This window comes from Pituophis catenifer, unplaced genomic scaffold, assembly GCF_029215685.1.
Source record: "Pituophis catenifer annectens isolate HBS135680 unplaced genomic scaffold, rPitCat1.0.hap2 SCAF_7, whole genome shotgun sequence".
Lineage (NCBI taxonomy): Eukaryota > Metazoa > Chordata > Lepidosauria > Squamata > Colubridae > Pituophis > Pituophis catenifer.
Genome location: NW_027256887.1, coordinates 40,042,653 through 40,331,010, shown reverse-complemented (window position 1 = coordinate 40,331,010; position 288,358 = coordinate 40,042,653). Strand labels below are relative to the sequence as shown.

Below are 288,358 nucleotides of genomic sequence, written 5' to 3'. Positions count from 1 at the left end.
TCAGGCAGCGTCATGACAGGTGTCAGGGCATGGGAGGCCTGGCTGCAGCGGTTCTAACGTAAGCTGGTGCAAGGTGCGTGGGGAAGCTCTACCCCTCACCATCGCCCTAGCTTGATTTTTACACTTGCACCTCATCCCACCTCATACAACCAGTGGCGCTTAACTAGGCTTATTTCTGGGGTAGGACTTATATTAGGTGCAGGCATCAAAATCTGGGCTGGGCTTGTTTTGGGGGTAGGTCATATTTTCAGGGAAACACAGTAGTCCTTTGTAATAATGTACAATTAGTAGTGAAAAAGAGGCAAAAAACATTTGAACAATGATTGTATAAATTGTACTCTGATACACAATATTGTTGGAAATATTTTGAAATGGCTCCTAACTTTTCTATAATAAAGCTACCTTATCAAAAACTCCTGGATTCTTTTCTTGTATGCCTGTTTAATTAGTTCTAGCCATCTGGGAGAAGCCTGATGAGTGGAAAGCAGAAAATGAGCAGTATCAGCCAAGTTCAGCTAGCAGCTATCTCCAACATGTCCTAAGATAATTGTTGTTTACTAATACCTACTATCAGCCAGCAAAGTTCCATACCTCCATAAAAATCCATGCTGGGTGGATTTATATAAGGTTCAATTTTTTAATGAAATGATCTGCTTTAGTTTTCTTTATTTATTAGTCTTCTGATTTATTCATTCTATTAGATCCAGAGCTATTAACTGAGGATGCCTAAACACTTTATATTTGTGTCTGTGTGTGTGTAAGAGAGAGGTGGGGGGAGACGGAGGGAGGGAGGGAGAGAGAGAGAGAGAGATGTTTGCATGTATTTTAATTTACAAAAAGACTGGAGATATTATTTGGGGGAAAACTTTGAGTTTCAGTTTATCACCTTTTATCCTTTTTTTGAAAAATAATTTTATTAATAACAATAGCAATAGCACATAGCTTTATATAATAATTTACAGTCCTCTCTAAGCAGTTTACAGAATTATCATACTGCCCTCAACAATCTTGAGTCCTCATGTTACTGACCTCAGAAGAATGGAAGGCCAAACCAACCTTCAGCCAGTCATGATTGAACTCCAGGCTTTGGGCTGAGGTATCCTGCAATATTGCATTCTAAGCATTGCACCACCATGGCTCTTAAACATTACAGTTATACATAGAAAGACAAATTATAATTATACATATAAAAAACTAATGCTAATAACAAAAATTAAAGCAATGAAAAGAAAATATAGAGAGTGCAGGAACAAAAAGAAAAAAAAGTAAAAAAGTAAAAAATAAGAATGTAGCAAAGAAAGAGAAAAATAAATGAAGTAATTTCTCCCTTTCTTACAAATATAAATATTTTTAATAACTTATCAACTTCTCTTAAAATACACTAATAATCCCTTCACCCCATCTCTTATCTCTAAATAAATCCTTAAAACCTCATCATTCAATCCTGATCAGCAAAAGTCCCTTAAAGGTTTCCAGAAATAACAGCATGTATTTTAACCTTGATCAAATAAGTCAGATTTATGTTCCTTCTCTTTAATTTGAGCAATCTTTAATCCCTTCAAATGTCCTAAAATTTGATTTCTTCTTGATTTTTTAAAATCCCTTCTCACCAAGTCTTTTGAAATTTTAACAGGTCTCCCTTGTAAATATAATATAGTAAAATTATCCAAGTAATTCTTCTGATTTGTTATTTATATGTATATTTTAACTATTAAAATCAGCAGGTTTGATTTATATATCCAGTATATCGTCTTTTTTTCTGATCATTTTTGTAGCCTCTCATTTTTAAATCCACATTCAAATCTATTTCAGTTTTGCCCAGTAGAACTTTTTTCTCTTTTATAACATCATTTATATACAGTCTATCTATAATGACAAACATTCTTAAAATCAACGTCTCAGTCTATTATTTACAAATTTCCTTCAATATATTCAATGTAAAAGTATTTTGTTCCATTCCTCTCCTTTAATTGTAATCTTTATTTATTGCTGGTTCCCTGTAGTGTCCCACTTTCAAAGTCTCATCCTATCATGTTTTTCTTTAAAGAAATCAAAATAGAATAGCCATTCCCCATAGGAAGGATTCTTTTAATTAATTTCAAAATCTTATTTCTGGTTCTTCTGGGCCCTTAGGTTATTTACAACTTTCCAAAAAAATAATAATACTGTAATCACCATTTTGCCATTATTTCTGCAAAAATACATTCTATTAAACTTGTACTTAAAGCTTCTTTCATTAATGATTGAAGGAAATTCATCCAATGAATGCCACATCATTTGCCATTCCAAAGGCTCTTAATATTTGAAAAGCAAGAAATAAGTAATCCCAAAAGTGATTAAGAAATAGGGATTGACCAAACTTTATATATAATTATATAATTGTCAGTTTAACTGGAATGCCTCGACTCTCAAATGCTTGGCTCACCAACCATGGAAACTTGGGTTCCTGCAACTATTTGAAAGGAGCAATTGTCCAGAGCAGTAGTCACCAACTGGTGGTCCGTGGACCACTGGTGGTCCATGAGAAAATTTTGGTGGTACGCAGAAAAATTATTTGCATTTTTTATATTGCATTAAATCAGGGGTCCTCAAACTATGGCCACTGGGCCAGATATGTGCAATGAACATTTGTGTTGCTGCAGAGACCCCTTCAGGGTCTTTTTGTGTGGGTCGGAGGGGAAATTCCAACTCGGGGTCTACTTCAGCCTCCTGGTACGGGGCTTTAGACGAAGGCTGGAGGGAAGCGCCACTGGTGGTGAAGAGCCAGAGGGCCTCGTTTGTCATAAGTAAATGCCTTATTCTATAACAAGAGATATGTATATATGTACAGGATATTAAGAGTTAATTTATTCCTCCTCCTTTAATGTATTCATGTGTAATCACCCCCTTCCTTGACTCCTCCCCTTTGATATAAATAGAGAGTGCATTCACCTCACGTTTGCTTCTCACTGTAAATCTGACAGAATAAGTAGAATGCCTATTATGAATAAACTCTCCTTTAACTGAAGAAATTGCTTCTGAATTCATCATTGAGTCTGATCCTCAAAATATCATAACAAATTGGTAGCAGTCGATGGTTGAACTGACTCAATAAAATCCAACATGTCTAAGAAAGAAAACCTCAAGAATAAAAAAGAAAGACCCAATACCAGGGCAAATGATAAAGAAACAAAAACAGATCAAGAAATGATCGACGAACCAATAAATACAACAATCAAAGAATCTGAAGATAACACCACAGACATCGAAGAAACAGCAGATGAAACCGACAACCAAGAAGAAAACGAAATAAAAGACAAAGACCTCAGATCGGAGATACTGAGGCTAATAAAAAGTAAAAAAGATGACCACAAACTCATCGCGGAACTCCGAGACTTCTTGGAAGAAAATGGAGCAGCGAGAGAAAAAGAAATTGAAAAAGCCAAACCCGAAAATACAAAAATGGTGAGCGAACCTACAACGAAAGAAAAAATAACCAGAAGCAAGACCAGAGGTCCCGCTCAAAATTTTGAAAGGCAGCCATCTTCTCTTCAACCGGCCACAGAAATGAACACAGCTGAACCAATCAGAATGCACCATTCAAAAACTCTGGCGCGAAAAAACACAAAAAATAGCAAAAATTATATTTATTCTTCTGAAGAGTCAGAAACAGATACAGAAGAATCATCCACCGAACAAGAAATCGAAACACCCATGAGAAAACTATTTAAAACATTTGGCACAAGTCTAACAATTTCAAAAGAATCAATAAAAGCCGATAATGCAAAAATACAAAAGAGACGAAGAAATAAACAAACACCTCAAAGCCTGCACGACTCGATCCGGACAACGATGATGACGACGCCTGAACCCAGAGGGCCCTGCGAAATTTCCCCCACACCACAAACGATCCAAAGAACAAAATACCCCAAGCAAGAAAGCTCCAAAGAAAAGAGACGAACCACAGCTGCCAGCAGAACACCCAAGATCGAGCCGGAGACCGAATCATCAGAAGGAGAGCACTACGAGGGAGCTACAGCAAAGAGAATCTCTCCCAGCGGCTTCAGCAGAGAAATGACCAACGCGCATGCGCAGATGAACACAGAGGACTACAATGAACTTTATGAAAAAGAAGAACCTTTCAAGCTCATCAGCAGAATACCCACACCATTCTGCAATTTTCAACATCTACAGGACCATGGACTACCCACAGTTGTAAGTAATGGGAATAGTAATATTGGGAATCTACCTAGTGATTTCCCAAAACTTAGAATTGATGGCATCAATTTACAGGAATGGTGTCAACAAATTCAGATTGTCTTTATGAAAGAAAATTTATTATTTTTTATAACCAATCCTCCCAAAAGACCTTGGACTCTAAAAATGGACTGCCTGCATCACAGAGCATTCTATTTAATAATTTCTAGCATATCACCTGCCATGTACTACAGTATTAAGCATAATCTTACTGTTTCTGAAATAATTCAATGCATGTTTAAATTATTTCATAGTGAAAGTGTAGCAACAACCACTAGAATGTCTAAAGATTTCTTTTCAGCCAAATTAAGATCTGGAACCACCATAAGTGAACATTTAATATCCTTAAACAAAACCAGAGCAGAATTACATCTAAGAGGAGAAATAATATCAGAACAGACAATGAAAAGCGTTATCCTTAACTCATTAGATTCATCATGGGATAACTACATATCACATTTAGACTCAATCAATCTAGGATACTTATCCATAGAAAGTCTGTCAAATAAGTTAATAGCTGAAGATAATTTGAGGAAAAGTAGATACAATGCATACACAGAACACAGACAGGCAAAAAGAGTAGCCTTCCAAGAGAATCACCAAAAAACAATTGAATGTTACAATTGTGGATCCAGAAAACACTCTAAGGGAGATTGCCCCATGTTTCATAGGGAAAGACAAAACCATGATTATAGGGGTAGATATCAAGACAGGCAATCATCTATTGATAGATACAGATATAGAGACTCCCCAAACTACAGAGAACGCAGAAAGGATAGGGATAATTCAAGGGACAGAAAATCAGGATCATTAAATGGATTAGATAAACATAACGATGTCATCACACAAAAATCAAAAAACAATACTTGGCTCATAGATTCAGGGGCGACTAATCACACAACAAATAACAAGAAAATACTGTCTTCATTCACAAATGATAAATTTATGATAAGAGTAGCCAATCAAGAAAATGTTCAAGTCATAGGGAAAGGAGATGTAAATATACCTGGTTTAGGTAAAGTAGAGGGGGTATTGTTGATACCAGAAATATCACATAACATACTTAGTGCAGTGAAATTAAGCCAAGATTTCAACATAAATATAATCTTCTCTGGGGGAAAAGCAATACTAGAAAAGGATGGGACTAAATTGAATAGTGTAATTATCGAAGGGGGCCTACCCTTCCTTGTAACAGAAGATAAATGGTTGCATAACATCAATACAAACACTGATGACGACATTAACATAGACAGTGAACATAGTAACAACAATGACAATGAAGGACCCAATACACACTGTAACCACAAAGACACACCCACTAGTGATACACACAATAACAAAAGGCCCAATATAGGCAAACCAATTCATGATGAATGCGCACACATGTTGCATAGAAAATTGGGACATGCAAGTTTCCCTGTAATACAAAAAATGATTGAACATGCTGATGGCGTCAAAATAAAGGATTGTAAAAACTATTTGGAATGCTCAGTATGTAAATCCTCAAAACTCAGAACAAACCCAAAACCAAAGAGGGCAACAAGGACCTCTAACCAAATTTTTGATCTGGTACATATGGATCTGGTTGGTCCATTAACACCATCCATCACTTACAAAAAAAGATATTTCCTAACTATTGTAGACAACTATAGCCGTTATGGATTTGTTTATACTTTAAAACACAAAGATGAAACTTTCCAAAAATTCAAAGAATTTTACAAACGTGTAGAAACACAACACAATATCAAAATAAAACAAATCATGACAGATAGGGGATCCGAATTCATGTCAAAAGAATTCTCACAATGGTTAAAAGACAAAGGAATGCTACACTTCACGACTAGCCCATTTTCTCCTTTTCAGAATGGTACAGCAGAACGAAAGAACTCGACACTGCAAACCATGATTAGATGTACATTAGAAGATGCTGGTTTAGGAAAACAATTCTGGTCAGAAGCATTACTATATTCAAACTATACCCAAAATAGGACCTGGTCTAGCATCCTAAATAAAACACCATACGAAGTAATGTACAATAGGAAACCAAAAATATCACACATGCACATATTTGGAGTTACAGCAGACGTACACATACCAAAACAATTAAGACGTAAGGGAGATAATGTATCCAGAAGGCTCAGATTCATGGGATACGAAACAGGCACAAAAGGATATAGATTCATTGACAGTAATAACAAATTCATAGTCTCAAGAACAGCAGTGTTTCATGAACAGGCCAACTGGTCTAAGATACATCTTAACGAGATAATCCAAAATACAAAACCCAACATTAAACAACAAGACAGAATAGAAAGAGAGAAACATGAACATAACTCACATGATGACAAAAACAAAACATGGACAGGTAACCATACCAGGATAAAAACAGATTCATTAACCAAAAAGGAAGCAAGGTATCTACACGATAATGAGAGCATTCCAATAAGAACAATAAGGTGTAACAGAAAACAATTACCTAATAAGTATAAGGATTATATAATGTGTGTGAATGACGAAACACCAACACCCAACACATACGAGGAAGTGTTAAAACTTTCCATGGATGAAAGAGAAAAATGGGAATTAGCCATAACAAAAGAAATGAACAGCTTGCGTGAAACAACACAAATATTTGACATCAAAATTACAAGTACTGTATAGTTCTGAATCCGAATGCAATCATTGTCATATGTCGAATCGGCATTTAGAGGGGGATTTGTCATAAGTAAATGCCTTATTCTATAACAAGAGATATGTATATATGTACAGGATATTAAGAGTTAATTTATTCCTCCTCCTTTAATGTATTCATGTGTAATCACCCCCTTCCTTGACTCCTCCCTTTTGATATAAATAGAGAGTGCATTCACCTCACGTTTGCTTCTCACTGTAAATCTGACAGAATAAGTAGAATGCCTATTATGAATAAACTCTCCTTTAACTGAAGAAATTGCTTCTGAATTCATCATTGAGTCTGATCCTCAAAATATCATAACATCGTTCCAATGGAACTGCATCATGACCTGGAACTGGTTGACCATCTCAGCCCGCTGAGCCTGCAGGTGCCAGTATCTGGCCTTGCACTCCTGCAGGCCTTCCCTCTACTTGAAAAGCCTATGCTTGTAGTCCTTAGTGAGATGCTTCTGCTGAGCCTCCTTCTCAGTCAGATCCAATTTGAACTGAGCCAGCTGTTTTGCCAACTCTTTCTTTTGGTGACTGCTTAGCTCTAACAACTGCTTCCTGTTGGGGCCTAAGGAGCCCAGGTGGGGAGGCGAGGAGTGGCTGGGAGGGGAGGGCTGACTAGAGGCTGGCGAGGTGCCTCTTGACACGAGTGACATTGAGTTGGCCATGCCCACCCAGTCACATGCCCACCTAGCCATACCCACCCAGCCGGTAATTAGGCAGATCATATTAGTGGGCCGTGAGATTTAAAATTATGAATTTAGTGGTCCCTGAGGTCCGAAAGGTTGGTGACCCCTGGTCCAGAGTACTTTTGGGTGATCGGACAATCTATCCTTTCTCCAGAGATATTTCACTATCCAGGATCCATCCTTTGGCTGCCAATTTATGTCCTGATCCTTCAGGGATGTCTAGTTTGCCATGATGTCCTTATCAGAAATTTCCGCATTGTCTCTTGATATTCAGCATAATGAAAGGCTACAATAGTTTTGCACTAACACTCCACAACAAGTTTTTTTCATTCCCACAAATGCCAAAATGAATAAGTTTATGAGTTATCAAACATGATTTGTTTTCTCAATAAGACTCTGGCAACAGCCACTAAGGTTCAAAAAGAATCTTATACATCTTCATTACTTTAGATTTCTAATATTTAAATAGAGTATCAAAAGGGTAACTCAATTTTTGTGACTAAAAATAATAATAAATGTACTGTATGTTACTCCTTTGACAATGTGATTGACATGTTTTGAACATGTTTCATTGTGCATGATTTTAAAAATTTAAACAGTAGATACCAGAAAGTTAAATATAAAATAATTGTGACTAGTTTCGAGGATCAGACTCAATAAGAAACGTAGACTCGTTGTTTGAATCAAAGCAAAAGTCTTTATTTACTGATATGATCTTTTCTATCTACAGGTTACTTCAGGAAGAGCAGCTGGAACAATGTGGGATGTCCTTTTTATACTGAAGGGGCGGAACCAAAGGTAAGGAGTGGTTTAAGGGGAAGATGGGTGGAGGGAGTGTGTATGTTGATCCTTGTCATTCTATTTTATGAGGAATCTATATATATGACAAATCCCCCTCTGGATGCCGAATATGTAGGAGTTGAATTTATCTTTTGTTCAAAAAGTTCACATACAAATGCATAACTTAGACACCAAATAAGCATATTGTTTACCTGATAATGGTTTCGTTAAAATGTCTGCTATTTGTTCTTTTGTATCACAATGTTCTATTTTGATGAATCCTGTTTTTGATAACTGTCTTACATGTTTATGTTTTATGTCTATGTGTCTAGATCTTTGTCCTATAGCTTCTGCCTTTGATATTTCAATTGCGGCTTTATTGTCTTCATGTATGATTATAGGTTGTGATGGTCTTGTCCAAATGCTAGTGAGCAGATCTTCAAACCAGATGAGATTATTGGCAGCCTTTGAAAGACATATATATTCTGCTTCTGTAGTTGAGGTTGCGACTAAATTCTGTTTTCCTGTGTACCAATGTACAGGACTTTCATTAATAAAAAACATGTATCCTGACGTACTCTTCCTGCTCTTTACATCTCCAGCCCAATCGGCATCTGCGTAACGTGAGTGTGATTTCATTAAGTTTGTTTGGTTCTAAATATAAACAAGTGTCAGAGCTGTATTTTAGATATCTGAGTACTTTTTTTACTGCTTCCCAGTGATATGCTGTTGGTTTACTCACATGTCTTGACAATAAATTCAGTGGCAAAGCTATGTCAGGTCTGGTCCAATTTGCTATGTATAGGAGAGATCCAACAGTAGATCTGTAGAATGTGTGTTGTCTTTGAATTCAGGTGATATGTTATGCATATTTTTCAAAAAGTCTGGTTGCATGGGAATGTCACATTGTTTGGCATCAGACATATTACACTTGTGTAATAGCTCTATAATTTTTTCTTTTTGTGACAGACAAAATCCTTTGGGTGTTCGAGTGATTTGTACTCCCAAGTATTTATTTATTTTTCCTAATGATTTCAGTGAGAATTGTTTTCCTAATTCGCTGGCAAAGGCATCACGTTTGTCTTTGTGTTTTCCAATATATAGAATGTCATCCACGTATATTAATACATATTCTGGTAAATCTCCTTCTCTTTTGATAAATAAACAGTTATCTGCTGGAGTTGCTGTAAACCCTATTGATTCGAGTACCTTAACTAGGCACTCATACCAGAGTTTCCCTGACTGTTTTAAACCATATAAGCTTTTATTGAGCAGCCATGTGTCACCCTTGTTCGTGTCTTTACTATGTGGTGCTCTTATGTAAATTTCTTTGTCTAATTTTGCGTGTAAATATGCTGTTTGGATGTCATATTGGTATACTTCTAGGTCTAGTACTGAAGCCATTACTAAAGCAGTTTTAACGCTTTCTGCTCTCACTGTTGGTGAATATGTATCAGTATAATCTTCTGGATACTTTTGAGAGAATCCTTGCGCTACTAATCGTGCTTTGTACAATGTTTTGCCTTCCTCTAGATTTTTGATTTTAAAAATCCATCTAGTTCCTATTGTGGTTTTATCCTTTGGTACTTTGGCGGGGGTGAATACATTTAATTCTTTAAGGCTTTCCATTTCCTTTGACATAGCCAATTCCCATTTTAACCTTTCTTCAGGGGGAAGTCTCATTACTTCTTCATATGAATTTGGTGTGATTGGATTAGAATTTCCATGCATTATATAATTTTCAAATCTTTTGGGCATTTGATTTCTATTGACTCTGACTGGCCTATTTGATGTGGAATTATTATCATGTAAGTATTTGGCTTCCTTTTGAGTAAGTGAATCTACTCTGATTTTTGGATGTTCACCCTTCCATTCTTTGGTAGTGTTTCTTTGCTGTGTATTTTTAAGTTCCTTTTCTTTTGTGATGTTCTGTGTGTCCTGTCTATTATGATCTTGTGTATTGTATCTTATTATTTGCTTAGGGTGTATCTGATTGAGGTGTATTTTAGACCAGTTTGCTTGTTCATGGAACACAGCTGTTCTAGATACCACAAATCTGTTATTACTATCTATGAATCTGTACCCTTTGGTACCTGGTTCATAGCCCATGAACCTTAATCTTCTAGATATTTTATCCCCTTTGTGTCGTAATTGTTTCGGAATGTGGACATCCGCAGTGACTCCGAAGACATGTAGATGTGCTATTTTTGGTTTCTTGTTATACATCAATTCATAGGGTGTTTTATCTATGACACTGGACCAGGTTCTGTTGAGTGTGTAATTAGAATATACTAAAGCCTCAGACCAGAAGTGTTTACCTACCCCTGCATCCTCCAGTGCACATCTTATCATGGTCTGTAAGGTGGAATTTCATCGTTCTACAACGCCATTTTGGAAGGCTGAGAATGGAGATGAAGTAAAGTGTAGCATGCCCTTAGACCGGAGCCAGTGAGTGAACTCCCTTGACAAAAATTCTGATCCCCTATCAGTCATTATTTGTTTCAATTGTATGTTATGTTGGGTTTCTACTCGCTTATAGAATTCCTTGAATTTTTGAAAAGCTTTGTTTTTGTGTCTTAGAGTATACACGAAGCCGTAGCGACTATAATCATCTACGATGGTGAGAAAAAATCTTTTTTTTATACTTTATAGATGGTTTTAGAGGTCCCACCAAATCCATGTGCACTAGGTTGAATATGTGAGTGGTGGTCCGGGATGCTTTCTTTGGTCTAGGTTTAGTTTTTAATTTTGAACATTTGCATACTGAGCATTCAACATAGTTTTCGCAATCTTTTATTTTGACACGTTCAGCAAAGTTACTCATTTTCTGAATTACAGGGAAGCTGGCATGTCCTAGTTTTCGATGAAGCATGTGTGCACAATTATCATGTAGGGGTTTGCCTATTAGTGGTTTTCCGTTGTTAATTATGTCTTCCTTTGATGCATCCCTATCATCATCTCTTGTCTCTGTCTCATCTGATTTGATAGCTTCATTTATCTTACTTTTAATGATGGTGTCTGTCTCCATCTTTGCATTTATACTAATTGGATAGTGTTTACTTGTGCATAAGTAGGGTAATCCTCCTTTGGTTATGATCCTATTTATATTTTCTTTGCCTTTACTCAAGAACACCTTCCCTCTTGTGAATGTTATCTTTATGTTTGAGTCTTTGCTAAGTTTAAGAACACCAAAAATATTGTGTGGTATTTCTGGGACTAACAGTACCCCCTCTATTTTTCCTATTCCTGGCAATATTATGTCTCCTTTCCCTGTTACTTGTACTTCGTTTTGATTTGCTACTTTTATTAGAAATTGCTCTTCTGTGAATGATGACAGAAGTTGCCTGTTATAAGTAGTGTGGTTGTTGGCTCCAGAGTCTATGAGCCATAGATTGTCTTCTCTGTCCTGATTGGTTATTTTTGTGAGTTCCTCTACCCCATATAGTGATCCAGACCTACTGTCCCTGGAGTTGTCCCTGCTTCCTCTTGTATGTCTGGGATTGGGGGAATCCCTACATTTATACCTGTCTCTTGATGAATGTCTGTATTTTTCTCTAGAGTTTCTGGGGCAATCTCTCTTATAATGTCCCCTAGATCCACAAATATAACATTCAGTTGTGTCATGGTGCCTATCTTGGAAAAATACTTTTTTGGTTGGCTTGTGTTCCCTAAATGTGTTATTGCGACTCTTTCTTAGATTGTCCTCAGTTATAAGTTTGTTTGAAAGGCTTTCTATGGACAGGTGACCTAAGCTGAGAGTATCTAAGTGTGTGATGAAATTGTCCCAAGAGGGATCTAGGGAGTTGATTATTACACTCTTCATGGTTTGATCAGTTATGACTTCTCCCCTTAGGTGTAATTCAGTTCTTTTGGTGTTTAACATTAAAAGATGTTCACTTATGGAGGTTCCTGGTCTAATTCTGGCAGAAAAGAAATCTTTTGAAATTCTGGTCATGGTTGCCACGCTTTCACTATAGAAAAGCCTAAACATACATTGTATAATTTCTGACACAGTTAAATGGTGTTTGATGCTATGATAGATAGTGGGTGAGATGCTTGAAATTAACAAGTAAAAGGCCCTATGATGTAAACAGTCTATTTCTAATGTCCATGGCTTCTTTGGGGGATTATTAATAAAGAATAATAAATTTTCTTTTAAGAAAATAACTTGGAGCTGTTGGCTCCACTCCAATAAGTTAGCCATTCTTAATTTAGGAAAATCATTTGGTAAATTTCCTGCATTGTTATGTGAATTACTTACAGCAGGTGGCTGTCCATGGTGCTGAATGTTCTGATATTCACAGAATGGCATAGGGATACTCGCAAGTAGTTTAAAAGGTTCTCTCTGCATTCTGCTGTCTCTATTTTCTCCTAGGTAAGATTGCGCGTGCACAATGCTCATTTCTGTTTTGAAGTTGCCGGAGAAGGATCCTGTAGCCGCAGCTTCCTCATAGTGGTCTATCTCAGGCATGCAGGCCTCTGGCTCAATCCTGGGGGTCCAGCAGTGAGTCGAAGGCTGTCCTCTCACCACGCTGCTATCCGGATGAAGATCCCGGGCCCTTGGATACGTCTGTGGTGTTGGTGAGTATTTGCACCAGCCTCTGGGTTCTGGTGTTTGCGATCTCGGCATTCGGGATGGTGTCGTCCTTGTGGTGTGCTGCATTTTTGATGTGTCGGCGGTAGTGTTTGTATCTCCTGGGTGATTGGTTTGTCTTTGTTTTTCCTTTTGATTATTCTCTTTTAATGCATTTTGGGATCCCGCAGATATTCTTAGGTTAGGGCCGAAGGCGGCGATGAGGGTTTTCATGGCTCCCTCAATTTGCTGGTCGTCCGGGGATATTTCAGCATCTGAATCAAGTCCCTTGTCCCAATAGTTAGCGTTTCTCTTATTTTTGTTGGAGAAATGAATTTCCCGCGCCGGCCATTTTGAATCACGGCCGCTGATTGGTCGTTGTTTGGGCATTTTGGTGGGTTGGCTGACTAAAGATGGCCGCCATTCAAAGTTTTGCGTGGGATCGTTAGTTTCTGTATCTGTTAGCATGTCGGCTTGGGGTAGATCACTTACTGATTCGTGGTCCGTAGTCTCTAGGGTGGGATCGTGGCCTCCTCTCGCTGCTTCTCAGTCTTGTATTTATATATATATATTAAATGTTTTAATATTTGTATTCTATGTTTTTTATCTTGGCTGTACACCGCCCTGAGTCCTCAGGGAGAAGGGCGGTATATAAATTGGAAATTAAATTAAATTAAATTAAAATTGTATGAGGTTTTGGAGGTTCGCGATGAGGCTTTCATCATCTCCTTGTATTCTTAGTAGTTTCAGAATGTCCAGTCTCAGGCTGTTATTTCTTAGTGTATCCATCTCTTGGTCACTTTGATCACCGATCACTCTCTCTTCATCCGTCATGGGGTTTTCAAATTCCTCTGCCGTTTCCATCGAGAATTTATTAATTAGGGATTGGTGTGCCTTCATCCCTTTGATGTGTGCTCTGGTATTTGGTCTCTTCTTTGACATGTTTATTCCGTTATTGAGTCATCCAACCATCCTCTGCTACCATATTGTGACTAGTTTTGAGGATCAGACTCAATAAGAAACGTAGACTCGTTGTTTGAATCAAAGCAAAAGTCTTTATTTACTGATATGATCTTTTCTATCTACAGGTTACTTCAGGAAGAGCAGCTGGAACAATGTGGGATGTTCTTTTTATACTGAAGGGGCGGAACTAAAGGTAAGGAGTGGTTTAAGGGGAAGATGGGTGGAGGGAGTGTGTATGTTGATCCTTGTTGTTCTATTTTATGGGGCATCTATATATATGACAATAATGTAGAATCCATTTTTGTATGAAGTCAGGAAGTTCCCAAGTATATTAAATCCTCTGTTTAAAAAAATAGGGAGATATATTTCATATTGTTATTATAGCTAATAGATATGATCTTATTGAATATGATTATTTTGTCATTTAATTTCTCTATAAATTCTTCTGTGATAGCAAATCTCATGGATTACTAGGAAATGCATTAAATTATTTTTCCTTTAACCCTGAATATATTACAAATGTCCTATATAGAAATTCTCAGAACATGGATGAAGCATACCATGGAAACACTAGACTTATCACCTGTATCTGCATTCCATTCAAGCCCCAATCTCCCCATACTGAGAGGTCTATTTACATTATTAGGAACCCTGTTTTGGATTACACAGAGGAAATGTTCTAGCTAACTTGTTGAAATCAGCTATTATAATCATTATCATTGATAGAAGATTTTTATTATTGTGCATAAAAATGAAAATAGATCCACCCACTTTAAAAACATTTACTTCATTCAGGAGAATTGATAAACCAAATTCCTAGATAAAAGAGGAAAAAGAATATTAAAGAGTAAAGATAAATGAAAAATTAATCATTTTTATCCCACTTTCCCATCAAAACGTGATGTGAATGCCATAAACAATCATGTCTGCTTGTGCCAATGCAATTCAGTAAATGAGAAATGTCATTGAGGATTAGTTTGTCTGAACATTGTTTGTACTTTTATCTAGGTAATCCCTTTGAATTCCTCCTCATTTGTGACAACTAGGAATTGCCATTATTATAATTAGATCTTGTTTTGTAATTCGGCAGACTATTGATTTTGCCATACCATTGAACTCTATCCTGCTTGGGCTCAGCACTGCTTGCTGCACACAGGGGAGGGCCAGAGCATTATTGCCATGCATTATTAATAACAAGCTTTAGCAGACAAGCTTCTACACAGAACAAAACATGGCCATTTTGAGATGCATATCTGTTGAACTTTGACAATCATCTATTTTTCTTTGAACTTCCTTGTAAAACTACCATTAATGAATTGCTGCCCACAGCTGAAAAACACCTCTTTTTTTCAATTAAACAAGAAAAATCTTTCCTAAACCATATTGGCTGGCAGGTGTTCTTTATCAGATATGGGTTGCTATGAAGCATGCTCTTACTAAAGTTAATTAGATGTATAGCAAAAACAAAGGAAAAACGACAGTTGTGCTTCATTTATGAAGAGAAAGCACTTTCTTGTGCCTGTTATTCAAACCACTGTACAGCGCACTGTAAGCCGCCCTGAGTCTCCGGAGAAGAGCGGCATATAAATCAAATAAAAAAATAAAAATAAAAATAAAAAACCCAATCATTTATAATGTTTATTATAATGAGGTGGGGAAATTTTGCAATTATAGACTTAACGAAATCAGTTTCCAAGGCCAAAAGGAGGTGTGGCAAAAACCCAGTATCATGGCTGAGGCTTGGCTCGCTTTGCTAACCCTACTCACAGCCAGACAAGAAGCAATGGGAGGAGGGAATAGATTAGAGGCATGGGGGTGGGGGGGGGGAAGAAAGGCAAAGAACACCGACAATCAAGGTCACCTGCTGAGAAAATCTGCTAGTGGAGCATCCATTACCCAACTAAACTGACTGTACTGATTGGCTGGAATAAAATGACAATGGGAGGACCAGAGGAAAAGGGGAATATTTAACTATGCTACTTGCATGTAAAACTGTTAGAATTGGCTTTTTTTTTTTCTGTGATATCCACATTGGCACATTAAATTATATTCTTGGAACAAAAAATGTCCTAGGAGTCTTTATTGGTGGTATGAACCAAGTGGGTTGACATTAAGCCAATTCTTACAGCAATAACCTTAATTTTGGGACATGCTCCAATGGCTCAGGTGCCTGCTCCAATTTGGGATGCCAGACTGCCCCCCAGTTTCTTCTTCTCCTCCAGATCACTCTCCATTGACATTGTTGTTCAAACATCCTGGGGGGGGGTCAATGGGGGAAGTCCATTTCATTTTTGCTTTAACAGCAGTGCCAAAAAACTCATTAAATCAGGAATGACTCACTTAATGACTACATAGTTTAGAGTCTGGAAATTCCAGTCAGAATTGTGGTTGTAAGCTGAGGACTACCCTTAAAGGAAATTGCCAGAGGAAATGCCAGGGTTCCAAGTAACACCTCCAATAAAATAATACTCTGAGGCTTGAAGTTCCTCAAAGTTCCATTTTATTAGAAATGTCATATTGGCACATCTGGGAAAACCCAAATCTGAAAGTTTCCAGGTTTTCCCCACCCAAAAGGAAGTTCAAGTCCCTGCCCAACACCCACAAGTCCATCACATGGTCCAATCAAAGCACCGTCCCAACTGGAGATGTCTCCCAGTCACACCATTCCAGGTGCAGGGCAAGATGTCCTTGATTCTCTGAGAAAGGAATGTTGTTATGACTATATATAACACCCTGGCTCCACACAATTCCCCCCTCCCAATTTCCCACAGTAGTAAATGTGGCAGGCCTGATATCCAATGAAAAAGATGGCTTCCAGGCTTGAGAGGAAGCTTATCACTTTAGTGATAATGGCAAAGTCATCCATTTATACTACACAGGAGAACGGTAAATGCCCCAGTTTTCTAAGAGCAAGAAAATCACATGGATTTGGTCATTAGGAGTCAAAAAGTATTGATAGTCCACAATGAATCTAATCGCTTTGAATCACTACTTCTTAGACCTCTGCTTTGCACCATTTTTCAATCTAGAAAAATACTTCCCCAACCATCAGCCTGTTGTTTTTGTAGCAGAACTGGTAATTCTCAGTGTTCAGAGACAGTCCAGAGCATTTTTAAAAAAAATATATCCATGGCCATATTACCCATTTAAAGCAACGGGTTGCCTCCATCTCTCCATCACTTCTTATCAGCTGAAAACACAGCTTACTTTCAAGCAAAGTCTAACACTGTTGAAGAAATCACTACCCCTTCATAATCAATAAACATATGATCTGTGACCATATTACATTTTAAGTTAATCCATTGATAATACCAACTACTTTATGGTAAAAGCAATTTGATTTGTATCTATCCAGGACCTTGATAAGATTCAAGGGAGGGTCCGTGAAATGAAATGTTCTTTTGAACCAGTGGTTTGAGCAAAAATGTCAATGGAGAGTGATCTGGAGGAGAAGAAGAAGCTGGGGGGCAGTCTGTCTTGAAAAGCACCACTGGCATCCCAAATTGGAGCAGGCACCTGAGCCATTGGAGCATGCCCAAAAATGAAGACTGAGAAGACTGAGAAGCAGCACACAGGAGCCAAAAAGCAGCTGAGAGATGCCCCATAATATGGCATAAATGGTTGGTGGGAGGGGAAAGTCAGCAGAAGCTAAGGAGTTTCTCCCCCCCCCAGGGTCAATGTGATGCAAGGGAGCCAATGGAAGTCTAGGCAGCAGCCAAATGGAATGATCCCATTGGGTGGAAGCTTCCAGGCATCACCCCAAGCCTGACCATGGAGCAGTTAAGAAAGAAATTTGGAGAAATGGAGGATCATGCTGGAGTAGCATCAGGAGGCATGACCCAAATGTCAGAGACCACCATCACCATTGCAGCAACCCTTGCTCCTCCTCCTCAACCAGCATTTCCAGCACCAGCCGCAGGAGCCCCACCTCAAGGATTTTACCTGGTCCATGAGAAGCACCCCCACCCCCCTTTGTGGCTCAGTTCAACAAGCACCCAAACTGCCTAGCGCACTTTTTGGCTCAGGCTTGCCACCACATGTAGCATTACAGAGCGATGTACCCAGATGATGCAACCCAAGTCTATGCCATCACTGCCAACCTGGACAAGAGTGCTTCAGAATGGCTGGTGTTGTTGCATGATGAACATACTCTGGAGTTAATTGACTTCAATGCCTTTATGCAGGCCTTAGGAGAGTTCTTCAAGGATACCCTGGCAGCCCATCGTGCATCTGGGCCCTAAAGCAGGGGAAATGGCTGGTGATGGAGTATGTCCAAGACTTCTGTTCAGCCATCTAGGAGACTGACCTGAATACCTATTGCTCACCCACTTCAGAGAAGGGCTGAATAAGGAGTTATACCACACCTCCCTGTCCCAAGGGCTGCCTCAAATCCTGAGAGCATGGCATCACACAACCAATGAAGTGGAGATTGACCTAATGGAATTCCACAAGCATACGGGGCAAGGAAGTCATAGCCACCACCCTACTGAGAAGTGGGATGCTCAGAGAAGGGGACAAGGAGGAGTGCCCACTGTCAAAGCAGGAAGCCATGCCAGAGCCTACCAGATGTTTTCGCTATGGCAAGGAAGGGCACCAGGCAATAGAGTGCCTTCTGCCTCACTGATATCTTCTTCCCAGCCTCAGGGCCAACCAAAGTGAGGGAAGAACCTGCCAAAACCAAAAGAGGTGACTTGCATGTGACAACATCATATAGTTCACCCCCTCTTCCAATGAGGAGGAGGGAACTTTGGCTCCTATGAAGACAGGACCTGTCACATACGAGAGCAACAGTGAGGGAGAAGATGGTAAATGGTACCATCATCCCCATGACTATTAGGGCCAAGATCACTGTGGCTTCTTTGGGCAGCAAAGGGGTTTTAATAATCCTATTGCACTCAGGATATACTAGATATCTAATCAGCCCTCAAGTGGTGAAGAAGCTAAGGATAGGCTGAAAAAGTTGAAGAAACCCGTAGCCTTTTCCCAACTAGATAGTTTGATAGCAGGAGGGATGCTGGCTACCTGTCTGAATGTGTTCTGCCCCAGCTCCGGATTTCCAAGGATATTGACACACACCAAATTTATTAAGTAGCAAGAATAAACAAGACCGGCAAAGGTTGGCAACCAGCCCAGAAAACAAGATATGATAAACCAAAATACTTTGATAATAATACGAGTTGTTTCCAGCAAGAACGCACTAGCTGTGTGTGACTTAAATAGGCTAAGGGAGTGGCCAATTATCCTCAAGACCTACTCTCGAGTAGACCTCCTCATCCTGAGTAGTCACTCCTGCCTTTTGGCAGCCCTCTCTCCACTTGAAGGAGCCTCTGGAGGTTCTGAAGGCCCTGGCTGAGTCTCTGCCTCTGGCACCACATCCTCTTCAGCCTCCTCGCTATCCGACACGAGCACCAGCTGTGCAAGCTGTTGGTGCAACCCCACACCAGCCTCCTCGTCGTCGGGATCAGCAACGATCTGCGCAGGCCACTGGCGGGCCACAACAGACTGAATCAGTGGAGTTAAAGTCCATTCAGTCCATCATAGTCCCTATAATAACAGAGGCTATGGTGTCAGGCTTAGTGTGATGGAGAAAGTGGAACCCCTGAATTAACTAATTAATTTCTTGACTGTACACCGCCTTGAGTCCTATGGGAGAAAGGCGGTATAGAAATATAATAAATAAATAAATAAATAAAATAAATAAATAAACTAGGATGGAATTAGATGGCAAATGCAAAAGAAAGTAGCCAGCTGAGGGGCAAGAGTGAAAGTGTTGGAAAGCCACCACAAGCCTGCAGCTAAGAGAGTGAAAGTGAAGGCCGCCAACAAACTAAAAGGGGAAGAGACCTCAGAGTCATTAATTCCCAAGGAATATTGTGATTTATCTGAGGTATTCAGCAAAGGGGAATCCGATGTGCTCCCGCCCTATTGCTCCACAGACTGTGCTATTGAAATTGTGCCTAGGCCAAACTGCCAAAACCAAAGTTGTAGTCGATGATGCCCAGGGAATTAGAGAAACTCCAAGTATTTGTGGATAAGAACCTGGCCAGGGATTTTATTCAGTGAGTGAAATCACAAATGGTGGCCTTCATACTATTAGGTTTTCCATGGACTATCATACCCTGTCCCATTGATGAAAGACATGTTAAGACATCTCACAAAAGAGAGGATATTTACAAAATTGGACATGAGAGGTCTATTAGCAAATGAGGATTAGGAAGGGTGATGACTGGAAGATGGCATTCAACTGCCTGCTGGGTTGCTACCAATTCTGGGTGATGCCGTTTGAACTTCATGGGGCTCCAGCCATTTTCATTAAACTAATAAATGAGGTCCTGCATGAACATCTATAGAAAGGAGTCCTAGTGTACTTAGATGACATTTTTATCTACATCATGATAATGAAGGAGTATGTATGTATGGTCAGAGCAGTACTCGAGAAATTCCGAGAGGTTCAGCTTTATGGAAAGCTGTCCAAATGTGACTTTAATAAGACCAAACTGGACTACCTGGGATACCAGATTTCACAAGATAGGCTGGAAATGGACTTTGGGAAGTTGCAGGCAATTTATTTTACTTTATTTTATTTATTTGTCAAGAATGTATTAGGAAATATATATAAGCATGAATTGAATACATAAAATAGATACAAATAGAGGAAACATTAGGACAGGGATGGTAGGCATGCTGGTGCTCTTATGCATGCCCCTTACAGATCTCTTAGGAATGGGGTGAGATCAACAGTAGGCAGTCTTAGGTTAAAATTTTGGAGATTTTGGGATGAAACCACAGATTCAGGTAGTACATTCCAGGCATTGACTACTCTGTTGCTGAAGCATTATTTTCTGCAATCGAGTTTGGAGCAGTTTACCTTATGTTTGTATCTATTGTGTGCTCATGTGTTGTAGTTGAAGCTGAAGTATCAATCTCAGAATGGGTGGCCCCTTGGATGATGAAACAGTTGCAAAGTTTCCTCTATTTTGCCAACTTTTATAGGCAGTTCATCCCCATGTTTGCCCAGATTGTCTTGCCCATCACAAATTTACTAAAGACAAAAGGATTAACCAAGCCCCAACCCAATCAACACTTAAAATGGTTGTTGAAATGCCAAGCAGCATTTGAGAAGCTAAAGCACCCCTTTGCCGCCAAAGTCTTTTTCAAAATAATATTTATTGAATTTCCAAAGATTAAAATACACAGTACAAAAAGAAACATAATACATAAAAAAGCAAGAAAAACACACACACAACTCCCCCCCCAAATATAAACAACCAAAAACAAACATATTAAAATTTCAATACTAATAACAACTTTTCTGCATTGGTATCTATTAGTAGCCTATTTAACCTCTTTACACAAATTCTACTTCTAAATATCTGTATCTTAAATTTACATCTTTATCTAAATTATCTTGACTTCTATTTACAATTCGATCTCGTAACAAAAACATCCCTTAAATTTTATGTTTACTTTCTAACCAGGAATACCATTTATTCTATATTAAATAGTACTTGGTGTCCTCCTTCTCCTTCATTTTCATAGATATACATTCGTATATTTTTTTTATTATGATTTGATCTGGAGGGGTGATTATTTCCAATTTTGTGCTATCACAATTCTACTTGCTGTTAGTATGTGTAATATGATATATTGTATACTTTTCTGCATTTTCCTTTCCAGAATACCAGGAGAAATAATTCCGGCTTTCTTTCTATCTTCTGCCTTGTTATTTCATCCAGCCATTTTTTAATCTTGTCCCAAAATTTCCTAATCTTAGGACAAGTCCACCACATGTGGTAGACTGTCCCTTTTTTGTGTCCATACCTCCAACAATTTGGAGACCTATTTGAGAACATCCTGCCAATCTCGCTGGTGGCAAATGCCATCGGTAGAACATCTTGTAAAGATTTTCTTTATAAGCAGCTGACATCATTAGTTTGTAATTTCTCTCCCATAATCTATTCCATTGATCCAAATGAATATTATGTCCAAAATTTTTTGCCTGACTACTCATTGTTTTTTTCACAGTTTCCTCTTCCATTTTAAATTTCAACAAAAAATTATACATTTTTGTGATCATTTTTTCCCTGGATCCTAATAATACCTTATCAAGTTCAAATTGCTCCCTGTATATGCCAAATTGTTCCTTATCTTTTTTATATTTTGTTTTGATCTGTAAGTATGGCCACCAATCAATTTTTATTCCTTGTTTTATTAGATCCTGTTCTGACTTTAAATTTCCAATTTCATCTAATAGGTCCGAATATCTTAGTATTTTATTTAAGCCTAATACATTGGGATAGATTATGGCCTCCATCATTGATATCCAAACTGGAACTTTCATATAATGATTTTTCTTTATAATATTCCTGTCAGATGTAAATGCCTTATTCTCTAATGTGTAAATAGTATATGAACGGGGTATCAGGGGTTAACTTATTCTTCACTTCTTAATGTATTCATAATTCACCACTCCCACATCTAGCTCCACCCATTGTATATATAAGGAGCTGTATGCACCCACTTCCTTGCTTCTATCTGTGAATATTCAGTGAATATAGAATGCCTAATGTAAATAAAAGAAGATATATTTAAACCTTTAACTCTTGCTAAATTTATTGAGTCTGATCCTGAAAATATTGCAACAAGCTGGTAGCAGAGGATGGTTAATTGACTCAATAAATACTTAAAAATGTCTAAGAAAGATAGGCCCAACACCAGGGCATACAGCAAAGAAATGGAAACAGAACAAGAAATAATCAACGAATCCACAAACGCGATTTCGAGAGAATCCGAAGAATACACCACTGAAGACGAAGAAATAATAGATGAAAATGATGATCAGGAGGAAATCGAAATAGAGAATAACGAACTCAGGTCAGAGATATTAAAACTATTGAAGAGCCAGAAGAATGATGAAAGCCTCATCGCGAACCTCCAAGATATGCTGAAGAACAGCGGAGCAGCGAGAGAGAAGTACATCACTAATGAAAAATCAAAAGACCCAAAAATAGTGAGTGATACGACTGCAGAAAAAATTGTTGTGAAGAAGAAAAACGGTGATCCCGCGCGAAATTTTGAATGGCAGCCATCTTGGTTTCAACAGACCTCCAGGGTGAGCGAAGCAGAGCCAATCAGAAAACTCAATTCAAAATTTCTGGCGCGAAAAACATTATCAGACAACGAAAACGAAAAAGAAGATTCAAACACCTCAGAAGAATCAGAATCAGAAAGTGAAGGTGATTCAACAAACAATCAAATAAAATCAGCAATGAAAACGCTTTTTGCTGCATTTGGGCCAAAACTAAGAATTACTAAAAAGCTAACGAAGAAGCGAACGAGCAAGCCAATGCCTCAAGACCTGCCCGCTCCCATCCTGACTACGAGAGCGCCGACGCCCGAACCCAGAGAGCCCTGCCGATACCGCCCCACGCCACAGACCGAAGCAAACACCAACGCACTCAAAAGAAGAGGAAGAGCAGCCGCCATCGTCAGGACTCCCAAGATCGAGCCAGAGACCGATTCGTCTGAGGAGGAGCAGAACGAGCGAGCTGCAACGAGGAGAACCTCTCACGACGACTCCAGGGAAGAAATGAACAACGCGCATGCGCAAGACTACGCAGACGGTCCGGGAAGACATGAATTGACGAGAAGACCATGCAGGCTCGTTGCGAGCATCCCCACGCCGTTTTGTGACTTTCTGCATTTACGAGACCACGGACTACCTCAGGTTGTAAGTAATGGACCTAATAATGTCGGAAATTTACCCAGTGACTTCCCAAAGCTAAGGATAGATGGCATTAATTTACAAGAATGGTATCAGCAGCTCCAGGTTGTCTTTATGAAGGAAAACTTACTGTTTTTTATCACTAGTCCCCCAAAAAGACCTTGGACTCTAAAAATAGACTGTTTACACCATAGAGCATTTTTCTTATTAATATCTAGTGTATCTCCTGCAATGTATCACAGCATTAAGCAAAATCTGACTGTTTCAGAAATTATTCAATGCATGTTCAATTTGTTTCACAGTGACAGTGTAGCTACCACCACAAGGATGTCTAAAGATTTCTTTTCATCTAGGATAAAACCAGGGGTTTCCATAAGTGAGCACTTAATATCTTTAAACAAAATAAGAGCTGAACTGCATTTAAGGGGGGAGGTGATTTCAGACCAAACAATGAAAAGTGTTATTATCAACTCACTTGATCCATCATGGGACAATTATATGTCACATTTAGACACAATCAATCTAGGATACTTATCCATAGAAAGTCTATCCAATAAATTAATAGCAGAAGACAATTCAAGAAGGGATCGTTCTAACAAACACATAGAACACAAACCATATAGGAAAGTAGCTTTCCAAGAAAAATATAATGAAACATTTAAATGTCATAACTGTGGATCCAGGGAACACAATAGAAGAGATTGCCCCAAAACTTCAAAAGAAAGACATAGGTCTGAATATAGAAACAAATACAATTATAGACAGTCTTCCACGGATAGACATAGATATAGAAGCCCACCAAATTACAAAGAGAATAGAGGGGGCAGAGATAATTCAAAGGATAGAAAATCTGGTTCACTGAATGGATTAAATAAACAAGACAACACTAACATACAGCAGAATGAGAACAATAATTGGCTTATTGATTCTGGAGCAACTAATCACACCACTAATAACAAAAATATATTGTCTTCATTTGTAGAAGATAAATTTGTAATAAAGGTAGCTAACCAAGAAAAGGTTCAAGTATTAGGTAAAGGGAATGTAACCTTGCCTGGTCTAGGAAAAATAGAGGGGGTATTGCTAATACCTGAAATACCTCATAACATACTAAGTGCCATAAAACTAAGTAGAGATTCTGATATTAACATTGTTTTTTCTAAAGGAAAGGCGACTTTGGAGAAAAATAAAATAGATATAGGCACTGTGATGATTAAAGGAGGCCTACCTTATCTGATAACAAAGGAAAAATGGTTGCATAACATTGATTCAAATATGGAAGATTGTATTGAAGTGGATGATGGAAACATTAGCAACACTGACAATGATGAATGTAAAATATCTCATGATCACAAAGATGCACACAATGAAAAAAAACCAAAAATAGGTAAGCCAATTCATGATGAGTGTGCTCACATCTTACATAGGAAGTTAGGACATGCCAGTTTTCCTGTAGTACAAAAAATGACTGAACATGCAGAAGGTGTTAAAATAAAAAATTGTGAAAACTATTTGGAATGCTCAGTATGTAAATCCACAAAACTAAAAACTAGCCCCAGGCCAAGAAAATCTACTAGATCAACCAACAAAATTTTTGATTTAGTACACATGGACTTAGTTGGTCCACTAACTCCATCAATCACTTATAGAAAACGTTACTTCTTGACCATAGTAGACGATTATAGCCGCTATGGATTTGTTTATACATTAAAACACAAAGATGAAACCTTTCAAAAATTTAAAGAATTTTATAAACGCATAGAAACACAACACAATATCAAAATAAAACAAATCATGACAGATAGGGGATGTGAATTCATGTCTAAAGAATTCTCCCAATGGTTAAAGGACAGAGGAATGTTACATTACACATCTAGTCCATTTTCTGCGTTCCAGAACGGGATTGTAGAGAGAAAGAACTCAACATTACAAACCATGATTAGATGCACATTGGAAGATGCTGGCTTAAGCAAACAATTCTGGTCAGAAGCCCTACATTATTCCAATTACACACAGAATAGAACCTGGTCCAGCATTGTAAATAAGACACCATATGAAGTGATGTATAATAGGAAACCAAAATTGGCACACATGCATATATTCGGAGTCACTGCAGATGTACACATACCTAAGCAATTAAGAAGAAAGGGAGAGAACGTGTCCAGAAGACTCAGATTTATGGGATATGAGACAGGCACTAAAGGGTACAGATTCATTGATAATAATAACAAATTTATAGTCTCCAGAACAGCTGTGTTCCATGAACAGGCCAACTGGTCTAAAATACATCTTAATGAAATATTTCCAAGTAACAACAAAGATACAAAATCTCAAGAGAAAGGGACTATAGAAAAGCAAAATATCAACAAATATAAAAACAAAACCAAAACATGGATAAATAGCCAACACAAAATAAAGACAGACACACTAACAAAAAAGGAAGCAAGATATTTGCATGATAACAATAGTAAACCTGAAAAAATAATTAGAAACACCAGAAATCAGATGCCTAATAAATACAAGGATTACATAATGCATATGGATGGTGAGTCAACGACACCTAATACATATGAGGAAGTGTTAAAGCTCCCTCGTAAAGAAAAGGAAAAATGGGAATTAGCAATGAAAAAAGAGATGGAAAGCTTACAAGGATTAAATGTATTTACACCTGCAGTTGCACCAAAAGATAAAACAATTATTGGTACCAGGTGGATATATAAAATTAAGAACTTAGAGGGAGGCAATACCCTATACAAAGCTAGACTAGTTGCACAAGGTTATGCACAGAAATATCCGGAGGACTATACTGATACGTATTCCCCCACAGTAAGAACTGAGAGTGTCAAAACAGCTCTAGTGGTAGCATCAGCACTCAATCTCGATGTATTCCAATATGACATACAGACTGCGTATCTACACGCAAAACTAGATAAGGAAATATATGTAAGAGCACCTCACAGTCAATACACAAACAAGAATGAGACTTGGTTGTTAAACAAGAGTTTATACGGGTTAAAACAATCTGGTAAACGATGGTATGATTGTTTAGTAAAAGTACTTAAAACCATGGACTTTAATGCCACCACTGCTGATAACTGTTTCTTTGTCAAAAAGGGTGATGATTACATAGAATTTGTATTGATCTATGTGGATGACATTTTATACATAGGAAAGCATAAAGAGAGAAGAGAAACTTTTGTGACTAAGCTAAGTGAACATTTCTCATTGAAATCTTTAGGCAAAGTAAACAAATATCTTGGTGTTCAAATTAATAAGACTAAAAGAGGATTCAAACTTACTCAGAGAGATAAGATCATAGAGCTCTTAAACAAATGCAATCTAAGTGATGCCAAACCTTGTGATACTCCTATGCAGACTGATTTTCTAAGAAATGCTGATGAATCATCCCCTGAATTTAAAGATAACACATTTTATAGATCAGTCATAGGTTCACTTCTTTATATATCTAATTGGACAAGACCAGATATCGCTTTACCCCTCAATTTATTATCCAGACATGTCAGCAAGCCAACAATGTACCACTGGGAAGCTGTTAAAAGAATATTAAGATATCTGAAAAATACACTAGACTTTTGTTTAATGTTGGAACCTAACGATAATAAAGAACCAAAGCTTACATGTTACGCAGATGCGGACTGGGCTGGAGACACCTCATGTAGAAAAAGCACATCTGGTTATATATTCCTCTTAAATGACTGTCCAGTTTACTGGTACACTGGTAAACAAGAATTAGTGGCCACTTCAACGACAGAAGCAGAATATGTTTGTTTATCTAAAGCTGCAAATAACCTTGTATGGTTTAATGATTTGATTTCAGATGTTTGGAAAAAACCTGCTTTGCCTTTTGTTATGCATGAAGACAATAAGGCAGCTATTGAAATATCTAGATCTGACGCCATTGGACAAAGGTCCAGACACATAGATATAAAATTTAAACATGTGAGACAATTATCTCAGGATGGATTTATTAAAGCAGTGCATTGTGAAACTTCAGAACAATTAGCTGACATATTGACAAAACCTTTACCTTCTAAGCAGCATAAATACTTAACTTCTAAGTTGTATGTTTTGTACTGTCCTGAATCTGAATGTAATTGGTGTTGCATAACGAATCGGCATTTAGAGGGGGATTTGTCAGATGTAAATGCCTTATTCTCTAATGTGTAAATAGTATATGAACGGGGTATCAGGGGTTAACTTATTCTTCACTTCTTAATGTATTCATAATTCACCACTCCCACATCTAGCTCCACCCATTGTATATATAAGGAGCTGTATGCACCCACTTCCTTGCTTCTATCTGTGAATATTCAGTGAATATAGAATGCCTAATGTAAATAAAAGAAGATATATTTAAACCTTTAACTCTTGCTAAATTTATTGAGTCTGATCCTGAAAATATTGCAACAATTCAAAATATTGATCAAAGCATTTTGCACTAGATGTCTCTGGAAGTATGTATGTGTCTTAATTTTCTCTTCTCAAAGGAATGCATGCCATCCCAATTGGAGGTCATGGCCTTCCAATATTAATATTCTCTTATTTCTTAATTGAATCCAATCTTTTAACCAAGTAATTGCAGCTGACTGATAATATAATTCCCAGTCGGGTAGGCCGAATCCTCCTTTGGTTCTGGAGTCCTGCAGAAGTTTACATTTTATTCAGGCTTTTTTCCCCAGCCAAATGAATTTTCCTATCATTCTATTTAAATATTCAAAAAATGGTTTCCCTAGTCTAATTGGTATCGATTGAAAAAGATATAATAATTTAGGTAATACATTCATCTTTATCATGGCTAGTCTACCTATTAAGGATAACTGTAATTTGGCCCAAATATCTAAATCTTTTTGAATTTGTTGTATTAATTTATCATAATTGTCTTCTTTTATTGTAGAACATTTCACTGTAAGCCTAAATATTTCACCTTTTTAGCAGTTTGAATCCCCAATTTCCTTTCTAATTCTTTCTGTTGTCTTTTTGTACAATTCTTCATTAACATTTTAGTTTTTTCCTTATTTATTTTAAGCCCCGCTACTTTACCAAATTCTTCAACTTCATTTATCAAGATGGTTCCCGTCTCCAAAGAATCTTCCATAATAAAAACTAGATCATCTGTGAATGCTTGGACCTTGTATTCCTCCTGTTTGACTTTCAAACCCTTTATTGTTTGATTTTTCCTAATTTGTGTTAACAATATTTCCAAAGATAATATAAATAATAGAGGTGACAGGGGGCATCCCTGTCTTACCTCTTTAGTTATATTAATCTTCTCTGTCATTTCTCCATTCATTATTATTCTGGCCGATTGTTTCAAATAAATTATTCTAATTAAATCTGTAAATTTCTCCCCAAATTTCATAATTTCCAATTGGTTAATAAGAAAGTTCCAGTTCAGATTGTCAAACGCCTTCTGAGCATCTACAAACATTAATGCCAGCTGCTTATCCAGGTGGGCCTCATAATATTCTAATGTATCCATGATCATCCTTATATTATTTCTTATATACAGTACCTGTTTGGCAAAAATCAATTCTGATCTGAATTAATAATTTCCTTTAAAATTTTTTTGGCCCTTTCAGCTATTATTGTTACAAAAATTTTATAATCCACATTAAGCAGCAAGACTGGCTGGTAGTTCTTGATTTGTTATGTGTCTGTTCCATCCTTTGGGATAAGTGATATTAGTGCTTCCCTCCATATCTGTGGTAGTTTAGATTGTTCCAGTGCTTCATTATATAAATTCAACAGTAATACTTCGAGTGGGCCCTGTATTTCCTTATAGAACTTGGAGGGGATGCCATCATGTCCTGGTGTTTTATTATTTTTTGTTTCTGAATAGCCTCCTCCATTTCCAACATAGTAATTCTATTATTTAACATTTCCTTCATTTCCTCTGGTACCATCGGAAGATCTCTATCTTTCAAATATTTCTTTATATCCTCTTCTTCTACCTTCTCCTGGCTATAGAGTGTTTCAAAATAATTATGGGCTATTCTCTTTTTTTTCCTCTAACCAGTGTTGGATGTTCCCCTCTTCATCCTGTAGTTGTGTTATTAATCTCTTTTCCTTATCCTTTTTTAATTTGTAAGCAAACCATCTCCCTGGCTTATTAGCATGTTCAAAGTGTTGCTTCACTGTTTTAAGCTTTTGGGCCATTTCCTCCTGGGAGAGCAAATTTATTTTATGTTTGGTCAAATCCCTTTCGTCTCTGGTTCTCTTATCCGGGTTCTGCCAAACCAGTCTTAAAGCACCCCTTCCCAGACCAGCCATTCATAATTAAACTGGATGCCAGCTATGTGGCTATGAGAGTGCTCCTCCAGAAGAACTTGAAGGGGAAAATGCAGCCTTGTGCCTACACTTCCCGCAAGCTCTCCAAGATGGAATGATGATGGGCTGTCTGGAAGAAAGAAGCCTATCTGGTCTACTGGAGTCTCCTCACATGGAGGCACTTTCTGAAAGGCAGCAGAATCCCTTTCAAAGTGTGAATCAACCACAAGAATTTAGAAGCATTAAGAACTCCCTAAAAGCTTGAGTTTGAATTTTCATATGCTGAACAGCTTTAAAGCAAAACTGAACTTTAAGGAGACCAATATTGCAGGCAGAACCTCAGCATTTGTGATGCCAAAATAATGTATTTAGGATCTTCAAACTAAAAGGAGAATAATGGGATAAGAATTCCCATACCTAAAGATAATGGGGACATTGTTCACAATCATATCAGCCATAAGACTGACTTGCACTTTACAACCATCTCTTTTTTCTGGTGGGTGACAGTGTTCATATTCTGGATTGTGCCTTTCTTGCTATAAAAAATGAACAGCATTTGTTAATGAGAATACCTGTCTGTGAGCTTGATTCACTGTTGACAATGTCTCTTTTCAGCTGAGGAAGATGTTGAAGAGCTGCCATTAGCAAAAGTGGGGGGAAAGTTTAAAGTCTTTAAGAATTTGCCACTTGAGCAAGGCTTGTATTTGAAATGGTGATGAAGAAAAATGTGCATCTTCTAAAATATGACTTTCTCTCAAAACTATTTCATGTGGACATAATATACAGACTCAGCATTCTATATTTGCAGCTGAACTTTTATTTTAAGAAAAATTGGGTAGTTATTCATTTAATTTATATTTTAATGTGATTTTTGGGGTGGATTTTCCAAGACTTCAGCAGAGACAAAGGTGAATATGGCTATTGACAAATAGCTGCAATTTTCTGAATTTTATTATATATCTTGTACTTCAAAACACTTACAGATGTGCAAATACTGGAGAAAGTGCACACAATATGTGGAAGGGCTCTTCAGAACCATATAGTTAGGATAGAGGTGTTATATTTAAAAGAGAGTCTATGGGGAGGTGGGAAAAATAACAGGAGGAAGAGATATAAACATGGCAGCAAGGGTGAAATGCTCCCAGTTCGGACCAGATCGCCCGATCCGGTAGCGATGGCGGCGGGTGGTTTGGAGAACCGGTAGCAAAAATCCCTGTGCCCCCCCCCCACCATGCCCAGCTGAGCTGCACGATCATCAGAGGCTTTTTTTTCCTTTTAAAAGCATTTTTTCTACAACTTCTTCCGATGAAAAAATGCTTTTAAAAGTAAAAAAAAAAAGCCTCTGATGATCGCGCAGCTCAGCTGGGATCGTCAGAGGCTTTTCAAAGCATTTTTTTCTGCAATCTCTTCTGGGGAAGAGGTGGTTTAAAAAATGCTTTGAAAAGGCTCTGACGATCAGGCAACACAGCTGGGATCATCACAGCCTTTTCAAAGCATTTTTTTAACCACCTTTTCCCTGGAAGAGGTTGCAAGAAAAATGCTTTAAAAGTCTCTCTGACGATCCCAGCTGAGTTGCTTGATCGTCAGAGAGACTTTTCAAAGCATTTTTTTTAACCACCTCTTCCCTGGAAGAGGTTGCATTTTTTAAAACAATCAAGCAACTCAACTTGCCGGTGAAGAGGCTCTGCGAGGGAAGCCTTATGTGGGAGGAAAACCGCATAGAAGTTAAGAAGGCAGAGGAAAGCCTGCAGCTCGGCCTTGGACTTGGGCATTGGCACTTCCTTGATGGCCGCTACCTTGGAAGGCACTGGCCGAATACCAGCCACGTCCACGAGGAAACCCAAAAACTCCACCTGTGACACCCCGAAATGGCATTTTTCAGGCTTGAGTTTCAGCCTGGGGTCCCTAAAACGGGAGAGGATGGCCCTAACCTTGGAGATGAGTGACACCTGATCTGCAGCAGCAATCAGGATGTCATCGAAGTAGGGTACAACACCCTGTAGCCCCTGGAGCAGGCGCTCCATGAGGCACTGGAATATTCCCAGAGCCACTGATACCCCAAACTGCAGCCGCATGCACTTAAAGGCTCCGCAGTGGGTTGCTATCGTCTGGGCCAGGGCTGTGTCCTCATCAACTGGAAGCTGCTGATATGCTTGAGCAAGATCCAGCTTCGCGAAGACACGCCCCTGGCCCAGCGAGTGCAGCAAATGCTGCACCACGGGCACTGGATAGTGGTTGGCCTGAAGGGCCCTATTAAGGGTCGCCTTATAGTCCGCGCAGATCCTTACAGATCCGTCGGGCTTTAGGGAAATAACGATTGGGGTCTCCCACTTTGCAAACTCCACCGGCTGTAACACCCCTTGAGCTATTAATTTGTCTAACTCTTGGTCTACCTTGGCCCGCAGAGCAAGTGGCACCCTTCTAGGTTTAAGCCGGACTGGGGTCACCTGTGGGTCTAAGGCGAATGAAATTGGTTGCCCCATGTATTTACCCAAACGCCCATCAAACACTTCCACAAATTCGCGGATCAGCTCTGCCGAGATGTCCGCACTGGTTGTATGGATGCCTGTCACCCCGAGATGAGGAGCCGCAAACCAGTCTAACCCCAACAGGCTGGGGAGACTGTCTCTCACTATGATCAAGGGAAGACGACCTGCAAAGGAACCATAAACAACAGAAAATGAGTCACAGCCAAGAGTAGGGATTGGGCGGCCTTGGTAGTCCAGCAGCTTGACCGGACACGGCTTCAGGCGTTGTCTGGAGTAAGCAGGAACCAACTTCTTGAGGGTGGACCAAGCGATCAAGGAATGAGAAGAACCCGTGTCCACCTCCATGCAGCAGGGAACGGATTCCAGCAAGACTTCCTGGACCCTGGGGACGGCGTGGAGGCCTGACTGATGTTCACGGCATCAACTTCGGCATCCAGGGATACCTCTCCAGCATTCTCGCTGTGGCCCACCCGCTTCATCTTCTTGCGCTTGGAGCTGGGCTCCCCTGGAACATCTGGAAATGGGAGCACTGCCCGGCAAACTTGAGACAAGTGGCTGCGCTTCCCGCAGCGCCGACAGACAGCTGACTTGAATTTGCAGTCAGCGCGGCTATGCAGACCACCGCATCCCAGACAAGAGCCCTGGGTCAGCTTAGCCGGAGCGAGCCCTCCCGTCTTGCACGCGGTTTTAAGACGGCACACTTCGTCTTCCGGTGCCACAGAGACTTCCTCCTCCGAATCCTCATAATGGATCGCCTGTGGGGTGGCAGGAGAGACGATGCCCTCACGGGGGGAAGGGCCAGTGGCTTGAGAGTGCTGAATCTCCACAGACGACTGAGTGGACATCTCAGCCGCCCTGGCCTCATCTAAAGCACTGGAGAGGGTCAGGTCAGGACGGGCCAGCAGGCGCCGCTGTAGCTTTAAATCCCTCACGCCGCAAACCAGCTGGTCAAGCAGCATGTCGTCTAGCTCACGGAAGTCACAGTGGACAGCAGCCGCACGAAGAGAAGTAACGTAATCACTTACGGACTCGCCAGCCCTCTGGGACCTTTGATGGAATGCATGGCGGTGGGCGATCCTGGAAGGCGTGGGGGAATAATGGTTCTTGAGTTTCAAGAGCAGGGTTTCCCACAGAAAAAACTGGTTGCGGGGCGGCCAAAGCACGGGCGGTCACAAAAATCTCGCGGCCACAAGAGCTCAGAAAATAGCCCCGCTTCCTAATGCTAGGCAAATCCACCAGATCGTTTGTCTGGAGGAAACATTCAAAACGCTCCAGGTATTCGTCCCAGGATTCAGAACCCAGCTCGAACGGCGTGAACGGTGGAAGAGCGAACGCCATAGCGAAGCACGATCACCCGTACCTTCGTCACCAGTTGTTTTATCTTAAAACAGTACTCGGAGGCCAGTTGCTTCTAATGAGTCTTTATTAACACAACTTCATAACAACACCTCTCAGCTGACAGAACAACTTCCCCCTTCTGACAGGCGCTTAAATAGCGGCTGTCAGATACATTTTAACCAATCCAAACACTCATAACTTCCTGCTCTCTCTGTTGCTAACGGATAGGCCAATCAGCACCTTCCCTCGGAGGACAGCCCAAGGGAGGTCATAACCCTGAGGACTCAACACAGAGTGTGCAGCCCATGTTCCTGCCCGGATATCTTGCCTTGCCGTCACTTGCCTCTTCCTGCATACAGACGGTGGAATCCTCTTCCTTCAGCTGTTCACAGGGCCTCCAGCTGAGGGCAGATAGGACTGCACTTGCGTGGATGAGGTGCCGGCTGTGTTGGCCAGCATTAATGGAGGCATACCAGACCTATCCCAATCGGAACGGCCCCAACGAACCAGGACTAATTGCACTGAATTACTGGCCAGAGGAAGGCAGCTGGAGCCTTCCAATCAGCACAGGGATTTGGGGTGGAATCTGGTGGAGGAGTAGCGTTACATTTAAAACGGGAAGGAAAGCACGATAAGGTTAGAGCTGACAATATTTCACTGTAATTGCACTAGGTTATTGTTGGAGCATGCCGAATTTAGGAAGATAAAACTTTAGAATAACATCCACCCTGTTGTCTGCAATTTATTTTCTTATCCTGATTCGGAACCTGACACTAGTGCTTTAAAAAAAGTCATGACCGTGGAATATTTTGGTTTTGTAAAATCCCTACAATTGATCAAATGGCAATTTTGGTGGCCATTGCTTAAAAAAAAATATTGAAAGGTATGTAGCCAGTTGCCCAGTATGTGCCCTGGCAAAATGATGACAGGGAAAAACACCCCATGAACGCCCCATGAAGGAAATTTCCATGGATTTTATAGTGGAACTCCCTGAAAGTTCAGGGAAGAAGTGATTTGGGTGATAACTGATCTATTTTCTAAACAAGTACACTTTGCATTTTGTCAAAAAAAAAAAATCACTTCTGCACACATTCTACCTAAGGTGTCTATGCAGCAAATCTAGAATCTAGAATGATAATAGAGCTGTAAGGGACCTTCTAGTCCAGTCCCCTGCCTCACTAGCATCCTGTGATCAAAGGACCAGGGTGGAGGGACAAATGGACAATAAACCTGTACGTATCTATTGTGGGAATTAGGGAGGGGGAAATGATAGCTGAGAAACAGCAGATCAACATGGAACCAATTCGTGCCAGGCATCTTCAAGGCCTTTTACCCTGAGTGTGGAAATTTACCCACCCAAACACCTCAGTGTTCCCACAACATCTTGGCAGCATCGCATTGGCTGGATTTGGACTAATCATGGGGGAAGGGATGGGGAATGAATGAAATCATTTTGTATTGATGTGCAGAAAATTCAGATTTTGCCTGACTTAACTACAACAAGCATCTTTTAGTAAAAGTACCTTTCACTTCAATTAAATGGAGTCAAGGATTTTTCTTTCCTAAGAGATCAGACTGGGCAGGTCTGACACCTCACTGTTTTCTATTATCTGTTTTTTTCCTAATTATCAAAATTATAAATCATCAATGCATTTTCCCCATTTTATGCAAAGTGGGTTTTCAGTTAAACGTAAATGTAGATATTGTTTTTTTCTCTAAATATGTAATTAAGTTAATTTACATTTCTCTGTAAATTCTATTCTCTTGACCAACCATTCCTCCCTTTTAGACATTGTAGAATTTTTTTCACTATCGAGCTTTAGAATTTTTTGAAGTTTTCCATTAATCTTACATGTAGTTATCATATATAAATACAAAGTTCCAATTTTTAAAAGTTGTTTATCCATTAATCCCTCCAAACAAAGTTTCTGATTTCAATTGTTTTTTAACCTACAAATTTTTTTGCATTAATTAAGGTATTTGTATTTTAAAAAATAGGTTTTTTTTACATGTCCATGAGGCATGATAAAATGTCTGATCATGTTGTTTACTTTTCCAGCAGATTCAAAATACCTTTATACAATTTCTTTGGTGACAAATACCAACATCACATACTTTGTAAACATTCTCTTTAAGATAGAACATAATATAAATTCCAATCGTTTTGACCACATAGTTCCCATTGGTCTATTTGTGTATTATAGCCAAATATTTTAACCAACTTTATCATAAATTCTTTCACTCATTTTCTTCTGACTCGTATCTCACCAATTTTATACATTTTATCAATATCATGTTTCACATTAATAAATAATTCTGTTCCAGACTCAATTTTATTTTGTTTAAAACCATAAAAAAAAAAAAAAAACTTATCCACTGGACAACTCCATGATGAGGTTGCAAGTCACATGAAGTGACATGAATATTGCAAAGGTAAGCCCTAAATATGCCCTGTGTGTTTATCCAAGAAAACATTAGACATGATGCTTGAAATTTCATTTGAATCATTTGAATCATTTGAATTGTTCTGTTGGGTTTCTTTTTGGTCTTTATTTTTTTTCTGCTTAGAGTAACATACATTGCTTAAAAATCGGGCACAAGCTTGAAGACCATAGTTTTCTATACTTGCTGAAGAATAGAATAACAGAGTTGGAAGGTCTTCTAGTCCATCCTCTGCTTAGGCAGGAAACCCTACACCACTTATTTATTTATTTATTTATTTATTTATTTATTTATTTATTATATTTCTATACCGCCTTTCTCCCGTAGGACTCAAGGCGGTGTACAGTCAAGAAAAATATAGACAAACAAACATCATAAAATTGCTAATTAAAATTATTACTTAGTTTGGTCAATTAAATAAAACCCAGAATTAGATAACATTTAAAAAATCATTCACATGTTCGTATGTTTAGCCCCGCCTGTTGGAACATCAGGGTCTTGAGGGAACGGCGGAAAGCACGGAGATCAGGGATATTCCGTATCTCCGGGGGCAGTTCATTCCAAAGGGTTGGAGCCCCCACAGAGAAGGCCCTCCCCCTGGGAGTCGCCAGTCGACATAATTTGACTGACGGTACCCTGAGTAGTCCCTCCCTGTGAGAACGAACTGGTCGGTGGGAGGCTATTGGTGGCAAAAGACGGTCTCGTAGGTACCCAGGTCCTAAGCCATGGAGCGCTTTAAAGGTGATAACTAACACCTTGAATCGCACCCGGAAGACCACCGGGAGCCAGTGCAGCTCGCATAGGAGAGGTGTTCCATGGGCGTAACGAGCTGCGCCCATAATCACCCGCGCGGCTACATTCTGGACCAGTTGGAGCTTCCAGGTGCTTTTCAAGGGGAGCCCCATGTAGAGAGCATTACAGTAGTCCATACGGGAGGTAACTAGGGCATGAGTGACCATGCGCAAGGCGTCCCGATCCAGAAAGGGACGCAACTGGCGGATCAGGCGAACCTGATAAAAGGCACCCCTGGCCACGGCCGTCAAATGATCTTCTAAAGATAACCGTGAATCCAGGAGGACACCCAAGTTGCGGGCCCTCTCTGTGGGGAGCAAGATCTCATCCCCTATTGTCAGTGATGGTACCAGCTGACTATACCGGGATGCCGGAAGCCACAGCCACTTGGTCTTGGAGGGGTTGAGTCTGAGCTTGTTTCTCCCCATCCAGATCCGCACGGCCTCCAGGCAACGGGACATCACAGCAAGGGCATCATTGGGGTGGTCTGGGGTGGAGATGTATAGCTGTGTGTCATCAGCATACTGATGAACACTCACCCCAAAACCACGGATGATCTCGCCTAGCGGTTTTACATAAATGTTGAACAGAAGGGGTGAGAGGACTGACCCTTGCGGCACCCCACAAATAAGGTGCCTCGAGGTCGACCTCTGCCCCCCTGCCAACACAAACTGCGAACGGTCAGAGAGGCAGGAGGAGAACCACCGAAGCACAGTGCCCCCTATTCCTAACCCCTCCAGCCGGTGCAGAAAGATACCATGGTCGATGGTATCAAAAGCCGCTGAGAGATCTAATAGGACCAGGATAGAGGAGCAACCTCTGTCCTGAGCCCTCCAGAGATCATCCACCAATGCGACCAATGCCGTTTCCGTGCTGTATCGTGACCTGAAGCCCGACTGGAACGGATCCAGATAGACAACTTCATCCAGGTATCGGGGTAGTTGTCGCACCACCACACTCTCAACAACCTTCGCAACAAAGCGAAGATTGGAGACTGGACGATAATTTGATAATATAGCCGGGTCCAGGGAAGGCTTCTTGAGGAGGGGCTTCACAACCGCCTCTTTCAAGGTGGCGGGAAAGACACCCTCACTCAGAGAAGCATTTATAATCCCCTGGAGCCAGCTTCGTGTAACCTCCCGGGAGGCCAATACCAACCAGGAGGGACACGGGTCCAATAAACATGTGGCAGCGTTAAGCTTGCCCAGAATCCTGTCCACGTCCTCAGGAGCCACAGAGTCAAACTCTTCCCAGATAACGCTCTCAAGACCTGCCCCCGTCTCCTCCCCTGGATCTACCCAATCGGAGTCCAGGCCTTCCCGAATTTGAGCGACTTTATCATGCAGGAATTGTACAAAATCCTCAGCTCGACCCTTTAAGGGATCTTCCTGTACCCCCACCTGAAGTAGGGAGCGGGTCACCCTAAACAGCTCAGCTGGGCGGTTCTCTGCAGATGCAATAAGAGTGGAGAAGTAGCTAGACTTCGCCGCTCTTATCGCCACTAGGTAGGTCTTAATATAAGATCTCACCTGTGTTCGGTCAGATTCAGATTGGCTTGTCCTCCAATCGCTCTCCAGGAGTCTTTTCCGACGTTTCATCTCTCTCAACTCCTCGGAAAACCAAGGAGCTAGATGAGATCAGCATCGGGTCAGAGGCCGCAAAGGCACAACGCGGTCCAAGGCCACAGTAGCCGCCCTGTCCCAGGCGACCACCAGGTCCTCAGTCGAGTTGTGAGCCAGAGTCTCAGGAAATGGCCCAAGCTCCATCAGGAACCTTTTGGGGTCCATCAGGCGCCTGGGATGGAACCATTTGGTTGGTTCCGTCTCCCTGCGGTGGGTGGAAGTGACTTGAAAGTCCATGTGAAGGAGAGAATGATCAGACCATGACAAGGGCTTCAGACAAATCATTATCCAATCTCTTCTTAAAAACTTCCAGTGTTGGAGCATTCACAACTTTTGGAGGCAAGTTGCAAGAGATTAGCCTATATGCCTTACTACAATAAAAAATATTTCCCTTCTTTTTTTTTTGCCTTTCATTTGATTAATATAAACTTTTTGTGATGTATAAATATAGATTTGGAAAGTCAAAGAAATGTAATGAAGGAGATAAGAAAAAGAAAGTAAGTAAGTAAAGGAGACCTAATGAAACGTAGTCTACATCAATACTATTCACTTTAATTGTCTATTCTATTTTATCCTTCCAAATAGTTTTATTTCTAATATATCTACATGTTAATTCATACATTGCTTTTTGTTCCTTAAACACTTCTCTCTTTTTGAAGATCTCATTCAATTGTAAAATTCTTGGTCTTCCTATTCCTCTCAACCTACTAATTTTTTATTTCTTAAGTATTTTGATCCTCATCAGTAGTGGGTTTCAAATCCCGTCGCTACCGGTTCGCTCATAGGCACACATGGGCTTGCTTGCTCGTGACGCTTCTGCACATGTGCAGAGATGTCTGGGTGGGTGGGCGGAGCCTCCTGCCACCACTACTGGTTCATCTGATCCGGGCAGGGGTGGGTTCTACTTACCCTTACTACCAGTTCACAACGGGGCCACATGCGCAGAAGCATTCTGATGACATCGGGGTTGCCAGTTTTACTACCGGTTCTATAGAACCGGTGTGAACCAGGGGCAACCCACCACTGATTCTCTTTGAAAGATCCACCAAAGTCATCAAGCTGGCTTTCATGGTTGGCTAAGGTAGCACTAGAACACACAGTTTCCTAGTTTGTAACATGATGCCTTAACCATTAGACCAAAATGGCTGCTCTTTTGACAAACATTCATTCCTTGCAACAGACCATGTACAAGTATCACTTTTCACATCATAATTTTTGTCTATCATTTTGTCAGCTTTTTAAGAATTCAGCCTAAATACTGCAATGCAACTACTTCCTAAAATGGACTTCCTTTGTTATTGTAGAAGAATATTTAGATGGTCTTGAAGAAGGTAATATAGATCAGCTTGGCTCTGGGAGGGAGGAAGGAGTGAGAAAGAAACTCATGGCAACCTCGCTTGATTTTCTTTTATAACAGAAGGGATAGAAAATCTTGGGCAGGTTTCAAGATTCTGTAATTATATCTTCAACAACAAAACAGCAATCCTTATCAAATCTATTTCCTGATCTGTCATATTTTGAAGATTTGTCAGCTATTTATATATAGTCACCCATTTTTTTTCATTCAAACCTAACTAATGTAATCATAGATACACACTAGTTTTCAATTCCATAACTTGGAGATATTTCCAGACAATGCTTATGAGGAATCTTCTTTCTGTGCTCTCTTACTTGCAAATATGATCTTTATCTCAAATGTAATTTCAGTGTTCCCAATGTAAGATTTAAATTTACACTGTTGAGAAATACAGCAAATATTTACAGTAGTATCCCATTGAAAGGTTGATTTAATTACAAATAGCATCACCAATAATCACTATTAATGTAAGAGAAAATTATACATTTAAGATAGTCAGAATTGGGCAGCCACTCTGATCAACCAATATCAGACAGATAAAGCATAGGAAACTATGCTAATATTTTAGTCAGCCAATGTTGGCGGAGCTTTTAAAATATGTAATGTCAATTTAAATTAACAAGGATGTCAATTTATGTTCACAAATGGATATACTGTACAATGCTACCATTATGGTCTTTGCAGAGACTTTATGAGAATTACAGGCAAGACTTTTGCAATCATATATAGCTGAAATATAGATGGATCATTTGAAAACAGAGCACTTACGAAAATTCTTGTGCTGTAATTTTAATTTTCTTTTAAAATTGTCTATTAAACTTAGCTCTTAGATTTTATTCCTTTGATTATTTGCATTCTTAACTGCACAGAGGAATATTTGACAGGCTTACTGTTCCATGTAGTCAAGGATTACCTGCAACAAATCAAAGAAATATTGGGGTAGGATTCATATTTTAATACAGATTCTTAAAATGAATATAAAGATAAAACCAGAGAGTTTTCTTTTAGGCTTAATTGGATAAAGAACTTGAAATAAAGTTTTGAACTTTGTTGTTATATATGTCGATAGTAGCAAAAATGCTTTACGAACAAAAGCGGAAAAATATTTCAATTCTCCCAATGGATGACTGGTTGGAAAAACTGATGGAATTAGCAGAGATGGCTAAATTGACTACTTTAATCAAAGAAAAAAAACACATCTAAATTTGTTTCCACTTGGAAGCTGTTTCTGGATTTTCTGCTTCAAATGGAAAAAAAATGAAACTTTGACTTAAAGTCTTAAAAAAGATTAAAATATCTCAGTCATTTTAACTGTCACCAGCTAAGTGACATCTATAATGCTCAGTAGATAATAAAAGAAGTTTGTCACAGAGCATATTCCAAATTTGCTACAAAAATGATGTACCTCTTGTCACCAAATCTGGACAGATTTTATAAAAGAAAAGAAGAGTGCACATATCATATTGTGACGTTATCAATGGATGCTCATCAGGAGAGCTATATGTCATATCTGGTACCAAAGTGAGCATGCTTCTACCTATCAGTTGCTAGGCAACACATGTGGAAGGATTAGTTTAGCTCACGTCCTGCTGTTGATCACTGCAAGAACAGAATATTAGACTAGATAGGCTTTACATTTTGCTTGGTCCTTGTTAGGTTCTTATAGCTGTAGACTTCATGCATACAATATTTTAGCAGTTTTATGGTCAAATAAAATTTCATCCTGCTTTTTCACCAGAACTTATTATTAACTATGAAAGTTTCATTTACAAGCCTCACTAAAACATATCAAACCACATGGAATCTTTTGATGAAAATAAGTAAAATGTTGTTGTTTTTTGCTTCTTTGCTAGGAAAGAGAAAAAAAATTATTTATTTATTTATTTATGGTCCAAGACCAATCAGAAAAATGAAGCTTTGCAAAATACAGTAAAGATAAAAAATTAAAACATTTTATAAAACACACACACACATGAACATACCCTGAAACAGTTAATAGTGTGAAGGAGGCACTAGATAGTTTCTAAAAGCCATGGATATCAATATGGAATTTGCAATCTTATTACAGCTTTCTGGCAACTGATCACATAAAATAAAAGCAATAATATTATATATGCAGGAGCAATTAAAATTACAATTTAAGTAATGAGTTTTGATAGCAATCCGGTATATAATAATAGACAATGTAATAGTTTGTTACAGTCATCATCATCATTCTAGCCATTGTCTATCTATTGACTGCAGGATGAAGGCCTCTTCTGCATGTTTCCAACCAATACAATCTTGAGCTTTCCTTTTCCATATTAGGATATATAATACTATGTAAGAATATATTACACTATATAATGTAATAGCATACTGTTAGTCCTCAATTTACAACAGTTCATTTAGTGACCAAAGTTACAAAAGCACTGAAAAAGTGACTTATGTGTTCTGCCCCAGCTCCGGATTTCCGAGGATATTGACACACACCAACGGTCCTTATCAAATTTATTAAGTAGCAAGAATAAACAAGACTGGCAAAGGTTGGCAACCAGCCCAGAAAACAAGATATGATAAACCAAAATACTCTGATAATAAAATACGAGTTGTTTCCAGCAAGAAAGCACTAGCTGCGTGCAACTTAAATAGGCTAAGGGAGTGGCCAATTATCCTCAAGCCCTACTCTCGAGTAGACCTCCTCCTCCTGAGTAGCCACTCCTGCATTTTGGCAGCCCTGCATGCTCGAGCATTGAGGAGAGGCTCCTCCACTTTGCTCTTTCCACTTGAAGGAACCTCTGGAGGTTCTGAAGGCCCTGGCTGAGTCTCTGCTTCTGGCACCACATCCTCTTCAGCCTCCTCGCTATCCGATGCAAGCGCTGGCTGTGCAGGCTGCTGGCGCGACACCACACCACCTCCTCTTCATCGGGATCAGCCACGATCCATGCAGGCCGCTGGCGGGCCATAACATTATGACTGTTTTTCACACTGATGACCATTGCAACATCTCCATGGTCATGTGATCAGGCACATGACAACTGATTTATATTTATGATGGTTGCAGTGTCCCAGGATCATGTGATCATCTTTTGCAACCTTCTGACAAACAAAATCAATAGGGAAGCCAGATTCACTTAACAGCTGTGGCAAGAAAGGTCATAAAATGGAGCAAAATTCACCTAACAAATGTTTTACTTAGCAACATACATTTTTATTTATTTATTTATTTATTTTATTTATTAAATTTTTATACCGCCCTTCTCCCGAAGAACTCAGGGTGGTGAATAGCCAGGGTTAAAATACATACAGTATGAAAATTAAAATAATTTAAAAAATAATTAAATCCAATTTGGCTTCCCAATTTTAAAACCCCTTACCCATAAAATTAATCAATTAAAATCTTAAGCCAGCCCGGCTCGCTGAAACAAGAAAGTCTTCAGAGCCCGGCGGAAAGTACGGAGGTCTGGGATTTTTGGTTCATTTATGGTTGTAAATCGTGGACTACCTCTATTAAAAAGCCAGTTTGGTGTAGTGGTGAAGGTGGTGGCCCAGAAGACAGGAAACAGTGAGTTCTAGCCTTGCCTTAGGCATGAAAACCAGCTGGGTGATTTTGAACTAGTAACTCTCAGCACAACCCACCTCACAGTTGTTGTTGTGTACAAAATACGAGAATGAAGGTGCATTAGTATGTTTGCTGCCTTCAGTTACTTATAAAGTAATAAAGGTTTGAAAATAAATAAGTAATATATATTAAATATACATATCTAGAGACAGTTGTGCTGGATAATTACATTGTAGAAAAGTTCAAAAATTGACAATCAGTCTGAATATCTAAGTCTAAAATCTTCTACCAGAGTTTTATCCAGGCCAAGGAGACTAAATGATAGTAATTTTTTTTTTGTAAATATTTTTTATTTATTTTTTCCAAATTTAAACATAAAACATAACTTTCAAGAACAAAAATCTCGATCCGGTCATAGATGGTTACCATGCTTACATTCCTTTCACAAGCTCAATTCACAATTTCCATTACATCTTTTATAAGTAAACAAAAAAGAAAAGAAAAGAAGATAAAAAAGAAATTCAAAACTTAAAAAAAACCAATTTTAACTCAAATTTAACATTTTCATCTATATAAATCCATTATATCTATCCAAAATTAATTTCAAATTCACTTTCACTCATTTTTACATCTGCATAACAATTCTAAACATATCTTTATTCTTCTTTACCTATATCTTATACAAGTCATATCAAAATAATTTTTACAATATTCTAACCTCTTGTTAAGTGTTTACCTTACAATTTTATCACCATTTATTCTTAATTTCAATTCAATACCACTCCATTTTTATATTTTATAAAACAACATTTTGTCTAATTTTAATCCTTTGACCCTTATCCTCAAATCAGTTTACCTTAGTTTTTTTTTCTCCCAGTTTACATATTACACAGATTTCTCACAAAGACATATTTTATTTACTCCAATTTCTAATATATTTTCCACTATATCTCCCTCTAATATTTAACTATCTTCCAGCTTATTCTATTTGATTAATTCTCAGCTTGATCCCCTCCAAAACACCAACTATTTAGTTAATTTCAGAATAGTTCCTCAATCTCCTCCATCTCTCCTCCTATTTGTTTGACTGTTTCCAGCATTTTATGGGCTGATTTCCAGCATAGTCTCCTCCTTAACTCCCTCCATTGTTTGGCTGATTTCCAGCATAGTCTCCTCCTTAACTCCCTCCATTGTTTGGCTGATTTCCAGCATAGTCTCCTCCAACTCTTCTCCTATTTGTTTGGCTGTTTCCAGCATTTTATGGGCTGATTTCCAGCATAATCTCCTCCTTAACTCCCTCCATTGTTTGGCTGATTTCCAGCATAATCTCCTCTAATCTCCCTCCATTGTTTGGCTGGTGTCCAGCATAATTCCCTCCAGCACTCCTCCTATTTGTTTAGCTGATTTCCAGCACTTCTAATTAATTTCCAACGTATTTCCACCGAGTCTCAAACTCTTATCTAGTTGGTATCCATCCCACACATTTTAACTGTAATATAATTATCTGTTTTATATCATTTTTCCAACCTACTCTTTCAATTTAAATCTCAGTATATTTCATAATAGTCATCATTTCCAACATGTATTACCTTAATTCAAGACTAATCACTAGCATCTGTATATCTTGTATTTTATTCAATCAATCCTTATTCATCAGTTTAACATTTGTTTGCAAATTAAAATTAAAACATATTACATCAAACAGTACATTTTCTTAAAATTTTCCTGCCTCAAAATATATTCTTCTTTATTATTTTTATCCCCTTGATATCATCCACTATTTTAATAGCCACCTCTTATTTTCTATTTTTATTATTTCACAACCCTTCCTGTTTTTATCCAAAAATCATATATACCTAGGCTTTTAAACTTTATCATATATACATAGGCTTTTAAACTTTACATTTTAGTTAGTCACATTTAAATTTATCCACTTTAATTCTTCCTTTTCTTCCTTTTCCTCTCTGTCCAAAGTGCTCTATTTCAAGGTTCATCAGTTCAAAGTAAAGAATTTCTGTATGTCCCTTTAAAAGTTTTAAAATGACTGTTCCAAGCGTAATGCATCAGCTTCCTGTCTTTGTTAACTATGCCACACCTAGCTTTTGTTTACAGTTTTGTCAGTCTCCATTGTTAAAATCCAAAATGTTCTTTCTTTCTTCTTTCTTCTTTCTTAAAATCATCTGGGACAGAGTAGGAATCTCCAAAATCCTTATATCCAATATTAATTTCAAGTAATCCAAGGTAAAAAGCCAATTAACATGTTTTTTTTTTCCACCCAGAAAGGGAAATCTCTTCAATCCACTTCCCTGCTTAGTCACTGCAAACTCCATGGCTATTTTGTAGCCATCCATCTGTCTATCTTCATTAGCTTCATTTTCTTTTAGAGGCATTAATTCTCAGGAATATCCATTTCTCCTATCCACTCCAGTTAAAGGCACAGTCAAATTTCAGAAATTTATTAATGCCAAATCATCCAATTTAAGTTTACTGCAACAAAATTCAATTCGGGTCTTTTACCCATTTTTTTTTCTTTTCAATTTTTAAACCCCACAGTCCAACAGCCGCTTTTAAATTTGGGGTCTTTTCCAATAAATGATAGTAATTTGTAGATATATTTGTAGATTATCTATTTGTAAATAGATAATGTTATTTTTGTTTCCTTAAGGTCGTGTCAAACTATCAAGGTGAAATGGACCAAGGAAGTTTCTTCTAATAGTTGCTTTTGTCAGAATTCGAGTTAGCAGTCTTAACTGAGTCCCAAGTAGCAATAGCAATAACACTTAGACTTATATACCACTTTACAGTGTTTTACAGCTGTCTCTAAGTGGTTTATAGAGTCAGCATATTGCCCCCAACAATTAGGGTCCTCATTTTACCGAAGGATGGAAGGCTGAGTCAACCTTAAGCCTGGTGAGATTTGAACTGCCAAATTGTGGCAGCAGTCTGGCAGCAGAAGTAGCCTGCAGTACTGCACTCTAACCACTGCACCACCATGGCTCAACTAATTCTAATTGTATTAAAGTACTGCAAGTTGTGGGAATAGATGAAGAAAGTTAAGAATTAAGTACTGTCAGAAAGACGTTGAATTGTATAATTATTACAAATGTATTTTTGTTATAGAGGTATTTTAACTTGTATTTTTGGATTTTAAGTGTTAATAAAGGTTTTTCAAAAAAAAAGTACTGCAAGTTGAGTGAATGAAGTGCATTATACTCTTAAACTATTTTAATTGGATAACTTCTGAATTTGGGGTCTACTTTAGATACACAGCTAAGCATTCTCTAGCATTGTATCCTGATTCTTTCCTTTAAATATGGAATGCCTTGCCTTAAGAAGTTGTGTTCCTGAGTGGAGGTTTTTAAGAAGAGATTGGACAACCAATTGTCTGAAATGGTATAGAATCTCCTGCTTGAGCAGAGGGGTTAGACTACAAAACCTCCAAGGTCTCTTTCAACTCTGTTATTCTGTTAAATAATTTAATGGCTGCTGTGGCATAGTTATTTACAAACTGATTTCAAATTTACCACTTGCAAAAGATGCTTTTGGAGTTATTGCAAGCAGTTCTCTTTCTCTTTCTCTTTCTCTGTCTAATGGGTAGAAGTTTGAAACTGAACACCTTAATAGATTTAATCTATTTAATAAGCATACCAGATATTAATAATTAACAAAGATGAGCCAGTGTAGAAAAAAGAGAAATCCTTTTATCTGGTAATGCGGAATAGGCTTTTATTTTTGTGTTATGTATTCATGTACTAATTTAGCATTTATGGAAATGGAAAATTGGCAGCCCTCACTTAATCAGAGCAACTCTTTAGAGATTTTTGAAAAGAAAATTCAACTAAATTACCTTATTGTTAGATACATTAAATCAGTGTTTTTCAAACTTGGCAACTTTTAAATCCCACCCAGCATTCTGCAAGTTGAAGTCCACGTTTTCTAAAATTACCAAATTGAAAAGTACATTAGACCCATCTCATTACTTTTAAGAGCTAGTAACTTGGGCTGAAAGATCTGGCTACATAGCTACTTTACTACTGATATTTCACTGCTCTTAGGAAAATCCGTAAGCAGATAATAAATTGAGATTTCTTTATCTGAAAAAGCTTTAACAGCAAAACATCCTATCAAAAAGTGTTTTGCCAGGGCAATATTATAATAAATAAGATTATATCAGAGTATGGGAACTGGGGAGAAATCATTCTACCTTCTTTTGTTCATGTTGTCTTAACTGTTATTATGATGATTCCCCAGAATTGGCATAATTGTGTGTCAGTTGGAAGAATACTGGAGGGAAAAAAAACATTTAGGGGCTCACTCCTGGAGAATCACATTTAATTTCCTAGTACCAATAGAACACAACTTCTGGGACATTTGTGCTATAATAGATCCTGTGCTACAACAGCTGTGATATGAATCCTGTTATGGTAGTGGGTTGATCCTTTTTGCTGGTGAAATGGTACTTATGCTCTTCCCTGTGTTCCCTCAGACTAAATATCTGTCACAGTTCTGGAGTTTTAGGGTTTTTAAAAATTAATTTAGCAATGTCTTTTAAATGCATCCATTTGTAAAACCAAATTAATTCTTTTAACATATTTTCACTAAGGTTCATTTGGCTATCACATCTTTCCTTACAATTTCTTCTATGCATATGTTTCTACTCCCACAACACCTTTTGTAGCTTTGAATGAAGAAGAAAAGATTCGTCCAAGGGGCTGTAACAGAAGGGGGAAAGAGAAGAAGCCCTTGTTCTTTATTTCCAGAGTGTACTCATCTGTCAAAAAGTATTTGTCAATACTGTCTGATTGTTGTATTGATCTGCTAATAATATGGCTGTAGATTGAAATTAATGATATAATTTTCCAATATTCAGTTACTGACATTTTCCTGCTGGGGTTTCAGTAATCTGTGTCTAAAGGATCTTTTCAAAAATCTCCCTAATCTCTTTATATTAATATCTCAGTTCGCATGACTGAATAGATGTCCAGACACATCAAAAAATCTTAAATATGTTGTTGTTGTTGTTTTTTAAAAAAATTGCCCCCATTATCTGATTCAGGTTTTGTGGATCAGAAGGTGTTATGCAAATGTATCTGTATACGAATTTTGTCAGTCATGAAATAACAGGACCACACGTGAATTAAACTGATTTATTACGAGCTGTGGTGATGAAAGTGGTTAGAACGCAGTATTCCAGGCTAACTCTACCAACTGCCAGCAGTTTGATCCTGACTGCCTCAAGGCTGACTTAGCCTCCAGTCCTTCCGAGGTTGATGAAATGAGGACCCAGATTGTTGGGGCAATATGGTGACATTTGTAAACCACTCAGAGAGTGCTGTAAAGCACTATGGAGAGGTATACGAGTCTAAGTGCTAGTGTTGTTACTACTTAAGCCTAGACAGGAATCTACTGAACTAACAGCACTACTTTGGTACTATAGTAGATAAGGCTGTACAGAATTCAAGAGAAGTTGCACTTGGTCCATTTGTGGCTACACAGTGACTCTAGGCCAGTGATGGCTAACCTTTTTGCCATCGCGTGCCGAAAGTGGGGGGAGTGCAGGGGGTCGCACACGTGTGTGCCCACACCCTTAATTCTATGCGCCCCGCTCCACCTTGCATGTGCGCAGGACCTCCCTGCACTCCCCCCGCTTTTGGCACACAATGGCACTGTGGGCCCAGTAGGCCCATTTTTCACTCTCCCCAGGCTCCAGAGCCTTTCTAGGAGCCTGGGGAGGGTGAAAACGGCCTTTCCCACACCCTGGAGGCCCTCCAGAGGCTGGAAACAGCATGTTTCCTGACTTCTGGTGGGCCCAGAAGGCCCGAAAATCAGCTGGCCAGAGCTGAGCTCGCATGCCCACCAATATGGCTTTGTGTGCCATCTGTGGCACGCGTGCGATAGGTTTGCCATCACAGCTCTAGGCTGATCCCTCTTTTGACTTTGCTCCCAGGCTCTGCCATCCCTTCCGTTATGATTCAATAAGATTCTTTGATTTATTTATAGTATTGAATAAATAATTGTTATTAGATAGTGTAAAAAAAGTGTAATCATTTTTATTTAGCAAGCAAACCTGCTTTTTTTTTAGTAAGTTTATTCTATTTAATTGCAATCTAATCTAATTTAATTAATTAATTAATTAATTAATTAATTTGTTTTACTCTTTAGCCAAAAGAAATATCAGCTTCCTGGAGCAACTAGGAAAAAGGGAGGAAATGTAGTCAGAGTAAATTGATTCTTCAGAGTCATAGTTAGCTTAAGACAGGTCTCTGTTAGAGAAGATAAGTCATCTCTGATCCACCTCCTTTTAAGTCTTTTTCTAATTTCATCATTTATCCTGAATGGAATTTTTTTCCCCTAATACTTTGCATCTGTTTGCCACTCTTCACATTCTTGATCTCTATCTGGTTCCTATTTTTGTGTTGCAAATACTTCTACTTTGTTTTCATAGCTGCACTGGCTCTTTCTCTTCCTATATTCTCCTTCCATAATGAATCTGGGGCTCCCTCCATCCTTTTTCATTCAGGGTTTTAGTATGTCTGTTTTTTTCTGCCAAGTCCCACTCTAGCCTTCTTTCAATAACTTCTCACCCATCTACCTATGGGCTCAGACAATGAGCTTTTCCAGTGATCATTCTCTGTGTAAATGCAGGTAAGGGTTGACAAGTTTCATTTTTATAATCAAGTGGACCTTTTGTGAAATGATGCCTCTCATTGCCTCTTCTTTTCCATACATATATTTATATGTTGTATGGATTACTCTTGCAATTCTACAAATGCTGAAGGATAACCACATATTATATTTTAACTTCATCATTGAACAATGTTTTCTGATCTATAGAATAATTCCAGATTGGTAAAAGTAAGGATCTTGGCTTTCTCAGCAATAATACCAAAACTATAAAATTTCCTCTCAGTCAAAATTTACTATGTTCCTATTTCCATGACTGACTTGTGAAGACCTCACTGATATGGTCAGTTTTGCAAAAATAATTTACAGTGAAGTATGTTACACTGGCTTTCAAACTGCATTTTTTCTTTCAAAAATGGTTTGCATTCATAACAATTTTCAATTTCACTATCATATATTTTCATTTGGTCTCTCTTAATTTTTCTGTGGGATATTTTCTTGTCTCTTTTGTAACCCATTTGACAGAAAAGATCTGCTGAAACTGGGAGCAAAAGTACTCAGCTAAATTTCAGATCATCAGAAAATCACAGTACTTTACAAAATCTGTCCAACAGTGCATAGTAGAGCTACCAGAGAACCCTAAATTGCTGAGCTATATTTGAGCGAATAGAGCTTTAGATAGCTCTTTTTATTAGCTATTAGTTAAAAAGATGGTGAAATTGTGGACTATGTCTTTTTTCTTTCTCCCACAGATGAAAAGCTTTATTAGAAACAGTCAGGCACAATTAAGGCTACCAATTCACAGAGAAAGGGTTCATTGGTTGCAATACCTTCCAATCATAATTTGAGTAGTGAAGTAAAAAGCCAGAAAGTCCAGTGAGGTTCTTATCTCAGTTCAAAGTTATTTAAATAGATAGTGATACTGAAAGTTTTATTCTCAGCAGACTGCTCTGAGAGCTATGTTGTATTCATTTAAGTCTGAGAGCTTAGATATGGCACATTCTCTACCTTAACTGGAACAACAGGTAAGGCCCAGGAGAACACATTTGACTATTTGGCTAAAATAGTAAGGGGACAAATTAATAAAGAAGAGACTGGACAGCCATTTGTCAGAAATGATATAGGTCTCCTGGTGTGAGCAGTGGGTTGAACTAAATATTCTCCAAGGTTTCTTCCAACTCTGTTACTGTTATTAATTTTACTGATTATTATCTACTGGCTGCCCCTCTTCTGACCTACTCAGATTTTTTTCTTAATACAATAGTGTATATCCAGCGTTGACTCAATGTCCCCCTTAGACTACATTGGCTGACATCATCACCTTCCACCAATGTGAAGATTTACATTTTTAGAATGAATTAGAAGAAGAAGAGGTATTGGCAGCCCAAAGCCTTGGTCCTCTAGGTCAATTAAGCCTAGGTCCTCTACTCAATTAAGCCTAAAGCTAATTCTGAAATAATCTATCTCTTACTGATATTCATTCCAAGGGTATTTCTGAAATCCTCTTGACCCTTCCCCACAATATTTTCCTTCAGTGACAGCTGACTTGCAAAGTGTGTATATGAGCTCAGAACAAGCTACAGAAACATTATCTATATTGGTTCACTGGATTACCACAGATAGTTTGTTATCCACCTTAAGCTAAAGGGTTTATTTATTTATTTTGCAAAAAGACTCAGCTGTGGTTTGGCTTGCAGTTAGGGCAATACTAGAAATTCTTGATTAGTAGCAGAATATTATAGGTTATGCTCTTGTAACTCTTATTCTGATTCTCTCTATCCTTTGAAATAGTTCTCTTTAAGCTATATAGAGAAATGAATCCTTGGAGTCTGATATGTTCTTGTTCCTGGTATGATGTTGCTTTTTTATTTGTTGGTTGGCCGATCATCAAATAATTGTCAGGGGGGAAAAAAGCTTTCCTGCAAGTATTGTTGAATGACAATTCCTAATATCTCTCACCTTTGAGATATTGGCTTGGGTGTCTGGGACATTTGGATCAATAACTATTTGATTATTACAATTTTCCTTTGCTTGAGGAATTGGGTTACTTTTTCAGCAAAACATCCATTTTGTATGAGTTCTCTGCTTTGATTCCCTTGATGCTGCTTAAGCAGAAAAAGCAGGACATTGCTGAACTTGCTATAAAATGTTTCAAATCAAGCAAAATTATTTAGCATTTCCTTTTAGCCTTTTAGATGATTAATTAGATGATTTATTCATTTTATTTTCCCAGTTATTCATATTTATTATGTTCTTTGGAATAAGCTGAATCAGAACAAAAATCCATTTGTAAACAAATTGTTTAGTCCTCAATTGGTCCAAAAGTCAAGAATACAGGTAATCATGGCTATATTATCTGGTTGGCTCTGTCTAATTATTATGTGAGTATACTATTTTTTTTCTTTTTTATTCTAGCTTAATTCCTATGTACCTCTATGTCACCCATCATATTTAAAGAATACTTGTAGGAGATGATCTGGCCAAGCCCAAAGGAAAGGGTCAAATGCATCATCAGTCATCATTCACTGTGTACCCACAAGAGATCTCCAGTTCACCTTGAATTTCTTTGACTCTGATCTACTGCCAATTTGTTTTGACCGTTAGTAGCTCAGATTCTTGTAGAGAGCTTAAGCTTGCAATAAATCTTCATAGATTTATAGTGCCATATTCATAGTGTCTTTGATGCTCAACAGTTCTTATTTCTAGAATGTGAATTCACTTCATCTCTCTGTGTTAAAATGATTAAAAAGTTTACCTTAATCTTCTAGGAAATTGCCATTTTTCTCTAATATGCATAGTGGATAGAAAGGGAATCTTCAAATCAAAGTAGAAATAATCCATTAAAATGTAACATACATTTATTGTCTAAAACAAATGGTATAGGGCAGTGTTGGCGAACCTTTTAGACATTGAGTGCCCAAACTGCACGTGCGCACATGTCCAAACTGAAAGGTGTGCATCTGCGAATGCGCTGACATACAAGCACACATGTGTGGACATGCATGCATGCACCAACATATGTGCATGCATCTGCAGACATGCACGGATATGTGCATGCACAGACATGTGCACGTGCATGCGTGGACATGCATGCATGTGCAGCAGAGACCAGAAGACTGGCTGGCCGGTGGGAGGCGGGGCATCCCAACACCGGCAGGCAGCAAGAGGTAAGATCCTTTTCTTTTATGAGCTTCTGTTTCGTCGTCTCCAGGGAAATAAGAAGCTCACAAAAAAAAACTCCATGGAGATTTGGCCTGGGGCGACAGCGCGTGTGCCAGCATAGAAAGCTCTGTGTGCCACCTCTGGCATGTGTGCCATAGGTTCGCCATCGCGGGTATAGGGTTTCCTTCCTAAGCAGGGAGTTGGACTAGAAAACCTCCAAGGTCCCTTCCAACTCTGTTATTCTATTCTAAATATAGCTGTAAGACTTAATAATTCTTACATTAAGAACTTTCATAACAATATAGGCCAGCTATCTCTGTATAATGGAACATGTACAATTTTCAGTCATGAACACAAACTAGAATTGTCAGGTGTACTCAGGAGAAAGTAAATACCCTTTTTATTAATATCCCTGTTGCTAAGATGGTACTTCCAAATATGACAGGTCTGTGCTATTTATATTGTTCAAATGCTTGCTATAATATAAGCCTGAAGGCTTCTGTATAAATTTCAAATTTGATTGTTTCAAGAATGAAACCTTTTGCACAAGTAGTGAGATTTGTGGAAACCAAATTATTACCCATTCAGAGTACATACATTCTAATACAATGTTTTCAATCCACTTCAGATGATGAGAATAACAATAAAAAAGTCCATGTCTTTTAAAATTCCATCAGTGAACTCAGGGAATGAAGAAGAGAGATATAGAACCACAGGTTTACCTTTCTTCCTGTCACTTGAGCTAACAGGATAAGTTCCACCTTGTTTAAAAATAGAGCAGTTCATGTTTCATTATTTTATTGGTGAATGTGTGAAGTCAGTTGTTGCGGGACAAAGAACTGTGTAGTACGCTTGTAGCCCAAGGTTTTTAGTACAGGGCATGAGGATGTGAAGTCAGAGACAAGTGACTAAAAGGAACTGGACACATTCATGCCACAATGCCTAGTAGCTAACTGAAGAGGAAAGGTTTGTCTACAACAAATTGCAATGCAGCAGGAAAATCAGACAGCACTACTTGCAGAAGATAGAAAAGTATGGATAGTCCTCAACACGGCTTTATTGTCTATTTGTTCTCCCTTGCTTCCCTGGTTGATTGTAGAATGCCAACAAGGTGGTGGATCTGACAGTTGCAAATATTATGACTTTAGAACTTCTGTACATTTTCCCTTTATCAGAAAAACTTGTAGCCATCTCCCACTGTGTTGACAGTTCATGAGATGATCAAAAAACCATCTTAGTCTGAATATTGGAGATTAATCTTTTCCTGCACTGGTCAATGGCCTGTAGTTGCATAAGAACACATTGTTCAGGCGTATCAGCTTTTACACAATTCCCAAAGGAGGATTGTGTTTCTTATTTCTCCTTAACCACATACTTCCTCAGCTGCTCTCTTCATTGTCTTCATAGAGCTAGGATATTTGACAAGCTGACCTACCTGCTGGGAACTCCTTTCAACATCCTCAACAAGCTATTTGTTTCTCTTGTTTACTGATTCTGAATAGAAAATATTTTCTGGGTTTAATAATGCCATCCAACCGCTGCTCCAACTTCCAGAGCAAAATCCCCTTCCACAATGATCATGAACTACAGCATAAAACTGTATGAGAGAATAAATTGAAACTCATCTCAGACTTATTTATTTATTTATTTATTTATTTATTTATTTATTTATTTATTTATTGATTGGTTCGATTTATATGCCGCCCTTTTCTGGAGACTCAGGGCAGCTTACAATGCGTTAAGCAATAGTCTTCATACTTTTGTATATACCTGCTTAGTAGGGCTTTCGCCCCCCCCCAAAGCGGTGTTCTTTTTTATACAAAGTCAGCTTATTGCCCCCATAAACTGGGTCCTCATTTTACCTACCTCGAAAGGATGGAAGGCTGAGTCAACCTTGAGCCTGGTGAGATTTGAACTTGCAGTAATTGCAGGCAGCTGGTGTTACTTACAACAAATGAAACCATTAGCCTCAATTAAGAAGTTACAGCTTTACTTACTGTTGACATCTTTTATTATTTTCATGCCAAACTCTTGCACAGGTAGGAAAGTGCTGGTATTTTCAAATATTTCTCCATTCTGTTTTTGTTTGGTTTTGTTTTAATCTTATTAGTAGGTTATTTTTCTTTATCTTAATGGAGGGATGCTGAGAGAACATGAAGGCATTAGATGCATGTTTTCTCAATCTATCCTTGACCATCTACCACCATCTCAATATTATCAAGCAATAGGAATTCAGTTTTTCTACTGCAGTGGAGATCCTCTGAAAAAAGAATTCCTTCTTAGGAAAAGAAGCATCCCAGCCAAAGAACTACCATACGTTCCTGGGATGGTCTTCCAAGGATTACAAAATTGTAGCCTAAAACACATAATATGTTATGATTTTAAAACTGTTGAAGCAGCAAAAATAAATTGCAATTATCCTACTAAAAACATTTCCATCAGGGAAAAAGGCTTCCAAAGCAATTGCCTTGTTTATATGAACAGTTAATTAAAATAAAATAATTAAGTAACTTTATCTTTCCCAAGTTTAAGATTCACAAATGATAACCAATGTCATATTCACCATTTGACTAATAATAATATATATTTTTAGATTTTTCCAATGGTTACGTTGGAAGTAGAACTTTTAAATTTTAAAGCAGAGAAGCGAAGAGTTATGGATTTGTTAACTGCCAAAGTGAAAATGGTATTTAATGATCCATTTAAAATTAAAATCCAGAACAAAGAGTGTTATTTAAAGTTGGGAAAAGAGAGAGTGAGAGAAATTCCAGCTCATCAGCATGACTAAAATGACTAAATGACTAAAAAAACCCCACAAGATTATAATTTATCCAGTGGGATTATGTATCACTTATTACATATTCTCTCTGGTATTCCTTTTCTTTCTTTTTTGTGTACAATTTTTATTAATAATTATGATTACAATAGTAAAAATTAATACAACTAAGAAAAAGAGAAAGGATTTAAAAAGCGGTAAAAAGTGCAGGAAAAAGAAAAAGAAAGAGAAAAAAAAGAAAGAAAGGATAAAACAAAGAAAAGAAATATATAAAGAAATGACTTTCAACCTTTATCATAATTCAAGGATAAACAAACTTAGTAACTCTTCATCTCCTATAAAGTTACAAACAGATATATCTTCATCCTGCATCCTACTCCTTATCTATAAGGACATCTATAAAACATCAAATTTTATTTTATTTTTCTTATCCATAAGAAAATTAAAAGAAATCCTTTCTACGTATACATCATTAATATTTATAATAAGAATTTAAATGATTAAGCAATTTGCATATTTTTTATGGTTTAAGATGTGCATTTCAGTATAATCTTTCCAACACTTCACCTCTGAGGTGGGCTTCACATACAGAACTGAAAATGTGAGTGCAGCTTCAAACACAGCAATTTTCTGCGCACGGCTTCCAGCACACCTTTTCGGGCAGCTGCGGTGAGTAGAGCAGGTGAGGCATGGAAATCAGCTGGGCTGTGTGGGCAGGACGAGCGAGCCAGAGAGAAATATATAGGACGAGATAGCACCGGGACAGATGGGCGGGCCCAGCCTGTGGTCAGAATTACCGGTTTGCCTGCACCGGTCCAAACCGGCAGCAGCCCACCTCTGACTTCTCCCCTTCAAATGTGCCATGCTGGTCCAACTACTGGCCATGCTGTCTAGAGATATTGCTATAAGAATTATATTGTAATACATTTGGAGAGAAATTATTTGAGGGAATAATAGGATCCTGCCTGAGCACTCGGGTATATTCACTGTTCATATTTATTTTTTCCTTTCCAAAATTAATGCATAACTTTATTTTTTAAGATAAAGGCTAGATAAAACAATGAATAATTCCACATACAATATTTAGATATTGTCCATAGCACATGAATGAGAGATAATTAACATATTTGAATACCTGAAATTTAGAGTACAACACTTCCACTATAAATTTTAGTCTGACAGTCTTTGTATTCATTCATCTGGATGAACTCCTGGATTGGTTTTAGGCAGCAGCATTCAATAAATTCTGATTAATTGCAAGTATCCTTCTATCCTCCTTTCAATTATAAAGAAAAAAAATCAATAATGATTACTTCTTTCAGCAGAATTGATAATAATATGGATTTATGGTTTCTACTATATGCAATTGTTGTATTTTCTAAAAGAGAGAGATACTAGGAATTTTAGGCAGTTTATTGGAAAATATGAAGGAAAAAAAATTGCAACTTCAAAATAGTTTAAATAATCATGGCACATAAGGAAACAGGGCTTATCTATTCATTAAGCCTGGCCTTGATGTTTTGCCTCCTAATTATACATCTTTTATAATAGAAGGGATTTCTTCAAATTATGTGTCTATGTACCAATTAGAAAACTATTTTCAAAACACATATGAAACAGCATCTGTCATTTGTTTACCTTTTGGACAGCTAAGCTAATAGGCTTGTCTCTAGACAACCAATGAATTAAGTCCATCAGAATAAATTTTAAACCCTTCTTAGAAACTCCTAATTTAAATTCAGCATCGAAAAAGAATGTGATGGTAGGATGTTAGCATTAACTCAAAATGCTGAGTATAAATATGAGAGTTCAAAAGAGCAAAGTGAAATGAGGTAGTTCTCTGCATTACAAAAAAAGAATACACTAGATTGGGTTGGATGTGGATCACAGGATCACTTCAGCCAGAGGTGCAATCCCTTTTTGTTCGGCCATAGCAGATCAGTGATTATCGTGTCCTACATCTCACAATGGTATTTGTGTCTATGCCAGATGATTATTTTATTGACATGTTGGTCATCTTCACTTTCCTACCAAACAGCTTGAACTTAGCTATGAATCTTTGGGAATGATTTGATGCTATGTGGACCACATTTGCAAATTGTTTCAAGAATAGAAAACAGGAGAAGAAAAGAGACAGAAATGGATGTCTCAGCATTACCATAGACATTATTTCAATGTTTCTATATTTGTCGTGTATCAGCATTTTCTCAACAGGAAATGATGGTTTATTGTGACCACTCTTTCATCTTTTGTTGTCTTATGTATTTGCTGCTTCTTCCTATCTAATGCACTGCAGTGACTCACTGTTGGAGGAGAATTTCTTCACTTCTAGATATCTTGCTTAAGAAGATACATAATTTGTAAAGTACATGAACGTGAAGGTCTTCATTAATATGCTTAGGGTCATATATTGGTCAAGTAAAGAAGAAAGTGGGACAAGCCCAAAGTAAATATTGCTGCTTCAAACGAATTGCTTTCACTCCATTGTCCTTTGTTAAAATTAACATTAACTTGCTTGGTGATAATCATAGGCAACTGAGATTAGAAACTGTGCACTCGTATTGAATCCCTTTTCACAAACTCTCTCAAGCTATCTGCATAAAATTTGGTTTTAACTCCCAGTAAATGCATTGTATCTAAAAAAAAAAAAAGTTTTTTAATCAAAGCCTCCTCAAACATGTCACATGCACTTTTTTTTTAACAATAAAGCAAAGGACTCTAGTTCCATCCAAAACTACTTGCACTAATTTAGTTGTCTGAATATATTTGGAATGATAAATATTTAAAATTTCTGCAAATTTGATCCTATTCTATATAAAATGATATAATAAAATAATAAAATAACATAAAACAAAATAACATAAAATAAAATAAATTTTACAAGTCCTACATTAACTAGTTTGAGATTTCCAAAACTAGTTAAGGAAGGCAGAAGAGAGAAAGAGAGCGAATACAGATAAGAAACTGTCTATCAGTCATAACATGAGAAAGATAAGGAAATTGTTGCCTTTTCTATTACAGACATGGGGGTAACCTAAGTTCAAAATCAGGGAAGGAGCAACATCTAATTTAGTAGCACTTTGCCAAGGATTTAATTACTTCCAAAGATGTAAAAGACTAAAAGAATCATCTGAACCAGTGAGATTAATATATCCAGGAAGAAGAACAATCCCAGAGTCTTCTTAATATATTTTTTTCGTGTTCTCCTGTGACATGACAGGAATTTCAATGTACAGAATCCTAGTTCTAGATATATTGTCTCTCTTCAGCCTAACTGGCTTATTTTAGATTCTATTTACAAAGTTGTAAGAAAACACTCACTTGCTGAAGGATTAAGACAAGTTTGTTGAACAAATACTAATTCAAAACCTACAGGAGAGCCTCAAGTTCCAGAGACTCTGCACAAGCTTTATTCCTTTTACAAAATTGGAGGTTTTAGGAGTTACAAGTATTCCTTGAACTTGCATTGAATTAGATTACAGGGAATCCTTGATTTACAACAGCCTTGGAAACAGTGCTTTATGCCCATGTAGCATTTCCAACAGCCATAAAATGTCACAGACACACTCCTCCTCACAGTCACATTTTGGGGCTTGGCAACTGGCGCACATTTGTAACTGGTTGCAGCAACTGTGATCACATGACCAACATTTGCAACATTTTTGCAACTTTCTGGCATTTTTGCCCATTTCTGGCAAAAAAAAGCCCATTTGGGGGAATGGATTTGGATTTACAATGACATGATTCATTTAACAACCACTGTAAAAACAGTTTTAAAATTAGGTCTGATCACATGGATGCCTTGACTTATGACCATCAGAACTTACAACTAAAATTCCAAACCTAATTGTTTGGAACTACTGTATCTTTGAAATGAAAGCTAAGGTTTCCATTTCCAAATCTATATTTTAATTCATGCTAATTCATTCTTACTCCTTCCCTACCATCTTTATGCTATCCCTCTTTCTAATACAGACCACAAAGATGCAAAGAGCTTAAATACTTTAGAATCAGAATCAGAATAGAGCTGGAAGGGATCTTGGAGGTCTTCTAGTCCAGCCTCCTACTCAAGCAGGAGACCCTACAACAAAGAGGAGGTTGTCCAGTCTTTTCTTTAAAACCCCCAGTGTTGAAGCAAGCTGTTCCACTGGTTAATTGTTCTCACTGTTGGGAAGTTTGTCCTTAATTCCAGGTTGGTTATTTCCTTGATTAGTCTCCATCCATTGTTTCTTGTTTTGCCTTCTAGTGCTCTGGAAAATAAGTTGACCCCTCCCCCTCTTCTTTGTGGCAGCCTCTCAAATACTGGAATACTGCTATGCAGTATTCCAGGTGTGGTCTTACTAAGAATTCTTAAAACTAATATTTTTCATGATTTTGATTCTATCCCTCTCTTTACACAACCAAGGATTGTGTTAGCTTTTTTGACTGCTGTCACACACTGCTGGCTCATGTTTAAGTGATCATCCACTAGGACTCCAAGATCCCTCTCACAGTTACTATTTTTGAGCCAGGTTTTGCCTAATCTGAACATGTACCTTTGATTTTTACTGCTTAGGTGTAAAACCTTTTCTCCATATTAAATTTCATGTTGTTGTATAGGGCCCATTGTTCAAGTCTTGTCAATATCTTTTTGGATCCTGAGCTTGTCTTCAGGACTTCTGAGGTGTTGGCTATTCCTGCCAGTTTAGTGTCATCTGCAAATTTGATGAATCCCCCTTCTATTCCTTCATCTAAGTCATTTATGAAGAATTTGAAGAATACTATGCAAAAGATTTATATATCAACTTGTGGTACCCCAATGCTTACTTCCCTCCATGTACATGTAGTACTATTAAGGATTACTCATTGACTATAGTTTGTCAGCCAGTTACAAATCCGTCTGGTGGTGATGCTGTCTATCCCACATTTTTATAGCTTACCAAGAAGTAGGTTGTGGTCTACTTTGTCAAATGCCTTGCTGAAGTCTAAATATACTATGTGCACAATATTTTGCTGATCTACTAATTTAGTCACTTTGTCAAAGAATGAAATAAGATTGGTTTGGCATGATCTGTTTTTAACAAACCCATGCTGGCTTCAAATTATAACTTTATTTGTTTCTAGACGTTTGCAGATCTGGCTTTTTTATTATTTTTTCCAGTATTTTCCCGGGTATTGTTATTAGGCTGATTGGTCTGTAGTTAACTAGATCTGGCGGGGTTTTTTTTTGTTGTTGTTGTTTTTTGTTGTTGTTGTTTGAAAATGGGAACCACATCAGCTCTTTTCCAATCTTCTGATAGTTCTCCAATGCTCCATGAGTTTTTAAAGATATTGTACAATAGTTCTGAGATAACATCTGCCAGCTGCTTCAGAACTCTGGGATGCAATCCATCAGGTCCCTGTGATTTAAATTAATCAAGATTAGATAGATGTTCTCTTACCATTTTCTTGCTTTCATGCCTAGTCAGTCTTTTACAGTTCAGCTATATTTTCCTTTTGCATGAAGACTGATGCAAACAATGAATTAAGCAGCTCTGCTTTCTCTCTACTGCTTGTTACTTCCTTGCCATCTTCTCTCTTTAGTGGATTGACTGTTTTCTTGATCTTTTTTCCTGTTATTTATAAGTTGAAAGAATTTTTGTTTTCTTGATCTTTTTTCCTGTTACTTATATGTTGAAAGAATTTTTGTTATTATCTTTGATGTTTGTTGCAAGTCTTTTTTTCATGCTGAGCCTTTGCTTTCCTGATTTCATCTTTGCAGTTTTGGCTATCTGCTGATATTCTGCCTTATTTCCATTTTTTGTACTTATCCTTTTTGTCTTTGTTTATCAGAGAGATCTTTGTGCAACTATGATGGTTTCTTCTTGGATTTCTTGTTTTTCTTTTTTAGTGTTATTGTGCTGGACTGGGACTGGGATTTTATGATGTTATTTTCAGAGTTTCTCAAGCTTCTTGAGTTGTTTTCCTCTTTAGGATTTTCTTCCATGGAATTTTTCTTAGGCACTTTCTGAGTTTGTTAAAATCAGATATTTTAAAGCTTAAGACACTGGTTGGATTATATTTTATTGCTTGGGTTTGCATTCCAATGTGACATGGTAACTCTTGCCCCAGGTACTGGCAACTTCAACTCCCTCTATCATTTTTTCTCTATTAGTAAGAATTAGGTCCAATATAGTTTTTACCCTAGTTCCCTCCTCTACCTTTTGGATGACAAAATTGTCAGCTAAGTTGGTTAGAAATCTGGTCGATCTCCCACTTGCTGCAGAGTTTGTCTTCCAGTTGATATCAGGGTAGTTAAAGTCTTCCATTACTGCTGCAATATGTTTTCTATGTACACTTGTTAATTGATTAGCAAAGAGTTCATCTATTTCTTCTGCTTGGTTGGGAAGCCTGTAATTTATGCCTCTAGCAATGTCATTCTTTTTTCCTTTTATGTTGACCCATATGCATTCTAGGAGATTTTCATCCTTGGCTTTGTGCAGTTCTGTAGACATGTAGTGATCTTTTATATATAATGCAACTCCACCTCCTCTTTTGTTAGGTCCGTTTCTTTTGAATAGTTTGTATCCTTCATCAGTACATTCCAGCTATGAGCTTCATCCCACCAAGTTTCGGTAATGGCAACTATCATATCTGCCTTCATGTACTAATAGTTCAAGTTCGCCCTGTTTGTTTCCTAAATTTTGAGCTTTAGTGTATAGGCATTTGAGTCCTTTATGGATCTTGGGTATGTTTTTATATATCCTACTTTGTATCTGGAATTTACATCCTTCCCTCAATCTCTACTTTATTATGTTTTTCTTTTTTCTTTATCTTTACTCCCTACCTCTTTATACGATTGGTTATTTAGTGGTTTTTGCTAGGACTTATGTTCTAAAGGTCGTAAAGATTGCCGCACTCCCCCCCCTCAATTTTAGTTTAAAGCCCTATTAGTTAATTATGAACATCAAAAAATTATTTTTAAAAATTAAATATTTCTAGTATTCTGAAGATGCAAGTAAGGTGGAAATATGTTTTATTAGTGATTCCATTTCAGCTGATAGTTATTTTGAAAGCCCCTAGAAACATCCCAATTCCCAAATGTCAGTAATATTAGAATCCTTTCATTTATTATGGTGTAAAATACTGTAAAGGCTTTAAAAATACATATTGAGGAAAAACTACATGAAACTGGTTTTGTCTCAATTCATCAATAGTAAGATTTTTACTTTTTTAAAAAATCTCAAAAACATTGAAAAAAGAAGCATTAGTTCTGTTTTCTAAGACAAATTAGATTTCCAGGGATACTTTAAAAGATAGAGACATAATTTTATTTAAAAATATATAAATCAGATAAGGTGATTGTACATATATATTGTAATACCTACATTTTTCTTGCTTTGAAGAGTACCAATTTGCCAAACTCTGTTTTTCCAGTGGAATTCACTTGTTGGTCAGTTATAAATTTTGGAATGGATTCCCCAAACTTGTCAAATGTGAGAAATTTAATGTGCTATCTACTATTATCAAATGCTACAACCAATTATTGTCAAGGCATACCCAGTGATGGGTTGCTCCCGATTCTGTCCGGTTCTTGCGAACTGGTAGTAAAAGCAGCGGGAAGCTCCACCCACCCGCCTGCACATCATAATGGACTATCTGCTCTTGTGCAGATCTGCGCTCCCATTGCGAACCGGTAATAAATGTAAGTAGAACCCACCCCTGGCCATACCTATCACAGATGCTTCTGGTGACTAATGTATCTTTTATTCCTCATTCAGCTCTTTCCATACACATTGGTTTTGAGCATCAGCTTTACAAATGTGACAATATATATTCTGTATTCTAATTTAAATCCTACGACAGTCTACTCACTCATGCATCTGATGAAGTGAGCTGCAGTTCAGGAAAAATTATATCTTTTGATAAAATATGGTAGTTGGAAAAAAGTGTTACCAGATGTCTTCTGACTTTTTTTGGTAACAACAGTATTTTTTCCTGGTTAGCAATTATTTTACTTGATTATATCATTACATTTGCCTACTTTAATACCTTTATACTTACATATAGAACTGTTGTTAACTATCTAAATATTAAATGTTCATATATACGCCAAAGACAAATTCTTTGTGTGTCCAATCACACTTGGCCAATAAAGAATTCTATTTTATTCTATTCTATATGCTTTTATGGTCATATGCACAATATAAATGAGTAAACTAAAAATTCATACACATTCTTGGCATACTATGGCTCTGGTAATTACCAGCTTGGAATAAAAAAACCATTAGTCAACTGTATTAATGACTTGAACATGTTTGGCTTCAGTCATAGGATGCCAATGCACTACATGTTAATTATCTATTATTATTTATATTCCATTCCTATCACATACGATGCCTTGGATTGACTCTTTCACACTTTTATTGATGCACACTTATTATTGCTAACTTCATATACATCTAAGCTGGAAATCAGCAATGATATTTAGTACCTGTCTGACTTAGGCCGTGTAGCATAATTAATCTGCATCTCAGATTCTCAGGAATCTGTTCTCTATAGCTGTTCTCTAACTGTCACATTTAGGAAACCAGTATTTTGATTTCTTTTATTTTATATATGCCATCAGTCTGCTTTGAAAGAAGAATGAAATCACTGAAAGACACCAACTACAGCTTCTAACAAGATTTTTGAGCATCCTTAATACATCAGAATAGCAGGGAAGAAAAAAGAATGGGAAATTGAAGATTTTCAGGATGCAAATACGTGGAATAAAATTGTCCAATTATTCGTACAAGATTTAACATTTGAAGTACTATATTTCTATTTTTCATAGTGAACTGTTCATTGAAATGAGAATATTCAAAGTCAGCTATATTATTCAAATACAGGAATACCTCAGAGGAAATACAAATATACTACACGTATAGAATTGGATAGCTATAGCTGTCAGAGTGTCTATAAGACAAGGAGGTATTCTACTTTAAATTTTATAGTTGTAAATTCAATCATTGTTTAAGCTCCTATTTATTTTATTTCCCTTTACCCAACCACAAATTTTCTTGCTTGGCATAGCTAAGGATTGGATATATTATTCAGGCTGCAATTTGGGACAATAACTTGCCCTATGAAAAAGAAACTAAAACTGAATAGGTGATGAATGTTCCATCTTCCAGTCAACACTTAGTAAGAAAATCAGTTTCATCTGGTACAAAATATAATTTCTATAGGACAGTGTTTTCATCATTCACATAACCTTGTTTATCTTGGCCTGTCTCCATTGCAGCATCCTGTCTTACCCACAACTTCTGAGTCAATAATATATCTGTCTGTTGCCTTCCCACTGGAGTGAAATTTTGAGAAGAAATCTATTGCCACAGTAGGCAGTAACTCAAGAAAACTGTGCAGGTTGTTGCTATTCCAACAAATTTCATGTACATGTAAATAATCAAGAACAAATAGCCTGCAGCTTTAGTGGGATTTCATTATTTGTGTTATGTAAATAGGTTTGTGAAAGGAGGCCCTTTCACGTTTAAGCCCCAGAGACTGGCAGGAAAGGGTAGACAAATTCCTAATAGCACAGCACTCCACACCCTGTACAGCCACAGGCCGAAGCCCGGCAGAGCTATTAATGGGGCGGAAACTCCGAGGAGTACTAGACAGGCTTAATCCCAATTACTCCCCAGAAGCTTTCAAGGGGGGGGGAGGAAGCTTAGAGAGTTCACCATAGGAATGCCGGTACACGCCAGAAACTACGGACAGGGCCCACTCTGGGAGGCAGGGACCATTACAGAAATCACGGGGCCCAAATCATACAGGGTAGACATGGGGGACGGGAGAGTTTGGCGCAAACACATTGACCAACTGAGAAAACAAGTAACCGCAGACACCGACAACAGATTCGACGAACCAATCCCTGACCATGACTACCAACCAGAAACACAAACTACAAGCCCGGGTAGAGCGGAGGACTTAGCTGAGGATTCTGGTATCCAGCGCTGCCCCATCGAGGTAGTCCAGGCCGCCGGAGAAGTCACCGCCCACAAGGAAGTCCCAGAGGCCTCATTGGCGGAGCAGGGAGAAACACAAACTACAAGCCCGGGTAGAGCGGAGGACTTAGCTGAGGATTCTGGTATCCAGCACTGCCCCATCGAGGTAGTCCAGGCCGCCGGAGAAGTCACCGCCCACAAGGAAATCCCAGAGGCCTCATTGGCGGAGCAGGGAGAAACAAAGAGTCCCTCCGACCTGCTCGACGCCGCCCCTCCAACTGAACTGCGCAGGTCAACTAGGACTCGCACACGCCCTAGTCACCTGAGAGACTTTGTATGTAAATAACACCCCAAGTGACTTCTGGGAGGGGAGGAGTGTTATGTAAATAGGTTTGTTTGGTGGGAAATTCGAATTAACTGACCTTCAGCTGATTGGCTGACCACTACAGCTGCAAGGTATATAAAGGGAGCTGGCTCCCTGGGTTAGTTGCTGGATTCTCACTATACAATAAAGAGCTGTTGTCACTCACTACTCTGGCTTGCTGCGTCCTCAATTACCCAACCTTAACAATTTACTTGCCATAAACAGTGTTCAAAGGAAACTGAGTGGCAATTATTAATGACATTCTCATTCCTCTTTTGAAAAACAATTTTAGCAACACAAAGTGCAACAAAAACTCAATGTTACCATTTGCAGAAAGGAAATAACATCGTCCCTCCTTTTCCCAAAATCAGGAGAGGGTTGGGAGGAAGTAATGGATTTGGCAGAAATTATTTAATTCGTGGTTTAATTTAAATAGTTACTCAAAACAGCCAGAAATCCCATTGGCACTTTTAACACAATAACAACTAACAGGCAAGCCAAGTGTTAATACAGTCTGATGTGTGATCCAGGTTAGTAATTTTTTTCAATCTGCAGCAGAATATGGTTTATATCATACTTAAAGCTAAAAGAAAGAATACTATATTTCTATATTTCTTTTTTTTCTTATAATTTTTAAATTATAACATGTGAGAATAAGGCTGTTATACACTCCTTATTTCCTTCAATAATTAAATATTCTAAATAACTGCTTCCAGAGTTTTGATCTTCTAGAACTTGAAAACTTTGAAGAACTTTGAAAAACTTCATGTCTATAAATCTAAATTATTAAATAAATTAAATATGGGTGTATAAATCCTTCCATTCCCCACTATCCAGTCAGAGCTGAAGAAGTTTCTTGGATGAGAAGTGAAACGTCTTCAAAGAAAAACCAGAAAGTCCAGTTGCCTTTTGAAAACTTCACTATTTTTGTATTTTTTTTCCTGTATAATGGCAGCATGAATAGTCTTACTACAAAAGCAAATCAGCCACCCTGCCTCAAGCTGTCAGTGTCACTAGATACATCTAGTAATCTGTCTCTGATTGTCCCCCAAAGATTCTCTTTCCGTTCCCTCCTTTCCCTTTTACCTGAAGAGAAAGAAGTGTTACCTTTTCCAAGTTGGTTTCCTCATTCCAAATACATTTCTCAATCAATAGATGTTCTTGAAAACAATTATCCAAAAATCAAGACACAACATAACCACAAGACAAGGCCAGAATACAGTACACAGTACAGCTATTCAGAATAATTACTTAGCAAAGCTGTAAAACCTTATTGCTCTGATGATTCTGGAAATGGCATATTGGTCTTGCTAATCTTTTTTAATAAGTACCCCACCTATTTCTGATGAATATTCCTAGTGTTCAAAGAGTGGCTATTGGCTCTTAATATTTCTATAATAATTTGGGAATACTAAGGTCAGTGAGGATTGCATTTTAAAAAAATAGTTTGAAAATAGGTCAGAGATAGAAAGTTTATACTTTTTTGTCTGCTTTTGGGTGAGCAGCTGAGGAGGATTATTTTGGTGACAAAAATGGGACAAGATATCAGTACATTTGCTACTGAGTTCCATTACCATAAACAAAGGATTCTCAAGAAGCTCCTATGTGCCACATAGAATTACTATAGAAATGACAAGTAGTGAATGGATGAGCAATTGCACTTCCAATAGCACTCAAAAAACTTTTAAATCACTATGTGCCACATAGAATTACTATAGAAATGACAAGTAGTGAATGGATGAGCAATTGCACTTCCAATAGCACTCAAAAAACTTTTAAATCACAATTTTTTCAACAGTTTTTTGCATAATTTATCATATTTTCAATAGTCTATACACAAAGGCTAATTAAGTTAATGAGGAAAAAAAGGAAGTGTGTGTTTGTGTGTATGTGCATTTGTATACACAGACAGATCCACACAGAGTAGTCACTGAACCAATAATCTACACACTTCTGTAACAGATTCATATACCTGTTTGTTTGCTAAAGTGAAAAGAGTATTGATCTTTCTTTCTCTCTACAATTCCCTTTGAAAGTGTATGTATAGCCATCACAAGGGGAGATTAGTGAAATTGGATACTTTATGAATTTCTTATGACTGTGATAAATAGCAAACTCATGCCAGGAGCAGGTTGTCTTTAGTTTGGCCACCTGGATAAAACTTTCATATAGTCTAAGCAGTAGATGTGGTGGCTCTTGTCCAACCTCGCCAGGGTGGTGCTGGCCTCCTCCGCAGGGGTGGTGTAGGCCCTCTCTGCTGGGGCAGCATTCCCCGAGTGGTCGATGATGTCTGCTGTCACTTTGCTGGAGTTGGCCATCCCTGTCGGGTTGGTGCAGACCTCCCTCGCGGGGGTGGTGTAGGCCTTCCTCGCAGGGTTGGTTTGCGTCTTGTCTGGGGTGTGGTTGGTCTACTTGGTAGGGTCGTTGTAGGCCTCCCTCCCCAGTGGGTTGGGTGCCGACCTTGCTGGGGCAATGTGGAACTCCCTCTGTGGTCTGGTACCGGTCTACTGGCTCTTTTCTGTGGGGGTCTCCCTTCTTGGGGTGTTGTAGGCCGACCTTCCCGGGGCATTGTGGGGTGCAGCTGGCCTCTGGGTTCCGGTCTACTGTCCCCTGGTTGCAGATCGGTTGGTCTCTGGGCCCGGGGTGTCACCGGCCGCCCTCAACGGGGTGTTGCGGGGTGCCCCCCGTGGATGGTCCCCAGTCTACTCGTGCCGCATCTCAATCGGTGCTCCCTCTGGGTGGTGGTCCTACCTCGGCGGGGTGTGGTGATCCTTCCTTGACAGGGTGTGGCAGGCCTACCTCGTCGGGGTGTTTCCTGCCTATGTCTGGCTGAGGCAGGCCTACCTCTTCGGGGTGTTGCAGGCCTACCTCATCGGGTTGGTTTTCTTCCACTCCACTCCCCTCCACCTTTTCCGGAGCTGGTCAATGTGACGTCTACAGACCTGTCCATCTTCCAGCTCTACCCGATAGGACTTTGGGCCGGTTGTGCTCTCGATCTTCCCCTTCAGCCATTTTGGAGAGCCGTGAAAATTCAAAGCAAAAACCGGGTCTCCTATGGCGAAGGTGCGAAGTTGGCAGCTGGTGGTTGCGGGTACCTCTGAGTCGTATTGAGGGTGCAGTCTGTCCAGTGGTGACCGGAGTCTTCTGCCCATCAACAGCTCTGCCGGGCATTTCCTTGTGGTGGCATGTGGGGTGATGTGCTGGGTGAGGACGAAGTTATCAATCCGCTCCTGCCAATCACCCGTGCCCATTTTGGTGAGCGCTTCCTTGGTGAGCCTCACCATCCATTCCGCCTGCCCATTTCCCGCTGGCCTGTACGGTGCTGACAGGGCATGGCGGATGCCCAGTCCAGCCAGGAATGCCTCCATGGCCAAAGACGTGAGTTGGGGCCCGTTATCAGAAACCAACACGTCCGGCAATCCATGGGTGGCAAACAGTTGGCGCAGGGCCCGGATCGTCGCTTCTGTTGTGGTAGATGCCATGGGTACCACCTCGAGCCACTTGGAGAAGGCGTCAACGACGATGAGTAGGTGGCGCCCCTGCATCGGACCCGCGAAGTCGATGTGGATCCTCGACCAGGGGCTGCTGGGGGTCTCCCACTTCGTCGGTTTGGCTTGGGGTGGCACTGAACGTACTTCTTGGCACGGGTCACATCTGGAGACCCATTCCTTGATGTCTCTGTCCAGTGATGGCCACCAGACATAACTCCGTGCCAGGGCTTTCATGCGGACAATGCCGGGGTGCCTGTTGTGCAACGTTTCTAGCATTCTTCGTTGCAGGGTGCTGGGAATCAGCACTCTGTCTCCCCATAGTAAACAGCCTCTCATAGTGGACAGCTCCTTTTGCTTTCTGGCGAAGGGGCTGAATTTCTCCTCTGCCTTCTCCGTCGGCCACCCTCTGAGGATCCAGGACTTGACTTGGCAGAGTGTGGGGTCCTTTTGTGTGTGGATGGCCACATCTGCAGATGTGACTGGGCAGCTGTTGTCATTGTCGATGTGGAAAGGGTCAAGCGTGGGAGCTGGGTCTTCCACTGGGTCTTTTGATGGGCATCTGCTCAGTGTGTCGGCGTTCCCAATGGACGTGCCTGGCTGGTGCACAAGCCTGTATGAGTAGCCGGCTAGGAAGATGGCCCATTTTGTCATTCGCGGGAACATGAAGGTCGGGGTTGGTTGGTCGCCTGCAAGGAGCCCCAGCAGCAGCTTGTGGTCGGTCACTATGGTGAAGCTCCTCCCGTAGACGTACTCGTGGAATCGTCTGACTCCTGCGACGATAGCCAGGGCCTCTTTGTCCAGCTGGCTGTAATTGCATTCTGCACTGGACATCGTCTTGGAGAAGTAAGCTATAGGGGCTTCTGAGCCATTCGGTAGTTCATGGCTGAGTACTGCTCCCACCCCGTATGGTGATGCGTCGCAGGTGAGCTTGATTGGGAGCATCTCATTGTATTGTATGAGGACACTTTTGGATGTTAAAAGTCCTTTGATGGCCCGGAATGCTGCTTCCTCCTCTTGGTCGCACTTCCAGGAAGCCGCTTTCCCCAGTAGGCAGTGGAGTGGCTCAGCAATCATAGCTTTCTGTTTGAGGAATATGGCATAGAACTTAAGCAACCCAAGGAATGCCTGAAGCTCCATTTTGTTTTTTGGGCTGGGAGCTTCATGGATAGCTTTAACTTTTGATTTGGTGGGGTGGATGCCTGTGCCATCTATGAGATAGCCCAGGAACTCGACCTCCTGGACCCCTAAGATGCATTTATCTCTCCTGACTCTCAAGCCCTTGGCCTTGAAGCGCTGCAGGACAAGCCTGAGTCTTTCAAGGAGTTGGGCTTTGGATTCTCCGGAGATTAGTACATCGTCGAAGTACGGCACCACCCCTGGAACACCTTCTTCAAGGCGTTCCATCATTGATTGAAAAATTCCTGGGGCAACGCTGACTCCAAATTGGAGACGGTTACATTTGAATGCCCCCTGTGAGTAACGATCGTTTGGGCCTCCGCCGTTTTTTCGTCTACTAGCAGCTGCTGGTAAGCCTGGGCCAGGTCCAGTTTGGCAAAAAATGAGCCAGTCCCTAGGGAATGCAGCAGATGCTGCACCACTGGGACTGGGTATGCGCTCTGTGGCAATGCCTTGATTGTACACTTATAGTCGGCGCAGATGCGCACAGATCCATCATGCTTCATTGGGGTCACAATGGAGGTTTCCCATGAAGCATGATCGATAGGTTCCAGAATGCCTTGGGCAATCAGCTTATCTAGCTGAGCATCTACTTTTGGCTGCAAGGCAAATGGAACCTGGCGGGGCTTCAGCCTAATTGGGGTGATTCCCTTGTCCAGATTAAAGGAGATTGGCTTTCCCACAAATCTACCAAGCTTACCATTGAAGACTTCCTGGAACTCTTCGATGAGATTGTCGAGTTCGTCCTTCTGAATCTGGTGGATGCCTCCGATTGATAGCCCTAGTGGTTTGAACCACTCCACTCCCAGCAGGTTCGGGCGGCTGTGTTCCACGACTGTGATGGGAAGGTTGCCTTGGAATTGCTTGAACTCAATGCGGAGTATGGTTCTGCCCAGGACACCGATGGGATTCCCGCTGAAGTCCACTAGCCTCGACTGCAAGGGCTTCAATTGGTTCTTCTCACAGGCTGGCTTCAGGCATTTCAATTGCTGCCAGTCCATGATAGAATAGATGGAGCCTGAATCTACTTCCATTGTGCACAGTGACCCCTCTGCCAGCAGTGTCACATTGAATTTGGTGGCACCATCATCGCTTGTGTGAGCAATTGTGGTTTGGTGCACCGCTCCGCTGTGAGGGTATTCCTTATCTCCGCACCTGGACTGGTACCAGGACCGTTTGGATGTCCTCTGGGTATCTTTGCGATTTTCATGGAATCTTGGCCTGGGTGGTTCGGGAGCTGGATCTGCTGCTCTTCAGGCCTCGGCTATGTGTCCCCTTTTCAAGCAGCGACAGCAGGTTGCGTCCCTCCATCTGCAGTTTGCTCTGGGGTGATCACCTTTGCAGCTGCCGCAGCGTTCCCCCCGGTCGCCATGTTGGGGATTTTCCCGCCTGGGTGGGCGGGAAACCTTGTGTACGGCCATTTCCTCATCAGATTCAGATGGCGTGGCGGAGTCATCTGAGGAGTTGGGGCCTGACTTGTGGATCTTGTGGATCCCCCTCGCCTTCACCATTGCGGCAGCCGCTTTCTCGGAAGTCTCAGCGGCTGTGGCTTCTTCAAGGACTTCCTTGAGTGGGATCCTCTTGCGGCTCAGGAACTTCTTCTGAAGACCCACATCCCGCATCCCGAAGACGATGCGGTCTCGTATGGTGTTGTCAACGTTGTCAAATTCGCAGTTGGCAGCGATTTGACAAAGTGCGGCCATGAACTCCTTGATGGATTCGCCATCCCATTGATTTCTCTACTGGAAGGTGAATCTGTTTGCAATCGGGGTGCCTGTGGTGCATAGTGTTCCTGCAAGACTTCCTGCAGGTCACTCCAGGACATCTCCTCAATATCTCTGGGTGCCACGAGGTCGATGGCCATCTCTAGAACATCAGAACCGCAGTGGGCCAGGAACAGGGCTCTCTTGCGCTCGTTGTCAAGGTTTTGGTAGCAGTTTCCTCGGAGGAATTGCCGGAATCTGACCATATACGACCTCCATTTCTCTCTTGCCGGGTCGAATGGGCTCAGCGAAGTGATCGGTGCTTGTGGGGTTGCCATTCTGTAGGGTGCCGCGGTTGGGTGACTTCAGCTCGGTTAAGGCGATCGTGCCACGCGTCTTGCTCAGGTTCTCTTCTCTGTCCTTCGTCGCCAGTGTTGGATCAGGCACAGGGAAAGAAGACGTGACCAGCTCGATACATTTAGTAACTTTATTGCAACAGTAACAAGACTGGCGCTGCGCTGCCGGAGCTCTCCTTATATTCGCTCCAGCAGACGCACCGCCCCTAAGACAGCTATTCAAACTTCCCGCCCAAGGCTGGCAGCCAATCCGGATGGGTGTCCTTATAAGGACATAACAAATTCAAAACTCCCAGCTGGAAGATTACTTTGAAATGATTGGAGGTCAGCTGCTTGAGAGCAGAATTAGTTTATTGTTTATAGGAAGGCAGGCAAGAAACAAATACAAGCACAGCGAGGCTAGCCTGTTTGAACTGTAAGAGTAACCCTTTTTTATATCCTAAAACGTCTTTTGATTTTCTATGTGACCCCTTAAAGTCTTTTGAAATTCTTTTGATTTGGCGTGCGAATCCTTTGATTTGTGTGTGTGATTGTTTTATGGTGTTTAAATCCTGTTTTTGTTTGTGATTGGGTTCTTCCGTCCTGGATCTGGCAAATAAGTAATTGTTTTATAGTCCACTCTCTGTTTTTCCTAGCCTTTGTAGTTGTTCATTCCCTATAATTGTTCAGTTTGCTATTTCTGTGTTTTAGTGAATATCTCCTTTTCTCATGTGTTTAAATTACTTTGGCTTGATTTCTTTTCCTTTTTGAGTGTTTGTTTTTCTTTCCTGTGTCCCATATCTGTTTGGATGTTGCAGGCCCCTGTAATTTTTTCGTTCCTTTGTTGTGGAAAATAGAGTGGCTTCAGCTTCTTAATGGCCCATTGATAAAGGTGGGGGCTGAAACTCTGCCTGAGTTTCTGCTTATTTTCTTTTAGGGGAATTCCTCTGCTCTTTTAATATTGAGTTTCTCATATCTTCCAACAGGTGCTTTTTCAGGAGGCAACTGGATTTTCTTATTTTTCATTGAAGATGTTTCACTTCTCATCCAAGAAGCTTCTTCAGCTCTGACTGGATGGTGGGAATGGAAAGATTTATATTTCTTGCAGACAGCTGGTCATTTGCATCCTTTTAGAGAGTTGTAGAGGCACTTGGAAGTTTATCTGTGTCCTCAGGTCACCTGAGGTTCCTGTAGTCTGCAATTTTTCTGGAAATCTGTTCATACTCCCACACCTCCCATACTATACTCCCATAAATCCTTCCGTTCCCCACCATCCAGTGAGAGCTGAAGAAGTTTCTTGGATGAGAAGTGAAATGACTTCAAAGAAAAACAAGAAAATCCAGTTGCCTCCTGAAAAAGTACTTTTGGGACAACCATGACCTGGATGACTCAGAATTTCCTTAGACTTTTAGCTATGCACTTTGGAATGAACATACTTCAAATAGTGGGAGTATGAACTGATTTCCAGAAAAATTGCAGACAAGAAAGTTCAGTTGCCTCCTGAAAAAGCACCTTTGGGATCCCTTTCACTAGTTCATAGAAGTTCATAGAATCACAGGGCTGGAAGGGACCTCAAAAGTCTTCTAGTTCAACCCCCTGACCATGGCAGGACACCTCATTCCATACTGGACAAATGTTCAATAGATAGATAGATAGATAGATAGATAGATAGATAGATAGATAGATAGATAGATAGATAGATGATATAGATATAGATATAGATATAGATATAGATATAGATATAGATATAGATATAGATATAGATATAGATATAGATATAGATATATTGAAGACCTCTAGTGATAGAACAACCTCAATTCTGGGAGGCAAACTAGCCCATTGATTAAGTGTTCTTAAATACTGTATCAGGGAATTTCTCCTTAGTTCCAAATTGGATTTCTCTTTAATGAACTTCTTCCTTCTCAACATTGTGATATCAGGAAAGAGAAAATCTAGTTCCTATTGCTTTTTGTTCTGCCTTCAAGTGCTTTGGAGAATATGTGGACCTCTTCTTCTCTGTGACAGCTGCTCAAGTACTTGTGTCACTCCTTATCCTTCTGTTCGTTAAGCTAAATATATCTAGTTTTCTTAGCCATTCATCAGATGGTTTAGCATCCAGATCCCTTTTCATCTTTGTTGCTCTTCTCTGCACATTTTCCAGGATCTCAGCATCTTTTTTGTATTGCACTGACCAAATCTGGACACAGCATATCAAGTGTGGCCTCAGTAATATAGTATAGATTGATACTATCACTTCTTATGATCTTGGTGCTATCTCCATTGATGCATTGTAGGATTGCATTGGCTTTTTTGGCAGCTGCAGCACACTGCTGTCTCTTACTTATGTGTTGGTCCACTAGAATAACAAGATCCCTCTCACAATTTCTATTTTTGATCAGGTACTGAGTGCTTCTCTACTGGAGACAAATTACTCGTGTGCCTAATCAAACTTGACCAAACTATTCTATGCTCTGTTCTGTTCTGTTCTGTTCTGTTCTGTTCTCTGTTTTCCAAAGCCATTCCACCCTTTTCCCTTTATTTTTGAAAATAAGTGCATAGAACAGAACAGAACAGAACAGAACAGAACAGAACAGAATGAACAATGGAGTTACAGTAAATATCTACAGTATGCTGATGATACTTAGCTATATATTTCTACCCTTAGCTAACCAATAGATGGCATTCTTCTCAGTCTGAAGCTATGGGAGTTTGGATGAGAAGAACAGTTTAACCCTTACAGGACTGAGTGCCTGGGGTTTTAGTGCCTGAGTGTTTCCATCATTGGTTCTGGACAGAGTTGCACTCCTCCAAACAAAACTGGTCTACAGTTTGGGAATCCTCTTGACTGTTGAAGAGTAGATGGCAGCCATGACCATGAGCACCTTTGCACAAATCCATCTTATGCATGAATTGTGACCATTTCTGAACTGAGATACAGATAGTCCTTGACTTACCACCATTTGTTTAGTGACCATTCAAAGTAACAACAGCACTGAAAAAGTGACTTATGATAATTATTCACACTTATGACCATTGCAGCATAGCCATGTTCATGTGATCAAAATTTGAATGCTTAGCAACTGGTTCATATTTATGATGGTTGCAGTGTCCTGGAATTCTGCCGTTGCCAGTCCCAAGCCCAAATGAAAGAAGGAAGGTTGAGCATCAGGCTAGCAACCCATCTCTGTAAAATTTATAACCACTGCAAGAAACAGCAAGAAGAATGATGCCAAACAACCAAGAGGACACCCTCAAAATACATGGCAAAGAATGTTCATGGAAGACTTAAAGTTTCTAAACATCACATGGGAAGATGCTGAAGTACTCACCCAAAACCGAAAATGCTGGAGATTGCTTGCTGCCCAATATGCTACATAGCATGGGAGGATCTAATGCTAATACAAATGCAGTGACCTAGGGTCATGTGATCATCTTTTGCAATCTTTTGACAACCAAAGTCAATAGGGAAGCCAGATTCACTTTAAAACCATATTACTAATTTAACAACGGCAATAATTTACTTAACAACTGGGGCACAAAAGGTCATAAAATGGAGCAGAACTCACTTAACAACTGTCTCACTTAGCAACAAAAATTTTTGGGCTCAATTGTGGTCATAAATCAAGGAATACTGTGTACCTTGGTCATAGTCACTCATCCTTGATCACCTCCTGTTTAAATTTGTAATGGGCAGAAGGAATAACTTTGAGGAACATGAGGAAGAACTGCAATCAGGACAATGGTCAGATAAAAAAACAATAGTATGGGTCAGATCTCTTACCTGAGTAAGTTTCTTCCTCCCTAGTTTTCACAATGATAATGGCATGAGAAAGAAGATCATTCAGATTTGAAAGATTCTGTTACTCTAAATAAAAGTAATTTTGGCATGCCTAACTTTGGTTCTACAAAGTGTATTCTATTACAATACACTTTATACGAGGGTGGTTTTGAACATTATCTAGGCATTGCAGCTAATCCAGAATGCAGTAGTTCACATAATAATGGGCATACCACAATAATATCAATATTCTGTGAACAGTACTGGTTCCCAAAAGACTTTGTCATGGATCTGCCTCTGGACCCCACTTTAGGTGCAACTTCAGAGGAGGAAGGTGAGTTTGAGTCTGCAGAGGAAAGTGTGTAGCCAAGTATTGGTCAGGATCGGGCTCAGCAAATGCTAGCCTGATGGAGCATGATGGAGCAGCCTCAGACAAGGACAGGCTGAGGCTAAGAGAAGTGAGCCACAGCTGCAGCAAGCTGGCCAGGAGGCTCCAGGCAAGGACTGGGAACAACTGCTGCCCATTAGCAATGAGGAGGATCCAACAGAGAACAGAGAGGAGACAGGCACAATGCTGGTCAGCTGGATTACTCATGAGGAGGCAACTTTGCCTCTCATGAAGGGCTGCACCAGCATTGCCTACTTAACCCTGTCCTGAGAACTTGAGTGTTGCTGGAGCAACATAGCCAGTTCTATGTTTTGTGTGCTCATGTCTTTTATACTGGACTGTTTTCCTTGTCAGATCCCTAAAAGTGATACTGCCATTCAAGTGAAGGAAGGGGGGACGTGGATTCGATTTACTAGCATGGCCTGTGTCATCAGATATTTTACAACCTATATCCTGGCGCCAAGGAAGCCTGAGATTCCCTTTACCTGCAGGAATTTATATGATAGCCATGTGGGTTGTCTCACTTTAAAGGGAAGTGGTGGGAATGCATGTTTGTTCGGGTTCTCAAAGGAAATAGTAAAGAAAACATCTTCACACTTGTGTATTGGCTGAAATCTGCATTCTGACCTAAAGGGAGGGGTCTCTACCACTTTAATCCTACTGCTTTGCCTAAGGGCATTCAGATTGTGCTTTAGCTGGATGGTTTTCACTTCTACTTAATAAAAGAATCCTTTTGAACAACTACGTTTCAAGAGTTCGTACTTTCTTAAGTTGGAAGGAGAGGCGATCCTTACAGAAAGCACAATCTGCAAAACGGTCAACCCAGAGAAGCAATCTTTGCTCTACTGAGGGGACCTTGCAAACCATGTCTGAACAAAGCAGAGAGCTGGGAGAAACTGATTGCTGGGCAGAGACAGTAACCGCCACCCAGTCAGATGCCTGTCTTGTGCAACCCATCGGAGAGGATGAGGTAACCCTGGAGAATCCTGAAAAGCCCCGCTGGTCGATTGGCATCGGGAAGAAAGATGGCTGGGATGAGAGAACCAGAGGAGTCACCCTCAACCGTGGCAACCGAAACCCGGGGTGGAAACTGGAACTAGAAGCCCTTACTGACCGGGGGGGCTGACCGAAGCACCCCTGAGGGAGGACTATCTGAAGAGGCATATAACCCAATTGGTGATGGAGACTTTGGAAAATCTTAACATCTGAAGGGAGCCAGGACAACAACCAAAGAGCACTGAAAGGGCAGCAGTCATGGATGATGCCAGGGGAGGCACCCCCCTCCTGGAGGCCGCCTATCGAGCAGATGGTGCAGCAGCTACGGGAGGAGACCCAGCAAATCCTCCCCCCCAGGCAGCACGCACACCGGCGCCCATTCCCAATCAACCCCGGGCTCCTCAGCTGGAAAGAGAAACTCCCCCTCTTGGGGTGAAGTTTGATGGGAATCCGCAACAATTAGGATTCTTTGTGGCACATGTGGCTCACCTACATGCAAGAGTATGGGCGTGATTTCCAAACCAAGGCTCCCGAGTGCGAGTTGTGACCCTAGCCCTAGAGGGTGCCGCAGCCAGATGGATGGTGACCCTACATAATGCCAATGCACCAGAACTGCAGAATTTCGACCATTTCATGATGGCCCTGCGACGTCGGTTCGAGGACCCACTGGCAGATCGCAAAGCACGTGACCACATTAAGGTGGTGAGGCAGGGGCGACGGCCAGTAGCAGAGTATACTGAAGAATTCCGGGACCTCGCGTGTCGTGTGCACTGGCCGGAAGATATTTTGGTGAGCTGTTTTAAGGACGGACTGAGTGATGATCTATAGAATGCCTGCGTGGCCCGAGGGGCACCAAATGACCTACATGAATGGTATGTCACCGCCGAAGAAGCTGAGATCGATATGGCCAGAAACCAGTATCGAGCGGGGTGAGCATGGAAGAAATCCTCACCCCAATGGAAGCAAGAGCCCCACAAACCACAAACCGCATTCTCCCCGAGATCTTCAGCCTGTTTCAAGTGTGGAAAAGAAGGGCACCGAGCTGCAGAGTGTCGTTCGCAAACACCTGCCCGGAATCACCCACCGGGGGAGGGTCCTGGAAAACTGGGTCGGCGTGGGAAGGAGACTGCCCTGAGGAGCAGGGAGGCCGTAGAAGTCCCATCCCCTCCCCTCTTTGGGGAAGAAACCCTGGCATCTGAACAGGAGGAATCACACTCGTTTGGAAGCAATCCAGATGATGAGCCACTGGTAAGCAAACCAATTAAACCGCTTACCCTCCCCTTAAGACTATTTATCCCAAACCAGAACAGGGAGATAAGTATCCCCACCCTAGTGGATTCGGGGTGCACCCGTTGTTTGATCAGACCAACCTTAGTAGGGAAGTTAGGGATTAACGTAAGAAAGCTGAAAACCCCCATTGCTTTCTGCCAACTAGATGGGTCAATAGCAGGAGGGGAGCCAGCTTCTCTGGCCACCGTGCCTCTACATATAGGCATTGGAAGCCACGAGGAAAGGCTTACCTTTATAGTGGCACCTGGCATGGAATGGCCGTTGGTTCTGGGCCTTGCGTGGCTAAAAAGATGGAACCCACAAATCAATTGGAAACAAGGCATCATAAAATTTCAGCGGAAGGTGACTTTCGCTGAGTATCCACATAAAGGACTTGAGGGGGCAGAGAATCGAGAAACAGCCATGCCTGGTCACGCCACACCAACTGAGGGCATACCCATAGAATACAAGGATTTAGCTGAGGTTTTTAGCGAAAAAGCCTCAGATGAGCTCCCCCCCCACCGCGCCACTGACTGTGCAATAGAAATCTTACCCGGCGCGAAACTCCCTAAACCCAAGATGTACAGCATGTCACCGAGGGAGTTGGAAGAGCTGAGAACATTCATTGAGAAAAACTTAGCAAGGGGTTTCATCGAGCCAGCCCGACCAAAAATTGCATCCCCAGTGTTGTTTAGAGAGAAAAAAGATGGTTCAAAATGCTTACGCGTTGTCTACCGAAACATTAATACTATCAGTGTGCAGAACGTTTATCCTCTCCCCCTTATGAAAGATATGTTAGCACACCTCGCTAAAGGGAAAATTTTTTCAAAGCTGGACTTAAGGGAGGCTTACTACCGTGTCAGAATTAAGGAAGGGGATGAGTGGAAAACGGCATTTAACACCGCCCTCGGCTGCTACCAATTCAAGGTGCTCCCCTTTGGGTTACAAGGAGCTCCTGCAGTGTTTATGCAGTTAATAAATGAAGTGCTGCATCAGCATTTATATAAGGGGGTTCTGGTCTATTTGGACGACATTTTAATCTATACCGAGACCAAAGCAGAACATGTAAAACTAGTCAGGGCAGTTTTAAACAAACTCCGTGCTGCCAAACTTTATGCCAAACTTTCCAAATGTGAATTTCATCAAGAGAAGATTGACTATTTGGGATACCGCATTTCACACCAGGGGGTTGAGATGGATCCTCTAAAAGTGCAGGCTGTACTTGATTGGGACCCTCCACGCACACGTAAACAGTTACAGAGCTTCCTGGGGTTTGCCAACTTTTACCGCCAGTTTATCCCTGCGTTCGCTCAGATTGCCCTCCCCATCACCAAGCTCTTAAAAACAAAGGGGGAGGACAACCCTAAACCAAAGCAACCATTGAACTGGACTATGGAATGCCAGGCAGCATTTGAAAAACTTAAACGGCTGTTCTCAGCAGAACCAATTCTACAACACCCGGACACGGAGAAACCATTTGTCATACAAGCAGATGCCAGCGATGTGGCAATAGGAGCGGTCCTGCTTCAGAAGAATGAGCAAGACCAACTACAACCCTGCGCTTACACATCCAAAAAGTTGAATGAGACTGAGCAAAGGTGGGCTATTTGGGAGAAAGAGGCGTATGCAGTTCGTTGGGCATTGTTCTTTGTGTGTGCCCATTGGACTTGGTTACCCAGTGACTCTTACTGTACTGAGCTTGCTCCATTAGGGTCCATCAAACCAGCACAACAGGGGTGCTTTCCAAGGACCTATTGGGGGGGGGGGGGCTTCAATAAACACTAGTAGAACTCTTGCCAGGTGTGAGGGAGAGTGGGGCAGCACAGACTTCTTGGTACACTTCAAGATGTTGGTTACCACCAAATGATCCAGGGATGTGTTATTTGTGGAATCACCTATCTTCAATTGTTTCTACCTTTCTGTTGGATCACAAAGTGTGAGATAGCAAATAAAAAGCATAGTAAAACCCAGCAGTTATAAAACAACTGTGTTCAAGTTGTGACATATTTTAGAAATTGCAAAACAAAACCTGGCCACATTAAGAGGAACAAAATAAAATTGGTCAGATAGTAGCAGCTATTAATAAATGAATGTGGTGGCCTTGAAGTCTGAGTAGATGGATTGCTATTAGCCCTAACCAGTCAGCTTTATTATGAGAGCAATAAAGAAGCACATGGATTAATGTTTCAGGAATTTCTTCATCTTTATCAGACATAAAGTTTCTGTTTGAATAGAATACTCCACAAAACAACTGTTGTAGAATATTAAATATTGCCAGATCAGGGCTCTTCCAATTTGGGAATTGTTATTAGGCTAGGTATTTAGCTGGCTTGAAAAAAAGGTTGATTGCCCAAGAACATATCTAACATTAATAAGGGAAGATGCATGTCCAAACATGGGTTTCAAACATGGCAGAAGATCTCATCAACCACATATATTTAAATGATAGAAATAATTTTAATAATTCTTTTAGTTGAAACCATATAATGGACTAAATCTCACAAGCATTTTGAGGGAAAAATTCATAGAGAATTAAAGATTCTGTGTTATTAAAGATATAGTTGAAATATATGATTTTTCAAAAGGAAGGAATGAAGGAACTGAAAACTAGGCTCAATGATTGCTTGGCAAAAAGGTGAAATGGTTGGAATTGGAGTGAAGAATAAATCAAGTTATAGACTTAGTGAAATAGAGAATTCTGGAAATAACTGAAGTTAAAGCATAAATGGAAAATAGTAAAATCTGAAAAAGGTGGGATGGAAGATGCAAGGGATACATTGGTTCAGTAAGGAAACTGTCTAGCTTAATTGATTATATTCTCCATTATTATTAAGTGTTAAAGATTTTTCTTGAGGGGGAAAATGGGGAGTAGGAAACAGCTTTATTAAAAAGAAATATTTTCTTTAAATAACTTTGTTTATCAACTAATTGCTAATATCAAACTCTGGATTTTAGCACAGTCAATTTAAACTGAAGTAGATGTGAAGCACCTATTTGTGGGTATCCAGTTGTTGGTAGCCATGAGGTCTAAAGAAACAGACTGTCCAATTTAGTTTCTTTTTCTTGTCCCTATGGCTCAGGTGACACCCCTAATGTAATGTGGGTGACATTACTAAACAGAAAGACAGGAAAAGTAAAATGTGTGGTGCAGAGAACTCTGGAACAATAATAGTATGAGCCATGGAAAAAAGGCATCAGCAGAGTCAAATTTACTGGCCTCTCTGCCTCAGGACAATCTTTTTGGACTAGTAAACAGTTCTCTGAAGTTTAAAGCAGAAGTCTCCCTTAGCAACTGAAGAACAGTGGCAGAAAGCAATTGCTCTTCTGTGCATAAAATCTACACCCCTGTAGCCTACAAGCAATGCAGGCAGCAATGAAATATATTACTGATGAACAAGAGTAGCACATAAAATAATAGTGAGTGCTAACAATCAATTCAGAACTTTATATAGGGTTTTTATTTGCTTTTTTCACTTCTTAACTTGTTCATTGTGGATAGGCTCTTTAAGCATATAATATACATGGGGATTTAGATATCATTAGATGCTAAAATAGACCTGTAATAATTAATATTAAGGAAAAATCATAAATATCTGTTTAAATGCAACACAACAATGGTGTGTTTGTTGTTATACAGGTTAAAAGTATAAACTGTAAGCATTTGTCAAGTCAAAACTTCTTATTGAGACAGGAAAGAGAAGTTTGATTCAGATCATCTTTGGAATGCGAATAGCACCTTTAGCTAAAAAGTGATTGTCAAAAGTTGTACAGTTAAAATCTGCAAGTAAAAACAAACACACAAAAGTCATTGCCCCAAACATGTAACAAATTTTTAAAAATGGTATAACCATTGCAATGGCTAACATAGAAATGGCTATTATATATTGCTTAGAACAGTTTACTGAAGTAAGAGTATATTTACAAACTATAATAAACAAATTATAATAAATAATAGGCATTTTATAGTGATTTTATTATTATAATCTTTTATATGTTGACAGTAGCAGTTCAGTCTTATTTGCATCCAGGTATAGAAATATATGAAGTATGTACAATCATTTAAATTTGCACTCATGCCATTTAAATTTAAATGAGCCATTTAAAAGAGCCTTGGTAGTACAGTGGTTTAATGCACCCTGTTATTAACACAGCTGCCTGCAATTACTGCAGGTTCGAATCTTAGCAGGCTCAAGGTTGACTCAGCCTTCCATCCTTTCTAAGGTAGGTTAAATGAGGACCCAGTTTGTGGGGGCAATAAGCTGACTTTGTATAAATATACAAAAGTATGAAGGCTATTGCTTAATGCATTGTAAGCCGCCCTGAGTCTCCGGAGAAGGGCGGCATATAAATCAAATTAATATATATATACTGGTAATTGTGAAACAGACATATTCAAACCTGAGGCAAATCAAGGCACAACTAGATATCAACAAATCTGGTTCCATTAAATTGAATAAGGTCAGCTGAAATTTAAAAGTAACATTTCTTTTTCAAACAAAAAGATGCAATAATCAAGCTAGTTTAATCAATACTACATGGAGTGATCTAAGAATCGGAAACTTTGTAAGGCTTTCTCATATCTTATTTCTCTACTCAAAAAAATACTGTAGTTTTCTAGGGTTAGTTTCTAGAATTTTACCTAGTTCACTATGTATTTAAAGATATTTCCTTTTCCTGTTTTTCCCCCTATAAAATTTGTGCATTAATCTAAATCAGAAGTTAGCAATATGTGTTCCACCAGATATTATTGAACCCAATTATAAGCCTTAGCAATTTGGCCAATTATATGGAGCAATGGAAGTTTCAGTCCAATAATTTCTGAAGGGCTATAATTTAAATGCCCTACCTATTATACAGATCCCAAATGAATGAGACTACCTGCAAAAAATACCACAATTGTGTCTTAAGAGAGAAAAACTTAGATGACTGATTCACTTGTTTCTCAGACAGTTGTCAACACAAAAATTATCCAACAAACCTCACACCCTAAACTTAGTGCCATTGTAAAAAAATCATCTTAGGCATTGTATAGTTCACTCTTCGATATATCCAAAGATCATAATTGAAAAGTAACTGGTTTTTTAGATATAAAAATCAGCCAAGTTTGGCTGAAATAATTGATTTAACTCTGCAATTTGAGTTGATTCAGTTCATTCAGTCAAGTTTAATTCGAATTGTTGATTGCATTCAAGAAAGGAACACCCAATTTTATTTGACATATCAAATTGCTTCAGTGATTCAGAGGTTCAATCTGAAGGGGTGATTTTCTCAAAATGCCTTTAAAGTGAACCGTCAACTTGAAAATTCAAGCAGCTTTACTGATTTGCAATCAGTCCTTCTCCAATCTTTAACTTCAAGAGAAATGGGCAAGGATTTTCTGGAGATGGAACATTGCACACAAACTTTAATAGACTTGTCTCTTCTTACTTAACAGTTGAAAGATGGTTGTGTTTGTCAAAGTGTAGTTTCTATGAAGTTATTCCTGACTTTATTTTCACTACAAGCCAATTTATCAATAAAAAGCTAATCAGCATGGTGTCATCTTATTAATCAGAGTTTTGCCATCATTTTCCAGTATTGTCTAATGCTTGAATTGAGCAGGTATGATGTTCATATGCATTGCAAGGGACATAGGAAACAAATTAAATGAATTGCTGCAGACTATGTTTAGAAAATAATTAGTTTAATTGGGTCTGTACGATCACATAGATTCTGGAGACAGAAAATTTTTTAGCACAAGGGAGCTAAAATACTGCTGATTTAACTAATCAATCCATTGTTTGTCTGAAGCTTGGCCAAACCAGAGATTTACAAGTTCAGGCAACTATCGCCAACTCATGCTCCTGAAATTCTAGCTTTATCTGTTCTTTATCTGAACTTATTCTACTCAAACTACATGCAGGTTGTAGATTTGGATAGAACAATAATATAATGGCTATTAATAACTATAATCAGTATTGTGATAAATGTTATAGATTGCATCTTAACTGTTTAATTTAATTTATTTAAGCAGATTGAATAAAAGAGCAACAGAGCTTATCTGTGTGCCTGATCTTTTCCCTGTGGAAGGTATGCGGATTCACCCAGGAGAGAAAGCATTGAATGGTACCAAATATCTTTCTTTATACCATATTCTAATTTTCTTCACTCTACTCTCACTTATCTGACATACAGATAAGTGGGGAAATTAAATTTGTTTTCTGTATTCGGCTTCCATTTCCTATATCCTGGAAATAAAAATTCAGCAATAATAAAATGGTTTGTGTTGAAGGTACCACAAGATATTTCGATGTTATCAGGCATCAGATTGCCAGACTGGTAGGCCTCAACAGAAGAAACAGTTAAGATGCAATTGATAACATTTATCATAATTTTGAATATACTCACTAATAACCATTATATTATTGTTCTATCCAAATCTACAACCTCTATGTAGTTTGAGTAGAATAAGTTCACATCTTCCCTCACAGAAAAAATTGGAGGCCATATTGTGGAGCAGCATGAAGAGTACAATAAATGAAGAGGCTTAAGGAGAAGTGGTTTAAATGTATTACCTTTAAATGGTTTTTAGCTTTTAGATTCCAGTCATGGGTTAATTTTTTGCTATATGAATTTAGAATCCTCTCAATTCAAGCATTCTCCATTACTATGAACATCCAAGCAATAAAATGGCATTTGTTTCTTAACAGGCTTTACTTCTGTGGCTATTTAATACTTCAGGTCCATCTTCAGTTCAAACATATATAGAAACAAACAAAAACGTAAAATATATTTTGTTCAGAAATTATCATTGCAACACACTTAAAAAAAAACAAACTACAGTCACTATAGTTTTGCAGAATTTAAAATATATGTGGTGATATTTCAGCCCACACTGAGCCAGAGCTTCAAAGCAATGTTGTAAGATATTGCAATGTTCACTTTTAATAAATAGTTAATTGAAGTAAGACTGGAAGTAAATGGAAGAAATAATCAAAGTATTCTACAGAAAAACTGTTAGATCAGGCTCAGGAACAGAAGACGTGACCAGCTCGATACATGTAACAGCTTTATTTACAATGTAACAAGTAAAAGAAGACTGCTGGCGCGCTGCCGGAGCTCTCCTTATATTCGCTCCCGGCAGACGCACCGCCCCTTGACAGGGATTCAAATCTCCCGCCCGATTGCTGCAGCCAATCCGGGCGGATGTCCTTATAAGGACATAACACTCCTCCCCCCTTAGTCCGAGCTGTCAATCTCGTTCACCAAAGTCACGTAATCGCGCAGGTACGTAGGACGCTTCGGCACCCTAGCTGACCTGCGCAGTCTCATTCCTTCTCCGTCTCCGGCCTGGATGGACGGGGCTCCTTCGTCTCCTGGTTCCCTCTCCGGAACCGGGCTCGGTTCGGCTGTCGAGTGAGCGGGGTCACCCCCAGCGCCTCCGGCCGGGCTGCAGACCTTGGATGGCTGGTTCTGATAGTCTTCCTCCTGGCCTGTGGATCTTTTGCCTCGTCTCGGTGGCTCGGTTCCGACCCGGGAAGAGCGTCTGAGTCTCGGTAAGTCCATCGTTTGCTCCTCCCTGGTCTCCCGGGCGCTGCGGTTCGGTTGCGGTTCGGCCTGGTGCCGGGTGGGTGGTGGTTCTGTTCGGTGCCCTCTGGACCGGCCCGCCGGCTGCGGTTGGTGCTGGCTTGTGTTGTGTTGTCCGACCTCGCAGGGGTGGTGTTGGTCTGCTAGGTCGGGCTGGCGTTGGTTTACCCCATCTGGTTGGTGGTGGTCGACCTGGCCGGGCTGTTGTTGCGGCACTACCTCTGCGGGGCGGCGGAGGTCTCCCCTGCCGGGGTGGTGCAGGTCTCCCTGGCCGGGTTGTTGTCGGCTTTCCCTTCCCCCTAGTCCCTGGTCTACCGTCGGGTGGTGCCTGGGGCCATCCGGGTCGGGTTGTTGTTTTCTGGCTGCCTCTTGTGATGGGCGGGGGTCCCTCTCGCCGGGGAGTCGTGTGCCACCCTTGCCCATGGGTCGGGGGGTGCCCGTCTTGGATGGGTCCCGGTCTACTCGCCTGGAACTGCAGTCTCCTTGGCTGGGCTGGCGTAGGCTGCCGTCACTGGTGGGGTGCGCCGCTCCTCCTCTGGGCAGGTATCGGTCTACTTGCGGGCTGGGTTGGTGGTCCCTGGCCCCGTTGTGCCCGGTGCCCACCTGGCTGGGTTGGTGTTGCCATCCCCCGTGCGGTTGGCCCCGGTCTACCTCGCTGGACTGCCGACGTGACAGTACCTGGTAGTGTGCTGGGCCGACCTCGTCGGGATGGCGTTGCTCTGCCTCGCAGGGGTGGGGTAGGCCTACCTCGTCGGGGTGTTGTAGGCCTACCTCGCCGGGGTGTCGTAGGCCTACCTCGTCTGGGTATGGTAGGTCTACCTCGCTGGGGTGTTGGAGGCCTACCTCGTCTGGGTGTTGTAGGCCTCCCTCGTCAGGCTGGTTTTCGTGTGATCCCCCCCACCTTTTCCGGAGTTGGTCGATGTGACGTCTACAGACCTGTCCATCTTCCAACTCGATGGTGTAGGATTTGGGGCCGGTTGTGCTGGCAATCTTCCCCTTCAGCCACTTAGGAGAGCCGTTGAAATTCAGCGCGAAAACTGAATCTCCCTTGCTGAAGGCGCGAAGCGGGCGGCTGGCGGTTGCGGTCACTTCCGGGCTGTATTGGGGGTGCAGCCGGTCCAAGGGTGACCTCAACCTTCTGCCCATCAGCAGTTCGGCCGGACTCTTGTGGGTGGTGGCATGTGGCGTGATGTGCTGGGTGAGGAGGAAGTTATCGATGCGTTCTTGCCAGTCTCCCGGGCCCATCTTGGTGAGGGCTTCTTTGGTCAGTCTGACCATGCGTTCCGCTTGTCCGTTTCCGGCCGGCCTGTAGGGGGGGGATAGGGCGTGGCGGATGCCCAGTCCTGCCAGGAAGGACTCCATGGCCAGGGATGTGAGCTGGGGGCCGTTGTCCGAGACTAGCACATCCGGAAGTCCATGTGTGGCAAACAGACAGCGCAGGGCTCGGATCGTCGCTTCTGTTGTGGTAGATGCCATGGATATCACCTCTAGCCACTTGGAGAAGGCATCTACCACGATGAGGAGGTGTCGCCCCTGCATCGGACCCGCGAAGTCGATGTGGATCCTCGACCAGGGGTTGCTGGGGGTCTCCCACTTTGCGACTTCGGATTGCGGCGGTGCTGGGCGAACCTCTTGGCACGGGTCACATCTGGAGACCCATTGCTCAATGTCTCTGTCCATGGCGGGCCACCAGACGTAACTCCGTGCCAGGGCCTTCATGCGGACGATGCCCGGATGCCCTTTGTGCAGGGTCTCTAGTGTTCGCCGTTGCAGAGTGCTTGGAATCAGCACCCTGTCTCCCCATAGCAGACAGCCCTTTATGGTGGACAGCTCCTTCTGCTTCCTGGCGAACGGGCTGAACCTCTCCTCCGTCTTCTCCGATGGCCACCCTCTGAGGATCCAGGACTTCACTTGGCGGAGTGTGGGGTCCTTTTGGGTGTGAACGGCCACATCTGCGGATGACACCGGACAGCTGGCATCGTCATCAATATGGAATAGGTGGAGCGTGGGGGCTGGGTCTTCGACTGGATTTTTCGACGGGCATCTGCTGAGCGCGTCGGCGTTTCCTATGGCTGGGCCTGGCTGGTGCACGAGCCGGTAGGAGTAGCCGGCTAGGAAGATGGCCCATCTCGTCATCTGTGGAGACATGAAGGTCAGGGTGGGTTGGTCGCCTGCGAGGAGTCCCAGGAGTGGCTTGTGGTCGGTGACTATGGTGAAACGTCTTCCGTAGAGATATTCGTGGAAACGCTTCACTCCAGCCACGATGGCCAGGGCTTCTTTGTCCAGCTGACTGTAGTTCCGTTCTGCGCCGGACATGGTCTTTGAGAAGTAGGCGATGGGGGCTTCCGTGCCGTTGGGCAGTTCGTGGCTGAGGACTGCCCCCACCCCATATGGCGACGCATCACAGGTCAGCTTGATGGGCAGCGTCTCACTGTATTGGATGAGGACGCTTTTGGACGTCAATAGTCCCTTGATGGCTCGGAACGCTGCTTCCTCTTCCTGGCCCCACTTCCAGGACGCCGATTTCCCCAGCAGGCGGTGGAGTGGCTCAGCAACTGTGGCTTTCTGCTTTAAGAAAATGGCATAGAAGTTGAGCAACCCAAGGAAAGCCTGAAGCTCCGTTTTGTTTTTTGGGCTTGGAGCTTCATGGATTGCTTCCACTTTTGATTTGGTGGGGTGGATGCCTGTGCTATCAATGAGGTAGCCCAGGAACTCGACTTCCTGTACTCCTATGATGCACTTATCACGCCTGACCCTCAAGCCCTTGGCCTTGAACCGCTGCAGGACAAGCCTGAGCCTTTCAAGGAGTTGAGCTCTTGAGTCACCGGAGATGAGCACATCGTCGAAGTAAGGCACCACCCCTGGAACGCCTTGGAGGAGGCGTTCCATCATGGATTGGAAAATGCCGGGGGCAGCGCTGACTCCAAATTGGAGGCGGTTACATTTGAATGCCCCCCTGTGCGTGACAATTGTTTGGGCCTCCGCCGTTTTTTCATCCACTGGCAGTTGCTGGTAAGCCTGGGCCAGGTCCAGTTTCGCGAAAATTGATCCAGATCCCAGGGAATGCAGCAGGTGTTGCACCACTGGGACTGGGTATGCGCTCTGTGCCAACGCCTTGTTGATGGTACAACGGTAGTCGGCGCAGATGCGCACAGACCCATCATGCTTCAGTGGGGTCACAATGGGAGTTTCCCATGAAGCATGATCGATCGGTTCCAAGACGCCCTGGGCGATCAGCTTATCCAGCTGTTCATCTACTTTAGGCCGCAGGGCAAACGGAACTCGGCGGGGCTTAAGCCTAATTGGGGTGATTCCCTTGTCCAGATTAAAAGAAATTGGCCTCCCCACAAATTTCCCCATCTTACCATCGAAGACTTCCTTGAACTCTTCGATGATGGTGTCGAGTTCGTCCCTGTGGATCTCGTGGATACCCTGAATTGAAAGTCCTAGCGGCTTAAACCACTCCACGCCTAACAGGTTCGGTCGGCTGTGCTCCACGATGGTGATGGGCAGCTTTCCGTTGAAGTCGTTGTACTTCACGTGGATGGTGGCTCTGCCCAGGATTTCGACGGGGTTCCCGTTGAAGTCCACAAGCCTCGCCTTCGGGGTTTTCAGCTGAGTCTTTTTGTAAGATGGCTTCAGCTGTTGGAGGTGCTGCCAGTCCATGATGGAGTAGGCGGATCCGGAATCTACCTCCATCTTGCACGGTGACCCCTCTGCCAGCAGCGTCACGTGGAACTTAGTGGTTCCCTCGTCGCTTGTGTGAGCGATGGTGGTCTGGTGCACTGTTCTACTTCGGGGGTATTCCTCCTCTCCGCGCCGGGACTGGTTTGAGGACCGTTTGGATGTCCTCTGGTTGTCTTTGCGATTCTCCCGGAATCGTGGTCTGGGCGGTTCCGGGGCTGGATCGGTGGCTCTGCAGGCCTCTGCGATGTGCCCCCTCTTCAGGCATCGGCGGCAGGTCGCGTCCCCCCATCTGCAGGTCGCCCTGGGGTGGTCACCTCTGCAGCTGCTGCATCGTTCTCCCCGGTCGCCATGCTGTGGGTTTTCCCGCCTGGGGGGGCGGGAGACCTTGTGGATGGCCATTTCCTCATCCGACTCGGATTGAGTGGTTGCCTCGTCTGATGAGGTCAGGCCCGACTTGTGGATCTTATGGATCCCTCTTGCCTTTACCATCGCGGCGGCTGCTTGCTCAGACGTTTCAGCCGCTGTTGCTTCGTCGAGGACGTCTTTGAGCGGGATCCTCTTCCGGCTGAGGAACTTCTTCTGCAGCCCCACATCTCGCATCCCAAACACAACGCGGTCTCGGATTGCGTTATCAACGTTGTCGAACTCGCAGTTGGCAGCGATCTGGCGAAGCGCTGCCACGAATTCCTTGATGGATTCACCTTCCCGCTGGTTTCTTTGCTGGAAGGTGAACCTGTTTGTGATGGGGGTGCCTGTCGGTGCATAGTGCTCCTGTAGGACTTCCTGCAGGTCGTTCCAGGACATCTCCTCAATGTCCCTGGGTGCCACGAGGTCGATCGCCATCTCTAGGACGTCCGATCCGCAATGAGCCAGGAAGAGGGCTCTTTTCCTCTCATCGTCGAGGTTCTGGTAGCCATTACCTCGCAGGAATTGCCGGAATCGGACCATGTATGACCTCCACTTCTCCCGGGATGGGTCGAATGGGTTCAGCGTGGTCATCGGGGCTTGCGGGGTAGCCATTCTGGAAGTCGCTGTGGTGTAGTGACTTCAGCTCTGTGGGCGATCGTACCTTGAGTCTTTCTCAGGTTCTCTTCTCTAGTCCTTCGTCGCCAGTGTTAGATCAGGCGCAGGAACAGAAGACGTGACCAGCTCGATACATGTAACAGCTTTATTTACAATGTAACAAGTAAAAGAAGACTGCTGGCGCGCTGCCGGAGCTCTCCTTATATTCGCTCCCGGCAGACGCACCGCCCCTAGACAGGGATTCAAATCTCCCGCCCGATTGCTGCAGCCAATCCGGGCGGATGTCCTTATAAGGACATAACAAAAACACCATTGTTTTTTACAAATACATTTTATCCAAAGCACATGCATACACACACACACACTCACTGATGCACTCACTGCTAGAAATGTTTCTAGCAGACATGACTAATGAAAACTAATAAGCTAATAATGAAAACTAATGAAAGGAGGCTTGCAAAGAATTTGGCAACATCATTCTTTTTGTTTTGGTCTTAACATTTGTTCAGCTATTCATATAATTTCAATTACATCATGTACTTTTATGCTTAATGCCTTTACTACTTACATATTCCAGCAAAACAACACCCATTGTCTGGCATGACCAGGAGGATAGATGTGTTAGAAGGGAAGTATTTTGTTTGTTATGCCTATAACATAATTTTTGGATTCACAGCCAATGTAACTAATTTTAGGGTAACTAATTATAAAAATATGAGGAGATGTGTATGCCATTTGCCCATTATGTTCATATGTAGTTAGTTTCTTTAGGTTTGTCTAGAATGAGACAATATTTTACCAGGAAGATGACTATAAAATATGTTCATGTTTACATAAAGATTTTTTACTATCAGCTATATATTAGATATAAATAAGCTACTATTGCATGTGCCTATTAATATCTATGTCTGCCCATACCCACTAGATGGTGATGTGGATAGAAAAACATGCAATTGTCATAATTTGCAGATAATCCCAGAAATTACTAGTCAGAGAAAGTTCCTGAAAATAATTCTAGAGGGAGCCATAGGGATACTTTTCTGCAGTATCCTATAGGTAGTATGAAATAAGAGTATTAATTACTATGCTGCTTAGAGAGATAAATCAATGGACATGAGTATATTTACTGATAAACAAGTGTTTATGGTTTACTGTTTGTTGTAGATGTACCTATTATGAGGAAGTACTATACATTGGACATACCACTAGGCAAATATGACAGGAAAACAAAGCTGATTTTCAGCAAATTGTTAGTGTATTTATTATGAAGATGAGTATATGTTTTCTACTGAGAAAGGAACAGGATGTGGGAATGCAATTGATTTTGTCTCTATTGCTAAGCTAATATACTTAGTTTTCCATTTTGTGGACCTAGATATGTTGGAGGAAAGTTCCTTTTTGTTGTTTTGTCTCAGGCAGTAAATGCTTTTACTTAATCTTGGCCATAATTGCAAAGGAAGCTACAGTTCTGCAATGTATAAATTATCATTAATTAAAAGCCAAGGTAAGATGAACTGAATAGTCTGGGTCATGAATTTACATACTGTGACTTACAGATAACAATCCATAAGACTTTCAGTCTCATTTTTTCCATGTTTATAATATGGCTGCAAAATGGAGTAAATAAAAAGCTGATTTATTTAAATTGAACTAAAAACAATCACCCACAGATTACTTTGCTATAGGTGGATGGCTTTCTAACTCAACTCCTATTTTTAAAACTGCTTTTTTTTACATCAAGCTTAAGAGTTCCAAAATCTATGTTTATCATAGGATGTAGGATAATTATATAGGCAAACTGATGCATCAAAGGCTGCATTTGTTCATGAAGCACACATTTTGTAGTTCCTGAAACAATTCTTATCTCAACTATTGAAATTCAATAGCAAAGACTATTTTTATATAGTTTAACATATACAACTGTACTCTAAGGTTTGAACACATGCAACTTTCCTCTCATTTTTTTTTCAAATGTTCCTGTCATGTTTTGACATATAGCTACACCCTGAGCTTGGTTGGTTTTTTTTTTTTTTTGCAGACATTTCATTACCCAAATTGGGTAACATCATCATGTGCACTGGGGATGTTAGTTTGGGTAATGAAACATATGTAAGAAAACAACCAAGCTCAGCACTTAGGAGCATTAAGGACTTTTTATTCCAATCCTGAGTTACAAATATTCTTCTTTATTGAAGAATAAAGGAGCTTTGTCCATTCCTTTCTTTCTCCTGCTTACTTTGCTCTCCTCCTTTCTTCCCTCTGTGTGTGTGTGTGTGTATTCAAGTTAGTCTTGATTTCTGGTGACTGTCTGGAAAAATCCCTACAGTTTTCTTAGCTAGGTTTATCCAAAATAGTTTGTCATTGCTTGCTTCCTGAGGCTGGGACTGTGATTAACCCCAAGTTACCCAGTGAGTTTTGTGCCTATGGTGGGACTAGAACTCATAGTCTCCTGGTTTCTACCCTAACCACTACACCAAACCAGCTCTATAATGTACCCTTTACACAACCACCATCACCATCAAGAAGGTTAAGTATAACTTCTATCCTCAAACAGTTGTTACCTGCAGAGAATCATATGGCCAAAACCTAGAAGAAAATGTTTCTAAAAATTCAGGACAAAGATCACTCAATCTCAAGAAATGGTGCCATTTTTAGATTTTGTCTCTAGCAATAACACAAAGCTTGACCAATCTATAATCAGTCACTGCTAAATATACATACATAAAGGTAAAGATAAAGGTTCTCCTCGCACATATGTGCTAGTCATTCCCGACTCTAAGGGGCAGTGCTCATCTCCGTTTCAAAGCTGAAGAGCCAGCGCTGTCCAAAGATGTCTCCGTGTCATGTGGCCAGCATGACTAAATGCCAAAAGCACATGGAACGCTGTTACCTTCCCACCAAAGGCTTTTTCTACTTGCATTTTTTATGTGCTTTCAAACTGCTAGGTTGGCAGAAGCTGGGACAAGTAACGGGAGCTCACCCCATTATGCGGCACTAGGGATTCGAACCGCTGGACTGCTGACCTTTTGATCGACAAGCTCAGTGTCTTAGCCACTGAGCCACTGCATCCCTTTAGCCACTGTGTCCCTTTTACATACATACATACAAACCTGCTCTAGAATACCAATTGTTTGGCTAATTAATTTTATTTGCTGTTTTACTAGTAAACTGAACTGCCAGTATTTTAAATGCCAAAGGTCTTGAAATGGCAATAGTTCATGGCACACGTTTTCAATTTTAATTATAAGCTAAGCAGAAAAATGTTAGAATGGCAAATGATACAAAGTAAGACACTAAGGCAAAGAAGGCAGGGAGGGAAAAAACAACTGAGATAAATGTGCCACCACAGTTCATTGTTGTTAAAAAAAAAAACCCAACCAAATACCTAGAAGTGTTTCTATCTCTAATTTGCTTCAAAATCTGCCAAATAACCACAAATTCTTGATATAAGAAAATAATTTTGAAATGTGAAAACATTCTGCCTCACTAATAGCAAGTTGTCTATATGCTACATAAACCTAACATATATTTTAAGAATCTAAGCTCTTAATTTTCATTTTGAAGACATTTATGGCAAAATGTCCAACTATGGGCAGTTTGTGTCTTTTTTTCCCACTCTTAGGTAATCAACAAATGTATTTTGCTATATTTGTTAAGACTTTTCTTTCCTTAAGGACTTCATATTTATCCAAGCTCATCACCATTTACATGCACAGAAGGCATCACACCACTCACAAGGATAGCATTCTTACCTCTGACCAGAATGTGCTTCTTGACCTCTCCTAAAATGGCCCATATACTAGCATGGTGTTCCATGCAAAAATGGGCAACTGTGGCCACATGCAAACACCTGCACTCCCCCCCAATGTAATGGCCCTGAAAACCTCTTGAAAGGGACAGGGTTGAAATGATTTAAAACTGTTTTTGTTTTGTGGAAGAAGTTGATAAGGGTCAGATGGTAGTCTTATACCCTCAGAGATTTCTAGGGCTAATGAAAAAGACAATATAACTATTTTTAAGCTATCTGCATGTAAACAGAGGTTTTCATGTCATTTTTTAACTTAAAAGTCTGCCTACAGAACTATCTGTTCTAATCACAGGGAAATTGTATGGAATCTACATACAATTTTAACATTTCTTTATTCATCTATGTGCAATCTAGGTAGATGAACATGACATAGGGGACAGGGATGTCACCACTCCTCAGTAATTTCATATACTTATATGGGCAACATTGTACATCCTGTATACCATATGCACTTTACAATGGACAATTGCTTTGTATAGCATGAAAATATATAATTACCATTATGTAAAAATAAGGAAGAGTGCATGTGTAAAACCTTCCTAAAGCTTTGAGTGTGGCCACAGAAATCTTCAAAAGTTGGAAATGAATTGCATGTTTTATTATGACAGGAGGAAAATACTAAATGCATGCATTCCCATGTGCATTTAATTAATTCTAATTAGGTTGAAATTGAATGTAATCAAATTTAAATCCCCCCCACACACCTTCTATTTCTTCATCCTAGCTCCAGCTGCTGACACATAAATATAGCTCTCATCATTCCTCACAATTGTATACCCTTCACGGAACCCTTACACAAGTTCTACAGCAGTATGAGCCCTATTCAGATGAATACAAGAAATTTCATCTAATTATCCTGACAAATCCTGCTCTTGGCCATTGGGCATGAGCGAGGAAGCCTGAAAGTGCTTCTCTGGCATTTCCTTGAATATAAGTAATATTTAATATTCATGTAGAAGTAATACTCTTCTGCTATCAAGAATTTTGAAACACAAAGTTGTGGATGACATAATATGTTCTAGTTATCCTGAAGTGAATAGAAATAGAATATCCTTTCAGACTTGCTGCTAAATCCAACAAGATTTGTGTAGGATGGAATTTGAGTGCTACTGTATATAGTGACACATTAAGAAGCTGAACTAAAGGTAACTACGGTGAAGCTATGAGTTAACATTTGAGTTGCTTTTAGAGGATCTTATTGAATTATATGAGATAAAATAAAGTGGTCTGACTTTAATTACTGAACAGAGAACATGTTAACATCTCATTGCAAATGCAGTTTTAGTGGAGGAAACTGTCCAAATTAATTATAGAAGACTTATCTTGTAGGAATTCATTATATAGTGGATTGTAGCAGCTATATGAATAGTTGAGTAGAATGGAAACAAGAATTACATATAGAACAAAAAAAAGCTATCTTCCAAATTCATATTACATTAGTGATCTGGGATGATAAAATCAATATTTCTTTATGAACCAACATTTATTTCCTGCTTGCTCTGTTTCTGATCTGGTTAGAAAATTAAAAGTTTAAAAAGACAGGTATCGAGACTGCCCCTTGCTTTATTGTGTTTGAATTAAGCAGCTTGCATTGTAGATGTCAACTATTAAGCAGCAGCATATCTTGTGGCTTATTTAGGGATAATTTCTTATGGCTCTGTTTATGTCTCTGTGTGTGCACTGCACACTTTCATGATTCCTTCAGTCACTTTTCTTGGCAAGATTTTAGAAGAGGTTTGGCATTGCCTAGTTCCTAGGGCTGAGAGGGTTTGACCAGGGGTGAAATCCAGCAGGTTCTGACAGGTTCTGGAGAACCAACAGCAGAAATTTTGAGCAGTTAGGAGAACCGGCAAATACCACATCTGGCTGGCCCCAGAGTGGGGTGGGAATGGAGATTTTGCCATTTCCTTCCCCCAGGAGTGGGGTGGGAATGGAGATTTTGCAGTATCCTTCCCCTGCCATGCCCACCAAGCCACACCATGCCCACCAAGCCATGCCCAGAGGTAGTAAAAATATTTGGATTTCACCACTGGGTTTGACCCAAGGTCATCCTGCTAGCTTTATGCCTAAATTGAGACAAGAGCAAACTGTCTCTCCATTTCTATCCTGATGCCTTAACCATTACAACAAGCTTGATCTTTACAACTAGGATTGATTATAAATAGCTGAGTTATAGTACTGCTTTTTGAACAAAGTATAGTCATAATGTAGCAAGAAGAAAAGTGAACATCAGTGATAGTTGAATGTCTGAGATCTTTTTAAAACTATGTTTCATGAGGAGAAAACATAAGATAATCAACAATGGACTGCATGTGCATTTCACCACTTAATGTGCAAAATTGGTTATCTTGCTTTATATCATGATTGTAAGATGATGAAATTCAATGTCAATTTAGACTGTGCAGATTTTTGAAAACTTTGTTTAGATGAAGATCTTGAGTGAAGTGCCCCTTGAAAATAGCTTCACAAGGGTAGGTAGTCAAAGGGTTCTATTTCTAATTAATATAGTGGAATGAATACTTCATTTTGTAAAAGTAGTTCAGCACAATTACAAGAAATGTACAGAAGCCATTGCTTAATGTGCATATTGGCCAATTGAGAAAGACCAGCTCCATCTCAACTCTTCGCTTGGCGTAAGAATCATTCATGGTCCACGATCATGGGATCCACAATCCCCTACTATCTCTTGGTGCCTTATTAAAAAGGAAAGGAATTTTAAAGGGAGAAGGTCTGCCTGATGATGTTCAGATCTGAGGAACTGATTAGATCTAGGCACTGATCAACTAATTTTAATTTTCAGATAGGAGATCTTTGGAGTCTTTATACCAAAATTCAGTGTAGGCACGACCACTGTTCCAGAGTAGACTAGTCTGGAACCGGAGAACAAACCAATTAGAACAATTATTTATTCTTCAGATAATCATGCACAAAGGAAGAGGAAAAGAAAAAAAATAAAGCTTCTATTGCTTTATGATCTTTAGATTCAGATATATATATTTTTGCTTCTAAAGATGGGAAAAAATTGAAAGATGGCCAGTTGGCAATCCACAAATCTGATGCAGTCTCCCTCCTGATTATTTTTTCTGGTCCCTGATATCCCTATAAACAATTCACACTGTATGGTCTACAACAGGAAAACTCTGGATCCATGTTGAGAGTAACATTATTAATAGATAGCAGTGTGTCTGCAGCAATGATTCACACTCACATCTTGAAAAAAATAGTGATCACCAAGGGCAGAGTATTTAATAAGGTAAGGGAGCTTGTTTCAAGAAGTGTGAATACAAACAGAGTGAAGTGATGATCACAAGGCAATACGTTGTTCAAAAGTTATACCCTGATGCTAACATTTGTGCCAGCATATCTAGCTACAATATACAATGAGGAGACAATGTATCCTAGGTATTATTTCAGATATTATTTAATATCTGGTTGTATATATTTAAATGTCTAATGATTTTACAGCGGAGAGAACAACCTATTTATCCGCTAAAATGAAAACATTATTGCATTTAGCAATAAAACTTACATTTTCATACGTCTTTAAAAGCCACATAGTAAAAGTTTGATCAGAAATAACAGACCCAGTTGGATCTACCAAAAATGCATTATAAAAACAGTGGTGATACATTTTTGTGCGCTTTTTACTCAAGTAGCTATTAAGAGTTATTCCATTTTTACTTTCATATTTTAACTTATCACTTTAAATTGTTTCCTTCTAGTGGACAATAAAAAAGCAACAAATCAAACAACCCCTCCCACACAAAATAATCTTGTGAAACGATCAGTAGACATGGGTCAATTCAGTCATTTTTTTTCCTTTACTATAGTAGCACTTTTTTGGTGAGGCATTGTTGGAGCAAGAATGTTTGTTAAAGGAAGACCCTACTGTCACGGCACTACCCTGTTTGGGATTTATATTTAAGCAACTCATCAAATTCTGCAGGAGCCCTAGCATACATGACACTAAAATAAAATACCATGCCAAATCCTGCTCCAACTAATGTAGAGCAGAATAAACAATGGAATTTTGAAAGACTCCAGCATAATCCTCCTTTCTTATACCAGATACATACAAGGAAATAGATTATTTCCTTGTTGCAATTATTGTGCACTCCTGGACAGGTACAGGTTGTTTGAAGGCAAGATCCAAAAAGTTTAGTCTAGCTATGAATAGCTAGACATTTTAACAGAAGTCAGTTGTTACCAGGGCAGTGTGATGGAAGAGAAAAACATTTTAATGCAGTTCTGGGAAGACTCTTTCTGTACCCTTCTCTCTTTTTAGAAGGAACAGAACAGTGATTTAATTTACTGTGTTTTATAATACATGTAGTTTTGTAAATGCCTATTGCCATTTGGTATTGTAATTGATTATAATAACTACAAAACATCTGGCATGTACTGTGAACATTATAAATATGTATATTTATGTTAAATATTTGTTTCTTTTTCTGAAGGACTGTCTTGCATTTTGCTGGATCTGCTGAGAACTTCTTCACTCTCTTTGTGGGTCAAAGGCTCCACTTCCTTGGAATCAGCATTCTTTAAGGCATTCTGTCTTTCATCTTCTAATTTCTTCTCTTTCGCCAAAAGTCTATAATTGATTGCATTTCCAATGAACAGCCAAATGCTTGAAACAACAACAATTATACCACAGACAAAATACATATATTTGTAGTCTTTGGTTATGTCCACAAGCAAACCTGAAAGATTAAAAAAAACAGAAAGAAAGTAACCTCAGATAACATAAAAGATAAGTTTGCCGCCTTAACAATTAGAAAGAAGGGGTTAACAGTATGTGCAGAGCAGAAAATGTTTTTTGATGTTTCAAGCATACAAATTTTTCCTTCAAAAATATGTTTCTGTTTTTAATATGCATATATCCATGTACAGTGAAGCACAGTAGTGAGGAGAGGATCCATGTGTGGCAAGCATGCCATTATGTTTGAAAGTAGCTGCTATCTAAAAAGGTTTTGAAAGTAAGAAGTGTCATAATAAGAACTGCTATAATTTGCACTGCTTTCAAGTAAACCTAACTACAGTACTCCATAGTGAATATATATACAATATTCACACATAGCAAATAACATATTAAAATACATATAAGTAATGTTTTAGAAAATTGTGTTGATTTATCAATAAATGATGTTCATCTTGAACAGAAAGGTTAGATTTATCTGTGATGGATTAGGGGAAGGAAGGAAGGAAGGAAGGAAGGAAGGAAAGGAAAGGAAAGGAAAGGAAAGGAAAGGAAAGAAAAGGAAAGGAAAGGAAAGGAAAGGAAAGGAAAGGAAAGGAAAGGAAAGGAAAGGAAAGGAAAGGAAAGGAAAGGAAAGGAAAGGAAAGGAAAGGAAGGAAGGAAGGAAGGAGTCAAAGTTCTCCTTAAAAAAGATGATATCAGTTAATCCTAATCCATCTGAGTGGATGACTGAGTAAAAGAAGTGGCAGGAAGAGAAACTTATGTTCTGCCCCATGGCTTTCCTTTGGATGCCACAGAAACAGAGAGAAGATAATGTGGTGGACTGCATTCTGCTGTCACTGATGAGTATGTCCCCAGCTGGCTATTATGTGGGAAACTGCCACTGCCATTCTGCTGAGGCTTGTGGGGACTGAATAGTAAGGTTGCAGTTGGATTGTGACTATTCAGAACTACTACAAGACTTCAAATATAACCCAACATTATGATGGCTCAGTGTTCCAGAATCACTAAAAGCCAACCTAGTTATTTCTTTATTCAACTTCTATCTGCCACAATCAGAATGGAATAGAAAGTCAAAGGTGAGCATAGGAACAAGGAAGATGCTTTATTCTTAGTCTAACTTTTATTTAATTAGTACAATATTACCTACAAAGACCAGCAGCAGCTCTCCAGAATTATAGGCAGGAGCTTTTGCAGTTTAGTCTAGATATTAAAGACTGAACAAAAGACTTCTCCATACATAGTATATTCTCCTCCTCTGAAATATAACAGAAGAAGTTGGGAACTTTTAGTAAAACATTTGGAGTATAACAGAGAAGTCTAAAAAAGCACATTTACATAAAAATTCAGGAACTCAGTCAGGCCAATTAAATGGTTCTGAAACAGCAGCTTTAACATGTTTGAGGGACTGAGCCTTGTTAAATGTACACATTGTGGACTAACTCCACTAGGTGGCACACTGAGAACTTGTGTAGTGAAATTCTACTGAAAGGAGACTCTCCCCAACACTATGATAATTAATTAATTAGAAGTGCTTTTTTAATGCAAACATGCTTACTTTAAGTAAGTATTAAACCTACTTTATTTTAGGTAAGTATTATATTATTAAAAAGGAAATATAGACAAGGTAAATTAAACCTTTAATTTCTCTCCCTTGCATGAGCGATAAAAATGGTATCTTCTAAGTACATGATAGATTGATTCTGTCTATATACAGTTGACAGTAATCTAATATATGCCATATATAGTATATAATAATGATAAAAATAGCTGAAGAAGAATCCAAGAAATTCAGATCAAAATAATGAAGAACAGTAGCACCTAAAAAGTGGATTTCATAAATCTAATCTGGTGTTTTAAAAAGTAATAGGATTTGGAAGGCAACCAAAGAGCTCAAATCCATGCTTTGCCCAATGAGTACATCTGTGCAATCACTGTAAATATGTGAATTAAAAGAAATCTGTGCACTCAAGATTCTAGGCACATTGTTGCACTTGTTCAGATTTATGGACTGCATTGATATAAAAAGATTCACAAAAGATTCACATGCAAAAAGGATGAAAAGACAAACCAGGCTATGTGGTGTGAATTTCTGGGTGCAACCGCACCCAAATAAATCTTTATATAATTTTTTTTTTAAAAAAAACAAACTATTTTTCACGTTAACTTTCTGATGAGCATGCCATCAATTTTATATGAATAATGCTAAACAAGCCTATAGTCTGACAACTCTCTTCTTACCTGTTGGTACTATCTGTACATTTCTATTTGTGTACATAAATAGTAAATTATATATACTAACAGTGTTCTTTGCATATCTTCGCACAAAGTACCAGATCAATGTTTTGGGTACACATTCTTATTGTACAAATAGTTTAAAATGTCAGTTGTATTATCATCACCTTCATCATCTCCATACTTACCTCCCATAGGTGGGCCTAAAAGGACAGGGCAGCACTCCACAATTGTGACGAGTCCTACTGCACTGGAGAATCTTGGCGCCCCAACAAGATCCATCAATGTCTCAAAAAGGACACTGCTAACCATTCCGAATGCAAGTCCAAAAAGTACAGCATACACAACCAGGCCTGTATAGGTTTCAGCCAATGGGCAAAGGATGTGGCAGACCCCATTGTACAAAACAGCAAAACTAAAGAAATACTGGATTTTGGGCCGGATGTATTTGGAGTTTGCAATTAAGCCCATTGATGGCCTGGCAAACATATCTACAAAAGCTAGGATAGAGAGTAAAAAAGCTGCTGAATATTCATCAATTCCTTTGTGCTTGGCATAAGGAGCTAAGAACACAATTGGGGCAAAGAAGCCAAGAAACATGATAACATTTCCAGACAAATAAATCAAAAAGCCCCTGTGTTTGAAGAGGGTTAAATCTAAGTATTTGTTGATGGTTTGCCAGACCGATTTCTTGTCATTCTTGTGGAAAGTGGAATCTACAGTTGCTTTTTCCACATCTTTTTTGATAGCCTGCACAGGTTTTGGTCCAACAGGCCTCATAAGTGACCCAGCCACACAGCAATTTAAAAGAAGTCCTCCCAGAATGAGGAAACTTCCTTTCCAACCAAAAGCATTAAAAAGAAACTGATTCAGGGGTGCCAGAGTACTTAGAAAGACAGGACTTCCCGCCATGGACAGTCCATTAGCAATAGGACGCTTTTTATAAAAATATTTGCCAATCATCGTCAAGGCAGGTTGCAAGTTGAAAGCCAAACCCAAACCTAAAATAATAGAAAAAATAGAAAATTACTGCATTTAATACACTGCAACAAATCTCTCCAAATCAATCAAAATTGCCTCTCCCATCTCCCCCTGCTCAAATGTGAAAATGCCAACCTGTAATTCAGAAGAAAGGCCTTTCAAAAAAGCCACTGACACTGGCAAATAAAAACAAATAGGCATTGCTTCCCACATGCTTTAATGTCACCAATCTGCCACAGTACATTTCACTCACTCATTTTCTTCTATGGCGATGCAATAAAAGCAAAAGCTTTAGCAATGGCCAATCCAAGTTGCAGACAACAGAATGACAGGAGAACAATGATAACAAGACCTTGAAGACACTGTTTGTATATTTTACTATGCTACAATCCAATTTGCTCTTGGTTCATTGCACAGGAGTTATTAAATGTCACTTTTCTATAAAAAGGGTAGATTTTAGAAGTCTAAATCCTCTGCTTTTAGTTTTATCCTTTACTTAGATTTGAATAGGAACACATAAAATAAGCTTCAAATAATTAATACACATGGGCTATTACACAGCAAATGCAACCCTCAGTTTTCACCATGAAGTCTGGAAATACACAGTAGTTTTCTTTATGCAGATACAAGGATCTCTGCAGGAAGAGCAGAAGGTATTGGCCCAAGCATGCAAACAGTTCATTTACCCCATATATCATTATATAGCATTAGATATAAAAATATGGGGGAAATCTATTTTTTCCCTATTCTACCAACCTCTATTATTAAAGGCAATTTTATGAAAAAAATACATGTTTGTGACAATGAAACAAGTTTGGTTTTGTTTTGTTTTACTTTGCTTATATGCTAATAATATGCCCTATCATTTGGTAAGTCAACTTTATTTTTCAATTCTAATTGTCATAATAATAATTCAAATTTTCATCAGAGTTGTTATATATCTTTCTTTGAATAGGTATCATAAAGGTATCATAAAATGTGTTCTGCATTAACTTAACCTGTATTCCTCCTATGGGGTTTCAGACAACCAAGTCATTATGGCTGAAGTTGGTAAACAGCTGAGTGTACTGCAAGAATTGCTTAAAAGGCTGAATTTTAAGTTTAAGTTGAATCTTAAAGCTGGTTATGATCCAACTTGCCTGAATGGTGAATTTGGAGTGACACAAAAATTGTAACTATAATGTAATATATACGGTATATATAAATGATCAATCATGGTCAAATAATCATCATGTGTGGATCAGTGACTATTGCATAAGTATGTTTGGTAAACAGGTTAATCCAATTTTCCAGATAGTAGCTGATCAGCAAAAAAATTGTTTTGAATATATTTATAAAGTTATCAATGCTTTAACTTTGAGAATTGAGTGAAAAGGAAATTCTATTAAGGACAATATAGTATGAGTTATATTTGAGCTTCAGTACATTGTTTCATTCCCTTTAAGTTTACTTCAATTTTTTTGGTTAGAACTACCTGTCCTTCAAATGCCCCAATAGGCCACTTTTAGAATAAACTTGTAACTTGGAAAAGGAAAATGGGTATTTTGGCATGTTATCTAAACTGTGAATACTTTGTAAGGATACCTGCAGTAGTATAATGAGAAGCTAAAAGAACTTGCATAAAATTGAAAGTCGATGATTATGATAAATACTGCCAGAAACCAATCATTTTCCTGTAATTGCAAAATGTTGCAGAAAGAATTATGCAAAACTCACAACATCCTAACCTGAAGAAAGGAATGAACCAATCAATCAATTAGATCAGAATCCAAAGATGTATGCTGAAGGAGAACATCAAGAAAATAAAATAAAAGGATATTGTTATATTACCTCCAATTACACCAACACATATGTAAAGTTGCAAGACGCTGTTGCAGAACGAAGAGGCAATCATTCCAAATGAAGCCAGTATCCCCCCAGCAATCATGATTGGCCTACTGCCATATTTGTTCACCAAAATACTGCTCACAGGGCCTGTGGACAGGAAAACAAAAATTGAGCTATTTTCTGAAAATTAAAAAACAAGCATGGGTCTTTTCAGTGACTGAAATAAAAACTTTGTCCTTAGCCCACAAAATGTTCACTATATGCTTATTAACATCACTCAATATTGACACAATCAGATAAACAGATTGTGTTTATCTGATCAGATAGACAAATCAGATAGACAAATTGGAGTGTATGTGTTTTAACGTTTTAATGTTTTAATGTTTTAATGTCTTCTTTTAACTTTTGTATGAGATATTGTTGCATTGTTTTATTCTCTGTTGTAAGCCGCCCAGAGTCCCTTGAGAGTTGGGCGGCATAGAAATGCAACAAAATAAATAAATAAATAAACATGCATTCACTATGGCAACCCAAACTATATATGCTGGAGTCTTCTATGAAGCAGAATAAAGCAACTGGTTACATATATGTGTCTGTGGACAGCTTTCCTCCCCTAGAACCAGGAGAACAATTCTATTGGCATCCTGAGAAGTGTTCCATAAAGACCTTACTGTCTATCAAGCATAATAAGATTTGGCAGTATGTCCCTTTGTTTTTTCCCATTCCATGGGGTTTAATTAGCTGTAGTGCTCCTTCCTCCTCCTTTTTCCATTCTTTCTACCTTTGTTCATTCTAGACAAAGAACTAACTTACAACTAGGTATGGATACTTAAGACAAGGTATGTGAATCAAAGAAATATTAATTTGAGTGGCATGTATATTTGGATTTGCTTTAGGCAGCACAAGGACTTGGGATAGTCAGGGCCGGATTTTCCTATAGGCTAACTAGGCTTCAGCCTAGGGCCTCAAGATCAAGAGGGGCCTACACAGTGGTGGGATTCTGGGGGTTCTAGGGGGTTCAGCCGAGCCCTTTATTAAATTGCTGGCTCGCCCGCCCCTCGCCTCCCACCCGCGCGGCGCCAGCCTACCGTAGCCAGGGGTGGGCAATTGTGGCTCTTTTACAACCTGTGGACTTCAACTTCCAGAATTCCTGAGACAGCTTGGCTGTCTGAGGAATTCTGGGAGTTGAAGGCCACAGGTTATAAAAGAGCCACAATTGCCCACCCCTTCCCTAGCCTGAGTTCCGCTGCCTGGGATCCACGTGGGCTGCCACGTGGTTCCCCACCAGCTTCGGATGGAGAAAGCAGCTTCCACGCCTTCACTCACCCTCACTCTCTGCCGTTCGCTTACCCCGCCCACTCCCCATCTATGCTGCCTCCGATGGCTGGAGGAAAAAAAAACTTCAAATTCTTGCCGCGGGGCTTCAAAGGGCCGCCCTAGAGCCAGTGCTGCAGCCGAACCCTTTGTTAAATTGCTGGCTTGCCCCGCCCCTCCGCACCACTATTTATTGCCAATAAATAGTGGTGGGCGAGGGACGGGGGAGCCAGCAATTTAACAAAGGGTTCAGTGTTTTTTTTGTAATTTTATTGGCCCCCGGAGCTTCAGCAGAGGCTAATTAGCCCTTGCTTAGATTGGCTCCCGACCCCCAGCTGATTTGCTCTCAGCTGTTTTGCTCACGGATTTGCTCCTTGCTTGCAAAGAGTGCTGATTTTTTCCCCCCTAGCTATACTGAAAAACGAAAGAGAAAGTAAAGCAGGCTGTTGGCTTTGCACGTTGGAAAATTAGGCAGGCAGATTTCTTTTTCCTCACCAAAAAAGGTAGGTGCAAACAACAGGAAATTTAGGGCAAAAGAGGAGATTTTAAAACACAAAAGAAAAAAAGCTCTATTTAACTAGGGAATTGTAATAATTGAGATACTATTAATTGTATATTGTGTTGAAAGCAGAAATGGTTAAGTTGTGGTTTGGAGGAATATATGGGGGAAATTATTTGGTTTATTATTATTGGTAAATATAATTAATTGATTTGTAAGAAATTGGATTGCATGGAAATAATTGGAATATTCATGTTCATATTGATTAATATACAAAAAAGATAGTTATACAACTAATTGATTTATATTAAAATGTTGAATTCATATTAAACAACTGTAATATTACATAATTAACCAATGTGAGGATGGATATAAAAATAGATGACAATGGGAGGGGTATAATATAGAATAGAAGGGAAAAATTGAATTTGATTAAGATTAGAGATGAGGATGAGGGTAATGTTGGTTTTTTACAAAAATAGATGAGGAATAAATATGGCAAAAAGGAAATATAGAAATTGTAAATTTAATTGAAATGACTAAACACTGTTTAAATTTGTGAACCGGCCAAATACTCTGTTCAAAGAAAATACATTGTATGTTTGTATGTGTGTTTCTAATTATTGTTATTTATTCATATTTGTTCTCTTTTATTCTTTAAAGTTTAACAATTCATTCTTTATCTTAATATCTTTATATTTGTTTGGGGTTGGCTTTCTTCCCTTTCATCTTTTTTATTGTACAGCAATCTTTCTCCTCAAACCTACCACCTCTGTCTTTTCTTTCTTACTTACTTTCTCTTCCCCCCTCTTCTTCTCCCTACTTCCTCTTTCTTTCTCTTTCTCCTCCTCTCTTCCTCCCTCTCTTACCTTCACTCCTACTCTAATTTCCCTTCCCTTCCTTCATCCCTCTCTATTGCTGTATCCTTTTGTGCATATGGACTACTCAGAGGGCTGAAAAAGTTATTTTTGACTGGTCCTCGCACTTTTGACCAGTCCTCGAACTTACGACTGTCCTCACATTTTACGTTTTTGCCCTATCTTGTCACCATGGTGAAGAAAAGCAGTTGTGAAATGAGTGACATGGTTGTTAAGAAAGCTGCACGGGCATAAATGTGAGGATGGTCATAAGTGTGAGAACCAGTCAAAAGTGCGAGGCCCAGTCAGAAAGGACTTTTTTCAGCCCTCTGAAAAAAGTCTATGCACATAGCCACGCCCACCCGGTCACATGACGAGCTACCCACGCCTACACAGTCATGTGACCAGCTAGCCACGCCCACCCAGTCACATGATTGCCAAGCCACACCTCCAACTAAGCCACGCCCACAGAACCTGTTGTTAAAAAATTGAATCCCACCACTGGTGAAAGGGCCTCATAAGTGGAATAGCCTAGGGCCTCTTTCAATCTAAATCCGGCCCTGGGGATAGTACAAAATGAATCTTTCTTTATTTGCTCCTTCAGTGATCTGCTTGAGTGGTTCTTTCTTCAGGCAAAGGAGTGATAAACAGACCCAGGTGCATCTCAACATACAGATTGGCAAAATATTTCTGCACATAAAACCACTCTGATTGGCATGATGATTGCCCAGCTGAAATGGGTGTGCTAAATATCCAAACTGGCCTATTGTCAGACATATCTGGAAAACCTTCTTCATTGTGTTCTGCTTTCTCAGAATGCAGCAGAATTATCAGTCTGAGTATTGTATCCATTACATTAAATTAAAGTAGAAATGAATGAAAAGAAATCAAAGCATTGATTGTAGCATTTAAAGCTAGCCCTGAAAATGACTCTAGAATAAAGTGAAATGTCAAACACTGCTTTCGATTTACAAGAAACCCATCAATATTATCTAAGGCATAAGCTTTACATTAATCTCTTCCCTTCTAGACAAAGAACTATGTTAATATTTCCACTACTGTATAGAAAGTTAAGTAACCTGTACTGTAGTGTGGGTTTAAAAAGGTTCTTCTTTATAATAAAAGTGACTGAATTCCTGAATTTTAAACTCTTCTTTAAGGCTACTATGGTCACAACTCACTACTTACATGGGCCAAATGTTTCTTGGGATGCATTATTAATAAATAATCAACACAATCTTCCCAATACTGCTTCTTGGCCATATAAGTACAAATAAAAATAAACTTGTTTGTAGCTGCAAAGCAATACTGTGTCTACTTATCCATAAAAACAAAAAAGATAAATTAAGGAGTGAAAGAACATCCTAGCATACTAGATGGGAAGGCAGAAAACCATTTCACTAGTTTGCCTTTTTGTCAATGGGTGATTTGTGAACAGTTATCCACCATATGAACAAACAAGCTCCATGGCAGCTTATTTTGTAAGGCTACATGATCCTCTCTTAGTATTCTTAAACTGTACCAGCTACTTGGTCAATTTTTCTACTGTAGCCTAAAATTTTCATTTCAGATGCGTGGGGACAGAGACTTTCTGGGTCAGGAGCTTCTGTTCTGCTGGTGAATCTTAGGAAACTTGATCATCCAATAGTATTTTCATAATTTTTCAAACTGTTTTTCTACACTATATGAAAAATTGCTGATGGGATTAAAATGGAAATTAAAGTGTTTTGTATTATGGAAGCTGTTTATCCCTCCCCCCCCCCCGCCCCGCCTGCCCATTCATGGTCTTCAAATGCCTGCAACCTTCAATCATGCAAAAATAGCAGTTTAATAATTGACCATTTTGCAATCAAATTTTGGTGGCCACATATGGGATATTGAAGGAACCATCCAACAACAGGAAATCATTTTAGGGTGTTTCTGGGATAGCAAATTGAAAATATTAAACAAGTTCCTTCTATTCTATCTCTATTTTATTGCCTATCTCTCCCCACCTCCCCCCCATCTGTCTCTCATCTCTATCTCAAGAGGAGACAGACTGAGAAAAAAAGAGGAATAATACCACTTTACTGATCATATAAAACATATTTTCCAAAAGGGGTTTGCAGGTGAGGTGACACTATAATTGTCATTATCCCTAACTGTTATCAACCATTTATATACCTGATGGCAGCTGTAGATTCTAAAAAGCATCCGTAGGTTCCAAAATGAAGAATGTATGTCCATTTAATTGGATTTGTAAAAAACTGTGTATCTTCTTTAAGTGTTTAAAATTATACTAAAATTTTATGCCTAGTTATCAAATACATAAAATCATATACATTTATATTATGAACTTGTAGTCAAGGTTATAATTGCTATCCCCAAATGCAATTGCACATTTAACAATTTCTATTATTTGTTCAGAAATAATGATCTAGTCTGCCTCTTTTTATAAGCTAATTTTTATTTTTTGGAATTTCATGCCCTGCATGAAATTTGACCTCCAGTGACCTGATAGGCCAGGAAGCAGAGTATGGGGTGCTTGGGGTGGCTAGGCCTTGAAAGGCCCAGAGCACGCATGCATAGGCCTGTATTAGGTCTTCCAGGACCTTAATGACCACTTCAGGGCCCGCAGGGATGGGAGTTGTTAAGCAGGATAGTCACATGGCACCTTGCTTAAAAACCATCACAACCTGCAATCCTGATGTGCAGGCTTCATTATGTCATAAGTCAAGGACTACTTGTAATCAAATCCTCAAGTCCCATCAAATGCTGATCAACAATTTTAGGGAAATCATCGTATTCCTAATCCTGCAGCCAGGAGCTAAGAATATGAGTTATGAGATTAACTTTTGTTGTTAATTCAATAACTGTGTGTGCTGCTACAAAATTAAATGTGTGACCTCGGAGGATTGTTTTCATAAGAATCTAAAGAAAAAATACTTCAGGTAATGAAACACCCTAGTGCTTTATCGTCAAAAGTAGCAATTCAAGACAATTCAAGTCCACATTGTGGAAATGTGTCCACAGGTTTCCGTGCATTCCATCAGCCGAGGGCCCAGGGTAGGGGTGGGGGATGGCAGCTATTCTTAATGAAGGTCTTTGTCCGAGGGAGGCCACTGTACCTCAGATAGCAGGGTGTGAGTCCCTCCTTGTGAAGTGGGGTCATGGGATGCAGATGGGCTTGCTGACTGCATACCTGGCTCCCTGCCACGTAGCGGCGGCCCTGCCCGAGCTGCTCAACATAATAGCCATTGTGGCAGTGGATACCTCCAGACTTATGGTCATGGGGGATTTCAATCTGCCATCCATCGGTGAAACATCTGAAGCAGCCCAGGAGTTCATGGCCTCCATGACGGCCATGGACCTGACCCAGTTAGTTCAAGGCCCTACTCACATGGGGGGACACACTCTGTATCTGATTTTTGTCTCTGGTCAATGGTTGAATGATCTAGAAATAGGGGATATAGTCACCAAGCCCTTGACATGGTCAGATCATTCACTCTTTCGACTAGACTTTCGAGCCGCTAACCTCCGCCGCAGGGAGTCAGAACCGACCAGGTGGTTCCGTCCCTGACCCCTGATGGATCCAGATAGGTTCCTGACAGAGCTTGGGCCATTCCCTGAGGCTCTGGCTCACGACTCGACTGAAGAACTGGTGGCCGCCTGGGATAGGGTGGCCGCTGGAGCTTTGGACTGCGTCTGCCTTTGCGGCCTCTGACCCAGTGCCGATCTCAATTGGTTCCCTGGTTTTCCGAGGAGCTGAGAGAGATGAAGCACCAGAAAAGACGCATGGAGAGCAATTGGAGGTCCAGCCGTTCCGAATCTGACCAAACACTAGTGAGGTCCCACATTAAGACCTACTTAGTGGCGATAAGAGCGGCAAAATCAAATTATTTTTCCGCTCTTATTGCATCTGCAGAGAACCGCCCAGCAGCCCTGTTTAGGGTGACCCACTCCCTTCTTCAATTGGGAGCAAGGGAAGACCCCTTGCAGGGTAGGGCTGAGAATTTTATGCAATTCCTGCATGATTAAGTCACTCAGATTCGGGAAGGCTTGGACTCCGATTGGGTAGATTCAAATGGGGTAACGGAGGTGGGTCTTGAGAATGTTATCTGGGAGGGGTTTGACTTGTGACTCCTGAGGACATGGACAGGATTCTGGGTAGGCTTAGCGCTGCCACATGTTTATTGGACCTGTGTCCCTCCTGGTTGGTGCTGGCCTCCTGGACAGTCATATGAGGCTGGCTCCAGGAGATTATTAATGCTTTGTTGAGTGAGGGGTTCTTCCCTTCCTCCCTAAAAGAGGCGGTGGTGAGGCCCCTCCTCAAGAAGCCTTCCTTCAATCCGGCTGTATTAGCGAACTATCGTCCAGTCTCCAACCTTCGCTTTGTGGCGAAGGTTGTTGAGAGTGTGGTGGCGCGACAACTTCCCCATATGACAGTACCTGGATGAAGCTGTCTATCTAGATCCATACCAGTCGGGCTTCAGGCCGGGTTTCAGCACGGAAATGGCATTGGTCGCATTGGTTGATGATCTCTGGAGGGCCCGGGACAGGGGTTGTTCCTCTGTCCTGGTCCTATTAGACCTCTCAGCAGCTTTTGATACCATCGACCATGGTATCATGCTGCGTCGATTGGAGGGGTTGAGAGTGGGGGGCACCGTGTTGCGGTGGTTCTCCTCCTTCCTCTCTGCAGTTTGCAGTTGGCAGGGCAACTGCAAACTGCAAATATGCAGTTTGTGTTGGCAGGGGGTCAGAGGTCGACCTCGAGGCGCCTTGTTTTTGGGGTGCCGCAAGGGTCGGTCCTCTCGCCCCTTTTGTTCAACATTTATGTGAAGCTGCTGGGTGAGATCATCCGTGGTTTTGGGGTGAAGTGCCATCAGTATGCTGATGATACTCAACTGCACATCTCCACCCCGGACCACCCCAATGATGCCCTTGACATGATGTCCCGGTGCCTGGAGGCCGTGCTGATCTGGATGGGGAGAAACAAGCTCAGACTCAACCCTTCCAAGACCGAGTGGCTGTGGTTTCTGGCATCCCGGTATAGCCAGCTAGCTCCATCTCTGACTATTGGGGGCGAGATCCTGACCTCCTCAGAGAGGGCTCACAACTTGGGTGGTCTCCTGGATGTACGGCTGTCTTTAGAAGACCATATGACAGCTGTGGCCAGGGGAGCTTTCTACCAGGTTTGCCTGATTTACCAGTTGCATCCCTTTCTGGACCGGGATGCCTTACGCATGGTCACTCATGCCCTCATCACATCCCATCTGGACTACTGTAATGCTCCCTACATGGGGCTCCCCTTGAAGAGCACCCGGAGGCTCCAACTGCTCCAGAATGCGGCCGCACGGGTAATTATGGGTGCGACATGGCGCACTCACATAACACCTCTCCTGCGGAAGCAGCACTGGCTGCTCACTGGTCTTCCGGGTGCGATTCAAGGTGCTGGTTACCACCTTTAAAGCGCTCCATGGCTTAGGACCTGGGTTTGTACGAGATCACCTTTGCCACCGGTAGCTTCCCACTGGCCAATATGCTCCCATAGAGAGGGACTCCTCAAGGTGCCGTCGGCCAAACAATGCCGACTGGCGACACCCAGGGGGAGAGCCTTCTCTGTGGGGGCACCTGTCCTCTGGAATGACCTGCCCCTGAAGGTTCGTATGATCCCCGACCTTCGTACCTTTCGCCGTGTCCTTAAGACCCTTTTGTTCCAACAGGCCGGGCTGGCTTAGAATATGAATTTTAAATTGGGTTGTTTGTCAAATTTTAACTTTGTGGGCCAAATTTTATATATTCATTTTAAATTGTTTTTAAATTTTGTGAGTTTATGTGTGTTTTAACATGGTTGTACCCTGCCCTGAGTCCTTCGGGAGAAGGGCAGTATAGAAGTTTAATAAACTAACTAACTAACTAACTAACTAACTAACTAACTAACTAACTAACTAACTAAGACTGGCTCAAGATATTTTGCTGCCAAAGGCAAAATAAAAGAAAGGCATGAATGATGCTGACCTGCTGACAAGAGACCTTCTTTAACATTAGGAGTTGAACAGTGCCTTCTGCAGCATCTGAGACAACAGAGTAGCATCAGTGGTCCAAGGTTTTTTGAGGGCCCTGGTAAAGTGAATCATTTGGGGCTCCTTATTTTTCTTAGAAATGAGTGTGCATGTATATAACGCAAACATACACACACAGAATTTTCTGTACACTATTCTGTAAACACTGGAATATCCAGAGAAATAGAAATTCTGAAGGACAACTAATTCTATTCTGATCCACACAGTCATCCAAGAAATAGCAGTTGTATTGATTCACTTAAAGATACGGAAGAAAGAGTTTTCCATCAGCCAAAGAGCAGTTCTGGTATATAATGAGGCTTCCTTTAAAATATAAAGGAAATGCTTTGGTGCTGTCTTCACACTTGTGTGCAGTGCTGGTTGAGAAAGCAGAAAACCAGAAAGATTGAACTATGGATAGCTTACTAGTGGATTAGCAAAAATAAGTCTGCAAAAATATTAAATATGCTCTGGCAAGTAGCCTAAGCTATTACTTAGAAATATTAGTTTAATAACATTCTTACTAAATTCCTAGAGCTTTTACTTAAAGCTGCATTTTGACCCCTGCTTGCCAATCCAACAAATTGGTGACACACAGCTTGCATTAATCTCTTACCTGCCCCACCAAATTAACAAAAACATGTCTTGTACCGATCTCTATTACATTTCCTGTTTGCCTTCTTCTTATATTGAATAGTCCCAAGTGGTGTATGAAATGCTTCCATATGTTTAAATGATGCACAATATTTTCTGCTTTCTTTTAACATACAATTTTGCATACAATTGTGTTAATGAGAGATCAGATTGAAAAAAAGACAAAGAAAAAAAACCAATAAAGGAAGATTTCTGTGACAACAAATCCATATTCTGATGAGTCTCAGCTAGAATTACATTTATCTGCCCAAATATATTAGGATCATCTATTAATTTATGAAAGAATGAACGAGACTCCAATAATCTAATTTTATACAAATTATATTCATTTCAAATACATTTTTTTTACTTAGGCATGTCCCAAGAATGCAGCATTTTCTAGTAATAATAGGAATTTTAAACCATACTTTTAAACACTTCATATGTACCCACTCACTCTCTTACTCACTCACACATTCCTATTTTTTCTTCTCTTCCTACTCAAATAAGTGAAATAAGGCTCATGATCTAGTGATAACATCATGAGATATATGAGATAACTAGTTTATCTTATTAATCACATTTATATGGCCACCATCTCTCAAGAAGCAGTTTAGTTGCTAGGGAAGTTTCCAAAGTTGTGAGATCTTCTAGAGTAGGGGTGTCCAACATTGGCAACTTTAGTATTTGTGGACTTCAACTCCCAGAATTCCTCAGCCAGCATATTCCCCTGTTCTAGATCCTCAAAAGGCTGCTGAAAAAGCTCATCACATCTTACCAACTGAGATCAAGTAATAAATTGGATTCAGGGACTTGAAAAGGACATATTAAAGGGTAGTGGAACATAGTGCATATGATTGCTGACACCAACTTATTTGAACATATCAATTTCTTTCTTAAAGAAATGTAATGAATTGCCAATAAATATCTTTCTGTAATAAATATTATCTTGCTATAATAAATGTTTTCATTCATTTGATCAACAGTTGATCAACTGCTGCTATGTATTCTATACCATTGACAGCATAATTGACTGTTTAAATAGTCAAAAGTCACAACTCTTTGTGGTGCTTTACATTCATAATCCATGTCCTGTCTAGTCCCAGAGATATCTATGTGCACATTTGTCTTCTCCAAGGAGAATTTAACTTCAACATTTTCCTTGATTTCAAATGAAAATATAGAAAATATATTGTTTTTAAAGTTTTTAGGAACAAGAAGTAAGAGCTGATTGCAAACATGCAAATGGAAGCAACTGATTGCACATCAGTAATGCTCAAATCATTCAATGTGTACCATTGGGCAGGCTTAAAAGGTATTTGGACACTTCTCATATCCTTATATCATGGCTCTCCATTTAAAAATAAATGTGAAGGAAAAAGAGAGATTTTAAACTTCCACCACTTATTTTACCCACCCCAATAATCCATTAACTTTTTTTTTAGCACTGTAGACCTGCCATGAGAAGGTTCAGGTTTAAATTTTGCACTGTGCATGATTTTTCCTCCACATTTGTTTTTAAACAAAAGCATCCAAAGTCAACAACTCTAGGAATTAAATAAAAAAATTGAGGAGCAGTAATAGAAGGAAAACTAATTCCACACTAAGTGAGAAATCGAATAAGTTCCTGACCAACCTAGCTGACAACTTCATTGTCCAAAAGGTAGAGGAGGGAACTAGAGGGACAGCCATACTGGACTTAATACTTACAAACAGAGAAGTGATAGAGGGAGTTGAAACTGCAGGAAACTTGGGTGAGAGTTACCATGTCATACTAGAATTCAACATAACGCAAACACAAGCAATAGAACATAATGATTCCAGAGTCTTAGATTTTAAAAGAACTTATTTTAAAAAACTCAGAGAGAACATGGGAAAGATTCCTTGAATGAAAATCCTAAAAGGGAAAACAACTCAAGAAGCTTGGGAAACTGAAAAATATGATCATAAAAGCCCAGTCCAGCATAATACCACTGAAAAAGGGGGAAAAAAGAAATCCAAAAAGAAACCAGCATGGTTGCACAAAGATCTCTCTGACAGACTGAAAGACAAAAAGGACAAGTACAAAAAATGGAAAGAGGGACACATAACTATGGCTGATTATCAGCAGATAGCCAGAACATGCAAAGATGAAGTCAGGAAAGCAAAGGCTCAGAATGAACAAAGATGTGCAACAAAAGTCAAAGATAATTTTAAAAAGTTTCTTTCAACATATCAATAACAAGAAAAAAATTCAAGGAAACAGTAGTTCACTAAAGAGAGAAGATGGCAAGAAAGTAACAGGCAATAGGGAGAAGGCAGAGCTGCTTAACTCGTTCTTTGCATAAGTCTCTTTAGATTGACCAAGAGTGTAGCTTTATTGAAAGCTCCATCTAGGCACAGCAGAAGCAAAGTCAGTTCTGGGATTTTCCTGTGAAAACCCACATAGAAAAACCCTTTTCCCCTCTGGGCCAATCTCAGTTCATAGTTCACCAACTGAGTTCAGTTCTTTTGTTTTCAGAAAAACTGTCTGTGCCAGTCAAACATTCTTCATAACTTGGTAAATAATATCTCTCTGGCAACAGAAGGCTCTCTTGCATTCCATAGCCTTCCCCCACCCCCAGGAATTCACCACCCCTCCTCCCATCACTGTTTTGCAAACTGTGAGCAAAAGCAGGTATGGGCCACTATGGAGTTGAGTCAAGTTTGACAAGGGGTTGGACTTAGATTGTGGAAACATAATGACTCTATGCTGATGACTCACTTAACTCCACCCCACAACTCTGCCTGCTCTTGTTCTACATAATCTTTTATTTATTAAATCATAACAATAGAGCAGTCCCTCATACCATTGAACACATGCACATCCCAATATTTTATTATTACTTATTAAAACTAATAATAATAACTACAAAATACAGTAAGTAGTAGAAAATTAAGTAGCTAAAGTGTTCTGAGACGTTAGAATTCAAACAGACAGGCAACTGCCACATAACACTCCAAACTTAGCTGTTGACAAGAAATGCAAAAATGTCTGGATAGTGGATGTGGCAGTACCTGGAGACAGAGAAGAGAAAGAACTGGCGAAGATAACAAAATACAAAGACCTGAAAATAGTAATAGAATGACTGTGGCAAAAGAAAGCAAAGGTAGTACCAATATTAATTACACCTTGGGTGCAATCCCAAAACAACTGGAGCACTTCTTGAACACACTGGCATTGACAAAAATCACTATTAGTCAGTTACAAAAGGCTGCTTTACTTGGAACAGCTTACATCCTGAAACAATACCTTTAACTCCATCAAACACATCTGCCTATCCCAGATTCTTGGGAAGGATCAATAGGTGGACAAAAATGCCAAGTCGAGTCTGAACACCTGGCTGATTATGCAATGAACCATAATATTAGTAATAATGCATTGAGGGTCCCTATTGTGTTACAAATTATCTATCATGATGCCGTTCAGAATAATTCTCTACTTGATAATTTAGCCTAGCATACATAAATCTCTGGAAGTGAATATGCTTCAAAACTGTCCAAAACCATTATTTGTGCTTAAAGAAAAAAAAGAAAAACATACTATTTGTCATAAACTGCACTTTCAACAGAATGAATGGAGCTCAAAAAAGTAAGCACCATTGATTGTCTAAACAAGTTCCCTACAAAGAGACATTAGAACAGGACTCATGTGTTTCAGCTTATAATACTTTACTTTGGACACCCACCAAAGTGAGTAGGTATAAGGGGCAGAATCAGTTTAACTCCTGTTAAGAAATTACTAGATAAAATTAGGAGAAGTGCCCAGGGCAGGTATATATCAATAGCACTTAGACTTATATACCGCTTCACAGTCCTCTCTAAGCAGTTTTCAGAGTCAGCATATTGCCTCCAACAATGTGAGTCCCCATTTTACTCACCTCGGATGGATGGAAGGCTGAGTCAATCTGGAGCAGGTGAGATTAGAACTGCCGAACTGCCGGCAGTTGGCAGTCAGCAGAATTAGCCTGCAATACTGCATTCTAACCACTGCACCACCATTGCTAGTGTTCTGCTCCCCAAACCTTACTATTCTTTCCCAGTATCTGCTAACTAAAATGGTTGTCTTACAAAGTTTAATCCAGGAAGCATAACCAATTTATCTTATTGTTAATCCACTCCAAAAAGTTGGCAAGATTAGTTGGCAAGAAAAATTGGAAACATGAATTTTAAAAATGAATTAGATTTGACTTTAATTAAGAATTCATTGATTTAGCTAAAACTATCCAACTATCCCTTCTTGGATTAATAATTTAGTGCTTCTACCATATTAAAATCAAATTTATTAGCTAATAGGCTGTATCCAAGCACTAGGAGCCAAAGATTTGAATCATTGGCTAGCATTCTATAGGTTTCCTGATTATATTTTAATCTGGAAAAGTAAAGTATCTGCCATATCTTCCCTGTCACATAGTCTGTTGTCTCAGATTGCTATATTAAATATTCAGTATACTTTATTATATAATCTTTGTCATTAGGCAAAAAATATATTTCCTGCAATTCTTAATCAGTTGATGCTTTATTTATTTAACAGTCACACTCAAGAATTTATTTGCACTATATCCTATAAATATAAATATGGTCTCAGTTTAACAAAATATTTCTTGCAAACTATGATCTTTTTAAAATCAATCATACCAGATGTTTTTGCTTACATGTTTTTCAGTGTTGTATTTTGTATATATGGTATTTCTATATATAATAATCTGTATATCTACATAAACTCATAGAAAGATAAAAAGAAATGCAATGTAGAACACTCTCAGTAAACAATAAGAAGATCTGAGTGATCTAAAAGCCCATTTTTCATGGAAAAGATAACTTTTATTCCTAGCTTAAATCTCATAAGTATTCAAGAACTAGAAAGCAGAGATAAATTTTGTAGCAAATAAATCTGAAGGGTGACGCTATGTATAAGGTGACCAGACGTCCCGCTTTTGGCGGGACAGTCCCGCTTTTGAACAATTTGTCCCGTGTCCTGCGGCATTTTAAAAAAGTCCCTATTTTTGGAAAGAATGCATGGCGCAGTGGTGGGTTGCTCCTGGCTGCCTCCTGAGTCCCAGCTGATGGCTAGAGGGAAAAAGAACTGTTTAAACTCTTGCTGCAGGGTTTCAAAGGACCGCCCTACAGCTGATCAGTGTTAAAAGAAAACAAATGAGTAGACCGATGCCTGCAAAAATAGAAAAAACAGCCCCTTAAAGCTTCAGCATAGGTTAATTAGCACAAGTTGATTAGATCGGCTTCCCGACTCTCAGCTGATTTGCTCTCAGCTGTTTTGCTCAGGGCTCTGTAGTTGCTAGCTGCAGAGTGCTGGAGATTTTTTTCCCCAACTATGCTTTAAAAGCAAAACTGAAAGTAAAGCAGGGTCTTTGCTGCAACGTGGCAAAATGAGGCAGAGAGAGATTTCTTTTTCTTTTTCCTCACCAAAAAAGGTAGGTGCAAAACTGCAAACAATGGGAAATTTAGGGCAAAAGAGGAGAGTTCAAGATTTTAAAACACAAAAGAAAAAAAGCTCTATTTAACTAGGGAATTGTAATAATTGAGATACTATTAATTGTATATTGTGTTGAAAGCAGAAATGGTTAAGTTGTGGTTTGGAGGAATATATGGGGGAAATTATTTGGTTTATTATTATTGCTAAATATAATTAATTGATTTGTAAGAAATTGGATTGCATGGAAATAATTGGAATATTCATGTTCATATTGATTAATATACAAAAAAGATAATTAAATAACTAATTGATTTATATTAAAATGTTGAATTAGTATTAAACAACTGTATTACATAATTACATAATTAACCAATGTGAGGATGGATATAAAAATAGATGACAATGGGAAGGGGTATAATATAGAATAGAAGGGAAAAATTGAATTTGATTAAGATTAGAGATGAAAATTTTTATAAAATGTTTTATAGATGGCATTTAGATCCTAAGAAATTGTCGTGTATGTTTAGCCAAAATGTTGGAGATGTGACTGCTTAGATGCTACATATTATCATGTTTGGTGGACCTGTAAGAAAGTTAAGGCTTTTTGGATAAAAATTTGGTGGGTTATGCAGAATGTTTTGAAGAAAAAAATTCAATTTTCTCCACAATTGTTTTTATTGGGTATAGTTAAGGGTTTTACATTGGGTGAAACTAAATTGATATTGTATATGATAACAGCAGCGAGATTATTGATAGGTAAATACTGGAAAAATGAAGTTTGCCCACTATCGAGGAATGGACTTTGAAGATGGCCAGTTTTGCAGAGATGGCGAAGATTTCAGCATATTTAAAAGATCGCTCACAAGAGACTTATGAATGGGAGTGGAAAAAGTGGATAGATTATGTGCAGAACAAATATCAAACTAGGAAGTATCAAATAGCTTTTCACTGAAAGTATTATATAAAGATAGAAATATTTGAATTTTGTGAAGATGAAAAATTATATGGGGGATGGAGGGTTCAAGTTTTATAAAAAAGGGATTTTGATTGGATTATATTCTATGGAAGTCCAGGGGGGAGGGGAGGGTTAGGGGAGGTTTGGGAGAGTTAGGGTGGTTGGGGAGGTTGGGGCGGGTTGGGGGGGGAAATGGGGTGAAAATGTAATTGTAAAACTTTTGCAATAAAAAAAAAAGATTAGAGATGAGGATGAAAGGTAATATTGGTTTTTTTTAAAAAAATAGATGAGGAATAAATATGGCAAAAAGGAAATATAGAAATTGTAAATTTAATTGAAATGACTAAACACTGTTCAAATTTGTGAACCAGCCAAATATTCTGTTCAAAGAAAATATATTGTATGTTTGTATGTGTGTTTCTAATTATTGCTATTTATTCATATTTGTTCTCTTTTATTCTTTAAAGTTTAACAATTCATTCTTTATCTTAATATCTTTATATTAGTTTGGGGTTGGTTTTCTTCCCTTTCATCTTTTTTATTGTACAGCAATCTTTCTCCTCAAACCTACCACCTCTCTCTTTTCTTTCCTTCTTACTTTCTCTTCCCCCGCTCTTCTTCTCCTCCCTACTTCCTCTTCCTTTCTCCTTCTCCTCCTCTCTTCCTCCCTCTCTTACCCCCACTCCTACTCTAATTTCCCTTCCCTTCCTTCATCTCTCTCTATTGCTGTATCCTTTTATGCATATGGACTACTCAGAGGGCTGAAAAAGTAATTTTTTTTATTGAAAAGTTTTATAGGAAATACAAACATTTTCTCCCCCCCCCACCCTTCCCCCCTCAACCTCTCCCCCCCCTTCCCCTCCTTCCCCCCCACCCCACCCCTTCCTAGACTTCCCAGAACAAGCACAGGGTATAGCATTCACAAACATAAAGCTAAAATATGCTAACAGATTATTGCATTCATATTCTCCCTAAGTCTTTAACTCCTTATAACTCACAAAACTATAAACATAAACTACTTAAAAATATTTCATTCATAAGCTATATGAATTTTCTTGTTCGGATACTTTTTTTGTATATAGTCAATCCATCTTCTCCATTCTGATATGTATCTTTCATTTGAATGGTCTTTGAGGTATGATGAAATTTTTGCCATCTCTGCCAAATGCACGACTTTTAATGTCCATTCCTCAATAGTGGGTGGATCTTCCTTCCTCCAGTACTGTGCCACCAGTAACCTGGCAGCTGTTATTAAATTCAAAACCAACTTAGTCTCTATTACAGTACAATCCGTGACTATTCCCAACAGAAAAAACTGTGGTGTAAATTTAATTTTTTTCCTTAAAATATTTTGAATAATCCACCATATTTTTATCCAAAAAGCCTTAATTTTTTACATGTCCACCATATATGAAAATATGTAGCATCTTCACACTCAAATTGCCAACACTTAGGTTGTAAATTTGGATACATACAGGCTAGTTTTTTGGGTCTACATGCCATCTATAAAACATTTTATAAAAGTTCTCTCTTAAGTTTTGAGCTTGTGTGAATCTTACATTTCTAACCCATATCTTTTCCCATGTATCCATCATTATTGGTTCACCTATGTTTTGTGCCCATTTTATCATACAATCCTTGACTAGCTCTGTTTCCGAATCTATTTCCACTAATATATTATACAACCTTTTAATATGCATTTGACCTTTATCTCTTATTTGCTTTATCAAATTCTTATCCTGCTGCAAAATACCAGTTTTTTGATCTTCTCTCCATCTGGCCTGCAGCTGACCATACTGAAACCAAGTCCTAATAATTCCTTCTTCTCTTAATTGCTCCATAGATTTTAATTGTAATCTGACTCCTTCCTTATAAAGGAGTTCCTTATATGTAATCTTATCTTGCTTTTGCTCCAAATTTATATTCTCTATCGCATGTCTGGGTACTGTCCATATTGGTAACTTATCTTTTAGTTTATATTTATACTTTTTCCAGACACGCAGTAGAGCATTTCTTAATATGTGACTTTTAAAAGTCTTATCTACTTTCTTGTCATACAATAGGTAAGCATGCCAGCCGTAGACCAGACCATATCCTTCAATATTCAATATCTTTTCCTCCGTTAAATTTATCCAATCTGTAATTGCTGAGAGGGTAGCGGCTTCATAATACAATCTTCAATTGGGCATTTTAAGACCACCTCTTTCTCGGGTGTCTTGCATTATCTTTTGATTAACTCGTGGTTTCTTCCCTGCCCACACAAACTTGTTTATGCCCTTCTGCCATTCCTTCAGATTTTCATCTTTTTTAAGTATAGGTATCATTCGAAAAAGAAATAAAAATTTTGGTAAAATATTCATTTTTACAGCGGCTATCCTACCCAGCAAAGACAGTTGCAATTTTTTCCAATTTTCCATCTCTTTCTGTATTTTTTGCCATAACGGTTCATAATTATGGTGATATTTCATATTTGCAGTCATAATATAAACCCCTAAATATTTAACTATTAACTATTCTTAACTATTTCAAATCCTGTTAACCTTTCTATATCTTCTTTTTGGCTTCTGACCATATTTTTAGCTATTATCTTTGTTTTAGCTGTATTTATTTTAAAACCAGATACTTGTCCATATGAGCAGATTATATCCATCAAGGCTGTAATCGATTGTACCGGTTGGGCTAAGGTAACCACCAGGTCATCCACAAATGCTCGTAGTTTATACTCCTGCTGTCTAATTCTAATTCCCTTTATTATATCCGTCCCACGTATTTTATTTAATAAAATTTCCAGCGTCAAAATAAACAATAATGGAGACAAGGGACAACCTTGCCTTGTTCCTTTTTCTATATTGAAATTATCTGTTAAGCCACCATTGATTATTATTTGTGCTGTTTTTGATATATTGCCTTAATAGATTGTATAAAATGTTCTCCAAATTGCATCCTTTCTATTAGTTTTAATAAAAATTGCCAATTCAATCTATCAAAACTTTTTCGGCATCCAAAAAAACTAGCACTGCGGGGACCTGGTTGTTCCTTCCCAAATACTCTAATAAGTTAACAATTTGCCTTACGTTACTTTTCATTTGTCTACCATTTATAAAATCAGTTTGATCATGATGAATCATTTGCTGCATAACTGTCATTAATCTATTTGCTAAAATTTTAGCAAAAATCTTAGTCTGTATTTAAAAGTGAAATCGGCCTATAGTTTTTAGGATCTGTATAGTCTTGCCCATCTTTTGGGATCAGCGAAATAAATGCTATCTTCCAAGTTGGAGGTACCTCTCCTCCCTGTTGTATATTATTGAATAATTCCTTCAATGGTTCCACCATTTCCTCCTGTAAACTTTTATAATAAATAGCTGTCAAACCATCCGTTCCAGGAGCTTTGCCCACTTTCAACTGCTTAATTGCAAACATAATTTCCTTGGAAGTTATCAATTGATTTAACCTATCCCTCTGCTCTTTTGAAGTTATATAAATATTCTCTTTCTGTAGATATCTATCTATATCTGTATCTTGAATTTTATCACCAGTATACAGCCTTGAATAGAACTCTAAAAAAGATTTTTTAATCAATTCTTGCTCGTAAACCTCCTTACCCTTGTATTTTATTTTCTCTATTGTCCTTGCTTTCTGCTTTTTCCTTAACAAATATGCCAACCACTTGCCTCGTTTATTAGCGTTACAAAAAGTATTATGTTTTTCATATTGTAAATTGGTTGCCACTTGATCTGCTATTAACATATTAAACTGACCCTTCAATAAATTGATTGCCTCTTTAATTTTCTTATCTGTTGGGTTGGCTATTAAAGCCCGTTCCTGTTTATTAATCTCATCTTCTAATTCTTTTCTTTTTTCCCCCTGTTTCTTTCTATATTTATTATTCAAATATATCAAAATCCCCCAGCAACTGTGCCAATGCCTCTGACATCATTTCTCTCAAATTCTCCTGTTTATTCTCCTTCACCCCTCTGAATCTTAAAGCAAATTCCATATCTCTATATTGTAACATCGTTACATCAACTTCAGCCCTTTCAAGTCTGTTCTGAGTCTCTCCTATTTTATTATCCAAAATTTCCGTGGATTGCTTAATTTCTTCCACTTTATCATCCATCATTTCAATATCACCTGCCAAACATTTAAATGCCAATAATATGTCTTCTCTAATTTGCCGATTCCGAGTTAAGATCTCTGAAACAGCCTGTATTTTTTCATTAGTTTCATTAATTTTTTCATTAGTTTCATTAATTTTTTCATTAATCACAATAGCAATTTTATTTTGTGTGGCTTGTAGGGCTTGTATCATCTCAAACGTTAAAGTCTGTGGGTCTGTTGGGGGGGCAGAGGCTTGCAATCTAGATGTATGAGCTGGGGAGCTTCCACCGCTCCCAGTTCCTTTAATAGGAACGGTCTTTACAGGTTTTGAGGCCATTTTTAGTTTAAATTGGTCATTATATTTTAATCAGAAGCCAAAAAGAAAAGTTCCTCAAAGTCAAAAGATTTCCCCAATCATAAATTAACGTTTAAAATCCTCCTTCTCTCAACACAAAAGTTCTTTCCAGGCAAAAGGCTACCAGCAAAATGAAACTTTCTTGTAACTTTCACTTTCCATGCCCTTTCAAGCGACAATCACCATTTTGTTGCAAATTACTAAATTGTTACTTCCGAAGGAGGCTATAAACATTGGAGTTAAGTGTAAATACTTGCAGTCTAACTTCTCCTGGCTTGTTCTGCCTGCAGCAATTGAAGATGTTAAAAATCCCACACTTGTTATCAGCAGAATTGGTCGCGGCTTCTCACTCCGCTAAATAACGGAGTCGTCCCAGGTCCGGAGCAGACTGACAGGCTTCTAGGGAGCTCTCACTCTTCGCACCCCAAGATTTCTCCTAGGGCACTTGGGGGGCTCTACCTTCGCCTGTCAGCTCTTCTCTCTCCCCTTTGCCCGGGGAGAGGGTTTTCAAACCGCCAGACAGCTATTTTTTGGCTGTTCTGGTGGCTTTTACGGTGCTGGGGATTGGGCGCCAATGGAGGAGCGTCAACGAGGCTCGCGGAGCCAACCGGAAGTCCTGAAAAAGTTATTTTTGACTGGTCTGGTCCTCACACTTTTGACTAGTCCTCACATTTTACATTTTTTGCCCTATCTTATCACCATGGTGAAGAGAAGCAGTTGTGAAATGAGTGACATGGTTGTTAAGAATGCTGCACGGGCATAAATGTGAGGATGGTCATAAGTGTGAGGACCAGTCAAAAGTGCGAAGACCTGTCAGAAATGGCTTTTTTCTATACACATAGCCATGGCCACCGGTCACATGACCAGCTAGCCACACCCACCCAGTCACATGACCTCCAAGCCACGCCCACAAATTCGTGGGTGTTCCGCTTTACCAATGTTAAAATCTGGTCACCTTAGCTATGTAGTGTGGGACAGTGGGAGGCAGCAAGCTAGACCATGACTCGCAGGCTTACCCAGGCCAATCAGGGCTGCTCAGGTGAGCTGCGGGGCAAGCACCATGTGGGATGCAGCCACAGCAGTGAAGGCAGGCAACTTGGAGGTGCTCGGGATTTGGGAGTTGCTTGCAGGCTCCCAGCAACTTAGTTGGCCCACGGGCACCATGTGGAAAGGCAGGCAAGCTGGCTGGCCCGCAGAGAATGTGTGATCAACGCAAGTGAGGAGCCAAACAGAAGTAACAGCTATGCCTGGGAGGCGAGATGAGGAGCGACTGGGTGGAGCGGGTCAGGCAGGGTGGGGCAAGTGGGCAGGGTGGGGTGAGTGGGTGGGGCCAGTCAGCAATTTAACAACTGGTTCGGCAGAAGTGGCGAACTGGCATAGTTTGTAGTTTTACCAAAAGCACTAGTAACCCTCTTCTCTCAATTAGTTGACATTTCCAAATGAATTAGTAGAGATGGGGAATTCTGGGTTGAAAGATGTGTACACATACATACAGTGGTGGGATTCGACCGGTTTGCACCACTTCAGCCAAACTGGTTGTTAAATTGCTGGCTAGCCCTGCCCCTCCTGCTTCCTCCCACCCCCCCGTCACCACCTGCCTGCCCTGCCCCACCCTGCCCAGTGACTCCTCATCTCACCTCCCCGGCATAGCTGTTGCTTCTATTTGGCTCCTCACTTGCATTGACCATACATTCTCTGTGGGCCAGCCAGCTTCCCTGCCTTCCCACGCAGTGCCCAAAACCCAACTGAGTGGCCCTCCCAGGCCCTCCTGATCTGCCTGGGAGCCAGCGAGCAACTCGCAAATCCCGAGCACCTCCAGCTTGCCTGCCTTCATCGCTGTAGCTGCATCCCATGGGGCGCTTTCCCTGTGGCCCAACTGAGCAGCCCTGATTGGCCTGGCTAAGCCTGCGAGTCGTGGCCTAGGTAGCTGTGTCCCACTGTCCCATGCCATGTGGTGCTGCCAGCTTTCCTGCCTTCATCACCACAACTGCATCCCACGCGGCTCTCGCCCTGCAACCCAACTGAGTGGCCCTGAGCTGCCTGTGAGCAACTCCGATATCCTGAGCACATCCAGCTTGCCTGCCTTCCACGCAGCCTACTATTCAGCACCCATAGCCCAGCCCAGCCCGCTTACCTGCCTTCCCTGTGGCCCAGCTGATCTCTGCATAGACAACTGGGTGTGTGGCTGACACTTGGCTTCCCGCGCTGGAGAGGGCAGGGAAGGGAAGTGGATGGGCTGCCGCTGCTTTTCATTGGCGTGCGTGGAGCAAGACAGAGCTCTTCTTGGTGTCTCTCTCCCACCCACCCTGTCGCAGGGCATGGCAGGGCTTCCTGCCCCTCACTTAGCCACCTGCCCCCTTTTTGGATGCAATTTGGGAGTGGGGCAGGTGGGGCAGGGGAGGAAGGGTATTCCTGACTCCCAGGCTGACTAGCTTCTTCCAGGCAACTCTTGCTCTGCCTTTCAGTGTAAGCTTCTCAAAGATGAGGTTTTGTGGGCAGAAGATCTTGCCCCACCCACCACTGCCCAGGCCTTCACTTGTCATTGCCCTACCTGATTTCCAGCTCCATCATGTTTCTCACTGTCCTGTGCAGGGAAACAAAAGTTTGTGGGACTTTAAAAAAAAACTTAAATCAATCAATTCCAACTTCTCGCAAAAGAAAAAGATCTTGCGAAGTTAAAATTGGTTGATTGAAGTGGTATTTTAGTCCCAGAAAATTGTTTCCCTGCATAAAACAGCGAGAAATGCGATGGAAAAATGCAACGGAGGAGAAATCAGGTAGGCAAAGAAATGCTTGGGGGAAGTAAGGGCCTGGGCGGTGGTGGGTGGGGCAAGCTCTATGGTATGGCGCTGCAATGGAGAAAAGGGCAACAGAGCAGCCAGCATGAGGGAAGCATCAGAGGCTTTTTTTTTACTTTTAAAAGCATTTTTTCGCCAGAAGAGATTGTAGAAAAAATGCTTTTAAAAGTAAAAGTTAAAAAAAAAAGCCTCTGATGATCCTGCAGCTCAGCTGGGCATGCGAACTTTTGACAAGTCAGTGGGTAAGTCAGATTCACTTAACAACCATGTTAGGACCTTAACAACTACAGTGATTCACTTAACAATTGTGGCAAGAAAGGTATAAAATAGAGCAAAACTCATTTAACAAATGTCTCACTTGGCAACAAAAATTTGTCAATTGTGGTCGTAAGTTGAGGACTACCTGTACAGTGCAGTTAAATGAAACATGACTTCAGTTCTCACATGAACGTCTTTTCAAATTTATTAACTTTTGTGAAGGCAAGAACTGGCTTCAAAGTGAGGCATGTTTGAAGTCCCATTCCCTAATTTTCATGAAGAATTAGAAGAAATGCACCAAATATTTATTTTTCTCTTTTTTAAAAAATAAATACTGATATAGTGTGGGCAAAATGGCTTGCCATCTTGTAACATAAAAATATAGAAACAGGTGAAGATTTCATTCTAAATATTTGTTTGAGCCTTGGGTCAATTATCCTGAAAATTACCAACCCCAAGCAATTGAAAGGTAAAAGATGTGTGTATATTTTCATACTTTGGTTTCACAAAATGAAAACATTTCATGTACTGATGTGCCAACTTATTAAGGTTTTTTTCCCCCTGATTCTACTACCTACTATGACAAGTAGAAGGCAGTACAAGATCAAAGAAGTTGACACATCCTTTGTGGAGGAATACTTCACAAGAAACATATTTGGTAAAGACAAGAAGAGGATAAAGTCATTAAAGTTCCCCTTTGTGAATCTATCAAAGCCAGCAATTTTATGACTTACAATGATAACACAGATTTGCTTGCTAAGAATGCATTCTTGGAATCAAAAAATTCCAAATTGTCCTACACAGAAGGCATTTATTAAAGAGCATAAGTAAAACTCAAATGGAGCAAAAATACCACTTTTTCTTCAATATCAACCAAATGCTGACAGCAAATTCACAAACATCACTTTTCCAAAATGGCCAGCTGGATGCCAATGGCAATTCACTCAGGACATTTTTATCTCTGTGAACAGTTACTTCTGCATCTGATTATGGCAGATTTTCAATTTTTTTCCAGCTTAGCAGGGATCAGTCATTTCCCTGTAGCTGTTGGTGTTGATTAGAATGGGTACTGTAGAGTTTATTATAGAGAGGAAAACAGCAGTTATGCAGTAGGGCAGACACCAGAAGATTCCTTGAAGTCATCCTTTTCCATTTTTTTTAATGCTATGGGAAAAAGTTGTATAGGTAGATGGATACATTGAGTTTAGTGACACTAAGTATCAAATAGGAAAGAAATGTATTCATTGTCAAGCACCAGGGAAATCAGGAGATTCAGGCAGTTCAAATGATTATAAAGATTTATTGCAAGCTTGAGCTCTCTACAAGCTACTAATGGTCAAGGGAAATTAGCAGCAGTTAACAAAGGCATTCCAGGTGGGCTGGACTTGGATCTCTTGTGGGCACGAGGGGATTCAAGACTGATGACATGCTTGACCCCTCCCTTGGCTCAACCTGGTCATCTCCTACATTCATAATGTGTATACATTGCTGTGCTTCACAGGTAGCATTACTGATACTATTAAAATGAAAACTAAGACTATTTTAAATTTTATTTTGAAAACTTAAAATCTCCAAGGCTCAACAAACAAGTCCCAATCAACACTGTGCTAGCAATCTATTAAAGTTGTATAAAGGCAAAAACTATTAGTACAGTGTTGGCTGGGGCTTGTTTGTTGAGCTTTGGACTCTTTAAACTTTCAAAATAAAGTTTAAAATGTCAAGCTTGAGGACTTGTTTTCAATAGGCAGTTGCAGAACTGTGTTAGTTGTCTATAACCTTTTACTGACTTAGTTGTAGGTGTGTGTAATTGCTTTTTTTGTCCTATGAGCTTTTTAGAAAGGATTTTGCTGCTATAACCTTCCCAATCTTGAATGCCATCAAGTTCAATAAATTAAACAGCACAACTGCAACTGCTTTTTAAATACTTGTTTTAAATAGTGACAAAAATATAGAAAGGGATATAATTGAACTGGTTGGGTTTAATTCCCAGCATCATGGTGAATGTGATGCTGCTAAATTGTTTAATAACTAAATAAGTCCTAATTGAAAGAATGCTGAAGAGAATAATTAACTAATTTGTGCTAATATGTTGACTGAACATGCCAGGAAACAATATATCTCATCGGGCCAAAGGTATGGATTTTTTTGCTAACAGAATCAGTGATCACTTCAGTTCTGCCATAAGTGTTTTTAAATATTTTTCTAAGGATAAGATCACTTTCTTGAACAATTGTCATTTAATATTAGGTGTCCAATAGAAGAACAAACAGCCACCCCACTTACTCTTGTAGCAGAGTGAAAAACAAGATTTTGTATTGAGTTCCCACTATCTATTATGACCATTATTTAAAATGTTCCACAGACTATGAAAACTGTTTTGAGTCTTCTTCTGGAATTATGTAACCAGCTCAAAATGTTTTGATTGCTTTGAATGGGACTATTTGTCCTAGGTTTCAGAAAAAATAAAACATGTTTTCTGCTTTGTGTGCAAATCTGTAGTCATGATGGTATGAGGTCTCAAAACCAAATTCTATGGAGAAAAATTAAAAGAGGGCAGACATGAAAAGCATACTTAAATACATGAGGTTCTATCATACAGAAGAGGGAACAATTTTGTTATTATTTTGCTCTACAAAATATTATGTAATCCTTTTATGACTGAGAATTCTACTTTGTATCTGAAGTGAAGGCTGGACAAAAAGATGTTGAGTACAGGTAGTCTGTGACTTACGATGCTAATTGTGGCCAGATCTATAGTGGAAAATCATGCTGGTCATGAAGGGGATCACTACTTGACTGAGACTAATTTTACAACCTTTTTTGTGTTGGTCATAGTGTAAATGTGGGCTGGTTGCCAAGACCCAAAATGCAATTACATGACTGTGGTAGGGGACATCCACTGGGTTGTAAGTAGTTCTGAGGAGGTCTGTTGTAACTTCAAAAGTCATTAAGTGACCAGTTGTAAGCCAAGAACTACCTATATATTTAATTGGGATTTTAATTAAATTAAAATGTAGCACTGAGTTGGCCATAAAGTTTTCTAAATGATATGAGTGCCTGTAGAGAAGGAATTTCTCATCTCTGGACAAGCTATTAAACCTGTAATTAGAAGACATTTAACCTTGAAAATGGGTTAAAATTGCCACCTGTATTTCCTTTGTATTGCTCCTCATTTCAGAAAATCTGAAAAGTGTCTATTCCTCCCCAATTTACTCTATAGGTGCTTGCATATATATCTATTGAATTTCCAAAGATTCTATTTATAACATTTATAAATTCTTAGTACTATGACAAACATTTTGTAATCACCATGTGTTCCATTTTTGTGTCTTTTTCTTCTTGGAATATATCCAGCATTCCAACTTGGTCTGTACATAGTCTACGTACCTTCAAAGCAGTTTTAAAATGAAATACTTTCATCAAAGTCCAAGTTATCCCCTGAACTTTCATAAACAAATTGGAAGCATTATAGTCTTTAAATTCATCTTCCCTTGTTTATTTATTGCTGCTGTTCACAAACTGTTTACAGAATGATGCATGGACTTAAAATAAAATAACTTAAATGTATGTCCTTTGAAGTGCTGCTGATTTCAATAAAACTCTGTTCTAAGCAAATATACTTGAAATTGCTGATTATGAGTTCAAACGCATTTTATCAAAACTAGTGCACAGGAAATGGGATGTATGGCATGAAATCTCTGGTGCCACTGGCTGGGCTGGAATAAAACAATCAAATATTCATAAACTATCCAACATAAAGAGATAAGAAAGAAAAAAGCAAAAACAAAACATAACACAAATAAATCCATTTCGTGGCTCAAACAGATTTTTTTTTCTTTCCAGAAGCCATTCTAAACACCTTTAAATAGAGATCTGCCCAAACTATAGAGAAACTCATGTTTAAATAGAGTTCTGCTTGTTTAAAAAAAGGAAGAAGAGACTAAAGTAGACAAAGCAAAGTAGGTCTACCATAATTAACTCTTTAAATTACATTTACACAAATAAATGCTTTAAATACATTTAAATACATAGATCCTTTACTGGTTTGTATATAATCTTATCAGCTTTGTGAGTTAAGTCAAGTCAAGAAACAGACACAACTGGATTCCAGGAATGCTACTTATTGTAGTGTACAATAATGGAAGCGTGAAAGTCTGTCCAAATTTCTATCTGATCTTGCATTAACAAAATCAAGATAGATTTATTTTGAGTTTTTTTTTCTCCCAGCCTTCAGTCTATGTATCACTTTTCCACATCACCTACATACCTTCCCCATGAGCATCTTTGTGATTAGTTCTGTATTTTGTATTTGTGATCTAAAAAAAAATATTATATTAAAAAGTAGTCTCTGCTGAAAGCCTTTGATAATTCCAGGAGATACTTTGTCCACAGTATATGGAAGACATTTGTGATTGTCTTATTTTGGGTTGCTTTTTGACTCAAATTAGTTCAACATATGTTTTAAAAAGAAACCTAAATGTGAAGAATTCCCTAATGACCATGAGATGGGAAGCTGTGTTTTCAAGAACATATTAAATGAGGTGAGTGCTGTGGATAAGCTAATAACAGTAAATAAAAGTTTGTCTCTCACACTTAAAGACACAAGCAACATATAAAAAAGGTTGCAACTGTTATACATTTACTTTTCTCTAAACTCGTGTCTCAACAATTAGAGTTATTTTTGCTATTTTATTAAAATTATTCTTATAACTAATCCTGTGCAATTTTTTTGTTTTGTTTTAAAAAAGCAGACATCTGGTGTTGATATTACTTAAATTTCGCAACTATTTTTTTTCTTGGTAGAACAAGACCCAAAAAATCTGCAAAACATTCTTGAAATTGGAGTTGAAGAATGTCTGTCACATATTTTCCAAAGCTTACAACAAAAATGAGAGAGCTTTCTTTATCATTTTTTTTGCTAGTAAATTTTGCTAATATACACTATCCCTGCAAATAAAGGTTTATATTTTTTTAAAAAATGTATCAATTACTTCTATAGTCTCAAATCATTTAAAACCACAATGCCAAATATTAAATAACTTTTTTTTGTAGTAATCTGAAATGACTCTTATAATAGATATACCATGTTTCCCCGAAAATAGGACATGTCATGAAAATAAGGCCAAGCCTGATTTTTGGGGTGGGCCTAAATATATGCCCTCCCCCCAAAATAAGCCCCCCCTCTCTCACAAATACACATGCACACACAGGTCCATCACCCCCCCCACCTTCTCAAGGCAGCCACATCCCTGCAAACTCCTGCGCCCCTTCCCCTTTTGCCACCCATGGCAACGACCATAGACCTCGAGTGCCTGCTCCTGTTCCTGTGCCATGGTGGCAGCCCGCTCGCTCTCACCCCCGTGCTCAGGCTCCACGTCCTCATAACCTGTGCTACCGAGCGCCTGTCACAGCAGCCCCAGTACAAGCATTGCTGCCTGGGCTTCCTTGGCAGGGTGGCCACTGGCAGCAGAGAGGCTTCCATGTACGGTGGGCAGTCGTGGAGGCCTGGCGCATTCTGCAGCTGGGTGTGGGTCTTGGCAGGGATGGCTGAGGTGCTGCAAGTGTTGCTGCTGCCACTGCCGCTGCCTACGGAGGCCTGGAAGCCCCCTGCAGCCAAGCTCAGCTGCTGGCGAGAAGTGTTGGCTGTGACTGGGCTGGCCAAGCTGTCTGTCAGGGCTGCCCTCGGTGCAGCTGCATGGTGTCTCGCTGCTGGGCGCCAGTAAAGAGTAAACTGGACCTGCGATTGGAGCGGACAGGAGCAGGGGGGAAGGGGAGCCCTCCGGCAACCATCACCATAGAGTGGGAAGCACATTCCCAGAGTGGCCGCTTCCCTGGCTGGGGTTTGGAAGCCGCAGAGGCAGAATTTGGGGAAGAGAAAGAAAGATTTCTGCTGCTTCTTCTTTCATCTGCATGCAAGGAAAGCAGCAGAAGCAGAAGAAGTCTTTCTTTCTCTCCCCCAAACTCTGCCTCTGCAGCTTCCAAACCCCAGCCGTGGCAGCAGCCACTTCCCACTCTATGGGGATGGCTGGAGTTGGACCCTGCAGGGAGAACTGGCCCAGGCTTCCATGCAGGTGCTCGTGGTGGGCGCTGGCGGCATTGGCTACGAGCTCCTCAAGGACCTGGTGCTCACCAGCTTCGCCCACATCAACGTGGTGAGGCCTGGGAGGAGCGCAAGCAGGTGGTAGGGACAGGCACTCACGCAGCTTGGTGCCTTTGGGCCACTTGAGTTCTACACTTGCAGGAGGGGAGGGGCTTGATAGTGGCATGCGAAGGGATCCTCACTCTGCTGGGCTCCCAGCTGTGAGTGGGCAGGCCACCCAGGGCCTCCTGCACCCCCAAAATAATAAGCCCTTATTTCGGGGTTCAAAAGAAAATAAGACCCTGTCTTATTTTCAGGGAAACATGGTAGGTTTATAAATCTATAATAAGTCTATAATAGTGACTATCACCTGTGATAATGAATTGTAATGAGTTCATAATTTTTCCAGCCTTGATGTCAATTTTATTCAATATACCTGGAGTCAAACAGCATTTTGACTTTTGGTGGGTTTTTAAAGGTAAACAAATTTTAATCCAAATCAGGAACTAATGCTCCTTCAATAATTTCATCTCTAACATCCATCTCATGCAACAGTCTAAAAAAGAGAAAAGGTGATGTCACCCATAGGGATTTTCCAACTTTGTCCAAGTTTCTTCCAAGTTTGAGTGGGTGGGTAAGGGAGGAAACTGGATGGGGGAAGAAATCTAAGTCTATGTGCTCTACTTCTAATAGAGACTGTGCTTTCATATGTTTAGTGTAAAAGAAACATCCTAAAAGATTCAACTGCTTACTAATTCATAAAATATATGTTTAATTGTGAATTTTATTGTTTTAATATTCTTTAGATACTGAAGTCACCATTTCTTTTTGTAAAATTAAATTCTATGTTACTTTCAGGAAGAAAAGACTGGTAATATGAAAATTTTCTTACTTCATTGGTAAATAGTCCCTTAATTTAAAACAGTAATTATTTTGAATAGACCTTCAAAAGTTCTTTTTGCCAATTAACATGAAAATAAACTGTAAGAATTTGTCTGTGAGCTACTCCGTAGTTGCCATGGGAATAATCCTTTAGGAGTCTGTCGTAGTAGTAATCTAATAAGGCAGGTTAGTAATGCATTCATGGATGTATTCATAGTAACACATAGTGTTATCATCAAGGGATTTCTACAGGGACTTGCAAAGACAAAAAGTAGGCTTGTGCATGCTTTAAAAATTATTTGGAACCATAGTACAGAAATCCATTAATTAAAGCTGAGATGTCAAATGAATTGGGTTTTTTTCCCAGGCTCATGAAAAAGCTTCATAAAGTGTTGTGTTTTTGAACAATTGGCAGAGGAGCACTGTGCTCCTATTATATGACAAAGGAGACCATCTGGTGAGCTAAGAAGGAACAGGTGAAGGGCAGTTGTACTTCCTCTACAATTGATGACCTGAGTAGTTCTCAGAAGCTGGTTGCGTTCTCTCTCGAGGTTTCTTGTGCTGACTAGTTTTATACTAGTAAGATATTAAAGTCATAATAAATAGTTTTCTTTCTCCTTTTTTATCTCAAAATTCTCACTTGAAACACAAACAAGAAAGCTCAGATTATCCTACTGCAGACACATTATGTGAAGAGCTAGCTCTATAGATAAGGTTGTAATCCTGGGAAAGATGAAAGGAAAGAGAAAAAGATGAACAGCAGTAAGGTGGATGGTCTTAATTACACTGGCAATGGGTGTGTGTCAGTGGTGAGTTTCAAAAATTTTTACTACTGGTTCTGTGGGTGTGGCTTGGTGGGCGTGGTATGGTTTGGTGTGCGTGGCTTGGTGGGCATGGCAGGGAAGGATACTGTAAAATCTCCATTCCCTCCCCAATCCAGAGGAAGGTTACTGCAAAATTCCCATTTCTTCCCGATCAGCTGGGATTTGGGAGGCAGAGAATAGATGGGGCAGGGCCAGTCAAAATTTTTACTACTGGTTCTCCGAACTACTCAAAATTTCTGCTACCAGTTCTCCAGAACTGGTCAGAACCTGCTGAAACCCACCTCTGGTGTGTGTGTTAGAAGAACTAAAATATCAAGTTAAGGATAGATCATTGTGGGGATAATCTATATGATTATTCCAATGTTGACAAGACCTGATGACACTCTTTCTTTTTAAATATACTAAATTTGGCTGTAAGATAGTCATGCATTATAAACTTTCTTCCAAGAATTTTTTAATATGGGGTATTTATGATGAATAGACTGATATAAAATGTATTTATTAATGTAAAGAAAATACAGAAAAAAAGAAGGCAACAAACACATATGCATAATTTCAAATGAAATCAATATCTACTTTCCTGACAACTTGGTTTTCAGCTCATTTGTAATTTGCAAGAGAATAACTACTAGAAAGTTATTCTCTGTATGGTCCTGGGTCTATGCAGTCAAAAGTTATCTAGTTACTAAATCCACTTCCCAATAATTCTTGGTGGAATGATAAAAAGAAATCTCCATTATCAGTTGTGCTGTTGTATACGTAAATAGAATTACATGGGTGAAACTGGGACAACAAAAATTAAATTTTATCCATTTTTCAGCATGCAGTCATCTTAGTACATGTTTTAGGAGGTAGAATTGTGTCACATAAAATCTTAAGGGCTTGTAATACTGCTATATTAGAATAATTACTGGATTTTCTGTGACGGGATTAAGATAATTAAAAAGTTAATGGTCCATAATGACTCAAAAAAATAGAAGTTAGTGCAAAATTTTATTTCTCCTTTTCTACCTCTTATATTAAAATAATGTAATTTAAATGTCTGTGAAAAAGAAATTGGGGAAACTTTCAGAGTACAGAAATGTAGAGATCTTACATAGACTTCCAAAAACCTTTGGTTGATTCTTCCTTTCCTGGAAACAGATGAGATATAGAACAGTGAAGTTGAGCTATCTTTCTCTCAAAATTAAAATTAAACCAAAGCAAGAAGCCAAAGCAAGAAAATGCACACAGAAACACACCTTGCTCTATATGTATATAGGTATGCATATATGTGTGTCTATATGTACACACACACATACAGTCCAGCTACTACGTACTTCAAAGCTGTTTTCCTGATACTACTAGGGATTTTTAACTAGAAATTTTCAACAATGAACATTCTCAGCACAAAAAGTAATGCATGTCTCATGTAACACGGACTCCTATCTATCTTTAAAATACTGCAGTAACAGTGATATGAGCATAAGAAAATGAGTCTCCTGCTACAGTAACAAGGATATATAGTAATATCACTCCTGTGTATTAGTTCCCTTATTTCAAAAACTACATGTGCAGCTTCCATGCTTGTCTGTATCATTAGGCATATGTAATATATAGATCAAAGGAAACAGTTCATCTCAGGTAGTACTCAATTTACAACAGTTCATTTAGTGACTGTTCAAAGTTACAATGACACTGGAAAAAGTAACTTATGACCATTTTTCATAGTTACGTCCTTTCTAGCATCACCTTGATCATGTGATCAGAATTCAGATGCTTGGCAATTGGTTCATACTTATGATGGTTGCTGTGTCCCAGAATCATGTGATCATCTTTTGCGATCTTCTGACAAGCAAAGTCAACGGAGAAGCCAGATTCATTTAACAACCAGGTTACTAAGTTATCAAATGCAGTCATTCACTTAATAACTGTGACAAGAAATGTTGTAAAATGAAGCAAAACTCACTTAACAAATGTCTCACTTAATAACATACATTTTGGGCTCAATTGTAGTTGTAAGTTGAGGACTACCTGCATTTCAAAACTACTGTATGGCAGTGTAGTTGAAAATAGTCATTTTGGACTGCCATTTTAAGATATAGCTCTGCCAAAAAAAAGGCCTTCCATGTCTCTTAACATATCCTTGGCAAGAGGCAGATTTTGTATTTCATCAACTGTCAAATAAATTATTTTTGAGGACACACTGGGCTTTTTTATACCTATCGAAGATGTGAGCCAGCAGTGGGATGAGTTTATGACTCCCAACTCCCAATATCCTGTAGAAATGGGCATTTTCAGTCTTTGGAACCACAGGAAGACAACAGGCTGACTAATAATGAACCATTTGCTATATGATTTTATTTACCTTTTGCCCTTTGATTCATGGAATTCAATGAACTGCTCAATACATAATAACTAAACTAAACAATCCCCCTCAAAGTTAAAATAAAGTTATTGTTGAGGAGGACTACAATTTGATTTTGAGAGTCTTTGATATTACATGATGGACAAACGAGCACTACAGGCAATCTACATGGATGGGTTCCTTTCTGGAAAACCTTTAGCCTCTTAAATTATATGTTAAATCTTGTTTGTTCAGCCTTCTTTTTGGCTTGCTTTAATATTCTACCCTTGGGTGGAGGTTTCATATAATCCCATTTAATGAGGAAAGTTTTCCTTGTGACCAAAATTAATCTGAGACGTTAGTGCATGTATTTTTTATTGCTTCTTCTATGAGAATGTACTGTACATGCTGGTAAACTTATACCACTTCCAAATAGAGATCAAGTCTTCAGTGAAGGAGAAGAGATTTATTTCCTTTTTTCCAACTGGAACCTGCTATAAGAAACAGAATTGCCAAGTTATTACTGGCAACTATGAACCTAACAAGGTTTAAGGTGTTCTAGTCTTAGTCCTTTAATTCTTTTATCTTAATTTCATTTTTCCTCTTTTGTTTTTCTTTGTTTTATTTCATTCTCTTTTCTTCTAATCCATAATTTTAATTAGCAGTTATAAATAGTGACTTTATTGCTCATTTGAGCCTGCTTCCATGGGTTATTTTAGTGTTGTATCTACTTTGCTGGTCATTGACTGCAAATAGATAAAACGGCTAGATTAGTTGCAAAGTATCCTTTTTTTGGAAACAGTGAAATATTGATAAATATTGAATAGAAATAACCACTTTCTTAGTAAAGGAAGATATGGTATAAATATATAAAATAATAATAAAAAACCTTTGATCTGTATTCATTTTCCGGTGCTGTCAAGTGTCATAATGAATGTCCAAAACCTCGTGGCAGTTTTCTATCTTGATAAACCACTATCCAGCTCACAACAGTAATCAATGTGTTGAAAATGGCTGAAGTTAATGATGCAGAAAATAGCAGCAAAACAGGTTTCCTTTCAACTTATCATTAAACTAATACAATGATCATATATGCATGAGATGACCAAGCTGTCACTGAATTCCTATACTTTACATTTCATTAAGGGCATCATCTGACTAATTGAGAGTTTCTTTATTGACTTTATGGTGAAATGATACAGTCACTAAGGAGATGTACAAAGAAAGTTACTTTTCCATATGTCATGTTTCTGACAGTCAGGATCATGCAGAATTTAAACCAAGAATAAAAGATAGTAAGAAAATAAAATATTAAAGAGCGCTTAAGAGATCAAATTGTACAGGTAGTCCTTGAGTACAATTTAGCCCCAAATTTTTATTGTTAAGTGACACAGTTGTTAAGTGAATTTTGCCCCATTTTACAACCTTTCTTGACACAGTTTGTTTGTTTGTTTGTTTGTTTGTTTGTTTGTTTATTTATTTATTTATTTAATTTTTATACCACCCCCTCTCCCGAAGGACTCGGGACGGTGAACAGCCAAAATTAAAAAACACACAATACAAACATTAAAATACTATAAAAACGAAATTAAATTTATCTTTGGCTTCCCCAATTTAAAACCCCTTACCCATAAAATTCCCCAATTAAAATATTTAAAAGATTTTTAAAAGTTGTTAAGTGAATCACTGCAGTTAAGTGTAGTAACATGGTTGTTAAGTGAATCTGGCTTCCCCTTTCTTGTAAAAGCTTGCAGAAGCCCCAGAACATTGCAACTGTCATAAATATGAACTGGTTATCCAAATTTTGATCATGTGATCATAGGAATGTTGCAGCAATTGTAAGTGTGAAAAATTATTCTAAGTTCGCTTTTTTCAGTGCCGTTACAACTTCAAATGGTCACTAAACAAATGATTGCAAGTAGAGGACTATCTGTATATGTGACACCTAAATTTCTCATAAAACAAACTCAATGGGTTTTTAAATTTCAATTTGTAAAATGACTCAAAGTTATCAATTGTGCTTTTCAGGCTAAGGAACAAGGAGTTTCCATGGAGTCTTAACTATTCCTTTCCAGAATGAAGGATTCTTTGGACTAAACTTCAGTACTGAACTCCAAATACTATTGTTTGCCTGCATCCCTGGGCTTTATTTTGTTTTATGACATATCAAATCAATACATTCCACATTTATGGCAAAAGAAAGCTCATAGAGGCACATTGCTACAGACTCCTGGATGTTCCAGTTATTGAAAGAGTTTGATCTGAACAGAGAGGTCACATCAAGAGCATGCTAAAGAAAGAACATGAGGAATGCAAATCTTGTTCATTGCAGTTTAGCAGAACTTGTTTATGCTTTCTTGAAGGGGTAAACACCACGCTCGACCTATTTGCTGGAATTAACCATGATCTAGGAGGCCATATGGATTTGCCAGATGGCCTGATGTAATTTAATGGCATTTATTCTAACTATGAAGTAAGTGATAAACATAATTAACATTCCTTTAGCTCCTTACTGGATGTCTTTTATTAGTTTCATTTTTTCCCTAATATTGAAAGGTAAGTTAATACCTTGTTATGGAAACACAGATGCCTGCTAATTACCTAGGAAGGTTGAATGCTCCTGAAGCGGAGATCCTCTGCTAGATTCTTACTTACCTGATGACCCCACTGTGAAGATTAATAAGCAAAGCACTAAATCATAATGAGTGTGTCAGATCTCAAATGCTTTTCAGGTTCTCTTAATTAGTATTAAGAGATACAGAGTGTGCCCACAACATTTCCAATATATCTGTCCTGCTTTGCCATAAATAAGGCATTTTGCACCATATGTGCTGCCTGCTTTATTCCAAGCTATAGTACATCAAATAGTTGAAATCAAACAATCAGATTTTGATAAGAAAAAAGCCCCACAAAGAAATAACTTTCATTATTTGAATAGTTTACTTATTTCATCTTCTGCCAATGATTGTTTAATGACTTTATTTCACAGGAAGCTATTTTGTGGTAACTATAACTTCAAAGAACGTTTACTTTTGGTGAACTTACCTGCTGCTAGCAGTTAAAATCACATGATTCCAGCAAGATAACAAAAGAATTTTACACAGCTTAATTGTGCTACAATTCCTATTTTATATGTACAGTGTAGAAGGTACTTCTAATTTCATTTATGAGATGCAGAATTTATTTTGAACAGAGTTCAAATGTCTGCACTATAATATGAATTTCCAAAGAAGAGTTATCCTAGTATTTTCAAGATGTTAGGTATCTTAAGAGATGTGAAAACATTCTAATAATCTCCACAGTCTTCCACAATCAAAGGACCCATCGGAATCCCAGTTTATTGTGTGAAGTGGAAATTATCAAAATGAATAGTCAAGATTTAATTTACACAGGCAATATAAACTATGAAATAAAATGGTATATTAGTTTAGCTGCAATGGGATTTCCACATTAGAGAATGGAAAACAATATTGGATACTGATCTCCTTCTACTTTAATACAGCAGTTTCAGAGATCTTCCCAGGTAAACATTAGTGGAGGAAAAGGCTGGTAAACAAATGGACAAAAAAGATGCGAGATCTAATGATAGGTTGCCCTTCTCTTGGAGTCCTATCTCCTTCCTTGAAATAAAGATTCCAAGAACTCTTAAAACTTTTTTGATGTTGCCCAAAGAACTTTAGAATATCCTAAATTACATCCTGATTGTCAGCCTCCGCTTTGACTGCTTCAGCTGCCATAAGAAACAGTTAGGGGGGCAAAGGGGGGGGAAGGGCGCAGGAGGAGGCAGGAGGAGTCTTTCCAAGAAACAAAACCGATTCTCCAAAGGAGCCGTCAGACCAACTGTCATTACATTCCTGATGAATGACGTTGCCAGACGTGATTCCACCTGACCTTTGGGAGACCTTTGGATTGGATAATGGACGATGGACAAGGGGGGGGGGAGATGCTTTCTAGATGCAATTTCGCACGTTTTGCTTAGTTCCAGCTTTACCTGGGTTGCGATCGCTTCATTTTCAGTAAAAGTACTAATCTCTAAAAAAATGGAGTTTGGGTCATTCTTTCCTGGATTTTGAAGGAAGCAACCCTGACACTGATATCCTATTCTAGCTCCATTTGCACATAAAAATGTGTGGTTTACTTTACTGTATGCATGATATTTCCATTCTTGTTAGCCCCTTTTTAATCTCCTTTGCTCAACAAAACCAATGCTTTCAAATTTAGGGTTCAATATTTTGTGATATTTTGATTCTTTCTAACAAGTGTACTACGTGGATTAAATTTGGATTTATAAATTTATTTTCCCAGACAAAACATTCTACATATGTTTTTCCTCCTTTTTTCCCCCTCAAAGAAGTTATTGGTGGAGTTGAAAAAGAGTAGGAAAAAGCACCAGCTATTCTCCCAAACAGCACAATTTGATAAACAACTCTCTACAATAAATAGAGATTATTTCTGGCTAAGCAGGTATAGGATTACAGTCTACAGGTATAGGTACAGTCTAAAAGCAAGGTATTTTTCTTTTTTCAAGTTGAGGATGCATTGAGTTTTTCAATGGTATAATAGAAACCAAAGTAAGTGAGACAAATGCAGATAATTTATATTTCAGTCATATTTAAACTATGATTAGATGGTAAATTTTGCAATTATTTTTGAGATACACAACCAAAGCATTTGGGTGATGGAGCCACATAGCTCAGTGGCTTTGGGTTGTGTGCCAGAAAACCTAATAAGAGAATTTTGTTTTATTTTGACCCCATATCAGACAAAACAAGAAGTTTTCTGGTACCTCCTGCATACATAACAGCCAACATGATTGATGATATCCACGCTATCTCGCTATATGATGTGCCAAAGATCTCTTGTATCTCTTTGAAGAACACTGTGATGGCTTTAGGGAATGCATAGGAAAATCCAATGGAGATGAAAGCTCCAAAGACGACGACCCAACCCCATCCTCCATCAGGGGGAGCATATTGCGGTGCTGTTGTTGAAGGTGGCATTTCTTTTTTTTCTTGTAACTATGCTGTAGGGAGAAATAAAATGTTGATATTGTGTTTTAAATAGCTGTTTTCCTTTATAGCACACAGTCACTGAAACTTAATTTCAAAAAGCTGTTATTTCCCACACATGAATTGACAATTCATTGTTAAGTTGCCATCACTGTATTATTAAGTACAACTACTTGTCTATAATAGTCAAGGATGCCTTCAAGAGTGGGAATAGATGAATCTTGGCAACTGCTAAAATCCTTCTTAAGTAGGATGTTACTTTTGCAGGTCATTGATCCACAGTACCAAAATATTATTTAGCAATTAATCACAGGGGATAAAGGGATCCTTTTATTCTGCTAATACCAATCTACCTTAATTATTTCTGGCAAAGTAAGATTGGCTTATTCAATAGGATTTTCTAGTCTATCTATTATATGAATAGACAATATAGCCTACCATCTCAGCCATTGCTTTATGTTTCATTTTAAAAATATCTTTATTTCAAAGATAATGATCAAACACAGCTCAAACAATATTGCATTAAGAGACTATGCAGTAGCAACTAATATGAATTTCCAAGTGTATTTGTTGAACCATTAATAAACCTCTATGTTATTGCATTATTATGCAATCCAGGGCAGTGTTTCAATATATTACATTAAAAAAAATAACAATGCCATGAAGAACCATGGAAAACCTGGTTTTATATATCACACTTTGGAGCTCTGCAATGCTTTCTATTTGAAAGAAGATAAGTGATTTGGAATGCACATGGACATATACTTTGCATTTGTCAGAAAGCCTCAAAGCGGATCTAGAGATCTCCAACTGTTGCAGTTTGCAACCATAGCCAATGACTTACAAACTGAGCATAATAACAAGTTTAACAAAGGAAGGAAGGCTAAACAAACCATGGCTTACTTTGCTGTTTGTGAACCAAGTTGCTAAATTCTTAAGAAATGAGAGTATATTTACATGTTGCTTTCATAATGTAACAAATCTCTTGGGAAAGATCAATACACACAGATTTTCTACTCAGACAAGTGCTCATAACCAATTTTTTTGGAACTCCCCGTGACCTGAAGAAGCATATTACCTCATAATTATTTAAAATAGAAAGTAATTTACAACATAATTAAATCTGAAGATTCTTGTCTCCACTGTTCTGTTTTTTCATATCAGTAATCTGCAAGTTATTTGATAAATACTAATATGTGGTTTTAGTACAAGGTGCCATTTAGACTAAGTGATAATATTACAAAAATATTTTCTGGTTTCTGTGATGCCTACAAAACATATGCACAAAATGTGAAATGCACTTTCTCATAGCTGATTAAGTCTTTTGATCAGTGGCACCTTGAACTTATTTGGCTTTTATTAATCAGCTCCACTATTTCAACTTGTCTTGTGAATCTGTAAAGCCATCAGCAGTCAAATAATGATAAACACTTTCAAAATTGGGTATACATATTTTAATTTTGATACCAAATTCTCCATTTTGTATCTACATATTACAAATTATTGTTACTGATTTTGGGCTTTCAGGATTGACTACCTGAAACAAGGAGACAGGAATTAGGAAGAATAGCAATAGGAGTTTCATAATCCCATTATATAAAATATACCTGTTGTTGATTCCAGGATTAAAGTGCAACAGTTGTGCAACTATTTCTTGACATACACAAATTTAGCAATTTTACAATAAGGGACATATTTGAAAATAAAAAAAATTAAAAAATGGAAAAGTCCAATAAATATATTTATGTTTCCAATAAAATAAATAGGTATTGTATCTTCTTCTTTAGATAGGTACTCTAGTCCTGAAGGGTACTAATAGTACTGAATAGTGCAATATGGCCAGAGTACTATTAATATTACTATGTATATTATAACAGTACAAAGTCAATATCAAAACCTATTTTTCTTAGAGATAAATATGTGGAATACATTTTATTGAATCATTACCATTTATGTTAGGGTGAATTCTCACAGACAAGCTAAATTGAAGAGGGTTAGTTATACATAAGGGCTAATTCACTTCTATGAAGATTCAAGTGAAATACCTACTAAGCTGCTTGGTAAAGCAATGTGCATTCTCATTTCTGAGAGTGGAGCAAGTTTATTACTTTGAATTATTCTCCTTTATATTCCTCCTATCCTTCTGCTCCAGAGCTCCCCATCGGGCTTCTAGGCTTGCCATCTTTGGCAAACATTGGGGGAATCTCTGCCTGCACAAAACTGGCCAACCTTTCTACACACCAAAACTTTCTACACACATTCAGGCAGGATAATTTCAGTGCTATCCTGAAGGCTGAATCTCACACTAAAGGCACAAAGTGGTTGAAGGAGGCACAATTTGCTTAGTGGAGGTACATTGTGTTATTTCTTTGTCCTAACAAAGCAAATCATACAACTTTTGTGACACTGAAGGAATTTTGAATGTCTTTGAATATAGCCATCCACATTTTAATACTGCTTTTAAAAGCCTTTCTTCTGTCATCACCACAATGTAGATTGTGTCTGCTTGTGATAGCACTCTGCTTGTGAAATATCTACCCTGAAGGTAGTTTCTGGTGCCTTGTGTGAGCTTTTCAGTACCAGGTGTGAAGCTTTTTATATTTCTAGAATCTTAAATTGCGAATTTTTAAGTTGACTTTTAGATCCAGCACATTTGTTTTGCTCTGCACAGTTTAGCAACTGTTTGTGGGGGGTGGATAGGAGGAAGTTTTTTCCTCCCATGTTAGTATTCTCTGTACTAGCAAATAAATGAGCTGTTATTATTAAAAAATTCCCTTTATGTCCAGATCCAGAAAAATGATTGCTAATAATTTTTAATTTATATACACAGCTGGCAGCATTTTATGATAGAAGTATTTTCCATATGATTGATGGATAATGATCAGGGACAATAAACATAGCTCTAGGAATGTATGGCTAGTTAGGACGCCAAAATCCAAAAAAGCACAAAGATACTTTAGTTCTCATGATTTTCTGATTTTTTTTTCAAATTTAATTAGATCAAAGACTGGTTTTCACACACACACACCCAAATTTGGCTTTCACTGAGAGCTACTGTTTGTATCAGATAAAAGAATATCATGTGGAAAATTGACATCTGACTCCCCCCCCCTCCCCCAAGACTACCAATGTGAGAATTAAAACTGTCAGGAGAGTAACACTGTGTGAATCAGTCCATTGGAGCATTCATAGGAATCACCTTTTCTAGTTTCATAATGGAGGCTAATGCAGGCTAATGGAAAATATTTTTTTCTCCTGTTTCCATTGATAGATACGATGACTTCCATTTACTTTGCTAAAAGTTCAGAAGACACCTTGCCTAAATCCCCAGTAATATTGTGAATAATAATTTAAGAACAATTGCAAAATCATAAATGGGCTATCATTGTATTATTTTATTTGAAACCCTCTGATTGAACAGAGCAGTACATGCAAAATATTTTTATTTAAAAGAACAGAAATGTCACTTTTGAACTGTTTGAAGGACAAAAGAGAGAAGTGGAAATGAATTTCACCCTGTTCCTTATCCCAAACAGCAGCTACTGCATGCAAGGATTGGAGGAAATAATAAACACATTTTGGCACATGCTGTTTTGAGCAACTTAACAATACTTACAGTATGTTAGATTCTGTACATATATTGCCTGGAGTTTTTCTTATCATGATTGAATACTATGAACACCAGCTGGATCAGGGCAAATAAATGCAATTTGGATCTAACTTGAAAATGTGCAAATGTATGTAGCAAATACAATAGGCCTGGTAGACAAAGGCAGGTAGCAATGTGCACACATATTCTGCCTTTAAAAATGGTGAAAGTGGTGATAAAAAGGTCAGAGGAAAGGTCATGGCAAATAATTCATCTTGATATCATGCACTGTAGATTTTAGTCAATCATAGTCAACCTCTTTTGCAAATGCTTCATTAATATTCCTTGCTTGCCAAGTGACAAAATCAACCCCCAGTGCAATAAATAGCTTGTCAGGAGAAACTAAAAATTCCTAACTCTCTGTCCTTTGGATTTATTAGTTCTATTACGATAATTTCCCAGGTTGAATGTTCATGGGTGCCTTTAGATGTGAAAGTGAAACATCTGGCAAAATTGTCATACAAGCTGAGCCAAGACTACCTTTCTGAACAAGCATTTGGACAGATAATGCACATCACACAATGTAAAGGAAATTAAACACAAATAAAGCACTAGAGAACTAGAATTGTAATTATTAGTTATTTATATTGAGAAAAAAGTACTACATGTAGTCCTTGACTTATGACCATTATACTCATTACTCATTAAGATGTAAAGAAAATGTATGACTTAATATAAAGATGTAGAAGTTGTGATAGATGATAGATAGATAGATGATAGATAGATAAATGGATAGATAGATAGAAAGATAGATGATAGATAGATAAATAGATAGATAGATAGATAGATAGATAGATAGAAAGATAGATAGATGATAGATAGATAAATAGATAGATAGATAGATAGATAGATAGATAGATAGATGATATAGATGTAATACATAGATATATAATGTAATATAAAGAAACTTTATAATAATAATTTAAAATGCTAATTAACAACAAAGAAACTTAAAACCATTCTAAAATCCAAGAAGAGGATACCAGCTAAGTACAATGACCAACCTTTCCCTGTGGTATACCATGGATTGATGGTATACTTATGGTTATAGTTATATACTTATTATACAACTACTTATGACTCAGCTTCATCAATGGCAAGGAAGGATTTCTTCTCTAATTTTTAATTATAATGGCTTATACTAAGTCTGCTAAATGAACTATTTGATTCAGACTCAATTTAATTTTATGGCAATGATAGTAATGGTAATGTTGATTATTCAAAAGTGTACATAGTCTTCTATGATCTTAATATCAAACGCTCTTGTGAATTCTATGCTATTATCTACCTTGGCCCTTTTAAGCAGTAGCCATATTATAAATGCAATTATTTATGAATTAATGTTTGCACCCCAGGTTGTCAGAAATAGTTTAAGATTAATGCTGACAAAACATCATTTTTTCATTCAAAGATTTTCTGAAAAGCTTTAAAATTGGCCCCAAAATGATCATAGAGATTTTCTATATTTGTTTTAATACAGTTTGTTCACCATACTTTTATAGGTCTAGCTATTATTTATCAATAAAAAAGAAATTCTGATCCTGTATTTAGTCTATATTAATAATTCTAATTGGTCTTTATCAACATGAAGCACATCAACCAGTACTGTAGCAATGGATTCGCAGGTAAACATTCACAGCAATATTTAAAGAAAAGAGAAACAATACAGATTGGCTGACAAACTCTATAAAACTAAACAAAAATTAAGAATTAAATTGTTAGCAATATCTGAATTTAGAAAATGAATGCAATTTTTGTGGATTATGAAATCACAACCATGAATTTAATGGTGGAATGTTTTACTTGGGGTGATAAACTTTGAAACTGGCAATTAATATATTCCCCTCAAGACCATATAAAATGACTTCCGGTTTGGTTCCTGTTGCCGAAAGACGGTCTTTTTTTCAGACCGCCAGCCCCGCCGCCTGTCAGAGCCGCTTCGAACAAGAGAAGCAGCTCAGAAGTTCCCGAATCCTGAAGGATTAGAGGAATAGAGTTGGCGAGAGGCAGGTAGAGCCCCTGTGAGCCCCCAGATAGCACCCTTTGCTTCTGCGGAGGAAACAGGCGCGGCTCCCTATTCAGCTCACCGAGACTCCGGACAGCGTGGGACGACTCTACACAGCGTAGAGCAAGGCGGCAGGACCAACCTCCCTACTGAGAACAAAGCAAATTCAAACAAACAGGGTGGAATAACAACTTGAACCACGAAACTGCAAGTATTTACTAGCCCTGTGACTAACTTTAAAACAGAAGAGTGAAAGAGTGAAAGTCTCTTGAAAATGGCACCCGGCTTCAGCATTAACGAGTGCTGAAAGCGAGAGTGGATTAGCAAAGTTATTTCAATAAGTTACAAAGTAGCATTGTCTGTAATAAGTGAAGGAAAAGGGAATCTCTTTTAAAACAAGACTGATTTTGCTTCAATTTCATCTTTAATTTGACCAAACCTGGGGGAATTTTTTAGAGGACTTTGTGGTGGAGGAAAGGGAAAAAGGATTTCCTTTTTTGGAAAAGCCAGAATACGTGGCAGGATGGCTTCTAAGCAGACTAAACAGGATGTGAAGGCGGCGGGGGGGGGGGGGAATCCCCCACACATAAACCTGAACAGCAGCCTCCCAGCCAGCAGAGCCAGAAAAAAGAGATTGATCTTGAAAGTTTAAAGGATTTTATTACTCAGGCTTTGATGAGGCAAGATGAAAATTTGGATGAGAAGTTTAAACAGTCACAACAGGAAATTAAGCAGGAGATCAAAGAAATCAAAGATGTGGTGCAAGAAAAATATGATAAGGTGACCAAAAAATTAATGACAGTGGTGACTGGATTGTCAGAAGTAATTATTAAAACTGATAATAAGGTGGAAGAACTTAGATCAGAAATAGATGTCAAAATGAAGGAGACTGACTATAAAATCTTTGATGCTGACAATAAAATGCAGAGACTTGAAAATGAGATTACAATGATGCAGTTCAGGTCTATGGAATTTGCCATAAGGCTGAGAGGCTTAAAAGAGAATGATAGGGAAGACCTGAGAAAGATTTGTGCTGATGCTCTAGCTATGCTGTTAAAGATTAGCTCTGAAGAGATCTTTTGCAAAATGGATAAAGTGTACAGAGTGAATTCGTGGGTGGCCAGACAAAGACAATTGCCTAGAGATGTGGTGATATACTTTACAGATAGAAAAATGAGAAATGATATTTTACAAAAGTCCTTTCTCTCTGCTGTGCAAGTGGATGGAAAGGAGATTGGAGTTTATAAAGAGCTACCACCTAAGATGTTAAAAGATAGAAAGGACTTTGGATTTCTAGTGAATGAATTAAAAAAAAAACAAATTCCATTTAGGTGGGATGCTCCAACTGGTATAATATTGAGGTATAAGGGAGAAAGATACCGATTAAATACTGTTGAGAAGGCGGAAGAATTCTAATCTAATGTTTTTAAAGAGAGTTCACCATTCCCACGTACATCTTCTGTGTTGGAGATAAAGGAGAGTGATAAGGAGAAGCAATTTCAGCAAGAGATGGAAGAGCAACCTAAGCAGCTGGAACTGGAGGTAATGGAAATGCAGGGAGCTACAGGAGGATTTCTGGATGAGCCCCTGCTAGATCTTCCTTCAAAAATTGTGAATGAACCACCTAAGACTACAAGAGAAGTGGCTTTGGACCTAGCCCGGATGTGTGAAGCTAAAGATCAGCGTATAACTCGAGCAGTTTCTAAGCAACTTAAAGAAAAACAACAACAGGAAAGGGCCAAGCCACAGCAATATAAGAAAGGAGTCAAGGGTAATATACAAGAATGTGAAGCCATGGGGGGAGCAAAGCCGAAGACTGCCGACTCGGAAAATCTTCGGCAAATGTGCTTGTCGCTTCAAAAAAGTGTACATGACGATTAAGTTTTTATCTTGGAACGTGAATGGATTAAACTCTCCACAGAAAAGGAAGAAACTATTTAATTACTTGAGACAATTTAACAATGATATAATTTGCCTACAAGAAACTCATGTTAGAATACAAGATCAAAAATATTTGATAAACTCAAGATTAGGAACACATTTTATAGCTTCAAGTTTGGAAAAAAAGAATGGTGTGGTTATTTATATAAATAAAAGACTGTCAGCTAAAATTATAGAAGCAGATGAATGTGGTAGGTTTATAGCAATTGAACTGCACACAGCAAGTGGCCCAATTCTGGCGATTGGAATTTATGCTCCTAATCAACAACAGGAAAATTTTTATAAAATTTTGCATTCTAAAATATTGCAATGGGACTATAGATCCATTTTAATTATGGGAGACTGGAATGGAGTAATTGATTCTAAAATAGATAAAAAGAGTTCAGCGAAGTCAAGGATCAGACTACCACAGACTTTTTTTGATATTAAAGAAGATTTGGAATTAAAAGATATCTGGAGAATACATAACCCAAAAGAATTGGATTTTACTTTCTTTTCAGATAGACACAGATCCTTTTCTAGGATTGATTTTATTTTACTATCAGCTGACTTACTTGTAAAAACAAAAAGAACAAAGATTTTTCCAAGGACTTTAACTGACCATAGCCCGGTATGGATAGAAATTGAGATGGGAAAGAGTGAGAGAAGATCATGGAGATTAAATGAAAATTTGTTTAGATATGAAAAGAACATAGCAGAACTTAAAAAGCAGATGAAAGAATTTTTTGAAATGAACTTGAATAAGGGTACCCCTATTGAAATCGTGTGGGATGCGAGTAAAGCATATATGAGAGGGGTACTCATTCATATGAACTCTAAACACAAATTAAATCGACAAAAGAAAAGAGATGAAATGGAAGCAGAAATAAAGAATAAAGAACAGCTACTTATAAAAAATCCAACAGATGAAAGAATACGAGGAGCTATAAAACTTCTGAAAGATCAATTTCAAATGCTTATGGCGGAACAAACAGCAACAAATTTACAATTTGCGAACATAACACATTTTGCAACGCTAACAAACCGGGCAGATGGTTGGCTTATACACTAAGGAAAAGGCAGAGTACACGGATCATTGATAGTATTGATAGTGGAGGGAAGGAAATTTCTCAACAAAAATTAATTAAAGAAGTTTTTGTAGATTATTATACCAAATTATATGCCAAAGATGATACACAGAATGGACTTATAGAGAAATATCTAGAAAATAAAAGAGTCACAAAAATTTCTAGTCAACAAAAGGAGAGAATGAATCATCTTATAACAGCTGAGGAGATTATTGCCGCAATTAAACAACTGAAAACAGCTAAAGCTCCTGGGACGGATGGTTTAACTGCGGTGTACTATAAAACCTTACAAGCAGAAATGATTGAACATCTTAAAGATCTATTTTGTAGTATACAACAAGGGGGTAAAATACCCCCATAATGGAAAACAGCTTATATTTCATTGATACCGAAAGAGCAAGTAGGTCCTAAAAAACCTGAGAATTTTAGACCAATATCTCTTCTGAATAATGACTATAAAATATTTGCAAAAGTATTAGCCAACAGGTTGATGCCAGTTATTCAAGAGGTGATTCATTGTGATCAAGCGGGATTTATAGAAGGCAGATACATGAAGGATAATGTAAGGCAAGTTATAGATTTATTGGAATATCTTGAGAAGAATAAACAGATCCCTGCAGTGCTGGTTTTCTTGGATGCGGAGAAGGCCTTTGATAGAGTGGATTGGAATTTTCTATTAAAGACTTTAAAAAAGATGGACTTTGGGGATCAATTTATACAGGCGGTCTCAGCAATTTATCAAGAACAAAAGGCACAAATTATTATTAATGGAAGTTTGACAACAGACTTTAATATTGAAAAAGGAACAAGACAAGGTTGTCCGCTATTAATAAATGTTATTTATTTTAACATTAGAAGTCTTGTTGAATACAATACGGGACTCAAGTACCCTGAAAGGAATAGTGATAAGGCAAGAGGATTACAGAATAAGGGCATTTGCAGATGATCTGGTTGTTACCCTAACACAGCCGATGGAATCAATAATCCAGATGAAAGACATTATAGAACAATATGGTATAGTATCAGGATTTAGACTGAACCAGAAAAAAACTAAGATGATAGTTAAAAATATGACACAAGATCGAAAACAGGAACTTGAAAGCAAGGCAGGTTTTGAGATAGTACCAAAGGTTAAATATCTAGGAGTTCAGGTTGCAGAATCAAATATGAAATTGTTTCAAAATAATTATGAGGTGTTGTGGCGAGAGGTACAGAAAGATATGGAGACCTGGAAAAAACTGCAGCTGTCTCTACTTGGAAGAATAGCAGCAGTTAAGATGAACGTTTTGCCAAGATTTCTTTTTTTGTTTCAAATGATTCCGGTGCTTAAAAGTGATAAACAATTGACAGAATGGCAAAGAGGAGTGAATAAGTTTGTCTGGAATGAGAAAAAGCCGAGAGTTAAACTGAAAATTATGCAAGATGTTCCAGAAAGGGGAGGACTTAAACTTCCAAACCTACAATTATATTATCAAGCAGCAGCTTTGATGCAAGCAAGTGATTGGTTTGGAAGGAAAAAGACTGGAATATTGAATATAGAAAGTTTTGATCTTGAATTTGGTTGGCATGCTTACTTATTTTATGAGAACAAAGTGGATAAAGTATTCAAAAGCCACATACTTAGAAACTCTTTGATGAGAGTTTGGAAGAAGCACCGACTCAAATGGGATTACAAAATACCACTATGGCTGGATCTTGGTCATATCATGTGGAATACAAATATAATGTCACTCGGGGGGGTTTTATATAAAGAAGTTCTTTTTACAGATGCGGGCAGATGGCAACTGAAGACTTTAGAAACGCTGTTGGAAGAAGGGATTAATTTGACTTGGTTACAGTACAATCAACTCCAATTGAGATGGAAAGAGGACCAAAAAACTGCTATAATGATGCATGAGGAAGAATTGGTTAGACATATAAAAGAGAAAGGTCCAATGCATATTAAAAGGGTTTATAATGTCTTGTTAGAAAGGGATTCAGAAACTGAATTGGTTAAAGATTGCATGATAAAGTGGGCACAAAATTTTGCAGAACCAGTGATGTTGGAAACATGGGAAAAAATATGGGTTCAGAATGTTAAATTTACACAGTCGCAGAATTTGAGGGAAAATTTTTATAAAATGTTTTATAGATGGCATTTAGATCCCAAGAAATTATCGTGTATGTACCCTAATGTTCAACCAAAATGCTGGAGATGTGAATGTCTAGATGCCACATATTACCATATATGGTGGACTTGTAAGAAAGTGAAGGCTTTTTGGATAAAAATTTGGTGGGTTATGGAGAATGTTTTGAAGAAAAAAATTCCGTTTTCTCCACAATTGTTTTTATTGGGTATAGTTAAAGGCTTTACATTGGGTGAAGTAAAGTTGATATTATATATGGTAACAGCAGCGAGATTACTGATAGGCCAATATTGGAAGAATAAGGCTATGCCCACTATTGAAGAATGGACTTTGAAGATGGCCAGTTTTGCAGAGATGGTGAAGATTTCAGCATATTTGAAAGATCGGACACAAGAGACTTATGTATGGGAGTGGAAAAACTGGATAGATTATGTGCAGAATAAATAGCTTTTAACTGAAAGTATTATACAGGGATAGAATAACTGAATTTTGTGAAGATGTGAAAAATATATAGGGGGTGGAGGGGTTCAAGTTTTATAAAAAGGGGATTTTGATTTGGATTATATTTGTGGAAGTCCGGGGGGGAGGGGAGGGCTAGGGGGGGTCAGGGGGGGTCAGGGAGGGTTGGGGGGGGAAATTGGGGAGAAAATGTAATTGTAAAACTTTTTCAATAAAAAAAAAAGACCATATAAAACATTCATTAGAACTAATCTATAATCTAGCATTAAATATTTAGGGGTTTGTGGAGTGGGGCAAAGACAAATGTAAATATACAGCACAGAAACTTTCGGTATTCCCCCTATTTCCAAATTACTAAATTAACATATTCATACATTTTGTACACAGTACTTTCAAATAGTCTGTCACTGTAAGAAATTGAGGCTTTAAAAAGCCACAAGCATTTTTCTTTCTGCTTTTAAGTAAAGCATTTTTTATTTACACAGGGCAGCAGAAGCTATCATTAGAGAACACAAAAGATAAAGACCGTTCTATTTTCATACCTTTTATCTCTTTTTCTTCTCTGATATTTCTATTTAAAACTTCTAAAGTCAATATAAACAACAATGGGGACAACGGACATCCTTGTCTAGTACCTTTTTCTATTTCGATAGAGTCAGTCAATTCACCATTTATCATTACTTTTGCCGTCTGAAGAAGAATATAAATTACAAGCCTTTGCAGATGACCTGGTCTTTATTATTGAGGAACCATTAATAACAATAAATAAATTGATAGAATCTATTGGAGAGTTTGGGAAAGTAGCTGGTTTAAAAATTAATAAAGATAAAACGAAGATAATGACTAAAAATATGTTGAAAAGGCAAAAAGAGGAATTGATGGAGATTTCAAAGATGCAGGTTACAAATAAGGTAAAATATTTGGGGATATATTTGTCAGCAAGGTGTAGCACACTTAAAGAAAAAAATTATAAGAAGCTTAAACAACAAATAGGGCAAGATTGGATGAAATGGGGAAATTTGCAGCTATCTTTGATTGGTAGGATCTCAACGATTAAGATGAACATTTTGCCTAGAATTTTGTACCTATTTCAGACAATCCCAATCAAGTTGGGTAAGGAATTCTTTTTAGATTTGAATAAAATGATATTGAAATATATTTGGCAGGGAAAGAAGGCGAGAATAAAATTAAAGTTGTTACAAGATGAGGGGTGGCTTTGGCCTGCTTAACTTTGAACTATACTATCAAGCAACAAGTTTAATGTGGATTAAAGAATGGATAACTTTGAGAAATACTAGATTATTGAACTTGGAGGGACATGATTTGTTGATGGGACAACATGCCTTTCTATGGTATAAAGGAACTAAAATACAGGGGTAGAAGAGATCAGATACGGTTGAATTGGGAGAAGGTTAAAAAATATCACTATCTGAAGATTCCAGTCTGGGTATCTACAATTGAAGCTTTTTCATATCCAGTAATATTTAAAAAGGAACAAATTATTGGATATAGTGAATTATTGGATGAAAAGGGTGAACTTAAATTAAAGCAGGAATTAGAAGATCAGGCATGTAAGATGGACTGGTTTTCATATATGCAAATATTTTCTAGATATCGAGTAGATCTCAAACAAGAGTGATATTATAATGTTTTGACTAATTTAGATAAGATTTTAATGGGTTCGGATGACCCTGTAATTAAAAAGTTATACGGATATTTGCTAGAGGTAAAATTGGAAGAAGAACAAGTTAAAAAATCAATGATAATGTGGGGGAAAAATTTTGGTTATGGTATTGATTTAGAGAAATGGCAAAAATTGTGGTCATATAATTATAAAATGACAATGTCTACAACATTGTATAAGGAGAATTTGTATAAGATGTTTTACAGGTGGCATCTATCCTCTGGCGAGGATAGCCAGAACGTTTAAGAATAAATAGGAGAAGTGTTGGAAATGTCATCAGACCCCAGGATCATATTACCATATGTTGTGGACATGCGTATTGGACTAAGATACACACATAGTTGGAAAAAATGACAAAGAGACATATTGACTTTAAACCAGAGACATTTTTATTAGGGATCTTACCAGAGACATTTAATAAAGAATTGCAATATTTAATTGTGAATGTTTTAACAGCAGCTAGAATTGTATTTGCCAAAAATTGGAAAGGAAAGAAGATATCTATTGATGAAGAAATTATTAAGAAAATGTTGGATTGTGCTGAAATGAGTAAATTGACAGTTGAAATAAGAGAACAGGAAGATAAACAATATTATTTGATATGGGATTTATTTTATCAATGGATAGATAATAAAACATGGAGATGAAATATGATATATGAAATTAAGATAAAATGTGTAAAAATTTGTTTTTCTTTTCTTAGTGAAAAAGAAACATGTGTCATATATTGATATCTTGAAGAGTTTGTGAGCATGAAAAGATTTTAACCGACCGAAACACTGTCTGTAATTGTTTGAAAGGATGATGCTTTTATGTTGTTTTTTGTTTGAAAAATAAATTTTTTAAAAAAAGATAAAGACCGTTCTAATCTTTTAGGAAAGTCAGAAGAACTCCCTTGTTATTTTACAAATAATGTCTGCATTTAATTTTCAGGCCAAATGTGGGCAGCATGAAAAGAAACACAATAGCACAGTCCTACTGTTGTTCCTAACAAATACTATTCAGAATTTTGGCCCCTCAGATTATAGCCATCATGATATGTTTATTTTATTTATTTATCAAATTTATATGGCCACCCATCTCATTTATATGCAAGCCTGATCACACTTAACTATAGCTCCTTACAGCTATAGCCAGCACAGACCAATAAGAAGGCACATTGGTAGTTTACATTCAGCAACATTTGAATTGCCACAAATTCCAGCTATCTAATTTAGAGTGAATCATATGCTTAGCACAAAATTGACAATGGCAGCTTAAATAGTTTATTGTAATGGCTTCTTCATGATATTGATTCTGAAAGATTCCAACCTTGGACTTCAGTGTTTTGTCACCTTATTCAATCTAAGTTCAATTACTAAAGCTATGTGTAAGAGTGAAGAAATTAAAAGCTGTGAATAGAAAACTATTTTAAGAACTAATTCTCTCTCAAAAACAATGGAACCAGTTGGATGTACTAGTTAAAAGCGGCTGGCTAAAAATTAGGACACTAGTTTCAGTTCCAGTCCTTCTTTAACCACAAAGCCAGTTAAGTGACTTTGGGCCATCATTCTTTCTCAGCCCTAGGAAGAAGACAATGGCTCATTAGTTCCAAAAACCTTAGCTGTTGAGCAGGTTTTTAATTTCAATGGGATAGCAATAAGTTTAATTAATTAATTAATTAATTAATTAATATAATAAAAAATAAAATGACATATATGATAAATCTACACACACATTTTTGTCACACACATTAATCACATGGTACATTTTATTTTATTGATCAAAATGAATATTTTTCAAAGTATGAAGTGAAATGGTATATGTGGAAAAAGAAAATAAACAGAAGTGATTTTAAGCGCTTGTAAAAAAGATTCAGTCACTATTGTCAAAGTTTAGCATGCTTCTTCCAACTTCATTCAAAACTTCACCAGGTGGAGCATTATATACAATATATATACAGTATATACACACACACATATATATATTGCAAACTATCCTAAAAATACGAGTTCCAGGTGTAGCTATAAAAGAAGAGACAGACATTGCAATTTCGTTAGCCCAAACGGTGTGCAATAGGGGAGGAAGCAACAGGAGCTAAGCCTCCATCAATTAACATGTCTGAAGTAAAAACGACAGAGCTAATTATAGGTGGGAGGTGGGTAGATGGGCCTATCACGTGCACAATGGCCAAATTGATCAATGAAAAACAGGCCAAGTTTTTCCATTATTGTTTATGGTTCTTCCTAAATTACAAAAGTAGTATAATTGAGAAGATAAGGACTCATACCTAGGAAGAAAATCGGAGTATAAGAAAAGTGAATACTTATGATACATAGTAACTTTACATCATATATGGATGCGCAAACACAGCTAAGTTTAATATCTTCACTAATTTGTTCATGTAGATCTGTTAATGTTTTATTTCAATTTCATTAGTTGGTTATTTCTGTGCTGTCTGTGTAAATTGTTTCTTTATATTTTCAGAGAATGGAAAGAAATTTGTGATACAGTTTAAAATGGCCCATTTCACACAGCTATCAACCAGTGCAGGTTAATGAAGGGAAAAAGCCAGCAAAGTTACATGATAGATATTTCTTAATATTTAATTGGGCTATGAAGAATAAATGTAAGGGAGCAGTAAATCACATTAAGAAAACAATAGATGTTGCTGATTTTTGTCTGACAAAAGTAGTACTTTCAAATCAAATTGTTGAATTTTGAATTGATACCTTGTTTGGGTGACAATTGTGTCAATCCCACTTAGATCCATTTTAAAAAGATAAAAAAGGCATGAGTCACTTGTGACTGTCAGATACCTATTTATCTATCATAGCTATCACAGGTTTCTTTTACAATTTCCACTAAATAAAGAACCACATTATGACCTGTGCATCATGTGAATTGGGCCTGAGCAGATTATTAAAGAAATGATGAGCAACACATAGAAAAGCAATAATGATCTTGCCTACCAATCCTGAGATAGGCAAGTTGATCAGGTGAACAAGGATGATCAGGGGAGTAGAATCTTAGCCCCATGACGAGCCTATGAATGTACTGGAAATGCTTAGCTTTAAGAAGGGAAGTCTGAGGAGGTTTTCTTCTAATATCAAAAGACGTCAGGCAGAATAAAATTGACCTGTTCTTTATCATGTAGAATTAAAGTAACAGGAATAGCAAGGTAATAACAACAACAACCCCCCTCCCAAGGAGCTTTACCCAGTGGTGGGATTCAAATAATTTAACAACCAGTTCTCTGCCTGGATCCTGGGCAATGCGCTGGAGAAATGGGAAACGGAGCAGCCGGGATTTTCGAATCCAAACAGATAGACATCTGGCCCACAACACTCCTGACATCACTATTACAGAAAAGAAAAAAGTCTGTTTCGTTGATATTGCAATACCAGGTAATGTACAAATCGAAGCGAAACAGCTGGAAAAATAACAAAATATCACAGTCTGCAAACTGAAGTTGAGTGATTGTGGAGGAAGAAATCAAAGGTTCTACCAAAAGTAATAGGAGCCCTTGGAGCAATATCCAAAGGGTTGCCTAGATACATGAACATTTTGAACTTATTAGACCTGAATATTCTGACTTTGCAAAAAAACAAAAAACAAAACCCACCTTACTCAGAATAGTCTATATACTGCAGACATTACCTTAACAGCACTTAGGTCTTTGGTTAGGACTTGAACAGTTAAGTTTTTACCAGTCCCAGACTGTGAATTGAATTGGATTAAATCTTAAACAACAACTACAACAAACACAGAGTGGGAAGGGAGCTTGAAGGTCTTTTAGTCCAACACGCTGCTCAGGGAAGAAATCCTATATCATTTCAGACACATGGGTTGTCCAATCTCTTCTTAAAAGCTTCCAGTGTTGGAGCATTCACAACTTCTGGAGGCAAGTTGTTCCACTGATTAATTGTTCTATCAGGAAATTTCTCCTTAGTTCTAGGTTGGTTCTCTCCTTGATTAGTTTCCATCCATTGTTTCTTGCCCTGCTTTCAGATGCTTTGGAGAATAGTCTGTTCACACCTGTCTGTTCACACTAAACTCTGTGCATAGATCAAGGGCACTTCCTGGACATCTCTGAAAGAATCTCCGACAATAAAATAAATGTGTGCAGTTCGGCCTTCATAGTGTGGCAGTTGGGCATTCATCCTTAAAATGTGATTTTTTTTCATACACAGAATCAGTTTCTAGCAGAACTGTTGTATTAGTCCATTGAGAAAACTAATCTATTTGGATGGTCCATATATAATTAATCAACTTTTGTCTGCAGCTTCAAGCCTTTTAATATCCATGTCAAGGGATTTCTCACCTGGACTCTTCAACATGAAAAAGACTATCTTAGGTAACATAAACCTATTAGGCATGCTATTAGCTTACAATAATGAGAACATATTCTAGCTCCAAAAAATAGTATGAGCCTGTATTTTTTCTTTCTTAAGTAGTTTCCATTGCTTCTCTCAGCCTATCTATTTGGATCCGCTCCAGTCCGGTTTCAGGCCTGGGTACAGCACGGAAATGGCATTGGTCGCGTTGGTGGATGATCTCTGGAGGGCTCGGGGTAGGGGTTATTCCTCTATCCTGGTCCTGTTAGATCTCTCAGCGGCTTTTGATACCATTGACCATGGTATCATGTTGCACCGGCTGGAGGGACTGGGAGTGGGGGGCACCGTCTTGCGGTGGTTGTCCTCCTATCTCTCCGGCCGGTCGCAATCTGTGTTGACAGGGGGGCAGCGGTTGACCCCGAGGCGCCTTGTTTGTGGGGTGCCACAAGGGTTGGTCCTCTCGCCCCTCTTGTTCAACATTTATGTGAAGCCCCTGGGTGAAATCATCCGTGGTTTTGGGGTAGAGTTCCATCAGTATGCTGATGATATTCAGCTGTACATCTCCACCCCAAACCATCCCAACGATGCCTTGGAAGTGATGTCCCAGTGCTTGGAGGCCGTGCGGGTCTGGATGGGGAGAAACAGGCTCTGACTCAACCCTTCCAAGACCGAGTGGCTGTGGCTGCCAGCGTCCCGGTATAGCCAGCTGGCGCCATCGCTGGTTATTGGGGGCGAATCATTGGCCCCCACGGAAAGGGCCCGCAACTTGGGTGTCCTCCTGGACGCATGGCTGTCTTTAGAAGGGCATACGACGGCCGTGGCCAGGGGGGCCTTCTATCAGGTCCGCCTGATACGCCAGTTGCGCCCCTTTCTGGATCAGGACTCCCTACACATGGTCACTCAAGCGCTCGTCACCTCTCGTCTGGACTATTGTAACGCTCTCTACATGGGGCTCCCCTTGGGGTGCACCCGGAGGCTCCAACTGGTGCAGAATGTGGCCGCGTGGGGGATTATGGGAGCGACCGGGCGCTCCCATGTGACTCCTCTCCTGCGCGAGCTGCATTGGCTCCCGGTGGACTTCCGAGTGCGCTTCAAGGTGTTGGTGATCACCTTTAAAGCGCTCCATGGCTTATGGCCGGGGTATCTACGGGACCGCCTCCTGCCACCAATTGCCTCCCACTGGCCAGTTCGGTCCCACAGAGAGGGCCTCCTCAGGGTGCCGTCGGCCAGGCAATGTTGGCTGGCGACCCCCAGGGGGAGAGCCTTCTCTGTGGTAGCACCCACCCTCTGGAACAATCTACCCCCAGAGATACGAGTGATCCCAGACCTCCAGACTTTTCGTCGGGCCCTCAAACCTATTTTTTTCAGTTAGCCGGGCTGTCCTGATTTTATGATTGGTTTTAATAAATTTTGATATGGCTTTTAATTGGAATGTTTTAAATTAATGGGCCAAATTTATTTAATTATTTTAAATTTATTCTAACTTTTGTATATAAAATGTTTTATTTCTGGCTGTTCACCGCCCTGAGTCCGAAAGGAGAAGGGCGGTATAGAAATTTGAATAAAGATAAAGATAAAGATAAAGATCTGAATGTTTTTGCAAATCGGAAAGTGAATGAAAGTCATTTATAAAGTGAAAATGCATTTCAATGTCAGCCTAATATTGCAATTAGAATAGGCAAGTCTTCTAACTTGCCTGATGAGAAAGAGATCAGCCTTTTTAAACAACTAAAACTTCTTTGCTGTTAAAAAAAAAAGAAACTAAAGTAAAACTGAACAGGTATGAAAGAGACAAGTGCTCTACCCTTCATATCATATATGAGCTGTGAGCATTATAAAAAAATATTCATGTGACTATCATTCTGTGTTCAAGTCATAATAGCAGTACTGAGACAATAAATATTATTTTTTCAGAAACTACAATCTTCAATTTTAGAATGGTAAATCAGCATTTATGCCCACTAATAAAAGCAGTGCCTCAAATGAATATGCAGATATTTCCTGTAGCAAATATCGTAGTATGTGGTTATGAATCTTGGGCATTTGCACAAATGTTTAGTTGTTTGCTTGATTTTATATCTTTCACAATACTCAGTTCTTTCCAAGCAAAATCCAAGCAAAACACAGAGCAATCTAGGCAAAATACATTTAAAAAAAAAAAAAAGAATGACACTAGGTTCAGAATAATGAGAACCAAATGTCTACAAAATCTCCTAAATGAAAATTTGAAAGTTTGGTACAATTATACTCTCTAGAATTTCCTTTGCCCTCTCATTTATTTGCCTTAATTTAGTTGGTTTCTATAACTACCATCTTAGTAATCATTTAGGTGGCTCACAATATTAAAACAAATAAATTTTCAAGGGTGTGGCATTTGGATAAAGAATATAGGTCTGCATAAATTTATGAAATAAAAGGAATAAAAGTACAAAATGCTTATTAATATGCTAATTTATTTTCAGGGTTTTTTTTCCCAATTCATTTCCAGTATACTTAAAATTTTCAAGAGCAGTTTAAAGATATAATCAACAAATAGTCACCCAGTTACATATGTAAAACAAATGGCCACATACATTTCTAAATAAATATAGAATGAACAGTCAGTAAAAGGAATTTAAATGTATTAAAAATTGACCACACTTAATCGCATACCAGAGGGGACGCGGTGGTTCAGTGGCTAAGATGCTAAGCTTGTTGTCGAAAGGTAGGCAGTTCAGCAGTAGTGCCACGTAATGGGGTGAGCTCCCGTTACCTGTCCCAGTTTCTGCCAACCTAGCAGTTTGAAAGCACGTAAAAAATGCAAGTAGAAAAATAGGGACCACCTTTGGTGGGAAGGTAACAGCATTCCATGTGCCTTTGGCGTTAGTCATGATGGCCACATGACCATGGAGAAGTCTTTGGCTCTTCGGCTTTGAAACGGAGATGAGCATCACCTCCCAGAGTTGGGAACGACTAGCACATATGTGCGAGGGGAACCTTTATCTTTTTAACCCCATACCAGCTTAATTCTGATTATTAAAAATAGTTTGAAAGGTTGTATTTAAAATTTTCACTTAGCAAGGCATACAAATGCAGTAAGGTCCTATAGCTGTTATAGTAAAATATGATGATTAATTTAATAATCACAATTGTACCTTTCTGAGCTCTGCCAAATCCAAATACCCCTTACAGAAGAGGACTGGTGCTTAAAATTTTTGAACAGAATGTCCTATCATATTCCATATAGAGATAAGCATATGCTAAGATAAGTATTTTTGAACTTTTCACCAATTGTCCATTTTACAACATTTAAGAACATAGTCATGTATTACAGAATTTATGCTGCCTGAGAATATTGAAGTGATAATCCAATAAAGCAGTAGACCAAACTGGAGAATAATTTCAGACTTATTTGATAGCATTTTTCATTGTCAATAGCTATAGTACATCAGATTTCTATGTTCAGATGGAGACAGAATGTTTCTGGTAACTGGGTAATGAATGACAAACAGCAGGAGACAGCCATTACTTTCAAATCCTGTTTGCAGATTTTCTGGAAGCACCTGGTTGATCACTACAGGGGAACAGGATGCTAGACTGCATGGTCTGGCCCAGCAGGAATCTTATATTCCTAATATACATTTTAATAGATTGTTACATATCTTCAGCCAAGAAAAATACAGCTTATGAAAGAAATATACCAGTTTGGCATTTATTCTTTTCTAGGCTAAAGTTCACCAAAACCCTTTAACTATTTCAGTCATTATATGAACATAACAATTCTAATCTTTTTAGTCTTGAAGTAGTGCTGTATTATTGACCAGGAGAAAATATAGTGGGAAGGATTGGATAGGTTGTTTCAGGAGAAGAGAGATCTCTAAACTGGTGTTGATTTCCTCTTCTAATTTGATTAGCCCGTTCTATGCATCAGTTGACCAGATTGCTGATACCCTGGACTCAAGATAATCATGATTAAAGCCTAATCTGTGCACAAGAAGACTATCCTTATCCATGATTTGGTGTTGGATGAGACAGAAGATGTAGTATTTATTAACAAAATGTGGTTTCTCAAAGACAACAATACATAATGTCCATCCAGGTATAGAGTTTTTTTAAACTCCTTTAGCAACATGGTTAGGAAAGATGAAAGGCTTTGAACATGAGGGCTGCCTTATCTGTAATCAAGAATTCTTCTGTTAAAATATTGAGCTGAAGACACAAACATGGGCTCCTATTTACTGTATGTACCTACTACCTGCTGACCAGCAGGATCCTTATTTAAGCTTCTGGATCTGATCTTTGGGTTATGATGAAGAACCTTCAGTGTGGATGATTTAATTATTACTTATATAATCTATAAACTTCTGAAAATAATTTCATTGCACCAGGTGGAACCATAAACCTTTCCTGCTCTGTGTGATTGATCCAATAAGGTCCAGGAGTTAATGCCTCCATGGTATCCATAGCCTTATTTCAAGTAATCTGGGATACAACATATACACCTGGTGGAATTACATTCATTGTTTTGAATGGTGCTGCTCTACCTTCATTGGACAGTTTCACTCTGTTGTAATGAGGGATGAAGATGTGATATTTATTGGATCCACAAGAAGTAAAAAACTATGCCAGTTATTTTCTTTCTTTTAGAAGCATTGGAGGAAAAATAACTAACTCTAGGCAAGTCATTGATATATAAACTAAATATATCAAAATAACTTATGTGCGGCCAGAATCTGAAAATAACATTTAACACAGCAGAGCATTAAGCAAAATGGTTTGGTTAAGATTGGCATATACGGGACTGATTGGGGTAGATTGTAGGGGTGAAACCGAAATATAATTTTATCATATTTTATTTATCTCTATATTAAATTATTGTATTTTATCCAATTTAATTTTAAATTATCAGATTTTAGTAATAATTTGCGACTGGAACTCTGCACTTTGATATGGCCCAAGGGCTAATCAATAAAGTAAACTCAACTCACCTGGTGAAATTACATGCATTATTTTGCAATGGTGCTTCAATGGACAGTTTCATGAGAGGATGGCCCAGAGCCTTTGATGTGTGGGGTGCTGCAGTGGTTGGCCTTTAACATCTATATAAGACCATTAGCTGACATTTGGGGATATGGTATTATATGTATATGTGCAGGAGAAAGAGTTGCAGAACCTGGGGCTAGAGTTTAAAGTGGGATCAGACTAGAATCCCTATGAACTAAGTCCAACCTTCCTTGAATTCCATTGACCCTTATCTAATCCAAGCAGGCCATGGTGGCACAGTGGTTAGAATTCAGTACTGAAGGCTACTTCTTCTGGCTGCCAGCTGCCAGCAGTACGGCAGTTCAATTCCCACTCAGCCTTCCATCCTTCTGCAGTTGGTAAAATGAGGACTGCAGTTGGTAAAATTAGGACAGATTGTTGGTGGCAATATGCTAACTCTGGAGACTCCTTAAAGAGGGCTGTAAAACACTGTGAAGTGGTATATATGCCGCCCTGAGTCTCCGGAGAAAGGCGGCATATAAATTGAACTAATAATAAATTGAACTAATAATAATATAAGTCTAAGTGCTGTTGCTATTAGCCGAGAAGATTTTTGTGCATAGGTATGATTAGCAATAAATTAGTTTAATTGGACCTTCATATATGGACCTGATAATACAGATTATACCCAATTGTACATTCAACCCTAGGTTGTAGGAAAGATACTGCTAATATCCTTTCTCCATGCTTGGAGGCTGTGAGATCTGAATGGGAGAGGACAGACTAAAGTTGAATCCAAGAAGATAGAGTTACTGTTGATATATTGGGATTCTTTATTGCCACCAGTGTTATCTCGATAGGCAGACACTTCTAGAGTTTATGGTTTATGGCTATGGTTCTTGCTTGAACAGCAAGTGGAAGCCATGGCCGGAGAACCTATGTCCAGTTTTGGTTGATATCTGGTTGTGATCTTATCTGATGCAGGAGAACCTGAGTACAGTAATATCTTTATTATCACTCTAATTATTACAATGTGCTACGTATGAGACTGCCATTAGAGACTACCTGGAATCTGCAACTTGTCCAGAATACAATGGGCCACATGTTTACTAGGTTTCAGTGCTGGGAGCACATGGCATGGATTTTGGAGGCTTTATACTATTTACTAATTGGTTTTGAGGTACAATGTAAAGTTTTGAGCTAAAAAAAACATCTATGGCATGGTTCTGAGATTTATATACTTAGCACTTAGCAATAACACTTAGACTTATATACCACTTCATAGTGCTTTTACAGCCCTCTCTAAGTGGTTTACAGAGTCAGCATATTGCCCCCAACAATCTGGATCCTCATTTTACCCACCTCAGAAGAATGGAAGGCTGAGTCAACCTTGAGCCAGTGAGATTTGAACTGCTGAACTGCAGCTAGCAGTCAACTGAGGCAGACTGCAGTACTGCACTCTAACCATTGTGCCACCTCGGTTCTTCATAGTGCTTTACAGCACTCTCTAAGTGGTTTAGAGGGTCAGCATATTATGCCCAACAATCTGGCTCCTCATTTTACCCACCTCGTGAGGATGGAACACTGAGTCAACCTTGAGGTGGACAGAATCGAACTGCTGGCAGTTGGCAGAATTAGCCTGCAATACTGCATTCTAATCACTGCACCACCACTGTACAATTTTTATTTTTACATAGATGACATCCATTGTTATTAATGGAATAAGTGTATATTAGAAGCCAAAGGATGGTTTATCTGAGATGGTTTTGGAGTTTATATATTCATTGGCTAATAAATGTTAAGCCATTCAATGGAGAAACATTAAACATGTGATTCAGCTTTTCAGCACTAGGCAGGGTGATTTAAATTTTTTCTTTAGAGCATTCCATTTCATCATGCACAACAAAGTCATGTAATATTAAGCACAGGCCAGTATATATCTTCTTTCTTTATTGATGAAATTTTAAAATAACAATATAAGAATTTCCTTCCAATTTTGAGCAAGGAGATGATGATGTAAACCAGTACACACCAGCACTGTTTTTTCTTGTAGTATAGGGGTCTGGTAGAGAGATACCTTAGAATTTAGCATATCAACAGCATGTCCTAGGGCATATTGCATTTTGATCTTCTTGGCACTATAAATGACTTGGCAGTAAGTCATTTTCCTCGATGGAAAGCTTTTGACCCGGAACCACGGAATGGTCTAGGGAAGGTGGTCTGGCGTCTGCCTCGGTCATGAAAGGAAGATCTACTTGCCGAGGAAGCGTATCCCTGATTGAAGGATCGATTGTAATAGGCTCCTCTGGAATTGGAATAGGCCCGAAAGGACTGCCGGCCATAAGGAGAAAATCTTCGATCCAGTCCTCTGAAGGACGTGGGCAGCACCTTCCTTTTGTCGCGGCCCTCTACAAGGATAGAGTCCAAAGCTGACCCAAATAGGGAAGAACCCTTGAATGGAGCAGTAGTAAGTCTCCACTTGGACTTATTGTCAGCACTCCAGTGTCTGAGCCACAATAAACAGCGAGAAACAACAGATGACGTAAGGGCCCTTGAAGAGAACTTCGCTGCATCCAAAGAAGCGTCAGCTGCAAATTCAGCCGCAGCCAATAACTTGGTGATATCTTGTTGAATTCTTGCCTCCTCAGGGGGCACCCTATCCCGTAATTGGCGAAGCCAAATAAGAGATGCCCTATTAAAAAAAGAGGCTGCAGGAGCCGCTCGAATTGCCCATGCCGCTTCTTGGTGCGTCTTTCTGCACGATAATTCAGCACACTTGTCCTCCATCCGCAGTCCATCCCCGACATCCCCGGCTAGAACCGAAGAGGATACGAGACTAGCCACAGGTTCATCTATGAACGGTAATTGCAACAAGGATTCAAGGTCTGGAGCGGCACAATACATATGCTTGTCATGGCCCGACGGACCAGCCAAGGATCCGGAACGTTCCCAAGGTCATTGGATCACCTGGGCAAACAAATCCGGAAAAGGAATATACTCGTGTTCAGGTTGAGGCATTTTAAACAATGAATCAGACACAGAAGGTTGGTCTTGTGAGGCAGACGGGGGATCAATGACCTTGTCCATATTAGTGGCCGCCTTGGCCTTACGCAACAATGAAGAAAAAAGGGCCGGTTTGAAGAGCCCCAGAAAGGGAGGTCTGTCAGATGAAGGCTCATCATCCTCAGACATCTCAAAGTCATCAAAAAACTCCTCCTCATAATCAGAAACCTCAAAACCCTGGGCAGTAGACACAGACGTAGAAGGTTGAGGTGCAGCAGCCAAATGCACTGGCCCGGTTGAAGCCCCAGCTGAAGGCTGCATTGAAGACTGTTGAAAGGTAGACTGTAAAAAATTGGAAAATGTTTGGGAAAGCATAGCTTGAAAATCAAACACTGGACCTGGAACAGAAGTAGTCACCGGTTTGGGCTGTGACGTGGAAGGGACGGCGACAGGATCTGGAGCCCCAGATGGCAACTGCACCAGAGATGGATGTATAACAAGATCACCCTGTGTACAGAGCAGGTCATGTCCTTGAGGCACAAGAAGAATGTCGCCCTGTGGCCAAGCAGGCAAATTGGCCTCAGTAGTATCAGACATAGTATGCCCAGATGGCTGGACAAGTATTTCCTCATCCTGCGATAGGGAATATTCTCCAGATTGTAACGCAGCCTGAGCCTTATTAAACTGCTTTTCAAGAGCATTATGTAATCTGGTCGCTTGCTTGTCTACAGCACCCTCGGCTGGACCCGGCTTAGGGACTGTCTTTGCTACACCCCTGGTTTTGGCCTTCCTCTTACCAGCAGGTTTGGGAGAAGGGGCCCTGCGAGGGGAAGCCTCCCTTTCAATATCTGAAGACATAGGGGAATCAGCCATAACCCCCCAAAAACAGGACAAAAAAACTTGATACACCAAGAAGACTTAAAAATGTGCTCCAGAAAGGACAGCAATTAATATGAATTTTTTTTTTTACTATAAAAATATATCAACTACTTTAAATTAAATGGTCAACAAATTATTAGAAGAATTGAATTGATTTGAATATAATTATAATGATTCTTTTTTTTAAATATATATACAGATGAATTAATAATGAGAAACAGTAATTAATCACTTCCCTTCTGCCAATGAATCACAGGTAGTCAGAAGGGCGAAGAAAAGGTGGCTGCAAAATCTTGTTGGCAGGCCACACAGCGCTTTATCAGGCAACAGTCTGTGGAGACCTCAGCAAAATGGCGACCACAAGGCAAATTCTGGAAAGAAAAACCGCTATGCCAAACCTCATAAAGAAAGAGAAAAGGTAAAATTAGTCTTCAAAACCACATAATGCAATAAAACGATTGGAGGGAGCAAACCCCCGGTCCTCCACAATCGCAAGCAGGCAAGTGAAGTAATAATTGTGAACTTTTATTGGAAAAGAAAATGGCGGGAATCACAACCGTTACCGCGCCATTGGAAAAGCAGCAGGGTATGCAAGCCCTCAGCAGGGACCCTGAGAATCGAAGCTACTGATGCCAAAAAAAAAAAAAAAACCAAGCACACACCCAGGAGCCTATAAGGCTGAAGGCAAAACACCGCACTAACGATATGCTGCCGGCCGTACTCACACACCCCCGGGCTGGCTCTCCAACTCCTCGAAAAGTTCTCCGACGATGTTCCACAGCGGGGCTGCTTCAAAAAGCGCCTCTCAGCTGTCTTGTGGCAATTAAAAAGGCAGGCTGGATCGGCAGTTTTATTCCTGCCGAAACCGCCGCTTGCGCCCCCGGCGGGCCTGATGAGGGTGGAAAATGGCGGATCGGCAATGCAGTCCCAAAAGCCGAAAACCGCTCTGCTGAAGCCTCCAACAGCATCCAAAGATAGAATAAAGCCAGAAGGCACAGAGAAAAAAGAAATTTAAAGGCAACAAAGAATGCAAAAAAGAAAATTCTCTATGGAGAATAGGCACTGTGATGTACACCCTTTCACTGAGTGAAAAAGACTGAAGGGTTAACGTCATAAGGGGCGGTACCAAGGCTGCAGAATCATTAATAGGCACTCAGTACATCCAATCATCAAGCAAGTTACCCATACGTAGGATTGGCGGCGCATCGAGTCAGGAAAAGATGGATAACCTATTCCTGAAATTTATTTATTTGTTAAATGCCTGTTTCTCACACATTCATGCCATCTATAAACATATGCATAAACAACTTTGGCAAAATACAACTAGCAAGATGATACACCAGTGGACCTTTTCACAAATATAGCAAAGAGGACCACTACATTATATTCATTAACCCACTTGTCTCTTTTTGTCCCTTAGTCAGGATTTGACTGGCTCTTGACTTAGTCAGGATTTGACAGGATTTGAATGTATCTTTTCAGTCGTCAGCCCACAAATGTTATATTTATCAATTGTATCTCCATTGAAAGTTAATAAAATGTAAATTGTAGGGATTCCTCTTAAAGATAGAGAAAGAGGATGAATGTAAACTTAGAAATACCATGAAGAGATTTAGATTATCAATAATTGAACTAGTTCAAATTCTACATCATTGCTAAGATAATTTAATGAACACAGCATGAAGAAATAGGTAAGGGCAACCTTACTTTTCTGGTATATATTTCAAAGGTCACTGATTTTTGGATTGCTTTAATAATTGGAACACTAATATTTGCACATTTTGTAATCTTATTTTTTCATATGATACTTTGTAAAAGTCAAAAAAGCCACACTGCACTTTTAATTTAATACTTAAATTAAATACAGTAGCATATTAATTTAATGTAAGTGGAAATCAAGAGGTTGGGATCTTAAAAAAACAATTTCCTCTGACTGACCAATCTAGATTCAATAATTATTGAGATAACTGTTCATCTTTTTTTAGCCCAACAGTGGGTTCCATATTCAAATTACTTGTTTTCAGCTATGTGGAATCAGTTTCAAATCAAATCTTTATTATAGTTATAGATCAGCATAAGGAATCAGATTTACAAATGTTGATCAGTTTTTCAGAGATTTCTGTTGATTAGATTGTAATCTAATGGATTGAAATAATTCCAGTGCCATGCCCCTTTAGCCATACAAAAAGCAAAATAGACTACTTCCATTATTATCTAATTATAGAATCAGTTTGGGAGATGCCATACTTCTATTAATGTTTTTATCTTCTGTCTAATCATTTTATCAGTCATGGAAGTGATTTCAATTTTTTTTATCACTGTGAAGATTCTATCCTTTATAACATCAACAATAAGCATGTTATTATTTTTTCTCTTTTCTGCTCTTGATAACATAGAAAGTTTTTTAAACTTTAGTTACATTATCTTTCTATGGAATTCAATATTCTTCTACTTTCATTATTTAGAACTTAACCATTGTGTCAATCACTCTTCCTATGTTACACCCAACCATACTGCCTATTAACACAATAATTTAGAGGCAAGAACTGAGATATAGGAATATTTTATCCTAGCACTTGTAATTCCCATCTTCACCAGGATGACAAAGAACCACTTCTTATGCTTCACAAATTGTATGATGTTGGAATAAGATAGTGGATGTCAGTGTCAAAAAGAGAAATTCATATGTTCTTCATGTTTCCATTGTTCAGTTTTTAACTGTCACATCTTTCGACCTTCTTCTCCTTATTAACTACTAGATTCAATGAAACAAGAGGATGCAGTGATTTTCCATCTGCAAGACTCGTGAGTTCACAGTTGTTATTTTTAAAGAACACCTTGATTTTATTTATTTACAACCAGAATTTCAGAATATCTATTGATAATCTGTTACTTGGAAACATCAAACCATAACCAGGATTACAATTAAATGAGAAACTGCTATTTTTACATTTAATTAATATCCAAAACAGCCTGAATATTTTATTAGTAACTCAAGGATATGGCTCATCTCTCTCTTTGCCAGGTGACTGGTTATATCAACCCAATGATGAAATCCAATGCTTGTCTTACATTGCAGATGTTCCATAAGGATCATGAAATATGCTGGGTCCATCCCCTACCCTTTCACAGATTTATGGGGGGAAGGAAATAATGTTCCCTTGCAAAGCAGCCCAGGCACCCTCTTACACTTTACAGTTTAAAGTGATGCCCAAGAAAACACTAATTATATAAATTGGATAAATAAATAAGCTATTTTTTCTAATCAATGTGAAAGTGGGATAGATACATTCAACTGATTTTGGGAAGGGTTAGACTTGATTTATGTTAAATAAATGCCTTTTATTTCACTGAAATTCCAACTGACATTTAAAAAAACACATAGCACATTGGAGGATTAGGAGGATTATTATTCTTTTTGCTGTTCATAAGAGATGGCACTGTTTTTATAACCCAGCCCAATGCTTACTTAATGCCTGAAAAGAAATTGTACACATTTTCCTATACAAAATGTTCCCTTTGTTTTTATGCCTACACAAACTTCTGATTTTAAAAAAGGAAGAGTGTATGGTCTTTCTGGGTTATCAAAACATTCATTTCAAAACAAAAGAGCAGAAACAAAAGTGGGGAGGGGGCAGGAAGAGAGAATAGCATGAAGTAGTGTCATTGTGAAGGTTGAAAAACTCTAATGCATCTTAACAATTTCATAAGAAATTGTATAAGATTTGTGATTTGTGAAATTAATGTTTAGCTACATTAACAGAGCACAAACTTTATATTTTGCATGTTATACGTGATTCATGATTATCACATGTATTATATCCAGCTAAGCATCTTGGTCAATTTATGAAGAATTGCTCATTTTGATTGCAATCCCCAATGTATTTATCAAGTGAATAAGTTCTATGGAATTTCTGAAACAATATGTATAGAATTGTTGAAGAATGCATGCATTATGTAATCCTTCTTAAATTTGGAACATGCCATGACTTATCGATTTTTTTACTAATAATTTTGAATAACTGAAATTACTTCTAATAGGAAGTTAGGGTTAATCTTTTCTTAAAAACCTTCAGTAGATGAAGCACATACAATTTCTGAAGGCTTGTTCCACTGGTCAATTGTCCTCATGGGTATAGGAAGTTTAGACATGGACCCCTGGCCATGCCTCCTTCGCCCGCAGCCACCTGCCTCAGCCTATTTACAGCCAGCTTTTCTCCTCTGCTGGCCCTCCCCTGGTCATTCTCCATGGCCAATGGGCCAATGGTCCTCCACCCTTACCCTTCATTCTTGCCCATTCACCCAAACATCCTTTGACCTGGGACTTTGGCTGCATTGGACAAATAGCCCCCAGCCAACTGGGTGGCAGGCAGAAGCAAGGGTGCTGCGGGGGCAGCCTGTGATGCAAGATTTTTTTTAAAAAAAGTATTGTGGCTGCTTTGCACATTTTGGGGCCCTGCAGATCTGTCACAAGAACCAGAGGGAGGGAGACTAGCAGCCACCAGGGCCACTGGGGGGTGGACAGGTGAGAATGTGTTGGGGGGGGGCACCAGAAAGGGAGGGAGGGGCACCTCAAGGTGGTTCACAAAGACAATTTGGTTCACAACTCAGCCAGCTACAACAAAAAAAGAGAGGAGGAGCAAGACCAAAGCTGTTTCTGCAATTGCAAGGGCTCATTGGGGGGCTCATGCAGGTGAGTGGCAAGACCGGCACTGTTTCTGCAACTGCAAGAGGGATGGGGGGATCACGGCAGGCGAATGGAGGTGGCATGCCCTTGGGAGCAGTCGAACTGCCTGTTAGGTGTCAGGCTGGAGTGGCAATGGCAGGGCACCCCCAAGCTGCATACCACCTCTGTTTGCCTGCCTACATGACTGCCCCCAGCCCCCCAACTGTAACACCAGAAGCAGCCCCGGCCTTGCTCCTCCTCCCCCTCTTTCATTGGAGTTGACTGAGTTGCGAGCCAATCTCTTTTTAAAGCCCCCTTAAGCCACCAAAAATTTACAGAAAAAAGTACCCTGTGATATATTGTTTACATATTTATGGTGGGTGACCAGCTGTACCAGTATTTTTTTTCTGCTTGAAGTAAACCTTTGCACTGAGAAAGGGGCAAATTGTACAAGAGGCAGTGTATGTTTTCACATAACATGCACAGTTTCTGTATGTATGTCTTTGAAAGCTGTTACCTTACATAGAATGCAACTGTGAGATCAATGCAATGAATCATTTTATTGCTGAAACATGAGGAAAAAAATGTAGCCTGCACAATCCATAAGATGTTTCTGTATTTGGATAAGAGAAATGAGTAGCATGTGATCCTAACCACTGTGGGAATAACTTCTTATCCATATTCTTATAAAGATGTTTACTGGGCTATTGTCTTTCATTGGTTGCTGTGTAATCACAGCTTCTGCTTGCCCAACATTTTTATTGACTCATGTGGCCAAAAAGGGAAGGTAGTGGGAAAACTGCAAAGCAAGCCCTTTTCTATGCTTGGTTTGCAGTCATTTTCTCAGTGATGACTTTCATGGGTATCCTTCAGCATATGTTGCAGTTGCTGTAATAACAGATCTGTATTGGAAACCCGAAGCTGTGTTCATCACATGCTTTCAAGTAGGATAACTGTCTTGGCTTTGCTACAGAATAACAAGGCTTTCTTTTATCTGGATGCAACTGGCTGAGAGCGGCTTAGCCAGGTATTTTACTGTTATTCATTTCTTATGTGTGATTTTTTCCCCCTCCACCCCACTTTATTCAGTGGACCATTAATGATTCATTATCAGTAACTAGCAGAGCAATTGGAGATTGTTAACAGGAAGTAACAGAAGGCCATATGAGAATTTTCAAGGAGAAAAAAAGTCAGACTATACTTAGAAGCTTTTTAATAATAGAATTGAGCTCCACCTGCACAACTGCTATTCAGAACCAGTTGTTCATTGGGTTTGTTGACTATTTTCTTCAATTTCTTAATAACAACAACAACAACAACAACAACAACAACAAAACTGCCAACTTTGCAACAACAAAGTTGAATCTGTTTCACATTTAATATGTGAGTGCAGCAAAATCGTGCAAACTGATTACAAAGCTAGACATAACCGAGTTGCTTAATTAATGCACTGGTCATTATGTAAAAAATACAACTTACCTATATCCGTCATGGGAACATAAAGTGGAAAATGTTATCGAAAATAAGAAGGTGAAGATCTTGTGGGACTTTCGAATACAGACGGATCGTCATTTGGAATACAACACACCAGATATCACAGTTGTAGAAAACAGAAACGTACAATTTATTGATATCACAGTACCAGGAGACACCAGAGCTGAAGAAACTGAACTGGAAAAAAAATCACGAAATATCACAACCTGGCCATCGAAACTACGTGATTATGGATGAAACATGTGACAGTGATACCCATTGTCATCGGGGCACTTGGCACTATGTCCAAGAATTTTACAAAGTACATCAAGAAATTGCTGCTTCCTGCAATAACACCTGTGGAACTGGAAAAAAAAGTGTACTACTCAGAACAACATATATTTTAAGAAGATACTTGATCAAGGATGCTGGCAGCAACCTATATCAACCATCAGAGCCAGTCAATGATATTTGTGACACATTTTTAAATGTTCAATTGACTGAGTTTAAAAGATAATAATAATAATAATAATAATAATAATAATAATAATAATAATAATAATAATAATAATAATAATATAAAAGTAAAATCCAATTATAGATCAAGTTTTTTTAAAAAAAATTATACAGTACTTGGCTGACTTAGATCCTTCATACTGATTATTAAAACTAATGAGGTGAAATAACAGAATCATCCAATAGATGAAATATTTTTCCTACATTCATTTCTTTTAAAAGTGCTACCTTCTTATTTGATTCTTGTCTGTCAGTGTAAATTTTCCTTAAAAACTGGAGTTTTACTATGTATTAGAGTCAGTTTTTAAAAAAAACCTGCCTTCGGATTAAAGATTGGTCTCAAAAACCTATTTGTACATTTTTATTCAGTTTTACATAACTGATTTTCAGAACCAGTCAAAATCATTGGAAAATGAGGGATGATGGGAAAGCATCCCTAAAGTGACTGTTCTTATGCTGAAGAAAAAAAAAATTGTGAGCCTAATTTAGACAACCATAATATCAGGTCCATACACTTCCTGTTCTGTACCATTCATACAGCAAGTATAAACCTGCAATTTTAAAATATTTTATAATATCTGATCTGGTAATCACACAAATAATTTTAGTGGATAATTTCCTTGCATTCTTTGTTCCTTTTTGTTTGTTTCTTACTGACCTCAGTGTATGATATTACATATCTCAAGCTTCCAAATGTTTTCATCCACTAGTTTTATGTAAATGTTAAAGATGAGAAGTGAGAGAGACCTAGGGTTGGACCTCTTCCCCCCACCAACACCTCTGAAACTGTCCACAGAAAGAGGAGAAGCACTTCAAAACAGTGCCAGAAATATATCATGGGTGATGGTATAGAACGGTGATGGCGAACCTATGGCACATATGCCAGATGTGGCACACAGAGCTCTCTCTGTGGGCATGCGTGCAGTTGCCCCAGCCCAGCTCCAATTGCATTTCTCCATTGTATTTCACTCAATCAATTCCAACTTCTCGTGAAAGAAAAAGATCTCGTGAAGTTGGAATTGATTGAGTGAACTTTTTCACTCGTGTGCTTCACCATGGGGGAGACGGGATCCCATCCTCCTCCTGAAGCCCATTATGACGCAGAGCCACAATGTGACCCTGCATCATTTCGGCTCAGCAAAAAACAGCAGTTTCATTTCCTGCAGAGCTGCCCATGTTGGGATGCCCCACCTCCCTGCCAGCTAGCTGAGTGTGGGCCTGGACACGCTCCTGGGCTCATCGGCCTTCAGACGTCATTCCCACCACTCAGCACTAGTTCAGGGGTTCCTTTCCCTCCCCTGCAGGAGGAGGGGAGAGAGAGAGAAAAACAGAGAAAGGAGGGAGAGGGGGGGGTAGAGAGAGGGAGGGATGGAAAGATAAATGATATTACAAAAGTTCTTCTTTTTTATTGTTGCTAGACGTAATGTTTCAAAAGCAGAAAAAGTCGCTCCAAAGTAGTCTTTGAGGGCCAAATGCTGAGAGGCACGGATTTCCTCTGCTTTCTGCATTCCCACCCCATGCTGCCTTCTGCATTCCCACACGGTGCTGAAGCAAACCAAATGGGCTGGGGTCCCCCATTAAGTGGTCCCACCAAGCCCGCTTGCAAATTCCACTGAGCACAGCTCCAATCCAAATGTCCCTCCTGGACGGCGCCAGCACCAGCACTGCAGAATGGCAGGGAAGGTGCGCACCCTACCTGCTCCGCTCTCCGCTTCCCACTGGCCAGAGGTGAGGCTCCACACCGCCACCTCCCAGCCAGAGTGCCAGGTTTGTTTGCTTGCTGGTCACCTCCAAGGAGGGAGCTGCGCTCCGGCTGCCCGGGCCTCCACCACGAGGGTCTCCTCGACAGGATCCAGGTTGGAGTTACCTTATTTTGTGTGGATCTTTAACACTTGGCTTTGCCTGCCAGCCTCCCCTCCCCCTCCACAGCCCAAGTGGTTGGATTCACATGACACATGAAGCTGGGCAGGAGAGCATGGATGGATGGATAGATAGATAGATAGATACATACATACATACATACATACATACATACATACATACATACATACCTGGATGAGACAGAGAGAGAGAAAGAGAGAGGGAGGGAAAGAGAGAGAGGGAGAAAAAGAGAAAGAGAGAGAGGGAGGGAGGGAGGGAGGGAGGGAGGGAGGAAAAGAGAGGAAGGGAGAGAAAGAGAGAGAAAAACAGAGGGGGAGGGAAAGAGAGAGGGAGGAAGGGAGGGAGAGAGAAAGACAGAGAGGGGAAAAAGAGAGGGAGGGAAGGAAAGAGAGAAATGATATTACAAAAGTGTTTCTTTTTTATAATAATAATAATAATAATAATAATAATAATAATAATAATAACAACAACAACAACAACAACAACAACAACAACAACAAAAACAACAACAAATGGAAGACATGAAAATAACAAAAGCAATGGTGCAAAGACAGTCAAGAAAAGTGAAGAACTGGAGTGCACCTGGACCGGATGAGCTGCATGGCTTCTGGTTAAAGGCACTTACAAGTCTGCACAAAAGATTGGCAACCCAGATGAACCAGATCCTAAAAACACCTGAAAATGATGAATGGATGACAACTGGAAGGACATTTTTGATCCAAAAAGATAAAGGAAAAGGAAAAGACCCTGGAAACTATAGGCCAATCACCTGTCTGCCAACAACATACAAGCTTCTTACTGGTATCATTGCAAATCAAATCTATGGATACCTGGAAAGAAATAACTTGCTTCCTGTAGAACAGAAAGGATGCTGCAAAAACTCAAGAGGAACAAAGGATCAATTGCTGATCGACAAGCTAATCCTAAAGAACTCAAAGAAAAGACGAACCAACCTGTTCATGGCTTGGATAGACTATAAGAAAGCATTTGATTCAGTTCCCCATAGCTGGATCAAGAAATGCCTGGAAATATTAGGCATCAGTAGCAACATACAAAAATTCATGGAATCTTCAATGAACCTCTGGAAAACGAAACTTATGGCTAATGAAGAAGAACTGGGTGAAGTTGAAATTAAACGAGGCATTTTCCAGGGCGATTCCCTTTCACCCCTACTTTTTATACTCTCAATGCTACCACTGACAATCATTTTGAAGAAGATGAACTGTGGATACGAACTTGCAAAGAAAGGACTGAAAATCTCGCACTTGATGTACATGGATGATTTGAAGCTGTTTGGTAAAACAAAAGCTGAACTGAATTTATTAATTGAAAACACAAAAGAATTCAGCCAAGACATTGGTATGCAGTTTGGAATTGACAAATGTGCAACAATAGCAACCAAAGCAGGCAAAATCATAGAAGAGAATGGAATAGAACTAGAGAATGAAGAAATGATAAAGGCAGTAAAATCAGAAGAAGGCTACAAGTACTTGGGGATTTTAGAAGCCTCTGACTTAATGCATAATAAAGTCAAGGAATTAACTTCAGCCAAGTACATTCGGCGAATTCGTAAGATATTAATGTCCAAATTGAGTGGAGGAAACATCATAAAAGCCATAAATACCTGGGCTATACCTGTGATTAGATACTCTGCAGGAATAATTGACTGGACCCAGATGGGGTTAGACAATTTGGACAGAAAAACAAGGAAGCTTATGACAATGAATCATGCCTTGCACCCTAAAAGTGATGTTGACCGATTATATTTACCAAGAGCAGAGGGTGGTCGAGGACTCCTACAAGTAAAGCAGACTGTGGAAGAAGAAAAATGCAGCTTGAATGATTACATCCAGAAAAGTGAAGAACCAATGATTAAGGAAGTAAATAAAGGAGGCCTTTTAAAGACAACTAAAACAAAAGCAGAATATAAGAAAGAAGTAACTGAGCAGCGAGCTGAAAATTGGAAAAGCAAAGCTCTGCATGGCCAATACTTGAAAAGTATTGAAGGCAAAGCTGACCAGAAACTAACTTGGAACTGGATAAGATCAGAGTACTGAAAAAAGAAACAGAAAGCTTTATTTTGGCAGCTCAAGAACAAGCCCTAGCCACAAACTGCATGAAGGCAAAAATTCAACATGTTACCACCAACAGCAAATGCTGCCTCTGCAACGAGAAAGATGAGACAGTTGACCACCTGATCAGTGGGTGCAGCAAAATTTCACAAACTGACTACCTACAACGCCATGACCGTGTTGCTAAGATCATTCACTGGAAATTGTGCCAGAAGTTTGGATTTGAGTACAGCAAAAACCACTGGGAACATCAGGTTGAGAAAGTTTTAGAGAATGAGAAACTCAAGATCTTGTGGGACTTTAGGATTCAGACTGACAGGCACTTGGTCCACAACACATCTGACGTAACAATAGTTGAAAAGAAAAAGGTATGGTTCATTGACATTGCAATACCTGGTGATGCACGGATTGAAGATAAGCAGCAAGAAAAAATCACAAAGTACCGAGATTTGCAAATTGAAGTTGAGCGACTGTGGAAAAAGAAATTGTGTGTTATCCCGATTGTAATTGGAGCCCTTGGAACAATACCCAAAGGGCTACCCCGCTATCTAGAAATTCTAAATTTGCCGGACTTGAACATTTTGACTCTACAAAAAACCACCTTACTCGGAACAGCTTATATCCTCCGACGATACCTTAACAGTTCCTAGGTCCTTGGTTAGGACTCGAGCTGCTGAGCTATTAACCAGCCTCAAAGGCTGTGAATCTCACTAAAGATTAAATAATAATAACAACAACTTTATTGTCATTGTACGTTTATACACAGTATACCCATACAACGAAATTCACTTAATACCCAAAGACCAGGTCCAACACACATAACAATCCCCAAATACCGCCCCCCCATCCACCACAAATTCCCCTCCCCTAAACCACTAAAACATCCACAGACCAAGTAATTCTGTCCAACAGCTCACTGATGGTGGCCCTTTAGTTCATTGTTGAGTGCAATTATAGCTCTGGGATAAAAACTATTCAGAAAACATGTGGTCTTTATTCTGTATCTTCTGCCAGAAGGCAACAGTCCAAAAAGATTGTAAGCAGGATGGGAAGAGTCTCTGAGAATGTTATGCAACTTCCTCTAACAGCGAGATTCGAAGATGTCGTCCAGGGCTGGTAGCTGGAGCCCGATGATATTCTGGGCAGTTTTAATTATTCTCTGTAGAGCTTTTCTGTCCGCTACAGAGCTGCTCTTTTTTGTTGCTAAACTTTTGTTGCTATTGTTGCTAAACGTAATATTTCAAAAGCAGGAAAAAAATGAAGGGGCATAAAAGTGCATTCATCATGTTATTCTTAGAACAATTATCTGAACTCTGTGTTTTTTATCATTATATTAGGTAGTAAAATCTCATTATTCAGGTTAAATTGCTGTGTTGGCAATTAATAAGTGGGTTTTGGGTTTCAGTTTGGTCACTCAGTCTCTAAAATATTCACTATCACTAGTATAGAAAGTCACCTAGAGATCCAAGAGGCCAGGATGATTGAACTACCCAACCTGAGTCATCCAGAGATCATCCACAAAAAAACTTAGGGCTAGCTAGTGTTTTCATTTCAAGCTAATTACATTTGCCCACACAAATATGACTCAAGCTGGTTTTATTTATCTGTTAGCCTGGCCAGGTATGTTTAGGAAAACTGGGCACTAGACCCCCAAATTATATAAACTAGCTTGCTGTTTTCATTTCATACCTCTGCTACATATAACATTTTTCAAGCAACTTTTCACAACCAGGTGTTAGGTACACGCTGTTCATGTAAATCATCCTTACCAAATTGGTAACATGAGATCATTAGGGAATGGAAATGGAAATGAAGTTTAATGTTTCTGAACTGAGATATAAACCACAAGACAAAATGTTTACAAATAATTCATATTAGAATTATTTTCACCATAGAACAGGATACAAGAACCATCAGTTCAAGGTACTGCTGTGCCACATGTTTAGCCTACTCGACGTCTGTTTTATTTTGAAAAGAAGCATTGCCCATCCACTGACCAAGGCAAAATGATTTCATATCCTCTCAATAGTTTCTCTGATTCCTATGGATGTGGCATTGAAAAAAAAATCTTCCCTGTTTTTCTTGGGGTCACTGTATAATTTCTGCAAACAGTAAATCTGACCCAGACTTAAATGAAAACTGCTATCTTATGCACAGTTTCCTTGAAGTAGTCTTCACGGTGTAAGTTATTTCTGAATGCCATGAGTATAAAGTTGTACTGCACTGTTTTGTTCTAAAAAGCAAATTACAATATAATGGGAACTGTTTACGATGATTTATGGAAAAAAAATTGTAGTAGACCAAGAACTTTTACTAAATTTTGCACAAAGCAATTAAATGTTAAACCTCCATATTTTACCTTAGCCCTTAAACTTAGAAAATATAGAATAATTGATTGCATAGCTTACACTTAAAAAAACTATGAGTCACGGAAGTATAAGTTGTTCTAACATAAGTTTAATGGTTGTCTTATGTTATGGCAAGAATTCATGGAGAACATGCCAACTGTCTGTTCTATCCTTTTCTGTAGTGGTCCCTACCCTATGGCACACCTTCCCATTAAAATCTATCAGGCCCCATTCTCTTAACCTTCCAGAAAGCCACTGAGATTTGGCTTCTCCCCGAGCTATTGAGGTAGTAAGATTGGAGCCTGGAGCACTGAAAGGATATACTTTGGATATGGCTACTGGTTGTTTTTGTATGTTCTGTTGTTTTATTCTTGTGTTGTGAGCCACTCAGAATTGTGTCTCACAAGGTGGGCAGCCCTACAAATCTTTTAAAATAAATAAAATATCACCCCATAGCAGACTTTGTAGAAATAGGAAGAGAAACAGAAAGTAAAATGTACAATCTGTATCTTGACAAATAATTTAATTACAATTATTAGACAGTCCTATCAGTTTTACAGTTCTGCCAAAATCTGTAAGGAGCTACCTATCAAATAATTCAGTAAGCAATTTTTAGGAAATCCTGCTATCCATTTTACTTTAGTTTGTCTTCTGTCTTTCTCTATTTTTTAGTCTACTTTGCATTCTATTTTTCTAAATAACAAAAGAAGTCATAAATTTGATGGACATATAAGAAAAGTAGCATAAGACAATGCTGGAGAAATCCTGAGCTAAGCCTGAAAACATACAGTACTACAGAAACTTACTAAGGACACCTTAAAACTCAGCTTTTTAAGTATCCCATCTGTCTCTCCTTGTTTTCTTCCGATCTTCAAAGCAATTTTTTTCTATAATATCCCAACAGATTTTCCTCACCTAATCTTTTTACAAGGGTTTGTACAAAAGGGAAATTTCTTTTTTGTGGTATTATTAATAGTATATCTTCATCATACTCCTGGAAAGTTGGGCGACCCAGCAAGGGTGCTAAAATACTTTATCTCTTCCCCTACACTGCAATTTTACAATTACTTCCACTAATAAGGAAAGAAAGGAAAGAAGTGGAAGATGAGGTTAGAGACTAAAATAAAGGTAGCTATGACTATGGACACACCTCTGAGCCCTTGGACTGACTCATCAATTTTTTCAGGTTTCTCAGATTCCTTTTGTCCAGCTTAGAGAAAACCTGAGTCTAGCCAAAAAAGCTTTGGAACAAAATAAGAAATTGGAATTTTCATGAAAGCTACTTTCTGCTTTGTTTTTATTTTACATGCATGACCCATAAGATTGAAGTTATTTCAATTGAGTTTTTCAGTTTAGTTCATAACTTGACTATTAAAGCTGACAGATATGTTTAGAATTGGACTGAAGAATAAATTCCTTTCCTGTTGGGAAAGGAATGGGATCACTTGTAAATGGTAAAAAGTTGATTGAATTGGATGCAACTGTTTTTGTTATTGCTGTTGTGAAGCATTCAGTGCAAATGTAAATATAATATAACATGATCTGATATATGATATATGATGTATGATATATGATATATGATATGATATAATATATGATGACAGAAATCCTCCTAAGTTAAATGATAATTGCTCTTAGAAAACTGGATAGATGACTGCCACTTGGACTGACTTCTTTATCAGGTTTCAGTCATAATATTTTGTGACTGTCTCAGATGACCTTTTGTTATAAATATTTATTCTAAGATAGAAAAAAAGGGCTCAACTGGTGCTCTTTAAATATTTATTGCTTGGTTTTGCTCACACTTACAATATGACATTTCCCACCCAGTCTAAAATAAATAATTATGTTCCGCAAAACTAATGGTCTTGAACCGGTGACCTAATGAAGTCAATTCTAGCAAAATAAATAGAAATGGGTGTGGTAGAAAAAGACACCAAAAGGGGGAAAATAGATTTATATCAAACCAACTAGATTGCTAGATTCTTTAATAATCTTTTAGGCTACTTTTAAAAATGTAAAGTCATTTTTGTCTATAAAGTATGACTTTCTAGTTTTAATTATGCTTTTATTCTATTTTTACTGGAATGCCTTCACTGCAACACTTCAAATGCAAAGTGGCCTGAATTGGTTATATCAGCAAACTGTGGTTCATCTTATTTTTTAATAAACCAGAGCTTGGTTGAGTTTAGTTGAATAAATAAATTAATATTTCAGCCAAGTAAATTCATTTTTTATCCTGCATCAACTAAGTCCCATGCAACTGTGCTTTTTATGAATATAGTAGTCCTAGTTATCTTGGATCCAATCCATGCTGAAAAGTTTGCCAAATCAGCATTAAAATATTGGCAGTGCTGAGCATCTGTTCCATGTAAACATTTTTGTCTCTTCCTTATCATGCCATTCACCTTTCCTCATGACCTGCATAGTCTGTTATTATCTGACCCTTTGCCAGATATTCTACATCTCTCTTTCAAGGTTGTTCTAAAATTACTCTGGAGGTCATGGAAGCTGTGCTTTTTTTATGTTTCCTGTGACTTTTGTTAGGTCACAGTTTGAGGAAACCACATTGCAACATTATAGCCTTCTGTTAAAACTGCTTATTATTACAACTTTTATCAAAAAACATCCACATTCTTTTTTAAGGCCCAGTTATTTACATTTACATTGTTCTCTTAATCATATTCATTTATTGGTTTGTTTGAAACTCGTCAACTCCTTACTTACTTTACAATAAATAGGGATTAAAACATTGTTTGACTCAGTTCTGTTTACTTCTCAATTATACATACTATGATAAGACTCATATAACCTATTTATCTATTAGTAGGCATTTTTTTTCTGTTGCAAGTCTTATTATGGTGCCTCATTGTGATGCATGTGAATGTGCAATTGTTCTTGAGATATATAAATGAAAAATGCTGGGAGTACATGCTATAGTTCCATTGGGTCACCCAAGACCTGAAGGTGAGCCCAGTTGCTAGCTAAAGCAACTAGCACCTACAGTATATTGGGCAGCAGCAATATATAAGTATGCTTGAAGATCACTTTGGGGACAACAGCAAAGGCATCGTTGTGTGCTGTACAATAGAAAGCAATGGTGAAACATGCCTGTGTTTTACCAGGAAAACCACCTGGATAAGCAAGATTAAGTGACTGTAATATTGTGCCAAATGATGGGCTTCTCAGATCTGATAGCATTCACTATGCTATCTGGGAAAAGCTGTGGATTTTTTTTTAATACTATTGGTGTTTATGATGCAGCTATATTAAAATCTTTGGGACATTTAGTTGCTAATGTTGCAATACAGAAAAAAGAAACCCGAAGCTGTACACATATGGAAACATGGAAAATAGGGAGCATGAACATGGGAAACTTTAACAGAGCAATGGATTAAATAAATTGGCTTCACATTGACATTTCAGGCATCAGCAAAATTTCATATGCTATGAAAATAATGCTTAGGATCAGCCCACACAGATTACATTTCTATGTGGAAAAAAGATGCCAGATTCCAGCCAGGTTTAGAAAAAGCCAAGGAACAAGAGACATTTATTGCTGATGCATGCTAGCTCACTGAGAAAGCCAAGGAATAAAAAAAAAAATCAATATCAAACTGATCCCTGAACAAACAAGGATACAAATAATTGCCAAGAGTAGTTGAGGTCAAACTAGTCTTTACCATGATGTCAAAAATAATTTCCCAAATGAACCTAATAGAAGCTAAATTCTGAATTTTCTCATTTTATAACCAAGGATAGGTTTGAAAATGTGGAAAATGAAATCCATCCTTTTGGATAATAAAGTGTAATATAAGGAATCATTAATGAATAGGATAAAGTGTCCTCTAGGTCCCAGGTTTCAGTGCAACTTTTCAGACATGCCAGAGGTTAACCAACTCATGGAAAATAATGTCACCTCTTAGAGTGGATGAAAAATAAGGGCAAAGCATTTGAAGTATGCAAGAGTTTGTGGAAGTCACATATACATAACCAAACATTTTCAGACCATCTCAAAAAGTCTCAATAAATTCAATGGGTTTTTAATACATAATAATAAAACCGAGAGGTTTTATTGGAGTCCTTGGAGTCCTAGTGGATGATCACTTGAATATGAGCCAGCAGTGTGCAGCAACTGCCAAAAAAACTAATACAATCTTGGGTTGAATGAACAGAGGCATAGAATCAAGATCACATGAAGTATTAGTACCGCTTTATAAAACCCTAGTAAGAACACACCAGGAATACTGCAACCAATTTTGGTTACCATATTAAAAAAAGATGTTGAGACTTTGGAAAAAGTTCAGAGAAGAGCAACTAAGGTCATCAAAGACCTGGAGACTAAAACATATGAAGAACGGCTGTAGGATTTGGGTTTGGCTAATCTAAAGAAAAGAAGAATTAGGAGTGACATGATAGCAGTATTCCAGTATTTGAGCGGCTGCCACAAAGAAGAGGTGGTCAAATTATTCTCCAGTGCATCAGAGGGCAGGACAAGAAATGCTTGGAAATTAATCAAAGAGAGAAGCAACCTGGAATTAAGGAGAAACTTTCTAACAATGAGGACAATTAACCAGTGGAACAGCTTGCCTCCAGAAATCATGGGCACTCCATCACTGGATGTTTTTAAGAAGAGTCTCGACAGTCATTTATCTGAAATAGTATAGATCCATGATGGCGAACTTATGGCACGTGTGCCACAGGTGACACATGTAGCCATATCAATGGGCACGTCAGCTCAGGTCTGGCGCGCATGTGCGCACTGGCCAGCTGATTTTAGGGCCTTCCACACCTACCAGAAGTAGAGAAACAGGCTGTTTCCTGCCTTCGGAGGGCCTGGGGGGTGGGGAAGGCCCGTTTTTCTTTCTCATCTGGCTCCAGATCCTCTCTATGCATCTGTGGAGGGCAAAAGCCTTTCCCACTCTCTTGGAGGCCCTCCGAAGGCCTGAAATGGCCCATTTCCCAACTCCTGGTGTGACAGGAAGTGACATTTTTTGCTATCCCCAGCCTCCAGAGACTCCTAGAGAGGCTGGGGACAGCAAAAAACATCACTTCCTGTCCCACCAGGAGTTGGGAAATGGGCCATTTCAGGCCTCCAGAGGGCCTCCGAGGGAATGGGAAAGGCTGTTTTTGCCCTTCCCAGATGCATAGAGAGCCAGATGAGAAAGAAAAACAGGCCTACTGGGCCATCACATGCCAGGAGCGGGGGGGGGGGGTTTGCGTGCGCATGCGCATAGAATTATGGGTATGAGAATGCATGCGCGTGAATCTCCCCCGCCCCCCCCCTCTCCTGGCACGTGATGGCAAAAAGGTTAGCCATCACTGGTATAGGTTCTCCAGCTTGAGCAGGGGAGTGGACTAGAACACCTTCAAGGTCTGTTCTGCTCTATTCTAAACATTACAATTGTCATTTGATAAAGTACTTGCCCTCAGACTCCACTTCCTCATCTCCCTCCCTTATCTCAATTTAAATTCTACATCAATTTAGCTAACCCACCAATTTGACAAAATGAGCTGTAGTTCAAAGCATGTCTTTTAGTAAAATATGTAAGCCTGAAAAGGTGCTATCTTCTTCCTTCTGATTTTGGACTCAATCAAAGTAAATGTGTTGAACATGGTACATTCCCTGGAAAAGTTTATCTTGGCATGGCTCTTTAAAAACTTTCCCAGGTTGTCTGCACACTTTGGGGCATACGTATATTTCAGCTGGGATTTCATGGGTGAGAATAACCAGATAAAAGTCTTTAAGCAGCTGTTTTGATCCTTCTGGGGAATGCACTAACCGTTTAAAAAGGGACGTTTCCTTTATGTGACTTACCTTAGAATTGGTCTGATAGCTGAAATCTCTTCTGTCACGCTATAAATCATTTCAAAATTTACTTAAATGAAGTAAATTTCACATTTGAATTTCTTAGGCTTCACACACATGGATCAGCTGTATTCTAACTATAGTAGGTTACACAGGTCACAAAATCCTTAAAAGACCCCAAATAAAGATCTCCACATTTTTATTCTAGTAGTCTAACTTTCCTTAAAATTAAAGGTGGCAAAGGGGATAAGGCCATAATGACAATAGAACAGCAACTTCAGGCAAAGGATGCCATTAAAAACATCAATACATTAAATGTTTTAAGTATAAAATAATAATAGACAATCTAGAAATAATAAAAATGTGCAGAAGTAATCCAACAGTAGTGTTGTGGGATGAAAAATGACAAGATCAACAGAAATATTTTCAGCAAGCACTTGAATGTAAATTGTACATTATCTTTTTGTTTACCTTTTCAGCCTTCACAGGCATGATATATATTAGGTCTCATGCATACTTTCTTGCAAAAATCCCAGTGACCTTAAATAAGACTAGGACAGAGTTAATGATGGCAGTAAGCATAGGACTGCTGCCAAAAATACCATTTCCTTATGAAGTAATTCTTCCACTTCCTGTTAACAGATACTGCAGTTATGTAGTTATTGTAATGATCTGAATACATTGTGAGCCTTCATTAGTTTTTTTTTCTCAGATGTAATAGAATGGACGCCTTTATATGACACATGTCTATAACTATATTCTGCAAGAAGAGAACAGGGAACTTGGCACAAGATTGTTATAGTAATGATCAGCCTCGCGTTTGCCTTCATATTTCTTTCCACCTGAACATATGCAAAGGTTATATTACATATCTTAAAACATCAGGGTCTAATGCATCACAGCCTATTTTTTCTGGGACTGATATGTGATACCATCCTAGTCTACCCTGAGGCTGAGTCCAGATTATTGTTCTAGTCAGATGTAGATACAGCTCTCTGTATCAAAGTGTTCTTTCATTATAATCAGATAACTAATTTGTATGCACAAGAGTTTTCTTCATCTATGGCAATCAATAGAGGAGCTGTTCTACTCAGGGAAGTTCTGGGTTGAATGAGAATATCAAGCTGTAACACTATACTGGGTTAAGAGTGTTGAGGGGGAGGGTTATGTTGAATCAACAGTACTACTTTGCAAGAGAATCATTCTAAGCTTCAAACACATTACTTAGACTCTTTGTTATTTAAACAAGTGTCTCATAGACAAATGAAAGTAACAGTGCCTGCTCTGGAGAATTTGCAGTATAATGAGTTTCCAGTCAGATGACCAAGTGATGGCTAACAACAGAACTGAGGGAGAGAGGAAAAATGAACACAAAATGAAACAATAAGGTGGTTTGTTGAAATTCTACTTAGTATGTATTCCATGTTCGGTATACATATTCATAGAGATCAATACATTTCAGTGTGTCATGCACATTGCCTGAGATAATATATGTGATGATAATATAAGCACAGTAGAATCTAAAATCTGTATTAATACTTTAAAAATCCTGCTTTACTGGTTTTTTTTTAATTTCCACAACAGCAAGTTCTGAATTGCTGTCTCATATATTATGCCAACAGCTTTTAGATAGCTCTAGTTTCTTAATTCAGTTTACATTAGAACTGTGCCTGGTGTTCTAGAATTGTGTCATGAAACTCAAACGTACAGTATATTATGTACATAACTGATGCTGAGATGGGTTCTTTTCTTTTTACCCTAAGTAATAGAGACAAGCAGCCAATGATGCCATTAATAACTTCCTTCCTGATGAAAAATACAATAATAAGTGAGCAATCATGATAAATGCTATCCGATTCATAGAATCAAAAATGTATAACTAACCACAGACTACTTAGTTGAATCCTCTATTTGGTAAAGTATATGTATCTAGATTTTTAAATTATATTTCACAGGATATGCTGTCTGCATTCTTCACCATCTTGTATCTGTTCTGAACTTTTGTTCCAGATGGTCATTATTGTATTTTTTATCTACAATGTCCAGAATTGAACACAGGACTCCATGTGAAATCTGATCAAAGTAGAGTGGAACATTTACTTTTTGCAAGACATGATTTATTTTTTAACAGCTAGTTACTCTGCTCACTCTTGTTTTACTGTTATTGACAAGCACACCTAAATCCCTTCCATAGATACTTCTGCCAAAACAGATCTCCCCCATCCTATACTTTTACTCCCATTAAATTCCATCTTATTAACTTCAGCCCACTGCTCAAACCTGTCTGCAGACCTAGTTCTGATGCTCCTATTTTCATTTTTTTTTTTAAAAATGTGCATTTTGATAAACATACATAGAATCCTTGGGGATTCTACCATGTACATTTACAAAAGTCCAGTGAAAAGTAGTGACAAACAGAGGAATGTCAAACTTTCTTTGGTCCAAATTATTAGCAATTCTGTAGTAGTTGGACCTGTCCAGAAACAAAAATAAAAATAAAAGGAGGTACAGAGTAGCAAAGATGTAAGAAAACTAGACAATAAAAAAAGTTGAATAACTTTTCCTACATTCTCTTCATTTACAAGACTTTGGTCATAGGGACCAGTTCAAGACATATTATTGCCTTAGGCAATGAATAATATGGCACTCCTTTAACAGTGGTGGGATTCAGCTGGTTCGCACCAGTTCAGGCAAACCAGTTGTTAAATTATCCCCCTTCCCTGCTATCAAAGTGGATCCTGGGCTCTGCGCTGTGCTGCAATGGAGAAACAGGCAACAGAGTAGCTGGCGTGAGGGAAGGAGAAGGCTGATTTCCCTCTTCTCCCTGTTCCTCCTCTTTCCCTCATGTGGATGCTCCATTATCCATTTCTCCATTGCAGCGCAGCGCCCAGGATCCACTTTGATAGTGTGTGTGTGTGTGTGTGTGTGTGTGTGTGTAATAATTTGCCTGACCAAACTAACCTCATAGTTTTCCCTACATTGGGCCCAGCTTTGATCGTGCTACCAACTTAATTCCTTGCCCCTCTCACTTTTGCCAGCAGACTGACCAACACCCCCTTCATGCAGCTTCATGGGGAGGGGAGAAATCCCTCCCTCCACTTCACCCCAATTCTTAGGATTTATGTGTGTTTTTCTTCTAGCCAGGTTACATAGGAAAAACCTGGCTAGAGGAAAAACACACATAAATCCTACGAAGAAGTAAGAAAATAGATATTGTACCTTTAGTTTAGTTTAGTTTATTTGATTTGTATACCGCCCTACTCCCGAAGGACTCAGGGCGGTGAACAGCCAAGCAATAAAATACATAAATACACAAAATTTAAAAACCAGATAAAATCAAATTAAATCATTTTGGTCCGGACAGATTAAAACACCCCAATAATTTAAAAACAGATTAAAATTTACATATTAAAAGAGGGAGGAGATTAGGCCAAGCCCGCTTGATGGAATAAAAAGGTCTTCACAGCGCGGCGGAAGGTGTGCAGATCCGGGATCCTCCGTATCTCTGGGGGGAGCTCATTCCAGACGGTAGGTGCCCCCACAGAGAAGGCTCTCCCCCTAGGGGCCGACAGCCGACACTGTTTGGCTGACGGCACCCGGAGGAGTCCCTCTCTATGAGAGCGTACTGGCCGGTGGGAGGCTATTGGTGGTAGTAGGCAGTCCCGTAAATAACCAGGTCCTAAGCCATGGAGCGCTTTAAAGGTGGTAACCAAAACCTTGAAGCGCACCCGGAAGACCACCGGGAGCCAGTGCAGCTCGCGCAGGAGAGGTGTCACATGGGAGCGCCATGATGCTCCCATTACCACCTGCGCGGCCGCACTCTGCGCCAGTTGGAGCCTCCGGGTGCTCCTCAAGGGAAGCCCCATGTAGAGAGCATTACAATAGTCCAGGCGGGAGGTGACGAGGGCATGAGTGACCGTGCGTAACGAGTCCCGATCCAGAAAGGGATGCAACTGGCGAATCAGGCGAACCTGATAAAAAATCCTCCTGGTCACGGCCGTCAGGTGCTCTTCTAAAGACAGCTGAGAATCCAGGAGGATGTCCAAGTTGCAACCCCTCCCCGTGGGGGCCAATGATTCACCCCCAATAGTCAGTGATGGCATCAACTGACTATATCGGGACGTTGGAAACCACAGCCACTCAGTCTTGGATGGGTTGAGCCTGAGCCTGTTCCTCCCCATCCAGATCTGTATGGCCTCCAGGCACCGGGACATCACTTCAAGGGCATCGTTGGGGTGATCCGGGATGGAGATGTACAGCTGGGTGTCGTCAGCGTACTGATGGTACTTCACCCCGAAACCACGGATGAACTCACCCAGCGGCTTCACATAAATGTTGAACAGGAGAGGCGAGAGGACCGACCCCTGCGGCACCCCACATATGAGGGGCCTCGGGGTCGACCTCTGTCTCCCTGTCAACACAGACTGCGACCGGTCAGAGAGAAAGGAGGAGAACCACCGCAACACAGTGCCTCCCACCCCTAACTCTTCTAACCGGTGCAGCATGATACCATGGTCGATGGTATCAAAAGCCGCTGAGAGATCTAACAGGACCAGGACAGAGCAGCACCCCCTGTCCCGAGCCCTCCAGAGATCATCAACCAATGCGACCAATGCCGTTTCCGTGCTGTACCCAGGCCTGAAGCCTGACTGGAACGGATCCAGATACGTCGTTTCATCCAGGTACTGGGGGAGCTGTTGCGCGACCACACTCTCAACAACCTTCACCACAAAATGAAGGTTGGAGACCGGACAATAATTTACCAACATTGCCGGGTCCAGGGAAGGCTTCTTGAGGAGAGGCCTCACCACCGCCTCTTTCAAGGCGGCAGGAAAAACATCCTCACCCAACGAATAATCCCCTGGAACCAGCCTCGTGTCACCTCCCGAGAAGCCAGCACTAACCAGGAGGGACACGGGTCCAATAAACAAGTGGTCACGTTCAGTCTACCCAGAATCCTGTCCACGTCCTCAGGGGTCACAGGATCAAACTCATCCCAGATAACATTCTCAAGACCTGCCCCAGTCCCTCCCCCTGAGACTACCCAGTCAGAGTCCAGATCTTCCCGAATCTGAGTGATTTTGTCATACAGATATTGAACAAAATCCTCGGCTCTACCCTCCAAGGGGTCCTCCCGCGCTTCCTGGTGGAGCAGGGAGCGGGTCACCCTAAACAGGGCGGCCGGGCGATTATCTGATGACGCAATAAGAGCAGCAAAGTAACTACATTTCGCTGCTTTTATCGCCACTAGGTAATTCCTAATATGAGATCTTACCAGTGTCTGGTCAGATTCAGAATGACTGGCCCTCCAACTACTCTCTAGGCGTCTTTTCCGGCGCTTCAACTCCCTCAGCTGCTCAGTAAACCAAGGAGCTAAATGAGATCGGCACCGGGTCAGAGGCCGCAAAGGCAAGACCCGGTCCAGAGCTCCAGCGGCCGCCCTATCCCAGGCGGCCACTAGGTCTCCAGTCGAGGCGTGTGCCAGAGCCTCAGGAAATGGCCCAAGCTCCATCTGGAACCTATCCGGTTCCATCAGGCGCCTGGGGTGGAACCATCTTACCGGCTCCGCCTCCCTGCGGCAGGGTGTAGCGGTTCGAAGGTTAAGATGAAGGAGAGAGTGATCAGACCATGACAAGGGCTCGGTGACTATATCCCCTATCTCAAGATCACTCAACCACTGTCCAGAGACAAAAACCAGATCCAGCGTGTTTCCCCCCGTGTGAGTAGGGCCATGAATTAACTGGGTCAGGTCCATAGCTGTCATGGAAGCCATGAACTCCTGCATATTGTACCTTTACAGGGAGGATACATGAGATGTGGGTGTGGCTTACTGATGAGCCAGAAATAGATCTATATAAGTCTCTCACCTGGCAGCAAGAACTTGCTGGCTGCCAGAAAGAAAAAAGCCCAGAATCGAGTGGATGTGATTCCACTGAGCTAGGGCTGCAGAAAAACCTTGGTTACATAGGAAAAACCTGGCTAGAGGAAAAACACAAACACACACACACACACACACACACATATATATATATATATATCAAGGTGCGCAGAGAGTTTGGGAGGCCTGCAGAGTGCTCCTGAGGGCCAGGGTGGGCAAAAACTTTTTTTTTCTTCCTTACCTCTTCGAAATCTTGGTGCCTCTTATACACCTGTGCGTCTTATAGTCCAAAAAATACGGTATATGTAATACACACACATATATATTTTTACATATTTACATATTATAGATAGATAGACAGAAAGAGACAGAGACAGAGACAGAGACAGAGACAGAGACAGAGACAGAGACAGAGACAGAGACAGAGACAGAGACAGAGACAGAGACAGAGACAGAGATATTCCATATCCAAAGTTCGGACCAAAACTAATTGCATTTCAAACATTGTGGCAATCTGGAGATTCATATCCATAGAATGGGTAAAAGCCATCCTTTAGCAGTGGCTAATAAAAACAGACAGGTAAGAAAATATGATGATAACATCTACTGACATATTTCAAAAATCTATTTCTAATTGACAAAAATAGAGAGAAAAGGTTATTATTAGCAGAGGGAAATAACCTTTTGTAAGACGCTTCATCTACGGAACTCCAGAATTAAGACTACTGGAATAATCAGGGCTGTCAATCTTGAAAAAAATCTGCAAAGAAATTATGGTTCTCCAATACATGTGATCAACCTTTGTTCATGGAAAATTGTAAAAATAAAGAGAGAGGGGATTTAGGGTAGCTTTACACATTCTTTTTGTGTACAACATGTTAGAATGATTATAAGGATTGCCATATTTTTTTCTTGCATTCAATTGTGTCCAATTCTCAGAGACCATCTGGACATGTCCTTGCAGGGTTTTTTGGCACATTTACAGAAGTGGTTTGCCATTAACTCTTTCTGATGAAAAAGAGATTGGGCCTAAGGCAGAATTAGAATTCATGATCTCCCCATTTCTAGCTCCTGAAGCCTTAACCACTACATGAAACTGGCTCTCACAGAATGCTTATTTTCTGATTATTCTATTTCAGAATTCTTAAGGCAAGAATGTTGTCATAGTTAGTACATATTGGACCCTGTCACATATGACCCATTTTTCTTTCACTCTTTGACTATAAAGCCCCTTCCATTGTTATTGGCCCTGACATTAGAAACACTAGAACTAATATATAAGTAGGATTTTTCTGGCAGATCAGTTGGTAATACAACACCTTACTAATCAGTGTCAAATTGTTTCCTCTTTCCCTTATATCTCCTCCTGACATGATAATATTAATGGACACATAGTTATAACCAATTTAACAAACTATAGCCAATGAGAATAATGTTAACATACTATATTTACTATATTGATTAGGAGTCAATAACCAGATATTTCTTGTTAGTATTTTTTAAATTGTATTTTAATACATCACATTCCTTTCTTGGCTGTTTGTATAACCTAAAATCACCTTGCTTGCTAACTGTCCAGTTGTCCTTCTTGCAATGATTGTATACTTCTTGTCAGTGATGGACCTGCTATCATGAATCTTTACTGACACAAGGAAAAGATGCTTTATTTATATTTTCAAGCCAATTTATGTGTGGCTTGTAAATACAAATAAAGTGTATTATTATTATCATTATTATTATTTAATAATAATAAGAAATACATAATAATAAATCAGGAAGGCCTTTCTTTAGGCCAGTTTAGACCAAACTAGCCTAAAGAAAGACCCAAATGAAAAACAGAATGAAGGCATGGGAAGACAAAACAATACATGGCCAGTATATTTAAAAAAATAGCAGGGAAAGCAGATAATAACAAGATCTGGCAATGGCTAAGAGCAAGAAAGTTAAAGAAAGAGACCGAGGGACTAATTCTGGCTGCACAAGACCAAGCCTTAAGGACAAATGCATACAAAGCCAGAATTGAGAAGACAGCAATAGACAGTAAGTGCCACCTAAGCAAATAAACTGAAGAAACAGTAGACCACCTGGTAAACTGCTGCAAAAAGGTCGCACAGGCTGACTACAAGCAGTGGCATGACAAAGTAGCAACAATGGTGCATTAGAAGATCTGCAAGAAATACCATTTTCATGCAGAAAACTGCAAGAACTGGTGGGACCAAAAAATAGAGAAAATCATAGAAAATGAAGATGTTAAATTGCTCTGGGACTTTAGAATTCAAACAGACAGGCCACATAACGCCCGGACTTAACAATTATCAATAAGAAAGACAAAAAAGTCTGGATAGTGGATGTGGCAGTGCCTGGAGAACGTAAAAGAGAAGATAAAGAATTGGAGAAGATAACAAAATACAAAGGCTTACAAATAGAATTAGAATGACTGTGGCAAAGGCAAGCAAGGGCAGTACCAATAGTAACAGGCAAACAACTGGAGCACCACTTCAACACCATTGGCATTGTCAAATTCACAATCAATCCATTGCAGAAGGTGGCTTTACTTGAAACAGCTTCCATCCTGCAACAATATCTGTAACACTGTCAAACATCCAGATTTGCCTATCCCAGGTCCTTGGTAAGGACTCGATACAGTAGGTAGACAACATTGCCAAACCCAGTCTGAACATCTGGTTGACTGTACAATGATTAATAATAATAATAATAATAATAATAATAATAATAATAATAATAATAATAATAATGAATCTTTCAAGAAGACTCATTGTCACATCTGCTATTTGTACTATTTATGATGCCACTAGCAAGCATTTTAAACAAGACAAACTGTGGCTATGAATTGGCAAAAAAAAAAACATAATTGAAAATTTTCCATTTGCTCTGGATGATTTAAAATTGGAAAAACAAAAGCTGAATTGAACTCACTGCTGAAGAGCACTGAGGGACATTGGAATGAAATTTGGCATTGACAAATGTGCAACAATTGATATTAAGGCAGGAAAAATTATTGAAGATGATGGATTTGAACTTGATCATGAAGAGTTGATAAAAGCAGTAATACCAGAAGAAAGGTACTTACAAGAAAGGTACTCACAAGAAAGGTACAAGAAAGGTTCCAAAGTACTTACTTTGGAAGCCTCTGACCTGTTGCATAACCAAGTCAAGGAAGCTATTTCAACAAAATACATAAAGCGAGTTCAGAAAATCTTGAGATCAAAGCTGAGTGAAGAGAATATCATAAAGGCAATTAACAAATGGGCAATGCATGTAATGCAATACTCAGATGGAATAATTTTTGGGACTCAGCTAGAACTTGATAACTTGGATCAAAAGGCAAGAAAAGTAATAACAATGTACTATGCTCTGCGCCCAAAAAAGTGATATTGATCGATTGTACTAGGCAAGATCTCAGAGTGGCAGAAACAATTCAGCATCGAGTTTCTAACTGGAAAAAGAAGCTTATGCATGGTCAATACCCAAGAACATTGAAAGAAAGACAGATACAAAGCTAACATGGAGCTGGCTGAGATCAGGGGTGCTGATGAAAGAAATTGAAGGGTTCATCTTCATTGCCCAAGAACAAGTCTTGCAGACCAGTTCCATGAAAACAAACACTCAACATATCAGCAACAACAGCAAATGTGCTTATGCAGTAAGAAAAACAGTGGATCACCTTATCAGTGGCTGCAGCAAAATCTCATAGATTGATGATCTACAACACAAGTTTGATGTCAAACTTGTGGCATCATGTTGCTGTCATATGATGCTTCATGACATTTTCCCCATCCGTGGAGCTAGGGTGGGCATGGCCTTCACATGACACATCTGGCCCATGGGCCACTAATTTGACACCCCTGATCTACAATGTTATAATTGAGTTGCTAAAATCAGACATTAGAAGTTTTGCCAGAAGTTTGGGTTCGAATGCAGCAAAAGTCACTGGGAACACCAAGTTGACAAAGTTCTTGAAAATGAACAGGTCAAGATCCTGTGGAACTTTCAGATTCAAACAGACAGACATCTGGCCCACAACACACCTGACATCACTATTGTGGAAAAGAAAAAAATCTGGTTCATTGATATTGCAATACCAGGGGATACATGAATTGAAGAGAAACAGCTAGGAAAAATAATGAAATACCATGATTTACAAACTGAAGTTGAGCAATTGTGGAGGAAGAAATCAATGGTTGTACCAATAGTAATAGAAGTCCTTGGAGCAATACCAAAAGGGTTATCTAGCTACATGAACATTTTGAACTTATTAGACCTGAATATTCTGACTTTACAAAAAAAACACTCTACTCGAAACTGCCTATATACTTAGATGTTGTCTCAACAGTTCTTAGATCTTTGGTTAGGACCTGAACTGTTAAGTTTTTACCAGACCCAGACTGTGAATCAAATTGAATAATAACATTGAATATCAAATTGAATAACATATAGTTTAATCAAATTCTTCCATACTGAACATAATACTTATTATGTGCAGACTTTGGTCTTGATCAATCAACCACTATTTTTACCGGAGAGATGGTTTTAAAAGATTTGCCTAAAGACTGACTTCAAAACAATAGTTATTTTTTTAAAATAACTACTTTAAAAGAAAGTTTAGCAATTGAGAGCAATTACTTTAAAGAGCAATAGAATTTGTAGGTCACAATGTTTTGATACATTAAACGTAATAAACAATACTTACACAGTTGCTGATTTAAAATTTATCTTTTAAAAAACCCAGCAAAACCCACTGGTGATCTTTTTCTTCCTTGCTTCAAGTCCACCTTTATCATATCCTTGACCACCAATTGTCAAAATAAAATATCACAAAAGGCAAATTTACAAAGGCAAATTTGGCAATATCTACATGAAGCTCTAACTGAAAAGGCAAGTCAGGATGATGCTATTTTTTTTTCTTTTCACTGATTTGCAATGTATTATATCAATTTTAAGTACAGTCATCCATATGTACTGACAGTTTTATTGATCTAAATCTTTTCATTAAGGAAGCAAATTATGTATATATTTGAGGCAAAAGAGAGAGAAAGGAGGGGTGAGGGAGAGAGATAGATCATAGATTTACTTCTATGTTAATTATGTTTAATATTGTAGCTATATAGTATGCACAGTTAAGGGAGAAGATTGGTAGAATACCCTGTGTCAAAAAATAAGACAAATTGAACTGACTGTATATTTAGTGAGAAACACAATGACCTAAATTCTACTCTATTATATACAATATGCTGACTGACAATGAATTTCTGTCAGGAAAAATAATCCAAATTCACATTCAATTACTATGACATACATCTTAGTATATGATTTATTACAATGACCAAATTAATATATTAACACCATGCCACAATTTAAAGCTAACCCATAAGCCATGATTTACAAATCTAACTAGTACAATGTAGGAATTCAAGCCAATGAATTCAGTCAGGAAAAAAAAATCTTCACTGGGTTCAGTGAGATTAACTACCTGGAAGAGGACTGTAGCCTAAAATACTTAAATGCTTTGTCAGTTAAGACTCATTATTCTCACACATATTTTATTACGTTTTTTCCTTCTGTCAATATTGTATACTATCTGGAGGTGTGTAAATAAAGGCAGGATATCAATGAATCAAATAAAGATATAAATAAATGTTTTCACTGTCCATCAAATGACTTTAAAAATACTATTATTCAGTTATTATGAAATTTATTTTTACTAGTACTGCTTAGTAGAACTGCATATGTTCAAGTAATACATCCTTCTAAGGAATTAATTTTCTTTTGGGGAGCACGTTATAACATTAAAATACTTGGCTTTCCCAGAAATGTCTTCAATTGAAATTTGTTTCAAGATACCATAACATGATCTAAAGCAGAATCCTTGTGGCCTTTCTTATAGCTGGAAATATGATTAAATTTAACTTCACTAGATTTGTGCAGTCTCATGCAAATAGGGTGAAAATTTCATGTCAAACAAGAAAACCAGAGACTCATAAGATTATAAAATATTATGAAAATCAGGCCATTTAAAAAACATTTTGATTTTGTAAATGGGAGTACCATTTTTGAGGGTGGCAGACAGTGCTCAGTGTTAGCAATAGCTGTTTTACTTCAGATAGTAAATAATAGAAAAATAACAAAGCAGACCTATCAGATGTAAGTCCACCGAACATCCAGATCCACACAACCCAGTATCTTCTGCAAGCTTCCCAGCAGTCATTCCCTGCAGTCATTTGATCATCCACTTGAAATGATCATACTATTCTTATCCTAAAGCAATATTTTTCAATCTTGCCAAATCTAAAATGTATGGAATTTAACTTCCAGAATTCCCCAACTAGCATGCTGCCCCAAAGCAATAATTATCTACAAAAACATATGTGAGTTTCTCTAGAATTAGTTCAGAACAATGGTATGATTTCTGTCTATTTATAAGCCAGTTTCCATAGAATCTTTCAGTTCCAATGCTTTGATTATTGCCTCAGTACTTCAGTTAGATTTATTCAATGGGATACACAGGACTACTCATTAAAATTCTGATCCAGCGTATAAGTAGTATAAATGTAAAAAGACTGTGCAGTTCAAGTGTGCTATATTTCGAGTTTTGCCTTTTTCTGTGGCATCATTAAATAATAAGATGTTGTTTCAAGCACAAATGCTGATGATTCACACTTATCTTTTTCACATTATAAATTTATTATTTTTAGTCCTCACATTGTAGGATATACATGCATTTTATCACACATCACTCAACCCAATCTAATTCTTTATCCTGTTCCACCTCATTAAACACATAATACATTGAATATAGAACTTTTACTTTATGAAAACAATGTATAAATATTTGTGTACATAATTTTAAAGTAGCCTTTTATCATAATCTCATGTATGCTTATAAATCCTCTTACATTTAGTTGGTCCCAGGAAAATGAACATATTGTAGCCCTTTCAGCAAGTACAATTTGGAGAATTGATGTCATAGATTAATGTTTACTATTGTGTTGTTATTTGTAAAATAATCAAATTATTGTTTTACAAAAAATTATTCTATGCCTTATATATTGTTTAACAATGCATGAAAAAGTCTGAACAGTGGTGGCAGAATAATTAAAAAGACCTTCTGTTTGGTTGTCTGATAGTTAGAATATTCTCCCTGAATTTCAACTCCACCATTTAAATGAAGCCCTTATGTAATTCACAAAACAAACAATGAATTAATAATTTGTGGAATAAGAAAAAGAATAGCCTAATTTTGGGAATCAAGGAAAAAAAGAATTAAGCAAATCCCCTGGTTAACTGGTGCATTTGGCAACTCATTTGTCAAATGTGTGAAGTACTTGTAGGAAATAACATTTCATTAATTACTCAAAGGTATTGTAGTCTGATTAAAGAGATAGAGGATCATAACTTTATGCTTTATTTTCTTTTAAGAATTCATGAAAATGGTTGGGTTTGGGTTTTTTTGTCCTTTACACAGAGATTTCATTTAATTGACAAACCTAGCAAACATTCAAAAGATCATCTTCACTGACAAATGAAACTACATCACAAACAATATCTAAAAGTAACTTAAACAAAAACAACAAAAAAGGAAATTGGAAAGAAACAGTTCTTTCTTAACTGGGTCTTTCATTTGCTCAGTAAAATTGTTCAAAACACGAACTATTATGACTGATTTCAACTAAATTCATAATGAATGAAATAGAATAGGATTAAATCTGATTTAAAATGTTAAAAACTATACATATGCAACTTAAACATCAGCATGAAAATAGTCACAAAATTGCACATCCATTGCTCATTTCATTACTAATTAATATTTAACTGTTCATTTAAATGATTCTGCAATTATCAAAAACAAGAAAAGAAAGTGATAGATTACCTGACAGAGATTCCTGTCTAAATGAAACAATTAACTCTTGTGGCTATGGAGTTTCTACAGTTTGAGTATTTAAAGTCACCATCCTCATTGGTTGGTGTTTGTTTATTTGTATAGAGACAATTGCAAATAGGGCATGAGGATTTTTCTTAGTCAAATATTTAAGTATTACTTCACAATTGTACTGTTTTTTTAAAAAAAAACAGAGTTGGACTGCTATTCTTGTTAAAAGTTCAAATAATTCTAGTCCCAGCATGGTTTTTAAAAATACATTTTATTACATGCATTTAAGTACAGCAATTTACGTTTTAGAGTAATTTTGCAACAAAGAGTTACAAAATTACATGCCCCTATTTCTAACCCAAATCTAATGTAGATGCAGAGAAGTAGAAAACAGGATGCAATGGGAACAACATTCTTAGATATATTCTTCCAGTATATTGAGCTACCGTGTTTTTCCGAAAATAAGAACCTGTCTTATATTTTTTTGAACCCTGAAATAAGCACTTGGCTTTATTGCCATGCGCTCAAAAGCCTGATTGGACTTATTATCAGGAGATGTCTCATTTTGGGGGAAACAGGGTAAATGCTACTTAACTCTGTGGACAACAGTTTGTGTTATATAGCTAAGACACATAACTTTAGTCTAAACAAGACTGGTTAGTTTAAGGCTAATTCTAATTCTTGCTTGGTCAATTATTCCCATTTTCTTTTCATATTCTACACTAAGACTCTCAATATATCCCCAACATGGATATGCATGAAATAGGCCAATGTATATACAGGAGTTTGGTGTGTCATTTTAATGTTTTTACTAATAGCCTGAGATTTAGGAAACAGGAAATCCCATCTAAGAATATCCACCTTCCTTGAACTGGGACAGTAATGAAGATTCCCAGGGTCTGGAAAACATAAGTTGCCAACTCAAAATGTGCTAGCACTGATGATGTTACATAGTTTGGCTAATGAAATGTCTGCAAGAAAACAACCAAGTTCAGAGAGCACCAAGGATTCCTCATTTCAACCCTGAACTGCAAAATATTATCCTTCATTGGCATAATGTTGGTATTTGGTTTTGTTTAGGGCATTGTGTGAACCTAAATACTGAAGATTTATAATCAAACCTCATGGCCTGATATTTAATATAGCTCCTTGGTACTATATTGCAAAAACAAATTGTAGCCTGATGTGTGAAATCAACCAATGTGTCCTACACATTTTTGTGACATGCTTTGTATCACTTGGCATTTGCAGCATAGAAGCAATAGTGAGAAAGTCATTATAATTTGTGCAGCAAAGTGTGTGTGGTGGGTGCTTTTAGTAAGGATGAATGAGAAATGATGAGAAACATTCAAATTTCAAATTCTTTATGAAATGTTCAAACATATTGCATGGTTCTCTGGCTAGGATAAATTACCCTGAGAAGTTTGATAGCAATATTACCCTAAACATATATATATATATATATATATATATATATATATATATATATATATATATATATATATATATATATATATCTCCCTATAAATTATAAATAAAAATTATCTATATATACTATGAATAATAGCAGACATTAAGTGCAAGGTGTCTAGCAAAAGTAATCAATCAAATTAGTGATAAAGCATGAAAAGCACATTGTTATTTATACCAATTCAGATTTAACAGAATAACTGAGTTGAAATGGACCTTGGAGTTCTTCTGGTCCAACCCCATACTCAAGCAGGAGAACCTATACCATTTCAGACAAATGATTGTCTAAGTTCTTCTTAAAAACCTCCAGTGATGGAGCATCCACAATTTCTGAAGAAAAGCCATTCCACTGATTAATTAGTCTATAAAAAAATTCTCCATGGATTTCACCTTGGGGAAGTCATGGGGAGGGAGGGTTTGGGGGGGGGGGGTTGGGGAGGGATAGAGGGGAAAAATGGGGAAAAATTTGTTGTTTGTAAAACTTTTCTAATAAAAAAAAATTCTCCTATTTTTTATCTAACATAAAGAAAACCTCTAACATAAATATTTATGCCTAAAAAGAAAATATAAGTATACTTCACCATCCTATATTTACATGCCAAGAACTTTAATGGTTTTTAGAGCTCTAAATTACTGTAGTTGGAAAAGTAGATAGATCCTGAAATTCAGAACCCATCTCTGAATGACCCATCGTTGAAGCCTCAGGTAATTCAATATACAGCTGTTCGAACTTTAACTGGGGAAAGGAAAGGAAATAACTCCTGCATTATTGCTACATCTTGATTCACTACAAATGTATTTCCCAACACAAGCTACTTCTAACCTTAGTGTAAACTAGGTTATCTTAATAAACATCTCTTCCTAAATAAACCTGTTGAACACTCATATCAACACTGAAAGGAATGTTCTTTTTGCCTCAATCAAATATACAGTGATAAGAACATGTGATAGGGTTTTCTTTGCTTTGGTTTTAACTTTGCCCAATATACCCCTAAAGAGATTCTGACTGGTTGTGAAAATATTCATATCAGCTAGCCTTTTTTAATAGATTAGATCAGAAATAGTCAAACTGATGTCCTCCAAATAAAAGATAAAAATATTCTAACCCTTTTGCACGTCATTCACTCTCAGTGCACATATAATAAAGCAACAGAGCTTGCAACATGACAGACGCATGTTGCTTTATTCACTTGCTCCCTTCTGAAATCCCCACTGTGGAAATCTCTAGTGGAGCTGGTGAAAGCAGAAGGTCAAACTCAAGCATGCCATAAAAGTTTCAGCCTTTGCTGTCTTTGCTAGGGAAATGACATAAGTGTTGCCATTAGGTTTCTTGTCCCAACTGTTTTTTTTTTAAAAAAACAGAATTTTAATTTTTTAAAATTAAAATTAAATGTGAGGCTGTCATGCTACAAAAATACCAATATTCTACATCATCCTTATTTACAAAAATTGATATCAATAAATTCATTCTTAGACAACAAAAATGGTAGGTGACTGTTGTTTAGATTTTTTTCCCATCTTCCCAGAACACAAAGATAGATCACAAGAAGCATCTTAAGGGAATGGGTTACCTTTTGGTAAATGATCTTTCATGGCCAGTTTCACCTAACAATCCATCATGTTACAATTACACAAGTCTTCTTCACAGTAATCATTATATATGCTGTCCATATATGGTTGCAAGTCCAAACTGATTGCTTCCCTCCCTTCTAGGCCCTAGACCCATGATGGCGAACCTATGGCACGTGTGCGACAGGTGGCACGCAGAGCCCTCTCTGTGGGCATGGCAGCTGTTGCCCCAGCCCAGCTGCACCGTGCATGCATGTGCGCCTCCCACCGGCCAGCTGGTCTTTGGGTCACTGCCGTGCATGCACGGGGGATGGGGTGCATGGGGGGACATGCGTGGGGGGATGCAGGTTGGTGCAGGAGGCTTTCCAGGCCCAAAACTGGGCATAGGGGAGCCTCGCGCAGCGCCTATGTACCCCATTTTGGCTTCCAGGTTGGTGTGGGAGATTTTCCAGGTCCAAATTGGGGCACAAGGCTCCCCGCACCCCATTTTGGGCCTGGAAAGCCTCCAGCACCAACCTGGAAGCTAAAACAGGGCGCGGGGGGTGGGGCACATGCTTGGGGGTCACTTGCATTGCATTTTGGGAGCTCTGGCATGTATGTGTGCATTCGCACGTGCACATGCACACTTTGGGCACTCGGCACCAAACAGGTTAACTATTACTGCCCTATACCGTCTAGGAATCCTTGTGAGCAATAAACATTTTGAAAAAGAAGATAAACTTAAATAAATAAAATAATATGCATTATTTCTTTAACAGAGTATTTGAAGGGTGAAAAATCAGCAGCAGCAGCAGCTGCCAGCATGAATTAGATATCACCAGTAATATCCAGTTAATAAAGGCCTTAGTGGCAATGGGACCAGTAGCAGAATTTCATGAACATTACCATTTTACCATTGGATTTGGGTGGAACCTGGATTAAAGGCTTGCACAAAGCAAAACACAATAAAAATTAGCTTTACCATTCAGAAATTTTGCAACAATTTGGAAGGAAGGAAGGAATCCACAAAATGCTTTAATGAATTCTGAATACAATTCTAACACAAACAGCTGAAGATTAGCTCAGATACTGAGATGTCAGAACTGAGCAATAAAACTGGACAACCATATCTGAATGCTTAAAAACATTCTTGGATTTGTTAAGTAGGGCAAAGGTCAAATATTGAAGATGAAGAGTATTTTATTTTCTACAATTACATAATCATAAAGAAAACTTCTTTAGAAATATCCTATTTAATAATATTATAAAATTTCAAATTAAAGAAAAAGAAAAACGAATTGCAGAAATAATATTGGAAATAACAGTAAGGTCAACCTATCTGGCCTACAAAAAAAAACAAAAAACCCCTCCACTATTAAATGGCAGCAAAGTGGTAGAGACAGCGCATTAAGATATTGTTGTCATCTAGTGGTCATCTGGATTTTTGTAGCTGCTTTTGGTACCTCTAAAAATAGCACAAAGCTCATGAGAACTTAAATAATCAGTTCATTCCTTGAAGGTCAGGTTTGAATATCTACCTAGAATTAGGCTCTACTTTTATAAGCAAGTGACTTTATTCCAATTCCTTGCTGCTGGGTTTACCAAGAGTCTGGAAATTATCTAAAGCAATACATGGAAATAAAATCCTTAACACATGGTATTTCAGTATTGCATGCCACTGTGTTGTGTCTCAGATGGTAATCTAGCACATCCATCTCATGGAAAAGAACCAGAATGATAAAGAATATCCAAAATATTAAGATAGTGTTGATGCAAAAGATCTGTGTCCAAGTATCATGAGATATGTCAATGTTCCCAAACTTTCTGCAAATGTATACTACTAAACAAAAGTTCTTAAAGCATGACATTTGCAAAGTAGGATCCTTTCTGGAAATTAATGTTTTATCTAATTGACAAACTTATCCTTTGGACAATGGAGGAAGATAAAAGCAGATTTTCTATCCTTTACTAAACATTAAGTAAGATTTTACTTGAGGAAAATAAAAATAACAGAAACAGTGCAGGAAATTGACCATAATGCTGAAGCTCTTGATTTTAAAGGCTTCTACTTTTTCAAGCATTTGGACCTGGATTTCAAAGAAAGTATATATAAACCAACTCAGAGGAATTATAGTTATATAAGATAAATAAATGAGATCCCATAGCTAGCGTGCATTTCATATAAGTGTTCCTAACAGGTGTTATGCATGCAAAGGATATAAACTCTGAATCATATTTTGGTCTTCATATATGGCTTGCTAAATAGTGCACCTGCTTTAGAAAATGCAAATATTCAAAATAATACAAACAAGCTAGAAAAGTAGTTTAAAATAACAGAATTATATTTAACCAGATATTTGAGATAGAAATTGGAAATAGAATATGAGGGTTTTTCTCAAATAATTGCTTCAAGACAGTTAAATGCAATTTTAGGTTGCATCAATAGAAGTAAATCCAAATCATGGGATGTAATTATTACACTTTGTTCTGCTTTGGTATTCATTCTGCTTTGAATATTATGTCCAAGCTGAGCATTACATTTTAAGAGGATTCATAGACATGTAACAGATTAAGACATGGAAACAATAAGGATGATACAGAGCTCCAGTCATCCTTAAAATATAGGGGACCCTCTCACATGCATAAACATACAATCCATCTAGAAAACATCATTTTGTCTTCTGTAAAATGAACTGTTTCTTGGGGCTTTAACCAAGGAAGGAGAGTCCATTTTTCTGCATCAATAAACCCAAATAAGCATAGCTGCAGATGGAGAAACAAATAGTATTCTCTCTCACCCAAGTTAAAAACAAAACAAAACTATATCACTTTCAGTGGTGGAATTCAACCAAACTGTTATGTAAATAGGTTTGCTTGGCGGGAAGTTCGAATTAACTGGCCATCAGCTGATTGGCTGACCACCACAGCTGCAAGGTATATAAAGGGAGCTGGCTCCCTGGGTCAGTTGCTGGAGTCTCACCATATAATAAAGAGCTGTTGTCACTAACTACTCTGGCTTGCTGCGTCCTCATTCACCCAACTTAACATTAGCGACGAAGGTGGGATTTTGAGGCCAGAAGCAGAGGAGAGCTGAAGCCACACTCGAGGAAAAAGAGCTGAAGCCACGTTCGGAGAAGGGGACTGGAGACCGCATCCGAATCCAGCCAGGCGAGCGAGCGGAGCACAGGAGAGTCCCGAAACGATGTCTGCCTATACCCCACCAGCGCCTTTCGACCCCAAGGAAGAGAAGTGGGGATCCTACATGTCTCGGTTCGAGTGCTTCATGATGGCAAACGACATGCAAGGGCTACCGGATGTTTGAAAGAAAGCCCTGTTCCTGAGCCACTGCGGGCCTAGGGTCTTCGACACAGCCGAAGCATTGTCGGAGCCGAATTCGGTCCACAACATTTCCTGGTCGACGCTACAGACCCTGCTAAAAGACCACTATACACCAACGCCATCGAAGTACGTCCAGCGCTACGATTTCCGGCAACGGCTACAGCAGGAGGGCGAATCGATCAGCGAATACGTCGCTGCCCTGCGTAAGGCCGCAACCCAATGTGAGTACCGAGACCTGGATGAGATGCTCCTAGAGCAACTAATTTGCGGAGTGAGAGATAGCCGGCTCCAGAGAAGGCTGCTTGCGAGGTCAAACCTGACCCTACTCATCGCACTAGACGAGGCCAGGGCGCAAGAGTCGTCAGTAAAGGCTGCAGAGAGACTAAAGAGCTCCCACCTAACCAGAACAACGCAAAAGACGGCACCAGTGCACTGAGAGGCCATGAGCACCGCGAGCAAGGGGGAGTCTGAAGAAGAGGTCTACCGCACCGAGCAGTCCCGCACAGCCCGCAGGGAGCCCAGAGATGGATGCGCCAGCTGCGGAGGGTCCCACTCACGACAAAACTGTAAGTTCAGGGATGCCGTTTGCCGTTCCTGTGAGAAGAGGGGCCACATCGCTCGGGTCTGCAGATCCAAGACACACCAGAGCTACAAACCACGTGGCCAACCCTTCCAATCAGAGCCGGCACTACACCGAAGGCCCAACAGAGATGGCAGAAACCAGAAGGGCGTGAAATTTGAAGACGCTGGGGCCTACACCATACGCATCGCACAGACCTGCACCTCGCCCGGAGAAAAGACCTACACCACGGTCGAGATCGAGGGACGGGAGTGACAGATGGAGATCGACACGGGATCACCGATATCCATCATGTCTTGGGAGAACCTAAAGAAAGTCATCCCCAGCGCACGCAAGCGACAGCTCCAGCCACAGCAACGCAGATTGAAGGACTACCAGGGGAACCGCATACCCATCGAAGGAAGAGGCGAGTTCCAAGTACAGTACGGGGAGTTTATCGAGAAACTGCCCCTCACCATCGTCAGCGACAACCTCCCAAGCCTCCTGGGCATGGACTGGTTTAGAGCCCTAGGCATGGGGTTCACCGGAGTAAGGAACGTTCGAAGCACCCTGAAGGAGGATCTGATGCAAGAGTTCCAGGACGTGTTCGACGAAAGGCTTGGCAAGTATGTGGGGACCCCAATTTCGTTTAATCTCAACCCCAATATTGCACCCATCCGTTTAAAGCCTAGGCGGGTACCATTCGCCCTGAAGCCCAAAATTGACATTGAACTGGACAATTAAAAATATGGATAGACAGATGAATATGTTTTCTGATTTCATTCTATGTTATCTATATATTTTCATTGCAATTTCAAATAAATGGAGAATCAAATATCAGTTCCGTATATTGAACTGTAATTTAGAAAGACACTGTTTTAGAAAGACTCAATATAGATATGCATTAGATGTAGATAGTATTTATAAATGATAGAGTCATTTAAATGACTTAAAATTTAACCTTTGAAATCAATTTATTGAAGCAGCTGTGTCTTACTTAGCTATTTTAAAAAGATGCTGTGCATATTCTATGGCACCACTTACAACTCATTTATTTATACACCCACTAATTTAGATTCCTTATATAAATACATCCTTTTAGATTAGTACATGTATTATAATAAACTATACATAGATGAGTATATATTTCCTCTTTCATGTTTATCTCACTATTAGCAGAATAAAAGTAATAATTTACAGAGGTGATTTAAGCGTCACTTTATAGTTACTGGGTGTTTTCATGTAAAATAAATACTTCATTAGTCTATTTTAGTGAATTAATTTCTGTTTAAGTTTCTGTTACTGTCACTGGTAACCCGACATATTGCCATATTTCCACTGTATACAATAAATGTGAAATTAAATTAATTTGAAGTTACATGCTAAGAAATAGAAAGGCAAATATCATCATGATTCAATTAGATTACTAATTGAGCAAAAAGGCAATTTGATGATTGTTTACCTTAATATGTAGAAATATATACTGGCAGGCACTAGATGACATTGAGCATTACTGTGTCAGGCTGCATATCTGAAAAGTTCCACATAACCTGACATGCTGATAAGCCTGTTCATGAAACACGAAGCGTATTTCGGCCTACGTCACCAGCTGGAATGAGTTGTTATTTAGGTGCTTGAGAGAGGACAAATGATGTGGCTAAAAATGTAAAAACAACATTGAAAAAGATAATGAATGGTGCCAATGTGAAATATAAGGACTCTGACTGCATTATACTTTGTCCTTTTCGCTATCTACATTTTACACATTAGAGGCTGAGTATCAAGGACAAATTTCTTAGATATCCCAATATGCGACATATCCAAATAAGTTACAAATGCCTTCAAGCCTTGCAACTCTGTTCCTAAAACATAGTTCCTAATATAATGAATTTTCTTGAGTGATATCATAAGAATAGATTAGAAACATGCATTTGAGTGATTACCTAAAGCAGATTTTAGTCTGATAAATAAGAAAGATTTTTGTACCAAACCAAAGTCCCTATGAACCATTATTTTTCTCTAAAACAATTGGCTGGAAATAGTGACTTGAAAAACAAATAGATAATTCACCAACTGCAGGGCAAAGCATTAAATTTAGCCAATGGGAAGAGTGTTCCTTCCACTATTTCCTTTGCAAACATCAGCATCTTTAAAGAGGAGGAAATACTGATTGTGAGTTGAATCAGAACCAAGTGTTAGAGGTAAGCTGAACAATAACATTGAATTGTTCAGATATGCCTTTTTATAACAGAACAAGAGTTGGAAGGGACCTTGGTCTTCTAGTCCAATACCCTATACAATTCCAGACAAGGGGCTGTCCAGTCTCTTCTTAAAATCCTCCCATGCTGGACCATTCACAATTTCTGAAGGCAAGCCACTTGTTCCTCTGGTTAATTGTTCTCCCTGTTAGGAAATTTCTTCTTTGTTCTAGATTACTTCTCTCTTTGATTAGTTTCCATCCTTTGTTTCTCGTCTTGCCTTCTGGGGCTTTGGAAAATAGATTGACCCTCTCTTCTTTCTGGCAGTCCTTTAAATATTGGAACACTGTTATCTTGTCGTCCCTTAGTCTCTTTTCACTAGACTAGACATACCCAATTCCAACTAAATCATTTATTTTTTTCACTTCTGAACAGAAACTGTATTGTGATGTGGTAAAATACTGAGGTTAATGTTAGGCATTTACAATTTATATTGTTGACTAGTGATTCAACATTATAGGTACTTGTAAGCAATCACAGAGTCTTAATTTGTTTTGTTATTTGTAGCTATAAAAATAAATTCAGACTGATAAAATATTTACTCTCTTGATCTCCTTTCTGAATGCCTCTATTTTCCATATATTTTCCAGTAGTCCCATTTTCACAAGCACTTGGTGCTTCTTCTAGAACATGAGTACTTTCCTGCACTCTTCTCCCACTGACACAGCTAGCAATTAAAAAAATATTATCATTTCTGATATATGCAATAGTCTTTTAATTGTTTTTTTTCTCAAGACTATCCCAATTAACCTAGAACTCAGGATGCACATGAAATAAGTACCTGCATAATTTAATTAGAATACATACTTTGTTCAAGTGGTATTTAAAACTACCCCTTCCTAGAAATTATGTCAGTAGCTTTTTGCTCATAGGAATGTGGGGTTATTACGCGGAATCAAAGGTTTTTCCATACATGCAAAACAGCTTATGTACACACATCTTATTAAGCATAGCAAAATTAGAGATTCAGAAGAGCTTCTGCATTTAATATTTGGGAAATATGAAATAAGTTTCTTATTTCTTCTACTTCCCAGTATAATGTATAATTTAATACTGAATATAATGTAGAAACATATAATTAAAGTATAACTTACTCCAATAAGCTTTGAAATAGCTTGAAATAAACCTACTATAGTAAAGTGCTATGTGAACAGCATATTCTCAAAGACCATCACCGAACCATGTTCAACCTTTATAACTTTTATAGTTTGCTATAGTTTGCCTTGAGCAGGAATAGTTGCATATGGACAAGCCAACTAATATAATTTTCTATTTGGTTCTGACTGAATTCTAATAAAAGGTTATAATAGACTTCAGATACACTGTATCTCATGCAGTTAGTTGGCACTTCAGAATTTAACTGACATTTCCTCCCAGTTTGGCTAAATAATCAATTCTAATCTGGAAAACACAACCAATACAAAGATTGTCAGACACAAGAGGAGAGCCCTGAAAAGGTCAGAATCTAATTGTTGATTTACTTCCTCTATTGATTAATTTGAAAATAGTTACTTTCATGGAACTGCAGATATATACAAAAACCTACCTGACTGTCAATGTTTTTTGTTAATCCATCAAAACATGGGGGGGGTTATATGAGCAAATTCAAACTCTTTTTGATTACTGACCCAACCAATACATCCTCAGTCCCCAAATAATCTGATTATAAAATCATCAGGATAATTGTAATACTCTCCTAAAGAGTGGCTTACAGCATTCAAGTTAACAGCTTTAAGCAAAACCAAGTAACCTGGAATTTCTCCCAGAATGGTTTTCATTCCCAGTAATTCACCAATTTATTTTATTTATTTATTTGTTTAAATTTCTATACCGCCCTTCTCCAATGTAGGACTCAGGGCGGTGAACAGCCAAAGTAAAAACAAGACATACATACAAAACATACAAAATCTAAAAAAGAACTGTTTAAAATAATTAAATAATTTTGGCCGTAATTAAAACATTCCAATTTAAAATCCGTTTAAAATTTGACTCAAGCCTTATCCCTTTGTTTCAATTTATCAAAGTCCTTATAGCCACTGAGTCTCTTGTTCTGAAGTCTGTAACTGCTTTTGAATTTAAATATATCCAGATTCATTTTGATTAGGTATCAACATGTCTTTGTGTTTAAACACAAACACAAACACAAACTTTGTGGTTCAAAATAAGATCAGCTTGGCTTGTAGGCTCATTTTTAAATCTTATACTAGCATTAACCTGCTGTGTGCACATGCACAATTCATTCTGGTGGTTAGGCCAATTCTTTAATATAAGTCTTCCTTACCTTTCCTGAAGTATTTTAATACCACATTTGGTATCTTGAAGTATTTTAATACCACATTTTGTCACACCAGAGACAAAATCTTTTCCTATTGATGATGTTTCTTCAAGGAATTGTTCCATAAATAAAACAGGTTAATTTATAAGCTCCTTTCATCATTTTTGTTTCTCAGTAGCTTGCATCCTCTATTATGAGTTACCAGTTCTGTATTTAATGGTGAAGTGAAAGAGGAAACTTAGGACTTTGTTACTGACTAGTATTAAGAGGTTGGATCAATCAGTGCAACTAATTGGTCAACAATTTATTCTAAACAAGCCTAATTTTGTTCACATTTACTTTTGTTTATCTTAGAATAATCAAACTAAGTAGAAAATCTGTATAGTAAATAGGTATGCTCCAAATTCCAATTCTTGCAGCCGGCCTACCAGTCTTTCATGTAAGAAGTCCAAGAGTCCAATTAACTTTGATATATACAATAACCTTTCAACACAACATAATATCCAATAGTTCCTAGTTTGTGTGAATATGGATTCTAAGTACAAATCCAAGTGTTGGCAGACTGGAGTAGCAACTGCTCTTGAAGTCCCTCCAAATATTTTTAATCAACTAGGGACTGTATTTTTTTGCATATTGCTTAATAGTTATAATTTCTCGACAATTTTTCATATTTCTATATTTAAATAAATATTTCTACTTCGTCCACTATATTTCAGCACATTGAAATATAGCATTTGGCTTTCATTGACATATAGCTTCCCAGAACTTATCTTCTCATTTCCACCAAACCTGTTCCTTTAAAGCTTTACTTTTTTCCATTTTTAAATACTTTTGAACTAATAGTATTACCATACCATTTGCTAAATTCATAGTGTAGTTGTATGTCATTGTTACCATGTTCTTCTTAACACATGTAAATATGTAGTTAATTTTGTGAATCGCAGTAAAACTTTACAAATTAAGTATCAAAAAGTTGAATCATGGCAACTGGACCAACATTTGTTAAACTGGGAGGTTTCGTTTCTCATTCAGGAAGTTTCATCAGTCAAAATAAAAAAGAAATAGTTAGGCAGAGAGTCAGAGAGTCATTGGAATGTACCAACTCTTGTCACACCAACTTCAGGGATTTCTCCCCAAAATGTATTATGTCAATGAAGACTCAATCATTCAGACCAAAGGTATCCAAAAGGTTGAATCATGGCAACTGGACCAACATTTGTTAAATTTTTGAGGGGAAACCCCTGAAATTGATGTGGCAAGAGTTGCTACATTTCAACGACTCTCTGATTCTCTGCCTAACTAATTTTTTATTTTGACTAATGAAGCTTCCTGGATGGGAAGCTAAATGTCTCAGTTTAATAATTTTTTGTCCAGTTGCCATGATTCAACTTTTTAGATACCCTTGGCCTGGATGACTGAGTCTTCATCAACACTTTACAAGTTAAGGGTACCATCAGAGGTTCTACTTATCTGATTTCCTAGCCAGGAAAGACCGTGAGGATTCTGAGAAAGGAATGGAATAGAGTAGGCACAATAATCAAGTGATAGAAGGCAAATCCATTGGCAACTTATTAAATGGCAAGAAACTAGGAAGAAATATTTCAAATCATTCAAAGAAAATCCATGTCAATGAACTCACTATGAATGAGGATTAGCCAACATGAAAGATAGTTACTGACACCTATGTAGCTACTGTTTCCTTGATCTTATCCAGTGCATACTATGAAATCTCTAAATTTATCTATCATACCATCATGCATACAGCTAAGGTGATGCAGTGATTAATATGGAGTATTGCAGGCTAATTCTGCTGACTGCCAGGAGTTCAATCCTGAGTGGCTCAAGGTTGATTTAGCCTTCCATCCTTCCGAGGTCAGTAAAATGAGAACCCAGATTGTTGGGGAATTATACTGACTCTGTAAACCTCTTAGAGAGTGCTGTAAAGCACTACGAAGGGGTATATAAGTCTAAATTGCTATTGCTATATTGCTATTGCTATATCATAGGATGGAAGTCTGTAGGATTGAAGCATAATAATTTTAACATGTTTATATTCTAGTATGACATGAAAAAATGCAATATTATGAAACCTTGACTACTTTACCTTTATAACATTTTATATAACTTTATATCCAATTATTAAATTTGTATAGTGATTTGCATTATTTGTGTAATGATATAATTACACAAATCACTTAAATCACAGTGATATTTTTCCAATTTAAAGAACAATTGAGAATAATGGAAACTTTCTTCCAACCTTTTATTCTTCAATAAAATCAATTAAATTTCACTCTAAAAATCTGGATTATTCTGCTGTGGGTTATCATTCAGTCCTCAAAGTCTGCAAACTCCTGCTCAAGTTTTTACTGGGAACCATTTTTCTTCCTTCAGCTACAATAGCAATTCCTAAATTCAAGCACCAAAATCCTGAAATTAGCTAACAACCTTTTTTCACTGAAAGAACAGATGTCACTTAACATAATTCTTCTAAAATAGAGGATAGGAAAAGAATGGAGTATAGTAATGGAGAAAACAAGATATATAGAATTTATATATTGTTGCTACAGAACTAGAATTTAGATCGCAATATAGCTTTTGATAGGACAAGCATTTTTCTAGAGCTGGTTCCAGAATCTTTTTCAGTCTGTGTGTGCTGGAGTTTTGGATAGATTCTTGAACCATTAACAGAAACAAAAGCAAGTTGCTATTGAAAGATCCAAGAAGTCTCTGCACAAGTTATGGTAATAAAACTGTGGCCTTAGAAGAATTTGAAGATACGACTGGTTTGAAAGTAAATTGGGCAAAATCAGAATTATTAATGGAAATTGATAGGGAAAATAAATTAGAAAAATTACAAAATCAATTTGGAATTAGGATAAAGGATAATTTAAGATATTTAGGTATTATACTTTCACTTAAAATTAAAAATTTAAAGAAACTAAATTATGACATAGTAACAAAAGAAATTGAAGAGAAAATTGGGAAATATAAAAAACACAAGTTATCTTGGTTTGGTAGAGTAGCTTTATGTAAAATGATGTTACTTCCTAAATTTAACTTTTTGTTCGAGATGCTTCCAATTTTTTTTAACCGAGAAGGACATTGAAGTATATCAAAAAAAATTAGATAAATTTTGTAATGGGGATAAAAAACCAAGACTGATTAAGAAAATGTGGTATCAGAACCAAAAACAAGGCGGTTTAGGAATTCCAAAATTATTAAACTATTATAGAGCATTTAATATAAAAACAGTAGTAAAAATTTTAAAAGGAGATGTTAAACTTTGGGGTAATTTGGAAATGAAGGAAATAAAGAAGTTTGGTTACAAATGGTTTTTGGAAAATTTTAAAGGTAAGGTTAAAATTTGTAATTATTGGTTAAATAGTTTGACTAAAAATTGGGACAGAGTAGCAAAAAAATTAATACCAGACACATTGTATTTAGGTAAACTGAAAGAGAATTGCCCAATGAAATTAAATAGTAATAGAGAGAGGATTATAATAGAAGAGAAAGTGGAAACAATTAGTGAATGGTTGAAATTTATAGAAAATGAAATGAGGAAAGAGGAAATTTATGGAAAATTAAACATTAATTGGTTTGAAAGAATTCAAATGAATAAATGGAATAGGAAATGCAAAGAAAGGAACAATGAGAGTAGAAAGGAAACGGAATTTGAAAATTTGACATCTCGAATAATAAAAGATGAAATTGGGCCAAAGGGATTAGTTAGTAAAATTTATAAAATTATTAACTTTGATAATAATTCACAAAGGGTAATGAAAGAGAATTGGGTAAAATAACTGGGTATTGAAATTTCTGATCAAAATTGGAATATGAATTGGGTTAGCAGAATAATGAGGACATTATCAATAAGGATTAAAGAACATAATTATAAAGTTATTTGGAAGTGGTATTTGACCCCAATAAGACTTTTTCAAATGGATAATAAAGTGGATAAAATGTGTTGGAGATGTAAAGTGGAACTCGGGACATATGCTCATATGTGGTGTAAATATAATGGGGTTGAACTTTTTTGGTCCAGGATAGAAAATGAAATATTTGAAATAATTAAGAAGAGGGTCAAATTGAAATTGGAAACCATATTATTATTAATATTGAATGAAACAACATTAACAACTGGAGAAAGAGAATTGGTGAGGATTTTGGTTATAATGGGGAGAATTATAATTGCTAGATATTGGAAATTAAATGTTGACTTAAAATTAGAAGAATGGTACAATGAAACATGGAAATTTGCATTAAATGATAAATTGACTTGTGATATTAAAATTAGAAGTGGTATATATAAAGAAAATGTTTTTTGGAACACTTGGCAACCATTTGTGGACTTTGCACTTGGGAGATTGGATGAATCGGCACCAGTACCTTATCAAAGAGATTTCTGGAAGAATTGAAGACTTCAAGTTCCTAAAACTTCCTTTCCGTTTGTATAGCACGTTGGGGGAAAAAATTTTTTTCTTTCCTTACTATTGATTTTTTGTATTGATTTTTTTTCCTTTTTGTTATTCTTTAACAATAAAAATATAATAAAAAATTAAAAAAATAAACTGTGGCCTTCTTCATACATCAGAGGTCTTGTCACTGGTGAAATGAAGCCACTAATAACTCAGAGGTGTGTCATTTTATATCCTATGAGATCTTGCTATGCTGAGAGATATGCAATATCTGTATACATGTTAATCACAGTGGGTTTACAAAGGGCAGAGCCATCAACAGCCTTTGCTATCTTGCAATAAAAAGGTTAAAACATAGTAAAAAGAAATTCTTGCATACCCTGAGAAGGGCATATAAAAACAGCATCCTGTTTTGAAGATATGAAGAAATGGGTGACATTTTTTCAATATAATATAAATGAAGAAAGAGGAGTTTTTTTAACTGATTCCTAACAAAAGACTTAATAACCAATATTTCAAACTGTCCCCCATCCTATCCTGGATTTAAGGACATAACTATATAACAAACCATTTAAAATGTTGATGATACCATATGGCTATCAACATAATCTAGAAGTTTGTTTAGTCTTAAGTATGATTAACCAACAATAGCAACAACTTATCATTCAGGGTCAGAGATGATGAAGGAAAAAAGAGGGGGCATCTTAAGCAATTATATTTTAAAAAGGAAATTCAATTGTAGGTTTATAAAGCGATAAAATGTGGTGTTTTAGTACAGTGACAAGGCCTTGCTACTCACATATACATTCCTTGGCTATAAAGGGCATACTAACAGACTTACCTAAAAAAGGAAAAGAAAACATGTTTCCTTTTTAGTCTATTAAAATAACCCACATTTGACTCATGAATTAGGAAGAATCTTGAGTTATTACTAGCTGGGCTGATTATCTAGATACATCAGTTATTTCAAACACATTACTGTGCCCTGTTTTATCAAATTATCGTCCTGTCTCCAACCTTCATTTCGTGGTGAAGGTTGTTGAGAGTGTGGTAGCATGACAGCTTCCTCATCACCTGGATGAAGCGGATTATCTGGATCCGTTCCAGTTGGGTTTTAGGTCTGGGTATAGCACGGAAACGGCATTGGTCGCATTGGTTGATGATCTCTGGAGGGCTCGGGACAGGGGTTGTTCCTCTGTTCTGATTTGAAAATAATCAGTATTTGGATTCTTACTAATGTTTAGTTTCCTGTGTTAATTCTAGTAATAGCTTGTGCATTTTGAATTGGTTGGGTTAGCAGCTCAAGTGCATTTGTGTAATATGGCTGATGGGCACAGACTTTGGCTACAATCCATACTCTTTGCTCAAGAGGCTCATAGCAAAGGGGAGGCAAAACACTTCAGAACAAGGATCATGTAGACTAGAAGAAGAGTTATAACAAACAAATAAACACTAACACAAATAAACACATATACAATATATATTTAATCTGTAGATTTCACAGTGAAAATATAAGCCTGCAAACACTACTTGAAAGGGAGAGGCCTATGTCTCCTCCTGGAAAGCTTCCTGCAACACCTGGTTGATAATTCAACTAATCAAATCATACTCTTTATTATATTTAATGACAAGTTTTGTTGACAATTCTTAGAAATAATATGCTAGACTAAAATAGTCCTTGGTCTGATCCACCAATATTGCACTTATGTTCTTATTTTCCTCCATTTAGTGGCATTCTGATTTTGAAATTAAGACCATCATATTCATCCTGAGAAACAGAAAGGGCTTTGCAAATTCTTCAAAAAAGTCCTATTTGGTCATTATTCCTAAAGTATATTCTCATGCATGTCAACACATTTTCATATTGCTTCACTGAGAAAACAAACAAACAATGTGAACAGGTGAAGTGAAATGATCGTAGCCCTGATCCCTTTCACCTGGAACCAGCTGAAAATGCAGCTCGCGAAGGCCAAAAACGTGGAGTGCAGAGGCTGAAAATCTGGCACGCGGAAGACGAAAACACGACACATGGAGGCTAAAAATGCAATGCACAGTGGCGGCAATGGGTTGTGGTGATCCCCGCAGCCTGGAACAGCTGATTGGCGGTATTCCAGGAGGCTGATCCAACCGCCAATCAGCTGCTCCTGCTGAATCAGGCTGCGATAACGTGCTGAAGTTGACCAGGTTGTTTGCTGCTTGCTGCAAGGACGGTAGTCAGATCAATACCGATGGATGCTGATAGACAGAGGCAGATTTTTTTCTTCTTGTTTTCCTCCCCAAAAACATATGTGCATTTCATACTCTAGAGCGTCTCATACTCCGAAAAATACAACCTATTATGTAACTGGTGCTAAGGTGCTTAAATGTTTTGTTTGGAAATCTTGCAGAGTATGTGGTATGTTTAGAGAAAAATGGAAAGCAGAATTGAAATTGAACCAGTTGCAATCATTTGATTATTAATAAATAGTTTAATGATGGACATATCATTTGAGGTGTTCATGGAGTCGGAGCTTTCATTAAAAATATCTGTATCATACAATATGGCTGGGGCTTTGCTTAAAATTTAAGTAAAATACCAATGTTGCCCATTTCTTCTTTCACTGCTATTCTAAATACAGGTTTGGTGGTTGTAAGGTAGACTGAGTGCAGGAAAGCTTATGTCATCATAAATTGTCACAAAAGATGTCACAAAAATATACCAGGGTGTTCTCAGTTAGTAACACACACAGGAACAAACACACATCCTTCTTCCTCATCCACATACACAGAAATTCCAAAAACAGGGCAATTCACTTTTCTCTGAAAGCTCCAGAACATTTTACCTAAAAAGTAGTACTTTAAACAATTTCCCGGTGGAAGGGTAGCATTGAAAAACCTTCTATGAGCGAGTCACCCCACATGCCCTTGACCTCCTTTGGCTGATAGCATCCCAGCTGTTCAACGACACTCCACGTGGCCTCAGATCGCTTCCAAACCAGCAAGAACCAACCGGTGACAGCAAGTCAGTCAAGCCTCCGTCTCACGGCATCCCTCCCTCCACAGATGGATCAAGACCGTGCCTTTCCATTGGGCAGCTTCCGCGCGTTTCCCATTGGCCAAGTCCGAGGTGGGGCCTGAAAACAAGAACTGCCCGCTCGTGGCCCAAATCATACGTTTGCGGCACCGAGATTCTGCCACCCACCCACCCTGGGATGTGATAGGAACTAAAGCCAAGCAGACCCAAAAGGGTTCGATACACATGGGCCTGGGCAGAAATATACATCCCTCGCCCATCACGGTCAACCGGTTTCTCCCGGAATTGAAGAGGAGGGGGAAAGGGCCGGACTTTCCAACGAACTGGATACGGAGAAAGGACGCGTGATGCTGCGGCTGTTCCTGTCCCCGCCTTAATCTCCGCCTTAGTCCTGGTCCTGCGGCAGCGCACAATTAACGGACTGGCCCCAGAGGTATAGACGACGGCGTGCGCCGGCCTTGTCACCCGCCCCCAAACAACCTGCGGTGCTTATCCCAGTAAATTGAAGCCCATTCAGAAGTGCTTTCAAGATGGCTGCTTTTAGGTCCGGGTGGAGGGAAACGTAATTGCAATGCTAGAGGCTATGGCCTCTTACAGAGGTAAAACTGGTTTTGTTTAGTTTCCTAGCATAGGGGATTCGGGTGCAAAATGTTGCGGAGTCGGAAGAGGGGGGATGTTAATCTGACATTCGGCGTGGAACAAGAGGGTCCTCGGCTAGGCTCCCGTATCGCCCCATAGCGTGATGTCTGGGTCGGGGTGGGAAAAAAAGGGGAACTTGAGTAAGTGTCCCCATGCACCCTCGTGTGCGCGGCCTAAGGTGTATCTTTTTGTCTACTGGGGCGATTGGCAATTTCACAAGCCACAGGGGCATCTCTGGTCATCTATCAAATGGGAGGGGGAGGCGGGGTTTGTGCGGTTACCTCCTCTGTCCAAGGGCAAGCAGTTCTGCAAGTGCCGGAGAAGGTGGTAAGATTTGAGGGTTTCTTTCTTCGTTCAACTTTGTGGCAGCCTTAGTCCTTCGGCTTTACCAACGGTTCACTAGAACCTCTCCCACGCATCTCCCGCTTTCGCCCACACGTACACTTAGCAAAGCGGCCCGTGAGGGAGGCATCCACATGGTGAACGAGGGGTTTGCCCACCAATCCAAAGCAACGCGCTCCAACCCCAGCAGCAGCCGCCGCGAGGTGGCAAAAAGGACACTCTTCTCTGCCTTCCGTGCCTGGGGTGGGAAACGGTGGGCAGACGGGTCATAACGTTCCTATACAGTGACACGCACTCCGAGGTCAGCAGCGTTTTAGGAGCATGGACAGAAACACGAAGCGGTAGGCAACGGGCACGCTTGGCTAGAAATAAACAGATCGCAGGCTGCTGCTACCGCCCCTTGCCTCCACCCCAGCCGCCCTTCCCAAGCTGCGCCAAGGGGCACAGGGTTTGCCTTAAAGAACCCACTGCATGGATCTCTTTTACGTTACCTGGCTTCGTCTCTCTCTCTCTCTCTCTCTCTAGCTTGGGCTGAGTTGGCTCTAAGCGTGCCGCTGCCGCGCCGGTTCCTGCTCCCTGTCACTGGGTGAATGGGATTATTTATTTATTTCCCGTGACGTGATCCGCAACGGGAAGGGGAGAAGGCGGCGGCAGGCGGTTGAGCGGCCTTTTGTGCAGCCGGTCTGAGGCTGCCTTCAACCGGAGGTCGAGGAGGAGGAGCGGGAAGCAGCTCGCGGTCACCCGACCTGTCCTCGCCTGCTTTTGTTGTTGCGGCTGCTGTTGCTCCCGCTGCGAAGGATTGGTGTCAAGGGCAGTCAGGAACACGAGTAGCATCCCCCGCCTAGGCGAAGTAGGGCGGAGGTTGCCTGCGGAGGGAGGCGGAGGCGCCTGCTGCTTAGCTCCCGTCTCTAAGTCGGCAGTTTTTCCTTCTCGTTGGGCGGCCAAAGAAAAGGTGAAAAACACGACGGAGTCTGGCAGGATGCGGCGAAGGAATTGCGAAGGGACTCAGGAGAGCCCTGCGAGAGTCCCGTTGACAGGGCGGCTGTAACCCGATTGCGCTAATACAGTTCGAGGTGCCGCTTTGCTTAACGCCTTTTCCTTTATTAGGAGGGTGAAGCTGCTGCAAAGGCAGAGGAGCCACCTGTCCCGTTGTTACAGCGAGCGCCTCCGCTCGCTTTTGCGCTCGATCGGTCTACTTCGGAGCAAAGACAGCACCACCCTACTTTTCTCGCATATCCGCGTTTTCCTCCGATGGTCTGGATGGGCCCTGAGATCCCGGAGAGCAGTTCTCCTCATCTCCCTGCTCAGAGTCAGGATAAATAGGAGTGCTTTTCACTTGTTCAACTGCATCTTAGGTTGTAAAGCGAAGTAAAATTCATGAGCCGCTCTTCACGGCGTGCGGGAGGGTACCGGTTTCACTTGAGAGGCAGCAAAAGGGCAGACTTATTGGCAAACTTATGTTAAAACTGCAACTGTAAATTCCTCGTACTCTTTCCCCTGATTTATAGCAATGTTTGGGGCTAAATTCTGGCCTCATCGCGAGCCGCCTCTTGCAAGATTCCTCTTCCAAGTGATTCGGGAGAGTTTCTTGCTTTTCATCCTCTATCTCCCATAGGGTCTGCAAGGGAGAAAAGGAAAACTGAAGCTGCTGTCAATACTTGATCTTTCCTCCCAAGTTAGAAAGGGCCATTTCAGATCAGGGGAAGAATTAAATATCTTTTTAGAGGATGCTTTGTAGAAAATATTTCTACAGTTCTGCCATCAGTTCTAGTCCCCAATCCCTTCAAAGCTGTTTTAAACTGATTAGCTGTTGCCTTCATTGCCAACAATCCTAGGATGCAGCAGGGTTGCCTTTTTAGTTTATTTTGTGCAACAGCTTTGAGAGATTGGGGTACAGAAATGTTTTTCACTTTTTCCAACTGCATCCTAGGTTATAAAGGGATGTAAAATGTTTTACAGTGCTTGCACCCCAATCCACCTCCTTATTTCGGTTTAAATTTATTTGTCTGACAATCTGTGCCAGTTTCTGGGAGCTGGAAGAGTCAATCCAGCTCTGCTCTTCGAAAGACTTTTTAGCATTACAGCCAAACTTCCAGGAGACAAGAATTTCCAGAAATGAAGAAACTGCTTCTGTGCAAGCTCCCCAGAAGGGCAGCATATCAAGCAATTAAACTAGCCTCACGTTGCTTTCAAGTGTAAAGCAGTTGAGCCAAAAAGAAACTGGTTCAGCTGCTGAAGGATGGATGTGGGAGTAATCCTAATGTGTTACATCATAGAAAGCTGTCTTTTGCTCACAGGAAAAAACAGACTTGTCTCCTTACTATCTTTACTTTGTATCACATTTATTCTCCCCCATCCACTTTAGAATTCCCACGGATTAAAAAACAATAGATTCAAATTTTCTTCTATTTGCATCGAGATCTAAATATTACAAGACATTTTTAGATAGATTAACCTCACTGACTGTATGTAAAGGTTATTCCAGGCATGTTTTACAATTAGCTACATCTGATATAAAAGAAACTCTCCATCCTATTGGTTTTGTGTATTGTTTTAATTTCTATTTTGGAAGTACACTTTTCATATGGGATTTTCACAGAGCCATTGCTATACTGATAGCATTAAATATATGCTGTCTTTCTTTAAACTAAGATTTAACACTGCCAAATCACTTGGCAATTTTTTATTCTTGCTAGTCTTCAAACGTGGGGGCTCAAACCAGTGGTGAAATCCAAATTTTTTTACTACCGTTTATGTGGGCGTGGCTTGGTGGGCGTGGCTTGGTGGGCATGGCAGGGGAAGGATACTGCAAAATATTCCCACCCCACTCCAGGGGAAGGATACTGCAAAATCTCCATTCCCACCACACTCTGGGGCCAGCCAGAGGTGGTATTTGCCGATTCTCCGAACTACTCAAAATTTCCGCTACCAGTTCTCCAGAACCTGTCAGAACCTGCTGGATTTCACCCCTGGCTCAAACTCTTTCGCTGTACAGAACCTGTTCCTTAAGCAGTCAAAAGGGATGGGGCTTCTAAATATCAACAGACAAGTTCCACTCTTTCTACTCAAGTATAATAAAATCGCATATACAGGTGGTCCTTTACTTATGACCCAAATTGGGACCAGAATTTCAGTTGCTAAGCAAGGCAGTGAGTCATACCCAATTTTACATCCTTTTTGCCATAGTTTTTAAGCAACTCATTGCAGCTAAGTGAATTAGAGGTCATTCAATGAATCTGGCTTCTACCATTGACTTTGCTTGTCAGAAACCAGCTGGGAAGGTCACAAATGGTGATCACATGACCCCAGGGTACTGCAACCATCATAAATACATGCCAGTTACTAAAAGCCTGAATTTTATCATATGACTGGGGGAATGCTGTAACGGTCATAAATGTGAGGACCAGTCATAAGTCACTTTTTTCAATGCCATTGTACCTTTGAACAGTTGCTAAATGAATGGTTGTGCATTTAGAACTACCTAAAAAACTATTGCATTCTAAATCAAAATTAAAAGCAAAACAATATGTCAATGAAGACACATCCAGGCCAAAGGTATCTAAAAGGTTGAACCATGGCAACTGGACCAACATTTGTTAAACTAAGATGTTTTGCTTCCCATCCAGGAAGCTTCATCAGTCAAATAAAAATAAAATAAAATAAAAAATTAGTTAGTCAGAGTGTGAGAAAATCGGTGGAATGTACCAACTATTGCCACACCAATGTCAGGGTTTTCCCCCCCCAAATTTATTGCAATGTGTCAATGAAGACTCAATCATCCAGGGCAAAAGTATGTAAAAGATTGAATCATGTTAACTGGACCAAAATTTGTTAAACTTTTGGGGAGAAACCACTGAAGTTGGTGTTGCAAGAGTTGGTACATTCCAAGGACTCTCATGACCCTCTGCCTAAGTAATTTTTTTATTTTAACTGATGAAGCTTCCTGGATGGGAAGCAAAATGTCTCAGTTTAACAAATTTTGGTCCAGTTGCCATGCTTCAGCATTTAGGAAAAGCAAGACAAGTAAAATCAGTTAAATAGACTACTGGTGGAAGTAATTATGCTTCTGGTTGTGAAAAAGTGTAAGTAATGCAGAACATCTATATGTTTTTCTGTAATTTTCTGGTTAGGTATCTGTGCTTCAAGAGTCCATTTAAATTGTACATTTTGGTCCATATGCCAAATTACTATTGGCACATAATGCTACTTCTTTTTTTCCAAAGTTAGCTTTACAATTGATCCTTTTAATACTAGCATGAAGAGTGCAGAATTATCTTCTATATGATTATACAGTAAGTACATATTTTGTACATAAATATTATTACCCATAGTTGTTTTTGAGTGTAATCTTTTTATGCTGACCAACTTGGATTAATTCTGTACTGGTTTATAATGCACACAAGAAATCAATTGATAAATCAGGAACTAGGAATCTAAATCATTGAAATCTTTATGGAACCCTTCTGTACAAACTGATACATTATGTTTGTATAATTTGGGGCAAGAAAACCTTTCGGATTTTCATCGTTTACCTTTTCTGGATGTCTGCATATCTTTTCTGCTAAATTCATTTGGGTCCTACTAAGATATAGAGATTTATCAACAAATCACTCACTGTTTAATGCCTTTTTCATTTATTTAGTAACTGAGTCATCCAATATGAGATGTGGCAGTGTGAAATAATAATCCCTTTGGCTTAGTCAATTCTAACAAACAACTTGTTCAATTGTGTAAACATTTTATTAAATTAGCAATCCTATCCTATGGAAATCTCACATATATTAAATTTCCTGATCACGGTGAAGTTCTTACTGCAATGATTCGAAATAAATTATATACACTGATAATAAAAACATTCTGGAGATCTCTGTAAAAAATAATTGATGCTCATCAGTCTGGAAAATATGTCTGCTTCAGAACATTCCCTTTGTCAGGACAAACTTGGTTAAATTGTCCTCAAACCAAAACTAAAAAAAAGATCAAACTACTTGGTATCTTCCCAAGATGTTTGCTGTTGTACTGAGACCATCCTGTTGAGCATTTTGCTCAAAAATTTAATATTTCAGTGGTAGTTAGCAAAATCTTCTGAATCCAGGCATAACTTCTTCAGCAAATTCACTGTGTCTTTTAGCCAGTCCTCTTATCCAGTCTATCTCACAGGGTTGTTGTAGAGCTAAAATGAAAGATCTTTCTGTAAGCTGCCTTGAGCTCATGTCAGAAGTACCTAGCAAAAGGGAATTGTCTTAGCATGAAAACAGAAATGCCACTGCCTTTCTGCAGTGCTTAGCAACAAAGCCTGGGATAAGAAAAGAAAGGCTAAGATTTTTATATATAAGAGGAAGAAAGCATAAGGAGCAAACATGCAAGATTTGAAGTAGGACTGGATATAAATTCTGTATCATAAATTCTGCCTACTGAGAGACTGTTAACTGTCTTTTACAGCTATAGTTTTAGATCACAAGAAACATTTCATTCCTACCCATATTTGTCTAAGTCTCTGGACAGTTATAGCTAGTTTGTGCTAATGTTAGAAAGCCTGACCATAGCTGGAGGAAAAGCAACATACACATCTGATAAACAATAAGTAATGCAAAGAGGTGTTCCCCAAACCCTGCCTACCCCATCAACTAACTTAAGTAAATGAAAAATGGACAGGAATCAAGAGAGCATGTAATAGGATGAACAAGCTGTATCTGTATCTACAACTCATATATAAATTTTAAAAGTGTACTGGATACTTTACCCATACTATGTCAAAAACAATGTTCAAGACAGCATAAAGGCAAATAATTTTATCTTCACAAGTTTGTGTTTTTTTGTTTTTGTTTTTTTGTGGTCTTCACTGCCATGCAATAGACATAGTTACATGCATAATGGGATTTCATAATTAGCTGTTTGGAAAATTTTACATCATCCTAGCTATCTATTCTCCTGACCTGTTTATGTCCTGCAGCTTCACAAAAAAGCAGGAAGAAGTTAACCTTGGAATTAATTATGTCAGTGGCCAGTTCTGTTTGTACATTTAACAAAACCTTTCACAGAACCATCAGCTCTGGCTTCCAAAAATTTCTCAGAGCATTCAAGAATCTACTAGATCGCATAAACATGACCTGACAGCAGGCTATATAATATATGTCCAACATCCAAAGATAAGGAATAGTACAATGACCAAAGGTTACCATGTATCTTATCATGATAGGAGAAACTATATCCTGTCCAATATTCAGATTCTTTTTATCTTACTCAAGGAGCAAATCAAGCCTACAGCCTGCCACGTGGATTTTCCTGATGACAGCCTAAGACTCTTATAGAGCTTTAAAATTCTGGGCTGACTTTTTAAAGGTGGCATCTGGAATACTTCAAATAGTACATTTGAAACTATTTCTGTTGTCTTGATCAGGAGACCATGACAAGCAAAGAGGCCAATATATCACTAGAATTCATCCATCCAGTTGGTTGACCCCTCTGGAAAAAGTCCCACCCAGTTCTGAGGAGCAAGCTAGCACTATGACCATTTTTCTTGAGGCATGAAAGAGAAGATGCCTCATTATTTGCCAGCTGATGAATATGCCCTAAGAATAGTCACCATATGACAACTGGCTGACTCTGAGATGCCTGGAATTTATTTATTTAAAATTTGTATGAGCATCCGTCTTACATAGATGGGTCAAAATATAATGACAACAACAACAACAACAACAACAAAAATCTCTTAATTACAAAATAAGAGCAATCAATAATACAATAGCCAATGCAACATAACAAACATACAATGGAATCAACTAACACACCCTACATTTAAAGTAAGCTGATGTAGGTGGTGAAAAGATAATGAACTTCAAACACCTATGTGGCTATGAACCTAAGGAATTTAACTTCTAGGAGGATTTAGTGTAAAATGTATGAAGATCCTTCAAGTAAGAGATAGGAGTTTCCAAGGTGAGGATTGGAATTGAGTCCATTAATTTGGTGGCTGTTGGGGGTCAATGACCTAGGTCTGTGATGGTGAACCTATGGCACAAGTGCCAGAGGTGGCACACAGAGCCCTCTATGTGGGCATTCTTGCCGTCACCAGCTGATCTTCTGATTTCCAGCGCGCACATGCTCTCTGGTCAGCTGATCTTTGTGGGTGCCAGAGTGCTGGAAAATGGCCCAAAACGGCCTGGAGTGCCAGAAACATGAAGACCAACTGGCTGGTGCATGCATCCCTGTTTTTTGGCTGTTTTTGGGCCATTTTCAGGCTGGAAAACCCAAAAAACGGCTGGGAAAAGACCTGGAAAACGGCCTGCAAATGACCCCAAAAGAAAAAAAGCCCAAAAAACAGGCATGTGTGCATCGGCCAGCTGGTCTTTGGGTTTCTGGTGCTCTGGTGTGTGCAAAGGCCAGCTGGCTGACATATGCATGCGCACTGGCCAGCTCATCTTTGGGTTTCCAGTGTGTGCACGTGCATGCACGCATGTTCCGAATTGGGCACTCGGTGCTGAAAAGGTTCGCCATCACTGACCTAGCTGGTGGCTTGAATTCTGCATAAAACTGATGATAGCCTAAATGTGTGGTTATTCACAACTCTTTCCTTGCTCCTACTGTGAGTTAAATAATCTAGAGGTTGAACTTCATGAAAATAATTTCATCTTTCTTTGATATAAAAACAACTGACTTGTTTTCTAAGCAGAAGGAAAAGACAGACTGAACAGCAGACAAGATATCTTAAAGCTTCTTAAATCATATTGATACACAAAAGAAAATAGTACAATTATTGAAGTTGTTTCATTGGTTCTGTGTCTCTCATAGATATAAGTGGAGGAAAGGAATAATGGGATTCAGTCAGCACTGGGAATACTGGGAAATTGCAGTTTACGTGTCTGTTGTAGTGGTCTATTTAGAGCCAGTTTCTAAATGGAAACTGAACTTAACTAAGCAACCTTTTCCATCACTTCTAATCTTTCCAGAGTTACTTTGATGATAGAGTAGAGGTCCATATTTTTTTCAGATTGCCAATATCTGTACTTTGCAGCATATTGTTACATGAGCATTAGGAAAAACTATAAACAGTGAGACACATATTGGTCTTATGGCACTGTGTAGGATCTCTTACAACTATGTCTGCCATCAGACTTTTCTACCAACAGTTCATACTGCTTTCCACAAAGTGTTTCATGAAGAACGTGATGAAAAAATGATACCTGAATGTGCTGCTGTGTTTCCGTAGTAAAACACTTAGAGTAAATCTGATACTAAAGTTATCCTTAGTGGTCATATATTTTTTCACTATTAAAATCAATAGGCCATTCCTTCATGTTGAAACAGTGCCATCCCACTGATGTCAATGGGACAGCAATTATAACTAAGAATGGAACCTGGCACAAACTTTTCTGCTGAGCTGCTGCTTATGTCCCAAAGTCACACTGCACAGATGGTGTGACAAGCATTGGCAGCTGTTTTCCATTGTATAACTAGCTGGGCAGAGTGTATCTCTGAAGGAAATTAGGAATAGCACAGAACTGCAAGCCATTCCTGGAAAATAGAAAACTTGATTACTTGATCCATAGAATTGTAGTCAAAGGTAAAGGCAAGGTTAACTATTTTTTAAAAAAGAAACCAGTATAATGGGAAACATAAAAAGAGGAAGTAAATACAATATGAGTGTATGTATTAAAAGAAGTGCATTTCTGTTCTGGAAATACTTTCTGTTAATGTTACATTAAATTTCCAAGGGAAAAAAAAGTAAATTATAGTTATATTTCAGTCTATGAAACTGGTAGCCTGTCATTTAAGTACATTGTCCTTTCTACTATGACAGTGTTGCTTTATGAAAGTTTCCAGCTATGAAGCAACAGCATAAGTGTTCAAAACTGTTCTATTCTTTAAACATTTGACATAATCTGTTTGAATAGTAATAATTAACATTCATGGGTGTCAGGAATTAGTCTTCTTTTCCTAATCTGGTATTCTTAAACCTGTAACAGCATTCAGTTTATAGTATTTGCAGCAGCCTGAAAACTCTTAAAGAGAAATTTTGGGTCAAAGCAAAGAACACTATTTTTTGTTGTGGTGGTGGTGGTTTGTTTTGAATGCATAGTAGGGCTTGCAAACTTCCAGAATTAATCACTGATATATGTGTGTCTTCCTCAGGCTTATGTAAAAGGCTGAAAAAATAGGTTGTTGCTTTAATAATTCAATCTTGGAAAAGATTGCCTTAAAGTGATAGTGTCAGCTGCCACCTTATGCTTGCTTGTGCTTCGCTACATTACGGTGACAAACTGCCATGAACTGTGGGGATGGAGGAAGGCAAGGAGGAAAATGAAAGTAAGAGCTGTATCTCTTAGGGACGCTGCTTCAAGGTCATCTGACATACCAGCTGCATACCATCTTGTGTCTGGACTGACCATTACAAAAACAGCCTGTCTCAACCTGTCTAGTCACATGGGGTGGGAAACAGGAGGTAACTAAGGGAAGAAAAGTTGAACTTAGGGATTTTGGAACATGATGCTCAGTTCTGGCTATCCATTACTGCAATACACTTGACTGCTAATAAACTATACCTTTCTCAACAAATGGAGCCAAAGATTATTTCTGTTTATAGGTTTAAGTGGTGACAGGTCAGAGAGATGAAGACAGCCAAATGTTATGTTCTTGATTGGTGTGCTGTGAAACATCATCTGATGATCAAATTCAAAGTACTATTCAGTAGCATTTTATTGCCATAAGGTAGCTTTTAGGTAAAACACATGTACCTAAGAGTTTTTACCAAAAACACTTCAGGCAAACTTTAGAATTTTAATGCATTTTACTGCATTATTATTTTGTTAGCATTTTTTATCAAGGTAAACAAAATTCTTGAGATGAGTAACAGTTTTTGGCCAGAAGCATATAAGCTGCTTTAAGAAAACCCTGTTTCTTGAATACCAGTTCAGAATTTAAAAGTGTTTCAGTTGTTTACACTGGGTGTCAGCAACCTATGGCTCTGGAGCTGCATGTGGCTCTTTGGGCCCTCTGCTGTGTCTCCCTGTACCATCACTGGCTGGCTCCATCCCTCACCCTCCCCTACCAGTCATTTCTTGTCTGGCCTGAGAAGGTAACAGCAGGGCAGGGGTGGGTTCTACTTACCTTTACTCCTGGTTTTCATTGTGCCTGTGCGCACACGCTTCTGCGCATGCACAGATCACTTCTGATGACGTCCGGGTCAGTGGGCAGAGCCTCCCGCCAGTTTTATTACCAGTTCTTGTGAACCGGTCCAAACCAGGGGCAACCCACCACTGCAACAGGGGATGGAGAAACGGCCGGGGCTGATTCTCCGGTGCCTCACTCTTGCTAGAGCTTCTTCCAGCCATGTTGGTACTGGGCATGCCTCAGTCGCTTGGGCAGATGCGCAACCTGCTTTTCGCCCTGAGACACTGGCCCGACCTGGCCGTGACCAATGCCAGCTGGTGGGATGGGAATGGGATCTGGGAGGAAGGGATGACGGAAAGGGTGATGGGCCTGCAGTGCCAGCTGTGGCTTTAAGAAGCTTAGGGCAATGGGAAAAGGGGGCTGGCCCTGCTGAACCTCGCATGCCCACCCCAGGGGTCAGACTCAGAGAAATCTGAAGGGCCCTCACCAAAGATGCTCACCCGTTATCCGCCCCCCCCTGTGTGTTTCTCTATATCTGTATGTGTGCATGTTTGTGTGTGTGTGTGTATCTCACGCTCCCTGTCTCTGTGTCTCTTCTCTCTCTCTTGGAAAGCCAGCAAGCTCTCCTTGGGGCTCTTCATTACTCCTTTCTTCTTTTTGGAAATCTGGGCTGGCTGAGGAACGAGCGCAAGTTGCAGTGAGGGCTTCCCTCCTCCTTCCTCCCCTCCTTCCCTCATCACCCCCTGGCCAGTTGTGGTGGAGCCAGGAGGGTGCGCACAAGAGGAGGAGGGGGAGGAGGAGGAGGAGGAGGAGGAGGAAAGTGGCTTGTGCTTGTTCCTCAGCCAACCCGAAGAAAGGAAGAAGAAAGGAGTAATGAAGAGCCCCAAGGAGAGCTTGCTGGCTTTCCAAGAGAGAGAGAAGAGACACAGAGACAGGGAGCGCGAGATACACACACACACACACAAACCTACAAATTACTCTCCTACTTTAGGATGTTGTACATATGAAGAAGAATTGAGCATGTAGAAACATCAATTCTGAATTAAGTGATCTTGCTTAATTGTAGAAAATGTGTTTTGTGAATAAGGTTTCACACGTCACGTACTGCATTTTTCATAAAAAATTGTAATAACTGTCAGATTCATTTGATGGCAAAGTTGCCAAAGGATAACTTTGTAAGGCAATTAAACAAACAGAACTCTAGCAGAAGAAAATAGGCAAATGGCATTCTTCCAAGGAAAGAAAGAAGAAGAGAGCTTACAGTGTCATTTGTCTTCATTACCTTTTTGCTCACATAGTGGACAACAGGAAACTGGTTGCAGGCTCTCTAACCTGCGAACTGTTAATGAAAAAAAATCCTTGGTGGTAAACAATCATACAAACGGCCAAAGTCAGAAAGACTATGAAATAAAAAATCTCTATATAGATTGACTTTGAATAAATTCTGTGGGGCTTAGTAAAACTTGTTTCTGAATAAATATCTACAAGGTGGCACTGTCTATAAACCCTGGCATATAACTGGGTTTTTTAAAAATCCACAACTAATTATAGAAACATCTTTTCACTCCATGGAAAATACATTGGGTCTAATTAAACAAATCTCACTTACTTACTTACTTACTTACTTACTTACTTACTTACTTACTTACTTACTTACTCTGTCTGTCTGTCTGTCTGTCTGTCTGTCTGTCTGTCTTTTGATATATTTACAGGCCATAGATTATTCATAAACATTCTGCATATTATGGATCTTTGGCTTACAGCAGCTAAAACAAACTCAAAACTGGAATTCTTGTAAGAGCCACATCACAAAACTGATTTGCCTTAAATAACAACAATATTTCACAAAATACTGTAAATATATTTTTAAATTTTTGTTCGCCTACTTACAGTATAAGCATTTCAAATGGTATTGTTTTCAAAAATTGTGTTTCAATTCAAATATTTGCCAACATTCCTAATTTTACAATGAAGAGATTTTTGAGAAAAGACCTGATTGTTTTGTTAGAGTGCATTTATTACAGAACAATAATCAGAATCCTCATATTAAAATAGCAGGAATGAAATTGAAAGCATATCAGAAAAGTTAATTTTTTTAAAAAAGTTAAGAAAATTATGAGTTGCATGGAAAGAAGAAAGGTTGCGTGGAAAGAAGAAAGTTTAAATAGCATGAATTTTACTAGAAAATTGTATCCCTGAAAAGAAAAAAGAACTTAAGTCAAAGTCAAATAAAGTCAAATCAGTTACTGTAATTCAAAAAGGCTCCTTCTAGCTCTTATAGTCAATTGAATTGAAACTACTAAATAGTTATTTGTATTATATCTTTAAAAAACCTTAATTGGTTTAAAAGATATGTCCTGTTTTTTAAAGAATTTACCAGGTCACATAATTAAGGAGCAGTATTGTCAAATTATGTACCAGAAAAATTTAATTGTAATGTATCTGTCACATGAATCCTATAAAAGTATGAATTCTGTGAAATGGTTATACCCTATATGTTTTGGGATGTACTATTCTGTTGTAGGAAACCCCACCCCCAGATTAAAATATTCTTTATTCTTAATATTAAAAAGAGGCAGAATATTTCCCCAGAAATGGAGAAAAATATTAACAAAAGCAGAAAGCAGCCCCAGTCTTCCTGCCATAGGAAAACAACTTCAAACTAAGAAACTTGAAGAGCTGAGAAACAGTGTGAATGATCTGGGTGAGAGATTTCTAATTTCCGACTTATACTGATAAATGAGTCCCCTGGAAATTAGCTTGGGTGAAGGTGGGACCCTAAAGGTGGAATTGTTTTCCTTCAATCTCCCAAGAAAAGTGGCAAGCAAGCCTGAGAGCCATTTTTAAAACTGGAAGAAAGAAAGATAAGTGAACTTTTTAAAAGAGTGAACTTTGAAACTAGGAAACTGGACTCAAATATAATATGAATTTGGGGACCTCAAATATAATATTGACTAACCTGGAAAATTTTGGGGATTATAAAATTTGGATTTAGAGAACCTTTTTTTTGGAAAATTTGGATAGGAAAGGGGAGAGAAACAGAACAACGGTAACACCTACAGGCAGAAGGAAATAAGGAATATAACCTGGAAAGGCTGAAAAAGATAAAGACTGGCTGTTAAAGCAAAGAATATTTGTATCAACAAGCTGTTCATGTTAGATAGCTGAGACAGAGAGTGAAACACTGAGACTGTTTAAAATAGTGTAGCTCTTGGAACTCAAGTGGAAGCTAAACAGATAAAGTGAACAGAAGCTGAGAACAGCAAAATATTTTATTTCTCTTTTATTTTTGGCTCTGTGAACTCTCCCTCAGAAGATATAAAATAGTTGGCAGTTGAATTTTGAATTTTGGTGCATGTGGATTATAAATTTAACAAGAGAGGAAGAGAATACCTTTTGAAGAATAAAGGAGTCAACAGTTTAATAACTCTTGGATTACAATTAATAGATTTACTTTCCCTTTTTTTGTGGGTTACAATTACGCTTAAATTTGTTAACATATTTCAAAATGAAGAAAACTACATCTGCACCATCTTCCACAGTAGCAGCAGCATCTAACCCAGCAGGTCAAAGGTCATTGGATGCTATGTTACAACAAGAGAAAATGAACATGATCCAAGCCATGATTCAGACTATGCATGAAGATATTAAGGAAAGAATAGGAAAAGTAGAGCATAAAATAGAGAATTTTCAACAAACAATGGCTAAAAATGAACAACACATCCAGAAAGTAAAAGAGAAAGCTGAACAGCCAGAGAAAAGAGTGGAAGAGGTTGATTACAGACTTACCCTAGCAGACAAAAGTCATGAGAGAACAATAATATCACTTGAGATGGATAAGGCTGATTATTACCTGCGATTTCAGAATATTGAGGAAGAAAGGGAGAAAATTTGGTGGAGATAATGGCAGAACTGTTGGCAAATGCTTTAGAGATGACCAAAGAAAAGGTGCTTGCTGAGATGGATGAAATATTTAGAGTTCATACTAGATATGCGAGAAGAAATAGACATCCTAGAAAGGTACATGTGAGATTTACTTAAAAAGCAATAAAAGCAGGGATACTACAAAGAGCGAGAGATGATCCCTTAAAATATAAAGGGAAAGAAATAGTAGTTTTAAAACAGATTCCCAGAAGAGTGAGAGAAATAAGAAAGGAGTATCAATTTTTGGCAAGACATTTACAAGAAATTTATGGAATAAATTTCAGATGGCTGATACCAGAGGGAATACTGGTGACCTAGGTTGGGTGAAGACATAGGTTGGTTTCCATAGAAAAAGCAGAACAATTTTATGAGCACTATTTAGGGCTGCAAGAGGAAAGGAGAGTAAGAGAGGAAAAAGAGGATAGGCAACAAGAGGAAGCTATAGGTGAGAGAGAAACGCAACAAAAAGAAGATGAAAGAGAGTTGGAGGAAATAACAAAGAGAGAAGGAGCAATGGCAAAAGATCAGAGACAGACAAGAACAACCAGAACAGTAAAACCCAACTATAAGTAAAATGATGGAAGAAGAAATAAAATTACTGTCAATAAATATAAATGGATTGAATTCAATAAATGGATTGAATTTGGCTATAAAGAGGAAAAGGACTTTTAGTAAATTAGAAAAATTAAAGTTGGACATAATTTGCCTACAAGAGGTTCATATTAAAAAACAACATAAAAAATTGTTGGTATATTCTAAAATTGGGAAATTACATAAAAGAAACAACAAATGTTAAACAAATTCTTACGGATGAAGAAGGGAAGATTTTGATGGTGGAGATAACAATGAATTACAAACAGATACTTTTGGTTGCACCAAATAGTAACCAAGAGGACTTTTATGGTAAATTTCATAAGAAAATAATAAAATTGGAATATGAAAATATATGTGCAGTAGGAGATTTTAATGCAATTGTGGATGCAGAATTGGACTATAAAACTAGGAAAGTAAATAAAAAAGCTAGGAAGATACTCCCAAAAGCTTTTCTTAAAATGGCAGAAGAATTAGGTATTCAAGATGTATGGCGCGAGGTATACCCCAAGAAAAAGCAATATTCATTTTATTCAAATTGGCATATGTCTTGCTCAAGAATAGATATGATATGGATGACAGCTGAACTAAGATCTAATGTACAAGAAATAGACATACCCTGTTTTCCTAAAATAAGACATCCTCTGATAATAAGCCCAATTGGGCTTTTGAGCACATAGCAATAAGGTCAAGCGCTTATTTCAGGGTTCAAAAAAATATAAGACAGGGTCTTATTTTTGGGGAAATATGGTAGAAACAAGTAATTGGGAAGACTATAATCCAATAAAAGTTAAATGGAAATGACAAAAAAGGAAATCAAGATGGATGCTGAATCAATCAATATTAAAAGACAAGGAGTTTATTCAATTCATGGAAAAAGAATTAGACTTTTTCTTTAAAGAGAATAGAAAAGAAGAGACCTCATTACAAAAATGTATGGGACACAGCAAAGGCATACATTAGAGGTTTAGTCTAGTTTAGAAAGTGATACAAAACTACTATGAAAAATTGCATGATCAAAGACAGTTTCAGAAGATAAAATAAAACAATATTTAGAAAAAGTGGAATTACCTAAAATACCTGAAACAGTGAAAGCTATGTTATATGAATGTATAACAATGATGGAATTAACAGAAGCAATTAAGAGACAAAAGAATGGTAAAACACCAGGCCCAGATGGTCTACCAGCAGAACTCTATAAAAACTCACAAAATTCTTTAAGTATACCAATGTTGGAAGTGTTCAATGAAGTACTGCTAGAAGCAAAAGTACCAAATTCATGGACGGAAGCATATATTACTCTCATACTGAAAGAAGATTCAGACTTACAATGGCTAAAAAATTACAGACCGATATCCTTACTGAATGCTGGCTATAAAATATATGCTTCAATAATTGTAGAAAAACTAAAAAGGTTCCTAAATCAATTTATCCATTCAGATCAAAATGGATTTTTACCTAAGAGACAAAGACTATGAGAATAATTTTAAATACACTGGAGTACTACAAAGCACATCCAGGGAAGCAAATGATGTTGGTTTTTCTAGATGCACAAAAAGCATTTGACAACATGAGCTGGCAATTTATGCTAGCACAATTAAACGATATGGGGAGAGATTTATTAATATGATTAAGGTGATATATTATAAACAAATAGCAAAGGTGATGATAAATGGAGATATGACAGAGAAGGTTAACATTAAAAAAGGTACAAGACAAGGATGTCCCTTGTCCCCTCTATTATTCATATTGACACTGGAAGTATTAAATAGAAATATTAGACAAGACGCAGAGATAAAAATATAAACTACAGGCATTTGTAGACGATTTAGTCTTCATTCTGGAAGATCCACAAGAAACAGGGCCTAATTTTTTTAAAAAAAGAGGAATATGGCAAAGTGGCAGGATTGAAAATAAATAAAGAGAAAACTAAGATATTAGTTAAAAATCTTACAGACATGCAGAAAAGAATTGATATTCAGATTATTAAGAAAGTGAAATACTTAGGAATATACCTGACAGCAAGATGTATAACTATTAAAGAAGATAATTAACTATAAACTGATGCAACAAATTAAAGCAGATCTGGAGAAATGGAAGAATTTGCAATTATCATTAATAGGAAGAATAGCTACAATAAAATGAATATATTACTGAGATTACTGTATCTATTTCAAACAATTCCAATAATAGTGGAAAAAAAATACTTTGAGGAACTCAATAAAATAATATTAATATATATAATATAAGTTTAAAAATGTTGCAAGATGCAACCAATAGAGGAGGCTTTGGGCTACCGAATTGGGAATTGTATTATCAGACTGCGGTACTTATATGGGTGAAAAAATGGGCTGTATTGAGGCATACAAGACTATTGACTTTGGAGGGGCATGATTTGCAATTGGGCTGGCATGACTTCTTGTGGTATGGGAAAAATAAAATACATGGTTACTTCTAAAGACATTACATTAGGAATGCATTATTGTTAGTGTGGGAAAAAAAGTAGAGAACAACATTATTTGAGGATACCAGTTTGGCTTTCAACAATGGAAGCACTGATTCATCCAAACGTTATTAATATGGAAAATATTGTTAGATACAAAGATATCTTGAATAAAAAGGGGGAACTCAAAACGAAATAAGAACTGAGCGATTGATATGGCATGGTACTCACAAGTGCAGATACATTTTAGATATGAGAAAGATGTTAAACTATACAGATTTTATAAAGAACCAACAGAATTAGATAAGATATTAACGGGGCAGAAGGAAAATTGATAAAGAAAATGTACAGCTACTTATTGGGTATTAAATTGGAAAGTGAACAAGTGAAGGAGACAATGATAGTATGGGCAAAAAACTTTGGCTATACAATAGAGTTAGATAAATGGCAGAAACTGTGGGACAGGAACTATAAATTAACAATGTCAACTGCATATAAAGAAAATTTGTATAAGATGTTTTATATCTTGAGAATATTATCTGGGAGGAGTTTGATCCTGTGGCTCCCAAGGATGTGGACAGGGTTCTGGGTAGGATTAGTGCCGCCACATGTTTATTGGACCCGTGTCCCTCCTGGTTGGTACTGGCCTCCCGGGAGGTTACACGAGGCTGGCTCCAGGGGATTATAACTGCTTCTCTGAGTGAGGGTGCCTTTCCCGCCGCCTTGAAAGAGGCGGTGGTGAGGCCCCTCCTCAAGAAGCCTTCCCTGGACCCGGCTGAATTAGTTAACTATCGTCCGGTCTCCAACCTTCGTTTTGTGGCGAAGGTTGTTGAGAGTGTGGTGGCACGACAACTGCCCAGGCACCTGGATGAAGCTATCTATCTAGACCCGTACCAGTCGGGCTTCAGGCAGGGGCACAGCACAGAAACGGCATTGGTCGCGTTGGTGGATGATCTCTGGAGGGCCCGGGACAGGGGTTGCTCCTCTGTCCTAGTCCTATTAGATCTCTCAGCGGCTTTTGATACCATCGACCATGGTATCATGCTGCAGCGGTTGAGAGGGTTAGGAGTAGGGGACACCGTTTTGCGGTGGTTCTCCTCCTTCCTCTCTGGCCGCTCGCAGTTCATGTTGGCAGGGGGGCAGAGGTCAACCTCGAGGCATCTCGCATGGGGAGTGCCACAAGGGTCGGTCCTCTCGCCTCTTCTGTTCAACATTTATGTGAAGCCGCTGGGTGAGATCATCCGTGGTTTTGGGGTGAAGTGTCACTTGTACGCTGATGATACTCAGCTGTACATCTCCACCCCAGACCACCCCAATGATGCCCTTGATGTGATGTCTTGCTGCCTGGAGGCCGTGCGGGCCAAGATGGGGAGGAACAGGCTCAGACTCAACCCTTCCAAGACCGAGTGGCTGTGGCTGCCGGTGCCCCGATATAGTCAGCAGGTGCCATCGCTGACTATTGGGGGTGAATCTTTGCCCCCCACAGAGACGGCTCGCAATCTGGGTGTCCTCCTGGATGCACGGCTGTCTTTAGAAGAGCATATGACGGCCGTGGCCATGGGGGCCTTTTATCAGGTTCACCTGATCCGCCAGTTGCAGCCCTTTCTAGACCGGGACGCCTTGCGCACGGTCACTCATGCCCTTGTCACCTCCTGGCTGGACTATTGTAATGCTCTCTACATGGGGCTCCCCTTGAAGAGCACTTGGAGGCTCCAACTGGTCCAGAATGCGGCCGCGCGGGTGGTTATGGGCGCAACTCGTTGTGCCCGTGTGACACCCCTCCTGCGTGAGCTGCACTGGCTCCCGGTGGTCTTCCGGGTGCGATTCAAGGTGTTGGTTACCACCTTTAAAGCGCTCCATGGCATAGGACCCGGGTACCTTCGAGACCGTCTTCTGCCACCAATAGCCTCCCACCGACCAGTCCATTCCCACAGAGAGGGTCTCCTCAGGGTGCCATCAGCCAAGTTATGTCGGCTGGCGACACCCAGGGGGAGGGTGTTCTCTGTGGGAGCCCCAGCCCTGTGGAATGAACTGCCCCCGGAAATACGTAAGATCTCCGACCTCTGGGTGTTCCGCTGTGCACTGAAGACCCTGTTATTCCGCCAGGCAGGGCTGTCAATATAATAATTTTAAATTGGGGTATTTTAATTTTTAGGGTTTTAAATCGGCCAAATTTATTTAATTATTTTAATTTTTAATTATTGTTGTGTCTTGTGTTTTTTAAATTGGCTGTACACCGCCCTGAGTCCTTCGGGAGAAGGGCGGTATAGAAATATAATAATAATAATAATAATAATAATAATAATAATAATAATAATAATAATAATAATAATAATTATTATTATTATTATTATTATTATTATTATTATTATTATTATAATATATGGCATTTTGCGCTGGCGAGGTTGGTAAAGATGTTTAATGATAAATCGGCTAAATGTTGGAAGTGCCACCAGATATCTGGGTCATATTATCATATGTGGTGGACATGCTAAAAGGCAAAAAAATATTGGACAAAAATATTCCAACACATGGTTGGAAAAAACGATAAAGCAGCACATTGACTTAAAGCCAGAAATATTCTTGTTGGGGATTTTACCTGAAAAATATAATAAGCTTGGCATGATGACCTTCCGAGGTGTTGAGGGTTGCTTGATGCTCAATAGGGAATGCATATTTAATTATTCATATACTAACTGCAGCTAGAATTGTATTTGCACAAAATTGGAAAAGTTAAGAGATTCCTACAGATGAAAATGTGATTAGGAAAATATTAGAATGTGCAGAAATGAATAGATTAATGCTAACAATCAAGGAAAAAGAACAAACTGAATATTATATGACATGGGACTTATTTTATCAATGGTTAGACAATAAAAATGGAAGTTAGAAACAGGGAAACAAAAGACCATTTTAACCAATGTGAAATAAAGAAGATATGTTAAGAGAGAGAAGCAAATATTATGATTATTATGTTTAATATTATCATTTTAATACTATAGAAGTAATGTTAAAGTAATGAATATTGCTGTAAATTTTGATTATTTATAAAGATATCTGTACCCAGACATCACACTGTTTAATTGAAGATGGAATTTTTATATTGAAAAATAAAAATAAAAAAAGAAAGAAAGAAAGAAGGCAACTGGAAAGGCTATGGAGGGGAGGGCGGAAACTCATTGTAAAGTTTTCTTTCTTGCCTCATTTACATTGTAATTAGACAGTTAAATGGATTCATGGAGGGATGGCATTTGGGAGTGGTTGGCATAGCAAGTCTTCAGACTGTCTGGTGGGAGAGAAAATTGTCAAGGATGTTTATACCTACTTGTCTTATAGGAGTAGCTGCACACACACACAGTGGTGGGATTCAAATTTTTTTTACTACTGGTTCTGTGGGCGTGGCTATGTGACCATGTGACTGGGTGGGCATGGCTAGGTGGTCACAATCCTAGTTCCCCCTATGAGGATTCCCCCATCCGGACCTTTTGCAATCCTCCAAAGGGTCAAAGGAAACCAGATTCCATACAGCTCTGAACCCTTAAGGCAAACCAAATACAAGTGGTCCTTGCTTAATGGCTGATTGCTTAGCAAGTGTTCTAATTTATGACTGACCTCCCTAGGGCTACTTGACCTGTTTTTGAAGGTTTGACAGCCATGTGCGCGTGCACACACACACACATTTATGACTAGTTACAAATCCCACACAGTCATGTGACTGAGGTTTTCTATGGTTTTTGCCAGTTTCCATCTGGTTTCCGGTTAAAAATGTCCATTGGGGAAAATGGACTTGATTAACAACCACAGTGTTCACTTAATGACCACAAGGTTCATTTAATGAACATGGTGTTTGCCTAACCCAGGGATCTGCAACCTTTAATACTCAGAGCCATTTTTCTATTTTCTTTTAAACAGGTATCTCTCTCTCTCTGCCTCTCTCTTTTCTCCCTCTCTTCCTCTCTCATCTCTCTCTTTCTCCCTCTCTCTCTTATCTCTTTCTCCCCCTCTCTCTCATCTCCTCTCTCTTTTTCTCTCATTTCTCTCTCATGTCTTTCTCTTTCTTTCTCCCTATCTCTCTATCTCATCTCTTCCTCTCATCTTTTTCTTTCATTTCTCTCATCTTCTTTCTTTCTCCCTATCTCTCTCTTTCTCATCTTTCTCTCACACATCTCTTCTCACTCATCTCTCTTTCATCTCTTTCTCTCTCTCTGTGTGTGTCTCTCTCTCTTTCCCTCCCCCTTCTATGTGTCTCTTGTCTCTCACTTTCCCTCCCCTCTCTCTCTGTCTCTTGTCTCTCTCTTCCCCCCCTCTCTGTGTCTCTTCTCTCTCTCTCTCTTTCCTTCCCTCCCTCGCTCTCTCTCTCTTTCCGTCCCCAATGGGGGGAAGGAACTTCTGAACTGGTGCTGCATGGTGGGAGTCTGACGTCTGGAGGCCAACGAGCCATGTACTGAAGATCAGATGGGGGCAATCCTGAAAAAATAACACATGTCTTGTCACTTGCGAGTGCTTATGGTGAGGAGGAAGAGAAGCGCGGTGGGAGGAGGGTTGGCAGGTGTCAGAGGGGTGGCGAGCACTTCACGGCTCCTAAGGGGGGTCGAGCCTCCCAGCTCACAACATCTTCACCTGAGGGGCAAGCAGCTGAGTGAGCAAGCCAGCGATCTGCTGGCTGCCTCTAACCTGCAGTTTACTTGTGAACACCATTGGCCTTTCTCCCTGTCTCTCCCAGCCAATGGTGCTCACAAGTAAACTGCATCTAGAAATCTCAAATACAGATGGGAATGAATGTTTCTGTTGTAGCCGCTGGCTGGAGCTACTAAACAGGTGGCCAAACTAAGTGGCTGAAGGATCCCATCCTGTAACTGGGAGTCCAGGTGACTCGGCAATTGGTGAGTGGCTGGGCTCCTCAAGTGTTGTGGCCCATCGGTAGCCTGTGCAGGTTGTAACTGTTTCCGACGAGGAGGTTGGTGTGGTGCTGCGCCAGCAGCCTGTGCAGCTGGCGCTCGAGTCGGACAGTGAGGAAGCTGGAGAAGATGTGGTGCCAGAGGCAGGGATTCAGCCAGGGCTTTCAGAACCTCCAGAAACTCTTTTAAGTGAGAGGACGAAGAGGAGAAGCCTCTTCTCAATGCACAGGCGCGCAGAGCTGCCAAAAGGCAGGAGTGGCTCCTCAGGAGGAGGTCTCCTCGAGAGTAAGGCTTGGGGCTAATTGGCCACTCCCTTAGCCTATTTAAGGAGGAACGCCGATTGCAGCAAGCTGTAGGGAACAACTTTAGTTCATTCTCCTTCGCGTCTGGATTCTCTGCAAAATTGCTTCTGGGCTTTCTGCCAACCCTAGTAAGACTGTGATTACCTTATCTCAGAATTCTTGTAGGCTGTTAAAACAGTTTATTAACAGCCTTTGGTTGAAAAAGACTGAGTTATTTGAGTAAAATAAGCTTTCTATAGATTTTGTGTGTGCTGCATTCTTTGGGATCCGTAGCTGGGGCAGAACATCGAGAGACAGAATTCGCAGGGGGCTGATCTACTGCTGGCTACAACACAATGTTCATTCTCATCCACCCCAGGAGGGCACGGGCGAAGACTTTTACGGCTTTCTTTCTGCCTTGCAGAAACAGAGATGGACGACAGGCCTGAGAGCGCACAGCACTCCAGCGCAGCACTCTCCCAAGGGATGCCCACCCAGCCCCCTCCACCTTGCTAGTCCAGGTGGTGATGATCTGCATGCTTCCCTTGCAGGCCAGGCCGTTTCAGGAAACACCCAGGAAGGGCTCTGGTGCCGCGATCTCCTGCGTGCTTCCCTCGCAGGCCAGGCCAGCTTGGGAAAACACACGGGAAGGGCTCCGGTGCCGTGATCTCCCACACACTTCACTTTCAGAGTAGGCCAGCTTTGGGAAACACACAGAAGGGCACTGGTGCCATAATTTCCTACACGCTTCCCTTGCAGGCCAGGCCGGCTTAGGGAAACACACAGGAAGGGCTCCAATGCTGCGATCTCCCACGAGCTTTCCTCGCAGGCCAGACCGGCTTGGGGAAACACACTGGAAGGGCTCCGGTGCCACAATGTCCTGCATGCTTCCCTCCCTCCCCACGTGCATTGGTTCACCTGCTGCTGGTATCACCCCTCCGTCAGCTTGGCCTCCCCCATCCACCTGCTGGCCCATGCCCTTCGGCCTTACCTTTGTGAGCAGCGGTGAGCAGAAATATGCAGCAGCTAGATTCTGCAAGTAGTGGCAGGTTGGGGTGGGTGTGCCCAGACAGAATTTCTACTACCAGTTCACCCGAACTCGTCAGGCTGAATCCCACCACTGCACACAGACCATTCAGAACCACACCGAGGCTATCCCTTTCATATACCTCCACATAAAACTTTCCCTAGGCTGGTTCTTGCTCTGTGGCACTAAGGCCTATGCATGCATACCTTCCTACCAATTCAATGGGGGGCCATGTCCCACCTCAGGTGATTAACAATCCCTATGCCCTCACTGAAGAGTATCGGAAAACAGATCTTCAAACCCGAAGCCCTGATTGTGACTCACAAATAATGCTGCCCAGTAAGGCAGAATATATTGTACTGGCGATCTCATTAGGGGGAGTCCTAGAACTTACTGTGTGCAATTTCAGAAATATTAATAGCCTGGGCTTGCACACTGGCTAATCTCAATTTGATCTCACAAGCCATGGATGCACTAAACTAAGAGTTAAGGCAGGTTCAGGAAGCAACTCTTGAAAATGGGCAGCCATGAGAGCACAGTCATGGCTGTGAAGAATTTTGGGACATGTGCTTGCTTCAACTTGACTGAAAGCTCACAGAAAGTGACATCAAACATCTAAAAATAATTGGCATAGAAAATTGGATACTATAAATTTCTTTTCTACTTAACAAAACATTTGCCCTGGCTGCTAAACCTCCATGGGTTGAAAGCTCTCTTTTGGGGAGCCACTGCAGGGATCCTTTTCTTCTGCCTCTATCAATGCCTTTCCCTTTGGATTAACAATCTAAGAAGTTGCTTCCCTGTATCCTGGAACTCCCCCCCCCAAATAAAAGCACCCATCAAGTCTCCCTCATCAGCTCATCAGATTCTTAATCTTGTGCCAATAAAAGTGTGTGTGTCACCCACACTTTTATCAGTGGTGGGTTGCTACCAGTTCATTCTGGTTCAGGTGAACTGGTAGCAGTGGTGGCGGGAGGCTCTGCCTACCCGTCTGAACATCATCAAATAAGATCTGTGTATGCGCAGAAGCTTTTGTGCATGTGCAGAAGTGGCTCATGCACGAGTGAAGTGAGCATGTGTGCGCGAGTGAACTGGTAGCAAAGGTAAGTGAAACCCACCCCTGACTTATATGGCACAAAGACGAAAGTGCCCCCCCATATTAAAATATTCTTTATTCTTAATATTAAAAAGAGGCAGAATATTATATTTTCCTAGAGGAGAATTGGAAAAAAATCATAACAAAGGCAGAAAACAGCCCCTGTCTTCCTTTCATAGGAAAACAGCTTCAAATTAAGAAACTTTGTCACGAGTGTTTTCAGAATTGCTGTAGCTACTTGATCAGTCACAAACAGTATGGACCCAATCAAGCCATCTCCTGTTTGCAATTAACTGCAAGCCTTCCCCGCCCTAGTTAATTGCAGGTTAACTCCCCATATAAGAACGGACCTTTCTGCTTGCTATTTGGGCCTAGATGCTGTTTAGGCCTAGATGCAGAGTCAGTGCTGAAGCACCTGGATGCAGAGCCCAGAGCAGAGCTGCAGAAGGGAGGAGAACTCAGCTAAGGAGTCCTGATGGCTGCAGCAGAGATAGCAGCAGAAAAGGAGCCAAAGAGCTGTGTAAAAATACTCCCATGGAGCTAGCTGCAACTGTGAGTTGAGATAGCTGGGAGCCTTTTGAAGTCTCCAATTTCCGCTTGCCTTTTGCTGAGTTGAAGCACGCAAGCCAACATCTAAAGTGTTGCTGCTGTTAGGGCTACGATCGGAGGGAGAGCTGGACAGTTTCCCTGCCAGGAGCTTCAAGCCATGTTTGCTGATTGAATTGTTTTTCACAGGTGACTTTTAGCTGTGAAGTTTACGCTGCTGCCCTTCTACCACCTCGATGATGTATCGACACCGAAGCTGTTTAATGTCATGTTAGTTTTTCTTATGGACTGTTTCAGTATTGTGGAGAGGAATTTAGGGAGATGGCCTGGCTTCATTTAACCAAGATAAGACGTTGTTGTTAATGTGCCTTTTTTAAAGATATAGTGTTTTTTAAACGTTTTGAAGTAAAGTATATTTTTATACAAGACTCCTCTGCTAGTTTTATTTCAGTCCTAGTGTGTTTGCTTGTGAGCTGGTTCACAGTTCGGGGACAACCCTCAACCCCATCCTGACAATTGGTAGCAGAGGATGGTTTAGCGAACCTCCACTCATGTGGCGATACGCTAGACTGAAATGTCTGCAATTGAATTAAAGCAGGAAAAACAGATGTTGACTAGGGCTGCAGTGAAAAGCATGGAGTCACAAAGTGGACTGTCTGGGGCTCAGGCCAAAACTGTTTTGGCTGAAAAACCCCAAACTCTAATTAACCAAGAGTGTAGTGGAGCTGCAGGTTTTGGAGCAGAAGCCTTATTTTTTGAAATGCCTAAGGCAGTGAGTAAACCACCATCACCTAAAGAAGTAAAGACTAGAAGAACGCCACTTCAGGCCTTGAAAACAAACTTAGAGGTGGATGATGAACTCAGGAAGGCAATCCTTCAAGCTTTAGGTTTGCCAGTAACAAGTGAGAACCCGATTGCTGATTTTAGCGAATCATTGAAGAATCCAGCCATGATGACAGCTAAAGGAAAGAAGATCGAAGTCCTAGAAAACACCGGACCGGTAAGAGACTTTCAATCCTTTTCTAAAACCCCTATTTTGGACTATAAGTGGAGAATGGGGGATAACAGACTGCCTGATTTGAATGTCCCTGCTTCTTCATTAGACTAGCATGGCCAAGTTGATACAGTGCCACCTGCTGTCAAAACCATTATAGATCAGGCCATAAAAATTCTAGCTCCCTTGACGTCAATGACTCCAGCTAAAAACTCAAGAGACTCTTATGTTGAGTGTAGGGTTGCAAATGCAATAGAAACACTAGCAACCATTCTAGGCAATGGTTCGCAGGCGCCATTGGCTCAACGAATAGTACCAATGCACCCCTGATGTCCGTGACCAATTCAGCGCACGCCACGAGTGGGACATATCCATCCGTGACAACACTGACATCCAGGGCGATTCCAGAGGCTGCCTCAACTGGAGATAGGAACCTAGGAGCGCGTCCGAAACTTCCTAGAGATGAGCACCAGAGAGGACCCTCGAACTTTTGTAATCAAACCAGAACAAGTTTTGCATCCGCACAACGTGAGTTTTTAAACCCTCCCATTGGGGAGGAACAATTGTCAGAATGCCAGATGGAAGACACTGTGTTGTGTGCTTCCATTCCAATGCCTTATTGCCCGTTCCAGGATGGACCACACCCTGAACATCAATCAATGTCTGTTTCTATGTTTAACAATGTACAGGTTCTTCCTCCTAATTTTAAAAGTTTAAGTGTGGGTGGAGGAAATTTTAAGGAATGGGTTAAGAGTATTCAAGTCATCTTAATGAAAGAGAATGTTTTATCGTTGTTGTTAAAAACCCCACCTAGACCACGGTCCTTGGAAGTTGATCTGTTACATCATAAGGCCTTTTGTATCCTATTGATGTCCATTGATCCTGCTTTATATCCCAGTATACCTTATAACCTGACTGTAATGGAAGTCTGGGTAAAACTGCATAAGTTATTTTATTTTAAAAGCTCCCATGCCACAAACAGAATTTACAGGGAGTTTTATTCTGCAAGGTTGAAGGGGGGAGTAGATATTAATGAACACTTATGTGTGTTAAAAAGGTAAAGGGAGGAGTTGATGTTGAGGGGGGAAACAGTGTCTGAACAAACCCTCATTACCGTTATAATCAATTCCCTTGATTCTAGCTGGGATAATTTTATATCACAATTGGATAATGTCAATTACAACAATTTATCTCTAGAAGTGCTATCTGGTAAATTAATAGCAGAAGATAACTTGCGAAAATGTAGGGCATCTTTCCACAAGAAAGAAAAACCCTTAAGAAGGCCTGATAGTTCAGATAGAGCATATACTATCGGAGAATGCTTCAACTGTGGTTCAAGAGAACATTACAGAAGGGATTGCCCACAAAATGTGAATGCCAGGGCATGTCCAAGGACACCTTCTGGTAGTAAGTGCAAAAAGAGGTCATTCCCTCCAGGCAGAAAACCAAGTGGAGATGTTCCTAACCAGAGAAGGGGTAAATGGCCAAATAGAGGCAACAAAAGGAACGATCTTAGGTTTAATGATGGTTCTGTAGGCATAGTAGAAACCACTGAGTCGGAACTTACGAGGGAACTGTGAACAACTATGGTTAATGGATAGTGGAGCTAGTAACCATGTTGTGAGTGACCGAAGGTTGTTTGTTAACATGAGAAGGCATAAATCCATGGTCAAAGTTGCAAACGGTAAAAAGGTGAATGTTGTTGGCATTGGAGATGTTTATATTCCTGGGATAGGAGAAATTAATGAAGCATTGTATGTACCTGAGATAGACCATAATTTGCTAAGCTTAATGAGGGTATGTGAGAATCCCAGAATAGAGATTCTGTTTTCAGAAGAAACAGCTGTAATTACAAATAACAAATGTGTGATTGGGGAGGTGTTGAAGATAGTGGTTTGCCTTACTATTCCCCCAATGCGAATTCTGAGACATTTGGTGCTAGCAATTATACTATCTCATCTGGTAGTAATAATGGATCCCAGCTAGAATTGGGTAGTGAGCATCAGAGGAAGTCTTGTAATAATGATTGTAAAGTTAATATTAAAAATAAAAGATTTGTAAGTTTTAATTTAAAATCAAATAATAAGGAACCTGAGAATGCAAATACAGTTTCTATAGATGAACCGTTGCACAATGAATGTGCTCATCTGATGCATCACAGGTTAGGTCATGTGAGTTTTCCTATAGTGAAAAAGGTAACCGAACACTCAAGGGGAACTAAGATCAATGATTGTAACATGTTTCTAGATTGTTCAATTTGCAGGAGTGCGAAACTGAAAGTGAAATCTGTGCCCAAGAGGTCTCAGCGGTACTCTGAACACACGTTCCAGCTTGTCCATATGGATTTGGTAGGTCCATTCGCACCTTCCATTGGCAAGAGACGGTACTTCCTTACCGTAGTTGACGACCACAGTAGATTTGGGTTCGTCTTTCCCTTAACGTCTAAAAAGGAAACATTGGCTAAGTTCAAAGAGTTCTGTAGCTTAGTCGAGAACCAGCATAAAGTCAGGGTTAAGAAGATCTTAACCGACAGAGGGACTGAATTTAATTCAAGTCAGTTTTCTAGCTGGTTGAGGAGTAAGGGCATAATCCATTTACGCACCGCGCCTTACTCCGTGTTTCAGAATGGCGTCATAGAACAATGCAATGGCGTATTGCAGACGATGATGCGGTGCGCCCTAGAGGATGCTGAACTAAACTTCGCATACTGGGTGGAGGCGGTCAGATACGCAAATTACACCTTAAATCGAGTGTGGTCTAGCGTGGTGCAGAAGACCCCATACGAGGTGCTATATGGCCATAAGCCTAGTTTGGCACACCTCCACGTTTTCGGGGTGATGGCTGATGTTCATGTCCCAAAGGCACTCAGGAGGAAAGGAGATCGAATCTCAGTTAAGCTGAGATTCGTCGGTTATGAGCAGGGCTCCAAGACACTTAGGTTTGTGTACCCGAATAGGAAGCTGGTTATATCGAGGTCTGCTACATTTCATGAAGGGGCTAATTGGAGTAAGATCTATGCTAATGAGATTCTCACTCAGAACCCTTCCCATAGTTTTGGTAAACAGACGGAGGATGTATCAGAGAACCTACCTGACAATAGGGATACATCTAGTTCTGGGAAGCGTGCATCCCATGTACCCTTTAAAGGGATATTAAAGCGTAAGATGGGGGTGGCCGGGAAGGATAGGCACCCAGCTTCAGAGATGCACTACGAAGATCATGAGGAAGATGACCCATCAGATGATTCTGATGCGAATGATGTGCCTAGAGACAGACCAGTTAGATCTACCAGAGGCAACAAACCTAGGAGGTATGATGATTTCATTACCTCAGTCAATCAGGTTTTGGCCACACCTCAGAAATATGAGGATGTGCTGGCCTTACCTAATTATGAACAACAAAAATGGCTTGCTGCTATGGATACAGAGTTAGATAGCCTGAAAAAGCTAGACGTATTCATGCCAACGAGATTGCCCAAGGATAAGAGGGTGATCGGCACCAGATGGCTTTTTAAGAAGAAGCCTATTGAAAATGGAGGTTTTGTTTATAAGGCGAGATTAGTAGCGCAGGGATTCTTGCAGAGATTCCCTGACGATTACGAGGATACCTTCTCGCCTATGGTGCACCCTGAGAGCATGAGAACGGCTCTCACTATTGCTACCATGCGAGATGAAAATATATATCAGTTTGATATACAGACTGCATATTTGCATGCCCAATTAGATAAAGAACTGTATGTGAGGATTCCTCAGGTAGTAAGCCATCGGGAAGATGATGTTTGGTTGTTAAACAAGAGCCTATATGGCTTAAAACAATCTGGCAAGCGATGGTACGAGTGTCTCACTAAAAGCCTGAAACAGATGGGCTTTTCACCATCATCGGCTGATGAATGTGTTTTTGTTAAAGACCATCAGGAGATTAGGGAAACAATTCTGTTGTATGTAGATGACATCTTGTACATTTGTAAGTCTGAGGACAGTTGCAAGAAGTTCTCAGATGGCCTAAGCAAAAGTTTTGCGCTAAAATCATTAGGCTGTATCAACAAATTCCTAGGGCTGCAATTTGTAAAAACCGAGAAGAGGTTTCGGCTCTCTCAGCAAGATAAGATCTTGGAATTAATTAAGAAGTGCAACATGGTAGAGGCGAAACCATGTGATACCCCTATGGCAACAGATTTCCTTAAAAACATGTACACTGAGAGTACGGAGTTTGAGGATAAGACCCTTTACAAATCCGTGATTGGGTCGCTGTTGTATATCGCGAATTGGACAAGGCCGGATATTAGGTTAACCATAAACGTGTTGTCTAGACATTCGGAACATCCCACACAGTACCATTGGAATGGGATCAAAAGAGTCCTAAGATACTTAAAGGGTACTGTGAATTACTCGTTGTTGGAGCCAGAAATAATCTGAGAACTAAGGTTGAGTTGTTATTCGGATGCCGATTGGGCAGGGGATGTTAGATCTAGAAAAAGTACCTCGGGATACATTGTATATCTGAATGGTAGCCCTGTGTATTGGTACTCTGGAAAGCAGAAGCTAATTGCAACTTCCACAGCAGAAGCTGAGTATGTGAGTTTGTCCAAAGCTTCCAAACCTAGTTTGGTTTGATGATCTTTTGGTGAGCTTATGCAGGGAGCCCATGTATCCTATAAATATCTATGAGGACAACATGGCTGCTGTTAACATATCGGAAGCCGATGCTGTAGATCAGAGATCGTGCCATATTGATATTAAGAATAAACATGTAAGGCAATTGGTGAGAACAGGTTTCATTAAAACCATCTATTGTGAAACAAGGGAACAGGTGGCGGATGTGTTTACTAAACCGCTGCCCCGTGAACAACATCATTATCTCCTGGGTAAAATATCAATGGCTATGTAAACAATGTCAACTGGCAGCCCCTAGGGGGAGGGCCTTCTCTGTGGGGGCACCTATTATCTGGAACAAGCTCCCCCCGGAGATATGGAGGATCCTGGATCTGCGCACTTTCTGCCGTGCTTTGAAGACACTCCTATTCCAGCAGGCTGGCCTGGCCTAATTTTCTCCCCTTCTTTTAAATTTTTAAATTGAAATTTTAATTTGTTTTAAATTATTGGGAGTTTTAAATTGTCTCGGGCAAAAATTATTTAATTGGGTTTTAATCATGTTTTAACTTTTATATTTATGTGTTTTATTTTGTGCCTGTTCACTGCCCTGAGTCCTTCGGGAGTAGGGCGGTATACAAATGTAATAAAATGAAATGAAAAAAATGAAAAAATGTACTGACCGTTGATGTGCATATGTATTCAATGATGTATGTATGTTTGTTATCAAATCAAATAGCCACAGAGAAGGGGATTGTCACGAGTGTTTTCAGAATTGCTGTAGCTACTTGATCAGTCACAAACAGTATGGACCCAATCAAGCCATCTCCTGTTTGCAATTAACTGCAAGCCTTCCCCACCCTAGTTAATTGCAGGTTAACTCCCCATATAAGAACGGACCTTTCTGCTTGCTATTTGGGCCTAGACGCTGTTTAGGCCTAGATGCAGAGCCAGTGCTGAAGCACCTGGATGCAGAGCCCAGAGCAGAGCTGCAGAAGGGAGGAGAACTCAGCTAAGGAGTCCTGATGGCTGCAGCAGAGATAGCAGCAGAAAAGGAGCCAAAGAGCTGTGTAAAAATACTCCCATGGAGCTAGCTGCAACTGTGAGTTGAGATAGCTGGGAGCCTTTTGAAGTCTCCAATTTCCGCTTGCCTTTTGCTGAGTTGAAGCACGCAAGCCAACATCTGAAGTGTTGCTGCTGTTGGAGCTACGATCGGAGGGAGAGCTGGACAGTTTCCCTGCCAGGAACTTCAAGCCACGTTTGCTGATTGAATTGTTTTTCACAGGTGACTTTTAGCTGTGAAGTTTACGCTGCTGCCCTTCTACCACCTCGATGATGTATTGACACCGAAGCTGTTTAATGTCATGTTAGTTTTTTCTTATGGACTGTTTCGGTATTGTGGAGAGGAATTTAGGGAGATGGCCTGGCTTCATTTAACCAAGATAAGACTTTGTTGTTAATGTGCCTTTTTTAAAGATATAGTGTTTTTTAAATGTTTTGAAGTAAAGTATATTTTTATACAAGACTCCTCTGCTAGTTTTATTTCAGTCCTAGTGTGTTTGCTTGTGAGCTGGTTCACGGTTTGGGGACAACCCTCAATCCCATCCTGACAAACTTGAAGAGGCTGACCTTTAGGAATGCAGATTTTGCATCCATTCAGGAAGACTGGGCCAATCTATTCACAGACAAAACGTCTTCATACACAGCTCCCCCAGGCTGGAGCTGAGGGTATTAAGAATTTACATTTCCCCATCCAAATTCTAAGGACAGGACATGACCTTTAGGACATTATAGGACATTATATACATTATAGGACATTATAGGACATTATAGGACATTATATACACCCAGCACTATTGGAATAGAAAAAGACACAAGGCTCACTACATTGCACAACCCCCTGGAGCATCTCACTCACCAAACCCCGGGACCCTATAAAAATCAATCCATTCACTCAGCGATTTTGTCAGCCACCCCAGAAACAGGCTGCAGTCATTGAAGTTTCTGGAAACCAAATCGAGACCTTCTTTCCTTGTAACCAGCCTCCATTTTATTTCCAGCATCTTTCTCCTGGCTTGGAACCAGACTGAATTTTTCTTCCCACACTGTGTTTGTTGTTTCATTTATAGTGTTTAATACTATTTAATTGTATTTTAAGTTTTGCTTTTTAATTGTTTTGTTTTTGTTATTTTAATTGTGTGTACTGTCCACATTTAGGTATAAATTCAATAATGACATCTAGTCAAGGGATATATGGATGCCAAGTTGGTTTTTTCCTCACAAATATATGCATGTTTATTCCTGAGAATTTAACTGATGTAAAGAAAAATAAATTATGTTTTTATTTACTTCTAAGACATATATTAGCCTATGATTAGTATTAAAACAGTATTAGTCTGTTATGCAGCTAAAGCAATCATTACTGAGTTCCCATTTGTCAGATCCTTTCTGTGCTAGCAAAATAATCCTGCTATGTACGAACCCCCAATTGGTTCTTGCTTTTAAAAATATGTAAAGTATTTAACTGCTGTTGTGTATTCAGAGAGTTGAAAAGAGATAAAAGAAGCCATGACAAAATTTAATACATAGTGTAAGTTACTACCCTGGGCTTGTATTATAATTTAGAGGTTAATGAGGAAAGAAACATTTTCCATTTTCCACGTTCCAGTAATGCAATACAATGCCCAATTAGCTAATAATCATCAGAACCAGTGGTGGGTTGCTCCCGGTTCTGTCTGGTTCTTGCGAACCGGTAGTAAAATAAGGTGACCAGATTTTAACATTGGTAAAGAGGGACATTGTGGGCGTGGCTTATTTTGTGGGCGTGGCTAGCTGGTCATGTGACTGGGTGGGCGTGGCTAGCTGGTCATGTGACCGGGTGGCCATGGCTATGTCTATAGGGTAAGGTGAACAGATTTTAACATTGGTAAGAAGGACACCATTGTGGGCGTGGCTTATTGTGTAGGCGTGGCTTGGAGGCCATGTGACTGGGTGGGCGTGGCTACCTGGTCATGTGACCGGGTGGCCATGGCTATGTGTATAGGGACTACTCAGAGGGCTGAAAAGTCATTTCTGACAGGTCCTCACACTTTTGACTGGTCCTCACACTAAAGACCATCCTCACATTTATGCCCGTGCAGCATTCTTAACAACCATGTCACTCATTTCACAACTGCTTCTCTTCAACATGGTGACAAGATAGGGCAAAAATGTAAAATGTGAGGACAGTCGTAAGTTCGAGGACTGGTCAAAAGTGTGAGGACCAGTCAAAAATAACTTTTTCAGCCCTCTGAGTAGTCCATATGCACAAAAGGACTAACCAGAGGGCTGAAAAAAGTCATTTCTGACAGGTCCTCGCACTTTTGACTGGTCCTCACACTTATGACCATCCTCACATTTATGCCCATGCAGCATTCTTAACAACCATGTCACTCATTTCACAACTGCTTCTCTTCACCATGATGACAAGATAGGGCAAAAATGTAAAATGTGAGGACAGTCATAAGTTCGAGGACTGGTCAAAAGTGTGAGGACCAGTCAAAAATAACTTTTTCAGCCCTCTGAGTAGTCCATATGCATTAAAGGATTACAGCAATAGAGAGGGATGAAGGAATGGAAATTAGAGTAGGAGTGAGGGTAAGAGAGGGAGGAAGAGAGGAGGAGAAGGAGAAAGAAAGAGGAAGTAGGGAGGAGAAAAAGAGGGTGGGGGGAAGAGAAAGTAAGAAGGAAAGAAAAGAGAGAGGTGGTAGGTTTGAGGAGAAAGATTGCTGTACAATAAAAAAGATGAAAGGGAAGAAAGCCAACCCCAAGCAAATATAAAGATATTAAGATAAAGAATGAATTGTTAAACTTTAAAGAATAAAAGAGAACAAATATGAATAAATAGCAATAATTAGAAACACACATACAAACATACAATGTATTTTCTTTGAACAGAATATTTGGCTGGTTCACAAATTTAAACAGCGTTTAGTCATTTCAATTAAATTTACAATTTCTATATTTCCTTTTTGCCATATTTATTCCTCATCTATTTTTTAAAAAAACCAATATTACCCTTCATCCTCATCTCTAATCTTAATCAAATTCAATTTTTCCCTTCTATTCTATATTATACCCCTTCCCATTGTCATCTATTTTTATATCCATCCTCACATTGTTTAATTATGTAATTATGTAATACAGTTGTTTAATACAAATTCAACATTTTAATATAAATCAATTAGTTATAAAACTATCTTTTTTGTATATTAATCAATATGAACATGAATATTCCAATTATTTCCATGCAATCCAATTTCTTACAAATCAATTAATTATATTTACCAATAATAATAAACCAAATAATTTCTCCCATATATTCCTCCGAACCACAACTTAACCATTTCTGCTTTCAACACAATATACAATTAATAGTATCTCAATTATTACAATTCCCTAGTTAAATACAGCTTTTTTTCTTTTGTGTTTTAAAATCTTGAACTCTCCTCCTAAATTTCCCATTGTTTGCAGTTTTTCACCTACCTTTTTTGGGGAGGAAAAATAAAAATAAAAATAAATATCTCTCTGCCTCATTTTGTCACGCTGCACCAAAGACCCTGGTTTCGGTTTCGTTTCTGAAGCTTAGCTAGGGGAAAAAAAAACTGCTTTACACTGATTGCCTGTAGGGCGGCCCTTTGAAGCCCCAGGCAAGAGTTTAAACAGTTTTTTTTCTTCTAGCCATCAGCTGGGGCTCAAGAAAAATCGGGACTTTTTTGAAATGCCGCGGGACGCGGGACAAATTGCTCAAAAGCGGGACTGTCCCGCCAAAAGCGGGACGTCTGGTCACCTTATAGTAAAAGTGGCGGGAGGCTCTGCCCACCCGCCTGGACATCATAATGGACGATCTGCGCATGTGCAGAAGCGTCTGTGTGTGCACTCCCATTGCAAATTGGTAGTAAAGGTAAGTAGAACCCACCCCTGATCAGGACATACACTCAAATCTATTTTTAGTGCCAATCTTAACCTACAAAAATTGCAGAGAAGTAATAGTGTATTGTATCTCCCATATGTCAGTTTAGGGAGCTGATGTCCACATGAGATGATACAGTTTTAAGAAAAGCTTGAATTTTAGCAGAAATATCTACCAAATGAAGGCGAATATATGTTCAGATAATGTTGCAGGATCCAATCTGGGTTGGTCACTGGGACCAGAAGGTTTTGTCTTCCAAACTTTCAGACTCATCTGGACTGGAGCCCACCCTCAGGGAACTGAGGATCTTACAGAAATCTCTACTGCACTATCTGGTGCAATTATAATATCATCCTTTGATCATATTACCCACTACTTCTACAAATGGCATCCAGGAAGATGCACAAGTATTTGGGCCTGTTAACTGATAACAGATGGGGAGAGATTAAATTAAGGTAATTAACTTCTGCAAATTCTGTTGCAAATAGGCAAGTATTTAGATTGGAATGCTTTGAAATCAAGTAATATTTTAGGAATTTACATTTATGTGGTAGTAATGCAGAGACAAAAAATTGAGAAATGGAGATTACTTGGAGAACCTGAAAGATGAAAGTATTATGTGCATTCACATTTAGGCTAACTTTATACCTGATATAAAATAAGCTGTTATATCAGTTAAAAAGTTAATTACTACTATGCTATATGCTATAAGCTTTTCTTTAGAGCAGTGTTTCTCAAATGTGGGGACTTGGCAGGATGTGTGGATTTCAACTCCCAGAGTTCCCCAGTCACCATACTGCTGGAGAATTCTGGGAGTTGAAGTCCACACTTCTTAAATTTGCTAAGTTTGGAAAACACTGCTCCCGAACTAAAGGTATTATGGCCTACCAGTGAGGTAAGATGGGCTAAAGACAGTCCAATGTATCATAGGATTTTAAGACTTGATACAGGTAGTCCGTTCAATGGCCATTCAAAGTTATAAAGTGCTGAAAAAATGGATACATGACTGCTCCTTGAAGTTGCAGCCACTGCATCAATCCCACAACCATGTGATCAAAGTTTTGGGGTTTGGCAACTGGTCTGCATCATAGCATCCAGCCCAGGGGTGAAATTTACTTACCTTTGCTACCGGTTCGCAAATATGAGCACTCACGCGCCTCCTCCATGCATGCACAGAACCTTCTGCATATGTGCAGAGGGTCAAAAACAGGACGTGATGATGTCCATGAGGGTGGATGGAGCCTCCCACTGCCGATGCTACCAGTTTGCCCAAACTGGATAGAACCAGCTGAATTTCACCACTGATCCAGCCATCATATTCTCTGACCTACGCAAACAGTTTCCACTTCAAATCCATGCAACTGAAACTGTATCTGAGACTGCCAGAGCTGCTGTTTCTAAATAGAGTGGTCATGTGATGCTTCACTTAACAGCCACTTTGCTTAATGATGGAAAATCCAGACCCAATTAGGGTTGTACCCTGAGGACTATCTGTAATTCAAACTCAGGAGTGGATGGGAAACAGCTTATTTAAGAGGGCATTGATAGGTCTAGCATATCTGTTCTGAAGGACTCAGGAGTTTTTGCTTTGATCCATCTTGGCAAGATCCATCTTCACCAAATAAATTAGTAAAGGAAAAGTAAAGATGATTTTTTTTCATTAAAAAAATGAATGGATTTTTATTTGAATATAATATAATTTGGTTTTCAGGAACATAAACCAAAATTATTGAGTTAGCACTTCTATCAAAAAATGGTGAACCTAGTAGTCACACTTCACCAATCAAAATTAATAATATCAAGACTAATAAAATTATCTTTTTAGTCTTTTTTAGTTTTTTAGCTTTTTAAATTGTCAATGGGTTTTAGTTTGAATTGTTTTAAATTTGGGCCAAAGTCATGTAATTCTTTTAATAATTTTAAATTTTGTATTGGTATGTGTTTTAGTTCTGGCTATGCACCACCCTGAGTCCACTAGGAGAAGGGTGGTATACAAATTGAATAAAATAAATAAATAAATAAATAAATAAATAAATAAATCTTGGCATCAAAAGAGGATGGGGCTGAAAACATCACAGGGCTGTTTTCTTCATGACTGTAATACATCAATAAAATTAATGACACTTTCAAAATCAGCTGCTTGAGATATTTATCTTGCTAACCTAATGATTGGCTCACATTCAGTGATATCACAACTTGTACAATCTGGTCCATATTATTCCCTAAATCAATTCTGTTTCACTGGATTGTTTTACTAAGTAAAAAAATACCTGTACAATCTGCATCTATATTCATTTGTAATTATTTCTTACCTGGATTTCTCTGTAAATTCCACAATGTAAGAAACTCAAATGTCTTCATGTTATTCGTCCTTGTTTTATTGAATTTCTCTCTCATATATGCACACTTCCCTGTGAGCCTGTAATAAAACAGTACATATCTATGTACAACCAATAAGAACATGCCTGATAAGAAATATTTAAAAATCAGTCTGGCGCTTTTTGTTTTGCAGGGAGGGAGGGAAGAGGGAGAATTGGTTCCTGACTGTATTGGACAAATTTTAAACCAAATACATGTAACTTAATTTGAAAAATCATGTAATTTTTATATTGTATCAGTCCTGCTACAGAATTCCCATTTCACTTTTCTTCGTGCTGTTTCAAATCTTTGCTCTTGTCATGTAGCTGCCAAAAGACTGACTGAGTTACATACAGTACTAAAACGCTAACACACTATGTAGCCAGTAGCCATATGGAACTCTGACTATAGAAAAAGTGATGCTATACTACTAGAGTTGTTCAAACCAACTGTCATATAGCTGTTCTTTTCCATTATTTCTAAAAGTACATCCCAATCACTCCAAATATGACCTCACCACAGGACTTGCTCCATCTCATATCACTAACTAAATGTTTAAAGCATCAGGCTAGAAACCAGGAGACTGTGAATTCTAGTTTTGTCTTAGGCACAAAAGCTAGCTGGTTGACTTTGAGCCAGTCTCTCTCAGCCCAACTTACTTCACAGGGATATTGTTGTAGGGAAAATAGGGAGGAGAAAGAAGTATTAGGTATAGCAATAGCATTTAGACTTATATACCACTTCATAGTGCTTCACAGCCCACTCTAAGTGGTTTTACAGAATCAGCATATTGCCCCCAACAATTTGGGTCCTCATTTTATTGACCTTTATTGGAAGGATGGAAGGCTGAGTCAACCTTGAGGCAGTCAGGATTGAGGGAATTGAACTCCTGGCAATGTGAGCAGAGTTAGCCTGCAATACTGCATTCTAACCACTGTGCTACCACGGCTGAGTCAACCTTGAGCCAGTGAAAATCAAACTGCTGGCAGTCAACAAAATTAACCTGCATTCTAACCATTGTGCCACCATGCCAGTTGTATGTTCACAACCTTAAAAATAATAAAGGTGGGATTAAAAAACAATTAACAAACAAACAAATAAATAATACTCTTCTATATAGATTGCCTGAGATGTTTGTGTATCATAACAAGCATGCCTTATAAAAAACACTTCAGAATTAACAGCTATGCTGTATGTTATTTGATAAGGGAACTTCTAAATTTTTCCTGTTGTGAAATACATGTCCACCTGCCCAAGTGCCAATCATATATGGAGCAACTGTAGTAAAGGAAAAATGGGGAGAGAAATTTAAGTAAAAATAATCCAAGTAGTCTAATAGAACCAATTTAGTAATGCAAAATTGATTATATATTACAATTTAAATGTAAAGTTTTATAGTTGGAACAAAGCATGAATTAAATTAACCAGAGACTAGATTGTTACATTCTAGCTCATATTAACATAATTAATTATGTTTCATTGTAAGGTTCCCCTGAGCTCAAGATAGGAATGGTTACTTGCATGCATATAGAACTATATTCTTTCTGGCAAAGCACTCCTGCATTTTGAACTATGTATTATAGAACTATAAGCAAAAATGGCAAGTCGGATTTGGTTCTTCTAAGATGCTGCACATTAATGCATTTGATTTTCTTTTATGTGAGAAGACTCCATTGTATAAAACCATGGAATTTTAAATAAATTGTTATGCCTCAAGGACTATGCAACTCTGTATGCAACTTGTTCACAAATTCATAATATTGCCTCAAGTGTCAGATCACATTATAATACAATGAACTATTTGACAGAACATGGAAAACAAATCCTATTATAAGTTTAAATAAAATATCATATAAGTAGTTATATAGCACAGCACAATTTCACCTTTTAGTAGGAAATTGTGGTATGCTTCAGTTAGGTGAAAAACTCCCAAGGCTGAGCGTGTGATAGTTTCAGAACTAGATTCAAAACAAAACAACAGCAGGTCCAGATCTATAAGAGGTGAAATCCATAACTACCATATATGTTCATGATAGTTAATTTAATATAGGTATACTGCACATTGCTATATATTAATACAGAATATTAATGGATACATTATTGCTCTGGTAAAATGAAGGATGCGTGAATGTGTTTCTGCACAAAATGACCTTGACCAAGAAGGTGACCTTGACAGAGATAGGCCAGATCCATTACCAAAGGGGAAAAACATGGCTTATGTTCAAAACAAAGTATGGGCCAGAGGTTCCAAAACTCTTCTCATCTAAAGATGTTCACAGCATCTTTACTATCTCTGTTTTTTTTTCTAAATACCTCAAAGCCAAAATTGAGAACTACCTTATGCTAGGAGTTTGCATTGTATCTCATAGATCTCAAGTATGTTTCCCTCAAAAGTTTAAAATAATTCATAATGACCCTGTGGGTTTGCTGCCACATCCTGGGATACAGTGGCACACCATTTGGGAAATACAGATTTAGATTACAATAGGAACTCACACTGTTTATACCTCTACTAAAAACTAGTTAGAGAGATGAAAATAATACAAAAATTTAACAGGAGAAATAATTTCCAGTGTGCTAAATTGTTGATAAATCAATGTTTCAAAGGACTTAATACAAATCGGAATGTGTGCTGAGATAACTTTTTATGATAACCAATAGTAATCTTCAAAAAGTTAGTGAGCAGTCAGGAAAAGTAGAGCTATAATCATTTCTGCTAGATTGGAATTACTGAATAATTGATACAAGTACTACAAGAAACAGACTCAGGCAAAAAAAACTTTTAAGACTATACAGTAGTCATTTGTGTGTCTGAGTCTGTCAGAACCCTACTGTGATACTGCCATTTCTGTGTGGAGGGGGCCTGAATCCCTTTATTCACTTATCACCCTCTTCTTGTTTCCTGCATATCCTATAATCCCTTAGTTTATAATCCTAGCTCTGACACCAATTTGCCCTGTTTTGATTTACCTTTGGGGAAATATCTAAGGGGGGGAGGGCCAACTGTTTTGCCTCAATTCTGAAGCCTCCTGTTCTGCCCAGCTACAGATCCCAGAGAAAGCAGCACACACAAACTATAAACTAAACTCAATTTACTTCCAAATGTAGTTTTTTTTACAAATGCAGGCTGTTAACTAAAATGTCCTTAACCACCTGCCAGAAAGATAAAGTCTTACGAGAGTTGGCAAAAAGCCCAGAAGCAAGGTTTGCAAAAAAAATCCAGATTCAATGATCATTGAGCGAACATGCTGTTGTTTCCTGCAATTTTTACAAGCTGTGTGCAAACTTAAATAGGCTAAGGGAGTGGCCAATTAGCCCCAAGCCTTACTGTCAAGGAGACCTCCTCCTGAGTAACCACTCCTGCCCTTTGGCAGCTCTGCGTGCCCGTGCATTGAGAAGAGGCTCCTCCACTTCATCCTCTTCACTTAAAGGAGCCTCTGGAGGTTCTGAAGGCCCTGGCTGAATCCCTGCCTCTGGCACTACATCTTCTTCAGCTCCTCGCTGTCCAATTAGAGTGCCGGCTGCACAGGCTGCTGGCGCGACACCACACCAGCCTCCTCATCGTCGGGATCAGCAACAATCCGTACAGGCCACTGGCGGGCCACAACACCCCCTGAAAAAAGCAGCTGGGAACTGTCCCTTATCTCTTTCCCAGGACAGCCGTTCCTACAACATCTTCGCACCTGTGGATTGACTCATTCAACATCAGACTGAGGGGAAGGGTTTCTAACTCCTTTATCCTAATGGAATTGCATAAGGGGAACTTAGCGCCTGCTTTGCTTTTTTCTTGCAATCGCCTTCTTTTCAATAAAAGATTCCTTTTGAAAAGTTGAAGTTTCAAGAGTTTGTGCTTTCTTGAAAGGCACGGGGAAGCAGACCTTACAGAGTCTTTCCTATTGGATTAAAATAAGATGGCTTTGAATAGTAATCAAAACATGAGGAATACTAATGCTCTGCTTTGTATATTTGACAATTTTATGTGCTTTGGGAATTATCTGCTCTGTGATATCGACATTCTACTCCAATTTTGTTCTGTGTATGTCAGAAATTCATGTTCTGCTTTGCTAAATAAATCTTATAAATCCTTATTTGCCCTTGGGTTATTTAAAAGGCACACATTTAGCAACTATGCTAATCTTGATGTAACTTGGGAGAAACTTTTTAAAAAGTTTTCCATACTAAATGGGTGAAGCTAAGTGGATATAAGTGGATACTTTAAAAAAATCTATAGACCCCTGTTAAAATGCCAGGTTTCTGAGGTGTAAAAAATTCAGACCAAGAAAATCAGTTCAGATTTTTTTTCTGCCTTAATATATCCTCAAAGCCAGTGGTTCTCAACCTTCTTAATGCTGTGACCCTTTAATACAGTTCCTCATGTTGTGGTGACCCCCAACCATAAAATTATTCCTAAGACCATTGAAAATATGTGTTTTCTGATGGTCTTAGGCGACCCCATGAAAGGGTCGTTTGACCCCCAAAGGGGTCGGGACCCACAGGTTGAGAACCAGTGCTGTAAGCTGTATAATTCAGTTGAAAAATAGCCTGAATTCTTTTTTGGGAAAAAATAAAAATAAACTTATAACATGGTTGCATAAGTGTGCATCAGTGGTGGGTTTCTACCGGTTTGTCCCGGTTCGGACTCCACCAACCCACCCGGACATCATCACGGATGCTCTGTGCATTTGCAGAAGCTCAGAAGCGCTGCGTGTGAGTGAAGCAAGTGCGCTCACGCGCACGCTCCCGATTCCAAACCGTTAGCGAAGGTAAGTGGAACGTACTACTGGTGTGCATGACCTTAAACTAATACTTTGTTAAAGCAGATTTTGATTTTATGATAGCATTCAGTCTTTTGGGATAGGAGTCTATCAACATGGCACAACTTGCCTTGGGAATCTTTGCCCACGCTTACTTGCAAAAGCACTCTAAATCTGTCAGATTGCGAGGAGCATCTGTGCATAGCCTTCTTCAGGTCACCCCACAGATTTTAAATTGGATTTATGTCTGAATGATTGCGCCATTTCTAAATTTTGATATTTTTCTGATGAAGCCATTGTTTTGTTGATTTGGAGGTATGTTTTGGTGAAAGATAAAAATCCTCTTCATCTTCAGTATTTTAGCAGAGGCCTGAAGGTTTTGTGCCAAAATTGACTGATATTTAGAATTGTTCATAATTTCCTCTATCTTGACTAAAGCCCCAGTTCATGTTGAAGAAAAACATATTGACGTAGGCTTTTCTAAAGGTAGCTTGGATTTGGATGTTTTTCTTTGTAAAAAAAAAAAAGGGCTTCTGTCTTGTCACCTAGTCCACAGCCCAAACATATGTAGAATACAGGATGTTGTTGTCACATGTAATGCTACCAACAATGCTTGCCGGAAATTTCTGCAGTTCCTTTAATGTTGCTATAGGTCTCTTGTCAGCCTCTCAGACCAGTTTTATTCTTGTTTTTCTCATAAATTCTAGAGTGACAGCCAGTTCTTGGTAATGTCATTGTTGTGCCATATTTTCTCCACTTGCTGATAACTGTCTTCACTGTGTTTCATGGTATACCCAATGCCTGGATTTTTTTTTATGTCCTTCTCCTGACAGATACCTTCCAACAATGAATTCATTTTGATCTTTGTAAGACCATGCCTTTTGCTATAAGAGGCACCTGACTAAATGTCAGACAAAGGCTGCTAGAACAGCTAAATTTTATGTGGGCTTGATCAGAATCACTTTAATGTACTGTCTAATATTTAACATTAGTTTGAATGTGGTTGATTGATTAATTCTGAACATAGCCACATCCTACTTAAAAGAGGGAGTGCACATTTATGCAACCATATTATTGTAAGTTTATTATTTTTATTTTTTCTCCCTAAAAGATTGTATAGCTTGAATTGTACAGCTTATAGGTTATATTACAGGTTAAAAATATATGTTTTACTTTTACTTCTCAAAGATCTGGCATTTTAACATCCACTGTAGACTTTTAATATCCACTGTATATATTATTATTTTATTACATTATAATATACACAAAACATGTACACATAAACAGTTTTTTTCAAGTTCAGCTCAATTCTTGATGATTTCATACATAACATCATGTAATGTTCTTGGGAGGTAAGAACTAATCTTTTGTTGTCTTATTCTAATTTTGTTCTGTTTTATTGTTTAGTATTTAATTTGTAGCCCAAATATTCTATGAAAGTCTTCTACTTAAGTATTAATTAGACCCAGCTTCTAAGCTGAAAGTCAGGTGCAGTCATTTTTTTAATACTTAATATTTAATACTTCAGTGTAGGATTTGCAAACCCCAAAACATTCAGTTTTAATCAACTCATGTGCAGCAATGTATGTATAGCTGGAGCTTCAGCTTGGTTATATGCAATTTTTCTTTATACCAGATGAATAAATATTTTCAGTATTGTCTCTGTGTCTTTTTCTACTCTATTTCATCTTCCCCAATTTCTTTCTTCAAATGCATCTGAGTGATTGAGCAGTTGCTGAACTGAGTATCATATTCAAAATGCTTCTTCATTTGCAACAACTTGATTTGGAATCTTGCTGATCTTCTGACCTTCTTCTTCTTTTTTTTTTTTAATTTGATTTATATGTCGCCCTTCTCCGGAGACTCAGGGTGGCTTACAGTGCGTTAAGCATTAGCCTTCATACTTTTGTATATTTTATACAAAGTCAGCTTATTGCCCCCACAAACTGGGTCCTCAATTTACCTACCTTAGAAAGGATGGAAGGCTGAGTCAACCTTGAGCCTGGCAAGATTCGAACTTACTTTAATTGCAGACAGCTGGTGTTAAATTGCAGTGCCTTGTCTACACAGCTATCCAGGCCCTGATCCATTTCTGATCCATTTCTTCTATTATTATTTTCTATACCGCTTGTTATTAGGTCAAGACATAAACCCAACTCCTTTCTGATCTGTTGGTGATAAAAACAGTCCAGAAATATTTACTCCACTCAAGCTTTAATAATCCATATTGAGCAGAAGCAGTTCCTCAAATAAAGTAGATTAGTAAGGCTTTTTAAAATGGTACCTTGCAGCACCATTACCAAGCTTTAAAATACTGCTTAAATTGACCAGATTTACTAATATTTTTAGTATTATGACCACCAACAGTCAATTTTTTATGTGTGTGTGAATTTAAATTGCCTGAGAGGCTATCTAAACCTAAGCAGAGTTCTGTTAAAATATCTGTGCTAAATTGCAGAAGTAGCTTATATATTTCTTTGCTTGCACAGAGCATGGAAGTATAAACAGTAAAATTTAAGAAACATTATAAATAAGGTTGAGTCAAAGGATTATTGACTATAATCAATGGAATTTCAATTTTGAGGAGGGCTTACTTGCACGAAATGATTGGTGAAGTAGGAACAATAATTTGTTTCCAGCAAAAGAGTTTGACAAAAATGTTATTTTGCAGAGTCTGATAGGTAGTGTCTCCTAATATTCAGTGTGATGTAAACAAATTTTCTCCCATGATTTTCAAAGAATGTATGATTCATAATCAATTTGACAGAACAATGCTATGCACTGCACCATATGGAGGAAAAGTGCTAATACGTTTGGTGATGAAGCTTTATTACTCCAACAACTGAAGTCATCATTAAACAATTGCAGTTGGGAGAAAGCTTCTAGACTTAAAAAAAGGTTGCACACCACAATTAGCAAATCATTTCAAATTGTGAGATGCAGGAAAATATAGAAGTTTGATATATTTTCTGATCCAGAACATCTTTATCTGCCAAATCTTGTTTTCACAATAACATGGAACCAGTTAATGTTCTTAACATTTCATACAGTATGTGCAGGTACAGAGATGGATTATTTTCAGTCACATAACACAGAAAAATTTACCTGATTGAAGAGGAAAAATAGGGTTGTAAGATAAAGCAGTGTTCACCTAGTACATTTCTTAGTAGCTTTCAGTATTCTCATATTGGCTGGAGCTTCCAGGATTTTAGTAGCACCTGAAGAGCAACACGTTTCCTACCTCTGATATACAAAAATGTAGTTGTGTGGATTAGGTTTAGCACTTCAACATGTGAGTATGGATACTACTGATGAATGTGTACTAGCCGTGTATTATATTTCCAATAATTATTTAACAATCTGAGAAAAATTCCAAATGATATAGAAGCATTATTATGTTTGAATATGATTGCCACATCTCAAAAAGTTTATTGTAGATCTGGAAATGGGGGCAGAAGACTAAACAAAATAGCTAGGAGCTGTTGTTATTCTTACACAAGGAAATTGAGATGTTTAGTTTAGCCTGAAGACAAGAACAGATAGATATGATTGAAGTTTGTAATGACTCATAAGCCAATCCTTAAAATGGAAAATAGGGAGAGTTTTTCTTCCTGTCTCATAATTGTTCATAATCTCATAATCATAGGAATCGAAGTTCATGGTGGTAGATGCAGGAGAGATGAAAGGAAGTACATAATTAGATTGTGCAGAAGTCTTTAAAAGAAGGTAGATATATTCACAAAAAATTATGGATAAATCCTTTCAGTAGAAAAGTGGTATTAAAGTAAATAAAAATATAAAATGCTATTCATTTCCCATTATAGAATAGAATAGAATAGAATTTTTATTGGCCAAATGATTGGACCCACAAGGAATTTGTCTTGGTGCATATGCTCTCAGTGTACATAAAATAAAAGATACGTTCATCAAGAATCATAAGGTACAACACTTAATGATAGTCATAGGTTACAAATAAGAATCAAGGTTATAGTCATACAATCATAAGTGGGAGGAGATGGGTGATAGGAATGATGAGAAGATGAGGATTAATAGTAGTGCAGACTTAGTAAATAGTTTGACAGTGTTGAGGGAATTATTTATTTAGTAGAGTGATGGCGTTTGGGAAAAAACTGTTCTTGTGTCTAGTTGTTCTGGTGTGCAGTGCTCTATAGCGTCGTTTTGAGGGTAGGAGTTGAAACAGTTTATGTCCAGGATGTAAGGGATCTGTAAATATTTTCACAGCCCTCTTTTTGACTTGTGCAGTATACAGGCCCTCAATGGAAGGCAGGTTGGTAGCAATTGTTTTTTCTGCAATTCTAATTATCCTCTAATAACTATTTCCCATTATGGCTGCATATTATCCTATTTTGCCTGTGAACAGCAGTTTTTGGGAGCACTAGCAGAAGAGGTTAATTCCTAGCTTCTTTCATATTGGTCCCAATGCAGCTACTTCTTTGCTATTACCTAAACTCTGCAATGTATGACTTGGCAGATAAAAAGCAAAACATGTCTGGTTGGGAAAGGTTATTAAGGCTTCTTGTCATCTCAAGATTTTGTCTGCAAATTGTTAATTTTAATTGTAATAATTTTGCTAGGCATATGTAGAAAGGAAGAAGTGTGTTATATGAATAGGTTCATGTGTGTGTGGTTCAACATGCCTGTGATTATACTTACTTCATTTTTTTTTTTTTTGCTGATTGGCAATTATTAAAAGACTGGACAACCCATGCCCTGCTGGGTCATCATTTGACAGATATTTAATTATCTAAACAGAGAAGCAGAATGACCACAGGTGGGCAAAAAACAGTGAGAATAGGAGTGACTTCTGACTTCCCCATTGCATTTCCCTGTAGGAAACTGGTAAGCAGCATAAGAAATCTTCCTTCCTTCCTCCCTCCCTCCCTCCCTCCCTGACATGTTTATGTGGCAAGAGTAATTTACAAAGCCTAGAAAGCTGGAATTGACTCAGAGCAATAGCTGTTGGGGAAGTTGTGTGATTTAATAAAGAATTTGCTCCATTGTTGTGTGTCTAATCTTTGGAAAGCTACACATATTTTTGTTTGCACATTTATTGTATGGCCTCTTTGGGAACACACCCATCAGGATTAGATTCAGTAGTCCATCTGCATTTAAAAGACAAAGGCCTTTTGAAGCAAAGTCCACATTTTGGACAGAGAGGATGACTGGTTTGAAAGAGGGGTCAAAGAGACCATCTATGTCAAAATTGAACAGCCCTCTTTTGACAGAGGGAGAGGGATACAATATCAGCTATCTCCAGTCTACAACACAGTCCTTTCAACAGTCCTTCCAAGAAGACTCCACACCCATTTGCATTATTCAGGTGATCCTGATGACACAGATAAATCTCCAGGTGGCCTTAATGACTCACTAAAAGAATGCAAATGGCCAGCTGTCTGCAAGGTATAAATCCTTCTATTCCCCACCATTCAGTCAGATCTGAAGAAGCTTCTTGGATGAGAAGCAAAACATCTTCAATGAAAAACAAGAAAGTCCAGTTGTCTCTTGAAAAAGCACCTTTGGGACAACCATGACCTGGATGACTGAGAATCTCCATAGACATTTAACTTCTGAAATACTCATACACAGTGGTGGATTTCACTTACCTTTATTACTGGTTCACTCGCCACTTCTGCCCATGCGCAGAGCATATTGGATGATGTCCAGGTGGGTGGGCAGAGCCTCCCACTGCCGCTGCTACCAGTTTGCCCGAACCAGAGTGAACCGGTAGCAACCCACTACTGGTCATATATCTGTGACTAAACACAAGAATGTGTCATACATTCCTCTGCATGCAACTTTAAGAAACTTCTTCCCTTGTACATTTTTTCTACATATACCTGAGTTCCAAATTTTTCTGAAGATTTTCTAGCAGTTGGCGATAGGATGCAATGAAGCATGAGATAAAGTCTTTTCTTTGAGTTACCATAAGTGAAAACTACTAATCATTTCCCTTAATAATGTTATGTAGCAGTCCTGGCACTGCAGTGTAAATTTCACTAATAGTTTGGGAAACAACTATGTCTTCCTTACATCTGCCAAGCCTCTTCACTTAGCAGCAGGTGATCATTCAGTGAAAGTTTATTAACATATTTCCTCTTCAGATTGCATCATGTAGAGTTCCTCATTAGAGTGGGAATCTGCCTTTCATCAGTAATATGAAAAGCATTTATAGAGATACATTCTGCTAATGGAACAGAATTATCTGAACAAATCCTATTAGAATGCCTGAGTTATATTCTTTGTAGCATTTTGATAGGTGTTGTTTTATTGTGATCACTATGGATTTTGGTCTCAATAGCATTAAAGATATAAACTCGGTTGATAATTCCCAGTATAAGAAGTGAAATGTATCTTAACAGTGGATAGTAGTTGACTGACTGGATTGACTGGGCTCAAAAACAAAGTAAGGTTGGGCCTTATTAGGACTTGGATTGAAAATCTCCATGGAGTATCAGAACTGTACATTATATTGGAGAGTTTTTTTAAAAAATCCCAGAGAAAGATCCCAGACAAATTATTTATTCATTGCTGCTAAAATTTACCTAAGATTATATTCATGAAATCACCAGCATTACTCCAACTTTTGAGTCCTGCTTGTATATAGCAGGGCTGTCAAATTTGCAGCCTGCGGGCCGGATGCATCCTGCGCTGGCCACGCCCACGCCCAGTTTAGCGAAGGGGAGGAAAGTCCTAATACATCACATGATGATGCCGTTATGATGCGAGTTTGACACCCCTGGTATATAGTAATTCATTTTTAAGTCAGAGGCACTTGGGAAAATCAGGAGGGTTAATTTGATTCTTAGTGGCCACAACATATGACTGAGTTGTATTTGACTTGGAACATGTCAGTTTTATACAAGTTTGATAGATGCCCAGCTCATACATCTCCCTATGAAGTAACATAAATCAATTGAGATGCTTTCAGAAATAATCAAGTGCAAATATTTCTATTAAAATTCATATCACTGAGATTGTGTTTTTTTAATTATGATTCAGATTTTGGAGAGAGAGAGAGAGAGAGAGAGAGAGAGGGAGGGAGGGAGAGGGAGAGAGGGAGGAGAGTTTCCAAAATCGGATCCCCCTCCCTCTCTCGATCTATCTATTTATCTATCCATCCTATCTAGAGAGAAAGAGAGTATATAATGTATATACACACATATACACATACATACATACATACATACACAGACAGAGAATATTCAGTCTGAAGGCATTTTTACTCCAAAAATGTGAGTGCCTCACTGTTAAACTTCAAGGTTAACATATTATCAGAAATCAAGCTTTAAGAAAGGTTGTGTTGGAGAAAAGCCAATCCATCTCAGCCCTTGAAGATCAAAGGAGATTGCAAGAAATGAAGCAAAGATTACAACCAAAGAATGAGTACAAACCAGAAGGACAAGAAAATCCATGGTATTAGTTTAAAGTCAGTGCAAGAGCAGAGAAGGAAACAAAAGTCTTCACTTGCAATAATCTCAAAACCCTGGATGCTTAAATAACAAGGAAGCAAGGAACCTTTTGTACCTGTTAAGAATTTGTTCTTAAGCAATTTCTCCCATCAGCTGTTTGGTCAAACAGCAAGATGATATTATCTGGATGTTAAATGTGTGTTCATTTGTTTCTTCATATTTAAAATGCAGGACAGGGGAGTGAAGTTATTTAATAGCTGACTTGAAATTTATATGTGTTGGCATGGTACCCTTTATACTTTTTTAATGATTTCTAACTTGCTAAATTCACAACTAATTTGTTTTTTTCTTAGCATTGCCTGAGGCTGACTCAGAAGCAGTAAACCAGACTTTCTACTTTCAGTTATCTTAGAGCATTTTACTATATGATGAATCACATCTATGAATTAATGCAAGATGTGCATAGAAGAAGACCAGCAGAGGGTGCTCTTGCTATTCTATGAAGAAAGAGAATGCTGAATTGAACACTTTTGGAATGGAATAACTGCCTTGTGAACTTTGACAAAGATAATTACATTTTCTCACACATTCACACAATGCCTGTTGAACAAATTTCTTCCTATCCCTAGTGAAGAAATCACTATAAGAAAACAAAATTATATTTTTAAGTTGAAGATCCAGCTCATCTCACTCTCCCTTAATCAGGTTTTAATACTATCATTTCTCCAGATTTTATTCTGTAAATTGGAATCCAGTATCTTAATTTCATTTATATTCTAATAGATAACATTGTAAGCAAAGCAAGCAAATAAATAAATAATAAACTGTTTGCAAATCTCTGTCTTTTGAAAATGTTCTATCAGTTGTCATTCATTTTTCAGGTTTTCTAATTTATAATATATCATTAAATTAAGAACTTAGTATTTCATCAAGAGTTGTCAAATGCTTAAATCAAACCCCATTTATTTCCTCAGTTGCACTCCAATTTTTTCCTTGCTTTTTCATAATTATTTAATATTATGATGATACTACCATTTTTTGAGAGAAACAATGTTCTTCACAATTGCCTTTATCTGCTGCATCATCATTATGTTATTTTGGTTATCCTATCTGTATCCCAAGTCTAGTGTTATTACTGCTGTTGTGGTATAAATTAGTTGATTAGTTTTGGTTAATATGTTGTTTCAATATTTTCTCCTTGTGCCTTTCAGAACTTGTAATAGTTCATTTTTACTCATTTTTGCAATAGTATAAGCCCTTCTCTATTGTTTGAATTTTTCTTATGTTCACGCTTTCTACCAGAGTCCTTATATTTGTGGGTTTTCTTCTGTTTTCATGTCTTTGATCATCACTTTAATCTGTCTTGAAAAATGATATAATGTTATGATTCTCTTCAGTTTCCTTCATTGCATGATCTTTAATTTAATTTGCTTTGTTGTCAACATTATTAGCATTCTCAGCTAGCTCTTCCAGTTTTATCACTTCAATAGCCATAAAAACTTTTGTTCTAAGGATAAATTTTCATTGATCTGTGCATCAGTTCTGGGCATGGGAATTAAATATCCAAATTTCAAATTCTTTTTTCAAATAGTTTTAGGTTGAAAAATAAAACATGTCATTGTTGCTCAATTGTTTTCAGCTGACACATTTCTTTTACTTTCCTGGTTCCTCTATTGCTTTGCAGCTGACTGCCTTGGTTTCCTTGCAGGACAAGCTGAAACCTATAGCTTATTTACTGATTGATAGCCAGAAACCATAGCACCTTGCTGACCTAAGCAATGACTGATATGATATGGAGCTTTCTTTCATATGCTCTCCTTTGAAAATGGCCTTTTTTCAGGTTTTTTGTTAAGGTATCAGCAGTGGTGGGATTCAATTTTTTTAACAACCAGTTCTGTGGGCGTGGCTTAGTTGGGGTGTGGCTTGGTGGTCATGTGACTGGGTGGGTGTGGCTAGCTGGTCGTGTGACTGGGTGGGCGTGGCTAGCTGGTCATGTGACCGGGTGGGTGTGGCTATGTGCATAGGGACTACTCAAAGGCTGAAAAAAGTCATTTCTGACTGGTCCTCGCACTTATGACCATCCTCACATTTATGCCCGTTGCGGCATTCTTAACAACCGTGTTGGTCATTTCACCACTACTTCTCTTCACCACGGTGACAAGATAGGGTGCAAAACGTAAAATGTGAGGACAGTCTTAAGTTCAAGGACTGGTCAAAAGTGCGAGGACCAGTCAAAAATAACTTTTTCAGCCTTCTGACTAGTCCATATGCACATAGGGACTATTCAGAGGGCTGAAAAAAGTCATTTCTGACTGGTCCTCACATTTTTGACCGGTCCTCGCACTTATGACCTTCCTCACATTTATGCCCGTTGCGGCATTCTTAACCACTCTGTCAGTCATTTCACCACTACTTGTCTTCACCATGGTGACAAGATAGGGCGCAAAACATAAAATGTGAGGACAGTCGTAAGTTCGAGGACTGGTCAAAAGTGCGAGGAGAAGTCAAAAATAACTTTTTCAGCCCTCTGAGTAATCCATATGCACAAAAGGATACAGCAATAGAGAGGGATGAAGGAAGGAGAAGAGAGATGGACGAAACAAGGAGAGAGAGGGAAGGAAGAGAAGGGAGGAAGGAAGGGAAATTAGAGTAGGAGTGAGGGTAAGAGAGAGGGGAAGAGAGGAGGAGAAGGAGAAAGAAAGAGGAAGTAGGGAGGAGAAGAAGCGGGGGGGAGAAAGTAAGAAGGAAAGAAAAGAGAGAGGTGGTAGGTTTGAGGAGAAAGATTGCTGTACAGTAAAAAAGATGAAAGGGAAGAAAGGCAACCCCAAACAAATATAAAGATATTAAGATAAAGAATGAATTGTTAAACTTTAAAGAATAAAAGAGAACAAATATGAATAAATAGCAATAATTAGAAACACACATACAAACATACAATTTATTTTCTTTGAACAGAGTATTTGGCCGGTTCACAAATTTAAACAGGGTTTAGTCATTTCAATTAAATTACAATTTCTATATTTCCTTTTTGCCATATTTATTCCTTATCTATTTTTTTTAAAAAAACAATATTAACCTGCATCCTTGTAGGAAGAAATATCCTTCTGGGTTCTGCTCCAAGTGGGGAAAAAGACACTGGAAACATGGATACTGCTTGGAAAGATGGTTTAATGGTGGACAGGATCACATGGCTTGAGTTCCTGAACAGAAAAAAGGGCAGATACAGTAAATCCTCGGGTTTTTATGCTCTCTGGCTTTGCATTTCTTGGGGCCCCGAAAGAGTACCCTGATTGGTTGTCAGTGTCAGATCCCTAAAAGTGATACTGCCATTCAAGTGAAGGAAGGGGGAGACTGGATTCGATTTACTAGCATGACCTGTGTCATCAGATACTTTACAACTTATATACTGGCACCAAGGAAGCCTGAGATTCCCTTTACCTGCAGGAATTTATATGATAGCCATGTGGGTTGTCTCACTTTAAAGGGAAGTGGTGGGTATGCATGTGTGTTCGGGTTCTCAAAGGAAATAGTAAAGAAAACATCTTCACACTTGTGTATTGGTTGAAATCTGCATTCTGACCTAAAGGGAGGGGCTCTACCACTTTAATCCTACTGCTTTGCCTAAGGGCATTCAGATTGTGCTTTAGCTGGATGGTTTTCACTTCTGCTTAATAAAAGAATCCTTTTGAACAACTACGTTTCAAGAGTTCGTACTTTCTTAAGTTGGAAGGAGAGGCGATTCTTACAGAAAGCACAATCTGCAAAACGGTCAACCCAGAGAAGCAATCTTTGCTCTACTGAGGGGACCTTTCAAACCATGTCTGAACAAAGCAGAGAGCTGGGAGAAACCGATTGCTGGGGAGAGACAGCAACCGCCACCCAGTCAGATGCCTGTCTCGTGCAACCCATCGGAGAGGATGAGGTAACCCTGGAGAATCCTGAAAAGCCCCGCTGGTCAATTGGCATTGGGAAGAAAGATGGCTGGGATGAGAGAACCAGAGGAGTCACCCTCAACCGTGGCAATTGAAACCCGGGTTGGAAACTGGAACTAGAAGCCCTTACTGACCAGGGGGGGCTGATCGAAGCACCCCTGAGGGAGGACTATCTGAAGACGCATATAACCCAATTGGTGATGGAGACTTTGGAAAATCTTAACATCCGAAGGGAGCCAGGACAACAACCAAAGGGCGTTGAAAGGGCAGCAGTCGTGGGTGATGCCAGGGGAGGCACCCCCCTCCTGGAGGCCGCCTATCGAGCAGATGGTGCAGCAGCTGCAGGAGAAGACCCAGCAAACCCTCCCCCCCAGGCAGCACACACACCGGCGCCCATTCCCAACCAACCCCAGGCTCCTCAGCTGGAAAGAGAAACTCCCCCTCTTGGGGTGAAGTTTGATGGGAATCCGCAACAATTAGGATTCTTTGTGGCACATGTGCTCACCTACATGCAAGAGTATGGGCGTGATTTCCAAACCCAAGGCTCCCGAGTGCGAGTTGTGACCCTAGCCCTAGATGGTGCCGCTGCCAGGTCGATGGTGACCCTACATAATGCCAACACACCAGAACTGCGGAATTTCGACCATTTCATGATGGCCCTGGGACGTCGGTTCGAGGACCCACTGGCAGATCGCAAAGCATGTGACCGCATTAAGGTGGTGAGACAGGGGCAACGGCCAGTAGCAGAGTATACTGAAGAATTCCGGGACCTCGCGTGTCATGTGCACTGGCCGGAAGATATTTTGGTGAGCTGTTTCAAGGACGGACTGAGTGATGATCTATACAATGCCTGTGTGGCCCGAGGGGCACCGAATGACCTACATGAATGGTATGTCACCGCCGAAGAAGCTGAGATAGATATGGCCAGAAACCAGTAATGAGCGGGGCGAGCATGGAAGAAATCCTCACCCCAATGGAAGCAAGAGCCCCACAAACCACAAACCGCATTCTCCCCGAGATCTTCAGCCTGTTTCAGGTGTGGAAAAGAAGGACACCGAGCTGCAGGGTGTCGTTCGCAAACTCCCGCCCGGAACCACCCACCGGGGGAGGGTCCTGGAAAACCAGGTCGGCATGGGAAGGAGACTGCCCTGAGGAGCCGGGAGACCGTAGAAGTCCCATCCCCTCCCCTCTTTGGGGAAGAAACCCTGGCATCTGAACAGGAGGAAGCACACTCATTCGGAAGCGATCCAGATGATGAGCCACTGGTAAGCAAACCAATTAAACCGCTTACCCTCCCCTTAAGACTATTTATCCCAAACCAGGACAGGGAGATAAGTATCCCCACCCTAATGGATTCGGGGTGCACCCGTTGTTTGATCAGCCCAACCTTAGTAGGGAAGTTAGGGATTAACGTAAGGAAGCTGAAAACCCCCATTGCTTTCTGCCAACAAGATGGGTCAATAGCAGGAGGGGAGCCAGCTTCTCTGGCCACTGTGCCTCTACATATAGGCATTGGAAGCCACGAGGAAAGGCTTACCTTTATAGTGGCACCTGGCATGGAATGGCCGTTGGTTCTGGGCCTTGCGTGGCTAAAAAGATGGAACCCACAAATCAATTGGAAACAAGGTATCATAAAATTTCAGAGGAAGGTGACTTTTGCTGAGTATCCACATAAAGGACTTGAGGGGGCAGAGAATCGAGAAACAGCCATGCCTGGTCACGCCACACCAATTGAGGGCATACCCATAGAATACAAGGATTTAGCTGAGGTTTTTAGCGAAAAAGCCTCAGATGAGCTCCCCCCCCCCCCCACCGTGCCACTGACTGTGCAATAGAAATCTTACCCGGCGCGAAACTCCCTAAACCCAAGATGTACAGCATGTCACCAAGGGAGTTGGAAGAGCTGAGAACATTCATTGAGAAAAACCTAGCAAGGGGTTTCCTCGAGCCAGCCCGACCAAAAATTGCAGCCCCAGTGTTGTTTAGAGAGAAAAAAGATGGTTCAAAACGCTTATGTGTTGACTATCGAAACCTTAATACTATCAGTGTGCAGAACGTGTATCCTCTCCCCCTTATGAAAGATATGTTAGCACACCTCGCTAAAGGGAAAATTTTTTCAAAGCTGGACTTAAGGGAGGCTTACTACCGTGTCAGAATTAAGGAAGGGGATGAGTGGAAAACGGCATTTAACACCCCCCTCGGCTGCTACCAATTGAAGGTGCTCCCCTTTGGGTTACAAGGAGCCCCTGCAGTGTTTATGCAGTTAATAAATGAAGTGCTGCATCAGCATTTATATAAGGGGGTTCTGGTCTATTTGGACGACATTTTAATCAATACCGAGACCAAAGCAGAACATGTAAAATTAGTCAGGGCAGTTTTAAACAAACTCCGCGCTGCCAAACTTTATGCCAAACTTTCCAAATGTGAATTCCATCAAGAGAAGATTGACCATTTGGGATACCGCATTTCACACCGGGGGTTGAGATGGATCCTCTAAAAGTGCAGGCTGTACTTGATTGGGACCCTCCACACACACTTAAACAGTTACAGAGCTTCTTGGGGTTTGCCAACTTTTACCGCCAGTTTATCCCTGCGTTTGCTCAGATTGCCCTCCCCATCACCAAGCTCTTAAAAACAAAGGGGGAGGACAACCCTAAACCAAAGCAGCCATTAAACTGGACTATGGAATGCCAGGCAGCATTTGAAAAATTTAAACGGCTGTTCTCAGCAGAACCAATTCTACAACACCCAGACATGGAGAAACCATTTGTCATACAAGCAGATGCCAGCGATGTGGCAATAGGAGCGGTTCTACTTCAGAAGAATGAGCAAGACCAACTACAACCCTGTGCTTATACATCCAAAAAGTTGAATGAGACTGAGCAAAGGTGGGCTATTTGGGAGAAAGAGGTGTATGCAGTTCGTTGGGCATTGTTAACCTGGCGGCACTTCCTAGAAGGCAGTAAGACACCTTTTGAAGTCTGGACTGATCATAAAAATCTAGAAGCCCTAAAGACCCCAAGGAAACTATCCCCAAAACAAGTACGATGGGCTCAGTACTTTAAACGGTTTGATTTTACTCTAAAATACCTCCCGGGGGGGGGAAACTTTCTGGCGGATGCGCTATCCAGAAAACCGCAATACATTCATGCAAGATCAGACGTAATCAAACCTATAGTACAAAACAGTCAACTAGCCGCTAAAGTAGTCACCAGATCCCAGGAAAAACAAGAAAAGTGACAGACAATGACATCACCCAAAATTTTAAACAAGCATTGGCCACTGATGAATGGTTTTTGAACAACAAATCCAGCTGTCTGATGAAAGAAGACTTGGCTTGGGTGGGGGGGAAGTTGTATGTCCCTGCAAGCCAAAGACTATGCTTAATGGTACGGTGCCATGACTCCAAATTAGCTGGACATTTTGGGTTTGTGAAAACTTTACACCTGATTAAAAGACAATTTTGGTGGCCATCACTAAAAAAGGACATAGAAAGCTATGTAGCTAGCTGCCCCATTTGTGCAGCAGCAAAAAGACGCCAGGGGAAATCCCCAGGTCTATTGCAGAAGGTAACTGAACCTGCAGCACCTTGGAGAGAGATCGCTATGGATTTCATCGTGGAATTGCCAAACAGTGAGGGAAATACTGTTATTTGGGTTGTGACAGACCTATTTTCAAAACAGGCACATTTTATACCCTGCCAAAAGATCCCAACTGCTAAAAGTTTAGCCAAATTATTCCTAATACACATTTATCAACTTCATGGTGCTCCACAAAGGATCATCTCTGACAGAGGGGCTCAATTCACCTCCAACTTTTGGAGGGCGTTTTTGGGCTTACTTGGTACTGGCCAGGGGTTGAGCACAGCTTTTCATCCGTGTACTAATGGTAATTCTGAAATTTTGAACTCAGTACTAGAACAATATTTAAGATGTTTCATTAATTTTCAACAGGATAACTGGACCGAACTTTTGCCTTTTGCTGAAGTTGCGTTTAATAATGCTGTACATTCAAGCACTGGTTTTACCCCTTTTAGAGTAGCAACAGGCCAGGATTTCAGCCCCATGCCTGTACTACCCACAGAAGAACCCACCATCCCCTCACTTAAGGAGTGGATGGACAATTTGCAAAACACGTGGCCAGTGGTTAGATTAGCCTTACAGGAACCTAGAGAAGCTTTTAAGATTCAAGCTGACAAGAAATCACTAGAATCATCAATCCAGTAGCAGTTGAACTACTTCTTCCAAAGACACTCAGGCAGATCCACCCAGTATTCCATATCAGTTTACTCAAACGAGAAGTAATCTCATCCCTCAGACCACCTGCATCTACACCACCTGTTCCCATCATGATTGAAGGTGAACAACACTTTGAAATCAAGGAAATCCTTGATTCTAGGATCCACAGAGGGAAAGTCCAATACTTAGTTGCTTGGAAACATTTACCATCAGCACACAATGAATGGGTCGCTAAACACCACGTTAGGGCTCCAATCTTACTGAGAAATTTTCACTCCCAATACCCTAACAAACCTTGTTGATCTACTATCAGGAAATCTTGAAATTTTGTGTATATATTTTTTTTTTTTTTACAGGTGGACCCTTTTGTTTTCTAAGGAGGGTAGCATGTCAGATCCCTAAAAGTGATACTGCCATTCAAGTGAAGGAAGGGGGGACTTGGATTCGATTTACTAGCATGGCCTGTGTCATCAGATATTTTACAACCTATATCCTGGCGCCAAGGAAGCCTGAGATTCCCTTTACCTGCAGGAATTTATATGATAGCCATGTGGGTTGTCTCACTTTAAAGGGAAGTGGTGGGAATGCATGTTTGTTCGGGTTCTCAAAGGAAATAGTAAAGAAAACATCTTCACACTTGTGTATTGGCTGAAATCTGCATTCTGACCTAAAGGGAGGGGTCTCTACCACTTTAATCCTACTGCTTTGCCTAAGGGCATTCAGATTGTGCTTTAGCTGGATGGTTTTCACTTCTGCTTAATAAAAGAATCCTTTTGAACAACTACGTTTCAAGAGTTCGTACTTTCTTAAGTTGGAAGGAGAGGCGATCCTTACACACTATACATTAAAGAGCTGTTGTCACTACCTTGCTTCTGCCTCCTCAATCGCCCAACTCAACAATTTTAGTTCCTTGGAAAAAGCACTGTGGCATCCTAATTTAATGGAAACTCTTGTTGGATAGTAGGTTTCTTCCATTCCCGATTCCACTAATTTTTGTTTTCACAAACAATCCATAGTGAAAACCTTTTTGATCAGAAATTTAGTTTCGGTTAGTGGTAGATTTATCTGAAATCATGGAGACCAACCAACTATGGATAGAGTTAGATTAGCTTTTTTATGAAGGATAGACTTGCAACATTTACATTCTTTTTTGTGGTGTTAAAGTGTATGGGGAAACTTATACAAACGTAAATTGGGTTATTTTTTTAAGATATCATGGAGAATTAGCAATACCATCAATTTAGAGGTGTTATTTTTGTATTTTGGTTCCCTGATATTTCAATTCTTTCTTATTATAGTTTCCTAGGCTTTGATTACATTGAGGAGAATAACCAACATGGCAGATATATTTTTAGAGTCTGTTTATCTATAGTATGACTCTTGTTTTCTTTCTTTTTTTTTTTTTGCTTTGTTTTGTTTTGTTGGGTTATTAGGCATTCTAATTATTTTCTATTGTGAGTTAGTAGAGGACACTTCTTTATTTAATACACTCATATTCTATTTTTTATCTCAAACTAGGTAACCTGAGTAAATATTTTCAAAGTAGTGAAACTGCTGCTGTGTTTCCACATCCACCAAATTTTCTTTGAAATGCAATCGGAGATGTTCAATTTATTATGCTTGTACATAGAACAATTGAGGAATTGAATGGCAAGGTTACTTTTTAATGTTGAACTTTAATAACTTTCAGATGAATGCTGGTAAGAAAAGTGAATTTATAGGTTATTCTCACTCCTCTGATGATTTTAACAATGAAGACAATTAAAGAGCCATACATTGATATCTGAGTAGGCTGCACAAAAGTGTATCAAAGAGTTTCTGAATTGTTTCTACCTCTCACCAGATGTGAAAATTTTCAGGCTCATAGAACTTCTCCAGAATGTCATAGCATTACCTGAATTGTTAGGTAATCTGTCTCCTAACTTTCTTTAGTAAATCTGCAATCTATTTTAACTTTTCATCTTACCAGGAATTCTGTTCCATACGTTATGTTGTAGTCCATTAGCCTTATTTTAAATATGCTTTTAATGGAAGGATTTTTATGTTCCTTGGTTTTAATTGATGTGAATTTTATGACTTTATTTCTTCATAACATAATATTCTTCATACCATTTCTCAGAAGGGCCTTCACACGAAGACACCACACACACACACACACACACACACACACACACACACACACACACACAAAGACACCAGGGCACTTATAGATAAAATGTGGCTTTATGTGAAATGCTTCCAGTGCCATCTATTGGTCAAGATAAATAATATTCTTTATTTATTAAATAGTAGCACCACCTGTATAAAAGAGTAATCATAGCCAGCATTAACATTTTACAATATAAAAGATACAATATAACTTAGTGTTAAACTGAATCTGAAAGGGAAAAAAATATGAACAATCTTCTGCCTAAATATCTCATAGAAGGAAGATAGCTGCTAGTCTCTAGAAGGTTTGTAACAAGGGAATTGTAAATGCTGTAGTCCAGTACATCTGTAAGGCAAGATTCCTGGCTTATCTGATATGATAGGAATGAACCACTGGCCAAGAAGTAAGCAAAGTTGGTGATAGGATTATATTTATGCAGATCTTCTTTCCTTCCTTTTGCTTGGAAGAATTAACCACTGGAGATTGCTATTTTATTATCTCTTCATGGGGCTCATCTGTGTGGAGCAAAACTCTGGGTAATCTTAGTCTTCTCCTTGATCTAGAGTGGAGTTTTGAGAAGCCAGTCCATTCATTGTTTCCTGTTTTTGCCATGGCTATCAGCTCTACTCTTCTGGAGCTGTGTTCAATCTGCTATTGTTCTGTGAAAGTCCCAAGAGTTCATCTTTTCTTCATGTATATTCATCTGATAATAATAATAATAATAATAATAATAATAATAATAATAATAATAATAATAATAATAATAATAATAATAATAATAATTTTATTTCTATACCGCCCTTCTCCCGAAGGACTCAGGGCGGTGTACAGCCTATTTAAAAACAGAATAGACATCAATTTAAAATAATTTAAAAGTATTAAATAAATTTGGCTTAATTTAAAACCCCAAAAATTTAAAACATCCAATTTAAAATTATGTTGCTAACCCAGCCTGGCGGAACAATAGGGTCTTGAGTGCGCAGCGAAATACCCGGAGGTCAGAAATCTTACGAATTTCCGGGGGCAGTTCATTCCACAGGGCTGGGGCTCCCACAGAGAAGGCCCTCCCCCTGGGTGTCGCCAGCCGACATGACTTGGCCGATGGCACCCTGAGGAGACCCTCTCTGTGGGAGCGGACTGGCCGGTGGGAAGCTATTGGTGGCAGAAGATGGTCTCGAAGGTACCTGGGTCCTGTGCCATGGAGCGCTTTAAAGGTGGTGACCAACACCTTGAATCGCACCCGGAAGACCACTGGGAGCCAGTGCAGCTCGCGCAGGAGGGGGGTCACGTGGGCGCAATGGGTTGCACCCATAACCACCTGCGCGGCCACATTCTGGACCAGTTGGAGCCTCCGAGTGCTCTTCAAGGGGAGCCCCATGTAGAGAGCATTACAGTAGTCCAACCGGGAGGTAACAAGGGCGTGAGTGACTGTGCGCAGGGCATCCCAGTCCAGAAAGGGCTGCAACTGGCGAATCAGGCGGACCTGATAAAAGGCCCCCCTGGCCACGGCTGTCATATGCTCTTCTAAAGACAGCCGTGCGTCCAGGAGGACACCCAGATTGCGAGCCCTCTCTGTGGGGGGCAAAGATTCACCCCCAATAGTCAGCGATGGCACCTGCTCACTATATTGGGACGCCGGAAGCCACAACCACTCGGTCTTGGAAGGGTTGAGTCTGAGCCTGTTCCTCCCCATCCAGACCCGCACGGCCTCCAGGCAGCGAGACATCACATCAAGGGCATCGTTGGGGTGGTCTGGGGTGGAGATGTACAGCTGAGTGTCATCAGCATACAGATGACACTTCACCCCAAAACCACGGATGATCTCACCCAGCGGCTTCACATAAATGTTGAACAGGAGGGGCGAGAGGACCGACCCTTGCGGCACTCCCCATGTGAGATGCCTCGAGGTCGACCTCTGTCCCCCTGCCAACACAAACTGCGAGTGGTCGGAGAGGAAGGAGGAGAACCACCGCAGAACGGTGCCCCCTATTCCTAACCCCCTCAACCGCTGCAGCATGATACCCTGGTCGATGGTATCAAAAGCCGCTGAGAGATCTAATAGGACTAGGACAGAGGAGCAACCCCTGTCCCGAGCCCTCCAGAGATCATCCACCAATGCGACCAATGCCGTTTCTGTGCTGTACCCCTCGGGGAAGCTGTCGTGCCACCACGTTCTCAACAACCTTCGCCACAAAATGAAGGTTGGAGACCGGACGGTAGTTGGCTTATTCAGCCAGGTCCAGGGAAGGCTTCTTGAGGAGGGGCCTCACTACCGCCTCTTTCAAGGCGGCAGGAAAGGCACCCTCACTCAGAGAAGCAGTTATAATCCCCTGGAGCCAGCCTCGTGTAACCTCCTGGGAGGCCAGTACCAACCAGGAGGGACACGGGTCCAATAAACACGTGGCGGCACTAATCTTACCCAGAACCCTGTCCACATCCTCGGGAGCCACAGGATCAAACTCCTCCCAGATAACATTCTCAAGACCTGCCCTCATCTCCTCCCGTGGACTCATCCAATCGGAGTCCAAGCCATCCCGAATCCGAGCGACTTTATCGTGCAGGAATTGAACAAAATCCTCAGCACGACCCTGCAAGGGATCTTTCCGCACTCCCCCCGAAGAAGGGAGTGGGTCACCCTAAACAGGGCGGCTGGGCGGTTCTCTGCAGATGCGATAAGAGCAGAAAAATGGTTAGTTTTTGCCGCTTTTATCACCACTAGGTAAGTCTTGATATAAGACCTCACCTGTGTCCAGTCGGAATCGGATTGACTAGTCCTCCAAATGCTCTCTAGGCATCTTTTCCGACGCTTCATCTCTCTCAGCTCCTCAGAGAACCAAGGAGCCAATTGAAATCGGCATCGGGTCAGAGACCGCAAAGGCACGACGCGGTCCAAAGCTCCAGCAGACGCCCTTTCCCAGGCAGCCACCAGCTCTTCAGTCGAGTCGTGTGTCAGAGTCTCAGGAAACGGCCCAAGCTCCATCAGGAACCTTTCGGGGTCCATCAGGTGCCTGGGATGGAACCATCTGGTCGGTTCTGTCTCCCTGCGGTGGGGGAAAGCAGTAGGAAAGTCCAGGTGGAGGAGCGAATGATCTGTCCATGACAAGGGTTTGATGTCTAGATCCCCTCTACCAAGATCATTCAACCACTGACCAGAGATAAAAATCAAGTCTAGAGTGTGCCCCCCTATGTGAGTGGGGCCTTGAACTACCTGGGTCAGGTACATGGCCGTCATGGAAGCCATGAACTCCCGAGCCACCTCTGACACCTCACCCGCAGATGGAAGGTTGAAATCCCCCATGACAATAAGTCTGGGGGTATCACTGACGTCGAGTAGCTCGGGCAGGGTCGCTGCCACATGGCAGGGAGCCAGGTACGTGGTCAGCAAACCCATCTGCACCCCACGGCCCCTCTTCACACAAAGGGACTCACATCCGGCTATCTGAGGAACAGTGGTCTCCCTCGGACAAAGACTTTCCCTAATAATCACCGCCACTCCCCCACCCCTCCCCTGGGCCCTTGGCTGATGAAATGCATGGAAACATGGCGGGCACATTTCGACGAGGGGAACCCCCCCTCTTGGCCCAACCAGGTCTCCGTAATACCTGCCAGGTCTGCACCCCCCTCCGAAATAAGATCACAAATGAGGGGGGCTTTATTAACCACCGACCTGGCATTACACAACATCAGCCGCGGACCCTGGGCCTGAAACTCTGCGCAACCCAGGACACGAGTTGCGCATTGGGGGCTGGAGTGCGCAATCGCTCGGAGACAGCGCATGCGCACCCCTGACACTTGATGTGGCCCCCTGTGTCCGCCATACCTGCCCCTCCCACTTATCACATTGATGGAACTGCCCTTTTTTTCGCCACCCGGAGCCCCGGTTAGATTACCCTTCTCGCCTCCTCCGCTGCGCCCAACCAACCCACCACCCCGCACAGTAGCTATATGGACCCCCCCAGTCCATCTCTACAACCCCCTCCCCCCTTCCCGGGTCCCCTTAAAAACCCCTCCCCCCTCCCAGACCCTTTTAAAATACAAGATGAAAATTTGACTAAAAAACCCCACAACCTCCTCCTCGCTGCATTATAATCATAGGTCTTCATTCTGTACTGTAATAAGACATTAAAATAGAATAGAATAGAATAGAATAGAATAGAATAGAATAGAATAGAATAGAATAGAATAGAATAGAATAGAAGAGAAGAGAAGAGAAGAGAAGAGAAGAGAAGAGAAGTGAAGAGAAGAGAAGAGAAGAGAAGAGAAGAGAAGAGAAGAGAAGAGAAGAGAAGAGAAGAGAAGAGAAGAGAAGAGAAGAGACCTTGAAGATCTTCTAGTCCAACCTCCTGCTCAGGCAGGAGAACCTATATCATTTAAGACAAGTGACTGTCCAGTCTCTTCTTAAAAACCTTTAGTGAATGAAACACTCATGATTTCTTCAGGCAAGCTGTTCCACTGGTTAATTGTCCTCACTGTTTGGAAGTTTCTCCTTAATTCCAGGTTGCTTCTCTCTTTGATTAGTTTCCAATCATTGTTTCTTGTCCTGCCCTCTGGTGCTTTGGACAATAATTTGACCCCCTCTTCTGTGTGTCAGCCCCTCAAATATTGGAATACTGCTATCATGTCACTGCTAATTCTTCTTTTCTCTAGACTAGCCAAACCCAAATTGGTGGTAGCTGCCCAAACACTTTTCGCCCAGAGGGAGATGAAGCTTTGTCTGCTTGGAAAGGGTATTCTTTGAAAAGGAGTTAATTGCCCTGTTTCAAACCATCCCCTTTGCAAGCATACAAAGTTTTGGGTCTCTGTCATATCTCCAATTTGCTGTATTCCCAAGCACCCAATTGGCAACCAAACACTTTTCGCCCAGATGGAGAAATGATGGAGACTCAAAGCTTGTGCTTGCAAAGGGAATGGTTTGAAATGGAGTGATTAGCTCTGTTTCAAAGCATCCCCTTTGCAAGCAGATGAACCTTCGTCTTCCTCTTGGCGAAAAGTGTGCAGCAGAGCCAGGTAGAGACAATTCCAACATGCCACACACTCTATCCCACTGTCTCTCAGCTTGCCGCACCCGCACAGGCATCGAGATTGCCTGCCTCCTCATCCCCCATGCCTATGCCTCTGCCAGCTGCTGGTGCCACCACGCAAGCTTCCTGCGAGCCTCCCATGAGTCAGGCAGCTGCTCAGCATGTCCAGATCTCCTGTCTTCTCCCCACTGCCTGTGTCACCACGCTCAGACTTAGTGGTATTTGTATTGTGCCATGGGTCCAGTGGGCTGCGGCTGCTGCTGGACACCATCGCCCCCCGTGCTCTCTCTGCCTGTCATGCTGACTACACCCATCCCCTGGGCTTATTTTTGGGGCAGGGCTTATATTAGACCCCCCCCGCAAAAAAAATCAGGCTATGGCTTATTTTCAGTCTCGGTCTTATTGTTGGGGAAACACAGTAATACTTCACATGATCTGGATTATATGCCTGTGTTTATACAACCCAGGATTGTATTAGCTTTTTTGGCTGCTGCTGCACACTGCTGGCTCATATTCAAGTGACCATCCACTAAGACTCCAAGATCCCTCTCACAGTTACTGTTTTTGAGTCAGGTCTCACCTCATCTGTACTTGTGCCCTTGGGTTTTCCTGCCTAGGGGTAAAACCTGGCTTTTCTCCACATTAAATTTCACGTTGTTGGATAGAGCCCATTGTTCAAGTCTGTCGAGATCTTTTTGGATCCTGAGCTTGTCTTCTGGGATGTTGGCTATTCCTGCCAGCTTAGTGTCATCTGCAAATTAGATGAGTTCCCCTTCTATTCCCTCATCTAAGTCATTTATGAAGATTTT

General features: G+C 39.3%; 1 protein-coding gene across 1 annotated transcript; it reads right to left on the bottom strand.

The window, feature by feature from the left end:
- Positions 1 to 98,896: 98,896 nt before the first annotated feature.
- On the bottom strand, positions 98,897 to 222,987 carry SLC16A7 (solute carrier family 16 member 7). The gene is made up of 5 exons (XM_070947413.1): positions 222,709 to 222,987; positions 143,512 to 143,748; positions 105,355 to 105,498; positions 102,732 to 103,544; positions 98,897 to 100,312 (listed from the first exon to the last, which is right to left on the bottom strand). The coding sequence occupies exons 2-5, from the start codon at positions 143,723 to 143,725 to the stop codon at positions 100,041 to 100,043; spliced, it is 1,443 nt and encodes a 480-aa protein (XP_070803514.1). The 5' UTR covers positions 143,726 to 143,748; positions 222,709 to 222,987; the 3' UTR covers positions 98,897 to 100,040.
- Positions 222,988 to 288,358: the final 65,371 nt, after the last annotated feature.

Excerpts from the sequence above, each read along its gene's own strand:
- SLC16A7 (XM_070947413.1), bottom strand. The coding sequence starts at position 143,725 with ATGCCACCTTCAACAACAGCACCGCAATATGCTCCCCCTGATGGAGGA. Across the intron at positions 105,499-143,511 it reads GGCTGTTATGTATGCAGGAG|GCCCTGTGAGCAGTATTTTG; the intron begins GTACCAGAAAAC and ends TCCTGTCCACAG. Across the intron at positions 103,545-105,354 it reads ATGTGTTGGTGTAATTGGAG|GTTTGGGTTTGGCTTTCAAC; the intron begins GTAATATAACAA and ends CTATTATTTTAG.